This window comes from Phoxinus phoxinus (assembly GCF_949152265.1).
Source record: "Phoxinus phoxinus genome assembly, chromosome: 24".
Taxonomy (NCBI): domain Eukaryota; kingdom Metazoa; phylum Chordata; class Actinopteri; order Cypriniformes; family Leuciscidae; genus Phoxinus; species Phoxinus phoxinus.
Window position 1 is genome coordinate 5,936,226 of NC_136899.1, and position 288,358 is coordinate 6,224,583.

At 37.0% G+C, this 288,358-nt stretch overlaps 12 protein-coding genes and 3 long non-coding RNA genes across 30 annotated transcripts; 8 read left to right on the forward strand and 7 right to left on the reverse strand.

Moving 5' to 3' along the window:
- Positions 1 to 566: 566 nt before the first annotated feature.
- On the reverse strand, positions 567 to 8,198 carry LOC306993120. Its single transcript, XR_013796405.1, has 3 exons — positions 8,141 to 8,198; positions 6,362 to 6,506; positions 567 to 743 (listed from the first exon to the last, which is right to left on the reverse strand). It is a non-coding gene; the product is annotated as an uncharacterized lncRNA (long non-coding RNA).
- Positions 8,199 to 9,857: 1,659 nt separating this feature from the next.
- LOC306993121 lies at positions 9,858 to 18,933 on the reverse strand. The gene is made up of 3 exons (XR_013796406.1): positions 18,798 to 18,933; positions 13,662 to 13,871; positions 9,858 to 10,623 (listed from the first exon to the last, which is right to left on the reverse strand). It is a non-coding gene; the product is annotated as an uncharacterized lncRNA (long non-coding RNA).
- A 2,456-nt stretch (positions 18,934 to 21,389) lies between these two features.
- On the reverse strand, positions 21,390 to 58,521 carry cnbd1 (cyclic nucleotide binding domain containing 1). 4 transcript variants are annotated; one of them, XR_013796401.1, is made up of 14 exons: positions 56,825 to 57,339; positions 56,055 to 56,118; positions 55,814 to 55,918; positions 52,434 to 52,553; positions 40,543 to 40,688; positions 38,446 to 38,537; positions 36,547 to 36,684; positions 35,406 to 35,538; positions 30,053 to 30,159; positions 29,744 to 29,894; positions 29,509 to 29,576; positions 29,144 to 29,203; positions 28,971 to 29,076; positions 21,390 to 24,633 (listed from the first exon to the last, which is right to left on the reverse strand). XR_013796401.1 is itself a non-coding variant. In XM_079602619.1 (13 exons), the coding sequence occupies exons 1-13, from the start codon at positions 56,952 to 56,954 to the stop codon at positions 24,520 to 24,522; spliced, it is 1,428 nt and encodes a 475-aa protein (XP_079458745.1). In that variant the 5' UTR covers positions 56,955 to 57,310; the 3' UTR covers positions 24,480 to 24,519. The 4 variants fall into 4 exon arrangements, 2 of the variants coding, with proteins under 2 accessions (XP_079458745.1, XP_079458746.1); XM_079602619.1 differs by lacking the exon at positions 28,971 to 29,076 and having other exon boundaries at positions 24,480 to 24,633; positions 56,825 to 57,310; XR_013796402.1 differs by having other exon boundaries at positions 24,496 to 24,633; positions 28,971 to 29,203; positions 56,825 to 57,310.
- Positions 58,456 to 80,218, forward strand: cngb3.1 (cyclic nucleotide gated channel subunit beta 3, tandem duplicate 1). The gene is made up of 36 exons (XM_079601808.1): positions 58,456 to 58,641; positions 59,391 to 59,445; positions 59,704 to 59,863; positions 61,432 to 61,592; positions 61,765 to 62,112; positions 62,275 to 62,483; positions 62,647 to 62,697; positions 62,797 to 62,883; positions 62,992 to 63,056; positions 63,413 to 63,535; positions 64,395 to 64,536; positions 65,795 to 65,954; positions 66,033 to 66,130; positions 66,215 to 66,298; positions 66,372 to 66,490; positions 66,578 to 66,730; positions 67,653 to 67,812; positions 68,536 to 68,548; positions 69,221 to 69,420; positions 70,297 to 70,366; positions 70,749 to 70,878; positions 73,064 to 73,224; positions 73,473 to 73,772; positions 73,855 to 74,063; positions 74,148 to 74,198; positions 74,284 to 74,370; positions 75,634 to 75,698; positions 76,027 to 76,149; positions 76,508 to 76,649; positions 76,871 to 77,030; positions 77,161 to 77,258; positions 77,418 to 77,501; positions 78,729 to 78,847; positions 78,945 to 79,097; positions 79,181 to 79,334; positions 79,528 to 80,218. Exons 1-36 carry the CDS (start codon positions 58,534 to 58,536, stop codon positions 79,555 to 79,557), a joined length of 4,632 nt encoding a protein of 1,543 aa, XP_079457934.1. The 5' UTR covers positions 58,456 to 58,533; the 3' UTR covers positions 79,558 to 80,218.
- A 64-nt stretch (positions 80,219 to 80,282) lies between these two features.
- Positions 80,283 to 92,090, reverse strand: cpne3 (copine III). 2 transcript variants are annotated; one of them, XM_079601083.1, is made up of 17 exons: positions 91,864 to 92,090; positions 90,208 to 90,362; positions 89,946 to 90,125; positions 89,786 to 89,860; positions 89,065 to 89,136; positions 88,916 to 88,996; positions 87,780 to 87,869; positions 85,518 to 85,616; positions 85,342 to 85,428; positions 85,183 to 85,242; positions 84,498 to 84,631; positions 84,344 to 84,398; positions 84,214 to 84,265; positions 83,996 to 84,129; positions 83,680 to 83,916; positions 82,286 to 82,400; positions 80,283 to 81,833 (listed from the first exon to the last, which is right to left on the reverse strand). In XM_079601083.1, exons 2-16 carry the CDS (start codon positions 90,355 to 90,357, stop codon positions 82,290 to 82,292), a joined length of 1,617 nt encoding a protein of 538 aa, XP_079457209.1. In that variant the 5' UTR covers positions 90,358 to 90,362; positions 91,864 to 92,090; the 3' UTR covers positions 80,283 to 81,833; positions 82,286 to 82,289. The 2 variants fall into 2 exon arrangements, with proteins under 2 accessions (XP_079457209.1, XP_079457208.1); XM_079601082.1 differs by lacking the exon at positions 82,286 to 82,400.
- A 419-nt stretch (positions 92,091 to 92,509) lies between these two features.
- cremb (cAMP responsive element modulator b) lies at positions 92,510 to 101,448 on the reverse strand. 6 transcript variants are annotated; one of them, XM_079602315.1, is made up of 6 exons: positions 101,107 to 101,392; positions 100,646 to 100,703; positions 98,520 to 98,685; positions 98,114 to 98,260; positions 94,132 to 94,282; positions 92,510 to 93,260 (listed from the first exon to the last, which is right to left on the reverse strand). In XM_079602315.1, exons 2-6 carry the CDS (start codon positions 100,697 to 100,699, stop codon positions 93,110 to 93,112), a joined length of 669 nt encoding a protein of 222 aa, XP_079458441.1. In that variant the 5' UTR covers positions 100,700 to 100,703; positions 101,107 to 101,392; the 3' UTR covers positions 92,510 to 93,109. The 6 variants fall into 6 exon arrangements, with proteins under 6 accessions (XP_079458441.1, XP_079458442.1, XP_079458443.1 ...); XM_079602316.1 differs by having other exon boundaries at positions 92,512 to 93,645; positions 101,107 to 101,448; XM_079602317.1 differs by having other exon boundaries at positions 92,512 to 93,260; positions 98,613 to 98,685; positions 101,107 to 101,246.
- A 47-nt stretch (positions 101,449 to 101,495) lies between these two features.
- fam168b (family with sequence similarity 168 member B) lies at positions 101,496 to 107,742 on the reverse strand. Of its 4 annotated transcripts, none has more exons than XM_079601492.1 (7): positions 107,570 to 107,742; positions 105,997 to 106,085; positions 105,754 to 105,837; positions 104,296 to 104,438; positions 103,718 to 103,898; positions 103,522 to 103,641; positions 101,496 to 102,751 (listed from the first exon to the last, which is right to left on the reverse strand). In XM_079601492.1, the coding sequence occupies exons 2-6, from the start codon at positions 106,064 to 106,066 to the stop codon at positions 103,532 to 103,534; spliced, it is 588 nt and encodes a 195-aa protein (XP_079457618.1). In that variant the 5' UTR covers positions 106,067 to 106,085; positions 107,570 to 107,742; the 3' UTR covers positions 101,496 to 102,751; positions 103,522 to 103,531. The 4 variants fall into 4 exon arrangements, with proteins under 4 accessions (XP_079457618.1, XP_079457620.1, XP_079457617.1 ...); XM_079601491.1 differs by having other exon boundaries at positions 101,612 to 102,751; positions 103,718 to 103,913; positions 107,570 to 107,719; XM_079601494.1 differs by lacking the exon at positions 103,522 to 103,641 and having other exon boundaries at positions 101,565 to 102,751; positions 107,570 to 107,719.
- Positions 107,743 to 108,532: 790 nt separating this feature from the next.
- On the forward strand, positions 108,533 to 118,942 carry abcd3a (ATP-binding cassette, sub-family D (ALD), member 3a). 3 transcript variants are annotated; one of them, XM_079601615.1, is made up of 23 exons: positions 108,533 to 108,812; positions 109,360 to 109,393; positions 109,746 to 109,844; positions 110,473 to 110,561; positions 111,063 to 111,132; positions 111,399 to 111,496; positions 112,390 to 112,513; positions 112,633 to 112,689; positions 112,774 to 112,916; positions 113,000 to 113,069; positions 113,838 to 113,907; positions 113,998 to 114,095; positions 114,238 to 114,329; positions 114,457 to 114,548; positions 114,641 to 114,707; positions 114,799 to 114,862; positions 115,353 to 115,430; positions 115,528 to 115,593; positions 115,680 to 115,769; positions 115,882 to 116,001; positions 116,469 to 116,573; positions 116,700 to 116,756; positions 117,615 to 118,942. In XM_079601615.1, the coding sequence occupies exons 1-23, from the start codon at positions 108,703 to 108,705 to the stop codon at positions 117,690 to 117,692; spliced, it is 1,971 nt and encodes a 656-aa protein (XP_079457741.1). In that variant the 5' UTR covers positions 108,533 to 108,702; the 3' UTR covers positions 117,693 to 118,942. The 3 variants fall into 3 exon arrangements, with proteins under 3 accessions (XP_079457741.1, XP_079457742.1, XP_079457743.1); XM_079601616.1 differs by lacking the exon at positions 111,063 to 111,132 and adding an exon at positions 110,706 to 110,775 and having other exon boundaries at positions 108,597 to 108,812; positions 117,615 to 118,428; XM_079601617.1 differs by lacking the exons at positions 108,533 to 108,812; positions 109,360 to 109,393 and having other exon boundaries at positions 109,757 to 109,844; positions 110,706 to 111,132; positions 117,615 to 118,428.
- A 907-nt stretch (positions 118,943 to 119,849) lies between these two features.
- Positions 119,850 to 125,236, forward strand: acp5b (acid phosphatase 5b, tartrate resistant). The gene is made up of 6 exons (XM_079602055.1): positions 119,850 to 120,059; positions 120,239 to 120,429; positions 122,218 to 122,345; positions 122,432 to 122,623; positions 124,467 to 124,614; positions 124,805 to 125,236. The coding sequence occupies exons 1-6, from the start codon at positions 119,990 to 119,992 to the stop codon at positions 125,060 to 125,062; spliced, it is 987 nt and encodes a 328-aa protein (XP_079458181.1). The 5' UTR covers positions 119,850 to 119,989; the 3' UTR covers positions 125,063 to 125,236.
- Positions 125,237 to 125,779: 543 nt separating this feature from the next.
- f3a (coagulation factor III, tissue factor a) lies at positions 125,780 to 130,325 on the reverse strand. Its single transcript, XM_079602056.1, has 6 exons — positions 130,048 to 130,325; positions 129,795 to 129,903; positions 128,735 to 128,928; positions 128,457 to 128,641; positions 127,296 to 127,464; positions 125,780 to 126,859 (listed from the first exon to the last, which is right to left on the reverse strand). Exons 1-6 carry the CDS (start codon positions 130,124 to 130,126, stop codon positions 126,714 to 126,716), a joined length of 882 nt encoding a protein of 293 aa, XP_079458182.1. The 5' UTR covers positions 130,127 to 130,325; the 3' UTR covers positions 125,780 to 126,713.
- Positions 130,326 to 148,407: 18,082 nt separating this feature from the next.
- alg14 (ALG14 UDP-N-acetylglucosaminyltransferase subunit) lies at positions 148,408 to 159,201 on the forward strand. Its single transcript, XM_079602231.1, has 4 exons — positions 148,408 to 148,784; positions 149,496 to 149,647; positions 150,379 to 150,501; positions 158,380 to 159,201. The coding sequence occupies exons 1-4, from the start codon at positions 148,628 to 148,630 to the stop codon at positions 158,608 to 158,610; spliced, it is 663 nt and encodes a 220-aa protein (XP_079458357.1). The 5' UTR covers positions 148,408 to 148,627; the 3' UTR covers positions 158,611 to 159,201.
- Positions 159,202 to 161,103: 1,902 nt separating this feature from the next.
- Positions 161,104 to 174,615, forward strand: cnn3a (calponin 3, acidic a). Its single transcript, XM_079602230.1, has 7 exons — positions 161,104 to 161,415; positions 170,596 to 170,717; positions 171,766 to 171,832; positions 172,174 to 172,311; positions 172,449 to 172,565; positions 172,990 to 173,136; positions 173,232 to 174,615. Exons 1-7 carry the CDS (start codon positions 161,359 to 161,361, stop codon positions 173,571 to 173,573), a joined length of 990 nt encoding a protein of 329 aa, XP_079458356.1. The 5' UTR covers positions 161,104 to 161,358; the 3' UTR covers positions 173,574 to 174,615.
- A 6,830-nt stretch (positions 174,616 to 181,445) lies between these two features.
- Positions 181,446 to 202,195, forward strand: tlcd4a (TLC domain containing 4a). 2 transcript variants are annotated; one of them, XM_079602530.1, is made up of 7 exons: positions 181,532 to 181,933; positions 189,570 to 189,739; positions 191,040 to 191,129; positions 191,267 to 191,325; positions 193,288 to 193,382; positions 198,722 to 198,795; positions 200,336 to 202,195. In XM_079602530.1, exons 2-7 carry the CDS (start codon positions 189,585 to 189,587, stop codon positions 200,649 to 200,651), a joined length of 789 nt encoding a protein of 262 aa, XP_079458656.1. In that variant the 5' UTR covers positions 181,532 to 181,933; positions 189,570 to 189,584; the 3' UTR covers positions 200,652 to 202,195. The 2 variants fall into 2 exon arrangements, with proteins under 2 accessions (XP_079458657.1, XP_079458656.1); XM_079602531.1 differs by lacking the exon at positions 193,288 to 193,382 and having other exon boundaries at positions 181,446 to 181,933; positions 191,267 to 191,294.
- Positions 202,196 to 203,193: 998 nt separating this feature from the next.
- hccsb (holocytochrome c synthase b) lies at positions 203,194 to 208,301 on the forward strand. The gene is made up of 7 exons (XM_079601618.1): positions 203,194 to 203,318; positions 204,490 to 204,624; positions 204,707 to 204,846; positions 204,933 to 205,081; positions 206,191 to 206,310; positions 207,253 to 207,339; positions 207,436 to 208,301. The coding sequence occupies exons 2-7, from the start codon at positions 204,504 to 204,506 to the stop codon at positions 207,632 to 207,634; spliced, it is 816 nt and encodes a 271-aa protein (XP_079457744.1). The 5' UTR covers positions 203,194 to 203,318; positions 204,490 to 204,503; the 3' UTR covers positions 207,635 to 208,301.
- Positions 208,302 to 209,425: 1,124 nt separating this feature from the next.
- On the forward strand, positions 209,426 to 232,118 carry LOC306992566. Its single transcript, XR_013796309.1, has 3 exons — positions 209,426 to 209,552; positions 227,175 to 227,280; positions 232,001 to 232,118. It is a non-coding gene; the product is annotated as an uncharacterized lncRNA (long non-coding RNA).
- Positions 232,119 to 288,358: the final 56,240 nt, after the last annotated feature.

Genomic DNA, 288,358 nt, shown 5'->3' on the forward strand with positions numbered 1-288,358 from the left:
AGTTTCCATCAAAGTTCATGACCATGGATGGATGCTAAAGGTTCTTCATGCATAGATGCCAATAAATAACCTTTATTTTTAAGTGTGCCCAGCAAGCAATAGCCGTCATTTCACCGACTAGATTAACTATAGACCCGATATAATCCGGCTATGAGTAACCGGATAATATAATCCGGTTATTTTGGCTTTCACTTCTAGCCAAAATAACCTTGAATTTGGTTATATGTTGTTTTTGCCAAAATAACTTGTGACATGATATTCCATCATGTAAGCAAAGTCAACAGTGATCACAAGGTGTTTAGTTTCATTTCTTTGACATGTTCTATGCGTAGCCTGTGCGTCTATTCTTGGGCTATAGTTAGACGTCTTAAAGGTTCAGACAGCCCAAATTTTGCCTTGTTAGACGTCAGGGCTGTGTTTGGATGGCTATTATACGTCTTTTAAACGCAAAATTGCTTGCTATATTCCAAGTCATCTGAAGCTTTGTGAGAGGAACAGACTAACTTTAACCAACATTTAGATACTCAGTGAAAAACGTACCTTCAATTGAAACATCTGAGTGGGTTTCATGCTCGACTGATGTTCACAGCAGGTGTGTTCCTCACTATTTCCCCTAGTGGTTCTGTCTGAACCCACTGGGGGTAAAACACACAAAGTGTTCGTGCACTTGTACTGTAAGTTCACGATCTCTAAACACTTTCCAAAAATGTCAGAGGTGTTTTGGAAAAACTGTAGTTTCCAACCTGAAGAAAGAATGACAGCTGTTTAGTGTCTAAGGTTGCACTGTGGAAAAACATCATAACATTTATCTTTATGATTATTATCTTTGAAAATGATGTTAAAAAACAAAAACTCGACAATCAAAAGCATACTGCGTCTACAAGAGGCCCTAAACAGGTTCACACACTTCATTTCTAATGCACAATATGCCCAGAGCTCTTATTGCATTTCAGATGATTCTCTCCAAAATATAATTTCCTTGACCCGAAATTGCAGTGGAATGATAATTAATAACACGAGTCCGTCTGACAAAACGCTACAATCTAATCTTCAGGAGATCAGCCGAACGAATGGGAAAGCAATTAATAGCACTCAATGGAGTCAGCATTTCCTTTTGTTTGTGGCGGGGTTGAATGAAAAAAATTCTGAATATTTCCACGTTTAGAATAGAGAAGCAATTTAGAAAGCTATAACCAAATCTCTCTAAGTAGATACGGAAAAAAGAAAAAGCATTTACAAATAACTTCCCTAAACCATACGCTGTAAGACAAAATTGATATCCAAAGCTTAAAATATCACTTTATCAGCTATTAGTAAAGTAAGAAGGGTTTAAAACTTTTCAAACCAGGGTACTACAAGTAAGAGTGTGTGGAAAAATATTAGTGTTAAATAAAACATTATGATTAAACATTAAACTTGTTTCCAAAATAAAATAGTTTGTTTTTATATTTTCCTTAAAGTATTTTATCAACTGTAAGGGTAGATGAACCTGCATTTTGGCATCAGACATCAAAAATATAAAATGCATTAAGTGTGTAAAAAAAAAAGAAAAAAAAAAGAGTATATTATAAGGTAACATGTTGACATTGATAGATCTGAAAATACCCTTTTTAAGACAAAATAAAATATTACTAATTATTGTCCCATTTTTTGCACCTCCAGAAGTTCACAGAATGAAAACCCCTGCCTGTATTTTGGATTTTTTAAATGGAGGCATCTGACAAATCTGTGACTCAAGTTTATATGTAAAGAATAATCCGTGCATTTTTTTCACTCACGCTGGTGGGGAAAGAGTTAATATAGAACGGTGATTAAACTGACTACTGACCTGTGCATTAAACGGTTTTATTGCCCTTCCAGCCAATCAGAATCGAGTATTCAGACAGACCATGGTATAAAAAAAAAAAACATTATCAACCGTATGTGTGTTGGCTTCATACCCCAATTATTTGGGCATGGAGGGAACACTTAAAACACTTTATAAAACGGATAAATCCATTCCTTGATTTTGATTGGTTGAGCCGCGTTCGAAGCCATTGTAAATGACTCTATAAACATACACCTGTGACCTCATTAAAATCAATATTTTATAAGCCCCATGAAGCCGTGATTTACCAATGCCCCTTTGCTGGTCTAAATTCACTGTAAACCACTGTTTCTCGGAGCTTATTGCTTTAATAAATGCCATTATGTTAGATATAACATATCAAAGCAAGTGCTATTTTACTAAAGTATTGTAAAACTTTCAGGTTGTCAAATGTTCCAGAAACACATTCGAATTTATTGTGATGAAATCACCTTGACACCAGTTTAAAGTCTTGCATAAATGCTTCAGAGAAGTTCTTAGCATCAATTGTTTGCAGATATGTGTTATTTAATGCAATGACATTTTCAAGTGTTCCTGAAGTCATCGACGTATGCTGCATTAGAAGGGTAAAAAAGAAAAGGAAAAAAATAGTTTTCTGTACGAGGGATTTATTGAAGCTGACCTGGCACTCTTGATGCGCAATCTGTGAAAGAACCATCGCTTCAAAAGTGGCTGTGCTGATACTGTTAAGCATATTAGTTCAAGGAGTGACTTCAATGTCCTGCAGGGAACAAACAGTACAAACATTTTGTGTTGAGGAAGAATTTGACCGCATTTACACTGCAGGACTTCATGCCCGATTCCAATTTTTTTGACAACCAGCTTACATTTATTCATCTGGCAGACGCTTTTATCCAAAGTGACTTACATTGCATTCTAAGGTACACATTTTTACATTGTCATCAGTTCTTGCTTTCCCTGGGAATCAAACCCATGACCTTAGCGTTGCAAGCGCCAACGCTCTACTGTTTGAGCTATAGGAAAGCTTACATCTTGGGTGAAACAACCCAAGGTAGACATACTGACCTGGAAAAGCTTAGGCCAAAAAAGAAGTAAAAAAAGGGCACAAACAAAAGGTCAGCAAAACACTGGGTTGAGCCTTCGTCCTCCATTTCGCCATTGGAAGAGGAGTCATGTGACCGCAGTTGGTGTCCAAATGAGTTGATGTCATTCACCACCGTCGCTTTTTCAATGACGTACGGCTCGTATTGACGGGAATATCCAATCTGTCCGCTTGCATGGCAGTCGCAAATGCACATATCCGATTCATATCAGATTTATTTCCACATGAATGAGGCCTGAAACCGGTCTGAGAATATCAGAATCCATGTGCTTTTTCATATCCAATTTTTGCCACATGGGAGGAAAAATGGTAACTGGGTCACTTGAACCAATGTAACGTAAATGCAGCTTTTGTTTAGTTGGAGGTTTTAGGTAATATGAGTGAATAAATACATTAAAAAAAACATGAATATAGAAAAACGACGCTGAACTATCCTGCTAAACAGTTACGTCAAACTCACACAAACCAAAACACTCTTAGATAAGTCAATATAAAATAGATCTAAGCACTAGATCTGCATCAACAGACTGACACGCACCTCAGAAATCACCCAACACCGACTTAAAGCGAGAAAAGATGCCCTGCTTTTCTGGTAATTATTTAATCCTGAAATCTACCGTTCAAAGCTAATACAGACTTGATGTAATCTGTAGCCACAAATATTCGTACAGTTAGAGTCAGGAGAGCAGGTACAGAGAAAGGACCTTGGAAGAGACGGCAAATAAAGGACAGAGAGAGAAATGATAGAGATGAAACTAAATGAGCAGTTTTAGACCTGTGGGCCACTAAACTGCTGTAACTCGTAATGAGCAAATCTCATTTTACAGTCATGTGAACTCTTTATTCTAGGAATGTGTGGACATAAAGCAAATAGGCAAGGATAAAATATATCACGGCATAAAAGAGGAGAGCGAACAGATGGATGGAATGCATTCGAAAGACTGTGTTCCTTCGTTTTTTATATCATCTTGCTGTAACAATGTTTAATGGGACTTTTTACCGGGCGCAGTGCTAATTATGGTACATAATCAACTGTGAATAAATGAACTGGAATTCACTGCCATGATGCCAAGGCGTTGCTATGTGGTTGCTAGGGTGTACTAGGAGGCTTCGTGCTGAGCCAATCTTGAGCTGAATTGTATTTACAGCCACATTACCCACACAAAAATGCAAAATGACACTTATATATTATAAAACATTGCATCAATTCAGGTAAACCATGCATGTCTGTTGTATTTTTACAACAATTAAAATAACAAAGGCAGAATAAAAAGAAAAATCCTTATTATACTAAAATTTAAAAGATCAGTGTTGGTATGATGTTTTTGTCTCATATTCAAGGCTGCATTCATTTGATCAAAACACAAACAGTAATATTGTGAAATATCATTACTATTTAAAATAACTGCATTCTATTTTAACAAATTTTAAAAAGAAATGTATTCCTGGGATGCAAAAGCTGAATTTTCAGCATCATTACTCCAGTCTTCAGTGTCACATGATCCTTCAGGAATCATTCTGATATGATGATTTCTAATTATTATCAATGTTGAAAAAAGTTGCTAATTTTTTTTCAGGATTCTTTGATGAATAGAAAGTTATTATTAATATAATTATTAATATAAATAATTGGTTGTAACAATGTAAAAGTCAATTTTGATCAATTTAAAGCGCCCTTGCTTAGTAGAAGTATTAATTTCTTAAAAAAAGAAATTATTTTTTTAAACGTACTGACCCCAAACCTTTAAATGGTAGTGTACTGTATATTACTTGCAAAGTTGAACGTTGTTAAATTGCACAATCTGGGATGTATTCGGATCATTTTTAAACATATCCCAGATCATCCCAGGGGTTTGTTCAAATCCTTAACCCCAAGTATTACCGTAATAGTGATTATCCCAATGGTGCACGGATCACGTACCATTTGCTCCTGGAGTTCACTGTGAATCATTCAGAGGACCAAGATAAACACTGTATTAGCTGGAATGAGTTTTCTTTAGGATAATGTGATCAGTTAATTGTACCTCTTGTGAGCTCAAGCAAACGTTACATCATTGATTTTCAATGACAGCAGGGTGGATCCGGGGCTCAATAGCATCATTTTGAAGGCAGGGAGTAATTGTAAATTAGAATGGGACATTATCACGTTAATTTAATGAGACCTGGCCAGCGGTCGACTGGATTTTCCTGTGGTGCTCATGTAAATTACGTTAATATGTCTATCCGGGCCGCCTGATGTTCAGACGAGCGGGTTGATTTATTTCTAATTTGTTTCACAACAGGAGAAAAACAGACAAAATCTCAGTCAAGTCTTATTCTTTGGCTGTAGATGTGGGTCAAAGTGAAAGAGATTATGTTGATTGGAGCCCAGGGGCCGCTGATGGGGAATAAATGAGAGCTGGTCAGAGGGTAAAACGAGGGGGAAATTATGTCGTCGTTTGATTTTCATGCTGTGAAGATTGCAAAATCCTACTGTGGACTTTTCATTAACATAATTCTGGTCACTAATGAAAAGAAAACATCTTTGTATTTAGTAGACAAATGTGGAAATATTACTACTGTCAAATTTAATTGTTTGTAAACCTGATTCCACTTTGGTAAACAAGCCTCCAAAAGTCAAACATGACAGAACTGAGCTGTTGAACATCAGGGTTGTGTAAAGTTCAAAACAGAAGAATTGGCTCTATCTATCTATCAGTCTATCTATCAGTCTATCTATCAGTCTATCTATCAGTCTATCTATCTATCCATCCATCCATCCATCCATCCATCCATCCATCCATCCATCCATCCATCCATCCATCCATCCATCCATCCATCCATCCTATAAAACTTCAAAAAAATTTTTTTTACTTTTTCAAAACGTTTAACTTTTGTCGAACCAACATTCAAAGTTTGTCTTGACCAGCTTTGCCTTTCAGTTAAAGGGATAGTTCACCCAAAAAAAATATGTTTTTAAGAATATCGGTTACCAAACAGTCGACGGGCCCCATTGACTTCCATAGTATGAACAAAAAAAGACTATGGAAGTCAATGGGGTCCATCAACTGTTTGTTTACTGACATTCTTCAAAACATATTTTTTTGTGTTCAGCAGAAGAAATTCTTAAGGGTGAGTAAATGATTACATAACTTTAATTTTTGGGTGAACTATCCCTTTAAATCTTAGTTATATGGATTTCAATTCTACTTCCTTATATTCAAAATCAAATTGCAATTCTACATCCTACATTTGAAACTAAATGCATTCTCAATTCAGTTATGAATGGTTTACACCCCTGTTGCACACAGTATGACACTTATAACCAATATATGTGGAAAATAGCGTGGCTATTCTCCCATCTAATTTTTCCACTCTGTAGATAATCTCTAATTCTTCTAAATATAGTCATGAGTAATTTTCCATCACATATGATATGACAAATCATTTACCTAATGCAAATCAGAGCACATAATGAACCACGCTCGGTAACTGTGAGGAGCTGCGCTCTGATTGGCTGCGGTCTCTGAAGACTTCCTCATCAGCTGAGATGACTCCTGGTTGCCTTGTTAATCGGAAACACGCCAATTGCAAGTTCTGAGAGGAAGGAGAATAAATCAGGAAAGTGTTTGATACACATCAGACACTTGACAAGAGGAGAAACGCAATGATGATCACAGGAAACATTAAATGATTAATGAGAAATGATTAAATAACTGTTTGTTTACCAGCAGATTTGATGCGTCAGCACATTGTCCTACACTTTTTTACAGCTCCCGTCGGTTCTGATAAATATTAGTAAACTGTGTGGGAGAGTCCCGACATATTTTGTCAATTGGTGTGAAGACAGCATTTCCGATAAATAAGAATTGACTCATCGCCTCATTAGTCATTGATTAAGTATATTAATAGAGTTGACGAGGCTGTTTATCACACAGACAGTTCGCTGCTTTCTTGTTTTCATAAGTTCAATCATTATTGATTTGCCTGCTCATGAAAGCAAAACTCTAGTTAACATGAAATGAATGCAGCGACTGTGAGTTATTAATGTTTTATGTGTACATCTAAGGTGACGTGTTACTTACATTTCTTTTGTTTCTGATTGCTGACTTTTTAATAAAAAAAATACACTTAATATAATTCAAATCAATGTTATTATTATTGTTAATTAAGTTTTAATCAAATGTGTTTTATTTGAATTATTCTTAATTTTGTTTTTATCCTAAAAAAAAAAGTATGATAATTGCATTCTTATTTTGATCACAGTCATCAAATAGACCCTATTAAATACAATGATTTTTAAAGAAAATCATTTCCATTTATTTTCTCCCTAGGCATTTTGAAAAACTGTTTCATGAACCGCAAAGCAAAGGTAGTAAAAAAGGGATAAAAAAATGTACTTATACCATAAAGCATCGCAAATGATGTATCAGAATCAGCAAGGATATTATATAAAAGAGTTGACTATAAGTCATTGACTATAAGCCTAAAATATGATATTTTAGAAGAATATCCAAAATATTCAATATCACTAAAAATATAATTGCTTAAATGTATAGTTGACCCAAAAAAACTAAATTCTGTCATTAATTACTCACCCTCGTCAGACCGGCAAGACTTTTGTTCAACACAAATGAAGATCTTTTTGATGAAATCTAAAGCTTTACTCTCCATTGACAGCTACGCAACTACCACTTTGACGCTTCATATAAAAGACTAAATTCAATCTGTTCATCATATAAAGCGATCGGGTCTCTTCAGAAAATTTGGACTAAACCGCTCAATTCATATGGGTTTATTGTTACGATATCTTTATGAACTTTTTGAAGCGTCAAAGTGGTAGTTGCGAAGCTGTCAATTGAGGGACATAAAGCTCTCAGATTTCATCAAAAACATCTTCATTTGTGTTCCGAAGATGAACGAAAGTCTAACGTGCTTGGAACGACATGAGGGTGAGTAATTAATGACAAAAGTTTCATTTTCAGATGAACTATCTTTTTAATGGAAGAAATAAATGCACTGTTATGCAGTGCGTTTTCAGTGGTGGCTGGGTGTCAACAATACACTCGAAAACTTCAGGCCTACCATTGACTTAATGTTCAGACCCTCTCTCAGCATCTGTAGCTACGGGTGCCACAGTCAGTCATTTTAATTGACACTTGTTGCGTGTATAAAAAGGTCTAAATTGCTTCCCCTGAGATGCTGCCAAAGATGGATGATATCACTCTTACCATTATTAATTTCATTCGCTGCTTTCCCCCATCAGTCAGCTTGTAGGTAATTAGTCCTGTTGAGAGAAAGAAAGAAAAAATCAATTGCAAATGGGACAGCTGTCTGTTACATGTTCGAGACTGTGCACAGGCCATCTGACTCATCAACACAAGCACGCAGGAGAAAGTTTCTCATTTCACACTGAATTTGCCACATCAATGAGAGCTTCAGAGATCAGCCTCTATGAGACAGCAGGTCATAAAAGACTGAGCCACAATGATAAGAGAGATTGAGGCCACAAACAGGTCAGTATCTAAATCACTGCATATACTTTATACCACATTCTATTTGCATTATTCTATTGTAATTATTAATATCAATCTTTTTACAGTCCCATTGATAAGGTGACACTTTATTTCAATTGTCCACTTTAGATATTCTACTAACTAGAAGTAACTTTGCAAATTGCAACTACATGTCAACTAACTCTCATTAGAGTATTAGAAGAGTGATAGGTGTTAGGTTTCAGGTTAGGAGAAAAAGTTGACATGTAGTTGCAAAGTTACTTATATTCTAGGGCTGTTAATTAAGTGATTAATCGCATCCAAAATAAAAGTTTGTGTTTACATAATAAATGTGCGTGTACTGTGTATAATTCATATATATATAAATACGCGCACATGCGTGTATATATTTAAGAAACGTTTATTTTGGATGTGATTAATCGCGATTATTCGTTTCACAGCCCTATTATATTCAGAATATCTGTTGGTGGAGCATCAATATAAAGTGTTAGCAGATATTAAGCTACTCCGTATATATCAATCTACTAATATTTTAATGAGAGTTAGTTGACGTAGTTACACAGTAAATGTAAAACATTTGCATATTGTCCCCATGACACACATCTAAATCCTCACAGTGAAAGGCGCTCAGTAAATTAATGTCTCGTTGAGTCCAGTGGGACTGGACATCCCAGACCATTAGCAGGCAGGTACGGGAAGCATGGCATTAATGCAATCCTGTCCTAAGAATGTCAAACCCAATCACACAATGAAGACACACTCATGCACACATGTACAGAAACAACCATTAAAGGTGCCATGTGAGAAATCAAATCTGCCTTGATCTTGTGAATAAAAGCATTTATACTATCAGAATGCGAGACTTGCAAACCCACAGCAAAACACTGCTTTACATTTTCACAAAGAGGATGTTTACACAGAAGCAGCAGCAAAAAAAGGTCATGTTTAAGTCTAACGGTCAGAGAAAGGGTGAAAAAATGGTTATGAAAAATGAAATGATGCAATAAATTGACTAATATTACTTTGGTGCACAACAAAACTTTACTAACATATAAAAAACTAGAAAAACAGTGATATGATCACAGTTTAATGCGAGCACAACAACAATCATATCTCTAACAGTCCCAGAGCATAATTACACAGTAATTTCCATAAAAAAGAAACTGTTGGCATGATCTCTTCGTTTGTGGCTAAATTTATTCTTTATATTCTTCTATGTAAAATGTGTACAGCAAATACCTCTATTCCAACTGAATGGACAGTTCAACTACATACGAATGTAAAAAAATTGGGTTTATCAACCAAAAATAATAATATAAATACATAAATAATAAAAACAATAAAGAAATCACATTTTGCTTGGAAATCTTTAGAACTAATTTTTTTTTGCAGTGACAAATTCCATGAGAGTCAAGCACATTCTCCACCTAAATATAACTAATTAGTAATTATATAAATTAGTATATAAGTGATATACATATATATATGTGTGTGTGTGTGTTTAGTTCATATTTTGGGTGAAATCTTTTTTTTCTGTTTTCTCTTTGAAAGTGACTGAACCATAGTGCAGAAAATGACTGATAAATGGAAAGAAATACCAGAGCTTGACAAAGACACTGAGAGAAATAAGCACAGACAGGTCCTGATAACCAGACAGACTACAGGCTGTAACTGTGTTTGCTTTGGTCTCTGCAGGCGGTCACATCAGTGCTGATGTTCCCCTGGAGAAGCACAATGATAATTCTTCAATAACTCAATCTTCATCAGCTTTACAAGAAACTCCCACACGGCCCATTTCTCCTGTACGCCTGTTCTCCACACCTCTGGATTCATTACCGTCCCCCACTTACAAGCCTTTTGTGTTTCCAAATTTCCTCTAAACTCCCTCAGATACTCCCCTCACCTCCCTCCACATCCTTTCCGGCTACAGAAGGAAAGATAACTCAGCTCGTGGAAGCAGGACGTTCCCAGTCGTGCGCTGTTGGCGGGCCAGAGAGACGGCAAACAGTCATCTGTGTTTGTGTGCACTACAGAAGCAGACAGAAAGAACACATCGGCCAAGGCCCAACAATATTTTCCAAAGGAGATGATTGTGTTTTGGTTTTGTGGCCTCTGAACCGTTTTGCTGAGACCACAGAATGGGAGGATGGACACGGTGGCCGCCGGCTTTAAAGGTTAGGCTCGGTTTGGAAGGTGCGCTGTGGAAATGAGGAGGAAAAGAAAGATGAATAAAGAGAGGAACAAAGAAACAAAGGAGGTGTGCTGATGCCAGACTGGAAACCATGAGTCAAGCTGGGAAACAGGGTCAAATGTTCCTGTAAATAAAACAAGGGAACTCCGGACTGACATTCACTTAGTCAATCTCACACAGTCAGGAAACACATGGATAGTTCTCTCACACAGATGTAGGTCATATTGATCTGTGTTGGGAAAAAAAATGCTGATATAGTACACTGCCCGGCCAAAAAAAAAAAATCGCTGTTTGGATTTGCGAATGATTTAAGAGTCTACGATTGGATCATTATTGCAGTGATTATTATGTTTCTAACATGTTATATGTCTAGCAACAGTTCCTTTAACCCTAACTGATGGAGTGTAGCTTTTCATTTCTTAAACATCCATGTATGAGACACAGCATGGCCATATTCCAGGATGACAATGTCAAGATTCATCAGGCTCAGATTGTGAAAGAATGGTTGGGAGGGAGCATGAATAATCATTTTCACACATGAATTGAACCTCTGAGTCCAGACCTTAAAATCATTGAAAGTCTTTGGGATGTGCTGGAGGAGACTTTACACAGTGCTGGACTCTTGCATTGTCAGTACAAGATCACGACCAAAAACTGATGCACCTCTTGATTGAAATAACATATAACATTTATTTCCATCAAGAGGTGCATACATTTTTGTTCAAAATCTTTATATATAGTATTTTTTTTAAACAACCCAACCACCCAAAAAATAATATTTGTAGAGAGAGAAGTCTCTTTTGCTTACCAAGGCTGTATTTGTTTGATCAAAAATACAGTAAAGAATTTTGTGAAATATTATAACGTTAAATAAGTGCTTTCTATTTTAATACATTTTAAAATTTAATTTATTTACGTATATGGTGGCAAAGTTGAATTTTGTGATATTGTCAGGATTATTTGATGAATTCTTCGTTCAAAGAACACAATTTATTTAAATACAAATCTTTTGCAACATTAGAATTCATTTTTTGCCACTTTTGATCAATTTAATGCAAAATTTCACCAGTGCTTTGATATATATGATTATTTTGTGCCTAAATACTACACTATCAAATGTCATCATAATATAACCACATGCTGACCAGTTGAGTTAACACAGTTAAAGAGAAAATGTTATATCAGTAATTCATTGCCATGTAGCCTCTGTACAAATTTATTTTCATGCGGTGTGTTTTCGGCTCATCGCTACGGCCACAGCAAAAGCAAAATAAGTAGCAATGCGCTATCAATCAATAAGTAATAAGAGACAGCTCAGTTTATTGACTGTACATATGGTAACCCTGTCAGAGGATGGTTTTAGATGTCATTAGCAACAAATAAATCATTCAAAGATATAACCAATCATTCCCTTCAGGGTGGGATCGCATGTCCTACTCAGAGAACATTGGGGCTGAAGGGAAGGTGGACTGTTGAGAGAAACCTGGTACAGTATGACACCAAAAACTAGTGAGCCGCCTCGCTGTTCACGGACGACATTGGCAGCTGCCTTCTAACACAGAATCCTGACCATCATGGATCTCAGCAAACGACTGACTACATATACACCACATAAAAAAACACCATTCACACAGGAGTCTCGACTCACATTTGGTTCTAGTATATATATATTATATATATTGAACCAATTGAATTGAACCAATTGTGACTCACTATTCTCCTCTGCGCTTATAGTGAGTTGTGTATTTTTTGTATAAACATTCTGTTTTGTATATTGTATACACAAAAGTTTGTAATATTAAAATGTATTTATGTTTTTAAAGAAGAGACTTACTGTATGTAAAAACAGAAATAGTGTGATACCATAAAAAATAAGTATTACATTTTAAAATATATTTAAATATGGACTATTATTATATTTTAATGTGGACTATTATTATATTTGATTATAATCAATTATATGGGTTTATATAAATTAAACCTTTTATGAAAAAAAAAAAAAAAAAAACGATAAAAATTTAATACAACTACCGGTAAACAAAAAGTATAAAAAACTATATTTTTGAAATATTTTGAAATAAATACTTTTTTTTTTTTTTTACAGTATTGCGTTGTTCACTTAGTGTCAATTATTTAATTAAGTGTAATTTACACTAAGTGAAAAACTTTTTTTTTATTCCACTAGATTCCCCCCAAAAAATCTGATATTTTGACTGATCATATTCCAAGTTTAAAACATTTCTGAAAAGAAAAGAGAGTATTTAGTTCACAATTGCATGTGAGTGTTTTGAAAAGTTTCTAAAAAAGAGCTTGGTATAAATACTGTATGATGGAGCAGAAACGTGATAAGGGAAATGACAACATAACAGATGTTCTGATAACCATCAGAATGTGTCACCTTGTGATAGTGATACAAATGCCAACTGATGCATATTTAAAACCTCAGTGAACCCTGAGGGTTTTCTATCTCTCCGCCGGCAGATGCCACAATGGCGCTGCCCATATGTGAGGTGGACAAGTCCTTACTCAAAACAATGGAGGTATCGATCATTCTGAACAAGCGGAAGAAGTTTATGCACACCTGCTGACCTTAAGAAGGAGAAATTAGAGCTCTGGGTTATTGCAGCTCTGACATTTGTGAGGAGCCTTATATAATGTGACTGTACGCTGTTTTATGTCACATTTGGATTCGGCACTTGTTTCCACAGCCTGGCGTGAGTTTCGTCTAAATGATCAGGACAGGTGATGTGTTTGTTTATATCATAGTCATATCATGACAGGTTGGAAAAGCATGACTAAATCGAGCACATGTGAAAAAGTTTCAGCCTGTAGACTTCCTCCATTAACTTTCCTTTGTTCGTTAAGCAAGCGAGAGAGAGAAAAGGAAGTAAGAAAAAGAGGCAAAGTAAAGACAGATATGGATGAAACTCAGTATGGTGTAGAGTATAAAACATTGTGAATTTCATTTCACGTCTTCCCTTTTTTGATAAATGTCTCTCGCATGCATTCATCTCTTAAAGAGGAGCGTAATGTTGTGGAACAAACCTTCACGGGCGGCACAAAGTGCCCCGCGCTGCCGGTTAGATTGGCTGGGATTGGCTGGCAGATGGATTGATTGTCTGAATACAACTGGCCAGCTGCTCGCAGACTCCCGGCACTTTAAATCAACTTGACGCCCTCGTGTTTGAAGCTCAAAATCAGCCACGGAGCTGTAAAGATCCTCACTTCTGCCTGTGTGACGTCAGCTTCGGAGATCTGGAGTGAAGGAGAACAGTACAGTTACAGAAAAAATACAGATTGATAGAAAAAATATTTGCTACACTGATTATCCAACAAGCACATGGATAAAACGATATTTTTACAAAATTGTAAACATGTATTTTTAAATGTGTATTTTAAGGTTTTAAACATTCTGAGCAATATACACCGTTTGCGGTCGGTAAGATATTTTAAATTGTTTTAAAGAAGTCTCTTAAGCCCACTGATGCTGCATTTATTTAATCAAAAATACAGTAAAAACAGTTATATTGTGAAACATTATTAACATTTGAAATATTTTTTTCTTTGAAGTCCGCGAAGGTTGAACCGTAAGCGCCGTTAAATGGGATGGTCTACCCTAGTATGGAGGATTGCTCTTGTCGCCTAGTCGGCCTTTTTTGAACGTTGGTGCATGAGCAATCATTCTTTTAAATGTTGCGTTTTACTTGACTTTATTTACATGTGACCTTGAAGGAATCCAAAAGTAACCAGATTACATTACTTTCGCATTGTGGTGCTTGGATTACATTATGGATTACATTACATACATTTTATGAAGCAATTTTAATACATTTTTAAAAGTAACCCTTCCAACCAGTTTTAAAGAAAAACATTTTTATCATTAGATATTCAAGTGAGTTCAAAACCAATACTTACATTTAAAAGTGTAATCTGAAATTTTCTCAAAAAAAAAAAAATGCTGTCGTGTAATGCATCTTGGGATAGGCTAGGCTGCAAAGGATCCATCAGTTCCATCCTTCACAGCCCAGGAAACCAAGGACGCATTTGTAGGCCGCATTCGAAGAAGCCTTCGAATTGGGACAGCCTTCACTTTCAGCCTCTTGACGTAAGGTGAATTGCATTATGGGATACAAACATTCCATGCAGTGTCTGGTTCCATACTGCACATTTTGGCAAATGTAGTACAGCTTCCAAGTTTTTTATGCATACAGAAAATTGTCATATACTGTGCACAAAATGCATGCTTCTAAAATAGTATGATAGCATGCTATTTCTGACTGTAGGGTTTAAGGGTGAAGTGTAGTATTTGAGGGTAGTCTGTTAAGCATGATAGTGGTGTGCAGTGTGTGAAGCTAGTGGCTAGTGGGGTAGTGCAGATGGCTGCATAACGGGAGGTTTAAAGGTTCTGGCAAAAGAGTGAGGAGTACAAGCTTTACAGCGTTTCATATAAACTGGTACAGTATCTTATAAAGTCCATTCTTTTTCCTATGAGATTTATAGATGGGATTTTATATCTCGCCAGATGTGCGGGGTTGTTTTAGAAGCGAGTGGTGCTGAGCACACAGATGAAAGCCAAAGATGAGCTCACTGACAGATCTGGATGTTAAAGAGAGGCAGGGTCGAGTTCTGGCCCGGTTCAACCCGTAGGGAGAGAGACAGAGAGTTGGATCTCGAACAGGTGGCTAATCTTCAACTGTGCTTCAAGAGAGTACAGAAACATCACAGCGTTTCCCAAACATTTCACCCCGCTTCACCCCATACTCACCACAAAACACAACAATGATTCTGTGTCATTGTGTTTATTTTTCCTGCAAGCCAAATTCAGACCTCTCAATCTGGTTTAAACTTTAGTGTACACCGTGAATTCAAATTATAAGATTAAAGTTTTTTTTTTTTAAATACTTTTATACTTTTTTTTTGCAAGTATGCATTAAATTGATGAAGCGACAGAAGAAATGTATATTACAAAACATTTGAAATAAACGCTGCACTTTTGAAGTCTTGAAGCACACAAATATGAACTGTTTTAAACATTAATAATAATAATAAATGTAAGTTATTAGAATGATTTCTGAAGGATCATGTGACACTGAAGACCGGAGTAATGATGCTGAAAAACTCACAGGAAGAAATTACATTTTAGAAATAATGTCATATTAAAATAGAATAATGCTGTTTTAAATTGGAACAATATTTCATTACTGCTTTTACTGTATTTTTGATCAAATAAATGGTGAGCATAAAAATATTAGCGACACGAAACACTTGAACGGTAGTGTATAAAAACATTTTTGAGATAAAATGAGCTTCCCAGAGTTGGGATGTGTAAGTTTGTATCTACTCTCATAGAAAAGCAACTAAATGGCTGCAAGTCTCCAGCCAATCACAGAAAATATTAAAAGCGCTTCAAGGTCTTTATCTCTCTCGTGGGCCAATTGCAAACAAATACTGTATGTTTGCATTAAAGAGCAATTTGTCCTTGGTTGCCATAGGGACAGCAGATCCCCGTTTGTCGTGGATGACCTCATGCAATGCAGCGAACGGCAGAATTAGGTCAGAATTATTAGCACATGCTCTGGTCTCCTGACAGAGTGCTTCAAATTGGCTTGGGTCTCCAACAAGTGCTTCATTGCGGCATCTCAGCTAATTATAAATAATTACAGAACACCATTCGAGTTATCGTTTATGAAGGTCTATATAAGAAAAACCCAAAGAGAGGAGACAAAAACACTAAAGACTAAAAAATGGCTGCCGAGTTATTTGAAGCTACATGTTCAGAGTTAGTTTGTCAATGTCAAGGACTCGTGTCAGCCCTCCTTTTAAATGCAGTAACAACACAATTTAGTGGACAACCACTCAAAAAAAAAAAAAAAAAAAAAAAAAACCAATCATCCATACTGTACACGTTTGTTATTTTTCCCATAAATCTGAAACGATTTGGAGGAATGTGCTCCAAAGTGACATCACATTGCACAGGCCCCGCCCACGGCTCTATTAGCTTAGCTCCTCCCCTGAGTGAGCTCTACACAGTCCACCGTGTTTATCTCCATCGCCTGAGCTTTTAACACCAGCATTCAAGAAATGTATTCTCATTAAAGCTACTAAAGTTATTCAATCAAGAGCAGTGAGTGATTTTCTGTTTTTCTTTTGTTGTTCGATACATATTAACAGCATACACAGCAGTAGGTACTGAATATTACGCTGCTTTTCACTGTAACAGAAGAAGAGTAGGGAGAAAACATCCGAAATGCACTTGTGTTTATTTTATTAAAGTGTTTATTTTATTTTATATCTCTTTGCATCTGTAGATTTCAATTACAATGCATATCTTTACTAAATTTCCTTAAAATGAGCCTTTTCTCCTGCACTGAGCCAGAAATCTCCACACCACTTAAACAAAACTTTACAGATTTATTCTATATTCTGAAGGATTTAACAGAGGGGTTTGTTTGTTCATGGGTTTGTCTGACTTGAGACATTTCATTCCTAAAAAAAATGGTGTAATTTTTCTTCTGGCTGTTGACAGTATTTTCTGATTTATGGAATAATAAAAAGAGATTTTCAAAATACCCTCTCTAAAAACTGTAGACTCTAATACAGTATATTAACAAAATGAAAATAATTTTGAACCTGGCTTTAACCAATGTTCTGATTTTCTGTTTGCTGCATGCAAATAATCACATATTTAATTAGATCATGCATAATTTGCATATTTAAACACAACATTTCAAAAAACTTTTTTGTATTACAATTCTTAATGTAATCAATCAACTTGGGATGTCAGGTGATATCTATTGTGTTTTTATTATTTTTTTATTCTAATTCTACCTGGGGTGTCTTGCCTTAATCTAAACCTCATCAGTCCACAAAAGAACAAACTGCACAAGAGAAAAATGGAATTCTAGAAACATTATAAGAGGTAATACATGAAAAAAGACAGGCTTTGAAGGGAGGGGGGAGCGTGTGTTCCTCTCCTTTCATTTTCATTCTTGGAAAGTAATCCTTTATCACACCACTCCTCCTGCTTCTAACACCTGCGACAGTGGAATCTCCATGTCTCCAATAATCATCCCGCGCCCTCCTGATGCTGGCTAGTGTCCAGGCCCGCAGCAGTGGTTAAGGGTAGACGCGCGTAAATGGAACATTGCTGGCAACTTGTGATGAGCCGCACCTGGTGCCCATTGAGCCTCGCCACTATTGCCATAAATCCCCTATTGTGACTCTCCTCCAGTGAAACTACAACACCATGAGTGCATGCATGAGGTGTATATGCTGCACTGTTTTTGAGCAGACGATGATGAGAGTTGCTAAACATTATGTACGCTGAGGGAACATTTGGAATGATATACTACCGTTCTACTCATACTATTGTTGCAGTGTAACTACTGCACACAGTATGAACATTTTAGTATAGAAAACTATTTGCAAATGTATTATGAAACCAGAACAGTATTGTGCCAACTATGTGACCCAGGACCACAAAACCAGTCACATGGGTACATTTTCTGAAATTGAGATTTATACATCACCTGAGAGCTGAATAAATAAGCTTTGCATTGATGTATGGTTTGTTATGATATGACAATATTTGGTCGAGATTCAACTATTTGAAAATCTGGAATCTGAGGGTGCAAAAAAATCGAAACATTGAGAAAATCTCCTTTAAAGTTGTCCATTTATGTTCGCGATTGTGCAGCATTCCCTCACAAAAATAAATGTTTTATATATTGACAGTAGGAAATGTACAAAATATCATCATGGAACATGATTTTTACTTAATATCCTAATGATTTTTGGCATAAAAGAAAAATCTATAATTTTGACCCATACAATGTATTGTTGGCTATTGCCACAAATATACCCGTGCGACTCGTGACTGTGTTCCAGGGTCACATATACAGAAAAGAATAGTACAATATACAAAAACCCACAATGCAATGGGCTCGACTAGTGCCAACTAACAGAACTGAGAACATGTATGCCTACATGTATGTCTTATTAAGCTGGGATAGGAACCGAAACTACTGAAAATTATATAAATGATATAATTCTATGTATGCTGGTAAATTCCTAAGCAGTGTGTTCCTGGGAGATGATATGCTCATTTTAAATGTACATTAAGCAAATATATATCTGCTGTGTATATCATAGAGGCCTTTCAGGCTGTGTTGGCACTCTCACCTGAATCACTGCTGGACACATGCCTTTAATGGAAGCAACAGTGAGGTATTATTGACCAGACATCTTCCACCTGATCCGTGAAGAAGTGCAGAGTGACAAACTGTCCTGCCGACAACACGCTCTCCGGAGAGTCCAGTCCTGCATCTGGTTATCGACACAGAACAGATATTTAACAGAACAGACACAGATATTTGAGCTCAGATAAAAACACTAACTGCTTCCACATTGTTTTTCATATTGTTCTTATGAAGATCCATTCCATGTTACAAGCACAACTTATAGTAACACTAATCAGGACAATGACAAAAAAGTTTCACAATAAAAAAAAGAAAGGAAATGAAAGGTGCTTGCGTGTGCAAAAATTGCCACCATGATGTTGTGGTTGGTTGCCAAGGTGATGCTAGGATGTCCTGGGACATCTTCAAGCAGTGCTATTTCAGTACAGTATTGTTTATATACTACGTATTAACATTAAATATGTACAGTAGGTCACACTTTAGATTAAGGTCCAATTCTCACTATTAACTAACTATTAACTATGACTTTTGCTTTGTTAATTAGTAAGGTAGTTGTTAAGTTTAGGTATTTGGTAGAATAAAGGGATGTAGAATATGGTCGTTCAGAATAAGTTATTAATAATATGTGCTTTATAAGTACTAATAAACCATCAATATCCTAGTAGTATGCCTGCTAATAGTTAATAGTGAGAACTGGACCCGAAACTTAAGTGTTACCAATTTTATTGTTCAATTTTCAGTTTTCATTTTAGTTTACATTTTTTATATTTCTATATGTGGCTTTATTTTATTTGAATACTTATTTTAACATTTCAATTCCTAATTTAGTTTTTCCATATAATATTTGTATTTTATTTTAGCTTTATTTCAGTTTCATATTGTAACTTTAGTAAACAATAACAATGCTGCAGTGAAATCTATAATATTTCAAATGAAAACCATAAATCGAACTGCTTTGAATTGTAAAATCATAAGCCCGGTCAATGAGCCACATAATATAACATAAGTCTCCTTTGTGACTGTAGCATGATGGCGTATGATGAATTATGCATTGAAGTTTAATACTTGAGAATAAAGGTTTGTTTGAATCCCTAACCTTAATAAAAAATAGTGTTAGTTCCCTTAACAAGGACCACTAATAAAGCTCAACAAGAAAGAGTAAATAAATACAATTAAATCTGATGGCTTGTTTGCTTCAAGCTATTTTAATCTGACTGCACCAGCATGCACAACCCGAGGGACGTTTCCTGCACGGGAACAAAATTAGGTTTGAGATTAAAGTATATTTCCAGTGAAGAATCACCGTTGAGTATAAAATGTAGGAAAGGAGCCAAGAGTGAAAGCGAACACTTCTTTATCTTAAGCTAATGCTACATTACTTTCCCCTCTCCTCTTGCTTTTATTGACTTAGAGGGACAACAATAAATGTGTATGTGGAAAATTAGCACAAAGGCGGGTTATTAAGATTTGTCTTCCTTTGTTTCTCTAACTTTTTAATTATTTTTGAATCCTTCAATGGATCTGAACTGTGGGGCTGCTGGTAAATCAATCTCGCTCTGTCCTTTTCTAATTTGTAGGCCCTGGTGCATTACCCACTGCTTCTCATCCAAGCTCCTAAATGACTGCCTGACTTTGCATTTCCAGACTTAATGAACAAAGAAAATATCGAATTGGGAACTTTTGTCTACGACACAATGCCATTTTTCTTTCCTGTGTTAATACAGAATTTATCTAATAGCCCGTCCCTTTCCTTCAATATTAGCCAATCTGAACACGATGTCGTGTAAATTATTTAATATCAGCCATAAACCATGATTTGCTACTTTGTTGCAGATGGTATGAGGGGGAGGGGCATTCACATTATACTGAGCATGTGATTGGACTGAAATCTATAGTACATGAGTCATCATAAAACGAGTGTATGTTTTAAATCTGTAAATTTGCTACAAAAAATTAATAAAAAAATTCTCATCAACATTTAGGAGTACACTAGTCTAGCACATACATGACCTCAAAACCAATTTGAATGTATTTTAAGTCTTTTAAAAGTATTCTGTTAACGTTCTCATCTGAGATAAATCCAATATATGTTCTAATAACTAATCAAATATCAGAAATACATTTAAATGCTAATATACAGTGCACTACTGTTCAAAAAGTTTGAAGGCGGTAAGAGATTTTTTCTTTCTTCTGCAAGTCTTTTATGCACATCAAGACTGCATTTATTTGATCAAAAATGAAGTAAACATGAATATTGAAAAATATTACTACAACAAATAACTGTTTTCTAATTTAACATTTTCAAATGTCATTTATTCTTCAAAGCATCATCTTCAATGTCACATGATCCCTCAATTATTATTTTAATATACTGATTTGGTGTTCAAGAACACATTTCTTATTATTATAAATGTTGAAAACAGTTGTGCTGTCAAAAATCTCCCACAATGCCTTCACACCTATTCATGTAAATGCTAGCTAACACTGAGCTTAAGTGCAATAAAGTTAAATCAATGTGAACACACGACTCTTATATTTTTTTCTTTATTGACGGACGGTACAGATGACAGCACATCAGAGGACATTAAACGGTGACAGAATCTAAAATTACAGGAAGTCTCAACCTTCCCCGATATGACACATATCTGAACTTGATATGACCAGAACAGATGGGACAGAGTCATATGAAGAAGAACAGTAATCAAGACACGTGAAAACCGCATCACAAAAGTGCCCGACATTATTAAATTACGTTCATTCATCGTCTTTCCAAAGGACACAAAAGAAAGCCTTGTATTGTCTTTAATCTGAACTCTTAATCTTTGCGTTTCAAGAGAAAAGAGATGCGAAACAATGGCTGACGACATGTATTCAAATATAACAAACGGCGTGAGACTTCTAGACATAGATGATAAGCATCTAATGGTCTGGGGAGGACGGGGAGATGGATTCGCCGCGTCTTTGCTGTATTTGAATGCGAGGTATTTGCAGTGATGGTGGAGGCAGCATGATGGATGTTCTGCAGGCTACAGAGGTTTTGGTCTGGAGGGAGACGGGCACAGCGCCAGGATAATTGCATTGTTTATCCATTACTATTTCCGTTCATGTCAGGCAGAGGGAAAACAATGGTGGATGTCACCGGGTGCGTTCATGTGTGTTTGTGTCTGCGGAATATCGGCTTCCTGTTGTTTGGCAAACATTAGTTATGAGGTCATGAGACCTGTGGTAAATGAAGCTGAACATTGTAAAACACCTACGGCACTTTTCAGTTACTATGAGGAGAATTCCTGCAACTGATATTTAGCATTCGCAACTGTTCACAGACAAAAAGAGGCCAAAGTACCTCCGTACTACCATCGCTTTTTGGATATATACTTTAGAAATTCTGTCTTTGGAGATTTATACTGTAGTACCATGACTTTTTGAATATATACTATGGCAATACTATGTCTTTGGAGATATACCATGACTTTTTGGAAATACAGTATACTATGAAAATATGTTTTTGGATATGTACAATGGTAGTATGATGTCTTATGTCTTGAACATATACTTTGGAAACATATACTTTGGAAACACAATGTTTAATGAGATTTACTGTTTTTGGATTCATACCTTATGTTTTGGAGATTTACCATGGTACTTCCAAGGCTTTTTGAATATATATTATAACAATACTATGGTTTAGGGATTTACCATAGTATTCCTTGACGTAAAACCATAGTTTAGGACATTATATATGGTAATACCCTGGTTTTTGACGTTTTTGTCGACACTTCCATGAAATGTACCATTCCTTACTAAAAAAATACTGTAACAATAATACTATAAGGGTCATACAGTATTATGCTACTGAAACATGTACTGTACACTATGTATTTACATGGCATCCCAGGGATGTTCATAAATTACACTACTATTGAAAATGTCCACAAAACCATGCTATTCTTTGACATACCTAAGAGTACCATGTGAACACCATAGATTTGAACATGGTGCCATGGTAATACCTTGATTTTGTTTTGGATTTATACAATACACTTATAGCACCAAAGCACTACCAAAATATTCTTGGAAATACCTTGGAGTACCATGCAAATACCTCGGTATAGCAGGTGCAAAGGAGAGTTCAGAGGTCATTGAAGCATGTCTGCAAACATTCCTCGCATCTTCTCTAACATCGGTTCTCTGTGGTTGTCACGTGACCTTTTCCAAACAAATGCACTGAATGGAAAAATATGTTCACCTGCAAGAGTATTAGCTCATTAGCGAATCAAAACCATGACAGAAGACTTCGAAAACAAACTTAAAATAATAAAATCCCAAAACATCTAGCATCCTAGACGTTTAATATGACCTGTTTTACTGTTTGTTTCGTCTGGAGTTGCTTAATATAATTAAGCCGTCAGAATGATCAAAACCAATCAATCACCCACTAACATTAGTTTACATTCAGTCACCAGATCACAGAAACCCTGCAAGGTCAGTCATCTAAGGTTGGAGACAATCATCTAAGGACAGACGTAGACTAAATACAAGTTTATGGTTATAAAAATAATTAGAATAGCTGTTTTCCTTCAGGAAACTGAGATTAGACATCCCCAATGGGGGCAGTTAAAGTTCCCTGAACCTAAACAAACTTAAAGTATTCTAGGCTTGGAGTTTCCATACAGATTTATTAATTTAAGGCCTGTCAGACATGAGTTGACACAAGGCAGTTGCAAAAAGTATTCAGCTTAAGAACTACATTGCTAAATAAAGTTTATAGCATGCGTGCAAGACATGGCAGTCTGGTTGATACGGCGTAATAATTTAAGATAATTTTGTAGTCTTTACTATATATGTTGATGTTTGAAATACTATTTCACTAGCTTACATTATGATTTCAGAGCTCGTCTCCAAATATTCACCCAGATGACTTCAGGGCTGACATGACAGCATAATATGAAATGCATTCACACATTTTTAGGGTAAACTGCAATAGTCTGAATGACAACTGAAGGGCTTATGTCACTGACATGAGAAGCTGTGACAGTAGGAGCACAATGCTTCGTATAGAGTACAGAGACGTCAGTGATGTGGCTAGATCTTTGCAGCCACCCACAGGTTTGAATCACCCTTGACTGGGCTAAGTAAACGCACCTGGGGATCATCCCGTTTTGTCGATTCAAGTGGGTTTAATTGCATCCTTGTGTGTCTGTATTTTCAATCCCTCTAGGCAGCAGTATGCAGAAAAGCCCTGCATATTGTCAGAATCTAAATGCTTTCTAAATGAAGAAGGTGACGGATTATAATGCTGTGGTGAAGGAAATAAACCCCTTGAGTATCTGTGTCTCTGGAGCGGGTGTCAGCTGTGGGATCCAGAAAACCACTTCCAGCAAAAACAGAAGATAACAATTTGGACAGGTCTCTGAATGTGCTCAGAAGCCTGGTTTTCTTCATGAAGGCATCACATGTGTTCAGAAGTACATCGTTTAGGGCTTGCATGACTACTTACGTTTACTAGCTGACTAGGCATCCATAAAAGTAGTATATATGTGCAGCAATGACAGAGTATGTGTGTGTGTGTGTGTGTGTGTGTGTGTGTGTGTGTGTGTGTGTGTGTGTGTGTGTGTGTGTGCGTGCGTGCGTGCGTGCGTGCGTGCGTGCGTGCGTGCGTGCGTGCGTGCGTGCGTGCGTGCGTGTGTGTGTTTATCTGCTGAAGTTCATATGGACTTCTTGGATTTCCCAGTTTCTCCTCTTGGTCCTCTGTTAAAAGTCCACTTGCCTCTTCCTGGGTGAACACCATTATAAAACAAAGCATCGGAAAGTATCTTGCTCTGAGGGAGAGACAAAGACAGAGAGAGAGAATATATCAATTCTGATGGCATCATAATACTATAGATTATGTATTGTACTTTCACAAAAGGTTGTATATTTTAAACCCTTTGATAAGACATACAGTTTGTGCAATGAGGCTTGTCAATCATGTCAACACTAGTTAGAAGAAATGAATGAGTTTCATGCGGAACAATGTCTAATCAGCTCAAAATGGCCCAAAATAAGAGTTAATTTAGGATAAGCATCTGATGGCTCAGTGGCAAAAAATGTCCAGTAGCAATCAATTTGGTCAATGTAAGAAAAAGGCCACTTTTTTTGAGAATGCCTCTAACACCATGTCTATGAGACCATTGTCGTGCCGCAACAGCTTGAGGCTGTCCACACTGGACAGGACAAAGCTAACATTGCAAATACTTTCTGTCGCATTCTGTCGCATCCATGTTCTGTCGCATCCATGTCTTTTGTCGCATCGTGCCGCTCGCGTCCAGTGTAGACAGTGTAATGTAAACAGATGCATAATAAAAAAACAAATGAATTTCCATATTGGTCAAAGTTGACTTTGCTGGCATGGTGATGGTGGTGCAAAATTGCAGGTCAATCAAGTCTACAAGCTGGTTAAGAAATCAATATAGCAGAAAACTTGCAAATAATGGAATGAAAAACTCCATAAAACACACCAAAAAAAGTCTCTGACTATTTTCTGTCCAAGTGCAGTTTTTTTGTGTGTAAAACTATGAGCAAAATTTGCAATATGCATCAGATGGTCACAACCAGGGCCATCGCTAGCGGGACGAAAGGTGGTGACGATTCTAGGGGCCCCCGGCTTTAGGGGGGCCCCCACTATTGGAGAATGTGGAGAAATCCCACAGCCCAAAGCAACAACCTGCACCGGCCCCGGATACACGGATACAAGGTCACACTGGCTCTGAGGTATGTTTTGGGCAGGAGATGTCTTTACAGTTGTCTTTGCTTTTCTGATCATTTTACTGTGCTATTCCCCCCCCCCCCCCCATTATCCTCTTTTCCATTGTTATTTGAGCAATAAAGTATGAATCAACTCCAACAACAGGAGTGTTTCTATTTTCCATCCGCATAATTTGTACAGTGCCATGTGTTTAGTATCAAGCCCATAAGTCATTTTAAAAACCTCTCGTCTGACACCCCTAAATACATGACACAGATTGTAGAGATTTACTGTGTCTGCTTGAAGACAAATGAGTCCGTCCAGAGACCGACTGTTTACAAGCCGCTGGTGTTTATACATATTTTGTACATTATCTGACTATAATAGTATTGTTTGCTTTATGCCACATGGCCAAAAAAGGTTAAACAAAAACATGCACATCTTACACAGACGGTAAAAACACACTCAATTCGCCCCGAGGAGTTTGCATGATTTATGTTCACTATTCATTCATTTATGTCTATTGTTTTCCTACATCTCAAAGCTCACAGGCGTGTTTGAGTTCATTCAGAACTGTGTTTCATACTCCGTGAACATAATCCAATAAAGTATATAATGAGAAACCATCAAAGTCACTTACAGTACACTTATTGCAGTGAAAGTCAACCTAGAATTAACTGAGGTTAAGTATCTTGCTTAAGCAACAGCTCATTGAACAATGTAAATTTTGTCATATCCTAACCCTCACGTTGCTCATGCATATTTGAACTCGCCACTAGACGCTTTCCCCTGGGTTCACACACAGACAAGGCTTAAGTCTAGTCTCAGACTAAAATGTACCGGTATGTTTGAGCTGTTTTAACTGAAAGCAACTTGCAGATCTTAAGTACAAAATATGTCAGCATTGTTTTGTCTCAATATGCACAACAGTAATGTTTTTTTTTTCTTCTAAAGCACGTTTATAAAAGATACTTAAATGTCCTAATTTAACTAAGGCCTAATCCTGGCTCAATCTAAGCCCTGTCTGTGAAACCAGGCCTTGGTGTTACTGTAGGTTACTGTCAACGATGTCAAACACATTGGTTAAAGTGATTGACAACTGAAGAAACTAATTATTATTTACACTACTGTTCAAAAGTTTGGGGTCAGACATTCTTTTTTATTTATTTATAGGTAATCGTTTTATTCATTAAATGTATCAAAAGTTTCATTAAAAACATTTAAAATGTTACCAAAGATTTCTCTTTGAACTTTCTATTCATCAAAAAATCCTGATTAAAAGTATCTATTAAGCGGTAAATATTAAAAAGTAAATATTAAGCGGTACAACTGTTTTCAATATTGATAATAATAATAAATGTTTCTTGAGCATCAAATCTGCATATTAGAATGATTTCTGAAGGATCATGTGACACTGAAGAGTGGAGTAATTATGCTGAAAACTAAATGGTCTTTTCCTGACACAAAGCTATATCATAAGGCATCCATATTTGTAATAAGTGTAATTTAATTAATGCATAGAGGATATTCCAAATGTATTTATATTACTGAAGACATGTATCCCGCTTAATAAAGTCTTTTGCCACATACGCAGTACACACTAATTTAACTACATAATGACGCATGCCTTCCTTTGTAAATTTGTAAAACTGTATTTAAATCTAAAAAAAGAAAATCAAGAAAACTAATGGGAAACCTCCCTCTTAATATCTTATCTGTCAGATTAACCATTAAACTGAATAATCACTGGCTGCCGAAGACCAGCGACTATTTACATTAACCTATTTTTCCTGCCTGGTACCCTTGATGGAAGGCAAACTACACTGGGAACATATGATACAAGCTCCAAATCACATCGCAAAAACAGTCTGAAAAAAGTGTAAGTGTGTTTTAATAAAGGGTGTGTTTCTGTTGGCCTAGAGTATGCTGTTCGTTGAGTGTAATGATGAGAGAATGAGAAACAGGTGTGAATGCGAACAGGGCAAAGAGTGGGGTGAGGTTACATGACTCCAGGGAGTTTAGAAAGGCTGGATCTCATACAAAGTCAGTCAAGGAGTATGTACAGTGCTATATGGAAGATACAAAGAAGGACTGCATCCTAAATCGCTTTCCAGCCATCTGAACAAAAACATAAGATTAGGATTAGTGTGTGTGTGCATCATAGAAATATGACTGGATGACATGGTGGTATTTTGTAGTAGGCATGCTTATTGGTCGAATATTGCCCACAACCCATTGCACTACAGCACCACTTACTTGTTTTTTCTCTGATACCAAGTACAAGGCCAATACTACTGATATTGATGCAAAAAAATAAAATAATTTATTGAGTAACTTCTTTAAAATGAGTAACTATAGTCATTAAACATAATTATTTAACTTATCAGGCTGCATAACATTCATTAATAAAACTACTTTATCTATCTATCTATCTATCTATCTATCTATCTATCTATCTATACTGTGATTTATACTATCTAGTTATATACTGTGAATGATATAGGAACATCTGAAAAACATTTCTAGTGAGCGCTTCTGAGGATCAGAGTACTTCGCTGGGAAGTGTTTACACACACGCACAAAGCGCCAGTCTCTTGTGTTTATAAGCGCTGGGAGCTCCATACAGCTCCACGGACCACACACACACACACACACACTCAGAAGATCTCCACTAGGCCGTGGAATCTAGAAAAGCCAGAGAGGAATATTTGAGTGTCACGATTAATGACATTTCCATAGGAAATTAATTGAAAAAAAAAAAGTTTCTATAATAAATAACCATGTTGTAGGCCCTATTCTGGGATAATCTAGTAAATGAAATACTTTACAACTAACAGGTACTTCATCTCTTTTGATTACTTTCTATTTTTAAAATGGATGCAAACAAAAAAATCCAATTATACAAAACAAATGAAAGATAGGTCTGGCATTGGTGCAAAAATAGCTTTATATTATGTAACAATTCAGTTAAAAATTTGTAAACTAACATATAAAATAGTTAGTTTTGATTCTAAATGTATTAATGCAGCAACTCTGCTTCACATTATACCCCTTAATAACAAATTTTTCCTTATCATGACTTGTCTGGGACCATCTCCATGTTTTTCTGTCGTTCTCATGAGTAAATATTGTAAAGCAGTGCTGGTCATTTTCGCTGTGTGGAAATGCATACCAAGGTAAAAGCGATACAGCAATAACTATAGTCATGCGAGTCATGGTTTACAACGTCAAAATGAAAAGCGTTTCAAATGCATTTTGTGTTTACCAGAGAGGACCAGACCATGCTGTGAAATATCAGAGCGTGTGGGTCTCTCTCGCTTGGCAAATTGGCACGCGAACACAGAGACGGCAGAGTCTGGAGTCTCTGAGAACAAAGTCAAAGTTGAACGGGTGTCTGGGAGAAACTACAGCTTATACATCTCATGAACTCACTGCTTGATTTCTGTTTTTTGGAGCGTTGTTTGGAGAATTTGGAGTGTTCCAGAAGGGTTTGGCACTATAATTCACTCCGCTGGGCATTCTCCATGAACAACACACCCTAAAGGAGGACACACATAGCATTTATGGGTTAAAGGGTCAAAAAGAAAAATTAATAAGTGAACAACCTTCTCATGTTCCCATTTCTTCATCCTCTCCTGTGTCAGGAACTCCTTCATGACTTCCTCCTACACAAAGAAAAACATACATGAGAAACAAAAAGCAGCAAACAGCCCTCAAGGTAAAACAACTTTATGTCTGCAACTTGCATTTTATGGTCTATCCAGGAAGAACATTTCATTTTTCCATGACTCTCTTATAATGCTGTTCATTTTTAGGATACGATACAAATAAAATCACTCTGTTGTGTGACATTCTAATTGAAATGTATTAATACATCCTATGGGATGTGGCCAATACAATTTAAATTCACACACTAAAAGAGACCTTCCTGTTCATAAAGGCTGTTCTCCAAATTCTCCTTTTTTCTAACCTCACTGAGCTTTCCACACATTGGTTGCGCAGTCTGCAGTATAAGAGAGGTGGTCACTGAATCCAGACCTGTGCATGGGTAAATAAACCTCATTCAGATTAACAACTGAGTACAAAACACATGCCTTAATGTGTGTTACTGCGAGTATGTCAGTTTAAAGCTATTACCTCTGAGGTGTAATGTCATGGTTATCCTACTCTGTGCAGGTAGAAAGCAGTAAAGTGTCGCGACTGACCTTTAAGACATTCCGGTTGAATGATTCCACCATGAACTTCAGTGGCAGTGATAATAGTACAGGGGGAGGGCTGGTTCAATAGGATGCTGACCTCTCCAAATGACTGCTTTGGACCTAGTTTACCAACCAGCACGAATCTGATCCTGCAGCCCTGCGAATCACAGTTTCGCTCTTTCTCACTGAACAAAAATGCAGTAAACACTATCATTTGTGACTGAAAAGAAACATCAGTTCATGCATTTCCTTATTTTCCTTTTTCGAAGTATGAAATATGCTGTGCATATGGAAGCCTCAAGCTCGTTCTGAAACCTTTTTGTCAACTGTTTTTTTCAACGATCCCACGTCCTGAAGGATGTTACAGTCTCCACGTCCAATAAAGGCCACAAATGGACAGATCTTTCCCTCCTTGACCAGCACTGTAAATACAGATATAAGAATTAGCAAAATCAGAATTTTGCATTTACAGTCGAGTAGATTAGAAAAAGTAGGTTTGTAATATAAAGTATGGTCTGAATAATAGTTCCAAGCTTACAGTGTTATTTTAAAATATCCAGAATGCATGTGGCACACAGTCGCACACTTTTGGTATGTGTGGAGCACCTGGATGGCATACTGTATTTGCCAAAATGTGCATTATGCAACGATTACACTAATGAACCCCACAAAACAATGGGCTCAACTTGACTTTCCATTTCCACAGCGATAAATGGATCAAAATATCAACATAAAATTGTAATCTTTTTCTTCATTATTGGATTGCTTCATGCAACGCACATTCAGCAAAATGTCGTTAACTCTGCTGTGCATAATAGCACCAGATTAATAAAAAACACAATATATTGACTCGCGTCCTGTTTTCTATCATGACCGTGCACGTTTGTGAGGACGCAAGATGAACGAAAATGCCAGTGTGAAAGCACCCTTAATTGTTTGTCGCTTATTGCATCAGGTGCCATGCAACAGCAAGGTATTCCCCGCCGTAATAAATGCATCTCAATGTAAAGCAGAAGAGACCCAGGCAGGAAAGAATGAGAAAAAAAAAGATACAGACTTTTTACGACAGGAGTAATCTATGTTTTGGCAGCAGCCCCAAAAGCGGTGGATTATTTCTTATTGTGACAAACCTGAGGTTGGTTTGTGGAGGTGAGGATTAAATTGATTTACAGTGAGCCTTTAACATCAGGGGGGAGACACTGTATATCAGCCTTGACAGGTAAATCCCATCTCTGTGAAGCAGGGAGCGGGACAAGCAGAGTCCATTTGTCTGGCCGCTGACAGAACCCAGGCCTCCACTTCAGAAGTGTTAGAGGCAGGAGGAAGTCGTGATTCAACACAGAGTTTTTAATCTCATCCTTCACACTCTCCCTCTTTTCAAAGCAAAACTGCCGTTACTATATTATTCGCCCACTCCGCATGTCTTCGCAAGCCATTAAAAAGCAAATGTCTGGATCACTTGGGAAATCACAGCAGGCTCTGGTACACGCCGTTTGTCTTCTTAGATGAACACGCCGCAGTCACGCCTCCTCCCACAGGGCATTAACATCCAGAGTTCTGCATCTCTACTGCACAACACAATTAGTCCTCCTGTGGAACAGCATAAAACTGTTGCTCTGTCACGTAACTATACTCTTCCAACAGCAAATGTGCGTACGTCGGCAGTATTACTTTAAATTTCCAAAGTAATAAAAACCAAAAATTTTAATTTTGATAAAAATTATGCAAAATACAGTTTCATGGCCTGTAAGAAATATTCATGGTGGTATATTTTCTCAATTCACCAACATTGGCAGGAGTGGCAAAGGGTAATTATGGCCCATATGCCCTCATAAAACATTGACAGCTTACCATGTATCATATGTATCAACAAAACAGTACTATGGATTACTTTTTTATTAAAAATGTGCTTTTTGCAATACTTCTGTTTTTAAAAATGGTCCCAAAATAAACATTAATATGAAGTAATCCCAATGTTATAATAACAAATATATATATATATATATATATATATATATATATATATATATATATATATATATATATATATATATATATGTGCACAAACCATTCGAAAGTCATTAAGATAAATTTTATTTAGCAAGGATGCATAAAATTGATCAAAAGTGACAGTAAAGTAGTAGTAGTAGTAGTAGTATCTTAAGTAATGATGCTGAAAATTCAGCTTTGCAACACAGGAATAAATTACATTTTAAAATATATTCACATATAAAACAGTTATTTTAAATTGTAATAATATTTCACAATATTACTATTTTTACTTCATCAAATAAATGCAGCCTTGGTGAGAATAAGCGATTCTTTCAAAAACATTTAAAAAAATCATATTGACCCCAAACCTTTGAATGGTAGTGTTCTTATAGCATGTAACTTGGAATTGAAAGTGATAAAACTGTTAACTGATCTACATTCGATGACAAAAGCAGAAGTCAATGGTAGAAGATCTCTTTTAAAGAAAAATAATAATTGGGTGGTTAAATGCTATCATGAACATTGACGCCATCAGTGGATATTCTCTCTGACTGGGTGGGCCAAACAGCAACAGATCAGTAAACTTCTGCTCAGATAATCAAAAACAGTCATGCTGGACTGGATATTTGGACTGCAAGTCCAGCCAGGGAACATAATGCAAAGATGGCTCGAAAAACCTGGACCTGACTGGATTCATAGCCTTGGGGTGGCAGTCCAGGCCAGAGTGAATGAGAACAGGACAGCTGTGGACGCAGGGTGACGCAGTCCAGTGATGGAGACAACAGGATTTTGTTTGACATTATCCTGCCATAGAACAAAAGATATTACAGTTTACAGCTCATGTCTCTGGAGAGGCAAACTGAGACGTCTTGAGTAGCAAGACTGATGAACTGATTTCACTTCTGTTCTTCAATCACATGTTCCCATTGACTTCCATAGTAGGAAAAAAATAAACTATGGAAGTCAATGGGAACCAGAAACTGTTTGGTTACTGACATTCTTCTAAATATCTTTCTTTGTGTTCAGCAGAGGAAAGAAATTCATACAGGTTTGAAACAACTTAAGGGTGAGTATATGATGACAGAATTTTCATTTTAAAAGTGAACTAATCCTTTAATGGTTTGAGGTGTGTGGTTTCGCTGACCTTAAGAGTCAGACAACTGAACAGGGAAGTGCAGTGGCCTTCGGATCAAGGCTGTTGGTTATACATCACAGTCAAGAGGAAGTTCAATTGAGGACAGTGGCTTTGTTGAGGCAGGGTGGTCATGGGTTGTTAGGCGGTCAAGTTTGCTCCGCAAGGAGTCATCTAAAGGGAACACCCATTAGGGGTTTCCTGCTCTGCATGCTCCCCGAACTGGGACGCTGAGTCCATCATGTTCACGTGTGAGTTATCGTCATTCTCACACCTGTTAGCCGTGTTCACGTGTTGTGCTGCTATCCAAGGTGCTGAACACTTCTCTTTAAGTGTAAAAGAGAATGACTTCACACCGCACCATCACGTCTAAACACACACACACAAATACGCACGAGACACTACAATCACTCCAGTGCCTCCCCTGAGCTTTAAAGTACCCCAATTATGATTTTAAAGGATCCTAACTCTGTTTTGGAGGTCTGCAATACGTTTACATGCATACAAGGTCAAAAGATGTATATTTTCTCATACAGTATTATACATTGCAGCATCACATCTTTTCTCAGTGTCTGAAACGGTTCGATAAATATTCAGTCTCTCTTAACCTCTCCTTTTCCTTTCCAATGAAGACCATAGGTTGACATTATGCAAATTTGTAACAAACCTACGTGGTTCAAGCAGGAAGAAAGACAGGAATAACTAATGACTCGTTTCATGAAGTTCAGAATCGGTTCTTTCTTTTGGGAGACAATAGCTCCATTTATCATGCGCTTTGATCTTTGAAACTTTGCAGACATTTTACATTCATAAACAGCTATATTACTCAGTATATAAAAGGTAATGCTAATTTCCAAAAAAGCATAATATGGGCATACCTTGATCTGTAAAATAAACTAAGCATGACAACAAAATGTTTTAAAGAGTTTCCTCACAACACACAGTTTGATTACAAATACTTTTTAGGTATTTTTAGGTATTCTCTAACTTGATATAATAAAGAACAGAGCATTAACCAACGGCCAAAAATGTCTGTTCAATTAATCATTAATCTGTCACAACGTATGAATTATCTTCATTTGGCAAATATTGACGAGCTGTTATTTATTATCAGTATTTTATTTTAATCAGCATGAATTTAATTCAGTTTGATCTGTAATCAATTGACAGGCCTAGTGTATTTATTCACAAAAAAAAATTTTGTTTTATGCCAAGCGACAATGTTGATGATGTCTGTTGGATGAAATACAGCATTTCCTGATGAAGTTGGTTCAAGAATAGCCACCCCTCTGCCATCTGAAATGATCAGGGCTCTCGCACATCCATCAGCTGTCGGCTGCACACTTAGATAAGAGCCAATCAATCTCCTCTCCCACACACCTGTCTTCCTCTCTAATCACGTCTCGTTCCATAGGTCTCTCTCTCCGTCTGATAAAGAACAGGCATGATATGATAGCACAACCCTCAGCCGAGCCGGATAAACTGAGCGCTGATAAATACAACCAGGTTTCATTCTGCAAAGAACAAAACCCCAGCGCTGTCACATTGGTTCTCTAACTAATAGTTGTTCAAATGTAATAATTTCACGTTTCTAAGACCACTAGGTTCAAATCTGGCCTGTGATGTGCCCTGTTCTGTATTACAAATATTGCATTAGATTATAAATACATAAATATTATTGTATTAGATATTTTAGGGGTCACACACAAGTTAGATATTAGTGTATGAACTAATCTATGAACCATGATTTTTGTGTTTAAGTGTTTGCACGTTTTGCACAAAAGCCAATTCAAAGATGTGGTCTAGCGTGGAATGATCTCACTTAGAAGTGTCTTGAAAGAAAACAGATTTACTTTGTACTTAAAAGCTGAAGCCTTTCATTAAAAAGGAAGATCCAAATGAAGACGTATAATTGGAGGGAGGATAAGGATAATGGGATGCAGCCACAGAAGAGGAGATTACGGCAACTAAATAAAGATTTCAGCCATGATAGCTGATCTCCGCCCAATATCTCAATGCAACCACAGCACACACCATATGCCTGCTTGTCAGCTCCAGGACAGGAACTGAGATTGAACAGCCTACCAGATTTTGTGCTCAATTCAGATTCATTCTTGTGCATTTATGAGAGACTGCATACAAAGTTTTTTCATGCGTACTGCAGCTCAAGTTGAGTGAAATCAGACATGCAAACACAATTTGAGCACTCCTGCAATGACACACACATAAACATACGCACCTAAATGAATATCTGGGTTTCGATATTTCCCAAATGAAGTGTAAAAGCAGCCGTCCTGGTAATTAAAGTCAGCTGTGTGGGGTAATGCTAGCAGCTTGTATTTTTCTCTAATCATATTCGAGTGCTCTCCATCCATAAACACATTTATTTAGGGGCAAACGTGTTGAGTATCGTACTAAGTGAGGGAAACCATTATGCCATCCAGGTGCTAAGCATCAGTCAACAGAACAAAACTAAACTAAAGTGTGTTAGAGGCTGCTGTGATTCATTGTGTCAGAACATATTCAATTAAGACACCCACTTACCTTGATTAGCAGGGAATGTTTTTAGCTGAATGCTGTCGACCAGGTGGTTGATGGAGAGCTTTGGCCAGTGAAGGTACAGCTGGCAACCCTGGACCAAAGACATTTTAACATGATGGTCCTGTGCCAGGATGTCCTACAAATAACAATAGAGCACATTGTCTCATTAAAGCTGTTTACAGCTGGTATTAAGATGCATTTTGGTCGATCGAATCACAAGTAGATGAGGGAGACACAGTCCTATTTACCTGGTGTAGATGGTCTCTTTTGTCCACTTTCAACCACTGCTGATTTCTCAGAGGGAAGTGTCTGTGGGCAGGTTAATGTATGGGCTTTTTCAGATCTTTTGATTTAATGCACGAAGTAAGCTCACGCAATTTACATATCTGACCGGAGATGACGAGAAATACGGAGAGCAGAAGCGTTCGTTTCTGCTCTGACAGCCGCAGGACCACACCGAACGCTGTGTGTGAGTGTGTGCTAGAAATCAGGAATGGTGAGAGAACATTGTGCTTGGTAGGTTTTTTAACTTCAAACCAAACTGGGTTTTCATCCGACAAAGTTTAAATCCCGCCTGTCTAGAGTAGGCGGAGAGTACGGGGGTCTTTTGTGGATGTTCGAACACATTCGACCACAAGCGTTTACACTATGAAAGCAATCTGGTCGAATGCGTTTTCAACATTTCTGGAAGTGGTCAAAAGTGGACAAGTCAAAGTGTTTTAGGCCCTGTTTTCACCTGCATTTAGCGCCGTCCACTTGTGATCAGATCGACCGAAACGCATCTAAATACCAGGTGTAAACGGGGCCATTGATGGTACAATTTTAGAAAACATACAGTAGCTAGGGATGTACAATATATCTGTACCATATCGGTTATTGGCTGGTATTAGAGATTTTTGATTTACTTGTATTGGATAATACCTGTAATTGTGTATTTACCGGTAATTGTGCATGCCCATTTGCCCTATTTTTACATCATATTTTTTTACATTGTTACAAAACAATAATGTGAAATGTAATCTTTATTTCTCAGCAATAACATATCAAAAACACATAGCTAATGTAAAATATCAGTACATCCCTAGCTTTTAGTAATCAAAGGACATTAGTCTTTTGTGTTATATGAGGTATCCCGCTGCAGCACCTTTTTTACTTTCTCGTATCCAGAGCGAGATATTTTGAGAATCTCGCAGGTCTCGAGTGTCAGGACACACTGGATGTTGGCATCTCCATCTATAGCATTTACAGGTTCACAGGATCCAAAAGAACCTCCCGCTGCAATCTAGACCAAATCCAGTACACTGTATGAAAAGCTTTACAAAATGTTGTTCAAGAGGACAGAACTCAGGGATATTATTTACTTATCTACTTAATTGACCCTGCACCAGTTTAGTTACTGTTTCTAGATTTGACAAGCTTCACTACTGGATGCAATACTTGAATAGATATTTATATTCTTCTGTGGGATGGAACAAACTGCCACATTACAATGAATGATTTCTGCTAGTTTTCTTTAAAGAAATGGTTGAATTACGCACTTAACTACTGTATACATAACTATTCCACAATATTCTTTATTAAGGTGAACAAATGTGACCACTATGTTAAACATTAACGTTAACGGACATCAATTTTGTGTTTCGCAAAGATTTCTGCTTCGATTGTTGTGGTGTTGATTCACATTGTTTCTGGATTATTGTGCAGAGTGATCAGATGCATTTTAAAAATTGCAAAAAGCTTCATTGGCCAAAAAAACTTTATCATAAAATTCCCAATTTTCCAACCCAAATCATATCATGATTGGATGATGAGGAAAGTGATTGGATTATAAGAGCAGACAGACTGCTATAAAAGGAGAGAAGAAGTGCTTCCAATCATTGCTCTTGTTAGCAATGGTTACTTCCAAAGAAAGATGTTCAGCCATAATCACTTAGCATCTTACATGCTAGGAAATTGCAGCAAAGAATATTGCAACTGAAAGAACCATTTGCTGGATAATCAAGAACTTCAAGGAGAGAGGTTCAACTGCAATGAAGAAGGCTTCAGGACATCCCAGAGTGTCCAGCAAGCATCAGGACTGTCTCCTGAGGAGTCGGCTAAGGAATCGTGTCACCACCGGTGCAGAGCTTGCTCAATATTGGCAGCAGGTGTGTGTGAGTGCATCTGCACACACAGTGAGGCCAAGACTTTTGGACAACAGCCTGGTGTCAAGGGCAGCAATGAAGCCACTTCTCTCCAAGAAAATCAAGGACAGACTGAAATTCAGCGGGAAGAACAAGGATTGGACTGCAGACGACTGGTACAAAGTTATTTTCTCTGATGAAGACCCCTTCCAACTTTTTGGAACATTTGAAAAATCGATTGTCCGGAGGTGAAAAGGTGGACGCTACCATTAGTCCTGTGTCGTGCCAACAGTGAAGCATTCTGAGACCATCCATGTGTGGGGTTGCTTTTAATCCAAGCCAGTGGGCTCTCTCACAATTCTGCCCACTGCCAGGAATAAAGAGTGGTAAAGAGTGGTATCAAAACGTCCCGCAAGAGCGACTTCTCAGATCTATCCAGGATCAATTTGGTGATGATCCGTGCATTTTCCAGCATGATGGAGCACCATGTCACAAGGCAAGAGTGATAATGAAGTGGCTCAGAGATCATTACATTGATATTTTGGATCTGAGGCCAGGCAAATCCCCCGATCTTAATCCCATAGAGAACCTGTGGTCAATCCTCAAAAGGCGAGTGGACAACCAGCCAATAAAAGCATTTAAAACCTATGAAATCCTTATCATTGTTTTCCAGTATACATTACAAACATGTGAAAAGTAATCTACGAATACTGAAGCAGCTAACTTCGAAAAACACAAAATTGATGTCACTGCCAATACTTTTGGCCACGGCTGTAGATTAGAAAAAAGCTAAAAAATGTCAGAGAATATGGTAGTCAGCATCAATTGCCAAGGTAGGCATGGCAATGTTTTTAAGGTTAGGTAAAGCAGAGGTCCAATTTATACTTAACATCTGTTAGCCAAGTAGTGTCATTTTCTACCGTAGAGGCTGCCTGGTCCTCTTTAATGGTTTCATGACTGAATGGTTTCACTGAGCCCTTCAAAATGAGGCAAAATCCATTATGTCCGAAAACTGTAATCAGAAAGAAAGAAGGAGAGATAAATAAGGTAGAATACAACATACTCAATTTGAAAACTCTCCACTCAACAGTTACGGTTCAGATGTTTTGGGTCAAACCACTTTATGCTATTATGCAGGCGGGCAAGAGGCTGACTGAATCTTATCACTGTATCTGTTTGGTGCAGAAATAATGTACATGTAGAATAAGATTCCACAAACTTCAATGATTCAGAACGGAAAACAACAATAGAGATGTGTCATACAGTCGCTTGGAGCCGGTCTCATCCTGAAAAAAATGAGTAAATGTAAAAATGGATGCAGGCTGATGGGCTCTAAAAGTTTTCTTGCATTCAACTTTGTGAAATAAACCCAAACAACTGCATTTGAATGAGCAATTCTCTCTGCTGCTGTTGCAGTGAATTTCAATTTTAGGGGCCATTTACGCGACACAGTTTTCAACTAAAAAGAGAAAACTTTTTATGCGCCTTGGCCGTTCATTTATAAGACAATGGTATTTTGTGGGCCTGAAAACGCAAACTTTTGAAAAACGATACATTATCATCTCCGTGCAAACTATAAAAACACAAATTCTTTTGAGGGATATATACAGAGACACTATGGAATGAGCAGTTTTCATATCCTTCAGTCATCTATCTATATTTTAAGACAAATAAATCACCTTGACACCAAGATCGGAATGAGATGAGAACCTGCTCTCTGAAAGCAAACCCTCAATATTCGCTAAGAAAAACAGACATCTCTCACTCCTCACACGCTAACTTTTCAGCCTGGCGCAGACGGCTATCAACAGCAAATCACTGTGTTTATGCTCTGTAATCATCTGCAGCTAAAACTTGCATCCATAACGAAGCCCTTCGCCCCTCCATCTGTGACATACAACACGCCACAGCCATTACCACCACTCCAGACGAATCAATAAAGAAATCTCCATCTCCAAAACACCAGACGTTTGCAAAATGGTAACCATCAGAGTGGAGGCACGAATTCATACTTGCATCAAATTGTCTTTCCTTTATGTTTTTGCTTAGTGGCCCTGAAAGAATATGTGGCTGTTATTGAGCACAGATTAGCAGACGAATGGACACATCGATAGAAAATCAAGCACGCGGGGCTGGGCTCTCAACCTTTTAGAAACGCATCCAAACACTTGACAATATTCAAAGGCAAGACCGAAAGATGATGTCGATGAAAAGATGTGTTCGATTTGTCTTGATAGATCGTGTTGCATGAGGCCACTGATATATAATATATAAAACTAACAGTTTTGAAAGAGAGAATCTTCTTTGGAGAGTGATTTCAAAGGCAAATGTTTTGCAAGGCTCTGCATCCGAAGAAGCCAGTGTGGTAATACTGTTTATGAAGCCTATATATATATATATATATATATATATACCATGGATAAACTGTTCTGAATCTAAAAAACCTGCTGAGCTAGAAAAAGGAAAACTTCTAAAGACGCATAATTCATTTATAAAATGAGTGTGGTAAATTTCCCATCTGCCATTGTACAAAAGCACAAATGGTGGATGAAAATGATAGATTAAATCATCTCCAGATGTCAATCCCTATCAAACAGCCATGTGATTTTCTACACTCCTAAAGCATTAGTTCATGTGTTATACCAAGTCTTATGGGTTATTATTTTACAATACATACTAGCAATAACTACTTAAATTTGAAATGTTTTTTCACACAAAGCTTTTGTATGAGTTCAGAAGACTCTGAATATAGTGCATGGATCAAATGAACCACTTATATGATAACTTTTTGGTGCTCTTTTGTCCTTCTATTATACTTGAAAATAATGGGCAGGATATTCTTTTAAAAATTCATACAAATCTTTATTTCGTAAATAAAGTCATTAGAATTTATAATATGTTGGTGAGTAAATGATGATGAATGTTCATTTTTAGGAGTACCATTGCTTTCAGAGTGTATGCACTTTAAGAGTGTGACTGTGTGCATGTGTGTGTGTGTGTGTGTGTGTATATCTCACTGATCTGTCCGCGGTCCCAGGTCTCAACGGCGGTGACGGTACTAATCTGTTTCAGCTCCTGTGAGCCCAGCTGTGAGGTCAGACTGTGGATTCCCTTCAGCAGTTTATAAATGACATGATGCTCTGACTGGGATCTCTCACTAGGGCTGCAAAACACACAAAGAATAACAAATTCATTTTTCAGGAGACTAAACACCAAACTCTGTTCAATGGGCGTTCACACCAGTGTTGGGGAAGCTACTCTAAAACTGTTACTCATCCTTTAAAGCAATTAAGCCACAGACAAACTACCTTTTTGAAATGTTCTATTCGATTAATTTGATATAACTTATTTTTGCAATCAGGGCAACAGAAGTAATTATGTCATGTCATGTTGTTACGTCACGTCCCACAATACGAGATACGATACATGATATGTTATGTTTTGTTATATGTTATGAACTGTCTAGAATTAAAATAGAAAAACTAAATGAATATCTATCCACATTAACTAGTTAGTTAGTTAGTTAATAGCTGGCTAGTTATATGAGCTTCACTGTCTAGTCATTACGATACACTTGAGCACTGCAGTCAACTAGCAACAGCTACTAGTGACCAAAAGAACAGCGATTTAGCGACCTGCAGCTATTAAATCGCACATTCAGAGTCCATTAAAGGCATTCTTTAAAAGATAAACTGACTCAAAATCTAGTCTCATCTGCATTAAAAGTAAGTGTGTGTCCTAGACAAACCCCTGCAACCCAAACAAAAAACTCCTTAATCTTTTTACACCCTTTCTGTCCTACAGGCACCATCTCAGATAATGAAACCTGAACACTTGCTATTAAGAAAACCCTCTGCATCATGTTATTATGTTTAAAGCTAATTCTTAAGGGAAAACTAGTGTCTTAGAGTGTGATGATGATGGTTTTAGCGTGGTGTCTAGTTCCATGGGCATCCGAGAGATAAAATCTCAAGCGCAATAGTCGGGGAGGAGTTTAGCCATCAAGACCACACCGCTGCCAGCATGAGTGAGTAATCACAATGCCGATAGACTGTGCGCGCACGAGTTTGCTTATGCTGGATGAAGGTCAAATCCACCAATCAATCCTTTGTGAGCACTTGCGTGTGCTTGTGTGTTCAGTAAATCAGTGTCAGTCTCAGAGCCGGCTTCGGCCTTGTATTGGAATATTCCATCTCTAAAGTATGATTGACATCCACCAGCCTTTCCATGACAAAAACAAGAAAAAATTCCTGTTATTGCACTTTCTGAAATATTGTACGTTCTGAAATCTTGTATAAAATATTAAACTATTTGTGTGTGTGTGTGTGTGTGTGTGTGTGTGTGTGTGTGTGTGTGTGTGTGTGTTTGTGTGTGCGTGCACACATTTTTTTTTTTGTAACATTCCTTTAGGAAACAAAAGTAAATTCCTGAGTGACATCATCCTCCAGGAAGCACTAACAGTAACACAGCACTAACATCAGTGAATATAAGTAATGTATTTGAGGAATTCTGTAATATTTTACTATATTATCTAATCTGTTTGACTAATTTCATCCTGTTTGTTAAAAATCGCAGAAATCAGCATACTTTAAAAATGTGTTAGTTAAAAAACACCCAAATTTACTATATGTTAACTGTTAATCACCCATTAAGCAAGAGCTTTCATATTTGAAAGTATGTTTACCTTCCAAAAATGACTAAACAAGCTTATTGATTTGAGGTCAAACAGTACTGCACGACAGAAATGACTCACCAAAGAGTCTCCAAACATCTCAAATGCATTATAAACCTACTTTTTTTATTATTTATCTTTGATACACTCCAGTCTACAAATCAATAAACTCAAATGCATTTGCTGTAAAACACTACACAGATGGCAGAGCTTAGTCCTAATAGCAATAGCAGAGATGTACAAGCGTGAGTTTACAATTTACAGGAACGTTTCGCATACAGTTTGGCAGTCTTAATTTCAGGGTTCACAAAACACCCTCTCTGCACCAAGTTTGTAATTCCCCATCCTCCTGCCAAAGCACTATGTGGATAAAAAGAAACACATTATGCAGTTAAGATAATGGGATATCATATTTTACACTGTGGGTCATTTTTGGAGCGAGAGCAGAACTGCCTGTTAAAAGATACAATTAGCAGTAACATCATCTATCTATGGATGGGTATAAGGCAATGTTCATGTCAGGTCACCTGATCAAGCCCTGAGTTAAACAATTTAGGTCATTAAGAGATATTATGGAAAGTTCTGATCTTCCTGGTTTCTACAGAACGAGCCGATTCAAAAGATGGTACCAAATTAGTTTGTTTTTATTGAGGATTATGAAGATATGTCGATGAACTCCTCTACAAAATGAGCAAATCGCTTCTATGTTCTATGTTCTATGTTCAGTGGTAAAAAATGTTATAGAAAATTTGTCTGAAGCCATCTTGGTAGCGCAGCTAATTCATGGAAGTAAAGCTCTTTTTTTTTTGTGCATTTTTAGCAAAAAAAAATCTGTACATTTCATGTTGGTCTGGCTGATAAATATGCACTTATATAAGCAGGGCTTTACTTGAAATTAAAAATAAGCCACCCACAGGATGAGACATTTTTGGTTTTACATACAAAATCCACATATAATCACTCAAAGAGATATGATTACAAAATAATGCAACAGATTTATCACACAAAATTAAGTTAAAAAAGAAATACACAGAAAAGCTACTTGCTGTCAACAAGCCAATCACTTCCAGAAAGCATTTTTGAGCCAATTATATGAATCGGAAAAGCCATGCGACCAGAATGGGAAAATATTTTTGCCTACTAGCCACAATAGCCGTTACAATTCTGTTTTTACCAGCTATTGCGGCTGGTGAGCTGAGATGTGTATCAGTTCAGATACAGAATGCAATACAGTTAATGTATTGTGGTTAATGTAAGAACAGGTTAATGTATTGTGTATGAAACTAAAGCCATAGGCTTTGTAAGTCAGATCAGATCTCTCTTTGATTGATAGTCTAAGAAAACGGCACTGAAGTCCAACCAGTCAGATATGCATCTCGCCAGCTTTCCTTATTCTTTCATCCTCTTTTCTTCAAACCTGAATAAAATGTTACTTCACTTTAATAAAAGTGCATTGTTGCGAAACAACAGCATTTCATGTCAAAGGCCAAATTAAACCTGAAAACCATTTTCTATGTTGAAATTTTGCTAACCGATGCTGACTAGGAAATGGTCTCTGGCTTAATTCCAGGATCCTCGTTGACATTTCCATATACTTCCATTAATGATGAATTCTCTGTAGATAATAATAATAATTGCAAGCTTTAATCCCTCCATAAGATTCTAATTAACTGGAGGGAACTTATCACTGAATGAATGGGAAAAAACTGAATTATAACTTTTTTTTGTGAGAATATCTGCTGATTGCGGTACATACAGAGCCTGTGGTGCTGAATAAAAACAGCAGAAGTGAAGGAGAGAATAAAGCAGGAAAGAATTGAGAAAGTGAGGAAGAACTATTGAAATCCCATTCTACAAAACAAGTGCCATTTGTATTCTTCATATGTTAAAAAAAAAATTACCAACACAAATAGTAGTTGATACTAACTTTTACAGTATAAAGTCGCTTTCTAAAACACATCACCACATATCCAATCATTTTAATTTCTTTAATTATTTTCTTTTCATCATGCAATGCATTTTTGCCCTCTGCTTCTCTTTGCTGTATTATAAAATATGCATATTTTTAGGAAAGCAAAAGCTAGCAATTAGTCTTTATACTTTCTATAACTTTTGGATTTGTGGAAAGATCAGCGTTACAGCATTTGCCCTACAAAGATTGACATGCCAATTTTAACTGTAAAACTGTCAACTTTGTCGTTTTTTGAAGACATAAGAATGAAAAACTTAATGAACAATGGAAATGATTAACGCTTAAAGGGTGAACTAACCAAAAAAGTCATTTAAAACAGCCTTATCAAATTGTAAATGGAAAGCGTTTCATAAAATTACCCTTTTCTATCAAAGCAAGGAATGAACAACAATAGCCTCAACAAAACAAAGAGTAAAGTAGTGTCACAAAGAGCCTACAGCAAAGACACTCATTTCACCTCCCGTGAGAAGGGTTAAGGACCGTTCTCCATGCTTGTGCTGCTCAGTTCGGGAGACAATTACAGCCGCATCAGAGAGGTTTCAGTGGCCAGCCGCTTTCACTGAGCAGCTTTCACGGGTCTGTCAGACAGCGAGAGGCTTTGTCTTTCAACAAATAACTGTAATGGTCCTTATCTGTGGAGCAGGCCGCCTTTACAACACTATCTTATCAGCCACCAAATACTTTCCTGCGAACTATCTCCAGAGAATGCACCGGGAAAATTGCCACTAAACCGAGAGCAGCCACTGACATAAATCACTGAGAAAGAGGTACATCGATAAGGGCTATCTCAAAGTTAAAGCCACAAAGCTGTTTTGGGGTTAGAATGGCCAGCAAACTTAATTCAAATTCTAAGTGCCACTTTACTTTGAAGATAAAAGGGAAACCTTCTCCGGGTAATCAATTCAATCTGAACGTGCAAATCTCATTGCTGATAACCTCCACTGTCTTTCCTTTAAATTGTCTTCACTTTTCTAGAGCTCAAGTAAAGTAGAAGGCAAAAAGTCAAGCCAGAATTTAGAAAAAAAAATGATTTAGATTTTCATCCCTTTTATACCACCAAGAAAGTCAGAATAGACAAGCTCTTTAAAATCCAGCAATGACTGGTGCAATATCTGTTTTATCAGAAATGTCCAATGCCACAATCCATCATCCACCAGAAAAATGGCGGTCCAGGTTGGTTTATTCTGGTTAGTGCCGGTTTAGTGCTAGTCTTAAAGGGAGAAGATATTGGTAACAACATTGGACCCCATTGACTTTCATTGTATGGACAAAAACAAGCCATTTAAAAAAATATCTTCTGTGCTCCACAGAAAAAAAGAAAGTCATACATGTTTGGATGGACATGAGACTGAGTAAATTATTTAATTTCATCACTGATTGAGTAGCAGATGCGCCCTTAGTGGTTAGTCAAACAAAACAGAAGTACCAAGTTCGAGAAAACTAAACAAGTATTTATAACAGTTAGTTGGTCTTCTGTGATTTGGCTTAATTAAAATCCACCAACCAGAGCTTGGCTGCCATGGACGTGTGAGAGAGACAGAGAAGAAGTGATCCGTTTGCTCATGTGTAGCAGCTCTTTAGAAGTCTCAGTTTCACAGCTGGTTCTGAGGTTCTCCTACTAACAGCCAAAGTCCCGAATCCTGACAAAACAGAGCTCAAGCACAAATTATAACTGTCAGAGCTGTTAAATAAGACTCCACAGCCAACACGTGTGTATGTCATCAAAACTGGGAACGTTTTTTTGGACCAAAACACAACTCTGAGAAAACAAAACCATTTCACACGCCTAGCAGGAGATTCTGTTAAATGGAAAAACTAAAGTCATTGCTTAAAAAACAACAACACATTTTCAAACTTGATATTGCATCTCATAAACATTTCGGGCACAGTGAGTGAGGAGGTTTGTCAGTTGCCCCCTTTAGGGATCAATCATTCTTCGAAATTTCTGTCATAAAATCATGAAGCAAAGGCATTAAGACAAGTGTGCAGCTTTCTGCTTTGCATTTGTTTGGGCCAAACACTCACCAACAAATCCCAAAGTAAAATTTAATAGCTTAAAGGTTGCTTTTTCATAGCTCAGAAGACTTAATTGACTTCACTTGACCTGTAAAAAACAAAACAAAACAAAAAAACATTGTCAGGTAACCAAAAACCGTTTATAGTAGCTCCTAAATTACCAGTTTGGTTTAGGTCCAGTGTTATTTTAGTATTATTTATATACTATTATAGTATTTATTAATATTTTAAATTCATTTTTACTAATTTTTTTTTTTTGTCATATTTATTACACACATTTTTGTTATTTGTTAATTTGTCATGGTTAGTTAAACTTTATTGTTGAAGTTTTTCAGCTAATATTTATATTTTATTTCTCCTTTTGCCAAAAAAAAAAAAGTATTCAAGGCTACGACCCAAAAAAGGGACAACTTTCCCTTGAATGATTCTAAGTATAAATAAAAACAGAAACAAATTAGTAAATTTTAGCTCTAAAAACTAATTTGATCTTGAATCTGAGAACATAAAAAAGATCTGAGATCATATTTGACCTTAAGCAGACTTTGGCATCTTGTGCTCAAATATGAGGACAGTGGGAGACATTATTGAGATCTTTTCTGAAACTCTAGAGGAAACAACAAATACGTATTTCTCAGTAGACAAATATGAGAAGAAAAATTATGATTGAGTGATTTTTCTTTTCTGCAAGCTGTAGACATGAAAACAGCAGAATCAGGCCAGTCCACTAAGTAACAGCACATAAACAGACAATACCTGGTTTGTATTAAAGCTAGTTAAGTCAATGAGTTTATTTACTCAGCTTTGGGACAAATAAGTCCTTTAGGTGTTAGTTTTGCTCTCAAGTCTGACTACAAGGGAGTCTGCTCCAAAGCTCCAAGCCTCGATTGACCTGCCCAGAACCGGACTTTCCCTTCTTCCCAATCCCATTCGACCTCTCCAATGATGATGATGAAGTTTCCACTGCAGCTGTTGTTATATTCAGAGTTTCTTTAGAAAGAAACCTCACTCCTCCAGTAAAGAGATTTACCAGTGCACACATCCCCTGACTCCATCACTCAGAACCGTCAGCGATACCATTTGTGAACAGCACCTGATGCTGGTCATATTTCCAGAAAAAAATACAGTCTGGTTAATTTCTCTCTGGTGCTCCTTTCCCACTGTGAAGAAGAGTAATACAATCCTGGGTTTTCTAGTTTCTTAATGCGCCAACATATTAAATCTCTGATCATGAATGTCTCGTGAAAGAACAAACTGATCCGCAGCAAAGTGAGAAGAAAGTATTTTCTGGCACAGGTAGAGCAACTATTCAACTTCCAGAGCACTGGGATATGGTTCATTTTGACCTGGTAGAAGCAGGTTAGACCAGTTTGAACCAGCAGCAAACCATCTAGCATGTTGCACAAATCAGTTTTACCACCTCAAGCCCACATGACAATGTTTTTCCAATAAGCTGCACTAGGCACTATTGGGCTGAATTAAGGCATCCTGTTTAAATGCCACATAATATCTGTGAATGTCCATTGAGGTCTAAGACCTTGAACTGGACATTTATAGACTGCAAATGAGAAAATGTAAAAACTAATTATCAAAAAAGAAAATATCACCACCAACCACTGAGAAGAAGATACAAAAGACGTTAAAAGTTTAGGAGGCTTCTTTCTCTGCTTTCATTTGGCCGTTTCCATAACATCTTAAACAGCAAATACATCAGTGGTTAAGAACTGTAGGCTGATAGGGAACCCGGCCAATCGTTGTCTCCACACACATAAGCCCCAGAGCTTTCCAAATGATCTAAACTCTAAGAAAACACCATAAAACTAAACATTTCACGTGATTTACACATCTGAACTGCACTAGATGATAATCACGCCTGTTGGCTGAATATATAGATGGTGACAGATTGTAAATTGCGTTATTAATATGATAATATAATATAAACAAATATTATACCCATACGTCTCATATTTACACCGATTAGAGTTTCAGGTAACACTGACATCTTTTCTGGGTCAAAGTGTGTTTCTCTGTCCAGCACACATCCCCAGGAAACACAGAGGAGGATTGTGGGAAAGGGTGAAGCGTTGAGGAGGGGTCAGAGCCCTGAAACACAGAGCAAAATAAATACATGAACTATAAGAAATATAAAAAATACAGTCAGAAAGTGCACACAAAGCAGGTTGTGCTGGCTGGCTTCCTTCATTAAATAAGCTGAACGTCTTCCGCTGGTTCCTGGAGCAACCCTCCCCCCGTCACTGCCCTGCTCTGACTGTTGCAATGGACTCCTGGACGTGGAGCTACATGGGCAAAGCCAGCATGGGGGGAAGCCAAGCACTTCCTGCCTGGCAGAGAGACAAGCTCTCACGGGAACAGCGTGCAAGAGCAGGAAGTATGTGTATGTGTGTGTGTATGTGTGTGTGTGTGTGTGTGTGTGTGTGTGTAAGTTGCCAGCACAGTTGGTCCAGCTCTCCATGAGACCCGGATGAGGAAAACTGGCTTTATGACAAGAGCAGATGTAAAGACATACCAGACAACCAACCCATATAAGTTAGTGTATGCACACACACACACACACACACACACACACACACCAGGTCATCGGGTGACCTTCAGATCAACCAACTGACCTTTGGATGCGTTTAAAATGTTTTTGAGCTGAGCAATGACAGTGTGGTACAAATTCAAGATCATTACATCGTCCACATTAAAGTCAAAACAAAACGCAGTTCGCAACCTATTTTACTTCTGTAATCTGACATATTTCTGAGGATATTCAACATTAAAGAATATTTATAATAAAGAAACCTACTCTTAGCATTTACATTCACACCCTGGAATTATGCCATCTTTTCTCACGGGCGCTCGGTTTCACATCCACAAGGTTTTTTTTAGAGCCAATCGGCTGAGCCACAAATGTCAAGTGACTAATCACTGTAAAACCACTAGAAAATGACATCACAGCAACGCTTGATTGGCTCATGGCACTGCAATAAGTACAGTCCTAAACCCTTCACTAACGACTATCCCTGTGTGAACGGCTGCAAAAAAAGAAAAATATAAACATTCATATCAAATTTTCAAGCTTTTATATATTAATTATTAATAATAATAAAACATTAATAAAATATAAATAAAGTTAAAGCTGCCACTGGCAAAACATGCTACAATAACATATTTGCTTTGACAAAGACAAATAGCTTTTCGGGGCAAAAGGTGTACAGCAAGGCATGGCTATGAAATGGGAGTGTTGAAATGTAAGAGCATATCATTTAAAATCAAAACAATTGCATTTTGATAGAAAGACGAGCTTTTTTCTTTAAAATAAAAATAAAAAATAACATGCACTAAAGAATCGTGCACAATAAGACCAAAAAGAATGCTTTAAAAAACAAGTAAACAAGGTAAATTTGATTTCTTGTTGACTTTAAACCAAATCAGATGTTTTGTTTACCTTTAAAGCACACTCATTCGTCATTTGATAGTGCTTCCTGTGGCACCGTCGAGTGTCTATCGCTGTGGGCTTGCGATTTTTTACCCTTTCTAATCTCATTTCCACATGGCTGAGATTCTTTCACAATACAGTCCGCTGAATGTCACAAGGCGGAACATCACAGGGACGAGACGATTCAGTCTCCCAAATCGAATAGAATCGTGACCCATTTATCTTATCCAGCTCACATCTTTCAAACATATTCCCCCGGTGGCAATTGGCATACACGACCCAGATATCTAGACGCTGAGCTGGAAGGGGGGAAAAAATCGCGAAGACATGAAAAAGCATTAAGAACCGTCTACAAGGGCATCGCAAAACCCTGTAGGTAATGTCACTACAGATGCAAACCGGGCATCACGGGAAGTTTTGCTTCCAGCTGCCCATGCATGAAGCTCTCTGTATGTGATACATGCGACTCAGTTGTAATATGGCACATTAAAGCACAAATGTTCCCTTGTTATAACTAAGCATGCAAAGCACATCAAAGTAGTGAAGCAATCCAGGAGAAATGCTTTGCCATCTGCCTTCATTAACTCCGCCTAAGGCACAGTCCATCTATCACACACTGAGTGCTCAGAATTCACGCTGATTATGTTTTACCATGGTGCACTGGTACAAGCTTCTCCTATGGGATGGTGGTGCTTGCTAATGCTTAGTGGTTTTAAAAACTCTCATGTATTAAAACGGTGCATTAAATTAATCAAAAGTGACAGGCATTTATAATGTTACATTGATAAGAGATGTTTCTTGAGCACTAAATATGTATGTAAGAATGATTTCTGAAGGATCATGTGACACTTAAGACTGGAGTAATGATGCTGAAAATGTAGCTTTGCCATCACAGAAATAAATTTCATTTTAAAATACATTACCGTCCAAAATGTTGTGGTCAGCAATAATTTTTAATGTTTTTGAAATAAGTATTTTATGCTCACCAAGACTGCAATTATTTGATCAAAAATACAGTAAAAAAGCAAAAACTGTTTATTATTTTTTTTACTGTAATTTGATCAAATAAATGCAGCTTTGGTGAGCATGAGAAACTTATTTCAAAAACATTTAAAAAATTTACCAACCCTAGAATTTTGAACAGTAATGTACATTAAAAGTGGAATATGTGCCATATATGGGGAGCAAATTATCATAGAATCCTAGGGTTGGCCTCTCTCAACAGAACATATAAAAATCTAGTTCATATTAATTTTTCACACCAACCATGCTCTGATCCTCCACTGAAAGATCTCCATATCCTCTTTCCAGTGTCTCTGGTGTCTATCTGTCCTACAAAACTCAAGAACAACCATAAAAAAAAACAGATCCATTATCCCTGGGAAGTTCAGTAGATGAATGAGGGAAAATATATCACGAGGAATGATATCCAAACACCTACAAGAAACATATAAGAAGAGGAAATGCTATTTGGATACTCCAATCCCACAATCCTGCACTGCTTAATAAAAGAAAGCTACATTGTTCTCTCTCCCTCTCTATTCTCACAAATGAACTGTGTTAGCAGGAAAGTGAAACAGGGCCTATTGATATGAATTAAGATAACGCTGTAAGATAATGGCAGAGAGGGCAGGAGATTAGTCCCATCCTCTATTATGTTCTTAATGAAGTGTTACCAGATGTCATTCAACAGTGAATTCTCCAAAAAGTCGTCTTCATTTTTTTTATGAAAGCTACGATTTTAATTTGCCAAGGATTTAATACGGCTAAAACTAATTAAAACAGTGTCGCTTCAAATATTATCCAAAGAAATTCTGGGATGCATGTGTCCCCGAGCAGAATTAAGTCATGATTGTTTGACACGCTGAAAAGGTGATACACTGCCCTCTGTTGGTAGATGGAAACACTGGATGTTGGACAGTCCGATGTCAGTTTTATTAATGATGTTATAAAATACAAACAGATAAAACAGTGTCGGCCTAATAATAATAAACAGGTTGAGAGTGATTGAATGCAGTCAATAGACTTGACACATTCTCATTAGTGTAGTGCATATGGGTGTTTTTAATTCTCATCTGTGATTCTTCTAATTACTATAATGCAGTAATGAGAGTCGTCCTGTTTGGACACAATATTATGTGTTTGGACACATAATACAACTTGGAATAGATTTAATAATCAATTCTAACAATATGTTATTTTGTTTTGCATTTTGAAAATTTGCAGTAAAATAATGAGAACTGCGGGAGAATATGTGCTTATATAGAATAACTGCACTTTTTTATTTCTAGGGGTTAAAGGGATAGTTCACCCAAAAATGAAAATTAGCCCATGATTTACTCACCCTTAAGTCATCCTAGGTGTATATGACATTCTTCTTTCAGAAATTCAGACGAATACAATCGGAAGTTATATTAAAAACTGTCCTGGCTCTTCCAAGCTTTATAATGGCAGTTTCTGTTTTGAAGTCCATAAAAGTGCACCTATCCATCATAAAAGTGCTCCACAGGGCTCCGGGGGGTTAATAAAGGCCTTAATATTTTTTTAATATAACTCCGATTGTATTCGTCTGAAAGAAGAATATCATATACACCTAGCATGACTTGAGGCGGGTGAGTAAACCATGGGCTAATTTTCATTTTTGGGTGTACTATCACTTAACTGTGACTTTTTTGACAGACGTCACCCCAGCAGCTTCAAATCAGGTCTGACAAACCATATACATTTGTATTTTACATCAGTCATTTGTATCATCAATATGTCCAGAGGGCCTTTAAACTACCCACAAAGAACCCTTAGTCATACTCACAATTTCTTCAGGGCTTTGATCACATGATTCGTGGATGAATCCTGAGCCAGTTTTCCATGTGGCTGATGTCTGCTGACCTCCTGGACAGACTCATATACTCTCAGCTTCACTGGAGGTTGGCTGCCAAGAGGAATAGAGAAGATCAGATGATTCTCATAAAGTTAATATCCATCACTTGCTAATTCCAAAGTTTGTGCTGTCGAATCAGATTGTAATAAATGAGGATATTCATGACAAAGTGTAGTTTAACACTGTAAGAAATAAAAAAAGAGGTTATATTTTACTGTAAGTGATTGCATGACAAGACTTCAAACATTCAGATATGATATATTACGGTAAACCTTTACAAAAGCCTTAAGTATAATGCATTATAAAGGTATTTCATTATGCATGTTATAATTTATAAAGAATTGTAACCAAAGTTAAAATGCATTATAATATTCGCAGATTCCTGGTTACATCTAAAATTGGTTGTTTGTCATGTTTTAATGCATTATGCTTTCTAAAGGCATGTTCAATGAATAGATAAATATTAGGTCACACTTCAGTTTAGGGTCCAATTCTCACTATTAACTATTAACTATTTACAACGATTTTTGCCTCAAACTCCTAATTACTGTTAGTAAGGTAGAGATTGGGTAGGATTAAGGGATGTAGAATATGGCCATGTAGGGCAAGCATAAATATGTGCTTTATAAGTACTAATAAACCACCAATATCCTATAATCTGCATGCTAATAAGCAACTTGTAATAGTGAAAATTGGACCCTAAACTAAAGTGTTAACCAGAATTATAATGTATTACAACTGTGGTTACAAATATTCATAAAACCGTACAATGCATTATAAGGTGCATTACAAGGCATAATTAATGCATTAAAAATACTATAATGCATAAATTATTTAAGTAAAGTGTTCCCAATATGACTTAAGACAATTTCCATACTTTAATTTGTCTGATTTTATAGTTTTAATGGCTTTATATTTTTCTAAATTGTGGGAAAAGTGATAATAAAGAATGAGTAGGTGTGTCTAAACTTTTGATTAACAGCATAACTAACATGTGCAGCCATATTAAGCAGTGCATTCAGTCAGGATTACCTAAACCACAGTCACAAAGTTGATTTACATGATAATCACTCGCCATTTTTCACTTTTACCAATCCTTAAATAACCCTTCTGTGTCAGCGCTATTCAAGACGCACGATTCCAACTGGGAGCAGATCTATATTCCAGCCAATTAGAGCCATGACTCATTTGTCACTACCCGCAAGAACATTCATTTTTGCTGCTCCAGCAGGCTGTCGAGAAGACTGTAAACATTACTCAGAACATCTCTGAGTGGGACTACAGTGAGATTGAAATGACTGACAGCTCCTCAGTTTCTGCGTCACGTCTCTGCAGGAGTGCGGCCCACGTGCCTTTTAGAAAACACTTCCTGTTGGTGACTTTCACTCTGCAAGATGTGACTTTCCAAAAAGGACACAAGGGCGATTTTTAGAATAATGACGCAAGTTTGACGTTGGGCCTAAAACTGCTCCTGCGCACTCAAAAGTTACAGAGCGATACAGTTTTTCGTTCATCCCCAATATGCAATATATATATATATATATATATATATTAGGCTGTCAAAAGATGAATCGTGATTAATCGCATCCAAAATAAAAGTTTGTGTTTGCATAATATATGTGTGTGTACTGTGTATAATTATTATGTATAAATACACATACATTCATGTATATATTTAAGAAACATTTGCATTTATATACTGTATAGGCTATACATTTATATAATTTATATTATATATAAATATTTTATATATAAATACAACCAATTTTTCTTAAATATATACATGATTGTGTGTGTTTTTATATATATAAATAATTATACACAGTACACCCACATATATTATGTAAACATAAACTTTTATTTTGGATGCGATTAATCACAATTAATCTGTTGACAGCCCTACTATATATATATATTACAACTGAACGCAGAGGACTACCTAAAAAAAATGTGAGTTTGATTTCAAAGTACAATAAGATATTTTTAAAGAAATCATTTATTTTATTCAGCAAGGATACATTACACTGATCTAAAGTGACATTTAAACTGTTACAAAAGACTTCTATTTCAAATAAATGCTGTTCTTTGGAACTTTCTATTCATCAAAGATCAAAAATGCTAATAAATTCAGCCTTGAAGTAAGAACCAAAACCTTACGAGCACTAAATTTGAATGGGTTGTTCAAATTATTTAAATAGGCCATATTTTGCTTTTTATTAATGTATTCATTTTTCTTTAGTGTGTAATAATGTATCAGTTTGTGCCGACTATACACAAAGGCTACTTACCACTGTGAAATGTTGGGCTCAAATTGTGCTTGCAAAGTTGGTTCTGATTGATCATCTGCATTTTCAAAATCCGACTCTTCCACGAACTGATAAATTAAAACTGACGACATTTATTAACTGTTTTTACAATTGCTTTGGAAGCCTTAGAGGCTAAAACTCATGACTATGGTAAGGTTTGTTACATTTCTTACACACACTTAAGGTGTTTTCGTCAATCACAATGCACTGGGTCAGCTGTCCAATCAGAGCACTCTTGGCTTCTCAGAAGGAGAGGCTTTGTAGTGTTTCAGACAGACTGGGAATAAAGGTGCTGCAATAATGTACAGTATGTGAAAAGCATGTTAACCAATTCTAGTACACCCAATAAACAAAATTATGACCTTTTAAATGATCATTATAAGGGACATTACAAACAAAAAACGGTCCCGAATCATTTGGCTTACTTTCATGTGTTTGTAAAGTATCTTTAATTTGATTACATTTGACCTATGTGGATCACTGTTTAATTTATAAGGTGATCTAATCTAATTCTGAGCTTTACTAAGTTTTCATTGCTACAGTGTTTACTACTAAGTTTTGCAGCTGAATAAACTACTCCAGGTAAGAGGATTACGGTATTACCTGAAACTGATCATGAACAGCTCACTGAAACTAAGCGGACATGAGTTACGCTTTATTTTAGACAGTTACTAGGAATGGTATGGAAACTTGTTTCCGCTAATGTAAAAAGAAAAATGGTATTTGACATTTTATCTTACAATTACTATCTATTTTTTCTCAGAAATTCGAGTTTATATCTCGCATTAACCTTTTTTATTTTATTTTCAGTGGCGGAAACAAGCTTCCCTAGAATGGTGATCTTGCATTAGAAATAACTGACTCTATATGTCTGACTTCAATGCAAAACTTTTTCAGTAGCGTAAACAAGCTCCCAGTGGTATGATCTCATATGCACTGTGATTACCAATTAGTAATTTGTATTAATTAATCATTTTAAAAAATATTAAAGAAAAGGTTACTCACATCTTACTCTTGAGTTGTATTCTGGGTAAAGATGTCTGAGGGCGCAGGAATATTCCTTTATAAAGTTTCATGAATTTTTGATGGGCCTCTTCAGTAGAGCTGATACTGTGAAGAGAAGCGAGACTGTTTTTTACCCTTTTTTATAAATGGAATATTAAAACACTAGTTTAATAAGTTCACAAGCAACTAATACATTCGGAAATGACAAAAATTAATTTACAACATCAATGACCATTCCTACCTTTCATTTAGCTGGTTTAGCTGCGTCAGCTGTGTGTAGTCGATGTGTGAGAGTCTTTGCTCAGCTGTGATAAAAGAATGAAAGCCACATTTGGCAGATCAGTAAAAGTAAAACCCACACAAATCATTGTCCTATTTTGTGAGGATCAGGGCTAGTTGTCACAAGGATTATATCTAAGTGTTATGATTATACAAATGTGTGTAAATCTCTAGTCATGGTTTTTATATGCTGATTTTAAACGCCTGTAAAAACTCTTAAAATTAGGATGCAAGTTATTTCAACATAATTTATTGCAATGATGACTTAAAGGGATAGTTCTCCCAAAAATGAAAATTCTGTCATCATATGCTCAACCTCAAGTTGTTCAAAACCTGTATGAATTTCTTTCTGCTGCTAAACACAAAAGAAGATATTTTGAAGAATATGGGTAACCTAACAGTTGATGGGCCCCATTGACTTCCATATAAGAGGAAAATAATGCGCCAATATTATGTTTCTAAGACTTCAGAAATAAAATCTAAAGCTTATTTTAGCTTATTTAATAGACAGAGATGCAGAATAGCCTTGTCATTTACAAAAAGGGAGTGATCCCAATCCAGCATATATGCTGGTGATTTAGTTAATATGATAATATTTACTATATTATGTTAATATGTTAATATTTTAATATGATTTAGTTCATATATGAACTAAACGGTCTATGATATGATATGTACAATACAACTGACTCCGTACATTATTAAACATGTTGATATGAAATGTCTCTGTACCTGAAGGTCGGTATCGGCGCATGACTGTTTGAAGTGTCATTGCAGCAAAGATAGATAACAAGACGACACTGTGTGAGACATGTTTGGCCTGTTGCTGTGCGTCATGGCAACTGCCATGTAACTTACTCATATTACAGAAAGGTTATCGTGTTAAAAGATCATTAAAAAAACGTGTAAGTTCATTTTCAGTCTCTTGTTGTGATGGCACGCTTCCACACGCAAAATAAAAAAAGCACACAACTGTTGACACCTCAAATATAGCAAGTTAATGAGGTAGGCTAACGTTACAAGTGGCCCAACAGGCTAACACAACTCAGTAAACAAGAAGTTCATATTGAACAACTTATATTTTAGACAAAATAGTTCAAGTTAGTTTGTCTTTTATTTGCTTTGCCAACAAAACTACTTGCAAATGATGCCAAACAAGAACTGAGCCCTTGCGTGTCGCCGAATCAAGTGTATTTGAACGAAACGAATCGGTTGAATGAATGACTCATTGAGTCACTCATGAGGACACTCCCAAATGAATCAGTGTTTGTGAACAATTCTGTTGAATGAATGATTGAATGACTCACTCCTAAAGACGGTAATTTGTCGCCACCCACTGGCGTAAAGTAAAGTGCGAAACAGTCACAGAAGAAATCAAATTCAAACACATAAATAAATACACATGAGTTGTTATTATTATTAACTGAAAATATTAAACACATTTTTGTTAATTGAAAGAAAGATTAATTAATTTGTTAATAATAAAGACTAAACATGGGTGGTGGTTAAGGAGACCCCCCCCTTCCATATGTAAAGCGCTTTGATTACCTAGAATTAAACCTTGATAAATGTTATTAATTATTAAAAAATGATTAATTATTATTACTATAATAGTAGGCTATATAAATAATGCTAAAATAACAGCTTTGACGTTTTAATCATAATTGGTTAATAGCAAACAAGGGTGACCAACAACTTGAACGTATATCCTTTAATAATAGAAGGTGAGTAACTATTCTATTATTTTTAAGCCAGTTGAAACAGAAATATAAAATGAACATGTCTCTGTTCTAAATTATAAAAGGGGAAAGAATAAAGAGATGGAAGGCCTGTAAGATCAAAGACGTCTTTTCTTCTTCTTGTTAGCCTTGTCTGTTCCCTGTGAAACCACAACAGTAAATCCCCTCAGCTGAACTAAAAGCTTTAAGGTTTAATTAAGTAAGTGGTCCACTGCTCCATATGAGCCGAACTAATCCAGCAGAACAGCTCGCAGGTCCACCAGTGAAATCTGCTCAAAGCTACGACAATTTACTGATATTCTCTGAACTGTAGGAGACTTGAAAAGGCTGCAAACACTATACTGTGAATCAAACTATATGGTTTATATTGACCAGAATCAACTTTTACTTCGTTTTTGTATGACTTTTTCTATATTTGATATGTTTTATAACTTTATAAAATAGTATAATAGCTAGTTGTGCAACAATGAAATATTAAAATATGTATCAAATTTGTGGCTGTAGGCATGGTTTGAAACGTGGTCTGCAGATGACAGACACTGTGATGATTTGTGGCCTCGACTCACTTCTGAGGTCTGTTTGCAGATGGGTATTAGTGGTCTAAAAGTGCTAATTGCATCAGCCAGCAACATTAGGAGGACTGGAGCCGTGGTCACACAAGAAAGACAAACACAACAGCGATCTCATCAGACGCTGCCTGCCATGTTCAGCAAGCTGAAGAAGTTCATCGGGGGTCCAACTGTGGGTCCCAGCCCGGCCTCAGCCTCTGGGTCGGCCCCTGCCCCGGCTCCTGCCCCGGCCCCTGCCAAGGTAAGTACAAGTGGCCCATAATTTACTTTATGAACATTTTGGTACTTTTTATCTCAAGCATATGTAATAATCAACTTGCTAACATCATAAAAATGTAGTATGTAGTAAAAATGTAGAAAATTTTGCTGCTTATTTATTACATTTTTAAATGCATATATATATATGTGTATATATAATACTTAATATATTAAATGCTTCAGAAAACATACTTTACACATGTGCTACACACACACACACACACACACACACACACACACACACACACACACACACGCACACACGCACATATATATAGTCTATACATGTATAATTTACAAGTAGGCTATTGTATATTTTTTATATTATATTGCATATAATGTGTAATGTATATAAATGTTTAATATAAAAAAAATAGAAAGATTGTTTGTCATATATATTTACATAAATATGTATAAATGTGTTTTTAAATCATTTTATTATGAAATATGATTATATATGTAACAATTTTAAAATAGCCTATTACAATCATTGTATATTTTTATATACTTTGCTTAACTTTATAAACATGTTTGGTGGTGCTTTACTATTATGTCAAACACCATGTAAATTAAAATACCAACACTGTTCTAACATCATTTAAAAATGTAAAAGTTATAGCTTAAGGTGCTCGAGTAATTTAAAATAATGGAAGCCATCATATGCCATTTATAAGAATGTTTTCATAACTGCAAAACCGCTCTGGGATAATGATCAATCTCTGCACCCAGCAGGAAGAAAAACCTGCAGACAAGGAAAATGAAGACAAGAAAGATGATGAAGGCCCTGGTAAGTCGTCTGTTATCATTGTAATTATCCTCTAAATTATCTCATCATTCATTGCTTGAGCACCTGCAGAAGATGTGTTCCAGATGAGAGGCATTTGAAATCATTCTTACAGTCTGTCACAGGTTGCTTAGCAGTAATGTTTGTAATGGCTTCAGTTGCATATATGACAGTCAGTGAGCAGCTTCAGGTGTTATTCCTCCACCTGTGCCCCGAGTCTTCCTCCAGTCGGGAATCATGCAGCTTCTTAATACCTTATAGGCCCAGCTCCAGGTCCAGCTCCAGGTCCAGGTCCAGCACCGGACGCAGGGTCAGAACCAGCTGCAAAACCGACAGCCCCAGCTCCAGAACCGACGGCCCCAGCAGAAGAACCTGCCCCCAAACCTGCAGACCCAGCCGACGGCCAGCCACCTGCTGAAGGGTAAGATAAATAGAAACATTTTATCTGATAAATCCTGTAACAGTTTAGTCAAAAGGTTTTTAATATAACGGCAAAAGAGTAAATAGTGTAGATTTTGATTTCATTCACAAATCATTGTTTATGCTATGCAATCGCCAAGAGACACTCTTGATGTCGTGAGTGTGATTGATTGATAAGCTTTAATTAATAAAGGCTAATTAACTAGACTCTCATTGTTTTGAAAAGGACTCACAGTAAGTGACACAACAGCATGAGAGTAAGTTGCCAGTGCAAACACTACATTAGATCCAAGACTGTCCAACAGAGACCTGGAAGATTATGAGACCATGAGCTGAGAGGAGATTAAAAGATTTACAGTGTGTTTGATATAAGAAGATCTCTCGAGCTACTTTAGTTTAGAGAACAAAAATAATGCCGACACCAAAATGGGAAAATGGCAATGCCACAGTGGTTTTATGATGGATATGATCCTCAAAATATATTCACATTCACTGGAACTGAATTAAAATTTGACTGATTTTAAATAATTTAAATGCATATATATATTAAAGAGCCAGTGTCTCTTATTATACGTGGCATATATATATACATTATATATAATGACACGTATAATAAGAGACACTGGCTCTTCAACCCCCCATGTTGTAATGCTCCTTCATGCCCAGTAGAGGTCAGTATGTACAAGTGAAATGCGGATCAACACTTGCAGCTCCTGTAAACATCACGTTGTTCAGTCAGTGTTCAGTAGACCTACATATGCTGCCTTTCAGCTCAGGTAATCTCACAGTCTATTTCAACTTAGTTTGTATGAAGAAACAAAAGTCGTGTTTATACGGATCCAATGGAAGCTTATGAGTCAACGTAAAAATATGTAATTAAAAGCATTTAGACGGCTTCAAGTTCACAGCTCAAACAACACATTTTTGTAATGAAGAATTAATTCATACACGGTTTACAAAAATGTGTGCATTATAAGTGGTAAAATGAAACTAGAATGATAATTTTACTTACTTCAGTTTTAAATCTGTCATTACAATTACTGTCATGATACGCGTCCTGTTTACATCATATAACGTTACTGTCTATGGTTTACTTTACATAGAGGAAAATCAACCGGAAGTTCATTCGCTTAGAAAGGTAGTCTTATCGCAAGTTCGCTACACAGCATAGATAACACTTATTTTTGCATTGAGGAATTAATATAAACACTATTAAAAAAAAACATTTAAATTTCTACTTTTAAAATTCCCAAAATAACTAACTTACCCTGCCCCATAGACTTCCATTGTAAGTTCTAACGTTACCATAAACATGATTCTGCTTTTCACTGAGGGACAAATCTGAATTATTTTCTTTAAAATAAGCTTATTTCCCCCCCTTTTCTTTTTTCTTTTTAATTATTAAGATTTTTTAAATAATGTTTTTCTTTAGTGTGACAATTTCAGATGTAATTTTGATATGTAAAAGTAGCAGTTATTTATTATATTTTATATTTATTTATTTATATGTGTTATTATATTTTAATACATTGATTTCACCCTCTTGTCATTCTCTGGTGATTGTTATAGTGAGGTGGCCCCTCCCCCCGAATCCCGGCCCATTGTGATAAGTGAGCATTTTGATGCTCAACTCATCGAGATTGTTCAGCGGTACCGCCAAAGGACTGAACAGTTTAAAGAAAAGGTCATTGACCCCTATGCATCCTCCCCAGAGCGCAGCCCACCTGTCAGTGAGTACAAATCAAATCCTATGCCTCTCCAATTAATGACTACTACAGTTGAATGATACGTACGTACAGTAAATGTTACATATTGCCACATAGTGTGGCGATATGGAAGAAATCCATGACATGAGATTCACCAATAAGTAATAACACACCAGTTATTTTGTGCTTGTTCTAGCACCCGTCCTGAGAAAAGACGACTACCTGAAGAAAGAGGAGGAGAGGAAACGAAAAGAAGAGGAGGACAAGAAAAGAAAAGAGGAGGAGGAGAAGAAAAAGAAAGAGGAGGAGGAGAAGAAAAAGAAAGAGGAGGAGGAAAGGAAGAAGAAAGAGAAAGAAGAGAAGCTTGTGGAAAAGAAAGAAGAAAAAAAGGAGGAGAAAAAGGATGACCAGAAGAAAGAGGAGGCAGCCAAAGAGGACAAGTCCATCTGCCCAAAAATGAAATGCACCTTTGCAGATTTCCTTCTGAAGCCCATCGAGGACAGAGTGGACAAAAGACTGGGCGTCTCCATCGATCCTTTCACAGGTTACTCCTCACAAATATGCCATCTTTTGAATAAGAATACAAATTATGTTTGCCCAAAATTAAGACCAAAGTATTGTGACTATTTCTAATTGTCAAACTCAGCCTACATTTTTCCAAATCAACGTGGACAGATTAAAAAAATGTTTTTGTGATTTCCATTAGACCGCAGGTATATCGCTTGGCTGAGCGTGGTGACCATTGCCTTTAACTATAACCTGTGGTTCATACCAGTCCGTATGGCCTTCCCATATCATGACCCGGAGGTCATTCCACTGTGGTTCACCTTGGACATCATTGCTGACATCATCTATGTCATTGACATGATCGTTTTCCAGCCTCGACTGCAGTTTTGTAGGGGAGGAGACATTATTGTAAGCTAACATTTATTTTTAACACACTTTATTGATAGTTTCATGTTATGTTTGCAGTCTTTTCTGGAAAATAATCTAATTATGTTATGTTATATATGTCTTGCCCCATAGACTTCTATTGTAAGTGCACTAACTTTTTTTTTTTTTCATAATTTTCTTTCAGTATGACAGAGTTGTGATTAAAAAGAAATATCGGGAATCGGCAAGATTTCAGGTATTGCAGATATCTTAGTTGACGTTCATCTTTAAAATAGAATTTTATCTCCCAGTAAAAAGCCATGAAGTGTTTATTTATTATTTCCTGTCGTTTCAGAATGATCTAATATCCGTCCTGCCTTCGGACCTGTCATGTTTCCTGTTTGGATACAAGTCCGTCTTCAGGATCAATCGTTTGATGAAGGTAATGAACACTGCAGCCGTTATTGGCTGTGAGATGCCTAATTATTCATGAACTGATTATATTTTTGAATATGCACTAACCTTGTTTCGTTTACATTTTCTCCTCAAGTCTGAATCTTTTTTTGAGTTCAGTGACCGTCTTGAAGGTATAATGACCAAAGCGTACATCTGGAGGTGCGTAACCACGTCTTTACTAGTTAAGAGTTGATCTTGCTCTAACAAGGATAGGGAAAAAAATTATAATTTAAAATGGCTACATTTCATAAAAAATTGGAATGTTGTTTTGCTCCTTTTGAAGATTTTGAGAAAAATTATAGCATTGTATAGTATTTCACCATGGTACAAAAACATTACATTTGTAAATGTAACAAATACATCTCTGTTTAATTGTTTCCATTATAATTCTACCTACTCAAATTCTAAATCCTGTTTGCTCTCTCAATTTAAATTCAGAAATTGAAGTGTAATTTAAAAGATATTCTTAATTCAATAAATCATTGTAACCACATTTATCCTATGCTCTTTTTAAGAGTAATTCGCACGATTGGATACCTGATGTTCATTCTCCACCTCAACGCTTGTCTTTACTATGTGGCATCTGACTACCAGGGGATCGGCACGACCAAATGGGTCTACAGTGGACAGGGCAGCGCGTATGTAATTCCATATACCCTTCTGATTCAGTCAGAATATGCAGATGTATCTATTTTTTTTAAAGGTAAAGTGTGTAACCAACTGGCAGCTCCAAACAGAAAGGCAAAAATAAAGAGGTTTTCCCAAACACTCTCCCCATCTGTCATTCGTTGAACAAACAAAAGCTCCGCCCCTAAACCCATGCCATTGGCTGAGCCAGTGTTGCTGTATTAGAATATGTGTTCTACAAATCAACCTATGAGTTGCTTATTTATAGTCTCAGCATATTAAACTGGGATAGACGAAAGTATTTAAGGTAAAAAAAAAACATGCATTACCTTTAAATGAGCTTGAAATGACAATTTAATGTTATTTTTTTTTCTTTTTCTTCCATTCACAGTTCAAGTTTAAGCTATAAATTGCTAAATGTAGTTTGCAGTAATTGCAGGTTTTGGGGGTTTTTCATATTCTCGTAGCTACCTGAGCTGTTTCTTCTATGCGGAGAAATCCCTCCTGATGATCGCAGAACTTCCTTTCCCTGAGACCATGTTCGGTCAGATCTTTCAGATGACCAACTATTTTTTGGGTGCCCTATTTTTGTCCATCATTCTTGGCCAGGTAGACATTTTGTCTCCAAAGCTTTTGTCTGTAAAGCTTATGCTCCTGAAGTGCTTCGTCGTTTTTTTTTGTTTTGTTTTTGCTCAGTTTTGAGCCCCCCCCTCGCTTGGCTTTCTTGCTTGGCCTTGGCTCTGCTCAGTGTTTGATGTCTGCTGTTTTGGCGTTGTTGTATTACGTTTGAATCTCTAATACGGATTCAGATACGAATGCAAGATGAGTTTTAGAAGCCACTAACTTGATCTCTCTTTTTCTCTTTCACAGGTACTTGCGCAGTTATTATTTTGCTGTGCGGACTCTGATCAACATTGGTGGCTTGCCTGAGCCTCACACAGTCTTTGAGATTTCCTTTCAGTTAATAAACTTTTTCGTTGGTGTCTTTGTCTTCTCAAGTTTGATTGGACAGGTACATGATGATGTAAACATCATGAGCTCCTCCCCCTAATCCCAGGCAGCCAATCATATCATAGTATTCAGCTCTACCTGTTCTTCCGTCAGTAACCGTGTTGATTTATTGTTATGGTGTTCCTGTTGGCTTAGTATAGGCTTAGGTATAGTGCCACATCTTTACCAGATGTTAGGGATGCACACAATATTGAGATATTTTTATTTATTTGTTTATTTATATATCAGCCGATATTGGATATTTAGTTGTGTATGCTCATTTACACTATTTTTATTGGCATGAAATGACTATATGTTGTGACAGTCTTTTCTTTGCTATTATGACTATATCCGAGTGAAATGGTTTTTCGAACAAGAAAAAATGTAGGGCAGGACTGGACATCAGGAACTGATTGGATTGTTGTCTGTGAGTGACAGTTTGCCCCGCCCTCACGTCAGTAAACATGTCATCAGAGAAGAGAAGTCGTTAAAAGAGGGAGGGGAGGTTATTTTAATTAAAGATTACGGGGGCACATTGATTTAAACAAAAAATAATGATACGCAACGATATAAAATACTGCAATATTCTATTTAAAGTCACCATGAATCCTAAATTTACCTTTTTTTTTTTACTATTAATAAAAAAACACTACACTATTAATTGTATAACATTGTTAAATGTAATCTTAAGTAAATGCCAAAATTAATATCCATTTTTCATGCTGTACATTATATGTTGTGATGCCTAAATTCATTTGTAGCATTTCAGACGATTGATTTTAGTTTTTAGTATTGTATTTTTTTATTTCATTTGACAAAATAGTGTATCATATTAATATAGGTCTTTCATCATTTATCGACCATAACATGAAATTTATTTATCGGTTTATCAGTATCAGTCAAAATGTTAATATTGGTGCATCCCTATCAGATGTATAGACGCTAAAGGGATAGTTCACCCAAAAAGGAAAATTCTGTCATCAATTCCTCAACCTTAAGTTGTTTTAAACCTGTATGAGTTTCTTTCAGCTGCTGAACACAAAATAATATATTTTGAAGAATATGGGTGACCAAACAGTTGATGGGCCCCATTGACTTCCATAGTATTTTTTTCCCCCATACTACGGAAGTCAATGGGTTCCATCAACTGTTTGCTTACCCATATTCTTCAAAATATCTTCTTTTGTGTTCAGCAGAAGAAAGAAATTCATACAGGTTTGGAACATCTTGAGGTTGAGTCGTTTTCGGGTGAACTATCCCTTTAATCTTTGATGTTCCAGATGAGAGATGTCATTGGAGCAGCTACTGCCGGCCAGACCTACTTCCGTGCATCTATGGATTCTTGTGTGGCGTACATGGTGACAAACCGCATCCCCAGACTGGTTCAATCCAGAGTGCGCACCTGGTACAACTACACCTGGGACTCCCAGGGCATGCTGGGTAAAATCTTAGTTTACATTTAAAATGAGTAGCAATGACAGCGGGGTCCTTCTGATTAAGGTTTTTTTTTTTCCTCAGATGAGTCTGTGCTACTGGAGCAGATGCCCCTGGTGATGAGAACAGCCATCGCTGTGGATATCAACCTCACTACTTTCCAAAAGATCGACCTTTTCAAGGTGGGCTTGATTTAAGTAAGGAATCGGACAGTGATCTGCTGCTCATGGTCAGTTGGTTGATGTTTCTGCAGTTTTTTCATACAGGGCTGTGACAACCAGATGCTGGTGGACATGTTATTGAGGCTGAAGTCCATTGTGTACTTGCCTGGAGACTTTGTGTGCAAGAAGGTGAGTTATATTGCCCTTTATTTATGCATAGACACCAAAAACATCAAGTCCTCACATACCTGGTTCTCCACAGGGTGACATTGGAAAGGAAATGTACATTATTAAGGCCGGAGAGGTGCAGGTCATCGGTGGGCCGGACAATACGATCGTGTTCGTGACTCTAAAGGCAGGCTGTGTGTTCGGGGAGATCAGGTGACGTATTAAAATGAGAATCTGCTTTTACAGCTACACGTCATGAGTGTGACATATGAACTATCATGTATTTATAATCATCCCCAGTCTGCTACAGTCTTCAGCCAATGGTGGAAACAGGAGAACTGCTAACGTAGCGGCTCATGGATTCGCCAACCTCTTTGTACTGGACAAGAAAGATCTCAATGACATCTTGATTCACTATCCCGAGTCTCAGAAAGTGCTGGCCAGGAAAGGACGGTGAGTTATGTCACATTATTCTTTCAAGCAGAAGGTCATGTAGATGCAGATGCACCTACATGAGCTGAGAGAATCAGAATTTTTTTTGTCTAAATATCCTTAAAACAAGATAGATATACTTTTAAAATATTATTTTCAAAACCAGGTAAATACGATTCTACAAGACATTAAGACCTCACTTAATTGTGTTAGATTTTAGCTTAAAACAAGAAAAATCTACTTGCCAATAGGGTAAGAAAAAATAGCTTTTTACTGGATAACAAAATACTGATTAAGAATACTGACTCATTTTAGCGAATTGATTTGCTCAGATGGATCGTTTTTAATGAACCAATTTACTGAATTATATGAATCATCACTTAAAAGCCCCATGTGCACATTTGATGTCTTCTAACAGAATAAATATTGAATTAAATACTGTGTTTATCACTTTGTCTATGAATACAACATGTCACCCACCTCAGTTTTAAGATGCGGTCACAGCAGCGGAATATGAGTGAAATTTTGCGTGCAAAATTGGTCCATTGTCAATAACATACAGTAGAGATGTATAAAGCACAGCTCAGACAGAAGTTTCTTTCTGCTTTCTGTTGGTCAGAACTTGAACATAAGTCAAATCTGCATGGGCAACTTTTGACACAAAACTTACGATCGTGTGGATTTCTGACTGGGATTTGCCTGTGAAATTTTAAAGACCACCAGTAAATGAGAACACACCGTACTTACTGAAATGGTTTGATTGATTCATTTAAAAGTACACCTAGTCTCAATCTCAAGAATCCTGATCTCAAATATCTCTATAGATATATTGGTGTTATAATCTACAGTAGGTGAGTCTAGAGAGGGGTCTGGTCTTGACTCCGAATGACTAAAATGTACTACCAACAGTGAAATCTTAAATACCAGTTTACACTCTTCACAGGAAACTGCTGAAAGCCAAGGGTCCACCTCCTGCTGCTAAAGCCGACGAGGAAAAGAAAAAAGGACTGACTATGTTCGGACAAAAACCTCCCACTCCAAAATTTTTGCGTGCCTTTGGAGGAGGAGCGTTCAGCAAAAAAGGCTTTTTGGACAGACTTAAGGTAAGAAATTCTCCGATATATATTAAGTATAAAGTTTGGGGTCAGTAAGATGTTTCATTAAACTGATCAAAAGTGATAGGAAAGACATTTATAATGTTACAAAAGATTTATATTTCAAATAAATGCTGTTATTTTGCTGCTTACTATTCATCAAAATAATTTTGAGAAAAACGTTTTTAACAGAAATATTAAGCTGCACAACACTGATAATAATAATAAATGTTTCTTAAGCAGCAAATCAGCATATTAGAATGATTTCTGAAGGATCATGTGACACTGAAGACTGGAGCAATGATGTTGAAAATACAGCTTTGCATCACATACATATTTTTATTATTAAAATAAGAAATAAAAAAAAGTTATTTTAAAATGTAATAATATATTACTGTTTATTTGTAGATTGTAGATTATTTTCCGAAAACATCTCACTGACCCCAAACTTTTGAGTGGTAGTGTATACTGAATAAAACTGAACGTTTGGATGTAAAATACAATATGATACAAAATGACAGCTCAGCAAGAGTACATTTTGGTTTCTTTATTTTTATTTTTTCTAGAGTGCAGCTTCATCAGAACGTCAATAATCACATGAAATTCATGAAGTATTTATCTTTGAGGATTTAGTTCATTTTGAAATCATCTACTGTCATGTATTTACAAAAGAAATATCTTTATATGTATCTAAAAGTTTTGAAAATGAGCTCCTTTCCCTGCCAACTGCAGTACTTGCCAATCAGTGAGTTGTATTAATAGCGATACACACATTAAGATTGCAACCATCCTTCCAAAACAGTGTTTGTAGATCTATTTTGTACTGAAACCTAAATAAAAATGATTTTGTAATTCCATAGTACATTGGACCTCATTTCTGAATCATATTGAGTTTGTCAATGCACAAAAATGTAATAACACTACGTATAATATAATATATAAAGTATTTATACTTGAGAGTTCACGTAGTTCACATATGCCAAGGATTGGTAGTTGATTGAGTCTGCCGTGAGATCTCACAGTTAATCTCTTTAGTCTGGCAGGGACATTGAGAGTTTTAATTAACTAAGTGGCCATTCTAAATGTGGACCCAGAGCAAATATACAGTACAAACAGAGCAGGAATAACTCACAGCTCCAGAATAGCTTGCCCGACCTCACTATTAAAGTCCTGTCTAGCACACTGAAAACAGCAAATATCTTACATATCAATCAGAAATCATTGCATATTTTCTTGACTTTACAAAAAGAGGTGGCCCTTCGCAACACCCTCTGCGGTGTAGTTTTAAGAGAAGGATTGTGACTGGTTGACTGCAAGTGAGAAGGCCCGTGATAGGTCAGTCCAACTGTGGTGAACCATGGGAAATGGGCTGTTCCTAAGAAGGAATTAATAGGGCTCTAAGAATTAATTGAAGCAGGTCGGAGTTCACATATCAGCGACAGTTGGATAAGGAGGCGAGGGATACATCTGAATGGGATTGCGTGCAGTGCAGCCATGTTTAGCACGTTGAAAAAGATTTTTTGGCCCAGTACTGTGGCAGCAGCAGCTCAGATCCCAGGACCACCGACACCTGCGCCGGCGCCGGCTTCAACCCCAGCATCTGCTGCTCCGACAAAGGTATGACCAGCTGGCTTTAACACAACACCAACATCATCCTTCACACACAAATCAATTCTCATTTCTTTAAATAAAATAAAGAAATAGACATTTTGCTAAATGTGATATGAATACGCTATGTGGATTTAAATAGCTAATTTTTACTCATTAATAATGTTTTTGACTTTTATGTGAATGGTAGGATCTGTAAAAAAGCATGTAATCTTTTGGAGATTGTGACATAATTACACGTTAAAAAGGAAATCGTCGCTGGTGCTTCTTGTGAATTAGTGATGTTGTCTGGACAGTTCTGTGTTTCATTTTTACACAACCGTGGGAAACTTTGTAGGGATCAAACGGATAGCCAACTAGTCTAAGAGACAAATCAAAAATATTTAGAGCATAAACGCATGTAGTCTCGGGTTCATTATTTGAATGCCATATACTAAAATATATTTATTTATTTATGACCTCAGTTGATGGGAGATTACGAGGTAAATTATACAGTGGACTCAGATATCCTTTCATTATTTTCTATTATTTTTTAATGCATCTAGTGTTTGTGACCTCACAATAATTAGTAAAAAAATATATACTTTATATAAATTAATTATTTGCCATACCAAAAGACTAATATGTGAAAAAGATCAAATATAATAAAAAATGGTGGAATTTTTTAAAATCTAAAATCTTGAAAAAAGTAACTAATGGACATTTACTTATATGTATTATTTGTCAGCTATTGTCATATATTAATAAATAAAACCGCTACTGTAGGTCAACATAAGGCCACTGGAGTCTCAATACCTCTGATGCCGTTAGTTCAAATGCCATTGCTGGAAACTGGAAAGGAGTTGTGAGGAAAAAAAGAAAGAAATCTTTCTCTGGTGTTTACAGGAGGAAAAGTCAGATGCAAAGAAAGATGAAGAAAAAAAAGATGAGAAAAAGGAGGAGGAAAAGCCTGCTGGTGAGTCTTCATGATGTTCCGTTAAGGGAAACTACAATTCACTGTGTACATTTCTGTTTAAGAGTGACTGTTTTATAGGTATAATCTTGAACCGCCAATGTTTGAATGAAAATGCATAATGTATCATAAAAAAAGTATTAGAATACTTAATTAATTAACTAGCATATCAGGAAAAGCTGAGGCTTAACCCCTGAACACAAAACTATGAATGAGTCTTAACATGTTAAGTGGCAATGAATGAGCAAACACATGCACATATACTGCTAATAATCACAGGTTTTTTATCTTTATGTGCAAATCCAGAAATTAGCAGATATTCAACATTAGGAATATCAAATATATAGTATCTCAAAACATCTAACTCAGCTTTGTACTTTTTAAGAACCGGCTGCGGCTCCGGCTCCGGCTCCGGCTCCAGCTCCAGCTCCGGCTCCGGCTCCTGCTCCAGAGCCCCCTAAACCAGAGGCCAAATCAGCAGATCCAGCCAATCCTGGAGCAGAAGCTGCAGAGGGGTGAGAGTTTAGAACATAGATGCACATAATAAAGGCTAGATTTCTTACGGCGGAGTCTCTAACGTCATCACCCGGTGGCCATCTTGTCACAGGCAAGCTTTCTGGCGGGCTCTGTGGTACCTGGTGTAAAGTAGTGATCTGCACGAACACAAATACTCTTATCTCGCTGAAATCTTGACGGATTTACAAACGGTTTGGTTTCTTACAAATGTTATTAACGTGGCTATAATTCTGGATGTTTGAACATGTTGAAATATATAATATTATAATTATTCATAAGTATGCAGTGCCATAACTGCATCTCTGATGTTTATAACAAACCAACCCGTTTGAAAATCGGTAGAAAATTTAGCAAGTTATGGTTATTTAAAAAGTACATGCACCATTAAAACATAATGTTACGAGTGAGCGAGCTGACTGTGACAAGATGGCCGCCAGGTGCGGACGTCAACCTCCATTGTCTATGATTGTATCATTATTGCAGTGATTATTATGTTTCTATCATGCTATATGTTTGTTAGGGCTGTAAACGATTAATCGCGATTAATCGAATCCAAAATAAAAGTTTGTGTTTACATAATATGTGTGTGTGTATTTATATTATACATAAATAGAACTATTTTATATATAAATAACACATTTTTCTTAAATATATACATGCATGTGTGTGTATTTATATATACAAAATAATTATACACAATACACACACATATATTATGTAAACACAAACTTTTATTTTGGATTCGATTTATCGCGAAAATCGTTTACAGCCCTAATGTTTGGCAATCGTTCTTCTAACTCTAATTGATGGTGTGTAGCTTTTCATTTCTTAAACTACCATCATGGCCATATTAGAGGATGACAACGTCAATATTCATCAGGATTAAATTGTGAAAGAATGGTTGGGAGGGAGCATGAAGGATCATTTTCACACATGAATTGAACCTCTGAGTCCAGACCTTAAAATCATTGAAAGTCTTTGGGATGTGCTGGAGGAGACTTCACATAGTGCTGGACTCTTTGCAGTGTCAGTACAAGATCACGACCAAAAATTTGATGGAAATCGAATAGATGACATACAGAAACATAATAATAACTTCAATAATGATCCAATCATAGACTCTTATTTACTATTTAAATCCAAACAGCGACTTTTTTGTGTTTTTTGCCATGCAATGTTTAAATATATTGTGGCTTTTTATATTTTAGAAAATTTGAATGGGTCAATTAAAATATGTGACTTTTGCCCCTTTATCATGTCATTGTTGGCTTGTATGGATGTGTGGCATCTCAATGATGTGCGGCGTGTGACTCCAAAAGTAGCTGAAAGGAGATTAGGGGATCTGCTGTATTTGTGACTTAAGAAGATCATGGGAACGGCCTCACGTGCAAACAGGAGTTTCTGTTTTATACCGTTATATTGTTCTTTGTGTCGGTACATAGCTATTCTAAGCAGTCACCATTTCCCAGTCACAGTGCTGTATGTGAGGATACTAATGTCTTGAGTAAGACTACATTTACCACATGGGCCCATTTGAGCTAACTGCAATAAACAGGACAGCATGAGCTCATCAAGAACAACCAGAACTGGCATATCTTCAGAATTAAACGTGCAATTGTGTGTGTTTCAGGAGGACAGTCTTCATCCTTACTCAATATTCGTGTAGCTATTTAAGCCCATGATTTGACACAAATGCAAAGGAGTTGCATTGATTAAAATGAATATAAATAGACGAGGAACAGGTGTACACTGTCTATTCCTGAGTATATAGTGAATGTATGAGGTGTCGTCTAAGTTCAGCTGCTAATGTTTGTCTGAGGAGTCGGACTGAGGCTGTGAGAGGAGGAACCGCTCAGAATAGATTTGTTGTTGGCTGTGTGAAATCTGCAAAGCTTTGTTGAGTTTCCTCTCTTTTGAAATAATAACATTAAGCACTAAAATAAACATCAACATCATGATTTTCTGTAAAGCTGCTTTGAAACGGTGTATTGCCCTATACAAAACAACACATTTGACTTGACTAGAATATTCTTGATTAATCAAATTTTCGTTTCCTCTTCAGATTTATAACAGGAAACCTATATCCTCGCGACTTTGTCTACTAAAACTACCACCACCATTACCACTACTACAAGTATGGATTTTTATTTATTTAAGCCTACATTCCTCTCTTTTTTCACATAGTGAGGAAGGAGCACCACCACCTTCTCCACCCATCGTCATCAACAGATTCTCTGACGACCAGCTGCGAGAAATTGTGAAGAAACTTCGGGAGAGGACGGAGCTTTTTAAGGAGAAAGTTGTTGACCCCTATGCCTCGTCCCCAGAGCGCAGCCCACCCGTCAGTGAGTACAGAGTCTCTCTGAATCCTGCGTCATTTATTAAAGTGTTAAAGTGGTCAAGGTGGTTTTTGAAACAAAATTGTCAACCAAGTCAAAACCAGCTGCTAGTCCTTCTGATCAACCATCTAGACCAGCTTGGACTCTCTAATGACCATAAATGACCAGTTTTGTCCAGCAAACGATCTGGTTTTAGCTGGATTTTCCAGAAAGGAATCCGTGTTTCTGAACTCTAGTCTGCTGTTGATTTCCAGCACCGGTTTATCGAAAGGAAGACTGGAACAGAAAGCAGGAGGCGGAGAGAATAAAACGAGAAGAGGCTGAGCAGAAGAAAAAGGAGGATGATGCTAAGAGAGCAGTTGCAAAGAAAGAAAAAGAGGAGAAAGAAAAGAAGGAGAAAGAGGAAAAGCTGAAAGCCGAGAAGGAGAAGGCCGATCAGGAGGAGGCCGAAGCTATCTGCCCTAAAATCAAATGCACATGCATAGATACACTTCTCAAACCTTTAGAAGACAAGATGGACTCATATTTGGGGACAACCATCGATCCTTTCACAGGTAGGACGCTAACTGAAGATGGCTTTTAGAGTATAGAATATTGGGCTAAACATGTTTGTTCTTCCTGATTTTCTCTCATCAGATCGGCGGTATATTAAATGGCTAAGTGTGGTCACAATCGCTTTTAACTATAATGTTTGGCTCGCCACGGCACGTTTGTGTTTCCCGTACCACACGCCTGCGACGATCCCCTTCTGGATCTTTTTCGATGTCCTGGCAGACCTGGTGAACATCATAGACATCACCATGTTTCAGACACGCTTACAGTTTGTGAAAGCAGGAGACATCATAGTAAGTCTTTTTGTCGACGCTTACACCTTTCAGATTGTGACACTAGGATTTCAACTAAAAAAAACGACACATTTATTTCCTCAGAAAGACAGAATAATGACGAAACAGAACTACAGAGAATCTGCCAGATTTCAGGTGTGTAAAAAATAATATCTATAATTTTTTTGTATTATATATTCATTATTAGCCTATATACAATTATTTTATTTTCTCTCAACAGACAGACCTGATAAGCATCATACCATTTGACTTGCTGTGTTTCCACTTTGGATTTACATCAATCTTTAGGATGAACCGGTTTGTTCGGGTTAGTTACTCAACTTCATTTATATGTGTGTGTGTGTGTATATAATGTCTATATAATGCATTAAGTTCTATTAGTTGCCTTTATTTGAGATGGCTCAACATGTGGAGCAAGCCAAGGTGTGGTTAACTTGATGCACGCACACATTTCACATATCAAAAAACCTCACTCCTGTTAATGATATGACCTATGACCTGCTCTTGGTAGTTTGGGGTCCAGTGCATCTAACTGGAGTCCATCAGTGTCTGTTTGCGATTTTGCCCTGGTTTGTAAAGTCGATAGGTAATTTCTCATGAATTGTAACCAAATTCAGCAAGCATTTAGCATGTCCTCCATCGTCGTCGGCTGAGTAATTCATGCTTATGATAATTATGATTATTCCTGCGGGAGCGAAGGGTCTCGCCGTCCATTAGAAGAAGGTATGGGGTATCTGTGATCAAGACTGTTACAGTTTGAATTCAGTTGAACATTTAGACCAGGTTTAATGGACCGAACCTCCCTCTGTCAAGAGCCTCCAAAGTGTGGTGCATGACATTTGATTTGATTCTCAGCTAATTGGGCTTTCATGTCTGGGTGAAGGGCATTGAATGTAAGTTTAATGTAAGCTGTAAGTTCTCAATCTCCACCTTTAAAATTCATTCCTTAATCAGATAGCACTGCAGACTGTCCCCTTTGAGAGATAAAGTGTCTTAGACATCAATAAAGAATCAGAATCAAGGCTTCAATGTGTACAGCTCTTGTGTTTAGAAACTTGACTAGCATTCATTGGTTTACTCATTTCTTCAGCCCAATTAATAAGTGGCCCGAAATAATCCATCCCCGTAGAGAAGAAGGGTGTCCGATGTAAACGTGCTGGGGGTAAATCTGCCATTCCTGGAGATATTGGTTGAGCTCATTTCTGACACTGCACAGCTGCATTGTTCCTTTCTCATCGCTCTGAGAATCCTGTATTTCCTCCTCAAATCTGCAAATAAACCTTCCGCACCAGGATTTGCTTTAAGTTACCGTCCTATTGTCGAATAAGCAGCTTGGTAACTGGATGTTTCGAATCCAAAACTATGAACTGTTTCTGATTCCAACTGATTGAAATTGCGTAGTCTACCTCCCCCTCGAATTACTTGCATTACCATCTCAAAAAGCTAATGTTGCCAAACGACTTAATGATGATGACAGAGATTTCCCATTAGTAAGAATCTCTTCAGGGAAACTGGCTCCCTGGGTGGTGTGTAATGAGCTCGGTGTAATGTGCATATTCCCTCTTTTCAGTATCAATCCTTTTTTGAGTTCAGCGACCGTCTGGAAAGCATCATGACTAAGGCGTATATCTGGAGGTATGTCTGAAAATATGCAATACTGAATGTTTTTTTAGGGTGTTGCGATGTAGTTGCTTACTATCCTGTCCCAAGTCTCTATGATATTCGGGTATCTAGATATGAGTCAGGTCAGGTCCCTCCTCCTATCCAATAAGGACAAATCCCCCCATTTTAACATCCACCAGGTGAAAATGATAAGTCTGAGCAAGAAAAGTAACATCACACTTCTTAACATTATTCATTAGTGACCAAAACAGTATTGAACAAATGGCAAGGGTTAATGTGTTCAAACCCATACCTGTGTGTATGAATAATAATAATAATAGTGATGCTGGCCTTTTTTCAGAGTTGGACGCACTACTGGATATCTGCTCTTCTGCCTCCATATCAACTCCTGCCTTTACTATATAGCATCAGAATACGAGGGGCTGGGAAGCACGAAATGGACATATGATGGAAAAGGAAATGCGTATGACCTCTTTTTTTTTTTACCTTTGTCATTATTTCAAAATTAGTATTTATAAATTAAAATAAATTACATATTCAGTTAAATTCTCTCTCTCTCTCTCTCTCTCTCTCTCTCTCTCTCTCTCTCTCTCTCTCTCTCTCTCTCTATATATATATATATATATATATATATATATATATATTTCATTATTTACATATATATAATCTATTCATTATTATATAATATTATAATAATATATAATTATTCACAAATAAAACTAATTACCGGTAAATACAATTAAATTAATTTAAAATAAAATATTAATACATATATTTAAAAAAACATTGTACTGATCATTTTGTCATTTTTCTATGCCAAGGTATCTCCGCTGTTATTATTTTGCTACCCGTACACTGATCACTATCGGAGGTCTTCCTGAGCCCAATACACTCTTCGAGATCGTCTTCCAGCTGGTGAACTTCTTCACGGGAGTCTTCGTCTTCTCTAGCTTGATTGGACAGGTGAGAACATGGAACTTCCCTAATGTTTTGGCAAGGGTCTCTCAAAAATATGAACAAATGTTCTTCCAGTAATGTTAAAGGGGTGATGAACTTAGAAATCAAATTTTCCTTGAGCTTTTGACATTTAAGAGGTCATATACTATAGGAAAATCCTGTAAGTTTCAGAACTGAAAACTAAATGAATAACGTCACGCGACTGATCTAAGTCTGTTTAAACTCAGATGAGAGATGTCATTGGAGCGGCTACAGCGGGTCAGACCTACTTCCGCGCTTCCATGGACTGCTGCGTGGCGTACATGAACACCTACACCATTCCAAAACTGGTGCAGAACCGAGTGCGCACCTGGTACAACTACACCTGGGATTCCCAGGGCATGCTGGGTAAGTGCTTAGTGTACATCTTAATAGAAGAGCTCATTTAATAGAGGTAGTTTTGGACTGATAGTTCATACGTTTACCATTAATCTAAATAGATGCTAATTGTTCTGGATTCTGGATCTGGTTTCCTCAGATGAGTCTGTGCTACTGGAGCAGATGCCTCTGGTGATGAGAACAGCCATCGCTGTGGATATCAACCTCGCTACTTTCCAGAAGATCGACCTCTTCAAGGTAAAATTATTGTCAGGTAATGACTGCATTCTTCTGTTGAGGTTCTATACTGAAGATTTGTGGAAGGAAAAAACGATTGCTTCCTACAGTTTCATCTATTCTGGTGCATTTTGATGAGGTACATCTTTAGTTTTTGCTGTTTTAAACATATTTTTCCAGGGCTGTGACAACCAGATGCTGGTGGACATGTTATTACGTCTGAAATCCATTGTGTACCTGCCGGGAGACTTTGTTTGCAAGAAGGTGAGAACATCAGATATAATCGTTCTTGTATCTGATGTTGTTTTATATTACGGGGCTGTTGAATGCTGAATGTTGAAGGTGTGCAATTATTTTCAGGGAAACGTTCGGCTAAAGTAGTTCCAGGCAGGTTTGACCGCATCACAGTTCCATATCACTTTGCGTAGTTAACTGTGATTGCGGAAAATCGGATATGACCATTCGCAAAAGACCCGCCCCCCTTAGTTACTGTTGCTATGTCCTACAAGCTACGCCGCTCTCACACCACACCATGTTCTCACGAATCGAAAAATACATCGCGGAGCAGAGAGGAGACAGACAACACGCTGACAGACAGGACAGACCAGGTTACTTTTCGGTTGCTTTTGATATTAAATAAAGTCTCACCTTTCAAATTTGGTAAATTTTTTAAAGAAATTTAAACAATAAACACCGTTTTGTGGCTCTTTAATGTGTCTGACAGATCGCTGTAGAGCCTCAGTTAAAGCTGCTCGTGAACCGATCATCTCTTCCTTCTAGTTCATTTATAGCATCAAATAAACATGAATGAACATAAGAAGGAATGTTGTTTTAATCGCGGAAAGGCGTCAGTACACTCCGTTTTTCAAGTTCAAATCCTCCCATGTTAATCTACTAACTCTCCTGACTGCTTTGTCGGACAAAATGGCGGATGGCGAAGTATGATTGGTCAGATCGCCTGTCAATCAAGCTCCCTGCGAAGGGTCAATTCATAACAAGAAAAAAAAAATACAGACAATTTTGATTTTCCGACAGTAGCCTACATTTTTATATTTAAGGTGAACATGAAAATGAACAACTACGGCAGTATTTTCACCAGTTTTCGTTATTATTGCACATATAACAAATAGATAAATATTGATTTAGCCTACTTGTTAAAAGGGCTTTCCGTTTCATTTATTAGGCTTGCCTACTTTCAATAATAGCAAAAAAAATCTCTTTCTCTCTTTAATAACTGCATTAGTCTGCTATCAGTGGCTCAAACCTCCGTTACTAGCTATAAAATAACGTTTTGGAATTAGCACCGGAGGCTTGGGATTAGATGCGTGAGAAATTAGTCCTACACACGAGCGTTTACTTTTAATGACAAAAACGACATAATCTGAACAATGTTTCAAGGTGTGGTAACCGTAGCATAAGCAGAATTGACTCCGGGCCTGACGTCAATTATTCCTTACTTCATGGGACTATGTCCTCCGTTGCTTTATGCAGGGTGACATTGGGAGAGAAATGTACGTTATTAAGGCCGGAGAGGTGCAGGTCATCGGTGGGCCGGACAATACGATTGTGTTCGTGACATTGAAAGCAGGCTGTGTGTTCGGGGAGATCAGGTACCGGACAGACGACATCTAGAGTGCACAATGATTAAGTGAATGAAGCAAGACTGTCTAAAAACAAGTCTCTGAAACGGAAATTCATTTTTTTCAGTCTCTTGCAGTCAGCAAAAGACGGAGGCAACAGAAGGACAGCTAACGTAGCGGCTCATGGATTCGCGAACCTCTTCGTACTGGATAAGAAAGATCTCAATGACATCCTGGTCCACTATCCCGAGTCTCAGAAGGTGCTGGCCAAGAAGGGACGGTGAGTCAAAGCGGGTCACAGTCATGCAATATGCACCTTTTCTTCAAGAGCAGATTTTAAGGGATGACTCATTCTCTGTTCAGGAAACTGATGAAGGCCAAAGGTAAAACTGCGCCTGTCAAAGATGAAGGAGACAAGAAGAAAGGACTGGCTATGTTCGGACAAAAACCGCCCACTCCCAAAATGTTACGTGCTTTTGGAGGCTTCGGGAAAGGAGGTTTGCTGGAGAAACTCAGGGTGTGTGATGATCTGATCAGAGTAATAATGGTGTATTAACACATAGTTAAGGCAGTATGTGTCTGACAGTGGATTTGCTAAAGGTTTGGATTTAGCTCATGAAATTTTAAAGATTAAAACAGCAACAAATTCTTAGATTTCATACTTATAATTTAGAGATATGAGAGAACGATAACATTTCTCTTTCCTGCAGGCTCAAGCAGCAGCAGAAAAAAAGGATTAAGAAATCCATCCATCCATCCATGAATTGCATCTATCTATCAGTTACATCCATCCATCCATCCGTTCATCATTTGTCCATATATATCTATCCATCCATGTCAATTACATCCATCCCATCATCCATCCATCATCAATCTATAACATCTATCAATCCATCCACCATTTCATCATCCATCCATCCATCCATCTATTCATTTCGTCATTCATCCATCCGTTCATTTCATCATTTGTCAATTACATCCATCCATCCATTTTATCATTCATCTATTTTACATTTACATATCCATCGATCCCATCATCCATCAATCCATCCACCATTTCATTATTTATTCATCCATTCATCAATTACACCATTCATCCATCCATCCATCACATCATCCATTCACCATTTCATCATTCATCCATCCATCCATTACTTTATCGATCATCCATCCATCCATCCATCTCTGTTGTTTTACTGCTGGTTGTGATTGGATTCAGATCTACATAAATATGATTTAAAAAAAAACTGTAAATACTGACTTTATGTTTTTGGTTTAAAGTTTTGTGACAATATATAATTTTGGACATATTACTCAACCGAGTCATGGTGGATGAGCCTTCATATACTGTAAATAGGTCAATGTTTTTCATAAAACAATAAAATATTGAATATATATTATTATCTTTTATTGTCATCTTTATCCTTTTCATCTCAATAATATTGGAAAAAACACAATAATGGTTCTTTTCAGAGTTTTATTTACTGTATGTGGAACAAGGCATGCTACAGACCCACAGATGCAAGACACATGACACTTCTACAGCGCTGAGTTGACAGTTTACATGTACACTATAAAGATGGCCTATACAATGCCAACACAAAGATATCTGATGAAAAAATTGCTTTATTTAAAATACAATTAGGATTATCTAATATATTTCTCTCAGCACTAATTGCGCACAATGGACTGGTAGGCTACAAACATTGTGATTAACTCTTAAACACGTTTAAGAGTTAACATGAAAAATGTGTTTGTAATAAACACCAGAAATTTTCAAATGAAAGTGAGCCAACAGAAGTGTTTAAAGTGGGTCAGTGATTGCTCCTCTGCTGCCATCTGCTGGTAATTCTACTTATTAATAGTCTTTTCACAGGTGCTTTTGCATTCATAATACGCCTTTAATTACCTATCATTTATTTCAACTATCTATATGTACAACAAAATGTGTGCATGTGTGTGTCCAAGCAAGCTTAGAGTGTGTTAAGTATTATTGTTCAAGCCTTTCATTCTTTTTTGTATGCGGTACGTTTTAACATATTCTCCATCATGGATATTTTATGACATCAGGCTGTCAGCTCTACATTTCTGGTTGGCCTAGATCCTAACAGCATAGATGGTCTTAAGGCTCTTGAACGCCAATAATTGCTGCTCCCAGCTATATTTATTTTTATTATACTTATGTATTCAGGCACATGACAGGACCATTGATCCATCCAGATGTCAGTATTTCTATGACTTTTATCTGTTCATGCAGATTGAGATTTGAGCACTGTTACTCAGTCTTTAGGTGCATTCTGGTCAACAGTCAAACTTGGCATGTAAGCTGCCATATGTTCTCCATTAAACAAAATAATTTTATTGTATAGGCACTGCAACTTAAATTATCAGGCACATTGGCATGATCAATATGACATTATGCATAAGATATGGCAAAATAGCTTTGCGAGGCACTCATTAAAAATGATAATATACAGATATAAAAAAATATGAAGAAAAGTATATGATAATGACATGAAAATATAAAGACATAATAATGCTGACTGTAAACTATTTTGTAAGGAGTTAGCAGGAATGACACTAGAAATAAACTTTAAAATGCCTGCGTGCCTCCACTGAATTTGGTTATCCCACCAACAACACTAACAAGATTGTCCATACAACTATTTTCCGGGGGTTTTCCAGTATTTAAGGTACTTACATTTGCAAACAAAAATAATAGACAATTTCAAGATAATTTGGCACATTAAAACATGTAAATAAATATACAATGATTTTGTTAAAAAAAAAGAAAAAAAGTGGTAAATCTCTTCAAGAAAGCCTAAAGTTAGATTAACATTATGGTGATGATGATGTTTAGTTGTTGGCAACAGGACCTTCAGTTTTGTGTCGGCACATTTGGAGCGTCCGCTGGAGTGTTTAAGTTCGGAGGTAGAAGCTTCATCATGTTAAAAAAGGTGACGACCTGACCAGGAACCTCTGCCAGAACACACTTAGCGAGCTCCTCTTTAGGAGACTACAGAGAGAGAGAGAGGAGAAAACATTAGTCATCGTGTTTTCCTCTATGAGCAGCAGAGTATGGTTTGAGATGGTTACAAGACAGGGCAGACAACGTAAACTTTATGCTGCGGAATGGCGGAAAGACGATTGGTTCAGTTAATGGTCTTCGCAGTACAAACAGTTTGATAATTGTGATACGACATAAATGCCGCATTAATTCAAAATGCTTTAGAAAACCCTCATGTCTTGCATTTCATTATCATTCCTTCCTTTGCCTCAGTTTGTGATGCCGTTTTAGGGCAAATATGGCATCCATGACCACTAATCCTGCAATAATGATGGCTACTTTCAATAACACAGACGAGTTTGAGAAAAAAACAACATCCTGACAGCCGAATGCTTCGAGGAGTGCTAGTGTGCATTAAAAACATTCAGACAGACAGGTGCAGATAAAGAAGAGAGCCCTACATGTCTATGAGTTTTTTGGCTCGTGGGGAGGCGGCAGGTTTATATAGCTGAAGTAGGATGCGACTTGTTGCGGTAATTCTGCAAGTACAGATTGGGCAAGCATTTCCCTTGAGGCCTGAAATGAAATGGACACAAAGGTACAGGTGAGACGCTACAAGCCATTACATGCCATAAGTGTTTGTGTTGTGTTCTGCTCTGCTCAGTGTCTACTGGCATAAAGAATTATGAAAGACGGTTGGTTCCATTAATGGTCTTCGCTCACGCATTATCCAATGAATGCAGTCTAATTCCTGAACTGATGACTTTTATGAGACAAATGAATCAAAGACATGCAGTGCAACACTTTAGCTTGTTCTGATTGCTTGTTCATATCTTTTAGATAAATGATACAGTAGTATTTAATAAAAAAATAAATGAATAAATGAAATGTTACCACATCTTTTGTTTGTTTCTGCTGTTATTAAATATACAATGCATTTATACTACTTCTAAAATACATACCTTTTGCAAGAACTATTTCATATTTATTTAGTTGAAATTATCGAATCACTTGGCAATTGAATTGCAATTTTTCCCCAAACATGAATCATTAAGAACCCATCATTGATTGTTGAATCAAGGATTTGATCTAGAACCTGAATTGATATATTCCTTGTGATTCCCGTCCTTAATTATGGCCACCATGAATATGCAAATAAAATGTTGGAAATAAACATTTATCTGTCTATATCATATGAAAATGAATGAGTATCACTGCTAAAGATGAAATAATACTCCAATTAGTTCTTAATTTTTTTCTTCAAAATTTTTAAAAGTCCTATGCAGCCAAAAACACAATAATGTACACTACCGTTCAAAATAAAAAAGAGTTTGGAGCCAGTAAGATAAAAAAAAAAAAATGAACACATTTATTCAGCACGGATGCATAAAATTAATCAAAAGTAGCCAAAAGACATTTATGTTACAAAAAAACACAACCGTTTCAGAAATTCTAAATAATATTTTCTTGAGCAGAAAAATTAGAAAATTAGAATGATTTCTGAAGGATCATGTGACCCTGAAGACTAAAGTAATGATGCTGAAAAATCAGCATTGCATCACAGGAATCAATTACATTTTAAAATATAATCAAATAGAAAACAGTTATTTTATATTGCAATAATATTTCACAATAATACTGTTTTACTGAATTTTTATCAAATAAATGCAGGCTTGGTGAGCATGAGAGCATTTTACTGACCCCAAACCTTTGAACGGTAGTGTAGATCTGAAAAAGAATACCTCAGAAAACACCAAAAGCTGCATGAGTTTGACCCCAAAAGAAAAAAAGCGAAAGCAAATGCCAGCCCAAAATAGTTTGTGTACAAAACTCCTCAAACCAGTTTTCCACTCACGTTCTGGAAATTTCTGAAGGGCACAAACTGCACGATGTCACGCACAGCCGGTTCTCCTGTGATAGACTTCAGGTGTCCGTCATCTCCGTCCAGAATCTCCATGTCATCGAAGTTGGCTTTGCCTACGCCCACGATGATGATCGACATGGGCAAGCGTGAGGCGGCGACTATGGCCCCACGCGTCTGATCCATGTCTGTGATCACTCCATCCGTGATGATCAGCAGGACGTAGTATTGCTGAAACAGACAGGGGGCGGAGTCAGAGAGACATCAGAGAACCAGTGGATCACATGTTTGAGTTTGGGTTGAAGCTCACCGACGCCGTCTTCTGCTGTAAAGCCTGCTGTGCGAAACGAGCCACGTGGTTAATAATAGGAGCAAAGTTCGTAGGGCCGTAAAGTTTGACCTGAGGAAGGCACATCCTGTAGGCCTCCACCACTCCCTCCACACCTACGGGGACAAATTACACACACCATTTCTTATGTGAATCACTTTCTTGGTAGGTGGAAAACTGATATTGTTACTGTAACATACCTGCACAGAATGGATTTGCAGGATTGAAGTTGAGAGGAAACTCGTGCGACACCTAGGGAAAAAAAACAATACCAAACTGAGGCTTCTGGGAGTTTTTTACAGTAAGAACAGCAGATGTACTTTCATTTACCTGCCATGTAGGAGGAATCTGGGCGCCAAATCCAAAAGCAGGAAACATTTTGTCACTATAGGATATGAAAAAAAGCATGAGGCATATGTTGTTGTTTTTTTTATTTTCATTTTAATGTATGATGAATAAAAAAATGTAACTGGCGCCCTTGTACCTGTCATAGTCCTGGACCACAAGGCCAACTGACCAGATGGCTGAGAGATATTCATTCACACCTTGAGGACTGATGTGATGTAAAGAATCAGGGAACCTGGGGTCACCATTTGACCCTGTGAAGTCCACGCCCACCTGGAGGAGATGGAAGATGTGAACCACATAATATTTATTTATGTGTATTTTTATGTGTATTATTTTGTGTAGTTTATATATATATATATATATAGCTCCAACATGAAGGAATGTAATTCATAGAGACATAAAACATGCAAATATAATTCTATGCAAATGTTTGTCTTTTTATATATATCATAAATAAAATAAGTGTAAAATGTATTTTATTTTAGTCATTTAGTGTTATTAATGTTGTTTTTATAATACATAATACATTTACCGGTATATGGTTTTAAAACATTAAAAAAATTGCTCCAACATGAAGGAATTTAATTCGAGGAAACAAAATATATGGTTTGTCAGCAAATACAATTCTACGCAAACATGAATGCATGTATAATAAATAAAGTAATGAAATAATACATAAATAAATGTATTATTTATATTCTAAATATAACTTTTATTTTATTTATTAATTAGTATTATTGCTGTTTTTATAATATATTTGTATTGATGTCAATTGCTAAAGTTAGACTTTCTGTAGAATTGAAGTTGAATGTAAAACTTACAGTGAAATTGATCTGGCAGCCTCCCATGATGTAGTCTAGAAAGGTGTATTCCTTGGTAATCTGAGACAGCAAACAACCATGTCCAGAAGCGTTTTGCATAATGTAACGTGAGGAATGTTTAAAATGAAATCAGACGAGTATGCTTATATGTCACCGTACCTGACAAACTTTCACACTCACAACTCCAGAATTCTTATAATTTTTCTTCTTCTGTTTCTTCTTACTGTTTATACAGTCAAACTCGGCCTGGAGGAGACAAATCATCTGCTTTAGCTCAGAAACCTTCACACATTCATCGGGTACTGAAATCGAAAGTGTGTTGAGGATAATCCCACCGGAGAGCTGCGGGAGGCCCCTTGAAGACGCTTCATAGTGGTCTCAAAAATCCCAATCAAATCATGAGATCCATCGTTGTCATAATCGTAACATTCAACCTAAAAAGGGGGTTGAAAAATACAGCATGAAGTGATCTTAGGTGAATGATATAGGAGAATTGAAGAGAAGGGAATTGAGAGAGGTCATGCAAAAAAGCCCACTAAATGAAGAACCATAGATAAGCACAGATCTATGGGTCACTCTCGTCTTCATTCAAAAACTAGTTAGACACCAACAAAACAGCACGTCAAACAGGTTAGCTCGAAGACCCTGTTTAAACCTGCTAATAAGATGTGTTTTGGTCAATCTGATCACAAGTAGACGACGCTAAATACAGGTGTAGATGGGGTTTAAAACATTTTGAGCTTGTCCACTTTCAACCACTGTAGTCGAAAACGTATTCGACCGGATTGCTTTCGTAGTGAAAACGGTCATGTGGTCAAATGCGTTCGAACAGCCACTAAATACCACCTACTCTCCGCCGACTGACCTGACGCGTAAACATTATGGGTAACGCGATAGCCCGACAGGATTGCAACTTTGTCGGCCGAAGACCCAAATTTGGTTTGAAGTCGATATCTCCGCCTCGTCCACTTGTGATCTGATCGACCAAAACTAATACCAGGTGTAAACAGGGCAAGTGAATAAATGTATGAAAGATGTTCTAGATGGGCAACCTGCCATCTCCACTGTTGTCTACATAAGATTAGAAAAAAGTTCCAGGTTTTTAAGACTAAGGACTATAAAAGGACTAAAAGAACATTCTAGCAGCAGTGTTTTCTCTGAATCTTTTTCTAGAACAGCGAGTCTTTCTGAGGAAATTGCGTCATTTGTACTCCATGACTTACTACTGAAATACAGTAATTAACAGTCTCGTGAACGCAGTTATATCATTTGAATTTGAATTTACAGTGACTGTTTATTGTGTAATGCAAATATTTAAATAAGTATAATTAGTTATACACAACTTATTTTTTCAAATTATTAGTATTATTTTAATAATATAATTTTATATATAGATTCTATTTAATTAATTTGTTTTTTCTCTCAGCAAATTTGCATATCCCATTCATCACCATTACATTTGAATTAGTTATATTAAATTAATTAATTTGACCAAAATTATACAAAAATGCTTTTACTGTTTAAAAATGCTTGTACTTTTTTTAAATGCCTTATACATATCTAGAAAAACAGTCTTTGTCCCTCCACTCTCTGTCCATTATTTTATCTTTGGGGCAGTTGTGGCCTAATGGTTAGAGAGTCGTAACTCGAAGAAGGTTGCGGGTTCGATTCTAAATACTGTGTGTCCACGGTTTGCAGTGCGTGTGTGTTCAATACTCACTGCTCCTAATGTGTGTACACTAACTTGTTATGGGTTAAACGCAGAGGACAAATTACGAGTATGGGTTGCCATACCTTCACTTCACTTCAGTCCTATTAATTCACCTTTATTCATATTTCATCTGCTTTGAACCATTTGGGTATTATGGAAGCTTGTTTCCACCAGGGAATAAAAAAAACAAAAAAAGGTAATTCTGACTTTTTTCTCATAACTGCACGGTTTCCCCCGCAATTCAGACTTTTTTTTTTTTTTTTAAATTGCAAGAAAAAACATAATTGTGAGTTTATATCTTGCAATTCTGACTATAAAAAAGTAAAAATGGTGAGATTAAAGTCACAATTACCATGGCTTTCATTGGTTTTATTTCTTTAAGTTTACCATTAACCTTTCAAATGAAAATTGAAGGATTTTAGGATTTCAAATTTTCCTATACAAATGTCATTGTCTCCTGAGAATGACCTTAGTAGTTAAAGAGTTCGCATGAAATAACCTCATTCAGGAAACAACAGTTTGACAGAATAGCTCCCTTCTACTGATCTATGAAAGACACACAGCAGCTATTCAGCGACACACACATTTATGAATCAGACATTCTGATGAAAAATACCTTCTTGTATCCTGACAGTGAGTTTCCCATTAAGATGCTTTTGCAAGAAAAATCAAAAAGTCATGAACACTGATTGTAAGCCACCAAAAAACCCTCTGTCTGACAAGCCAAAGCAAAGCCAGAGTTGTATAGCCTGTACAATTAAGCCAGAACAATTACAGAATGTTAATCTAAGAGGCCAGCATTTCATATGACACTCATGTTAGCAACAGGGAGCCTTTTTAACATTATAAAACACTTTTCATAAGGACCAATAAACACAGACTCTACCTTGATTGGTTTCTCCATGTCCCCTGCACAAAGAGACCGTAGAGGGATTTTAAAAGGCCTCCAGCAAGGATTCAAGTTATACTTCACCACCTGGTATGAAAGAGAATCATTAACACATTTCATTTACAATAAACATTAACAACAACCATTCAGAGACTTTAAAGGGGTCCTATTATGCCTCTTTCAAAGTCGTATTTGTTTTTATGGTCTACTAGAATAGGTTATCATCCTTGAATGTTCAAAAACACATTCTTTTTCACATATTTGACATTGTTGCAGCACCTCTCTTCCCAGTCTGTCAGTAACGCTCTGGGGTGTGTTTCCACAAAGCATCATTAGCCAACTATGGTTGCCAGTTGTGTCACAATCAGCATAGTTCAACGAGTCAGTGTTTCCAGAAACCATGGACTTAAATCCTTATCTTGAACAAAACAAGCAAGCAGACATTCAGTACAATCTATATATTTCATTTCGAATACATACATTTTTATTTATGTCTTTTAGTCTGTCAAGAGATTTAAAGCACCGTTTTTTAAGAGTGTGCATGTGTGTACGTGCTCTAGTACGTAAGAATCTGGAAATAAACCAAAATAACGGAGAAAAATGAGAATTAGTCCTTAGATCACTGTAATTTAGCAAAAAAAAATATCTCAAACTGATTTATTAAAAGAAGTTATTAATTCACCACGTGCGTGACATCATTATCCAATGTGGTTGAACGACAAATTTGCGACAATACGGTTTCAGGAAATAGTCATGACTAGCTAGTTTATTTCTTTAACGATGAATTGCACTATGGTAGTTAAGCAGCGAGTTACGTTGTTGTATGGGAAACGCAATCCTCTTTAGTTCCTGTCTCTATACAGGTATACATTCGAGTATGCCTTGGAAAAAATTATTTAAATGAGAAATATTTTGCAACGTGTCAAGACAACTATCAACTCAAGGCGTTTCAGGGAGTTCGGAAACAGTGTGTACTGTACTAATATAGAGAATAACTCCCTTCTGAATGAATTTGTGCTGTGTAACTATGCAGACATTTTTCATGCTCAAGCAACATTACACACTAAAAAAGCATAATAGGACCCCTGTAAGTTTGTGTACATCTACATACAAACACACAACACACAATGCACCTCAGTTCTGTGAGCAAGCTGCCAGCCCGTTTCCGTCTGCCTGTAAAATTCCAGGTACGGGTCTGATTTTCCAAGGAAATCCTGCAACAAATTCCACATTTAGACATCGAATGCGAAAAGCAAAGCGAATCCACAAACTCGCGTCTTACCTTTTTGTCTAATTTTCTGGCCTCCACCTCAAAATTCACAACTCTGTTGTCCTTGATTTCCTCTGCACTGATCTATGTGATCAAATATTTGTTGTTACAACACGGCAATGGTGATCATATGGACAAATACATACAGTACCATTCAAAAGGTCAGCACAATTTTTTTTTAATTAATACTTTTGTTCATCAAGTAAGCATTAAATTAATCAATAGTGACAAACAGTTTGGACTGGCGGTATGGTTCTGTTCTTAGTTTAGCTCTGTGCCAGATTTAACGCTAAGCTTGATTTCTTATTCATCAAAGAATCCTGAAAAACTGTATCATGGTTTTAACATTAACATTTCAAATGCTTCTTGAGCAGAAAAATCAGCATATTAATGATGTGTAAAGGATCATGTGAGACTGGAGTAATGATGCTGAAAATTCAGCTTTGCATCACAGGAATACACTACATTTTTAAAATATATTAAAATAGAAAACATAGTTTTAAATTGTAATAACATTTCACAATATTACTGTTTTTACTGTATCTTTGATCAAATAAATGCAGCCTTGGTGAGCAGAAGAGACTTACCAACCAATCTTACCAACCCTGCATACTTTTTAATGATAGTTTATGTATGTCTATCACCAATTATATCTATCACATGCAATAACCTTACATATTCAAGTGAACTTTCAGTTGATGTGAAAACGATGTTAAATTTCATGGAAATTCACCGTAATTGTTCCCTTTCCTGCAGGTTTTTTGTTCTTCAGCACCAAAGGTCTCGTCAGCTTGCAACTGGAAACAATCTGTACAGATGTGTAAAAAAAAAGGGTTAATAATGTTAAAAACAACTAAAACATGGATGCTTTGTTAAATACTCAACTGTCTTACCTGACCCAGTGAGCACTCAAACTCGCCCAGGAAGTCGTCATCACTTAAATCGGCGGTTTTATTGTCAATATCATAAACTGCAAATCTGAGTTTCTGAACGATCTCAAAGTAGTAATCAACGACAAACTTCTTGGCAAATTTTGGGTTCAGGCAGTTCTTAACCCTCTCAGTTCTATTGACCTACGAAACAAAAACACTTTCTATTTTTAAATATTCATTTTCACATAGACATTTGAACAATTTGCACAACACGTCGACTGACTTCAAACCACTGGTTTCCAGATGCATTGAGCAGGACACACAGCGGGTCGGATTTGGACCCCACATCCATGTCCAGCAGGTTTTCACAGGAGACCGTCAGCTCCACCTTGGACACACACTGAGTTGCCATTTGACTTGATGATTGTGCCATGGGAACTGAAAGCATTTGTGATAAAAGAGGATCTTTAAGCCACAAAACTGGTAAATAGTCATATTAGGAACAATCCAATGGCGTCTGTATTTCCCTTCGTGCTCAATAACATAATGTGGCCTCTACGATCACTACTTAAATAGGCCAAACAGCAAAATGTATGATAGGGTCATAAATCATTTAGGCCAACTTAATTTTTTTAAGGCTAGTTTTTAGCACCTCGACATGTACAGGGGTTGGATAATGAAACGGAAACACTGGCCAATATAGCTCGAGTTATAATAAGCAAAGTTTTAGTTTCCCACGCTACTTATTTGTTTGTTTGAATGGTCTGACTTGTCAGAACACATTCTGTTGGAATCCAACTGGTTCTGTAGCTAAAGAATGACAATGTGAATATAGTTCAGAATCAGGTGTGTGTGTGTGTGTGTGTGTGTGTGTGTGTGTGTGTGTGTGTGTGTGTGTGTGTGTGTGTGTGTGTGTGTGTGTGTGTGTGTGTGTGTGTGTGTGTGTGTGTGTGTGTGTATGTGGAGTTGAGCAGAGTGAACTGTAGGCTATGGTCATTTAAACAGAAACCTTAAGCATGAGAGGAGGTGTGTGAGGAGTCACTGTGTCTGCGAGAGGAACATTGAGGCTCTTGAATGGAAAATTTTACTTAATTTCAGAAAAGTCAGTCATCTCATGTCAGATCTCGCCACAGATCATAGATTTCGAAGACTTTTAATAGATGTTCATCAAGTGATTTATCTTTACAGTAAACTAGGGTACCAGATGGCAATATACTATAATGTTTTCTTATACTAAATGGTTAATATTATACCATGGTATGTAGCATAAATGAACTCCAAGGCACTTCTCACAAATAGCTTTGGGCATGTAAAAAAATAACTGGTATGTGTCAGGGTTATTATAGTTAACTGAAACTAAAACTGAAACCAAAAACATAAAAAAAATTTTTACTTGAAATAAAATAAACGCTAACTGAAATAATATATATATATGTATATATATATATATATAAACGTATTTTATTTCAGCTATTTGCTGATTTTCATTAAGTGATGTAGCCTACTTAATCAGCTAAAGCTTTATTAACTCGATGTACTAAAATAACAAAAACTAAAATAAAGTTAATTAAAAATAAATAAAGTGCCAAACAGTTATGCAGAAACATATTCACAATAAAATTAGAGCATGAATAAATAAAAGGTGTCAGATAATAAAACAAAAATAAAAAAGGTTACTGCGCTAAGTTACTGATCTATCAATATTAAACTAAATAATTCATGCAAGTTACTATTAAAGCCGTTTTGCTTTTGCATTTGACACATACGGTATAGATATGGATCAGCTAGAGACACATTTATGTTGCACTGACGTCATCATCTATTATGTAATACTCATGTTGCTACGGAAATAATTACGTTCACTTCAATACTGTACCGTGGCGTGAGGATCTCGATTTAAAGTAGCTAACGTTAAATGAAAATAGCCTGAATAGCTTACCTCGTGTAGTAGTAGTTGGAGTTAACGTTAATAGTTTTTGGTTTAGTCTGGTTTCTCTTTCCTTGTGTCTCAACCTCCTCGATGATGTGAGGCTGGCTGTTATAAATGTATAGTAAACAGCGAGTTGAGTCCCCAGACCCTAATGTAAAAGCGACTGTTTTGATTCGTACTTGAGGGAGTGGGACCGTTGTTGAGCCGCCCCGCTGGCAATACTGCGCATGCGCGGTAGAGTAGGAAACGACTGTGACCATAGGACTGTGACAGCCAGTCAGTGGGAGTGTCTCCACAAGGGGCCAGTTGCTGCATACTGAATTCAGAACCGCATACTACTCTTCCTATTTCCCCCTATTTCTTTTTATAGCACAAATAGTAAAAGTAGTGTTAGAATGCGGTGTTGAACTCAGCAATGTTTTGGCCAATAGCAGTTGAACCAAGCAGTAGTAATCAGTCTTACTTCTCCAATTCTAATGAGACCGTGAGCAGTAGTTATGTGAATTCAGGCAGGAAATACTCTTGAGCATTTAAAAGTAATTCAGTATTGGGGGAAAAAATTGTTACAGGGATAAATCATGGTAGTAGGCTACTGTGAAACATTTACAAACACAAAAATATCTCTCAACATAAAAAAGCAACAACAGACAAATTAATCAAATTGAGAACTCAATATATTTATTTAAACAAAAGCTAATGTACTATAAATATTTCAGACAGAAAAACAGACAAAACTGCTGATAGTCTCTATGGAAACTCTGAAGGACTGCGCCACTTACCAAGAAGTATTCAAGAATATATTTGTTACAAACAATCTTTCACCGTTTTAACTATTTGGTTTATTTAGTTGCATTGTTTTAAAAGTGACTGAACTTTATTCAAATGCCATAAACAGCAATAAACACAAAAAGTCATCAGATCATCTCTAAGTAACATTTATATGTGTTCAGAAAACATTTATTACAGCAAGTATATACAATAGCTATATTCATTTTGGAGCTGGTGTATTTGTGAATGACTCGTATAAGCGGTCCTTTAAAATTTAAAAAATGTATCTAAAAGTAGAGTTTTCAACCTTGAAACATTTGAAATATATAATCCAATTGTCAATATAAACTTTTTTTTTAAAAGCCTAATGAGCATAGGCAGAGCAGGTCTACTGTTCAATTTTCACAAAAGATATAAAACACACATATGACAACAATATAATCCAGTATAACATGAACCGAATCAAACAGATAGCAGCAGTGTGCCACTAAAATGAATGGGACTTCCCAGAGTACAATTGCTTGAGACTGTCCAGCTCTTCTATGATTTTCTGTTTCTGGTTCTCCAGCATGGCGATGCGTGTCTCTAAGCTCCGCACATAGTTCTTCTGCCTGCGTCTGTACTCTTTGGCCGCCGTCCTGCAAAAAGCACAAGCAACACGGGCAACACACCACATTGACTGGCTCTGGAGCCTCTGGCCTCCAGCAAACACACATGCACACGTCACCATCTTTCGCACGCGGGACAACACAACCATGCAGCTGTCATCTTATCGAATATTACGAGCGGTGGCTAAACATCGCATTAAAAGCTTGTTTGCCAATTTGTGGCAGCTCTGTAAACGATATAGTCTTTAGTGTTCGGCTTGCAATGGACTGTTATTCGGCTTTGTGACAGTATAGGTCTTTAAGAGCCTTGAGTTCTTCAATGAGCATCTTGTTTTGTTTTTCGAGCACGGCAACTCGGTTCTCGAGACATTTGACATATTCTTTCTTCTTCCGCCGGCATTCCCGGGCAGCTTCCCTGGAAGCAACAACAGAGAGGCTCTGTGAGCATGAATCCAGTAAATCTTACATTTTGTTTACAGGTCCCACTTCATGCAAGTCAGAAATGCAGAATATCATCGTGGCAAGCATGGAAACGCAAATTAAGTCCAAACCGGGAAAGCTTGAGTTGTGAGTACTTGTATGTTCACGTGCAATGCAAATGATTCCACAAGCCGAGTTTTTCTATTCTAAGCATTGCCATGAAACAAGCTTTTAGCACATGCTCCACACACTGAGACATCATTTTCAAATGATGAGCTGAAAGCAGGCCAATGGATGCAACAGAAGAACTTGTGAGGCCTCAGATGCGGGAAGAGCTGATGGAAAGACCAACCAACACACCAAGACAGACAAGCTGCTTATAATATCATGCAAAAAGAATAGGCTGATATAATGATTTCATGCTCTTAGGCTACAGAATACAGCGGTAATCCTGGAATGAGGAAGGATGCCTGGGCATTACCTGTTTTTCATCAGTCGGTGTTCCCTCTTGCGTGACGCGTTCTCAGCCATCTGCTGAGGGCTGGGAAGAGACCCGGATGAGCTGTCATTCACCTGGGAAAGGCCAGATGCGGGAGAGGAAATCTGATATGCAGACATACCTCCAGGGGTGGCTGCAAACACACAAACACATCCGTTTACAGAGGAACAGTTCTTATCAAAGACTTTTATTACTTATTGACCCTGCTAATATTTTTGTTGGCCACAAAAATACCATTTCATTTTTTAATTTATAATTATCAATAAATTGTATGTTTTCTTTACAAATGAATAAAACTATTTACAACAAATTACCCAAATCTCTCTCACATTGGTCCCAGGTAATCTTTATCGTTTAGCCCTGCACCAGCAATATTTAAGCAATAACAGTACATTGTTGTGGTTATTGTTATGACTGTGCTGGGCATTACTGCTATTCCGGTTATATAGAGTCTCAGAGAGTATCAGTATTCCGGTCTCAGAGAGTATTTGGACACTAACGGCACGCTATGAACACATGCATATAAGGCAAAATATTAAACAATATACTATAATTTTAATGCAAGATTTCAAACAAAACATTTCACAAAAATAAGTGTTCTAAAGCTTTTTTGGGCCCACTTCATAACCAAGATAATGAGGGAGTTATTGTTTTTATACAAAAGCACTGTGCATGCAATACAACAATAAATACATCTGAAAATGAATGGTTTAGTAGAGTTAACATTACAACAAAAACAACTAATTACTTTTCAGGAAATTTATTCTAGGTAATTTTCCTCTTACATGAATTATAAAATCCAAGGTTTTCCAGGATGAGTGCATGGGACCCCTGACAGTTTGCAACAAACATGTCAATTATGTCGAGCAGAGATGAATGACTTTATGTCTATGACAGCTAGAAGCTGCATATTATCGAGACAAACTCTACAAGCATACCAGTGGTGACATTTAGACGTCATTGTGGTTGAGAGTTGCAAGTACTAATCTCCATCAGCAAACAAACAGTGGTTGATTTGAAATTATATATTTGTCATGGTACTTGTCTCAAATTTAAAATAGATAGAATGAATGCAAACACATCTCCATATTCTTATATGCATAACTTTAAAGGGTAACTAAACCACTGGTCAGAGCCTGACTCCACCCACTGGCAATATTTGAAAAATGCTGGAAAAGTGGGCAGAGCCCAGTGGAGGGTGGCGTGCACCTGAGACACATCTCTCTGTAGGCAAGGGCGGGGTTAGCTGGTACCCTCTTACATCACAGGGTGCCACAACTGCCAATAGGAATATTCAACTGCAGTAGCCACCGTTCAACCTGAAGAGTTGTTTAACTGAGTTGTTTAAATTGTCCGTGGTGAAGAAGTCAGATTAAGTAGGTTGTATTCGTATTGAGAATTTCCACGACAGAGTTCATTCTTTAGTCTGATATCATAAGTCCATGAAAATCACCATGCTACTAAACAGGCCTGAGGATCAACAGAATCAAATGTCTGCAAGGTTCACAGGCATTGCATTAACACCCACTAGAGATCAGCAAACACATCATGTTGCCGCTGAGTATGTCACAGTGTTAGACTGTACACAGATCTACTTGTGGTGAGGTTATAAACTGGATTTCACACCAATAAAAGCTCCAACATATGTGTGCAGCGTGCAACATGCAACCATCCTGCTCTTTTGAAAGCAGAGTGAATCAATTTCCACCAGAAGCCACAAACTATGTGGTCACACAGTCACGTATTACACCAAGCAGCAGGTCACATGGGAGACTTGCATGATTGAAAGATCTTACTTTTTTATCTCTCTTCACTGAAACTAATGAAATACATTTACAAAGCTTATGAACAATTAAAAAAATTACACACAGCAAAATAAGCAACATATCTTTAAGTCTCTGATCCTCAGTCTAAAACATTATTAATTTAGAAGTCTTGCTCTCGCAAAAGGAGCTGCTTGTGTTCACAGCATGACTCTGAACTGACGTCAATGTACAGCTTATTTTCTGTTCAGCATTTACATTTCCCTGCTGGTGTTCAATTCCAGGAAACAAGATGACGTCAGCTGCACTGTGAGTGGGCAGCGCATTCATGCGTTTCAGAGAGCGAGAGCGACAGAGGTGCTGAAAGAAACAAGTGAGGGTAACAGAGGGACTCAACAGGGAGCAATAAAATCACTTATGTGAAATTTTTATTTTTTAGCCTGTTGCATGCTGGAGAGATGACACAGCAAGAATATAATAAGAAAACAGATTTGATGCCCAAGAAAATCATACATCATTTTATTAGTACCATCTCTGTGTTTCTCTAACAAAACTTCAAAGTTTTGTTTGGGCATTTGAAATATTGATTGTCTGTTCATATTCTCTGAACGTTGTCAAATCAAATTTAAAATTACCCAACCAAATCCAGAGGAAAAACAACCAGGTATTTGAAATGCAATCTTTAAATGTATTGTTAAACGCGCATAATAACCACAAGAAACAGCCAACGTACCTGATTCTGTCTCATCTCCAGTCACAGCCATATATAGTGAGCTGAAAGCTAGTCTGTCTCTCTCTGCTGTCAGCATGCAATGATGCCCAAACCACAAGCTAAGTGTGCAGTCACTGGCAGGGCCATTGACATCACTATGACATCATTGGCCTCCTGATGTCAGTAACGCAGTGGCTAGCGGAGCCAGCCCTTCCTTCCCCCACCCCCCTCTGTCGTCATTCACACATCAGACAGTAAACCGAACCAAAGCAGACTAAAGAAGCAAAGGCAGTTTTGTTTTCTATTATGGTTTCAACAGAAATAAGATGTATTATGTACAATGTCATGTTATATTGTTTTGGTAAGGCTGCTTTTCAAGCAGTGCTGACATGAATTTATGCACAAAAGTTATTTGGAAGGCTGTGAATTGCATGAAACCTGAAACCTGCATGAAACCAGGAACATATACGGATCACATTTCACCCAAAAATAAAAAGAAAGAATTACAAACCCATTCAAATTGTTGGGGCATTAAGATGTTGTGAAAGGATTTCAGCAAGGTCGCATTAAATTGATCAAAGGCGACACTTACATTGTTATAAAAAATCAGCATATTAGAATGATTTTTGAAGGATCATGTGACACTGAAGACTGGAGGAACGGCTGCTGAATTATCAGCTTTGCCATTACAGAAATAAATTACATTTTAAAATATATTACAATAGAAAACATTATTTTATTTCAATAAAATGTTTCTTATGAAGAGGCTTCTTTCTAAAACATAAAGAAAATATGACTCCAAACTCCAAACTTCTGAACTTTAGTGTATATTTTTAAAAAAAATTAAGGAAAACTAAGATTTTTTTGCAAAACCGTTCTCGTTACTTAATTGTCATGGAAATAATGTCAAAGACAAATAATAATAATCTTAGTGGTCCAAAAAAAAAGGTATCATTCTCACTATGCAAAATTTATTTTGGGGCCAAAAGTGACCAGAGCATGTTCTCATAAGACTTACCCAAGCTTTATAATGGGAGAGAATAGACCCTGAGCATTTGAAGCTCAAAAAAGCGCATCCATCATAAAAATAATGCATACGGCTCCAGGGGGTTAATAAATGTGTTTTGAAGTGAAGCGTTTTTGTAAGAAAAATATCCATATTTAGAACTTTATAAACTATATTCGGAGGAGGGACCTCTGGCCAGAGTGCGTCTGACCCTTTATTAATCCACTGGAGCTGTATGGATTACTTTTATGATGGATGGATGGATGAATGGATGGATGGATGGATGGATGGATGGATGGATGGATGGATGGATGGATGGATGGATGGATGGATGGATGGATGGATGGATGGATGCGCTTTTTTGGACTTCAAAATCTAAGATACCATTCACTCCCATTATAAAGCTTGGTTTTGTCTATATGTTTTTTTATAACAAAATGAGAGTATAATCCAAATGAATTAAATAAATGACAACATCCTTACCTTGGCCCTTATTGTCAGACACAACGTAGGTGCCATTCCTGGGGTGGACAGCATACTGCATTATGGGAGACCTAGGCCATGAAGTGAAGGATTCATATCTCTGCTGGCAGGGGATAAATTGGACACTGCCGCTCTGGTTGACGGAGACTTTAGAATAATAAAACAAAAGTCACATGAGGATACTTCAGAAGGATACATTTGCAGACTTTTGATTTTACAATAATGTTTAAGAAATCACCTACAGTGGCCTCAAATTGTTGTTTGGGAATTGCCATTTGGTTTGATATTTTATAATATAATGCAATGGCATTCATTTATTTTAAAGTGTAACTTAAGAGTTTCCAAAAGTGTCTAAATAGATTTTGGGGACACTGTACATGGGTAATATGTCTTTGAAACGCCTCACTGAAAGGGGCTGCATTGGTGTTGTTGAAAAGATTTCTTGAGGATGCCTCAGCGTCAAACTTCTTTTCAGCATTTTCATCTTTTAGACAGTCACCCAGATGTGTACTGGTAGAAGAGTCCGGGAGATCCCCTCCAGTGTTTTCATCTTTACAAATTACTGATGATGCCTGAGTAGAAATAGGTTTTGATTATTAAGAAAAAAAAAAAAAACATAAATAAATAAATAAACATAAATCATCAGTTTTTTTTTTAAATGAACTACTCCTTAAAAACTTTTTTTTTTGAATCCCTGATTTCTACCTGCCATATACATAGTTACATATAGGCTACAAGAAGCCGAAGAAGGACCTTATGGTGATCTTGTGATGAATACCTACAGTAATCTGTGAGGTTTAGACCACACACATATGATTTTCCAAAGCACAAAATGTCATTCCTACGCTTTTTTCCACCTGCCACCTACATGCGTGACCAGATCACAGTCACACAATGTCTGAACCCACTGTCTTACTCAGTCACTCGACACCACATAACACTGAAGCTGTTCAGAGGAGACTGTGCACTATGAGTTTTAAAGGGAAACCCTTTGACCAGAGGTGGTAGGTGCATCCCAATTTGAGTACTTATGCACTATTCTGTGCTGTTTTGTAGTCTAAATAGTGCGATTAATGTTTACACTGCATTTAAGTCCATTTCTTATGCCCTTCCCGTGCTAACTTCCCTCCAACTCGTTCACTCGGATGTACATCATTGTTTAAGTTGCATGAGTGCCCTCTACTGGCAGAACCCTTGCAATGTGTTTAAATGGAATGCCCTGGACAATACAGCTATAATTGTGTAAAAGAAACAGTCAGCTTAAGGTAGCTATAATAAGTATTACAAAGTTGAATGTATGTCAACTCCAATATCATACAATAGAGTTGTGTGGGGTGGGGGTAAATTAAGCGTGATCTGCTGTGACGTCACAATTGTGTTGCATCGTGGTCTATGAGTCTGCCTGAAGTGTACATATTGAATAGACTTGGGCTGCATCCGAAATCGCATACTTCCCTAGTAATATAGCAGGCGAAAAACAGTATGTGACAAAAGTATGTCCGAATTCAGAGTACTTATAAAAAAGAAGGCAAAACCTGATGACCTGCTACTTTAGGCTAGATTCTTAAGTGCGCATTCGATAGACACTTTACTATCCCGTGAGGCGATTTATGAATGGAGCTGAAGTGATGCAACTGGCGCATGATTATGACAAAATGGCGAATATAGTACATCCAGATTATATTCATACTGCACACATTCACACTATATAGAACGTACTTTTAAGCAGTTATGAAGTAATTACTTATTCAAAATAAGTACCTACTCAAGAGAGTTTTGATTTCGGACTCGATTTCGGATTTGATTTCTGTTTAAGCAAATCAGCCTGCGTTGTTTCAGCTTATTTTTTTTAAATAATTGAATTCAACAGCAGAATTCATGGTGAAAAACTACATTACCCATGATGCTGTACAGAAAATTAGGCTACACTAAATTAGTGAGTCTGTATGTAATAGTATGTAATTTAATCAATCTCTCTCTCTTTATATATATATGACTGATTTGCAAAAAAAAATTATATATATGTATATATTAATCAACATTTGTTTTATATCTCTTCAAAAATTATTAGATTATGCTGTACGCAATGCTACATGGGATTGTAGTTCCTTTCCTCAGTAACACAACTCTTGAGCCTTTGTCATTTTTCCAATTTTCAAAAAGTTTTTGCTTCAAATCAAAGTTTGTAATGTTATGATTCACCTCGTAGCTGATTGGCTTGGTTCATGGCTTATAACTCTTTACCTAAGACTTTTTAAAAATCCCTATGGGAAAAAAAAAAGAATGGAAAACACATAGGGAAAACATAGCTTACTTCCGGAATCAGCGCTGCTGAAGAAAGACTTCAATGTTGAATGACACAACCTTATAACATTCATACACTACACGGTACACAGTGCATATAAGTTACATAGTGTATAAGTGCATAGTGCGTCATTTAGGACCCCTGCCTTAATTTAAACTGAAATCCCATAAATTGTGGCAGTAAAGACAGTGACTTTTAAGTTGTAGCTAGCATTCAGTTAACTTTACCTGTGCATCTTCTGCAGACCGAGTGATTCTTTGACTTGCATCACCTGCATCCATATTGCTTTACACAAAAGAGATACAAAAAATAGCGTTTCTGAGTCTCAGATAAAATAAATGAAACAATAATAGTAATAAAATACAAAACATAACTTAACGTACTCGGTGTGGTTTGAAAAGAGATTTAGCCAAACTTAGGATGTAAATATAGGCTATAAATAAATATTTGAAGGTGTGAGGAGTAACGTTATCGCTACTGAATGTTTAAACAGGTTAACGTTAGGTTTCGCAGTAAATTTTGTGTTAGAAGATATGTTTTTCAAAAATATACGTTACTGCTACTAACGTTGGTTCTTCTCACAACAAATTTGAGATGTCGTTTAAATGCTTTAAAAGTGTCAAGGGACAGAAAAGTTGACGTATTCGTCGAATGCCATCTAATATTGTCGTTTAAAACAATGTCTTACCTTCTTTTTTAATGAGAAAGTCTTTTGAATTGTAAAGCGAACGAGTAAGTTATAGTCGTCGAGTAACTTACACCGTGAGGCGAGCGGTTTGGTTTGTAACGGTCAATTTCATAATCAGCGCGAGCTCTTAAATGTTTCAAAGTAAATTGACTCGCGCGCAGTAAGTTAGTCTGCGATTCCAAAACCAACAGAATCAATAAACCACTGTAAGAGAAATGGGAAATTTAATACATTGTCTTGACTCTTGAACGTTTTCTATTATAATAATAACAAAGTTAATTGACATGGACTAATGGCGACATCCAGTGATTAAAGTTGGAATTTCACGTTCACGTATCTTACGCTCCATGTCTTCTCCAGTCATTTTTGATTACTAGATCATTCTTTTTCCATGACCAGAACCTTTAAGACACTAAAGACAGTGTCTTTAATTGCTATCTAACACATCAAAAGTAAAACTAGAAAACTTCTAATTTATTATTGTATTTATTTGTTGGTCTTTTTTGAAAATACAAAACGAAAACACATTAAACATTACAAAACATTCTTTAACCGAAGTGACATAGGCAATGTTTAAAGTAAAAAGACAATGAAATTCAGTTACTGTGTAATCTTGAGGAAACAAGCAATGTAGAGATTTGGGTCAATAATAACTAAAATCAAATTCACCTCCTCAAAAGGTAACCACCAGTAGTGTTATCAAATAAACTTAATTGAGTTTTCTTTTTTTCTTGAATTAAGCACAAACAATTAACCACTTAAAATTACGCAAACTCTGCGATTCCAAAGTTAATTTCTCGGTCAGACTTTAAAAGTGAAGAAAACCAAGCCAGACGTACACAAATGAGTAAGCATGCTCTCAGCACCAATACAGCTCAATCAACCAATTTATGTACACACACAGGCAATTAGTGCAACAATTAACTGCAGCAAGAGTGTGTAGAGTGATAAAACTTATCAACTAAAAACAGGCATATGAAGCGGAGGCACAAACCCTAAGGGTTCGTCTTCAAGCGGGGCAAAGCAGTAACAAACACACCGTCACCCAGAGAAGACGAACCATGCCTGCAGTTACAAATACCCAAATTAAAACCAGGAAAAATAACAAACAAAAAAAGTTATTATAAATGCTAACGTTATTAATATCTTGTTGTATGAAATCACAATTAAGACATTGCATTTAATGTACAGTTGTTTTTCTCCCAATCCCTTTGGATTTTTGCTTGAGATAACTGCTGATGGTTTTGCATCTGTCATAGCTGGTAGAATGAGCTAGTGCTGATGGGATTTTTTTTTTTTTTTATGTATACATGCATTCAATAGGTATTCCAATAAAACTAATTCCAACTCCCTTTCCGGTTTCACCAATTAAAGAGTTAGCTAAAAACTGCAAGACAGTCCACACAATACAATTCAGCATGAAGAGCTTGTCTGTTCTTCGGCCGTGAGATATGTCGTAGAATGAGTGAAGGATGGGAAGTTGTTTTAGAGCCGGACTGGGAAGATACTCTTTCCTTTCATCTGCCAACTGGAGTCGGATTCACATTATGTTTGGAAGGAAGAGCAACTTGCTGATAGCACTTGTAGTGTCAGCTCCAATTGTAAAATACTGGATAGTGAGAATGCATATCTACCATCTTTTGACCTAAAGATGACAAAAAGACAATTATTTCAAATAGGGACGACAAAATCATGTTATTTTGTTAGTGTATACACCAGGGATTCTCAACTCGAGATCCAATTTCCTGTGCAGTTTATCTCCAACCCTAATCAAAGGCCCTGTTTACACCTGGACGACGCTAAATACAGGTGTAAACAGGGTCTAAAACGCTTTGACCGTGTCCGCTTTCATCCACTTCCAGAGGTAGTGAAAAACACATTCGCCCGGATTGCTTTCGTAGTGAAAAACACGTGGTCGAATGTGTTCGAACAGCCACAAAAGACCCCCTACTCTGCCTACTGACTTAAAGGAACACAACACTTTTTTTTGGAAAACTCATTTTCCAACTCCCCTAGAGTTAAACAGTTGAGTTTTACCGTTTTCGAATCCATTTAATCAAGGTCGGAAGTAATCTCTGGAAGAAAATGGATCTCGAGGGCCAGTAAACTCAGTGAAAGTGCGATCACATTAGATACATTTGGTGAAATTTTACAGGCAAAATGTATCTATTGTAAATAGTGTAGCAATGTATGAAGAACAGCTCACACAGGAATCACTTTTAAACTAAGCAGCTGTCTGTCAGTCAACTTGGTGAATTCACGTGACCAACTGAACCCAATTCGAAATCTGCATGGGGAAATCTTTCGTCCTCACATGAAATTCCCAATAGTGTAGAATCCTGGATTTCACCAGTGAAATTTCGGTACATGTGAGCGCACTTTAAGAGCTAGTAAACATGTGGGATTTGCACTCACAGTGTCGTGTTCACCACTGCGGGGGCACGTAACTGTAGGTAGGAGTGGCGGGCTGGCGGTACGTGGGCATTGAGGGGTGGGGCGCGACCGGGGTTGGAGAGTGAGTAGTTAATAACGTCCCTGCGAAGGAAAAAGTATTTTCACCCTTTTTTGTCCAACTACATGAATTTCCAATGATTATTACCATGAGACTCACCAGCCGACATCGCCATGGTGGTGCCTCCAACCATTCCCATGGCGACTCCGTTAGGACGGGGTTGGGGAATTTGAGGGGCATACATGGCCGCCGGCATGCCGTTGGGCTGGACCACCGTTGTATGATGAATGACATGGGGCTGCGCTGCATAAAGGGGCTGTGTGTAGTAAGTGCCTTGCTGCTGTGGAAAAAACATCTAATTTCTTAAAATACAGGCCTGGGTTGACATTACTTATGCTATAAAGACGGCATGAAACAGAAGTTGCGATAGTATTTTCTTTCCGACTTCTTTTGAAACGACTTCTCAAACTAGAGAAAAAATTTAGGGTGGAACTTGATTTTGTCCTTTGGGAGTTGATTGGATGGATGTCATTTGCTATTGCCGTGATGTCATGTGAGTGACAGGTTGTCCCGCCCTCGTGCCAGTAAACACGTTATCTCAGAGAAGTCGTTGCAAGAGGGAGGGGAAGTCTTTTTTTATATATATATATATACTGATAAATCATTTATAATAAATACTGCAAAATTCCATAAAAAATAAGATGATGAAAATGATTTTCATGGTTGCATCGCCTTACCTGTGCGTAGGGGTTCTGCTGTTGGTAGGGACTTCTCACAGGGTATACGGCAGCAGGGTAGGGGTTGGGTGATGAGGAATAGGGGGGTACAGCACCTGTTGTTGGGGAGCAGGACATTTTGAAAGGGGTCCCGGGAGCATAACCTGTAGGGATGACAATGCATTTAAAGAGGCAAAAAAAATTAAGTAATTTTCAACATTGCATTTAAAAAGTGAGCATCACACATGACCCTATGAATAAAAATAGTTGGATAAAATTAAGTACCACCCTGTATTTTTCTCGAACATATTTTACACTGGAAATTTCCCATACAAAAATATTCGTCCAGTCCAAAATCAGCGACCGAAACTGTGACATGATTAAGCGCTTCTCCGTTGGTGTGTGTTGACTGTTTCAGTGTCTATTTCGTGAACCCGATGTGGATAAGCTACAACAGGTAGCTGTGTGGATGCTAGAGCTGGATTGACAATAGCGATTTGTCATTTTTAAATGGTAAATGGACTGCATTTATATAGCGCTTTCACAGATGCAATGGCCACCAAAGCGCTTTACATTTATGCCTCACATTCACCCATTCAAACACAGACGGCATTGATTTTTAATCAATCTTCATTTTGATGAATTGGGATCTTTTATGATGTGCTGTTTTCAGATGATGCGTGAACAAAACGTAACATTATTCCTAGCACACCCAATAATCGCAATATGCTTTGTTACTTTTAAAATGAAAAAGTCTAAGCCTGTTTCTGTCAATTTTAAAAGGAAAATAAAATGTGGTTTTGATGCTATTTACTGTGGCAAGGCCGACTGCACTATATTACATCTTCATTATATTTTTACTTAATCTGTTGTCTTCATTATTTAATGTATGTATGTTTGAATAAATTTGTCATGAAAGCAAGAATTTATTACAGCCACCATTTAAATGTTTATATTTCAACAATAAACTGGAGTAGCAAAATAATTACCAGCCTATCATTCGAAAATTGATATAAAACTGCCTTACATGCAACTTAAATGTGTACATACAACATAGTTTTATTTGACTATTTAATATGAAATACATTTGATTAGTAAAGTGATTATTAAATACATTTGATTTTCAATTCCTCTAAATGAAACTTTAACTTCGGTTTCATTGTTTCTGTAAAAAAAAAATCATTTTGGTGCATCACTAAAGATTGTGAAAGCAAAATGGGCAGTGAATGTCATTTCAAGTTGACTGTCTTTAAGCTGTACTGTTGAGGTATAACACAAAACGTTAAAGAACAATACTGATAATTAAAAAAAACAAAGTAAGCTCAAAGAACTCCACTTTCTAGCTTCTTAAACCATAGCTAAAATCAAAACCTATGGAAATATTTCTTGGCTGAGCAAGGGAGAGCCCTGTAATAACTCATTGCATTATAAACAGCTGTGTTTCGGCTGTAAAGTTGAGCGAGTTTGGACTTCTCTTACCTGTTGGGAAGGCTGGATTAGCACCAGGGTACATGCTGGGGGAGTACGCTGGAGCTGCCGCTGCATAACCCATAGGGAATCCCGCTGCAAGAAGACCAGGAGAAATAAATAAATAAATAAAAATGACAGCAATAAACAATAACAACAAAGACAATGTGCTGGAACTTAATTGTATATAGTGTGAAAACTCCAAACATTTCCTATCGATTGCATGCAAGTGAGACAGAGCTCATCTCTGGTTACCTGGGTATCCTATTCCTTTAGAGTTGGCATAAGGAACCCCTGATGACGCAGGGTTATAAACAGGGTTCATGATGTTTATCTTTCTGCACCTATAAAGAGGAAGGCATCAGAAGACATTACATACAACCAAACAATGATCTATTACTAGACAGTTGTATTGTGCATCACTTTTCTTGATTGAAATAAATGTTGGAATGTTATTTCCATCACGAGGTGCATAAAGTTTTGGTCAATATCTTGTATTGACAATGCAAGAGTCCAGCACTCTGTAAAGTCTCCTCCAGCACATCCCAAAAACTTTCAATGATTTTTGATGAACTTTCAATTGCTATTTTTTTGGTTTTGTTATTTATTGTCATGTCGGTGAGGCCATCTAATTTGTAATTTGTAACTTTTTTAATATAAGAATGGGGTAGGAGTTCATAAGATTTTTTATTTTCTTCATCCTCCTGTTCTTCTTGTCATGGAATGTATTTTTGTTGTGTCTGTTGGATTGTTGTTGTTGTATTTTGCGTTGCATTACCATGAAAAGAGAATACATAAATAAATGAAATGAAATTTTAAGGTCTGGAGTGACTCAGAGGTTCAATTCATGTGTGAAAATGATGATCCATGCTCCCTCCCAACCATTCTTTCACAATTTGAGCCTGATGAATCTTGACATTGTCATCCTGGAATATGGCCATGATGTGTCTCATACATGGCTGTTTAAGACATGATTAATGGTTCTCCATAGTGGCTATTGGACACAAAATAATACATACAAGTATTGGTATGGACAAAGAAAAAGAAAAAAAACCTTTGCCAAGGTTCAGTTTAATCACGTGTAATACGTATTTGAATTAATTCAGTCCCTCTATAACCACAAGTCATCCTCTCTAGACCAGTCAATCAAATTTGATGTCTGGAAACACAAAGCCACCATATATTTTGATATATATTCGATTTTTAATGCATTGCATGAATTTAGTAACATGTAAAAAGACAGATCCTGTGTTACTCAATGACCTATCAAGAAACTGTCGAGATTATGAAAATAAATGTGTTAAATCGCGTGCTTATGTCAGATGCAACGTCGAGTTGGTTGAGTGCATCCGAGATATGAGATTCAAAATGTGCACCAACATGTAAATTAATTGAAAAAAATAAATAATAATCTGATCCAAAGCAAATGTGCATAACGCATCGCATTCGATGCATCTGCCTCAGTGCCTCTGAAACACAAGTGTGGTTTTCAATTAGCCTGGAGTCCCGATTGTAAACTGACTCTACCGGTCGGTCAATTAATATTTTACATGCAAGAATAAAAGGATAGCTTTTAGCATCACTGCATATGATGACCGTGCTTTTATGCGCAAACACGTCATAATAGACGTGACATTGTGCACGCAGGATGCAGCGCAGCGGCTCGGTGTAGGCCAACAGCAGCATCTCGCATCCCACTTTATTCCAATTCACAAACGTTACATGTCCCACTCCTCCATCCATCCGCTTATTTTTCCCAAACAAAATCCCGCACAAGTGGGCAGCTAAAGCCATGTATATTAATCGGATAGTAACTGTGGGTACGTACGGTCGCTGGTTGTTTTTGTAGCTTGCGAATTAATCCAGTATTTCGCTCGCGTCTGATGATGTTGTCTGTCTCGCGCTCTTACGTCGGATGCGAATGCTACGCACAGCAGCGAGCCCTGGCAGCACCGTGCGTCACTTCCGCATCTGATACAAAGCGGAAGAACAATGCAAATCGAGTTTTTATTATTATTATTAAATATGTAATTAGCAATTTTTTATGTCTAGATTTGTTCGTAATGGTTGTTATTATTAAATAAAATCGCATGCTATGAAAAAGGCCGTTTAAAATGTGTAATCATGTGTTTACGTTCGTGTTGTGGGTAAATTTTACTCCAGTTTTACCGTGTGTTATATATGCATGTTTTGTAATATATATAATATATTTTAAATAAAAGTGGACAGGTTTTGTCTCACCCTCAAAACATTTTTTTTGCATACAAAGCAATCCTTTACAGCAAATAATTGTAAAAAATAATAATAATAATTAAACAACATATTTTATTGTGTATAAATAAATATATATATACACAATACACACATTATTGCAAAAACGACAACTGTGCATTTGATTATCTTCATACGTTTTTTTGTTGTTGTTGAAAATGTCAACTTTTGGCCCATTAAAAATGAAAATGTATCCAACAACATACGACAATTTTCTTTGTATAGCTTTCAAAAATAGAAAACGTCTGTTTAGTATGAAAGCTATAAAGATCGCGATGTCTCTTTAATGTGTTTTGTTTAATACCAAGGTAGTGTTTATTTGTGGATCGACTTATCTAAATATTGTAATTATAATATATAAAATAAGCCCGTTCTTTTAACCCCCTGGCTGTTTCGTTATGTTGTTAAAGCATAAAAATATGATAATAAAAGTTATAATCTACTAAAGTGAAATCTGTAATTTCCGAGTAAGACCTGTGTTACTTCAACATGGTTATTAATTAATTAGGCTTTATCTCCCGTAAGTAATGTGCACGGTTTCCTAAAGGGTTAAACACGGAGCAGGTTCATGATGATGGTGTGATGATGAGGTCATCATGAGTACGGTAGCCGGTAGAGGGATGGAATCTCTCTCTCTCTTCCGGGCTTGCTTGTGTGTGGCGCTGTTCTCGGACCGTCTCAGTAGGAAACATGGCGGCCGTCAGTAAGTACTTGACAGCGAAGAACTCCGCTGTAGCTGGCGGTGTCCTACTCGTTTTATACTTCATAAAGCAGAGACGAAGATCCGCTGGACTTAACAGGTATGTAAAAAAACGCACATAAAGTGTCTAATGCATGAATTCAGATAAGGGCTGGAGTTCAGTGTCAGAGTGACCCCAGCCAATTTAGTCTAGTTTAATGGCCATGTGTCAAAACCTAATATACTGCGATGCTCCAAATGTGCTGTCTAGGTAGGCACCTCTCTAGGTTTTATGACGCAGCCTATATCATGACCTTAAATATTGAAATACAATAATTTAAATCTAGATGAAGTTTATTGAACATGATTATTAATTGTTGCAGTCTCACTGTCCAACAAAGGACTCTTTCATAAAGGACAGTGTTCGTTGGACAAATGTTGCCACAGTTTGCATTAAAAAAAAAACATTTATAGTAGGTTTTTAGTGGTTGAACTAGTCTTGAACACCTTGAACTCACTCGATTTCTGAGTATTAAGCATACTTTTTCACCAACAAAAAAAAGCACTATTTATATAGCGCTTCATATTCAATATGATTAGACCTAATCAACTACTATTGTTTATGGGTGCTATTATTATTTTTTGATCCATGTCATCATTCTCAACAGGAAGAAGGGTTCTCCCAATGATCTGAACAGTGAGGTGAGAGAACTGTATGTGTAGTGTATATATATATATATATATACTATTATAGTATATATAATCTTCTGTATAGTCTTTTACTGGGTTTGCTGTAGTGTTCAAGGATAGTGACATCAAATCTGTTATTATCTGTTATCAAATCTGCTAGTTTTAATTGAGGTACTGAATATCCTTGAACAGAACTGTCTGATAGTCTGTACTTTTTTTCTGCAGTCTCACATTTTCACTATTCATATTTATTATTACTTAATAAGTGGCAATCATGATCTTTAGTTCAAGGTCTGGCTTTGTGAGACTATATTCCATGAGTTTCCTTTGACTTTCAACACTTGTTGTGTTTTAAAACCAACAGAAAGATGGCAAGAAAGAGAGAGCCGCTGTGGACAAGCTTTTTTTCATCCGGATTGCACGGATCCTCAAGATTATGGTGCCGAGATTGTTGTGTAAAGAGGTGAGAGTTGTAACCTACTTTTTAATGTGCCCATGTAATGGCTTGACGACAGTTGTTACTGAAACTGGAAGTTGAACTTTTTTTTTTTTTTTTGCTAATCAGAGGCAAGTGATTTTAGAAATTAATATTTTTATTTAACAAGGATGCATTAAATTGATCAAAAGTGACAGTAAGGACTTTTTACATGGTTACAAAAAAATGCATTTTAAATAAATGTTTAACTTTCTATCAAAGAATCCTAAAGTAAAAATGTGTCACGGTTTCCACAAAAATATTAAACAACTACAACATCGATAATCATACAAAATGTTTCTTGAGCAGCAAATCAGTATATTAGAATGATTTCTGATGGATCATGTGACACTGAAGACTGGAGTAATGATCCTGAAAATTCAGCTTTTCATCACAGGAATAAATTCCATTTAAATATATATTCAAATAGAAAATAGTTTTTTAAAATATTAATAATATATAATAATATTAGTTTTTACTGTATTTTTTTTATCAAATAAATATAGCCTTGGTGAGCTGAAGAGACTCCAACTCCAAACTTGTACATAATTTTGTGTGTAAATCTGCTAAATAAGTAAATGATTTCAGTTCATTATTGTTTTTCACGTTGTCACAGACATGGTACCTGTTCCTGATCGCAATGATGCTTGTGACTCGGACCTATTGTGACGTCTGGATGATTCAGAACGGCACTATGATTGAAAGGTACTGTGTGGATCTAGACTTCAAATGTGTTAGTGCTGTCAAATATATCACTATTTCACTTTGTGAAGATGCCAGGCACCCAGTTAAATATTGCTTTAATGTGATTTGATTCTTATTTATTTTTATTTTTGTAATCTTTGACAGTGGAATCATTAGCCGAGATATCAAATTGTTCAAGAGGCACTTTTATTCCTACCTGACTGTCATTCCTGGGGTAATTTACTGTATCTTCGTGTGCTGTGTGAACACTAATGTATTGTTCCAGATGTGGTGGCATCATGTAATTTACATCACTGAACCTGTCCATTGTGTTTCCTCACATGCTCACTTTTCAGATCTCCTCTGGTCTACAAATGTAGTCATGAATGTGTGCTTCCTTAAAGAGAATTTGCATTAATTTAGTTTTTCATGCACGTGAAGGAAAGAATTGCAGGATGTGTGTTTATTCCCTTCTGCATTAACCATGTCTGCATGTGTTTGTGTGCACGTTGTGGTTTGCAGTGCGATCATTGGTCGATCCACTGAAGGTTTCAAGAAGTACTTATACAACTTTATCACGGCCATGCCAATTGTAAGTTTCTGCTTTTTATCAGAGTCGGTAATTGTTCATAGTCAGAGGAGTTCTGAGAATATTAACAGTCTAATCTATGAATTCAACACTAAAACTGCTTCCCAATAACAACCTTAATATGTACTTCCTGTTGACATCAGCACTTTTATGACATCTTTGAGGCTAGAATGCATTTGTTTAATATCAGTGAGAGAGCTGCATGCAAGAATTGTATGAGTTTGTTGGTATAGAAACATGTTGTAAATGGTTGCATTTCAATCATTCAGATTGCCTTGGTGAACAACTTCCTGAAGTTGGGCTTGAATGAACTGAAGCTGTGCTTTCGTGTGAGACTTACCAAACATCTCTACGATGAGTACCTGAAGTAAGACCCATCACTGCCGTGACATTTGCACCTTTCACACAGCAATGCCGTTAAATTACCGTACAATTTCCAGAACGACGTTTTCCGTAAACACACAAACGTGCTGTTCACACATGCAATGGCATTCTGTCTTTTCACCAGTAAGATACCATCTTCGTCTAGCACATGTTTATAGAAAAACAATAAAAAACTTACCGTAAATAGCTTTATGATTTCCTCAAAGCAAACTTCTTACGTCAGCAAGTTCAGACCTCATAATTTTCATTCTTTGTTCACACACAGCATCATACCGATTATATCACAACTTCTCATACCGGGAAATTGCCAGAACTGATTTACCGGCATTTTTTAAAAGGTCCTGTTGTTTACATATGATCTCTTAGTATGTGTGAAAGGCGCAAATGTTCCAACTTAAATATTCTTTACAAAAATGGAAAAACTCCATAATGCTATTTTGCATTTTTAGCAATGCATTTTTATTATATTTGCTCATACTGGATTATGCTGGATTATGATTTATTAAAATGGATGCATTGACATTCAAATTCTGAAGTATTTAGTGTAAATATACATTTTTGTGAAAAATTTACTTATTTAAAATAAGTCTATAATGCTTTCATTTTGAGATGAATTAAACATTTTAGTCTTAAAAATATTAACTGACCACTATGTAAAAAAGGTCATGTAAATGTAAACATATATGAAAAATACTTTAAACAAAAAATATTATAAGTAACAAAACTAATATCAGCCAATAACCGATATGGTGCCAATATCAGGACACCGGATTGTCGCGGAGAGTCAACTTTTACCTCACTGAGTGATAGGACTGATGATTCTCTGAAGAAAATGTAAGAATCTAATTACTAATGTCACTCTCTTTGGGTTCTTAGGGGATATACGTACTACAAGATGGGAAACCTGGATAACCGCATTGCTAATGCTGATCAGCTGCTGACGCAGGATGTGGAGCGGTTCTGTAACAGTGTTGTGGAGCTTTACTCCAACCTCAGCAAGGTACGACACGCTTTTGTCTAAAATACCAGTTTTACTTTCCCATTAAGAGCAGATGTTTCTTTTATTTAGATGAACTGTGTTTGCAACGATTTTCTTTTACTTCCCTCACCCCTCTCCAGCCACTGTTGGATATCGGCTTGTACATATTCAAACTGACAACAGCAATCGGAGCTCAGGTGAGTTTAGGAAAGACGATGTGAAATTCTTCTTTGGAAAAATGCCACTGGATATTTTGAAGATCTGTTGGTCTCTTTACACAGGGTCCCGCGTCTATGATGGCTTACCTACTTATCTCCGGCCTCTTCCTGACCCGTCTGCGCAGGCCGATCGGTAAGATGACAGTGACCGAACAGAAGTACGAAGGAGAATACCGATACGTCAACTCTCGTCTCATCACAAACAGGTGACCTTTCCTAGTTGGATCTAGTATAGCTTTGTCTACTATAAATGTTTTTGCTCAAATGTTGATGCACACTTGTCTTACAGTGAGGAGATTGCCTTCTACAATGGAAATGTCAGGGAGAAACAGACCATTCATTCAACCTTCAAGAAACTGGTGAGTATGTGACCATGTGAATAATGTAATAATCACGATTAATCGATTTGACACCACTATATATCTCTGTTTTATTTATTTATTTATAAGTATTATTTATTTATTAATTTGATTAAGTTTGTATTATTATTTAATTAAAATATTAAGGCTATTGCGGCTTTGTTTCCAATCAAACCCTTTAGGATTATCTCCTGGAACAAAATTAGACGAGAAACACTGTTTTACAGATTTTACAACATTACTAATGTCCATATATCTTCATGATATGCGTCTGTTAACAGTACATGCATTTATGTTAATCGATTTGACAGCACTAATATATATATATACACACATTATATACAGTATTTACAAACTTTTATGTTAGATGCGATTAATCATGATTAATCGATTTGACAGCACTAATATATATATATACACACATTATATACAGTATTTACAAACTTTTATGTTAGATGCGATTAATCATGATTAATCGATTTGACAGCACTACTAACTAAAATCAGCTGTTTTAAATGATGCAAGTAAATTTAGGATTCACATACATTATGAAAAATCTTGTATTATATTATTTTTGTTTACATTTTAACAGTGTTATTACATTATTAGCGTAATGTAGCGTAATGAAATGAGCATCCACAAGTAAATATATATAATACTCTAATATCGGCCTATAATCTGTATGCTACCGATATAAACCCTTAAAATGAAGGTTTGCATGGCGTGGTTAATTTAATAGTTTATTGGCTGAACTGAGTTTGTTTGCAGGTCGATCATCTGCACAATTTCATCTTTTTCCGTTTCTCCATGGGTATGGTGGACAGCATTATCGCCAAGTGTAAGAGGAAGTTTCGTTATCTTGCCAAGATAACATATAAATACATGAACATGGACTGTAAAAGATGAATGTTGTTCTCTCTTGTTCCAGATTTTGCTACCGTTGTTGGGTATTTAGTGGTGAGTCGTCCATTCCTTAATTTGTCTCACCCTCGACACCTGACCAGCTCCCATGCTGAACTGCTGGAGGTAAAACTTCACTCCTGACATTGTGATTATTCCTAGTTTGTAGCCCTTGATTGCATTCACAATGCATGCTCTTTCCGAGCAAAACGTAATATTTATTTGAAATAATGAGATCCAGGGCTTGATTATCCATGTTCTCCTGCAGGACTACTACCAGAGTGGCCGAATGCTGCTGCGTATGTCGCAGGCGTTGGGCAGAATCGTCCTTGCAGGCAGAGAAATGACACGTCTGTCAGGGTAAAAGTTCACACATCCTCATCACATTGCATCAGCATGTTTCATTTAATTTAAATAAAAACTTGACGTTGTGTGGTACAAGTACAACACATTTGATGCTATAAAACGAGTTTGTCTTTCCCTTCAGCTTCACTGCTCGCATCACTGAGCTCATGAGGGTCCTGAAAGAGCTGAATTCTGGGAAATACGAACGCACCATGGTGTCTCATTCAGAGAAAGGTAAGCTTCTGAAACTCTCAAGCTCCAAAACAAACTTAAGAGAGATGCGTAGTTGATTTTTTAACTGTATGTTCATGGTTTTTCATGAACAGACACTTCAGAAAAGCTCACACTGATCCCTGGAAGTGGAAGAATCATCAACGTAGACCATATCATCAAGTAAGAGCAGCTTTCCTCAGTCCTCACAATTGCAGTGCTTCACCGTCAGGAGAACCAGCTATGATGAATTTAATATGTGATCTCTCATCAGGTTCGAACACACACCCCTGGCTACACCTAACGGAGACATTCTGATCAGAGATCTGAGCTTTGAGGTGCGTTCCACATGGTTATTACATGGTTTAATTTGATAGTTTAGTCGATTTTTGTCAGCTCATGACTTTTCTCTCACAATTTTGAAATTGATATCTGTTCACCGTTTATAAGTTCTACATTTTATAATGTAATTGTAATCGTAATTGCTTTTTTTTCTTGTAATTGCTTTTTTTTTCTTGTAATTGCGACTGTTTTTCATTATTTCATAATCACAAGATGATTTCATATCTTACATTTGCAACTTTTTTGTAATTGCAACTTTAATTATAACCATGTCTCGCAATTGTGACTTTTTTGGAATTGCAACAGTTTCTTGCATTTGCAACTTTTTTTCATAATTGTGAATAATCTTGCAATTCCAACTTATTCGTAAACTTAATTTAACAATTACCCTGTTTACTTTTTAGTCTGGCTTCCATCCCTGTCAGAGTGATGTTTGAACAGTGCGTGTATGTGTGTGCTCATCTCATTTTGTATTGCTCTTCAAAGGTGAAATCCGGAGCCAATGTTTTGGTGTGTGGTCCCAATGGGTGTGGAAAGAGTTCACTTTTCCGGGTTCTTGGAGAGGTGAGCACTTCTGTGGTACTCAGACTGGAATTCTGCCCTTGATTTTGGCTCTCTTCGATTTTGTCTTGTAAATGTTGGGTTGTCTGTCTCCCTCTAGTTGTGGCCACTGTTCGGTGGGAGCTTGACGAAACCAGAGAGGGGGAAGCTCTTCTACGTCCCTCAGGTGAAAAAAACCCCCCTCCTTCTCATAGCAGAACATCTGAATGGACCACAACAGCTGAATAACTTCCCTTTTATGTCTGCTTTCAGAGGCCTTACATGACCCTTGGCTCACTGAGGGATCAGGTGATCTACCCAGACACCCATGAGGACCAAAAGAAGAAAGGCATCTCTGACCAGGTACTGTAAACTAGTTTTTACGATATAAACTCCTGCAGTTCTTAAAAGTTTATAATGATCCATGTCTAGTTTTTAACATTTTCATTCCATCGTCCTGTTTTTTTTGTGGCAGGTGCTGAAGGAGTACCTGGATAATGTCCAGTTAGGACACATTTTGGAGCGAGAGGGATCATGGGACATCGTTCAGGACTGGATGGATGTGCTCAGTGGAGGAGAGAAGCAGAGAATGGCGGTAAACAAAGACATTTTTAACAAAGCCTGACATACAGTAAGGCAAAGTGACTTACAGCAGCTGCAGGGACAGAAGTCAAAGGAACAATACTGATATTGTATACTGACTTCTTCAGCTCATTAACATCCTGTTTTTGAACCACTGCACAAGAATTTGCGTTAAAGCCCAGATGTTTTACAATACTATTACACTACCACCTTTAGACTGACTGTACTCCTCCAATGACTCAGAAAGTTTCTATTTATTTCATTTCACATGATGTTATGATGGCAGCCAAGTGAGAGAAATCTGAGTTTCTTTAAAGAGTTCTCAACTTGTAATTTCCTAATGCGTAGCCCCGGCCACACTGAAATCTAGTTTGTCCGAAGTTTGTACTACCATTTTTGGGGGGATTAGTAAATTAGATTTGTTAGTAAATGAGAATTTAGAGATGTTTAAGGGTTTATAAAATGATGTTTTTTCCATAGATGGCCAGGCTCTTCTACCATAAGCCCCAGTTTGCCATCCTGGATGAGTGCACCAGTGCCGTGAGCGTAGACGTGGAGGATTACATCTACAGTCACTGCAGAAAGGTACCGGACATCGCATCACATCTGCGTTGAAGAGATTTCTCTATCCTAAAGACATTTCCCCTTCATATTTCAATACATTTTGCTGAAATGTCCCTGCTTGTGTGGTTTACTCTTTTTAATTGGCAGGTTGGCATCACCCTTTTCACAGTCTCACACAGAAAGTCCCTGTGGAAGCATCATGAGGTAAGATCAGTGGTGCTGCTCCATGATCAATATTTATTGGCGGTCACCATATGCTTAAAAGGTACTTCACGGCTGACAAAATGAGCTTTTAACACAACTTGGCTGTCAATTAAGTAGATAAAATATTTCAAGTTGGTGCTACCTTACTAGAGAAAACCGATTAAAAGGGCTGTTGTTTTCCCTTTTTGCTAAAATAGTTAGGAAAACTTCAACACCCATGATGCACTGGGCGTCAATGCCTTGTTTGAGTAGGAAATACTTCTTAGTAAACTTTTAGCCACAATGCTGTTGACTTGTATTGTTCCCAGGTGCAAGAATTCAAAGAGTAAACATTGAGCGAGAGAGTTAGGATTCCAGAGAAGGATCCAATAAGCATACAAACAGTGTTTGTAGTCTCATTTCAAAGTGGATGCCACTGTGTTTTAGGCCAACGGAGGGGGACAAACTGAAAGAAACTGCCATTTCATCAGTTCATTTGGAAAAACACTGTTGCGTACAAGAAACGAAACTGTTGGCATAGTGTTCCACTTCTACCATAATGCTGTTTAAAGGGTAGAGTAAAGTACGACGCAATTTTCATGGATAAACCTACTCTTACAATATCTGTTCTGTTAATAACCCTCCGATCCGACTTCCTGTGGGTGGGGATACAAAAATGCGGAAGTATAATCTATAGTTTTCACGAAAACCCTGAAGTGCGTTTTACGTCATCTTTTGGGACTTTTGCTGACTAATAAACATGAATTTCTCATAAACATTGTTCATTTTCATATACTACCAACATTGTAACGATACAAAGCGAGTTGAAGATTACCGAACTTACACTTCAAGCCCAAATTGTCCTTTTTTTCTTTACAGCACTACCTCCATATGGACGGCAGAGGAAACTATGAATTCAAACTCATCACCCCTGACACTGTGGAGTTTGGCTCTTAAAGAGGAGCGACAGCACTATACTATCAGCGGCCCTAGTTAGGGGTCCTAGCTATTTACTTCTGAAGGAGTCACATGCCAACCTAATCTAGGAGTTTGTTTTTAATCATCAATAACCTTTATGGGATGAAAATGTGTTTAGAAATGTATTAACACTACTTTTGTCCTCAACGATTGTACATAATTTTGTAATTTAAGCAGTCCAATTTAAAGGACATCCGTTAAGTACGCATGGGAACGTATACCAAGGAAATACGTCTTGTGTCTGTGCACTAAATGGTTTAATAAATGAAATGTGTCTGTATAGGGTCAAACCAATCAATGCCAGCGACTGAACCGAAAGTTTAATATGTTAGAAGCAGGATAATGAACTATTATTGCCTTTTTCTCATCAGCTTAACTTTCATTATGAATTCTTTAAGCTACTAAGTGGCCTTAGTGTTCACTGCAGCATGGTTGGGCGTTTTGGATGTGTGCGAGTTGCTTTTTGGTGCACTTTACCTGGCATGGTGATTTGAAAAACCAGGAATCCGTGTGAAGAACAACTGTTCGATGAGAGGTTGCCTATGCACTTGTTTACTCCAGCTTTGTTGGCATTTCTTGATGTGAAAGGAATCTTTCTCTGCAGAACGGTTGTTGTACGTAAGAACTGTAAGAAACGTCATTGTCGTAGCACTTCACGCATCAAGCAAATGAACCACTTTGCTGTATGTTTTCATTAAAAAAGATTGATACTATGAAGTCTGCCATTTTTTTTTTTGTCTTGAAGAAACGGTTGTAGATTGTGTTGATGATTTCCAGAGAGTGTGTCAATTCCGTTGAACTGGTTTATTGCACATTATGAGGCTGGTTACTTTAGGAAATCTTTGAAAAGACGAATGTTGACCTTTAACATGCATCAAATGTAAGTGAAAGGTCATTCTGATTAGATGTTCCTTTGACCTTTCACCCTCCACATGACAATGTATTTTAACAAAGTCACCTGTTTTTGGCCAAAGGTGGTAAAACACAAACTCAGACATCTTATTGGGCAACAGTAATACTAAGGAATTGTGCTATTTGATATTTTAAACTACAATCCATCTTATTTTATTGGTTTTAAAGTTTTTGTCTTTGGCATTATTGTGTTTTTTAGTACCGTTGTACAAGCACTTTACCATGGTACCGCATGGAAGACTGCAATGGTTTTGTAGCGTAGGCTGTGCACGACTTGCTATTCAGTGTATGTTAATGATTTATGAGATCTGCTGGATAGCTTCTACTCTAAACTAACCAGAGGCTTGCAAAACGCAGATCTGCGTGATATGATATGAAAGGTTGGTATATTACAAATGGATCACTAAACAGAATTTCAGAATAACTGTGGTGTGGTTGTCATAGTAACACACTGGAAACGTATTTCATAGAGAATTAAAAATGTATGTGAAATATTGATTATTATTATTTCTTATGTATTTAAAATAAAAATAATATAGAAAAGTAGATATGATTTTTTTTTATAATATATAATAATTGAATTAATATGATTTATTCTTATTATTAATTAATCTCTTGTTTGTAATTGTTAATAGGATTGATTATAAATATAATTTAAAATGGTTAATATATACAATAATTAACAAGAAAAATATATTATTTTACACACACACACATATATATATAACACTGTTGTAAGTGCAGTAAAATATTTAATATTCTTATTTAAAATTATAATTAGCAATAATAAAGAAAAATACATTTTGATATGATTACTAATTTAATTTATAATAATAGTAGTTATGATAAAAGCACTCTTGTTTTGTTGTAACTAAAAAAAATATCATATTAAAAATCATTTTAAATGATAATATAAATAAAAATAGTATAGTTATTATTTTTACAGTCGAAAATAATAATTATTTTTATTTTTAATTATTAGTATACACTTTTGGTAGCTGATCTTATTTAAAAAAAATATATATATTACAATTAAAAATAACTTGTATTAAATTATTCTTATTACCAGCAACAAATTAATATAAGTAGTTTTACTAATACTGCTATTGTGTTTCTACGCACTTTTTTTCTGATAGCTGATGATAAAATGCATTTGTTTACAGTGTAAACTGGTGAACATTGTCCTCTGCATCATGTGCTTCTCTCTTTCATGCAGAGCTCAATACAGGAAGCTTGTCATAAACCACATCTAGTTTCCCTTTAGATGCAGAGAATAGTGTTGAGCTGTTTGTGGCTCGCCAGTGTCTGTGTCTCTTTACACTGTGACCGTTTCCAGGATCAGATCAGCCATCTGAAGGCATGAAATGGCGTGGTTGGCCTTCCTTCTTATCTCCTGCCTTCAGACATTCAGCCCATGTCAGGCGAATGAACAAGGTAGAGTATTTCTGATGTATTTTCTTCCTGATTTCTTAACATTTTAAAACGTCAACAAGTGTAATCGTATACCTGGCCACGTGATTACTAGTGCAGACAAACCGGTTCAGTAAGACGTTTCCATGTGATCTAGCATGTCTGTTGAATGTGCTTTGATATAAAGTCTTATTTCTCTCCAGCTTTTCTAAGGTTTGTTGGGATTGGAGATTGGGGTGGACTTCCTTCATACCCCTACTACACGCCACATGAGTTTGACACCGCCAACGAGCTGGGCAGAATTGCTGAGAGCTCAGGTCTGGATTTTGTCCTCAGTCTTGGAGATCATTTCTACTTCAGTGGGGTCAGGGATGTAGATGACACTCGCTTTAAGGTGATCAAGTTTTATCTTCTCCTGCATTTATTTATTCAAGTCGCCATGAAACGGAAGCTGTGGTAGTCTTTTCTTCCCTATTGTGACATGTATCTTAGTGAAAATATAGGGCTGGACTCGATTTTGTCTATTGGGAATTGACTGGATGGTTGTGGTTTGCTATTGGTTGATCTCATGTGAGTGACAGGTTGCCCCGCCCTCATGCCAGTAAACACATCATCAGAGAAGAGAAGTGATGTCGCTGCAAGAGGAAGAGGAAGATTTAAGGGGAAGAGTTAAAAAACAATTTATAATAAATACTGCAATGTTCCTTTAAAAACTGAATTGTCAATGTCATGGTGACTAAGTTCTTGTGAAATTACCTTTGAGGTATCCATCATGTAAAGTACAAGGTTTCCTCAGGTTGACATGAATAGCTTCCAGGTTTGATGTCTGGTGTTGATGATGTAACTAGGATGAGACAGGTTGGAGAGCAGACAGTGGGACCGGAGAGGGTACTTTAGTCTTTACACAGGACATGCTATATAGTTTGTGTGAAAGACAAATAGGTCCCTCTAGTGGTAGAGGAACAGAACACACTCAAGCTTGTGCCTTCTTTACTGTAGTTTGTGCATAGTAATGATAGTTTTACCCCACAAATCAAACTGGATGGCTCCTTGTCACCATATTTAGAGAGATGCAACTATACGGTAATTGTTATCAGTAACATAAACACATTTAGAAACTATAAAATAAAAGAAATAAAAATATTACAAAAAAGTGCCAAGGTACAGTGAGGTTTCAGATGGTAATGCCATTGTTCTGAATGATACCATATGAATTAACCATTGTGTTTTATTTTATTTTATTTGGTTTACTTGTTGCATTTGTATTAGGACCAAAGTAAGCACAAGTAAAACTGGTTGTTCACTGTATTTACTTCAGTGTAAATAAAGTAATTGTTAATAGAAGCCTAAACAAATTTAAAAACTCTAAAATAAAATACAATAATAAAATAAAAGTATCATGGTACAGTGAGGCTCCAGATGGTAATACCATAGTGCTTTCATATATTCTCTACCACGGTCCTGAATGATATCATATGCACAAACCATTTACATATTTTACAAAAATAAAAAATTACTTATAGCATAATGTACTTTTATAAACTTTTATTAATAATGATTACTTTTATTTATTTACAATATTTAATATTTTAAAATATTTACAATATTTTTTAATATATATTTAGAAAAATGTATAATAATAAAATGTGCACTATATAATATTTAATATTTTAAAATGTTTAAAATTATTTAAAAATATATATATATATAAAAATTCAATTACATAATGTAATTTTATTTTACTAATATATACAGGTGTGTGTGTGTGTGTATAATACAATATAATATATAATACTTAATATTTATATATGCAATTATATATAAACTATATATAAAATGTGTGCGTGTGTGCAGACATTTATATATATATATAAGACTTCAGATGCAAAAGCCTCTGAGTGCCATCTGAAATTTTCTTCTAGAATTATAATTTTTATAAAGTTTGTATTTTTATGTTCAGTTATTTCACTTTAATGGCAGTGAAAATTACCTATTAATTGTCATTAAAGTGAAATTACTGAACTTAAATATATGAGCTTGATAAAAATGCTCATTTTAGAAGAAAATTTAAAAATTTCAGATGGCACTTAGAGGCTTTTGCATATATATATATAAAACTTATAATGTATAATATATAGTTTTCTAAAATTATGTTCTAATGATGCTCTAATAAAATCTTCAGTCTACCTACGAGAGTGTGTTCTCTCATCCCGCGCTGATGAACGTGCCATGGTACCTGGTAGCAGGAAATCACGATCACCGTGGAAACGTGTCAGCCCAGATCGCCTACTCAAACAGATCTGAAAGATGGTGAGTCAGAGGTCAAAGGTCAACATCTGTGCATTAAAGAATGTAAACATGAACCTGTGGTGTGAGCTGCTGTTAATGTTTGGCAGGATCTACCCCGACCTCTATTATGAGCTGAACGTCAAGGTTCCTCACAGCAACACGTCCATCACAGTCCTGATGATCGACACAGTGGTTTTGTGTGGCAACACGTATGACGGGCTTGACCCGGTGGGTCCCGAGGACTACGTGGCTGCCAACCAACAGCTAAAGTGGATCGAGCAGAAACTTCAAAATACCAGGTGAGATATTAGCACAAGAACAGTAGTTAATTAACACCCAAATGCAAACACTTGCACAAGCGCCCGGATATCTAATATAGGTGAACAAACAACACTGAAATCCAGTGTTTAGTTTTTTACTGGGCAAACATTAGTCCTGTAACAGGAATTTTAGGGCATGTTTTAAAGGCCCTGACCTGTCACACTCCTTTCACTCCTCCGTTGTCACATTCCTTCACTTATTCTCTCTCACTCTTTCACCGCCTCAGATCCGCCCTCACATTCTCTTACATCCCAGATAGGACCTGGAAAACACTCCAGGCATTCTTGTCTAAAAAAAAATATGACCAAGTCTTTAAGACAAAGTTCACCCAACAATTAATTCTGTCTTTATTGTCAACATAAATGCTGTTATGTTTTGTGCGGAACACAAGAAGAAACGTTTAACCCATATAAAGTATCATATTTCATACATGAATTTCTAAGGCCTCTAAATTATCAATACGATCAAAACTGAAAAATACAATATTCTATATGTGTTCTGTCATCTGTGTTTGGTAGTTTATGCTTTTTTTGCAAGCAAAAGGCCTTTTACTTTAGTAAAACATTGTGGTACTTGTCTTTTTGCTGAGAAATATATAATGATTTTTATAAGTAAAGGTAAGAATAACTTTCATATTGTTATTAATGAATATTTACTGAACAGAAAACACTTAGGTTTACTTGATACATATTTTTTTGAGGAAGATCATACTAAAATGTATCAAATATGCATCAGGTTTTTGATGAAAATGAATTTGAACATCTCTCAATCTTCATTGCATTGCATTTTATATTTTTCCCCCACAATCAAAAGAGCTTTGATCATAAATATAAGCGGTTAAATATCATCTTATTAACACATATTATCGGGAGATATAGAGTGACAACTGATAGTAATATGCATTTTATGTGAGTAGTCGGTTATACTATGGAGCCACTAAAGAGAAATAATAATGTAATTCTGAGAAAAAATTATATGCAAATATTTTTGGTGTTCTCTCGCAAATGTTTTGCGTTCCTCTGAGAAACTTCCCGTTCTCTTGCACAATGTTTGAGTTCTTTGCGAGTGAACAAAAGTTTTGAAATATATATTTTTTCCTCCATCTCTTATTTTTTCCTCCACCATGTTTCTTTAGATGCTCTGTATTTATACTGTTATGATAATCTTACTGATTTCTTCGTACTTTTTGGCCATATAAATAACATCTATACTACATATTTTTGCTCAGAATAAAATTTAGGCCTCTGAATAATATTGATACTCTCACTGTCATAGCCTACTATAGGCCTATGGGCCATAAAAGCCTGATGTATCAAATATGATATGCAAACGTTTGTTTCTTTTCTTATATTTTGTCTAAAGGTTCAATACACTGTTCCGTTAAAATTATATTTGTATTTTTTTCTGACGATTATTTCATATTTCAGGCTTTACATGGTTAAATAATCATACAGCTCTGACTCTTTTCCATACAAGGACAGTTTATAGTACTAATACATGTACATCAAACCTTTTTTAATTGCCCAGTTTTATGAATTGAAAACACAATTCTTACGAGTGAATACTTGTTAACAGATCCTGAAAAAGGACGAAAGGTTAAGCGCCTGAGAGGATTGTGTTTAATGTAGAAACTGTTAGCAGCCAGATAAAACTAAAGTCAAGCCGCACATGCCCTCACACGTGCAGGGGGAAAAATACAGTAAAACCCCCCCGAGAATTAAAGCGGCATGCACGTTTGTTTAACACATCAGAAAGTCAAGCAAAGTTGATATTCATCAAATGCTTTTATAATAAATGCATCTTTTGGTTTCTAATCCTCAGGTCAGATTTTGTCATTGTGGCCGGTCACTATCCAGTCTGGTCCATTGGCCATCATGGTCCGACTAAGTGCCTGGTCTCGAAACTCAGACCCCTTCTGAAGAAGTACGGAGTCTCTTTATATCTGTGTGGTCATGACCACAGTCTACAGGTCGGTATCTTGAACATCACATTATCGTGTAACAGGAAATCAAGCAGCTTTTTAATAAAGCATTGTAATAAGCAAATGCATTAAAGTGACTTCTAAGTGTTTAACATTGTGGCTGTTACTGTATTGACCAATCAGCATTAAGCAATGGAACTTTAACGATGTTCTAAAACGTATATTTCTGTTTCATCAGTTCATCAGAGAAGACGATAGAAGTTCGTATGTTGTCAGCGGAACCGGAGTTGAAGAGGATATTTACACTGGACACAAGAACAGCTTCCCGTCCTCCTGGCAACTTTTCTCCAACATGGTGAATCAGACGACAGGAGCGTTTGTGTACTTCGAGGTCGATACGAATGAGATGCTGATAAGTTACATCCAGCCAGACGGGAAGTGTGTGTACCAGACATCCGTCCCTAAGCGCAAAAGTCCAACTTTGACATCATCATAGCATTTGTCCTAGTCTGCTTTTAATAAACACAACAGTCACTTTGGCGAAAGTCCCTTTTTAAATTGCACTAATAGTTCTGTTGTATATTTTATTTGAATATAAACTGTTGTTTTTACTTACATTCCTGTTTAGTTTGCGGTGAACAAAATAAAACATTTATATTTCATAAAAAGTAATTTGCTCCTGACTCACTTACTGAAATGTAACATATATATATATATATATATATATATATATATATATATATATATATATATATACACACAAACATGTATATTCTTTAAATGTATACATTAAATTTAAAAGAACATATATATATATATATGTATAATTTGGGGTGTAACGATACCCTCATGTCACGATTCGACACATATCACGATACTGAACTCACAATACGATATTATTGCGATACACCAAGACATATGATAAAAGGTAAACAAACAATGTACTGTTGATTAAAACACTAAATTTGATATTACATTGTGGGTGTAAATTAATAGGCTTGGACTTGGTGCGAAGGACAATGGTGAGAGTAAAAATATTCATGATTTTGAAGCTGAAAATACAGAATTATTTTAGACGAATATGCTTGCACTCCGTCACTGACTAGATATATTGAAAATTATCTAGGCCACTTTTACTGGTAACATAAGCGTTGCATTATTATACATACCGTTGTAGTTTAATGTAGTACTGACACTAAAACTCTGAAAACTTGAATTATTTCTCACACAGTAATTTTTTATTTTGGGTGAACTATACACAATACATATTGTCACTATCCACGATACATATTGTTGCATTTTTGAATTGCAATATATTGTTACACCCATAATATAATATATATAAAACAACTTGGACCTGTAAATATTTAACAGTTGATTCACATTTAATGTAACTCTACTAACTTACAATTGGGGGCGCCATTGAGCTATTTAACATCTTTATATCTGAGTTTGATCTTTCTAACTGAACATGCATACGCCATTATACATAACATGTTCTTTGAAGTAAGACAATATAAAGGCAAAGATCTGAATGCTGATTAGTCCACATGTGTATTTTTGTATATTTATTTATTTGTGTGTGTGTTTTAAATCCACATCTGTACCATTCTCACTGTATTCACAGGTCTGAAGTATAATGATAAAGTTTATGCACCAAAATGGCAACAATACACCAGATATAACATTATTTTTATATTAATGGTTAGCCATGTACAGTTGCAATGTGATAAAATTTAAATTAAAAGAGCGTTTCACTATTACAACAAAAAAATACGTTAAAAAAAGAATACAGTTTCCAATATTGGCTAAAAAATAAATTAGTTCTTTCATTTCATAAAATATGATCTGATTTTGATTCTCCCAAGTGTGTACAAAAAAAACATTTCTTAAATCATACAGTATTTTCCATTTGTTAGCAAGTAGATTAAATTAGGCAGTGCTTATAAAAATGTTTTTACATTACACTTCAGTGCCAGACTAAAGAACCCACCACCTGACAGTCTTGTCTTGCTAAATTATATGTCTAACATATCTACATTTTGAGGTTTCACAGAAACACTATTTTTTTTTATAGAAAAAGGCACACCATCCTCCCTTCATAAGGGAGTCTAATTTAGACGTACCAAAAAGAGCATCCGCATTCCTCACACACCGTTCAATGGTAATCCCTCTTTTCCGGTGTTTTTCGGTTGCTTTCTTCGCCTGCAGCACATCACGATGACAATAATGATTGTTGTTATTGCCAGAATGATAATGAAAATGGCTCCGACGATGACACCCGTGCCGTACTCTGCAAAAACATTACATCATCGTCATTATGGTCACACAAACACTAGATTCAATGATGAGTTTGATTGGACACCACAGGAATTTTGCCGTTCTATTGGTCCCAAGACGCTGATATGATTCATTGACAAGTCACTATCATAATCCGCCCAACAGACACATTTCTTATCAATTATGAGTTGCATTAAATGTGTTAGTGCTGTGAATCACACATTCGAGTCCATATAATCCTCTGATATGATACTATATCAGCTATCCGACACTTCATAAATGGATGCGTTTCAGCGAGAGTCCAGATCAGGGGAGTGAGTCTATTTTGGGAAAATGATTCATTCCCTATCAAACAAAATTCCCAACGTTTGCTTTTCCTGAGATTGTTGTGCTGAAAATCCCTGACAGACCAAGTTGAAGTCTTGTTACTTAAAGAGTGAAAGCGTTACCTTCAAAGACAGATGTGCCTTCTTCCGGAGAGCACTGGATGTGGCTGAGTTCCCCGTGTTGTTTGTCCTGACCGCGGGACGGGAGGTAGACCTGAATGTTGAAACAGTAACTCACTCCTTGGTCCAAATCCGTCAGCTCAATGATGCTGCTTTTACTGGTCTTCTCTTTCTGAAGAGGCAAACACATAAAATGATGTATAATACGTATAATGGATCGTATAGGTAACACTTTACGGCAACACTTATTTTACAGTGGACACCTTAAAATGAAGTGTAATAAGGTCCCATTCCTTAAGGTTTTAACAATTAGCAATACATTTGTTACAGTATTTATTGACCTTTGTTAACGTTAGTTAATAAGATCATTGTAACATCATGTTAACACATCTAGAACTAATGTTAACAAGTGTATGAAATAAGACTGCATTTATTTGATATACGAGATAGGAGTAAAACAATAATACTGTGAAATGTTTTCTATTTTAAGATATTTTAAAATGTAATTTATTCCTGTGATGCAAAGCTACATTTTCAGCATCATTACTCCAGGCTTCCGTGTCACATAATCCTTCAGAAATCATTCTGATTTGATGATTTACAGATCAAGAAACTCTTATTTTTTGTGGAAATCATGATTAAAAATTTTCCGGATTCTTTGATGAAATCGACAAAAATATGTATTTAAGATAGAAATATTTTGTAACATTTGTCTTTACTGTTACTTTGGATCAATATAATGCATCTTAGCTGCATAAAAGTATCTATTTATATATATATATATATCTTACTGACCCGAAACTTTTGAATAGTAGTATAGATTATTTGGCAGAAACTAGTTATATATAGTAACTATAGTATATTTTTGTAGCTGGCATGTCTTGTAGCTGGCATTGTGCCCTATGATATCATGGTGAGTAAAACATATATTTTTTATAATTGTCAGATTTATATATATATATATTTGTGGAGGAAGCTTTTAGTCTCTAACTGAAGAACATGTGGATGGTTCATTTTCATTTAATATCTAATGCAAGGTGCTAAAACAGTTAAATGACTTTGTGTTTATTATTTAGTTAACATGGTATAAATCCGGATTGTAATTTACAAAGTGGCAAAAGCGCTCAGAAAAGAAATATAGTACATTTGACAGACAACACTAACCTTTCCTGTGCTCTTGGCTTTCCTGTAGGTAACCTTATAAAGCAGGTCGTCCCCAAAAACATCCCTAATATTCAGTCTCTCATTACGATTTTTAAAGAGAGCTGTGGGGACATCCGTCACAAACAGCGTCGTCATCCTCATGTCATTGTTTACTTCTATTTTAAACTCTGGTCTGCCGATGAGAGCTGAAAGACAATCAAAGAAGATCATCTTTATAATTGGTTCAACATCTTCATGTCATTAAATAGAGTGTAAAGTTGGTTGTTGAGAATACTGACTGTCATAATAAGGGGAGAATCTCTCAGAAGTGACATGAGGGAACTCAACCAAATCCGAGGAGACGCCCCGCTTGGGTTCAGACAGGATGTCGGCGTTGTAACTGGCCTTCAGGTTTTTTAACTCCGCAGTCAGGTCGCATTCAGTTTCCATAGTCCTGATACAGTGTGGCGTTCGTTCTCTGTCCTTGCCGATTCTACAATCATTTACACAGACATTTAGAATGTATAGACAACTTTTGGAAATGTTAAATCACATTACATGACAATTAGTGACAGGTTGGTGCCTGCTGTAACAAGTCAAGGGTGTGGAACTATGCTAGAGTTGCCAAATCTACACATGTGAGAGCATTTTTTGTTCATAAAGATGTTTATGGGTTACACATTAATAAAAGATTGTCTAAAATGTAAATTGTAAGTTTATTCGCTGCCTTAAAAAGTGGTTCCAAAGTTACAACATGCAGAGTTAAATCCAATGCACTTTTTTTGTCCACTTTTGATTAAATTAGTGGTGAACACTAGTAGAAAATTGAGTATAAATGGCAGAAATTATTTTGACATGTTAAATAGATGGTAACAAATTAGAAAATCCATAATATACACTTTAATTGCCCATACACCATACACTTTTATTGGTTTATGGCCATGCTGAGATTACATCGTGAGAAACCTTTTGAGATAATCAATGAATTATGACTTGATTGGTCAGAATCAATATGATCTAAGTAATATTAGATAACTGCAATACTACTAACATTATTGTGTTAAAATAATACATTATGTGCTACATAAAAAAGCTCTATGTACATTTCACTTTTATATTAAACTTGGGGAGGCTGTAAAAGATTTAGACCATTTTCACTATGGTTTTCTGACTATATATTTTGATGTGATGTAATGAATTACATTGATGTACAAATTGAAATTACGTTATAAGGAGGAAATTACGTTATAACGTTACGTTATTCCTGCATATTTTTGATAGCTATAATACTGCATTCAGAAAAAGGAATGTAATACCAAACCACCTGACTAACTGTATTGTAATAAAAACATGACTTACTCTGAAAATTCAACAGTGTAGGAATAATTCGTTGGGTTTGGACTCCATGTTAACATGGATTTAAAATTGAAAGAGGACCAGGCTACTCTCTGTGCTTTTGGAAAGATGTCTATAAAAAGAGCAGAGCAAATGAATCAATTAGATTGTTTAAAATAACACATTAACTAAAATAAAACGATAGAAATGGTTTAAAATAGCTGGTTAAACAACTGAATAACACGCATACAGTCATTGTCACAGGTAAGAGACTCACCTGAGGCGAGAGCCTTCGTGAAAAATGAAACCAGAACCAATACAAGCACGCGAAATTTCCTTTGCCTGTTGCTTTCCATGTTGTCCCAAGGTGACAGTACTAATCCAACTACAGTACGAAGACCAAATAAAACTCCTTTAACCAGGTAGGATACAAATCTGATAGTGTATCCAGCTCCCAAGTGGTTTATAACGTCCTCCTGATTGTGTGTGTGAGCGCAACAAACCCAGTCAGACCATTTGGTATTCGAGTGAGACTAATTAAGCCCCGCCCTCTAGGAAAAGTGGGTCTGTCCACTTATGCATATGACCATTTATGGATTTCCGCATTGACATAGTTGCCTAATTCACAAAATGACCAAAGAGTAATAGCGTTTAAATAACGCACGTTTAAAAGGAAATAAATATTATTTATTTATAAAATAATATGTATTTATTTGTTTTTAATTATTTTAGTTTAGTTTATTAATTATGCAGTTGCTTTGAAATTGACCCCCACAGAAAAACTATTTATTTAGTTAGTTTATTTGTGAAAGTCCATTTATATATAGACACTTATATCAAATTACTGGAAATAAATAAATAAATTATTGAATAAATAAATATTGAACATTTCCAACGCATGCGTTTCATTAAACACAAGTTAGTACATCATTTGATGTTTTTAGTCACAAAAATAGATTTCTCAAAAATCTCGCTTATATCTCACATTTTTATTATAACTATTATTATTGTATAACTTATACATACAATGAACAATCATATCGACAAAAAAGCATAAATATCATGGAAACCATAAAGGCGACTTTTTTTCTTGTGAATGAAAAAAAAAATAACAACATATTCAAGGAATAACAGCTTTGGGTTTTCATAATTAAAGATAACCTCTGAGGATGAAGGTGTGGGTCACATGGACTAAAAACATGTACAACCCAAAATGTACAACAATCACAAAATAAATGGACAGCTTTTCAACAAAACCACAAAATGAACAAGTTTCAACAATATCAGAATATTTAAAAATGGATGAATTAACAAGATTTTATGAAGGATTTCAAAATGAATTTCCTTTCCTTATATCTCCAGAAAGCAACTCCTCGAATCAGCTTTTCTGCAGGTTATGTAAAAACAACAAGGCAAACTATTTCAAATGTTACATCTGAGAGCAACACAACCTCATATCTCATTAAAAAGAAATATGATTTCATAAATAAATTAGTTCAGCAAAAAAAAACAGTTCTGATATTATTGTATTTGAATGACAGATGTAATTTGAAGCATAATATGAAGTGATGAGACACAAACTGGCACCATGATGTAATCATGCATTGTGTCATGTAAAAAGGCTGTCAACTCATTATGGGCATAAGCCCCTCCGATGACCACCATGACAACACAAGAAAATTACTCATGACATGCTCATGATTTGGTATTTCGGGAAGTATGACTTCATTTCTGTCCCAGTTTCAAGCGGTATGTGACGCTGGCACCTCTAAAGTGCTGAATGCCAGCAGGGATCTTTTGCCCATTCAGATCCTTATGCTAATGAGCAGCTGGTACCTCACTCTCGCATGTGGCTTTGCATGTTAAAACACTCACAGACTCAGCGCCTCCAGAGAAACTCACCCAAAACCACTGAGAGACAAGATCAGACTGGAAAATGCAGGTTTTCTTGAAAGCCTCATCTTACTTTTCTGTTTGAGAATCAGTTTTTAGGCAGTTTTCTGTCACCCTTTTCAAGTGTGCAGGGAATTTCAATGAATTTAATAAATTAATTTAAACAATAAAGTCGTAAAGTCTCAGGTACCTCCAATATAATTAGGCTATATGAATTTTTGGTAACACTTTATTTCGATGGTCCACTTTAGACATTCTATTAATTAAACTTTGCATCTACTTGGATGGAGCATCAAAATAAAGTGTTAGCAGATATTAAGCAGACAGTCTATTACTCTAATGAGAGTTATTTGACATGGTTGCAAAGGTACTTATAGTTAGTAGAATGTCTAAAGTGGACCATCGAATTTTTTATTTTTTTCGATGGTCCCCGCCCCACCCCCACCCCCACCATTTACTACAATTTTAAAATGATCAATCTAGATAAAAAAAATAATAATATATAAATTAAAATGATTAGTGTCAGAAAAACACATTTCTGCACGTTTGCATTTGATTGGACAGAGAAGCTGAAGTGCAGCGTGACGTCATCTGATCCATATTGAACAGAAGTGAGAGACTGTAAGGTTTGAATGCTTATATCTTCTAAATGTGAATTTTGTCATTGTTTTGGAGCACACTAGCTTATAGATAATAGTAAAGCTAACATATTCATACTAAAAGAACCAAAAAAACTCAAATTTTGATTTCATAGGGACTTTAAGGTTATGGGTTTGTTCAAAGTATGCAGAATAATAATACCTTTTTAAAGTCTTTTAGATTATTACTGTAATGGGAAATGGAACATACTTCTCCAAATATCCAGAGATAAAACTGATGAGTCATGAATGATGCACTTGCATCATCAACCATGATGAGCATGGGTTCCAATCCCAGACATGCATACTGAGAATTATTATTGATACATTGAATACAATGTAAGACGCTTTGGATAAACAGAAAACAGAAATGTGATTATCACACATGTAGTCCTCATGTAAATGAAGTCATCATACATTTTTGTTCTACAATAGAAAGGATCCTCGGCAGTGACCATTAGTCCTCTGACCTCTCTGATTACCCAGATCAACTTAAATGCTCCTGGAGGAACCTGTGAGAGGATGTGAGGTCTGGAACAATAGGCAGAGTGTGTTTGGCTGAACTCATTTACACTCTGTAAAAACCCACACACACCGCTTGAGAAAACATTCAAGCCTATACTGTAAAAAATGATTGGTTTAGGAAAACATCTATAAAGAAACATTAACATAAAACTGCTTTAGTTTGTTTGACCTTTCCAGAGATAGAGATACAGGAAGTGACATATCAACCTTTCTGCAAGTGTTTCCCGGCTGCTACATAAAACAGTGGACAACTGGAAAAAGGACAACAAATGAATTATTATTAATATTAAAAACTTCAATTATTAGTTTCTATGATAAGATACTAAAAGTTATTATTATTTTGTAAAGTGAATTAAGGCATCAAACCAATGGAAATACTTTTTTTTTGTTTTTTTTAAGATAATCAATTTGTATTAAATTAATACTTTGCTAAACATTTAATTTTATTTGAGCATTATGACTGCATCTTAATATGAAATTAGGGAGAATGAGCACCAATTAAATATATAAAATATTAGGGAAGGGTGATATTTGTATAACTTTATATGTATATAAGATCTCCTCAGATCTTGAAGGACTTGGAGAACCATCTTCGTTTGAAAAGAAAAATAACAGCTTACAGGTTTGGAACAACATGATTTCGTGAACATGATACAACATGATTAAATGATGACTGCGCATTTTGATTTTTTGATAAAGTATTCCTTTAACAAAAGTCATGCAGGAAAATTAGGTCAACTTACTGCATAACCAAATTGTTCCTGTTTCAGAACGTAACTGTATTTCCATGGCGTATATACCATGGAGGTGATTTCCATTATTGCTCTTTGAATTAGAAACAAAAAAACATAATTTAAGGATCAATAAATTATGCATCAATGGAAAGTCCCTTGGGCCGATGACAGATTTCTTATTACTTTCAAAATTCCCGGACAAAGTTTGTGTGCGTGTTTGTCTTGTACCTTCAACTCAAGTTCATATTCAAACCTACGAAGAATTTAGTGTTTTATATATTTTAGGAGTATCTATTATAGGAGTATTTTATATATTTTAGGAGTATCAAAACTTTGCAGTATCTGCAAAAGAACAATACAGTAACTTTTTTTTTTTCATGACTTCATGACAGGTAAACCGACTCTTGTGGGCACATGAGGTCCTTTTGGGTCTACTTATGAAATCTGTTTTGTGTTTTCTTGACAGAGAAAATGTGAAGACAAGCACATATTGCTGTGAGTTTAACCCCTCTAAGACGTTGGTACACTTTATTTACGTGTCATCCTGAATCAGACTTCCGTGCCGTTCTGGGGTGCGTTTCCCGTACAACTATATAGCTCACTGCTTAACTACCATAGTACGATGCATCGTTGGAGAAATCAACTAGCTAGTCACGACTGTTTCCCGAAACCGTATGTCGCAAAGTATCGTTCAACCACGCTGGTTTATGACGTCTCGCACGTGGTGGACTAATAAATTATTTTAATTAATCTGTTTGAGATCGAATTAATGCTAGATTTTGTCATATAAGTTACAGACATGGCATCTTAAGACCATTTCTAATTTTTCTCAGTTATTTTGCTTTATTACCAGACTCAATATTTGGCTCATTCTTACATAGTTGAGCACGTTCGCACATGCGCAGTCTTAAAAAACGGTGTTTTAAATCTCTTGACAAACTAAAAGACGTAAATTACATTTGTATGTATTCTAAATAAATAACACGGGTTGTACTGAATGTCAGCTTGCTTATTTTGCTAAAGATAAGGATTTATTCAGTCTATATCTCATGTAAACTAGAAACTATGCTTCTAACCACAGCTCGAGAGCTGTCGTTCCAACCACACAAGTTTGCGATGCTGTTTCACGATGGTTTCGGGAAACACCAAATCGTTGAACTATGCTGATAACGACGGAACTTGCGACCATAGTTGGCTAACGATGCTTTCGGGAAACGCACCCCAGATAAGGACATGATGAAGACAACCTGAAACTTTATTATTGCCTTTTGACAGGCTTTTACAGTAACAAGTAGCACAAACACCTGATAACCTGTAACACCAGACACATACGCAGCCAATGAATATATAATTCCATATTGACGGTACGTATGGAGTCATATACGCCAACGCACTTCCAGAAATTCCACAGCTGAAGGTTCACACGGCATGTCTTGTATAATCACTCGCACCATTATAGCAGGTCTGGAAGCAACTTCCTGTTTAACTCTTGGTCTCATCTATCAACTCTTTATGTTAGTCCAAATACAGGCTGGAGATCCTGTGACAAAAAGCAAGAGCTGCATTTTTTTCATAATTATGTTCATTATTGGGATCGGCGCACATGTGAACAGTTATTACTCACTCCTTTCAAAGCTGCAGGCTCAGAGTCATACAGAGAACAGCAGCTCTGTTCTTATCTTCAGGCTCTAGACAGATCTTAGATAACAAGTGAACAGTTGATTTACATTCTTTCTACTATCAGATGAAGGTGTTCCAAATGCAAAGTTGCAGAATAATCACTTAATAGTGCCCTACGAAGTGCACTTCACAGGGTCATCTTAACCAAGAATTGTACATATGGAGTATATCGATATATCAATGTTGAAAACAGTTTTTGCTGCTTAATATTTTAGTGGAAACTAAGACACTTTTGAACAATTTTATGTATCCTCGCTGAATAAAATATTTCTTCCTTACTTTTTATAATTATTTGAATCTTACTAACCCCAAAGTTTTGAATGGTAGACTAATTAAGGTTATCACTAAAATATTAAGCAGCAAAAACTGCTTTTCAACATTGATGGTAGTAATGATAAATGTTTCTTGAGCAGCAAATCAGCATTTAGAATGATTTCTGAATGATCATGTGACTCTGAAGAGAGTGGAGTAATGATGCTGAAAATTCAGCTTTGCACCACAGGAATAAAATACCTTTTAAAGTACGGTATATTCAAATAGAAAACAATTATTTAAGATTTTACGATTATTTTTAAGATTTCACCATATTATTATTTTTTACTGTATACACGAAAAAAATAATGTTCAGCTTCATGTATAGCTTAGTAAGAAAGACTTTCTCAGAAAACTTCTTTCAGCGCCCAGTAGTTTCCATAAACAGAGAATACAGATTATTTATTCAGAAATGCTTGGTTTAAAACGAATAAACAAACTGGCATTCAAACATTTTAAACAGCATATTAGCTCTTTCAAGTTAGTGGATGAAACTTATCAAACTTATAGTACTTCAGGCGCATAAGAGAACTAAACATAATATCACAAAAGCAAGAATGTGATACCATTATCATTCTTGGCAGGCTGGCATGATCTTACTGGCATGTTCTTGAAATCAGAACAAAAACAACATTAGCAAGAAAGATATTTAGTTTCGCTTGAATCTGTGCCCTGTTCTCACTGTAGCTGATGAGTAACTGAAATGCCTTAGATGTTGATTTATTAGTTCATTCATGGCATTGCATGCAACGTTGCTTTGTTATTGCTAGGCCCAGGAATATCTCAACTATCCATGCAAAAATCAGCAAAAGTTTGTGGAATGGATTTAAACATGGGCAAATGATGGAGAGAATGACCATTTCATTTTTTAATTTCCTTTTCATTTCCATTTTTTGGGTGGATAAATGTTTCCTATTCTGTGATTTTTTAAAAAGGATTGCGTTTACGGCTTCATGAGATGTTCATTGACCATAGTATGATCTGACATTTATTTACATCAATATAACTTATGTGTATGCATAGGTGACCAAATTATTGTTCAAGGTAAATTTTAGGTTTAAAAAAAAAAAAAAAAAAACAGGTCAAATATGTTAAACAGAGTTAAGAGAACTTATTAGTAGCGGACATCATTTCAATAATGAAATGTATTTAATAATGAGGCAAAGATGCGCCATAGGAAAGTTCTAACAACTGCAACCAAACACACACAACACAGTAGCACTGTGGCGGTGAGTTTTGCACGTCTGGAACATGTATTTACTGTAAATGTAAAGAGCTGCTTTTGTTATTATCAGAAGGTCCAGACACATTTTTCCCACACCACATTAACTCGTTTGTTTGTTGGTAGAAAAGCCTTTCGGCTGTTATTCTGAACTCCCTTCTCTGTAAGTGGCAGATCAGAAACAAAACAGGCACCCCTTCACGGGTCCCTCAGAAAACGAACATCTGTACCGACCACATGCTTTTACATGTGGCTAGACTGGATTTGTACACTTTAGAGGACTTTGGTTTATGAGCAAGAGCAATTACATTGCTGCCATTAACGATGGTGGTAAACACTGTAAAAAAAAAAGAAAGAAAAAACTTTTCATAGAATAAAAAAATTAAAAAAGGAAACCTTTTACATTGCCTTTCCTTATCTGAAAGCATATACATATTTAAAACCTAAAAAAAAAAAATCTAAATATAAGTTTTTATATATTTTACAAGTAAATTTGTATATATTTGTCTGATGCCCTGTAGGACACTCCTGTAGGAGTATAGTGGATATCCTCAATCAGAAACGATTCTGTACTGACCAAATGCCACAACAATACAAGACAAGACAACATGAGGAACATCTGTTAGCTGAGCAGAATACAAAGCTGCTTCTTTGGCTCCGAGTTACTGGTACGTCCACATTTCCCAGCCATGTGACTGAACTTGAGCCAATGAGCAAGTCAAATTATATTTGTTTACCTTCCTTTCCTCACCAAACAGGCATCTCGGGTTGAGATGTCAGACCTTAGCCTCCTCCCTCTAGGATGCCAATTACAAAGAAAGGTTTATAGAGAGCGAAAAAGAAAACACAGCTAAATGAGCATTTGCAGATAGACTAGCAATGTACAAGTTGTGGGTGTTATACACACTATACACTTGGCTTATGGTTAATTAGCATGTTACATGTGCTTAGTGAGTGATCGACACTTGAGTATTTTCCACATACTGTATATTATCACACATTGGCTATTGATAAGCTGCAAACTAAACCAGACTTTATCCCAAAAAGGCTGACTGTGCAAGACTATATCACAACAAATTATCAAATGACAAAGCTTTCCAGCAGTGCCATGAGTCAGACACACATAATACAAACTAAATGCCTAAAAGCGGAACTGACACATCACTCCCCTAAATATGACAAAGCTTACTCCACCAAACATATAAAGATAACCAAATAGCGCATCTGCATGGCAACATTAATAATCATGTAATAGAAGATGAGGAGTCATTATCATGAACAAATTAGAATGATGCGTTTTCACACCCAAAAGATGTGACACTTTTACTGAAATCTTCTGATGACTTTCGTTTTTTCCCATGTACTAATATGCATTAAATAATTTAGCTATTGTTTTGGATATTGATATTTGCTTGTTTAAAGAAATGTTATTTTGCTTGCTTTTAAAGTAGGTAATGCCATTTAATATAAAAAAGCTTGAATGCCATATGAGTGCGTGAAAGTACCTCAAATACTTAGTGACATAGATGTAACTATTTGACTTCCTTTGTTTATTATGATGTGAGAAAAAAAAGTGAAATTTGAGTAGGAAAAGGTGTGAAACTGAAGTTCATGAACTTTCTGTATTGTAACCAACAACAATGGTCAACGAAGGGGCACACGGGTTTGTAGAGAAAGTGTTAAAACTACAAGCGGAGGTGAAAGTAATGAAGGCTACAGTGAATATCTGTTTGTTATCTCATAATCCTCAAACAATCGTTGCAAAATGGTAGCAGCGTTTGTATAACGAGAGTGAGTCCGCGATACCCTGATGACAAAATTAAATATAATTGTACACAAAATATTGATTCGAGTTTTTACCTCGCCAAACGCAAAAAAACGTTCCTAGCAAGCATAGTGCCGGCTTCAGATCCCCGGATGAGCCTGTGTTATCAGTTTTTCGGGGAATAACATCTGGATGGCACGATTGACCAATCAGAATCAAGTATTCCACAGAGCCGCGTAATCATCACACACACACACACACACACAAGTATCTTCTGAAGTCATAGGGTGATAATCAGATTGACTGGTTTGATTTGTGAACAAATCATTCAGTTTTGTGAACTGGATCAACTGTTTCTTTAAAGATATGAACTCTGAACATAATCGTGGGAAGACTACAGCAAATAAAAAAGTGCATTCTTTCACAATGACTCTGCATGATACTGTAGTAGATCAGAACGACTTTAATGTCACAATCTGTTCTCTCAGAACACGCTGAAGCATGCAGGACACACTTGATAAGGAATGCACGGTTCTTATTTACTTATCGCAGACATCAGGAAAATATGCAGGTGTGATTGTTCCTTGCGGAGGTTAATCTGATTCACTATACAAAAACAGACCAGATTCAACATGCAGCTAGTAATGTGGGATAAAGTTTCAAATTTGAGCGACACAGGTTAAGCGTCTACACAGCTTACCAAAAATATGTTTTGCTAACATTCCCATTAAGTTAAAAAGATTTTTTTTTTTTTTTTTCTCTGCCCAGTTTTTTTTTATTTCTTGGTTATGTGAAAGTTTAGGGAACATTTAATTTGGTCATTTTGCAAACATAATGGAATTGTTACTTTTGAGTGTTCTCTGAACATTCTGAAACAAGTAGTAACGTTTAAAAAAAATTATATGAACATCCAACTAAACCTTTAAGCAAAACACAAATTCCATGAATGATGCTTTTGTGCTGACTTTTTGAGAACATTTTTGAAGACCAGATTCATTTGAATTAATGTTTAATTAACATTACTGAAAGAATGCTTTTTCATCATTTTAAGAGACCCTTGCCACAACGTTAGCTAAAGCTCTGAGAACGTCCGTCCCCTGTTAGCTGGCCGTAATAATGACAAATCGCAGGTCTTGTTGGGTTCAAAGTTGCTACCTTGATGTTACCGCCCGTGTTTTTGAACCAAAGACTTTATTGAGAATTTACAAGGTGACAAATCAACTCTCTGACTCAACAGCGCTGACATCTAAAAGGTTTCAGGATGTATCATGTTCACCTTTTAGAGATGTGTAAATATGTCGTAACTCCCGAAACCCCAAGCAAGCAGAGTAAGATCAGGTCGGGAATACAAACCTCTGGCTTAAGTGGCCCTCAGAGTCTCTTATTTTCTAATTGGAGGAAGACGCCTTCCCATGTGTCTCGTGGCTCACTGCCTGGATGTTATACAACTACTGAGAAGATACATATCTTGCTCTCTTCATAATCTCTTAATTATATGAATGGGCAGATTGATCAGGAAATAGCAATGTTTGTGACCTAGGATCAATGCTAGCTTATTCGAATGCATTTACATGTAAATCATTGTGTATCATAAGCTTCAAAGTGAGAAAAAAATGATATGTTAGTAAACAGTTCAAGCACCCATAGGAAAAGTTGTGTGTGCACACATGCAAAATAGGCAGCCATAAATGTGACACGTTCACACACACAAGTTTTCAAGTTTTCAGTGCACACGAAGAAATTTCTTGTGCATGTGTGAAAATCTTAGGGTTTTTTTCACTGCAAATATCAATAAGGATTCTGTTCTTGATGGAAGAGCATAATTGAAAAAAAAATGTCACTTCACCAAATAATGCCGAAGCTATACACAATTATTTTAGGCTAATATGTTTCTGTGGAATTTGATATAACTTTAAACTATGGAAATTGTAATATTTTATTGTTAATAAAGGGGAAACAAAAAATATTAGGCCTAACTGATTTTAATTATGGCTTTTTATTGATATATATGTAGGCCTATAGGTTTATTATGATAGAGGTAGCCTATCATTATTGGTATGAATATCAGTGATGGGTTTTGACAGTACTTGGTATTGTCCATCCCTCTTGATCACACAGCTAATAATATTGAATTTTGCAATACATTCTCATTATGCTTACATGTGCTGGTTATTTAGTTTGTCAGACCATTTGTAAAAACACTGAAATTGCTGTCATCTGGGAAATTGATTCACGCATGGAACATTACAGAGTGATGGATTTTGACTGAATGCGTATAGTGACGGGGAAAGACTATGATTCCAAAAACAGAACAGCTCCTGAAGTTATTGTGGAAGTACCGGTAGTTGAAACTTTCAGGAATTAGGTGCTTACAGTTGTCTGACTTCCTCTAATTGTTATTATGGAAATTTCATTCCCTGTTGTCTGAGACTGATCATGTTCCATGGTTAAACAAGCGCCATATCTTCTAATGGGAAATCATGATTTTTTTTATAGCCTAATGGGCAATATACCACATTTACCACAATGCTTATATGTGTGCTTTTATGACTTCTTACATTAATAACACCTTTCATCATAGTATAGAATTCAACATACAGTAAATAGCCTGTGGACATGAAATGTTGAGTTGAAATTATTTTTGTACCCTCAGGGAACGGAAAGTTTTCTTAAGCCCTAAATTTAGAACATATTTGTTAGGAGAAAGCAAGATTATTTGCTTTAGTAATCTTATTTAAAATGACATGAACTGTTCATAAAAAACATGTGTGTGTGTGTGTATGAAGGTGTTGATAAGCCTTTTGGCAGGGTTTTTTTTTTTTTTTTTGCATGTTCAGAAATTCAGTTTTTCATTTTGATGCCCCAGGGCAACGTTGTGTAGGGGTACTTTTCAAGGATGTCTTGGACAGTACCTCACACACTGGCAAATAATGTGTGACAAGAAATGAAGATGCAGCGTTCCTGGATGCACAGGAACACCCAAAGGGTGTGCAAAAACGTGTAATGTGTATTTCACAGCAGAGAATTACTGCTTTTTGGAGTTTCACAAATGTGAAATATCATTACACGAAGTAGGCTAGGCCAATATGATATGATATGATATGATATATGACACACTAAATGAATGATACATGCCTGTGCCTGTATCAAATCAAATACCAATGTGTTTCAAGTATTTTTCCCTGTTTAGAATTTTTTGAAAAAGATTTGTGATTTTTGTATTGCTCTCTGAACATTGTATTATGCTTATTTTCTCTTGATTATGTCTACCATTGTTGCACAACGGTTACGCAAAAATATTTTAGTGGAGGGGAGGGGGAGGGGGAATTATCAATAAATCAATAAAATATTCCCAAATGAGCCAAGAAATTATGTGGAATAATTTGTATAATGTGCCATTAAAATGTGTGCAGTAGAGGGATAATCTTACCTGAATTATCTTTAAAAGTAGTCTTAAACAAGTGTAACGCGCGTGAGTTATCTTCTCACTTTAGTTCTTACCTCGCGCTGTTCCGTGGGTTCTTGGCTTCGTTCTGTTATCTGTTATCATATTTTTTTTTTTTTTTAAATAACTAATTTTGACAGCTACTGATGTATTTTGGACTGTTTTCCAATATATTTTGGATTGTTTGTGAAATTTGAGCACATCAAATTTTTTTCTTCATTTTATTTGGCTTCAATATGAAAAATTATTATTGATCAGTGCAACGATAAAGTCAAAAGTGATTATCAAAACCAAGATAAGCTCTTTCTACCATCACACAATTGGCTGTACATCAGTTCACGATTTCCAAAAGCCTTTCCCGATTAATATGTTTATCTGGGAACATAAAAAATGTTTGACAGTGACCTTCAGACCAGAGGTTCAGTTCTGAAGCTCTCCTGGGGTGAGCGGCATTTCATGAGTAACAAACAGCTGCGGTCCCTCCACAAGCCTTTAAAATAGTGACCGGTTCTTTATGGATCTCAGACATTTTGTATTTTGAGCAAAATAAAGTTGTTGGTGCTAAGCAAACACAAAACATGTCAGTCTGAAATCATTAAACCAACATTTTAATAGTCTTTGTCATCAGGCTTATTAAATGGCGAGATTAGAGCAACTTTAGGGGGAAATCCTCTGAGCTAGTGAGCTGTGTTGGGGCTCAAAGGGGCCTCAATGGGGGTCAAATCTTTCCACTTCAGTTGTGAATTCCTCTTGGAGGTGTCATCATCTGCTTTCTAGACAGCGTTTCAATTTTCTGACTCAAATAAACTTTAAATGTTTAGACTTGAAACATCAGATACAAAAGATAAATTCTTACATAATTTTTGACATGCCTATACAGAACTTTCTACCACATGCGGCCAACTTTTTACTTTGGTTAAGGTGTTTTGAATGCTAGGTGGTTGTTATGATGTTCATAATCTCTTTATTGTAAATCCACAAGGTATTTTTTATACCTGTTTTGTGTGTGTGTGTGTGTGTGTGTGTGTGTGCGTGTGTGTGTGTGTGTGTGTGTGTGTGTGTGTGTGTGTGTGTGTGTGTGTGTGTGTGTGTGTGTGTGTGTGTGTGTGTGTGTGTGTGTGCGTGTATATATATATATATATATATATATTAATATTTAGGGATATGAGTTTGTTTAAATCCTTAACCCTGCATACTAATTAGTACAGCTTACATTAGCAAACACAAATAAACATCTCTACACAATATTATGGCAATATGTTTGTTACAGTATTAATCTTTGTTAACATCACTCAACCTGGTACACTTTTTGCAGTGAATTATTTCATGATTTTTATAAATGTAAGAATACTTATTACTTAATATATTTTTATTAATATTTCAAGATGAACATTGCACTGAAGCAATGTTTTACTTGATAATTCATAGATCAATTTTAAGATTTTTTTTGTTAATCTAATGTGATACAACAGGCTTCTGAGGAAAGTTTATTTCATTATATTATATATTTTTTGCCCAACAAAAAAATGAGCTTTGATCATAAAACTAAGCATTTAAATATAATTTACTACACATTATTGGGAGATATAGTGTGACAACTGAAAAAAAAACTTATATAAAAAACATATTTCAAATGTCAGCCTTCTTTACAGTGTTAACAAATGGGAACTTATTGTAAGCGTTACCCTATTACATTGCTTAGCATTCGTTCATTGTAGTTCATGGTTAAAAATAGTAATGAAACTGGAACTAGAAATTTTGGTGTGAAAATTCTGGGTGGCTTCTCATATCTGGAAAATCATAGAAAACCGTGTGAAGCATTAAACCAGCTAACCACGCATGCATCAGACGTTCACATCATTTCTGTGGTCCTTCAGTCTCTAGAGCTCATGTCTAAATCACTTCTGTCCAGCGTTCAGCTTTTTCTCACAATACTTCAGACGCTGGTCCTCAAAATCTCTTCAGATTCCTGTGAAGGGGTCTCCGAATCCCTCATTTCAGCCAAAAATCATCTGGGGCCTCAAGGGGAACGTCTAAAGGGAAATATGAACTGGCCTTGGATAGTTTCACAATAGCTTAGATAAGGACGAACCACTTAAACAACATCCTTGAGTGGCAGGTAAGTGCCAAAGTAGACATCACGACCCTGAACGGGTTTGAAGAGTGACATCTTTATCAGGCGTGGACATGGATGGAGGCCTGACTGGGTCACTGCATTCCAGAAGCTTCTTCATCACGGTTCATGTCATCAGCCGTCCACTCAGAGCCGCTGACGGGGCATGACATCACCGTTCCCACTGCAGCATTATTACACTGAGAGACCAAGAGGAGTCACTGCTTGCTTATGTGAGTGTGTGAAACTGTGACACTGAAGAGTAAAGAGCTATCAATGAAGCACTTCAGAATGACACCTTACTGTGTTCATATATGGAGGTGTTTTTTCTTACAGTCCTTTGCTGACATCTCTAATTAAGCAAAGAAGATAGTGAAGTCAAGGTACATTCCCGCCTTTTATTTATTATATCTATAGCTACATTATATGGTTTGATTCTTCTTTGTGAGTTCGTTCAGATTATGGGGACCTTTAGCAATGATTCTAAGCTCACATGCTCGGTCGGCGAGTGACTACCACTAAGCCCACATCCTAAACTCCTTAAAAGGATTTATGACAGAAGCGAGGGACTAGGCCGGGCATGATACTTCTCCTTTATCAATATGAAACATCTGTAACCCCTCTCTCACAGCAGACAGTATACAGGTGTGTCAACCTGAAAGTTGCTCCATCCTGCCCGGTAGTCAAAGCAAAAGTCACATGAACAAAGCCGAGACAAATAAGCCAGGAAGTTTCCGAAATCTTTTCCAGGTAATGATTGACTCATTATGTAGCATTGCAAATCAAACTTGTTCATTGTCAGGCACCTTTTACTCTTGAAATCGTGTGTTATTTCGGAGGGTCACCATTGCTCCCCGAGGGCTGGATACACCCTGCTGTGCTTTTGCCAGATGCACTTACAATAGGAGCTTTGTGCAGATAGAATGGCAACCTGCAGGAATCTTGACATGTATTAATCCAGGCAAACTGGTTTGCTGTTTGATCTGCCAGTCTATCTCAGCATCATATCTGAGTCTCAAATTACAGTTGATCAAATATCTGCTCTGAGATTAAACTTAAATTAAACATGTTTATAAAAAAATAAAAAAATTGTGATTAATGGACTGAGGCTAGCCTACCCTTACGAAAAAGAAGTACTTCAAGTTAATTTTACGAAGCATACTTCAGTAATGTTCAAGTATATTTTTAAGTATACTTTATGTAGTAAGTATACTAATATCAATGTGTACTTGTAGTAAACTTGTAAGTGTACTATTTCAATACTGCTTGGGACTAAATTGTCCCAGTTTTAGTATATGAAAATAGTATACGTTTAAGTGTACTATACAGTAGTAAACTTTAAGTACACAACTATATGTTTATTTGTAATGCATCTGTACTACAAGTGAACTTGTACTAGTAGTTTACTATTTTGATACAAGTACATTTTTTTTAGTTTATGAAAGTACACACTAAAGTGTACTCTCAATAGTTTAGTACTTTATACTGCAAGTATACTTGTAAGTTTTCTTAAACATAACATTATACTTATAGTTTACTATTTATATATTATTTTTGCACTTGCAGTATACTACTGTTTTAGATATATCATAGTACCGGTACCTATGAGTACTTGATAAAAATGACATGTTTTTACTACATGCTACATGCTTTGTAAGTGGGAAAACCTGCAAAATCGGCAGTGTATCAAATTTAAAAAAAAAATCCAGACGTTTCCCACAAAATGTCAGTTTGTAAATGTATTTAGTAGCTTTTCAATTATTATGAAACACAAAATATTTCATGAAACAGCAGGAACATGTTAATATTAAACTGCAGAAGTTAAATCAGTTGTATAAAATGACAACTATAACAAATTGTGTGACATTTATCATGAATACTGTTATCTTTATAAAAGTTTTAGTTAACTTTCAGTTTTGACCCTTATTTGACCCTAGAATTTTAAATTGCAGAATATATATATGTTTTAAAAGTTCCAACTTAAGACAGTGTTAAAATAGGTGTTAGAAACTAACATATGAAACTACTACTAAAGAAAACATTTACACAATTGGACTTTTAACCCAAAACCTCAGTCACTGATATATTGTAGCTTGTGTGACAACTAGCCCCAGTTTCCCTACTGCAGATGTTTGTTCCAATGATGCTGCTGTGCTTCTGGACAGAGAACAGAGGTTGTGAGTGAGAAATGATTGAGAGAAATAAAGTCAGTGTCGTGTTGTGTGAAATGGTCAGTCTTCATATCCGGCTGCATGAAGGAAGCTGTAATTGTCTGGAATCTGGTGCAAAGGTCAGAGTCTCTACATAAGCAGCTTGTAAATTCTTGTGTTATTGATGTAAGGCATGTTTGATTAGGGCACATGGACATGGAAAGCTTTTAACAGATTTGAATCTTTGGTGGGTGGGAAGATAAATATATGAATGAATGATCTTTAACATCAAAGCAATGCATGTTTGCACTAATTACCATCGGACTCTATTTTAGTCCAAAGGCTTGTGTTGTGGAATTTGAACCAAAATGCCCTGTGCAGTCTGTCCCCTTGTGGTAAATTTAAGAATTATTAACATACCAAGTAGTCATGCCCTGAGAATGACCCTTAAAAAAAGAAAATAAAGTTGGTTGGCTGCATTACTGGGAATCTTGCTGGACTCAGAAAAGACATTGGACAAGTAAAGTCCAAGAGCTGATGCCTGAATGAAGTTCTGACCAACAACATGACAGAGTTATTAATCAGAGCATGACTGATTCTCTAAACTAGGCAATTAAATCCAAACATATTCAGTTCAAGCAAATCTGCTGGCCCAGTCAAATGAGAGGAAACGTGTCAGTGGAACTATGACACACTGTGATTGGCTGTGGAAAACCAAATATTAAATAAATATTAGCCAAAATACCAAAAGTAGAATCTCAGTGACCACCAGAAATGGTGCCTACAATTAGCACTTATGTTAATAAATATATTAATGTATTCATTTAATATTATATTTTTGGTAAACTATTATTGTTATTAATGTTATAATAATAATAATAATGATTATTATTGTTAGAAGTATTAATATTATGAGTATAATGATTCTTCTTCTTAATAATAATATTGTCATATTATTTTTTTTAAGCTTAATTTCCAATATGATTATATTATAGGCTATATTGGATAATCATTTTAATCTATCACATTGTGCATTTATTTATTGCATTATATAATAATGATGATAATAATAATAAAACATTATTATTGTTTACATATTAAAATAATATGTTAATTTTTGGTGTCATTTAAGCTTAAGTTTCAATGTAATCATATGTTGTTGGGTGCAATTATTTATTTATGATATTATATTTATTGGCAAAATAATAATAATAATGTTAAGCTAGTGTGTTATTATATGTAAAAATATTATTATGTTATATCATTCAAGCATAAATGCCATCATATATATTGGGTGTACAAGGGAAAAGTCTATTCCTCTGAGCCACAGCCCATCGAATCTTCACAAACCATGCAAACTTGAAGAAACTGAAAAACAAAAGAGACCTGAACATGTTTTAAGACATCTCGAGAGCCATTGTTGAACAATGTCAGACGGTAATTGACAGTTCCCTTTATAAATCCCATCTGCGGGTGGTCTGGCTTTGAGCTGATGAAAAGTTTTTACTGAGAGTGTCTCATCTGATTACAATAACGCAGTCCAAACGAGCCATCACGAAACTGACAATGACAACATGGTGTTGCATCAAGACATTTTTAAATCAGAGATGACAGAATAGGTCGCTAACTCGGCTGGAAGCAATTAGTCAAACATTTATAACAAATGAGCTGTGATAATGAGTCTAAATTATGCAGAAATAATTTCACACTAGTAAATATTTATTTCATGCCAGTTTACAAGACATTCAAGTGGCATGTTGCGGTTGAAGCACTTCCGGAGCACTAGACAAAACAACTGAGGACCATTTCCATGAGACAACAAACACGAGAACTTCCCACAGAACCGCAGAGAAGATTAAATAAATACAATCCTCGGAAAGATTCAGAGCAGAATATTGTTTATGTTTGGTTTTGAATTCAGGAAATGCCTCTTTTAGTTGATTTTTTTAGGCCTATGTGTCGCCATGGTCTGTGCAGAAATGACTTTTTTTTTAAAAAACCTGAAAATATTCACTTGACTAAAAGGATACATAAAAATAAGTTATAATCTAAATGATAAGCTTTGAAAAAAAAAACATAAAACAATTACTGGACACACTCAGCCTGATACATTTGATCCACTTTTTAAAGTGGTCAGTAGGCGTCGCTGTTTCCAAACTCCAATGAAAACATAATATAACTTTTGTCCCCTATGACTTTCCGTAGCAGCTGTACGTGTACAAATCATTCCATTCTCAAAACTACTGCACTCATTGCAGATTTAGTTTATAAAGTAGTTTAAATTATATTATAATTATGTATAAATGTGCGTTCTTTCTTAACAAACATGAGTCTACTAACGTTTTGAGACAGTAACTGATAGCGTTTAGTTTGGTAACTGATGGCATTACTATATGCTGTGGTGAGTGGTGTCATTCTCACTGCTGTAGTATTAATAACAGTGTTTATTTTACGATTATTTGGGATTTTGCGACATGGTTCGGAATATAAACCAGGACAGAAGGGTTCTGTGTCAGTGCTGGTGGTGGCTGGATCCGGTAAGAATCAACCTCGTAAAAATAGCATTTACAGAGTAAAATATATTATAATATAATATATATAACAAGTATACAGCATGTGTATTTATGTATTTGTGCGTGTAATATTATAGCATAGTTTATTATAGTGTGTAAATAAGCTTACTATATATATAACGTTAAGCCAATTAATTGAACTTTATTGTTTTTGAGGGTAATTTGTTTCTTAGCAGCGTAAGTTACCTGCATAGACAGCAACATAATAATACAGCAATTAATACCATAAAACATCACAAAATTCATAACATCCGTTTATGTATTCATAATATCCTCCAAAATGATGTCACTTCCTGCAGGATGATGCCTTGGCTTTTGTTAGTTAAAGGGATTGGAAAATAAGCTCAAAATGAAATAGTAGTATTTATTTGAAAGTCACCCCTATGTGAGTTTTTTTTTTTTTTTCAATTCTTTCAAATTTACTGTGTATTTTACTTTTTTCTAATTAAAAAATTAAAGTTGCTGAAAGAAATAGTGACGGATAGAAGATAGCCTGGATAGACATAGATTCATCCTTCCATTTAATTTTTCCATTTGTATATTTTAACTTAATGTTTTGATTTTAATAAAAAGGTAATATCCATTTTATTCGCCCACTAGCTATATTTAAACAATAACCCTTTATTATAATTATTATATTATTGACTTTAAATGTTTCTTTTCTGTCTCACTTAGGAGGACACACAACAGAAATCATCCGGCTGTTGGGGAGTTTATCTCCGTCTTATAACCCTCTGCATTATGTGATCGCAGACACTGACAAAATGAGTGAAGAGAAGATCCGAACTTTTGAAGCAGAGCGGAAGAAAAGTGATTCAATCTCTCAGGTGATGGATCTATTTTTTTTTTATTTTTTTTTTACAGACGTAAACTACAAACTTTCAGACGATAAACAAGTTATAGATCAATAGTTAATAAAAATTATATAAAGAAGCCTGATTTATCTATCGAAAATTATTTAAAAAGACAGAAAAAAAAGAAAAAAGTGGGGGTACAAAAAATGAAATTCATATTATGAAAGAACATTAAACATGGTACAAATTCTAGATGCTTTTATAGCTTTCTTGTTTACAGAGATTGTATTTAATTTAATTTAATCTAGTACAACTTAAATTCTTGTTTGCAGATGTCGGGATTTACTCTTTGTTTGTTTACATTTATGGATAACAACTTTCCAATAAATAAGATTAGATTCCTGTCATTAATATAAACCCCAAAAAGAATGTGTCTATAATAAAATATGGAAAAATCACAGAACACATTTTGGACAATCAAGGCATTAACATTACTCCAGAATAGGTGATGGATCTGTACTGAACATATTTATACTCCAAAAACCCCTTTCTTCTGTGGAACTCAGAAATCTCATTGGTTTTGTCTTACTTTGACCAGCAGATGGCAGCACTTCCTTTGCCTTTTCATGTATTTTCAGATGACTGTGATTTTGAAATGATAGATAGATAGATAGATAGATGATAGGTGTAAAATGTTTTTCTGCTTATATTCTCACTTAAACCCTGACATTTTTTTCATGTTTTCCTTTATTTACTATACACAGTTCACTCTCCACCGGGTTCCTCGCAGTCGGGAGGTTCGTCAGTCATGGAGTTCCTCCGTTCTGAGTTCCCTGAGCGCTCTGATGTCATCCGTACCGCTGGTCTTTAGGCTTCAGCCGGACATGGTGGGTAACTTCTCCTCTCGTTCACCCCCCCCCCCCCCCCCCCCATCATATCCTCATTAATTATTCATTCCTCTTTTCTGCAGAGTATTCTGTATAACACCCTCCAGAAATAGCACATCATAACATATTTATGAGATCATGCCTATGGGCAGCCCAGCTCTATTTTCAGTACGATAAGAGCCTTTTATTGAAATTTAAATGGGTATTTAAATATAAAAAATTATGCAAACGTAATTATGGATATGATAAATATTAGTTTGCATTACCAGATTCGAGAATGTTATTAAGTAGTCAAGACAAGTCACATTTATTTATATAACGTTTTATGCAGTACAGATTGTTTCAAAGTAGCTTCCCATTAATAAACAGGAAAATAACAGTGTTAATGTTGTCAAATTATGAATCAATTAAAACAACTTTAATTTAATCTCTAGCAGCTCCACATATGACAATAGTGTCATTATTATGCTCAATTTAGTAAAGTGTTGTTTCAGTTCAGTTCAAAAGCTATTAATGTTGCAAAGTTCATTAATTATAAAAACAAAAAAAGGCAAAAAGTTCAGTTCAGGTGTAAGCAGCTCTACAGAAGACACTAGTGTTATTATTCAGTTTAAGTACCGTACAAATTTATTATACTGTATTATTAATGTACCATATTGTTCATCATTCTTTAATGTGCTTTCCAAAGCGAATCTCTGTGACTGCGTGTCCTTCAGATTGCGTGTCCATAACCTTGAGAATTCAAACATGTGCACGGTTTTGGAAAACAGCTTTTTATAAATATCTCCACCCTTTATTATTTATAGAGGACATGTAATGTAGTGCGAAATGTAGTCCAAATTCTGTACTTTTCCTGAATGGTTTGACCAGAGAAATACAGAAGCAACGTGTTTGCGGTTTGTAGGAAGACGCATCATGGCCATATTCCAGGATGACAGTGTCAAGATTCATCAGGCTCAGATTGTGAAAGAATGGTTGCATGAAGAATCATTTTCACACATGAATTGGCACCTCTGGGTCCAGACTTTAAAATCAGTGAAGGTTTTTGGGATGTGCTGGAGGAGACTTTACAGAGTGCTGGACTCTTGTAGCCTGGGAAAACCCAGACCACTTCCGGCAAATTTAGATTTGCTCTGCAAGTGGGTCTGGCAAAGAGCCCATTGAAACCCATTTCCAATCCGTCGAAATCGCGGCACCAATCAGAAACGTTGGGGCGGGCTTTACACGATGACGACAGAGCAGAGACGGTGACGCAGATTTTGTACATTACAAAGATGGATGCCGCCGTGGAACATCACAACATTACTCGTTCGAATCAGCTATCGTGTCTGTTTCAAGCGATTTAAAATAGTCATTTTCGTTAACACAAACAGAGAATTGCTGAGAGTCTCGAAATGTTTCTCCGTCGCTCTGCATACGTCATGTCATTCATCGCTCTGATTGGTTTTAGATCTATCCGACGTCCGTTGGTGACGCCCCTGTGGAAATGAATTGTCTATGGAGCTTTGCCAGACCCTTACTCAGTTACAACTGAGAGTGGTCTGGGTTTTCCCAGGCTAGGACTCTTGCATTGTCAATACAAAATCTTGACCCAAAAATTTATGGAAATAAATGTTTTGATGTTATTGTAAATTGTATATATAACATGCTAGAAACATAATAATCACTGCAATAATAATCCGATCATAGACTAAAGCATTTGCCGATTTAAATCCAAACAGCGACTTTTTTTTGTTGTCCGGGCAGTGTACTATTTCACTTTGAAATGCGTCACATTTTGGAAGTAAAATTGCTTTCATATGCCGTTGTGTGTTGACATTAATAAGAGGTTTGTGAATGAGATCTGTGGTGCTTTCTTCAAGCACAGATTATGTGCATTGCACAAGAAACCGCCGTGCTAAAATGTGCACATTCTAAGGCAAAAAATTGCTCTGAAATCCCCAACCAAGATATTAAAGGGATAGTTCACCCAAAAAATGAAAATTCTGTCATTAATAATTCCAAACTTGTAAGACTTTCTATGTTCTGCGAAACACAAAAGAAGATATTTAGAAAAATGTGTGTTTGCCCATGCACTAAAAGTCAATAGGACCCGATGTTTTTCAGACAAAATCTTCTTTTGAAAGTCGTACAGGTTTATAACAACATGAGTAAATGATGTCAGAATGAACATTTCTGTACGAACTATCCCTTTAACACAAAGCAGTAGTTGTTGTGCATGTCACACAGCAGCAAAGGGAATGTGATAGACGTTTTTTCCTTCAGCAGGTGATAAGACTATCACATTACCGCTGGAAGACTATCTGCTGTATAAGCAAACACTAATCCTGCTGTTTCTCTGCTTGTCTTCAGCGAGAGAGAGAGAGCTGCTGGGAAAACACTCAAGGATAGATAAAAAAGTGAGAGAGGGGGTTGATTTAGTAAAAAAAGAGAGGGATGGGCAGCGTTTAAGCCCTTTTTCAGGAATGATCCGTAATCCAGAGCCCCTTTCTCTCTCTCCTCCTGTGGTCGTGTAATGAAGGGTTGTGAGCGGAGCAGCCGAGGGGTCTTGTTCTCAGGATGTGGCGAGACCTGACTGGCTCCTTGGCCCAGCGGCCCGACTCCTCTCAGTTTCGGGTTTCTGTGTTGCCGTGGAGACCAGCTGAGAGGAGGCGGAGCGTGACTAAGCGGCCGGCGCTGCAGTGCTTGAGCAGTAGAGCCCAAAGGTCACCGCTAACCAGACAAATCTCTCACGGACCGCCACACTAGTATTCTGTTAAGCTCTAATTAGCGCCCTCTCTCCTCATGCTGACGTCATTTCCTACTTTTCCATTCAGGCAAGTTTATTAATGGGAAAGTGGTTTCCAGATTTCTAGGAAACTAAAGAACGATTGGGGCCTTTTTTTGACTTGGATCTGTTGTCACGTTAGTTTCATGGTAAAAGAGTTTAGACAAATTTATTCTATCTCATACTTAAAAAAAAAAGTTTTCCCTAAAATAAAAAATAGCTAATTTATTATTTAAATAGTTTTTATAATATATTATGTCTTTAAGATTTTTCTGCATTGTGACATTCATTGCATAGTTATTTTAGTATTGCTTATATACTATTTTTTTTTTTTGTATTTTGAATGAGCTTTTAGTTATTTTAATGTTACATTTATTTTAAATTTTAGTTAAAGTTTTAGTAATTTTGCCATTTTTATAATTTGCCATTTATATTTTTGCTTGGCCTTAATTAATTTTTCATTTAATTTTAAGTTTTCTTTATTTTAAGTTCAAACGTAATTTTAGCTGCCATGGCAATATTTCAAATTTTCATATAAGTTTTCATCTAATGTTTATATTTTATTTTAGTTCAGCTTTATTTCAATTACTGAATAAAAAACTAAAAAAAACTTTTAGTTTTGGTTAAAACTAACTTTTAGTTTAATAACAACACTGATTCATTAATTACAATTTGCACGTCTCAGTAGTACAAATCTGGACACAATTATTATTGTATTTTTTATTATTAAAAATGCCTTTAAAAAAAAAAAATTTATATAATAAAATGTAATATACATTTAGTGATGAAATAAAGCATGATGGAAAAGGGCACATTTCCAGAGTTTTTTTTTTTTGTAATTTATGTTTTAAGTATAAAATACAATTTATGTTTTAAATCTATTTTATGCTTACGTTTTGTTGTTTATTTGTAATGTGAGATTAAAATATAAGGACCAGGTGGCCTTTGATCCGCCATTGGACTTCAACAGCAGGATTTCCTTTTTAGTCCAGCAGACAATGTCTAAGATCTTCTTCAGGGGGTCCGGCACCCCTATTGTGTCTGCGCGGTGAGGGAGCGTCCTTCAGCGTGACTTGTGTCAGCTGTTTGTTTTAACCAAACTTGAGCATTTCGGTGAGGAGCTGAGGCCCGTTCGTCCACATACCAGAGCGGAATTGGGGGAAATGGGGGGTCAGGTCTGAAATCCGGAGGTGAAGAGGGGGTGGATTCAGTCCTCTTTTAGCCATAAAAGGAAATGAGTGCGTCATGGCTACTCATGAGCTCCAGATGTGTCAGCACAAGCCAAGCGTCCCGGATTCAGCATGCCGTGAGGAGCAGTTAATAGTGAATACTACTGATCACGGTTATTTACAGCTTCAGTTCATCAGTACGTCAGTCTAGACTGAAGTGCCTACATTTGAATAACTTTTCTATTATACATAAATATTAGCTTACGGTAGTTTAAAGACATTAAAAATCAATTTTTAATGCAAGTAATATGTTTGCATAATAATTACAGCTCATTTTTAGACTGAAATCTCCCAAACTTTCAAGACTGTTGAGCTTATGCGCCAGAGAAACAAGCTCGCATCCATCTTTAGAATTTAGTTTGAACTTTGTTTTTTTCGGTAGCTGTGTATATTTCTATGGGATCTCTGTCGGAGAATATTTAGCTGGTGAAGTGAATTTACTTATTGTAGAGTTTACGAAAGTTATTTTGAGCATTGTAATGTTTGAAGGGGATTTCATAACTAATAATTAACGATTTTAAAACCAGCGGTTTATTCATGAATCCGTAAGATCTTACCGTCATACTGTGGAAATATAAACCGGAAGAGAGAACAGAACGAGTGAAGCACTGAAAAGGGGCGGGGCTACATCAGGTCTATATATTTCTTCTTCTTTTTTTAACTTTATTTGGTCTATATTTCAATAATTTATTTTCAAAAAAATTATATACCTTGCTTCATTATCTCAAATCACTTTTTTCACTAATTATTTTTTTAGGTTAAAGTAAAAATGTTCTATAGTAAACAAAAAGGTGATGCCTCTATCAAAAATATTGAGTGTTATGATTTCTGCTATTTATTTTCTTCATCTCCTCCCGCTTAACTCGCTTTGACAAGATTACACTTGATGCTTGTGTTTTAAACTTGTTGACAGAAATGCTGATTGTCTGAAAATGGAGTCTGTTTCATGAGCGAGTCAAATTGTGACGCAAGTCCAAAATGAGGACGAATACGGGAAAACAATTTAAAGAATCTCTTTTATACAGGTTTTGTGTGTGGGGGAGCGGGTCTGTACGATTTACAATAACAAATAACGGGGGTCTGGATGTTGTGCGGTGGACGTCCCACACATTCCAGAGAGACTCCTCACTGTTCCTCTGAGTCTGCACATTGGTTTTTTGTTTGTGCACCCCAGCACTCCATATGTTTCATCTTAGCCTTATTTGGAAATTGTTGGAAAGCGCGGTGGACGGAGAGCTCCATATGTTTTATTTATTTAATGTTCCTCCATATGTTGATGAGAATCAGTGATGGATAGATCATAAAATAGGATCTGCATGTCAGAATATGTCAGAACGTGCATGTAGAGAAATAATGTTCATAAGCAAGCAGTTAATTTGTAATCCTAATCACAAATACAATCAAACCATAACAAAGTGAGAAACACAATATAAGCATTAATGTACAAGATGCCAGAAAGGACACTATCTATCTATCTATTAATCTATCTATCTATCTTACATCAGTGTAGAACCCTAATCATAAATCCAATTTACAAACTTTTAAAAAGTGGAAAACATAATAAGATAGTAGTGTCGTTATTGCAGTAGATGATACAGACCTGTAAAATAATAATCATAATCATAAAACGACCTTCTTCTCTGTTACTGTTTAACAAAACTCCGAATGAACTCGTCTGTCATTTATAGACCTGACACCTTCAGTCTGGTCTGCTGACTCATCTGAAGCCTGAGAAGAGAAGTAACAGTTTAATCTCACCTGGAGCTGCTCTGTGGCCTCACCTCGATGACCTCATCAGTAGTTATGTCTCAGCACCTGCGCATGAGGCTTCCCGAGTCTGGCGTCCTCACCTGTCTGTCAGCTGTGCCACAAACATGTCTCGCTGTGATGACATCACAGAAACAATCACTCCAGAACGCCTTTCATTCTTTAAAATGTTCCAGGATAAGTGTATCATCCATCCATCCATCCATCCATCCATCTACACTATCCATCCATCCATCCATCATCCATCCATCCATCCATCCATCCATCCATCCATCCATCATCCATCCATCCATCCATCCATCCATCCATCCATCCATCCATCCATCCATCCATCTACACTATCCATCCATCCATCCATCCATCCATCCATCCATCATCCATCCATCCAGTTAGATTTTTCTGCATGTTGCTTTGCTAACGGCACCAAGCACACACAAATATTGGCTACATTTTTTATTTAGATTGTACCATTGATCCAGCTTTTTCGTTTGTTTAGATTTATTTTTATTGAAGTCAAGCTTGGTTTAACAGTGATTTAGCTTTAGTGTTTTAGTTCATGATTGGTAGTGCCAAGTGTTTCTTTTGGGAAAATGCGGAAGAGGCTAAAAAGAGACGGCCTCATATCGAGCTTTCACTCTTAGGCATTCTTCTCCTTACTACATAAAGAGAGACTTGAGAAAAGCAAGTTTTCTTATAGACATTCAAGTGCCCAGCAGATTCAACAGCCCAAAGACGGAGCTTTTCTGACGTTTGATTTATGTCGTGTTGAAGTTTCACAAAATGGCCATTTAAATTTGCACCACTCTGATGACAGACTCAAATAGCACTCTGACGGTTTGGCCTTTTCCCATAGCAAACACTCGCCAAACTCGGTACACAATCCAGCAGCCCTTCAGAGCTGAAGTCAGCATCTCTCTGTTGGGTGAGAGTGATCTCATCCCCCGAGGTGAATTCGCAGGTGTGTGTGAAATGTAAACACGGGCCGAGACAGATCGCCCACCTGGTGGTCCGTCCGTGCCCATCCTCATCGCTCATCTGTCTCCAGGTGCTGGATGGGAAATGGAGTGTTTTAGACTGTTTGGAAACTGGCAGTAAACTGAATCCGAGCACCAGTGGACCTTGAAGCAGACAGAAATGAGTTGAGGGGGAAGAACTGAAGCGTATGCGAGTGGAAACGTCCCTCACCTCTGATGTTCTCACTTCGGTCGTTGTCCTCGGTTCCTGCGTCGTATCAGTTTCGGCTCTGAGCAGACAGTGGCTGGATTTTTCCAGTGTTAATGTGTCTGAGCAGTCGGTGTAAGATGATTTCTCCAGACCCCATGGCTCGTCTCCACCGAAGTCTAACCGCCTTCCTGTGCCGCTCGCTGTCTCCAGTTTTGAACCAGAAAGCTCATATTTCTCCAGCTCAGAGGACTGAAGTATAGAAGTATACTTTATGCAGGCGTTTTTGTGTCCTATAGCCTATATAAGTCAAATCTCAAATCAATTCATTTTTAATTCTACTGCTTTTCAAAATCCAAAAGCAGCTTTACAGAAACTTGTAAATCCCCAAATTAATGGTGTTTTTCAAAGTATTTGTCAACAAGTTCACCTGAAATGTTTATCTCAAAGAGTGAACTTAACCATTTATGTAAAGATAACTTGTTGCAAGTTGGCATAAGATGAATTTATAATAAAGATAAAATTTTTACTTAATTAAAATTAATTTTATTCATTTAAAATTAATAAACTTTTATTAATTTCACTTTTTGAAATGTAATGCATTCTTGCTGAATAAAAGTATTAATTTATTAAGTATTAATTTATTTTCAATATACATTTAAGTAATTCATAAATGTTCACTTTGGCAATGTTAGCTAATGCATTTAGGTATTATGACCTAATAATTAACAATATTTTTTTTACAGCATTTATTTAGTTTAGTTGTTAAATTTTAAATGGTATGAATGAATTAACACTGACTATTGCATTATGAACAAACATGAATTAACAGTGAGCAATAGTGTATATTTATGTTGTTCATTGTCAGTTCATGATGCCTTGACTACAGGTAATTAATTCAATGTTATTGTGTGCTTTTTTTGTATATTTAAAGTGTATATGTGTGTGTTTCAGGTACTGTGTAACGGTCCAGGGACATGCGTCCCGCTGTGTGCCGCTGGCCTGCTCCTGGGCGTCCTGGGCCTGAAAAGGGTCTTGATCGTCTACGTGGAGAGCATCTGTCGCGTGGAGACACTGTCTCTATCTGGGAAGATCCTCTACTACCTTTCTGACTACTTCTTTGTGCAGTGGGCACCATTGAAAGACAAATACCCTAAGTCCATCTACCTAGGGAGATTGGAGTGAGGAGAACATTTACAGAAAAGTTTTCTTTTTGCATAATATATCGTTTTTTAATTCATCTGATAATTACATGCATTTTGATACTGTTCAGTGAAGCCGATGCGAATCATTCCTATGCAGTTACTGACGTGCTGAATACACAACTACGACAACTGCATCAGCGTTTTCTGTTTGTTTTTTTACGCCAAACAGTCACAATGGGCTGATGAAATATCCTATCACACCTTTTCTACCTATTACACCCTTGAAAAGTCAACCAAACGAAACCAAGAGAAGTTTTTACATGTGCAGGTGCTTCTAATTCCATTCATAGGTTCAGCATTTTCCAACACTGCACGAAAAAGGAAATAATTGGCTTTCGATCACAGGTTTGTCCCTTTCAAAGGTTAGACTTCATTCTTCATTCATGTCATTCTTCATTCTTACATGTGTACTATGTATGTAAAAAAAAAATCTTCAGTGTTTTTGCGAAATATTGTCCAGCTCACTCCACTATTCAGCAGTACTTCATTGTTGATCTCTTCCTGTGCCGGCGTGTGGTTGGTTTTAAAGGAAATGGTGTGAGTTAAAAAGTAAACAGTGAGAGGAGATGGTAAAGCTGCAGATCTTATTTTATTGCTCTGTAATTCTTTGTGGCTCTCTTATACCTGAAGCATGAGGTAGAACATACCCTGATGCTTTCTTTTGTTTGGCAGGACAAGTTCATGCAGGTAACTTAGTCATTTACTTCTCAGCATAAAGTGGACTGTGACGATTCTGACTTACCATGATCTGCGGAAATAAGTGATGAAACACCGCCCGGCCAAATTGGATTTAAATAGGCAAATGATTAAGAGTCTATGATTGGATCATTATTGCAGTGATTATTATGTTTCTTTCATGTTATATGTTTGGCAACACTTCTAAAACTGTCAATACAAGATCTTGACCAAAAATGTATGCACCTCTTGATGGAAATAACATCACAACTTTTATTTCCATCAAGGAGTCCATCAATTTTTGGTCAAGATCTTGATTAATCTTTCAAGCTGATTATTATTAATGTAACTTAGAACTCTATTGAATATGCTTTATACCCCAATGGAGAAAATGATTGGTAAACATGACTGAAAACACTGTTGTGCTCTATTCAGATCTTTGTAATGCCAAAACATAAGATTTTTAGGCAACTGATTAGGTTAAGTACATTTTTGGAGGAGGGATAAAGACCAAATGCCAACAGCAAGAGTGATTTAGTTTAAAAGAAACAAACAGAAAAGACTTTTGTAAAGACTTGAACTTGACTAGACTTGAAATTGACTAACTAATCCAGATTAAGTTTAAAATCCTAATCTTATCTAAAAAAACATGTAACACACTCATGTATGATGCATTCTGTGCGTCTTATCGCCTGGATTTGCAGACAAAAACGTGCCGACTAACCTAGTCATAAATTACAGACTCTTATCAAGAAAGACCTGATTGTTTTCCAAAGGAACTCTTTTATTTCTCATTGACTGACTGGTTACTATTTACATCACAAAACTGCTCTTATCAATATCTTTCCCAGTCGGCCATGCAGAATGTCCCTTCTGTTTCGCTCTTTATTCTACCGGTATGTTGCAATTGATTTCAATTGGCAAAAGTCCTTCAGTGTCTGATAAAATAGATATGTTGTCAGGTAAACCACATGGTGAAACTCCAGGCAGCTATTCTGCTTAATCACAAATATGTAAGTTATTAGAAATATTCACAAATAGAAAGCCACCTTAGAAAAAATTTCTTCATGTTTTCTTTATTTGGCAAAGGTTACGTGACAGCGAAAGATACTGATCTACTTTGACAAACCACCATGATAGTTGTTTTTTTCCCATGTTTTCACTTCAACCTTTCAGACAGAAACAAACCCTGACATTAGAGCCCCGGCCACATCATGCTCTAAATTGGTTATGGTTATTTAAAGCTACTTGATTATACCGAAAATTATAATGCAGAAATTGGATCCATACAGAGCCTGCATGTGTCTGTTGTGCGTTTGATTTCTTTTTATGAATTGTTGTTACTGGCTTTTTTTATATATATCAAAACTGGTTTCTTCCCTTCAGGCATACAATTATAATAACAACCACAAACCACAGTAAGTAGGCTATTATTAATTTTTCACACTTTCAACTAATTATTGGTTTAAACTATTTTTAATTGATATTGAGAAATAATTTTGTACTCATCATTTATGAATTGTATTAATATAGTTTCCGTTTAGTTTAATATATTCATATTTGAATTTACCTCACAAATTGACTTTAGTTAAAAAAAAGTTACAGTAAAATGCTTATCTTGTTATTGCAGTTATCAAACTAGCAACAAAAAGAAAAAAACACGTAAAAAAAGACAAAGAAAGGATTATTACACCATACAGTTGTAGAGATAAGGCACAGTTTTCCAGTAAACAGAAACTCGGTCAATAGTTTTGCCAAGTGATCTATTACTTAGGCCACCAAGAGCCAGAGAAACAATAGACGAGCCTAGGCTTCTGATTGGCTGTAGAGGCGCGTCAGTCACTTCGCTCCACCCCCAAATCCGCGATAGTAGCTGGAAGTTTTTGCGCGAGAGAGTGTCTGTTGTGTAAACTCACTGTGCGCGAGGATTATTCATTCACCCGGAGCACAGAATCATCTGTACTGTGATTTTTACTGCAGCTTTAGGACTTTACTTTTCTCATTCTCTGTTGGCCAGTTCATTGACTTCAGGAGAAAACTCAAAAAGTGAATCATGACTCAGTTTAACAAGGGACCAGCCTACGGGTTATCTGCGGAGGTTAAAAACAAGGTACACTGAACTTTATTTCTTTCTTTTGAATATTAATTTAGCCTATGCATGTATGTAAACATTTTTGGTATGTGTGGTTCAGGTTATCCGTTGTGGTATCTATTATGGGATGGGGAAACTACTGTACCTTTTGAAAGTAGTTTATTGTTTGTGCTTGATACTATTGTTAGTTTGGTTTTAATATGCTTTAGTTTAAATGTATCTTTTTGTTTCTCCAATGTATTATTGATTATGTAAGACTTATGGTCATGAACGTTACGTGGAGATTGAATCCAAGTGATTTTGAATGAAATGGCACATTAATAATACTAAGTAAATAATAATAATCTATTTAAATGTTTAATATGATGTATTGTGTTTAGTATTGAGTTAATTGGATAAAATGGAAAATGTGCTTAGTAAGCACCCAACCCCCCAAAAAAGTTTCTGATTTAAAAAATCATTAAATGCAACAACAGAAAAGAGACATATTATCCTAAATTGATCTTAGATTGCCCAGAGATGAGCTGGTCAGAGGTTATCTCCATGTTTTAAATTTTTAATATGACTGTCATATAAAAAGTTGTTGAGTGAAAACATCCTCATCAAAAGAAGCAGGAGGGTCATTTGGGGAAGACATAATGGAGCACGTTTAATAACCTTGTTTCTAAGTAGTGATTTATTCAGGATATTATCTCTCAAATTAATCAGACAGGATTGTGTATAAAGATGTAAAGCCAGTGAATCGGGGTAAAGATGGACACCCCCATTAAAATTTCTCAAGCATGACATCACCAGTGCTAAAGAGCTATTTTAGACTTAAGTAATCTTAGTTTCAGCTCAACAGGTAAATTAAAGTAAACTATTTTTTGGCAGACAAGTTAATATTTCACCTCTGAAGTGAGTAATCCTGGTAGGTATCTGTCCGTCTTTCATCCAAACCCCTTCGGAAGTAAGCGTTTCATCTTGGAATTTTAAGCATTCCTAAAATGTGACGACGTTGCCGGAACAGCTGTGATGTGTATAATCCCGCTTCATTCAGAAGAGTTCAGTTTATGGCTTTGAACTGTCAAAGTGTGCATTGCGCTAATGACCTCTTCGGCTCAAAGAAACAATGTTGCTTTTTAGCCAGATGCTTAACAAGAAATATTTCACCCAGAAATTTTGTAATGTTATTTCAAACCCTTATGACCTTCTTTCATCAACACAAAGAGAGAAATGCAATAAGGCTGGAGCTTTCGAGTTTCAGAAAGGATGCAAAAACACTATAAAAGTAGTCTGTATAACTTTTGTGCTAGATTTCCAGTCTTCTGAAACTATATCTTTATGTGACAAACAAACAAATATTTAAGTTGTTCTCTGATAATCTTCAAGAATCAAATAATCAAAAAGAACTGATTAATTCACAAATTGCTACTTTTTTCATGAACTTTTATGAAGGTGTCAATCATTTCTTCAGAAGACTGAACACGTATGATACTTTTATGTTGCTTTCTTGCCATTTTGGAGCTCCAATTTCAATTATTATTGTAAAGAGGGGCCAGGATGTTGCTCAAAAATTCACTTTTTGTGTCCCGCCGCTGATAGAAAATCATACAGGTTTGGAAAGACATACGAAAGTAATGAGTAAGTGATGACAGCATTTTCATTTTTGGGTCCTTTATGTGTAAAATGAAAAGCATGTGGCTGAAATTGCAACGTTGATCCTGACTACTTTCTAGTGGAAAGTAGTTCCATTACACCATTTCCCCTCTTAATCCATGACTTATTTTCCATTTTACTTGTCTGGACAATGAAAGGCTACAGGAAAGTGTCCCTTGCATCCTTACAGGTCCTTTTTTTTCTTTTTGAAGTATGCTTTTGAGTTTTATTGCAATAAAGAGCTGTTGATCTTGGCGTGTACTTCTTCATGTGTAATACTAGTAGAATCGACTTGCTGTGCTGACTCCTCAGGCATTTATCAGGCATTTAAAGTATATTCAGCATTCATTATGCTCATTAGGGCTGCATTTATTTGATCAAAATACAGCAAAAACAGTAATATTGTGAAATTTAAAAAGTTTTCTGTTTTAAGCCTATTTTATATTCTGTGATGCAAAACTGAAATCATTGCTCCATTACTTCAGTGTCACATTTTTTTGTAACATATGCATATCTTTACTGTCACTTTAATGCATCATAGTGGCTCATTAATAAACCTGATTGGCATCCACGTTAATGCCCAGATAAATACACTTTTTATAAGCAAACATTTTTATGCTATTCTCATATAATAAATACCTATACTTCAAGCAGTATTAACCTGGAACTACGAGAACGTTCTCAACAATGTTTGTTTCAAACCTTAGGTCATGTGATTTCCGAAGACTTGTTTGTCTCGTTTCTTGAGTTTCATCAGCACTCTTGCTCTGCTGAAAGCCGAGAGCTGTTTTCTGCCTTTGTTTTCCTGCAAGCTGAACTTTGGAAATGTGGGAAGTCGAAGCTCACAGTGAGATTTAAAAATGTTAGTTTCCCAGACAGTACATCATCAGCCTGTAAATGTCAACGAATCACGCCACCTTGTCAAATACACTTATTCCTTAAAATATAACCCACAAATGACATAATAGGAAACGATGTATTACCAATCAAATGAATGACCCTCTGGTTATGTAACAGCAGACACAACGGGTCGTTCATTACGGGCTTGATGCCAAAGCATCATCCTCTGTTTAAATTCAGCACAGTGAAGATATTGTTCAGGCTGGTTTATTTTTACACATGGAAGAGATGTCAGTTAACAACCTATTTTTATTGTGACCATTCGTTTTACATTATATTAATCATATCAGTTGTTTTCCCCCAGGTAGTGGATAGAAGAACAGCCTTTCCTGAATGTGAGGAGCCATTGGCAATGTTCTATAGAAATGTTTTTGATTTTGGTAGCTCTGTGTTTAGTAGTTAGTTTAATACATTGTCTTGAATGTTGCTTCCAAGACTTTTCCGTTGTCAGAACATTAAATATGCAGGAATTCCCCTATCCAATTTTTGGATGGGGTTCAACAGACACCTTGATTCTCTCAGACATGGGAAAACCTTTTCAGACTGTAATAAATTTTAATTATTCTTGGCTCTCACGCTCATCTCATTCTGCATTAGCGTACATGTACGTCTTGCAGTTTTGAAAATACGCCAGTACTGGTCCCACAGCTCAAGCACCGGTGTCCTGGGAGAGGCCGTGGGTCAGATTGGGGAGGTCACGGTGGTTCTCGGGTAAACCAAGACTAGGTTAACCTGACGGCTTTGATCCATCCATCTCCCTCTAATGCCACATTCCATCTTGATCCTCGGCATAAAAACACTTTTACTGCCGTACTGTGACTGCTGATGGGCAGCCGGCCCAGTGAGGGGCCATTACATTCCCCGCAATGTGCTGATCAGCAATATTTTCTAGGATTGCATGAGGCTCTGCAAAGTGTAGCCACAGTGATTTAACCCCGTGTTGCCATTTTAGGAAGACCAGGAAAGTGTGTTTTCCTGAGGCTATTGTTTGGCGTCTGTTGTACAGCAGGATCTTATAACAGTGTAAACATTGAAAAAAAAAATCTTTAAAAAGCCTTGTCTAAGTTTATCAACGTTTATTCAAGGTCTGAAAGCCTTTTAGCCAAAAGTTGTTGTCTTTGCACTCTAAAGCTTTTAACAGCTTTGTGGTTTTTGTGTCATTCTGTGTTTCCACCCATTTATTTTTATGCGCATTTTGGGATATCGCATAAAAAAAACTGCTGGATAGGAAACCCCAAGATGTGCATAAATTGTAAAAATGTGCATAAAAAAAACTTTCGATAAGAAAGCATGCGCATAAACTATGATGGAAACGCATTTACAGGATAACAAGTAATATAATAAAAATTATCATATACATTGGCTTCTCCTACTTTTCTTAGTGATATTTAGCACCAGTTTATCAGGAAGTGATGATTTTGTTCTCTTCGAATCACTGGATGGAAACGGCGCTTTATTCGCATATGTTTTATGCGATTTTCCCAAGTTAAATTCGCAACTTTGAATGGAAACATTAGCTATATTGTGTCATTTTGGTGATGATTAAGTCAAGCATCATTATTATGACTGCTTGGTGTTTAACTCATCCCATGGCACGCATGAATGATACAAAATCATGCGGTTTATTGAGGAGAGGTGTGTTATTAAGGATTAGTTCACTTTTAAAATGAAAATTCTGTCATCTCACCCTTAAGTTGTTTCAAACCTGTATGAATTTCTTTCCTCTGCTGAACACAAAGGAAGATATTTAGAAGAATGTCGGTAACCAGACAGTTTTTGGTTCCCAATGACTGCCATAGTATATTTTTTTCCTACTATGGCAGTCATTGGGAACCAAAAACTGTCTGGTTACTGACATTCTTCTAAATATCTTCCTTTGTGTTCAGCAGAGGAAAGAAATTCATACAGGTTTGAAACAACTTAAGGGTGAGTATATGATGACAGAATTTTCACTTTAAAAGTGAACTAATCCTTTACTTTTCTATGCAATTATACATCAGCAACCACTCAGAACACCCTATAAATTACTCGAAACACCCTAGCAACCAACTTGTAATGCTGGCGTATCTAGAAATGCACTAGCAACCAAGCAATAATTTTCTTCAAAACATCTAGTTAGGAATGGCTCTTTTAACTTAGCCACCTAGCAACCACTGAGAACACCCAGGCAACCACCTAGCAATACGCAAGCAACCAATCCAAACACTCCAGTAGAGCTGCACGATTCTGGATAAATTGAGAATACCGGGTAATTATTTTTTGTTTCAGACCAACACTTTTTTTTTATTTGATATGAATAAATGTTTTTTTCCAATGACTCAAAGTCTTCACTTTGTTTCATTACTGGATGAATCTGCGTTTGTGAACGAATCTCTTGAGTAAATGATTCAATGGCAATCATTTTAATGATTTAATAATTTTAATGATCATTTGTAATTGATACAATGAGGCGCCAAGTTACTTTCAAAAGGTTATTTACTTTGTTCGGTAGACAATTTTGTCCCAGTACTTCTGTGAAAATATGAATATTTGTAACAGAAATAACCATGAAAATACTTTTTCTTATGTACGAGAACTGCTCTCTCTGGCTCAGCGGTAGTGCCAACACTAAATGTTCTGGTGTGATTCTGTCAAAGGTTTAATAGACACTAGAGAATCGTTGTAATTTAAGAATAAGATCGCGTAGGTGTTTGAATCGACATCGCGATCTTTTAACGATTAATCGAGCAGCTCTACACTCGACTTCAGCAATAACCTTGCAATCAGAGCTACCTAGCAATGGCCTAGAATTGTGGTTATTACACACATTTTCTTCATAAAATATAAAAATCTTGTTAGGGTGGGCTCTTTTGATTGAAGCCAGTAAGTAACCCATTATCAACCACCCAAAACACCCTAGAATCTATCTAGCAATCCCCAATCAACCACCAATCTTGCCAGGACTGTGGTTTTCCTGTGGCGGGTTTTGAAAAGCAATCGGGCTGCTTTTGTTACGCAAACCTGGCAACCGCTCAACTATCATCTAGCTATGACCCCTAGCATTGCTAAACGTGAATATTTATTACAGACATTTTTAACACAAAATTAAAAAAACTAGTTACTACTGTATTTCGGGATGAATGTTGTCTGGCATTCTGTGATTTAAACAATTATTTTCAGTTGAATTCACAGGTACTGTATAGTACACTCTTAGAAGAAAAGGTTCTATATAGAACCTTAAAAGGTTCTATAGGCGCTTCGTATTTGGAAACCCTAAAAGGTTCTACACTCTTAGAAAAAAAGGGTTCATTGGGGTTCTATATAGAACCATAGGGTTCTTTACTCAACTCCAAAGAACCTTTTATGCTAAAAAGGTTCTATAATGAAAAGAAAGAACCCTTTCTTGGGTTCTGTATAGAACCTTTTATGGGTTCCAAATACGAAGCGCCTATAGAACCTTAAAAGAACCTTTTCTTCTAAGAGTGAGAGCAAATGATTCTATGTTGTCTGTTCCGCTGGGTATTTCCAGACCGCATGGTTAAATATTGTCTAATACTGGCTGAACTAGTTGCTCACATGCAAATAAGTGGGCATTTATGATTGATTTCAGCACAATACTCAATATTAGTCAGAGAAGTAGGTTAAGCGAATGCATTCCTTTGTTCATACTTTGTTTTTGCAAAGTGAAGTTTGCAGAATTCTGAATCATTCTGTAAACTGAGTTCGATAATAGAAGCTATGCTTATTTTGGAAACAAATAGGATTTAGTTAGAGGATTGTAGATTGTTTCTCTTGTTGCTAAACTATATATTTCTGTGTTTGTATGTGTTGTTAGCCTAAAAAACTCAAGGTGAAAAGGTCACCCCTCCCCTCCTCCGTTGTCATCACTGTTTTATCGATCTCTGAAGGACTGTTTGTCGAATTGATCGTGTTGCATTGAGAGCCCTTTCACTCCCTGACCTTTTTCAGTCAGATGTTTGCTCGGTTTTTGTGCTGTCATCAGTAAGCTCTCAGAATTATGAGTGGGGGAGGAGAGCTAGAGGTCGGACTCCAGCGGGATCAGCCCACAACCATCCAGAATGTTCTTCTACTGCAAATGCCTCCAACATCTCCATCAAGGGTCACTTTTCCACATTTTCTCTCTCTCTCTTTTTTTCCCCTACCACTGGCTGGTTTCCCAGTGGAGTGGAAGGAAGGACAAGACAGGCACATGGTTCTCCAATCTTTCCTCAGTCTCTCTGTGGAGCTCTTCTGTTCTTTTGTCTTTGTCAGTTTTGATTTTCCGATTTATGTCTACTATAAATCATCCCAGTCAATGGTTCATTATATCAGAGATATAACGTTCTTTGTCTCCCACTACATCTGAAATCATCTAGTGCTCTTTTGAACTATTTGAAGCATACCAAAAGTTCTGCAGTTCTTCTAAGATGAGAGACTATGTACGGTTTAGCTTTTTTGTCTGTCATTAGAGAAGAAAAGTTATCTCGGCTGACCTCAAATTGCACAAGTGAACTGCCGCAACACCCCACACACCATTTTTTCCTAGTGGTCTCACATTCTGACTGCTGGGCTTTAGTGTGGGAGGATTATTGATCTTCAGCTTGCTCAGAGACCTTCTATGGAAGTTTATGGGCCCCAAGCTATATCTTAAAATCCCTCAGGAGAAATAAAAATAGGCACAAATGAGACAGTCGTTGGCAAACAGTAAGAGTCTAGAGCTGAAACATTATTGTATCATACTGAAATCACTTTGGTGATTCTGAACACAATTTGAGACATTGTTCACTCTTTTTTATATTGTTGTGATTCTAAATTAGTGTCATATTCAAATACCAAAGTGTTTAAATGGTAGCAAATCAGCATAATAGAATGATTTCTGAAGGATCATGTGACATTGAAGACCGGAGTAATGATGCTGAAAATTCAGCTGTGAATCACAGGAATAAATTACATTTTAAAATGTTTTTCACGTATAAAAACATTATTTTAAATTATTGTAATATTGGTGAGGATAAGAAGCTTTCGAAACCAGTAAAAAAATCTTACCAACCGCAAACTTTTGAACAGAAGTGTAAACAAAGCACATATGTTACCTGACAGAAACAGAATAATTTTGTGCAGTTTGTCCAAAACATAATATTACCATGACCAAAAAATATTGCTGTTGTTGGCACACGTTTCCCTCCACTTCTATGGTCTTGAAATTAGCATAGGACCTAAAACAAAAGCTAAATGCTAAGAGGACTAAGGAAGAGTTTCTGTGTAAAATCTGAAGGGTTAGGACTGTGTTTGTGCTGGAAATAAGGTTTGAGATAGCAGACTGCTTCTTGAAGGACGCGAGGGAAGCTCTTATCATGTTTTGGCTGTATAGTGAGACTCCAGGATCTCCAGGAGCCTCTGTCCAACGCCAACTGCTGAGAATATCTTCTCCACCCTTTTTCCCTTTACTGTATGTCTCTTTGTCCCTCTCTCTCTCATGATCAATCTTGATGGCCACATTTAGCTTTGTCTTTGTACAGTCTGACCCTGAACACTGAACGTGAAATGGAGTCCCTGTAAAAGCCATTTCCTGGAACTTATATTAATAGCTGCTTTAAATGGGTTTAATCTGGCTGTAAGTGTGGAAACTGAAGCATTTAATGCCCTTTTATTTATTAACAGAATAAAACAAACATGTAATCTGTTTTTGAAGATTTGTACTTGAAGCTGAAGTAGTGTTTAGCACTCATGAAGAAGAAAAACATACTTTGAGTGTCTGTATTAATTAAAAGTGCTTGCAAAAGGCATGCTTCACTTTTACTATTACTCATACTTGGGGTTTGCTAAACGTACTAACCCCTACTATTAAACTTTGATGCCTCCAATCATGCAGCTTGTTAATTAGAGGTGTACTATTACTTTTCTAAGACTTACTTTACCGCCTACTGGATCGACAACTAAACATCCATTAAAGGCAACTGAGGCCATATTTATGACCACAGTATCAACAAGGATGGGCTCTTTTGTGCACTAAAAACCCCTCCAAATACCTTGGCAAATGCCATAGGATGCTTTTGCACAAGCAAACAACTCTCATATTACATTCAGGCATTTTGTAAAGATCTAGTTTATTCTGTTGTTAGTCGTAGTTGTCCGTTCTGAGTACATTATTCAATGTCAGCAGGTCAACGGTGGTATTTACAGTCAGAAAAGTCCTGAGAAAGCGAAACGGCCAGAATAGATTCATGCGGCGACTCTTTGTGGGGATTTTATGCTCTGTTGCTGGTGGAATCGCATGACGGTGTTGCATCACATGCTTTAAAAGGCCAACAGTTCTATTCATAAAGGAAAAATACAAAGGAAGCCAGAAAAGAGGTTTTATTGGCAATCTGATTTGATTAAGCTGCATTTGATGATTTTCCATTTGCTCTAATGCAGCTTTTAACAGGCAAAGAGGCGTTTTTTAATGTTTCAAACTGCTGTTTTGGTCCTGTGTCATGTGTTTTGAAGTCAAACACGTTGTGTGCGAGTAGAAGTGTATTGACATTACAGTAGTTGAGATAAGCATGCATGCTGACACATAACTATAGAATCTGAAGTAAGATTATCCTGGACACATAACTATGATAACGCAGAGCCGGTTTGACTCATAACTGACTGATGTGTATTGGCCAACTCACTGATTGGCTTATTTCTCATCAGATCGCACAGAAATATGACCTACAGAAGGAGGAGGAGCTTCGTTTCTGGATCGAGGAGGTGACCGGCATGCCGATCGGAGACAGCTTTCAGAAAGGCCTTAAGGATGGCGTCATACTGTGCGAGTGAGTTGGTAAACATAAACATACTTGGCCATGTGGGCAAGGTTCCCCTGCTGAAATACAAAAAAAAAAAAAACATTTTAAACCAGCCTACGCTAGTTTGCTGGTCTTTGATGTTCTCAGAGTTGGTCAGTTTTTAGAGTGGTTTTGGGCACTTTTCAGCTGGTCAGAATGGGAGGCCACTTGACTTGTCTGACCAGCTAAACCTACTAAACACCGGCTTTGTCAGGCTTGAAGACTATCATAGCATTGCTTGTTTGAATGAGGCATTTATATAGCGCTTTCATATGTAGTACTGTACACCCAAAGTGCTTTACAATCATATAAGGGAATCTCCTCAACCACCACCAGTGTGCAGCATCCACTTGGATGATTCGACGGATGCCACAGTACAATGGTGCCAGTGCGCTCACCACACACCAGCTATAGGTGGAGAGAGGAGAGAGAGTGATAGAGCCAATTCAGTGGATGGGGATTATTAGGAGGCCATGGTTGGCAAGGGCCAATGAGTGGAATGTGGCCAGGGCACCGGGGTTACACCCCTACTCTTTTACGAGAAGTGCCATGGGATTTTTAATGACCACAGAGAGTCAGGACCTCAGTTTTACGTCTCATCCGAAGGACGGTGCTCTTTTGACAGTATAGTGCCCCCGTCACTATACTGGGACGTTAGGACCCACACAGACCACAGGGAGCACCCCCTGCTGGTCTCACTAACACCAGGAGGTCTCCCATCCAGGGTACCAACCAGGCTTAGCTTCAGTGGGCAACCAGTTTTAGGCTACAGGGTGATATAGCTTTTGAGCTTTCCGGCCAGATGTTATGACAGTGGCTCAACCAATGACATGAATTTGGGGTTGGACTATCTGTTTGACTGACCAATGGCAGAAAACTTGTTTGAAACAATCATTATTTTCTTCATTCAATTTGGTGATGCTAGCAGTACTGAAATTACACCCTTGACCTTCAATGTGCCCATAGAAGATGCTTATATATGTGATGGATATGGAAAATTAAATAATTGAAATGATTCTGTTTTTATTCTTTTCAGATTGATAAACAAGCTTCAGCCTGGATCGATAAAGAAAATAAACCATACACAGTTAAACTGGCATAAGGTAAATGTTTTTAGAGACTCTTGAGGTCTTTGTTTTCATCCACATTAGTCCCTTTAAAAAAGTGAGAAGCGCTTTTCTTCCAAAGTGACTTACAATACAGTGTTCAAATAAAATGATTGGCAAATACTAGGAAAGGCAGCTGAGAAAACATGACGCATGAAGAGGAAGCTCCTAACAACTGCAGATAGACCCTATAGTATAAAAGCTCTGAAGAATCTGTAAGAATAAATGGACCCATTCATGCAGTCTTTGATTCATCTCTTAACTCTTTTTATCTGAAAATGAGGTAACCAATAATTTTACTGAGAAACACACCCTTACTGTTACCATTGTTCCCTCAGCTAGAGAACCTTGGGAATTTCATCAAAGCCATCCTAGCCTACGGGGTGAAGCCCAACGACATCTTTGAGGCCAACGACCTCTTCGAAAACGGGAACTTGACGCAAGTCCAGACCACACTTCTCGCTTTGGCCAGTATGGTACGTCTACTAGTCATTCAATTCTGCTAAATTTGAGTCTTGTTGAATATTCGGTAAAACCCAGAAATTGGCATTTTAGACATATTATTGACATTTGATATTTTGCAACTATGAAACGTTTATTTCTTTTTCAACAGGCAAAGACCAAAGGCATGGAAACAAATGTCGACATTGGCGTGAAATATGCAGACAAGCAGCAGAGACATTTTGATGAGGAGAAAATGAAGGCTGGCCAGTGTGTCATCGGACTTCAGGTTATAGGCACTTTTCCTAGAGCTCCCTTAATGTTTCTGGATGAATATCATACATTGTTTTTAAAGGAAGCCTGACCACAGTGTTACCTCATTTGATCTGTGACTGGGCATGAAGGGAAGGCGCATTATGAATGACTTATTCAGTTGATGGTTTTGTCCAAAGCGACTGGAATAACCTCTGGTTAGGCGGCTACTAAAGGCCACAATAGTGATAGATCAAGGATCGCCCATTGTGGCGTTTAAACCTAAAACCCTTTAATTACAAAACCAAATCTAGAATCAAACAGCTAAACAACCAGTATCAGCTGCTTCGGGGAGTAGTTCATAAAGAGTAAGGTTGATTGGAGAGTAACAATGACCATCTAGGATCTTCTACAGGTGATTTTTGAAGCACTTTTTGAAGTGTTTCTGACTTTCATTTTAGATGGGAACCAACAAATGCGCAAGCCAGGCTGGTATGACCGCCTACGGTACCAGGAGACACCTTTACGACCCCAAGACACAGACAGAGAAACCTTACGACCAGACCACTATCAGCTTGCAAATGGGCACCAATAAAGGAGCCAGCCAGGTATACCCAAAGATAGACTTGTACCAACAACACAGCACACAAATAGGTCAAGTTATCGAAAATGACATGTTTTTCTTGTGTCTATCTCTCTCCAGGCTGGTATGTCTGCCCCAGGCACCAGGAGGGACATCTATGACCAGAAGGCAGCTCTGCAACCAGTTGACAACTCCACTATCTCATTGCAAATGGGAACCAATAAGGTGGCCTCTCAGAAGGGTATGAGCGTGTACGGGTTGGGACGGCAGGTTTACGACCCCAAGTATTGCGCCACCCCCACGGAGCCCATGATCCACGCCAATGGCAGCCAGGGCACAGGCACGAATGGCTCAGAAATCAGCGATAGTGACTATCAGGCTGAATATCAGGAGGAGGAGTACCAGGGCGAATACCACGATGAGTACAGAGGGCACTACAACGACCAGGGTATCGACTACTAGAGAACTCTGCTGCGCTGTTAGTCAAAGCAGTATTAACACCAACCATGTATATCAACAGAGCAAGTTTTTTTGCAATGCCTTTTGCTTCTCACAGTTACCCTTCCCCTCCCAGCGCATGTGTTTGGGTAAAATGATCGTGAGTGGTGAGATATAATCTACAATCTGCCATCCTAGAGGTGCGGTCACATTTACCGTAGCTCAAGTGAAATTTTGCGGGTGAAATCCAGTCATTCCAATTGGAGTCCTCTTGAGCAAAAAAGTTCCCCATGCAAATTTCACTCATGTTGAAGCTGCTTGGTTTGAAAGTGAGTTCTGTTTACGCGGTGCTTTATACTTCGCTACGCTATTGACAAGAGACAATGGACCTTTTTTTGCCTGCAAAATTTCCCTGATTTTATCGCTAATGTGACCACACATTAACAATGGTGACACAGATCTTTTATAATTTTTTAAGTGTTTTTTATGAAGTATGGAGAACTGTTAAGAGAATTATCTAGTTTTTGCAGTATGATTCTTTGTTTTATGCCCTATGCCTTGTCTTTTGAGTTTTATTTTGACCTTGCATCACAGAAAATCAGTATCGCTAGTTTTAAAGCTAATCCACCATTGAAATCCCGCTCTTACAGACCGCTATGGACTGAAAGCCTTCCGAAGACATTCCTTCCTTAGTCATTCCATTTAGAATTCCAAATGCCTGGAAATTGTACAAGCTACAAATGTTAGCATTTTAAAGATTAGCTGACTGGACGACCAAAAACTTTTCGCTATTGCTTAGTTTTTTGTGCCATGATTTCGGAAAAAAATCTTTCCCATTGTATTTATTGCCCTGCTTTTCATTATAAACCTTCTGTTATATGGTTCTTTTATGAATAAATTTTATGTTATAAATAAAGTATTGAATGTCGTCAATACTTGGTTCTCCATGTACGGTATGTCTATTATTTTGACCATTATTGCATTTTAATGTTAAAAATAGCAGCTTGATAATCTATAAATCCTAATTGATTTTGGTTTTATCAGGATTAAATAACACATTTTTTCCTAGCAGTCAGAGTTTATGTAAAGCTGAGGTGTGGTTTGTGAAACTGCCCTGATTTTGTTATTTGGTTCTTTGCTCTTGTATCTTTTATGAGGGTGAATTGAAGTGGCACAGAGCCTCAGATGTGCGCTGACTCTGCCCGAATATCACAGCGGAGCCATAAATCTTGTGTTTTTGAGGCTAGCCTCAGAGGCGTTTGGAAGCTGCTCCTTGTGTCGATAGCCCAGAGTTTCTGGAAACGGTTATATAACCACACAAAGTGGTGTAAACCAGAATCTAAAGTAGAGCAAGTCGATGTCTGTGCAGCAATTCGTGGAACTACTGCATTTTGTGCTTGTATGTGTCAAAATCGTACAGATTTTAGTTTTTAAACGAATTACTGGCAACATTTGTTTGTGTCCTGGGGGGAAAAAAATAATTATGCTCTGCGTCTTTGCGTTCTAAACCTTCAATTAAGTGAATGAAATGCTGCACTTGATGACTTTACTGAGTTCAGCCGACGTCTGTGGAGGGATTTGGAACGGGTAGCGCACCACTGAATTGAATTACGCTTCCCATGCCGTGACCTTTCTCCCTTCTTGGTCAACCGAAACATGACGGAATGGTAAAATGGTGTGATGGGGCTCATGATGGAACATTCCAGAAGTATTGGACTAGTTTGAGCTGGATTGACAGGCTCGAATCAAGAGCAGAAGAGGATTTATATGTGCATCAGATAACATGCATTCTGGGTCATTCTGAGATTCCATAGTGATTTGGGCCAATAAGAATTCTCTTCAATACGTAGTTCATTGCTTCAGAAAAGCACTTGTGGTTCTAGTCATAAATGAAGAACTGAGTCTACTAATTTAAGTAACATGTTAGTGCTAAATTTGGGTGTCAGTGAACTCGGTTAAACTGCTATAAGTGGGTCCACATGAGGAGAGGACCATGTAAAAGTATAACCGTGCGTACAGGACAATCGGCTTCATGAGAAAGCAATGGCATTCGCTCAAGTGCTGCCCCCTGCCCCTCCCGACTAAGTTACTCCGGCATAATCAGTGCTTTGTGCTGGCTGTGGAATCCGGGACAAAAACGCAAGACTCAATTATAGAGAAGGTCCGAAAAAGACTGTTACCCCAGCAACCACAGAAAGCCTTTAAAGGCAGACAAGAACTTAACCGGTGCCGCAGCTTTTGTATACTGCGTCACGCTGCTGTTGAGGAGCCGGGGCCAAAACCATGTGCAGACATCACTGTGCCAAAGCTTTAGTTTGTCATGAGTTAGTGGTGTTTGTAAAGGCAAGCATCACTTATTATTATTGCTCAACCAAACCCCTAATATGAAGTCTTAAAGGGTTCACCCAAAAATGAAAATTCTTCCATTAATTACTCACCCTCACCCATAAGACATTCGTTCATCTTCGGAACACAAATTAAGATCTTTTTAATGAAATCTGAGAGCTTGTCTCTCCATTGACAGCCTACGCAACTACCATTTTCAAGCCCTAGAAAGGTAGTAAAGTCATCATTAAATGTTTAAAAGAATATTAATCTCCAACGCGCATTCACGTAACGATGTCTGCTCTCGCGTCAACACAATATGCATGCGTCGTGGTGCTCTTGTGAACGTGCGTTGGAGATTAATATTTTGTAAATAAAGTTTGTTTTATTCTGTAAAATGCTTTTTTTTTTTTGCGCAAAGCACTCTCATCGCTTCATAAAATTGAGGTTAAACGACTGGAGTCACATGAATTACTTATCAATTATGTATTTACTACCTTTCTGGAGCTTGAAAGTGGTAGTTGCATGGCTGTCAATGGAGGAACAGAAAGCTCTCAGATTTCATCAAAAAGATCTTCATTTGTGTTCCGAAGATGAATGAAAGTCTCACGGGTTTTGAGAGTGAATAATTAATGACAGAATTTACATTGTTTGGGTCAACTAACCCTTTAAGCATGTGATGTCATAGCATCCGCATAGCAACACACTAAAAACTATTCAGAACAACTTTGCAACAGAATAGCAATGCACCAAAAACCATTAAGAACACTTCAAAAAACAACCAGAACTCCTACGCATAGCAAACCAAACCAAAACTCATAATGAAAATATAGTATCTGATTATAAATGATGCAAAGGTCAAATAAGATATGAGCTTTTTTAAATGGTATGCTTCACATATATAACATAAGCTGTCTATTGATTTTTATGTCCCAAAATGAAATATAACAAAGGTGGTTGTGGACCCAAAAACAATAAAGGATAAAAAGAAGTGGAAACAGCCTGGAGTTCATTAGCAGTTTCTTAGCCTCACTGCAACCATCCTGGAATGAACAGAGGGGGAGAGGATGAAGGACAAAGATATACTGATCCTTAGACAAGCACGCTTGGAGGAATTGCTGATCACCATGGACTTCAATCCTCGCTGGTGAGAAAACAGGCCTGATGAAAGATCAGTGAGGATACGTGGGCGAAGACTGTTTGTTTGTGTGACTCTCCGGCCCACTATGAAATGGGTTCAAGCTAAAAAATCTGATCAAAGCTGCCCATTTTTTCCTCAAATCTGGCAGCGTTTGCTCTAGGAATGCATTAAAATGTTTTGTCTGTGCTCAGATTGCCTCGGTTTTCTTTTAACCAAACCATTTCATCAATTTAAATGTATATTACACATTATTACGATCATTATTGTAGGTGAAAGATTGAGAAGTGGGCTTTAATGAGAACCACAGATGGTTTATAGCAGCTCTCTCCCAGTTTAAATTTCCCTGGATACAAGCTGGAACCATGTGTCTGTGACATCTGAGACTTCCTCACATGCCTGTGGATATTTTTTTGTCTGCAGAACCCTCACATTCCCTGGCCGCTCAGACTCTACGGTTTTCAAAACGAAGAGTTCAGTATTGATTCTTCTGCTTTCAAATCCAAACCAGTGGCCTCTAGCCATCTCAATGCATCCCCCAGATATTCAACTCTGAAAGGGAGGGATCTTTTCTTAGCGGAGAGAAGGAAAATCGTGCTGCATGTTGGAATGCACAAAGGTTTTCTTTATTAATTAAAAGGAGTTTCTGTTACAGAACCTCCCGTTAATCTAAAACAGCTGGATTTGAGTCGAGAATCATATGTTATCTTTATGAAGCCCAGTCATTTTCATATGACGTCCCAAGCAGAAAAAGGTGAATTTACAGCAAAGTAAGAGCATTTATGACATCAGCTTCTGAACAATGAAGGGCACATTTCTCCAGCATGATGTGAACCTTCTCACATTTAGTCAGCTTATAAAAGAGAAGGTAAGACTTCCTCTGTTTTACAACCAATTAGTCAAATAGTTTGTTCTATTAACAGGCGGAAAACAGCAACAGGCCTGAATTACAATCATCAGGACTGGAAACCACATGGGTAATGTTAGAATATATGTAATAAATATATATAAAAGACAATATTTAATAAAATATCTTTCAGTTTGAGTAAGCGTGGAATCAATAAATTGACCATCTTTACATTCTAAACACTTTCTTGGTCTTTCGCACATTTTTTTTTTTTAAAATCTCGATTTAAAGACACCGCGGAACTTTTTCGGGCGCTAGGGGCACTAGACCTGTAACTTTCACGTCTACCGCCCCTAGAGGCCACAAGCGCCGCAGCACTGTCGTAAAAGTCTAGAAGACATCCACTTAATAATAAATGGACGGCCGTAAAGCGATACGTTCTCCAGGTCACATGACCTGTCCAACGACGGTCCATCTTCTCCAAACTTACATAGGCGGTATTTCAAGAGGGCAGCCCCGCTCGGAGCATTAATAGTGTCAAACGCTGTATATTGGCCTGAGGAATCATTTAAAATAACTCGTATGCGTCAACTCTTTAGGTCACAAAGTCTGCGGTGTGGCTTTAAGAATGTTTAGATATTTGTATAGAAAACAAACAATTTTTGCAGTGCAATATTCAAAGTTCATTGTAAAGATATTTTTAAGGAGCATTTTTCATTGAAGGCCAAATTGATTATTTATGGTTCTTAGGATATTAAAAACTACATTATAGTTTCTTTAAATATTGATTGATAGGTTATTTCCTCATAGATGGTTTTCGAAAGACCTGGATTCATTAGAGATATTATTAAAAGGGTTCTCTGCTGACTGCAAAACATTTTTCGCTTTTATTTGGAACCTTGATTTTGAAGATTGTAGATGTAACCCATTGGTGGATGTCATCTGAAAGCAATGGAAGCACATTTGCAGATGCATTAACTTTTAGATTTACAACAACACAGGCATTTACGGCCCTGGGGATTATGACATGCTCTCAATTTCTATAAAAGTACTCTGAGATAAATCACCAACCAGTGAGGAATGTCCTCGCACGTCGAGAGGGAAGACTAGCACACATGTGAACAAAATCTGAGACACGGCGGTAGAAAGAAAATCGCCGTTCACTTTGGCAGTGAATCCACTGGAAGAAAAACAGACCTTCCTACTGTATTTTTTTGGGTGGCTGGCTGGCATCTTGCCAAAGAGTCCAGTCTGTTGCATGAGAGCCATTTTGAACGGCGCTATTGAAGAGGAATCCAGCTGAAGAGTCCAGACCTCTCTGGTCTAAGTAATGCAAAGGTTCTGGAACATTACATAACCTTGCTATGAATGCATAAACCACTGCTCTCTTTCTCTTACACACACATCAGTGTTTTTTTCAGAGTGCTGGACTGAGTTGATTCAAACAGAGGGTTGTCTGTAACTTTGAGCCTGTTCTCCTTGGAGGGAGGAATGTTCCTCTGGTTAAACAATCGGTTTTTGCTTATGGTTGTCATGAATGAACAGTTTTGATTTGTTAGTGCTCATACTTAAAGGGATAAAAATTAAAATCACCCTTTAGGCTATATATATATATATACATTATAATTTAAAATGTAAATACAATTATTAAAAAACTACTATATTAATGAACATTATGTATTATATTTTTTTTTTACATGATCAAGTAGTGCTGGTGAAATATGAAATTGAGCCTGATTTATGCAACAACACTATCCACTCATAATGTTTCCCTCCTGAGGCCCCAAAATTGATTCCAGAATTATAGCTTGACACTCATAATTGTCTTCAGGCAGCTGGAGTTCTAGAAATTTCACATTGTACTACATTGGCAGACAGCACAGACTATTAATACAAATTAAAGCGCAAAGAAGCTTTTACATAATCACATTCCTATTAGTCAGGCCTGTTTCATTTTTCCTGTACGTGTGTTAGTTAGCCCACTCTCTATTTCCTCAGGAAAAGGTCTGGAGAATGGAATCCTTTCCGCATAGGGCCTAATGAAGTGGAGGGAGGAGAGTGACACACATGCAGGACAATCATGTTGATGGATCTGATTTACACAGCATGCATAATCCTGGAACCATAAACTAGGTTTTTGGATAGTCGACAAGAAAATGAAATGTACTGTATTAATCTGATTACTGTAATAATTTGCGTAATAATCTGTAATAATGTGGAAAATAAGAATGCTGTATCAAATCTGTGCTATTCTAGTTCCTGCTCAAAGTCGCAATCACACCACTGTAGACTGACTGCGCTCTGGTGGCGAGTAGAAGAAATTGCATTTTCAATTATTTGTGTTTGGGTGTCATGTACAACAATGTATTGTGGCTTATACTGCCTCTTGGCACCTGTACAGATGCAGGATCTTATTGTCTGTATTCCCTTGTACTTTCACGATGGTTTTGCACCTGTTGTCCTGAGATATGGGAACATGTGTGATGCAAATTTGGCATGTGTGATGAAAGAGCTGTTCTAGTGCCCTAGTTCAACTACCAAAGGGCAGGGGTCAGAATGTGAACATCCCACCTGTTTGTTTGGTCAATATAATGTGAACTTTGTATGTATGTGTAGCTAACCCCTCCGGTCCTTCTCGTCCTGCTACGAGCGGGACTCGGACAGTGTCTCTGGCATGGGAGGTGGGCGCGCTAACAAGGAAGCTAAAGACCGTAGTGCGCCCCTTTAGATCAGGGGAGTGAGATTTAGCTCTCACTAGCTGGCCTCTGTTACATATGTACAGTACCAAACTTCATCATAATCCAAGTTGGCTTGCATATGGGTCAGAAATGATCAAGGGTATAAAGCCACCAAAAGTGACAAAAAGGTATTTTTATATTATGGCTTTAGAATTAAAACAATAGAGCATATATCGTGCCTTTTTGTTTCCTTTCTGACACTGGGACTGCTTAATATAATTTTAGTTTAGGTGAAAGCTCAGTTATGGGAAATCCTTTTCACTCTATATTCAGTAAATTCATGAATGACAATTTTTTTTTAAATATCCTAAAAATATCTTAATAATGAGAATGGTGATTAGAGGAGAGTAGGCCTACTGACGGATGGTGCGTCAATGAAATATATTTCTGACCTAGCTATTTTTTAGCTTTGTGGGACAAAAATAGCTTAAAATCTTTCTAGATGATTATCCAAATCAGTTTTTTTTTTGGTGAATGTGGTAATCATTCAATTTAAAATTAGGCCCACTTATTAAAAGTATCAAAGTACAATGATATTACCATCACAGCAAAGCATAAGTCCCCCAAAAATCATTATAAAGTGAGAAAAAGTCTTTTCCCCCCTAAAAAATGTGTTTACATCTCGCAATTCTGACTATTTTTCTCAGAATTGCGTGATATAAACTGTCAACTGTGAGTTATAAAGTCAGAATTGCGAAATGTAAACTCGTTTGTGAGGAAAGGTCAGAATTGTGTAACAAAAAGTCGCAATTACCTTTTTTATTCTGTGGCAGAAACAAGCTTCCATAGATTTTTTTTATTTCGTGAACAACTCTTTTTTTTTAACGAATCGGTTGAGGGAATTATTCAGTCACTCACGTCTCGCCACCAACTGGACGTAACCTATGGACGTAACCGACGTATTCTGCAGAAATTTGCCTAGCTCGCTCCGAACGAATCTTGTTGGTCGGATTGGATTCAAAAGATTCGACTCACTGATGAATCAAAATTCCCACCAGAAGAGAGTGGTGTATCCTTGTTGTGTGTGAATATCTCTTTAAGAATGAAGCTGAAATTGGATCCGTTCGCCACCATCACATACAGCCATCATCGGTTTCAATCACACTCAACATGTTCTCACCGACGCGCGTTTATAAAACCCACTCGCATCGTAGATTGAGAATATTGTAAGGACCTTCTGTTTCTGTTTGATATGAAATCATGCATTTCATATCGCCGTGGAGAGAGGAGAATCATGCATGTGTCTGACTGACGAGAAAACACGGATTTTTATCAGCCCATGTTTTCAGACACCATGCACAACTAACCAACAGACACTATTGATGATTGATAAGAGGTAAGCATATGGGTTAATACATGTATTGCATGATATCAAACAATATTTTATTGCATAAGCGCTGTTTTTAGCCAGCATTGCGGTGTGATTTGGCCTAAAGAAAGGCATGTCGGTAACAACACGAGTCGATTTCCGTCCATCGCAATGTTTTTAGAGACATTAATAGAGATGTGATCCATTATGATTGTGTTATCAAATAGTCAGTGCTGAATTGCAGTCGATGTATATTTGACACGCGCTCATCTTCACAAAATGCACATCTAAGCAAAAATATAGATATGTGCATTTGTTACACAAGCTATGCGGTTCAATGCAGCAAGTTATATCAGTCGAAGTTAAATGACCGACTTTGACAAATGAAGGCTATAAAATGACATTTAAAGGCCATGTCTGAGTTTAACATTTAAATAGGCTATATGGTCGACTCTGCACTGAAGATATGTCAGTATGAAGGGAAACATTTTGTTTAGGTTTGTGACTAGAAAAACATGAACTTTTACTTTATCTAATGAACATATTAAATGCAGCACGGGTTTTGCGGAAGTGTTTGAGATTTTTCATCAAACTGTGTTTCTGACTTCTAAAAACTTTCTTCTGGGGTCTTTTATTCTGCTCTTCCTTATTTGGTTTACTTTCAGTTTTGAGAGCTGTGTGTGTGTGTGTGTGTGTGTGTGTGTGTGTGTGTGTGTGTGTGTGTAAAAAATAACCAATGAAAAGAGATTGAAAAAAAAATATATATAGTTTAAAACACGCCAATCTCTTAGAAATGTAATATTTGTAGTCATGTTTTGTATACAAAAACTTAAATGACATGTTATAAACATGTATTAATGTCTGATGGCACAAACATCAGGCAATGGTAAAACGTCCTCTATGGTCTTTTCAAGACAAACATAATTTTACAAATATGATTTTTTGAATCATGACAATAATTATCATTTTGTATGTGTATATGTACTTTGTAGATTTTTGCTTTTGTTTTGCACTTTCTTCATTGGTTTATTAAAGCATCCATTTTATCCATTCTGCTGCTATAAGCCTTGCTTTGCTTAGCTAATCTTTCATTCATAAGGCGGCACTGCTTTTCTTAATATGATGCATTCACTCAATGCACTAAAGCATGCCAGCAATGCAGCTTTATCAACGCTGTGATCTGCCTTCTACATGATAAACCTGTACATCACAATGGAAAGCATCTTAAGCTACTCAAGACTTTTCCGCCACTGAAGGCTTTTACAGTTGTTTTTTTTGTTGTTCATGATACATGCACACACAGCAGAAGACGTGCTATCACACGTGTTCATCTGTGAGAACGGCTGAACTTCCTGTTCTGTCACAGCCATTGCCATACATTGCTTCGTGACCTCTTTAGATGCCTGCCCTTCACAACCAGCATGAACCTGTATGGGGACTGTAAATACACTCACCCCCACCCCTCCCCCTGACTGGCTGGACATGTGTGCATGGAGCCTATTGCAACATAAAGAACATCTAAATTTAGTCACAGCATGTTTTTTGACTCCCATCACCCCATGAGGAGATGTGCTGATGTCACAGCACATCTTCCGTTCTTTGACCATGTTCAAAAATATAGATGGTGATAAACCTCAACTCAATTATTTATATATCAACCCAATTGTTTATATCCTCTTAAATGCTTATGCAGTTTTCAACCGGCTTTTGTATTGTTACAATTAGGGCTGGGTGAATTTTTTTTTTTTGATTTCTAGATTTTAATCGATTCTCATTTTTATGAACCGACATCAATTCTTAAATCCCAAGAATCAATCTTTTACTACACCCTTTACACTATATATATATATATAAAAAATAAAGAGGCACCTTTATTTTACACTCACCACATCTTCATACAATAAAGACACCTTGTCAAACAACACAAAGATGCTCAGGACAGTTAAATGTGTTTTAAGCCTTGCTAACAAAGACTATATTTAGAAAGATGGTGCACTAGTATTACTATGAATGGGAGAAAGTGTAATGCGCATTATGGCTAAATAAGAGCCAATCGCTGATTGGTAAAGTCATCACGTCACTTCTGCTGCCGTAGAAATCTCCGGTTCCTATAGAAACGGTCAGTGTTCTGAGATGCGCGGTTATGATTGCGCATTAGCTTGGTCCAGCCTGAATTTTTTTTTTTTTTAGTTGTCATATTTCATTGGTGACTTCAAATATGAAATTTAAAGGGATACTTCAGCATTTAGCATTAAGCTTGTATCAGTAGAACACTTGTAGTATTTTTTAATTACCATGCTTCCCTTCCCCCCTGAGACGAGAGATTTATGTATTTTTTTGTCTGGAAAAAAATCCTCAGATGACGCAAAAATCGTCATTTTGCGTCATTGGATGATTTTTTGGCCAGAGGCTAGAGACTACAGCCAGTAGTAGGCGCTAGTTCCGCATGTTTTCATAGAGGATCTCGCCCTGTGGGATCTCATTCACAGAATGTACAAATAGCCATCTTTTTTGGAAGCTAAGCTAACAGGCTCTTGTTCTGTGGAGAAAGCTGAGTAGTACATGAGTAGGACTTGTCCGCCCGGCCATCGAGATCGTCCAAAATGTCCGGGATTCGGCTTTTGCTTTCTACAGTTGCCAATCATTGTTTACATGCACACCTTTTGTTTCAATCTAACCGAATTAATTCCGATTGGTGAATCTGAATGTAGTGTTTACATGAACGCTAAACAAGTAATCGGTTGATGTGCATTTTAGCATTGCTAAGAAAATTCCCGCTCCTCCGTGAGAGATACGAGACCGGTGCGTCTCACAGGTGCCGCTCATCAGTAATCCCGCCACCGGCCTCGCGTCGTTCTTGGCCCTCAGCCTTGTCCTGCTCGCCACAGTAAACATGATGAATGGCGATTGTAGAACGCAAAAGCCGAATCCCGGACATTTTGGGCCAATCCCGGGCAGACTTGTCATGGAGACTCACGATAAAACGGCGTCTTTTAAGTTTCGAGTTAAATAGTAGCCTAGCCTAGTTGTTTAACTGCGATCTTACCGGTAGGCGTCGCTTGGGAGTGGCCTCGGGCCAGCGAAGCAAGTGCATTCTGGGAGTTGTTGTCTTTTATCCACATGAGCCAAAAATACATTTTCTGGCTTTTCTCAGTCTAGAAGGCTCCAAATTCAAAAATAATTTCACATTTCTACTACTGTATATAAATGACCCATTTTAAATGCACATTCATCTTTCCAGAGGTGAAGTATTAATCATAAGCTTTGCGAACATTTTTGGAGAATTTGATGTTACCCCATTCAAAGAGAAAGAAGCTGCGCTTTCATGCCCGAGAGGAGTTTCAAAGATGGCCGCCGAGTGAAATGACTCGTCTTAAAGGAGAACTCCGGTCAATTTTAACATTGAGCTCATTTTTTAGTAAATTTGGAGTGCTGTCAATACAGAGAACAACGACAAAAGTGATTGATTCCTTCAGAGTGAACACGGTGAATCTGACTGCATTAGATGTGAAAGATATTAATAAAAATTATGTTAATTCTACAAGCGCACAGACCTGTATTTAGTTCCTGTTTTCGGTCGAAGTCTACAGTAGTCGATTGTCGAGTTCACGCGCGTGATCAAAGGTAACTAAGCAACAGTGGAGACTCAGACTGTCAGCCGAAGACGGTGCTGTGTGGTGATGAGAATATCAGCTCTGATGGATAGTTCTTTGTATTTAGATTAGGAGAATATGAGAATATGTGAACTCGACAATCGACTAATGTGGACTTCGACCGAAAACAGGAAGTAAATACAGGTATTTGCGCTTGTTGAATTAACATAATTTTTATTAATATCTTTCACATCTAATGCAGTCAGATTCACCGTGTTCACTCTGAAGGAATCACTCAACATGGCTGGGCACTTGTAATGACACATTAAGGATGATAAGAGGATAAAAGCAGGTTTAAAACGTGCCCCATTCATGTCAATAGGGTGCACATTTTAAAAATAGGATAACACGGTGTAGGCAACACCGATTTTTGTCGTTGTTCTCTGTATTGACAGCACTCCAAATTTACTAAAAAATTGGCTCAATGTTAAAATTGACCGGAGTTCTCCTTTAAAGGGGTCATGACATGGTTTTTTTTATTTTATTATTATGTTCCCTTAGGTGCAATTATAGTATTACTATAGTTTTTTTTACAAAAAACTTTTAAAATGTAGTGATTTATGACCTTTTCCCACCCTGTTTCTCATCCTCTGGTTCAAACAGTCTGTTTTGGGGGTGTTTCCCCTTTAAGAGTTCAGTGTTAACGCCCACTGTTATGATTGGCTAACGTCAGTGCCTATGCATCAATTATTAACGCCCCCAGCCAGAACATTTGCGGATTCGGCGCAACTGTTTAATAGCAGGTGATGCATGCGAAGCGATGGCTCTTGCAATGATAAAACCTTATTATGTTTGAGCCAGAATCAGAGGAAAATGAACCATCACCACAACAACGAAGACTGGATCAGCCCGTGTCCACATGGAAAGTGAAACTATTTTGAATTAATAAAAAAAAATTAACCCGAGACACTTGAAAACGGATTATTGTTGCATAATTATCCTATAGCTTCATTTGCTAACAGTTTAACATTATTTAACTAATTCCAATGAAATGATAGGGTGTACCACGGACAAAAATGCATGCACAGACAGGCCATCTTTGAATTAAAACATTTTTAATTTTCTATCACATGTAGGCCTACTAGAAAGGCGACATATTTTCAAGATTCTCTTACACAAATGTGTTTATATTAGCCATGGTAAAAAGTAAGTTTGCGTCGTCGTTATTGAGCCCAGAATGTCGGCACGGACTTATCTTTGAGCAACCGTTTTCTGGCAAAGCCAAGCATCATATTGGGATTTTTTCCTCAAAACAGTCATCCTTATAATGTATAGAACACTGCCGTGACTGGGACGTCCGCAAAAAATAAAGTGCATCCATTTTTCCCTGATGACTGGATCTTTCAGCGTATTTAAAAAGTAGTTTAAAGTTTTAAATACATTACTTACAGTTTGCGTCGTCGTTGTTGAGCCAAGAATAGACGGCACGGACTTATCTTTGAGCAACAGTTTTCTGGCAAAGCTCAAAACAGTCATCCTTAAAATGTATAGAACAAACGCTTAAACTAACACTGCCGTGACTGAGACGTCCGCAAAAAAATAAAGTGCATCCATTTTTCCCTGACGACTGGATCTTTCGCAGCGTATTCAAAGTCAAAGATGTTGTTTGTCCACAGCCAGGAACAGCACATCTGCGGCGTCGTAATCTCCCTGTACACACAGACCCACTCGTTCGTCGACTGAACACTTGTGAGGCGCGCGGCGCGCGGGCGCGACAACGATACGAAATGAGCGTAGTTGTCTTGCGCTTAAAGCGTAGTTGTCTTGTGCTGGAGGCGGTCTTATGCAAACGCTGGTACGTCACTTCGTACCGTGACGTCACTTCTTACCATGGATCCAGAACGAGCTGTATTTAGAGCTTGATTAAATAAATGATTCGTTTATAATGGAGAGGACGTCTTAAGCTATGAAACTTGCAGGACGTTTTAATGACACAAAGACCTCTTATATACCAAAAGATCAAGGCAAATTTGGTTTCTCATGTCATGACCCCTTTAAAGGGACTTAGTTGGTAATTTAACTATTCAAGCGCAAAAAAGACACGAAAGAGAACTAAATTTCTTACTCGTGCACTGTGTGAGAAGTTTTGTGCGCACGCATCTGTAGCGCACCCAAAGAAAGCAAGTTTTCTGTCTTGTCTTCTAGCACAGGATGTACAATTTTCAGAGAAATGTTCATTTTATATATTTTGGTTGCATTTGAGAGTTCATAAAAATGTAACTGGTTGTGTAAAATAGGCACATACCGTTATATAGATCCATATACCCATGGATCTAATAAAATCGTATCGCAGGATTTTTTGAGGTATCAGTAAATATTGTATCGCTGGCTACGAGAATCAATATCAGATCGTATGGTGGTAATAATGAACCGTCCGATTTACAGGCAGCAACGTTAGTTGCTAAACATTAGTTTGGGGTGGAACTACAAATCAACAGAGAACTAGTGTAGGGAAACCTGCAGTTCTGGTAACGCTAGTAAGACACCTTTTTTTTTGGTCATTGGAATACCCTTGTTTGGGGAGATTAGGCACTGTTAATAACAATAATTATCAAGTTAAGGCATGTCAGGATAGTTATGAGTGGCTGACTTTTAATAAAACACCCTCATGAACCAGATGGATCATTTAATATTTGAAAGAATGTACATTTTAAATGTGTATGTATGCTAACCTTAGTACTCTACAGTGTAGATGACCTCAAAGTTAGTAAACATGGTCTAAAAGCCACAAAACTATTTCCTGGTTTTCAAATCTGTGTCAGTCTCTTTTCACTACACTCTCAGTTCAAAGGGTTCATGTTTTGTGTATTTCTATCGTCCTTTGAACACTTGTAGCCTTAGGTAAGAGTGCAATTCATGTTTTCCATTAGCCATTATAGGCCAGGGGTCATGAAAGTAGATCAGCGGGAAATGTTACGAGCACTTAGATGGCCAGTGGAAGATGTCTTGTAAAATAATGCTTCTTCCATGAGTATTTTCGAATTTCTATTTGTCAAGGACATACTTGTATATAACAGTTTATTATTTCATCAGTGTTATGTAAATATACTGTTATATGAATAAATATATTTAAAATCAATAGAATATAGATAGACAAAATTAGCTAATTAAATTTTTCCAGGCAAGGACGTTAAACACACACACACACACTTATGCTTGTTTACAAATGAAAATGTGCTCAATGACTTTAAAGGCTGATATGGCTTAGCCTCCAACTAGATTTAGTCCAGCTGACAATTTGAATGTTAACCCTGTGGCTTTTATTTCTACTGAGCCACCATATATGGAAGAAAGTAAAAAGCGCTTGTTACAGGAAGTGAGAATAGCTCAGGTGAGCATGAATACAGTTCTGTCTTTTGCTCTGTGCCGATTTACTCCTGCTAAACCCAGCTGGAATGCTGTGATTATTTTGGCCAAAGGATTATCATTATGGATCACTGCTTCTTTATGTGCTTCAAAGGGGACAGACTTGTTTTTCTGGTGCACAATGAGCCAGGCTGAGAGAAGAACTGTTGAAACACTTGCTTTTTTTCTTTGCTCATACACCAGACGTATGATTTCACCTTTAGGAGAAGGTTGACATTTAGATCTGAGCTCAGTATGATGTGTATTATAGCGCTACCATCAAGGATTACGCACATATTGTCATTTATTACAAACAAAAGCCCACTGTTGATTTCCAGAACAGTTGTGTAACCAACCAGAATGTCTGAGATTTTGGAGTCTTTTGGAATGGGCAACAAACTCTTACGTCACGCCTGGCTGCATTAATATCATCAAGCAACCAATGATTGCTTTAGTTTTGTGAGTGTGAGATAGAGACGTGGGCTTTATATCACCTCATTTGCTTTTCCTCACTAACACCGTAATGGCAGAGGGCATGTCTGTTAAACATTTACTTAGCTTTTCTCCTGGCTAGAGTTTTCCGTTGTTCGATCTCAACGGCACATTGATGTTCATGTCTATTTCTAAAGCAACTTCAACTGTCTCCTGTGCACTTTTTCTTGCAGTGGGGTCAGGTGGCCATGGACCCCTTCAGCCAGCTGATCCTGCTCATCGCGGTGGTGAGTTTTTGCACCTTCCAGTGGCTCTTTCACAGCGTGAGCCCCTGGGTGTCGTCCAGAATCAGCCCTGGCTTCCTCAAACTCACCCACAAACAGAAGATCGAGTGGAACTCAAGGTAATGAAGCATGCTTGTTCTTTTTGTATGTGTTGTCTTCTCATGATCAGATCTGTAGATATTCAGTGTTTCCTAATAGCTGTGTGTGATTGATTCACTAAAACGTATCAGTTCGTAAAAGTCAGAATCATGCTAGTCTGGTTGCACTGTGCAGGTCTGATTCATTCAAAAGAACTGACTCAAAAGACTCATTGTATGTACTTTGTTTTTGATTCACTAAAAAGAACCGCCTCATTAGAGTAATTTGTTTAGGAAATGGACTGTACTGGTCACACACTGTGTTTCTGGGTCACTAAAAATAACTGACTCATTCATTTAGGTGTTTAGGTACTTGTGAATCTTTTAAACAACTGGTTGCACTGTATGTGTTTCGTTTACTAAAATGATTCGGCTCGAAGAAGTCATTTGTTCAGGAATCATTTAGACAACTGGTCGCAATGTATGTTTTTGATTCACAAAAGAAAAACTCTCAGAAGTAATTTATTTAGGAATAGGATGATCCTAGTTGCTCTGTGTGGTTTTGATTCACTAAAAAGAACTGAATCAAAAGACATTCATGAATAAATTAGACAAAATTGGTTAGGTTGCACTGTATGTTTTTGATTTACACAAGTCATTTGTTTAGGAATCAGATAGGAATTCTGATTCTTGTTGTTTTGAATCGCTCAAAAGAATCACTGCATGCGCGGTATGTTTTTGATTCTCTATAAAAATAACCTGGCTCATAACATAAGAGTAATTTGTTTAGGAACTATGCTGAGACATTAAAAAGAAGTGACTCAGACTCATTCGTTTAAGAATAATTTAGGGAACTGTTTTTTGATTCACTGAGAAGAACCGAGTCATTTGTTTAGGAATCACAATATAGTACAATTGCATTAATACATACAGTTACAATAACGTCAAACTAAAGGGTAATAGCCGTTCCTAACAGGCAGTTTGTTGAATATAGCCAGTGGATTTGCAGTGGCACTTTAAATATTTCCCTGTTAAATGTCTTATCAGGAGAACCTACGGAGAGCAGGTTGTAAGCTGTCACTCAAACTGACTAATGTCTGTGTATGCAGAAAGAAACTGAGAGAAGATAGCAGTGGCCATTTGCTCATTTCAGCGGGCTGTCAAGAGAACAGCCAGCTGGAGGAGATCTTTAGATGTAGGGCACACAGCATCTGGTTGATTGACAGCAGTCAATTGCGGCGTTTCGATTGTTTTAACTCGACATGGTTCTACAGGACAAGCAACCCACTATAAAGACTGCTGTCATGTGTGATTAAACCCTTTCCCTTGCGTGTGTCTGCAGGACAGTGTCCACGTTCCACGCCCTGTTGGTCGGCCTTTTCTGCCTCTACATCCTGTTCTTCGATGAGGCCGTCAATCAGGACCCCGTATGGTGAGCGCCCTGCCCTCGAGACCGACCCGTCACACTGCATGCTGGGAAAGCACTGCTCTTTACAGACTAGAAGGATGCTTTCAGTAACATGGTCTTGCAGTAATCTCAGTGCCTTGTTCTCATCTTTACCACAACAGGGGAGATCCTACTCTGGTGAAGATAAACGTGAGCATTACTACAGGCTACCTCATATCTGGTGAGAGCTTATGGCAAATGTCTGACTTTGGAGGTGGAGGGTTGTTGTTTGAGAGCTGCATCATGCATAGAAATGCCAGTAGCACGTCACTGCAGTATACGAGATCCAGGGGGCGGAGTTGGATCCAGATCTAAGGGGTGGAGATGGGTAGGTTTAGGGGTGGGTTTAGGGATCAGGGGGTGGAGATGGGTAGCTTTAGGGGTGGGTTTAGGGATCAGGGGGTGGAGATTGGTAGGTTTAGGGGTGGGTTTAGGGATCAGGGGGTGGAGATTGGTAGGTTTAGGGGTGGGTTTAGGGATCAGGGGGTGGAGATGGGTAGGTTTAGGGGTGGGTTTAGGGATCAGTGGGTGGAGATTGGTAGGTTTAGGGGTGGGTTTAGGGATCAGGGGGTGGAGATGGGTAGGTTTAAGGGTGGGTTTAGGGATCAGGGGGTGGAGATTGGTAGGTTTAGGGGTGGGATCAGGGGGTAGGGATGGGTTTAGGGATCAGGGGGTGGAGATGGGTAGGTTTAGGGGTGGGTTTAGGGATCAGGGGGTGGAGATTGGTAGGTTTAGGGGTGGGTTTAGGGATCAGGGGGTGGAGATGGGTAGGTTTAAGGGTGGGATTTCGTGTTCTGCAGTGAGGACCATCTCAGAAATGCAGTATATTTTTTTGTTTTTTGTAATGCTGAGAGTTTGATTTGAAAATTCATGTGATTTTTCTCTTGTTCTTGCCCCATTTTGGGGAGTTTAGATATATTTAAAGATATATGTGATAGACATATTGTTGGTCAGTCAACAATATGTCTCTCTAGCAACATTTCACCATCTATTTAACCTGGTTTTAGATGATTAATGTTAACAAACAAGACATTATTGTAAAGTGTTACCAATGTTTTTATTTATTTCAAATGATACCTTTATTATAATGTGTTTTACTTTAGTCTGTTTTTCTATTTCATTTCAATTTATAAAAATGCTTATATTCTTATGATTGTAATGCTGGGTATGGGGCATATAAGTTGATATCGTAATGCAATTTTTGCATAAAAAAAAAAAAAATCAACCAAATAACAGCTATTTCACAAACAATTTTTTTTTTAAATTAATTACCCTCATGTCGTTCCAAACGCAACTACAGTACCACTTCAACACTTTAAAAAGTTCATAAGCAGATCGTGAAACTAATCTATATGAATTGATCGGTTTAGTCCAAATTTTCTGAAGAGACTCGATGGCTATATTTGATGACCAGATTTAATTTAGCTTTTTAATCACATATAAACTTGAACAGAAGCTCAACCGAACCAGCGTGACACAAGACTGAACCGTGTTGGTTTTCGCATGTCAAGCAAACATGCTTGAGCTTTCGTTTAAACCGATGTTTGAGTTGATGAATGTTTATATGTGAATAAAAGCCTAAATTCTGTTCATCATATAAAGCGATCGTGTCTCTTCAGAAAATTTGGAATGAACCTCTCAACTCATATGGATTAGTTTTACAATCTCTCTATGAACTTTTTTTGAGGCGTCAAAAGTGTCAGTTGCATAGCTGTCAACGGAGGGACAGAAAACACTCAGATTTCATCAAAAAGATCTTCATTTGTGTGATTTGTCATCATTTGCCATTTTCCGAAGATGAAGGAAAGTCTTACAGGTTTTGAACGACATGAGGGTGAGTAATTAATAACAGAATTGTAATTTTTGGGTGAACTATCCCTTTAAGGAATACTCTGAAGCAAGGTTAAAATGACCAGAGAGGATTTTTGGTGCTGCAAAAGTCCCTGTATAAATGTCCATGTGAGATGAGGCCATATTATTAAACAATAATATGGCCTCATCTCACATGTAAACCAAAAAGTAGCTCTTTGAATGTATTAAGTCACTTTAGTGTTTTGTGTACATGCTAAATTAAAACTGGCAAATTCATATTCCTGACAGTAGTTCTGACTCTTCTCGCCTTTTTGTTCTGTGTGTTTTTCAGATCTGCTGCTTATATTTTACTATTGGAGAGCAATAGGAGACAAGTTTTTTGTAATCCACCACCTGGCGGCATTGTATGCTTACTACTTTGTACTGGTGAGTTCCCTGTTGTCCCATAACAGAACATGCAGGCAAGATGGGAAAGAGACAACCAAGAGTGAGCAGTGGTAGTGTCAGGTGTGCAGCTGGTGCTGAAAGCTCTGTGTTCCCTTTAAACAGAGGAACAGAATGAACAGAATTCAGCTGGAAGTCATTTTCTTCAGAAGGATTGATCCCATTTGTGTCATTCCATTCACTATACACGTGTCACCTTTTTAAAATGCATTGCACACATGTTGAGCATTCAGAGCACTCCTCCAACATTGTTAAAGGGATAGTTCACCCAAAAATGACAATTCGGTCAGTAATTTCTGAAGATGAACGGAAGTCTTACAGGGTTTGGAACAACATGAGGGTGAGTAATTACTGACAGAATTGTAATTTTTGGGTCAACTATCCCTTTAAAGTGAATGTTAGCTGCTGGCTTTCTGGAATACTTCTGATTGGTCATTTCTGTGGGACCGCAGGCAAATTGCAGCAAATATATTTGTATAATGACAGGAGCAGGCCACCAGTAGCTAGTTTCATGTCTGTCTTTTTCCCCACATAATTGAAACTAAAATCTTTATTTATTGATGCATTTATTTATCTATGCATGCAAGTAGCAGTGTAATATTGCAACATAAACCCTAACAGGGGAATATTGTATCAACGTTATCACGGGTTTATTTAGCAATAATATCATACTGATTGTACATTATATTTCTTAAATGTCCAGGAATTATTGTACAAATAACCGCACACTGTCATTCTGGTTTAGTGACCTACTTTGGATATTCATTAAAAAATTTGGCCCCATATTGGGCCTTTGACATTTTCTGAAGAAATAAGGGCATTGTTACTTCTTACTAATATATAAGTTCTCATCAGTAAAAAATATTTGTATTTACAATTAGGGATGAGCAATCCAACTACCGGTCACTAGTTGATTCTGTGAGGTTTTTTGGTACCATTTATTAGTTTGCACAGTACAACTGTCTTGGAAAAAGTTGTATTTTTGACATTTTTAAAGTTCCACACATTCAAGCTGATGTCTTAAACATTTTTGTTAAAGAGTTGGACTTTTTTATTGCATCTTAAGTTATGCAGTCTGTCCTGTTCTGTTGTGCTCTGTCTAGTTTTGAGCACAATAACACATCTTATGTAAACTGTTTCGTATTTTTTGCTCATCCCTATTTTCTATATCCTTAGTTTATTGTTAGAATGGTCTCCAAATGTTTGCATTTCCCAGCCCAGATCTTTAACCACTAGACTACACCACCCAGTGACGCCACTACTGTTCACTCTTGGTTCAGTTGTACGGTTACCCTCTAGGTCACCAAGTTCTGTAGCTGATGATGATTATGATGATGATGATGGTATTTTTTGCATGGAATGCTCATTGATGGTTATGCAGAAGTCCATTCTCTCCTCTTCAACTCCTCTTCTTCCTCACTGACCCCCCTCCTCAGCAACTCTAAGCGGTCAGTTGTGGCCCGGGTCTCGGGCCAGACTGCACCGGATTGTGTGCATGTGTTGATGCTCGCTGCTCCTGTGGTGCCGTTGGAGGGTTCCCGTGTGCATGCTCTGATACCTCCCCCTGCTTTGAGCTGATCTTCCTTCCTAAAATCTCTCTCTACTGAAACCTAACCTCCACATCTCAACTGCAGGATGAGTAACAAGCGAGAAAGCACTTGTTTGTGTCGAGATTCTCTATAATCCACACTAAGGTTTTTCAGAATAACAGGTTGATCTGGTCCTCAACTGAATTCTCTATATGACTACGCATTTAGTTGCACAACTTGTTGCACAACTGGGAAACTTGTTGCACAACTGGGAAACTTGTTGCACAACTGGGAAACTTTTTGCTCAACTGGGAAACTTGTTGCACTAGTTGTTCGTTGTGCTTTTTGAAATTTGAAATAAAACAACACCTAAAACAGCATCAGTTGATGCTCAGTTGTTTGGCATAGGTGATTCTGTGAAATGGGTGCCTTTGGTTTTAATATTTTTAACAGTATATCAGACAAAGAATGTCTTGAAATGTTAATAAATTGCATTGTGCCATTTCAAGCTAAATTGATATATATTAAAGTTAGTAATTTCAGCAAGAAAACAGGGGGGATGCAATGTGACAACTTGATTGTTTCCTTTAAAATGAATGAAGATTTCCAACTTCACTACGCTTTTAATTGAAATGATCTTGTTTTATCATATTGCATCAGCCCCATTACTTATGTGTCGCAAAGCACAGCTCACTTTCAGGATAGGTCATTTTTTAGATATTAATAGCTTTCATTCAAAGCCATGACGCTACAATATTACTCTGGTGTATATATATATATATATTTTGCTGATGTTAGGACAAATATATTTTCATTAAACACTATATACATATAGTTGGCATACGCCTTTATTTGTTCAAGTCATTAATATATAATCATTAGAGTGACCTGACATAACTAACATATTTTTCTTGGTCATGCTTGCACGTTGTGTGCACTAACGCATGAATTGTTATTATTCAATAATAGAATGTTAGAATTGAATAAAAAAAAAAATTATATTGTAACGTGTTATTACTTACGATCAGCTGTAATTCCACTATCTGCCTTGATGATGATGATAATAACAATAATTTCAAATTTAACTGATATATTACTAAACAACAGGGACTCAAAAGGCACACGTTATGTAGAATGACCATGACAAATGATTTCTGGTGGCTTAATTTGTTGTCTTAGTGTGTACATTTCTAAAAAATCAGCTGCACCAAACAAAATCTGATTCCTAAATCTGCATCTGGGGCAGCGACTGATGATATTCATGGCTTTGTTGCTTGCATACCTTAGTTACCTTGATTTAATGCAACTGAGGATCGCCTCAAAACCTGAACGTGCATTTTGTTGTCAGGATGTAGACCATACTGTCACTGGTCACTTTTATGACTGCCTTTTCAAGCCTTTTTCTAAATTATTACATGATAATAGATGTAATTTAACATGGATCTGGAAGTCTCTGTTGGGTCTCACTGAGTAGTCCAGTCTGTCGTTCGAAATGTCATTCGTTGTTATTGTTTCCTGTGTTTAGAAATGTTATTAGTGTTCAAAGCAGAACTTTTTAGTGTCTTTTTGTTATTGCGTACTTCCCAGACAAAATGATAATATTCGCCTTCTTTGTAGAACATTAAAGCGTAATAAACCCCATCAATCTTTTCAGCGTTTAATAACTGTGCTTAATATTAAGAACAAAGCGTTTCTCTATATATAGTGCTGGCTCATAACCTTAACAGTCTATCAAACGTTATTATTTTGAAGTAGTGTAAGATTGAATTAATTTGTCAGTGTGTCGTGCGATTTGTTCCTCATAGTGCATGTCCAACGAGTCTTAAATGTTGTTGCTGCTTTTGTCGTTCGTTCTTTTTGCATTTTTTCTGCACCTTTTTTTCCAAGAATCTGTCTGTCAGTCTGTCTCTGTCCCACCTAACATGACTTCTTGAATAACGCAGCCTCCCTTCCTTTGACCAGCAAAACCCTTCATGCAAAAACTACCAGTGTCACACTTAGCGGGGTTATGAGATGAGGGCTATAGACTTGGCTGATCTAGATGGACTCTCTCCTGTCTTGTCTGCTGTTCTGCTGTTATGGAACTGAGCAGTTACTGAAGCCCAGTTACAGTATGGACTTACCAGTATCTAGGGGTACCAGCATGCATCTGCTAGCCAACCTGATTATTATTTTAGTTTTTTTTATTGATAATATATGTGGTCCGTTTTGCAGTAAGTATGCTAATGTGTTTTTTAATTGCAGCCCTCAAGGTAAGTGCGTTACCGAGATGCAAAAATGTTCAGGGATGATAATGTTTTTTTGAGAGCAATGTTTCATTGGCACAGACTCAAGGAAAAGGCTTCATTCTCTGACGAAACATGCATGGCTGACCATTGCTGCACTGATACAGTGGGATCTAAAAGTCTGAGACCACATTGCAAATCTGGGATTTTATTACAGTAGTTCACCCAGAAATTACAATTCTGTCATCATTTACTCACTCCCATGTTCTTCCATACATGTATTAAGTTCTTTCTTGTGCTGAACACAAAAGAAGTTTCTGGTCCCCGACCCCGTAGTATTTTATTTTTCATACTATGGAAGTCAATGGGGTCCAGCAACTGTTTGGCTACCTGCGTTCTTCAAAATATATTCCTATGTTCAACTGAAGAAAGATCTTCATACAGGTTTAGAACAACTTGAGGGTGAGTAAATAAATGACCAAATTTAAATTTTTTGGTGAACTATTCCTTTAAGGGATTACGTTTACAGTACATGACAATGATGTACTAAAAATGTAAAGGTTTTTCTTTTGCTTTTTTCGTGTAAAGAGTGGCATTGTTGTCAAAATGATCCCCGTTCACACGAAAACAAATAAAAACACTACTATGCATGCCAGTATTTGGTGATTTCACTTTGTAAAGAAAAAGTAGAGTCCATGCACATGACGTCACATTATATACATTTTTAAAGTAAATTCAATTGAATTTGTTTTTATTGTCACACTCACACACACACACACACACACACACACACACACACACACACACACACACACACACACACACACACACACACACACACACACACACACACACACTATCTGACATAATTTATAGTGAATAAATCAAAAATATAATTTTCATTAGTGGTCTCATATTTTTGGACTCAGACTGTGTGTGCCTGACAGTATGTGGCTTATTTGAAATGCTTACTGCTATTATTGACAACAACGTTTTGGTTTCTGATTTCATAATGAACGTTTCATTTGTTAGATCTTGTTTCCTGTTAACCTTTTACAGTATGGGATACATATCAGTGATTTGATATCAACAAACTAGTTTGGCTCAGTTTGACCGCGCTATTAAAGTCAGGTTATTTATTTAGGGGAAATAGACATTCTTTTATGATGTATGACTTTAACAAATCATAAATTTGATATATTAACATAATCACTGTAATTATCATGAATCTATTCTTTTTTACTCGCAATGCAAGTAATTAATCACCTCTACATATTCACTAAAAATAACACGGCAGTAAATACTAAAAGGCATTATTTGATCTAAAAAAAGGCATCCTGTATTAATAGAATAACAGTGTCAATGCAACCTCCTCTCTGTGTTCTACTGTTTTATTATTTTTTTATGTCTGTCAGAGTGAAGTATCATAACTCAGCACCCAAGCAATTACTGTGGTACCTGACAGCAGGAGAGATTGGGACTGTTCATGGAGCTGATTCATGAGCCTGTGCCTTTCTATATAACTTGTGTCTGTGTCATTGTTTGTTTTTTTGCCTTGTTTTTCCAGGGTCAAGGAATGTTGCCTTATTTTGCTAACTTCCGTCTGCTTGCAGAGTTTTCCACACCGTGTGTAAACCAACGGTAGGTGTTTGGCTGATAAAAGTTCAAAATATTTTACAGGCAAACTTTTTAGTGTTGCCCAGCATGTCTTAAAGCCTTTAAAGACAACATAAAATCTGAATTGACACTCTTCACCCTTTCAGTAAATGTTCCTGAATAAAGGAACATCCTAGTTGACTATTACTCGTTCATTTAAGTCATTAGTCGATTAGTTGGGGGAGTAATAGTAAACCATAATAATGAGCGCGCATGCATAAAGCTTGCTGCCACGACTCCGGCAAACATTGCGTTAACTTTTCTGAGATCAGAACGTAAACAAAATAAATAGCTTATAATATAAGTAACCGCCTAACGGAATGGAAACTAAATTTAAGTGTGAAATTTAAATAAATTTAATTTAAAGAAAATATTCAGTGTGAAATTAACAATTATGCATTTGTAGGAGTTTCTCAAGGATTGGTTATAATTGTTATATTGGATTTACTTCTTTGTAATGATGCCCATTTTTTTGTGCCCTTATCCCTGAGAAACACTCTGCACGTCCCTGTATACATTGGATTGATTTTAAGGACTTTAATATACTTTAGGGCTCCAGACTGCACCGGCAGGACTTTTTTTTTTTTTTCTTGGCTTGTAAAACCTTTTGAGAGTGAAATTCAAGCCTTCGTGCTTCACACTTTTCCAACACTCTAAATATGATCCTGTTTTAATGTTTTTATTTTTTTATGTAATGACCAAAAACATCATTTGTTCATCTATCAAAGATGGTCCCCATTTGCAAAACTAAAAGTTTCAAGATGGTGGAAAACCAGAACTTGGCAACAAACGCTTTTTGTTCTAAAAATAGTTAAGACATGAAATGACCTCTATAACCTGTAGATGGTGACAGAGGAGCTTATTGGCCTATTAGCCATGTCCACTCCCTAATATTTTTTTCACTCGTTTTGCTTTTAAATTTATATTTTGATATTTTGAAATCCCTATTATAAAGAAATCAAGAAATAATTTGTCATAGTTTGACTGAAGTATGAAATAGGACAAGCCACGAAGTCTCACGAAAAACAAAACCTTCAAATTGCGAAGAATTACACAGAAAGCAAGCAAAGAGCGCTCCTTTTTATAATCACTGTAGCTGCTGGTCAGTTCAGTATGATACTATAGATGGAACAATGCTATAGACGAACACTTTAATAAGAGTACAATATTTCAAATTTTCCCTATAAAAATGAGTTAAAATGTTAAGTTAATTTGATCTGCATCTCAATGCTCAGTGCTTTACTATCAAATGTTTTCCAAGAAATAAACATGCAATATTATTAGTAACTACACTTATTATGCAAAACAATAGTCATTTTATAATAAAATTGCCTTTATGATTAACAATTATTGGATCGGGACCCGGTATCGGCATGATCGGATCGGGGGCACAAAAAATAGTTTAGGACATCCCTAATTAAATGTATCAAATGCCATTTCATGCTGTCTTTAATAAGAAATGACAGAAATGTTGTGTTAGTAAATGACTTTACAGCGTGTCACTTTGCTCACCTGTGTTTTCCAGCTGGTTCTTTGAAGTGTTAGGTTACCCCAAAGTGTCCAAGCCCAACATGGCTAACGGGGTCCTGATGGCGGCTGTGTTTTTCCTGGTGCGGATCGCTGTCATGCCGCTATACTACAGCCGAATGTTCTCCGTGTACGGCACGGAGGCCTACTATATGGTCACCTTCGGTGGCCGTAGCGCCTGGATCTTCTCCAGCATCTGTCTGGACATCATGAACGTCATGTGGATGCATAAGATCGCCCGCGGCTGCTACAAAGTCCTGCGATCCAGCCGGAGGCTCAAACCTGAGATCCAGGAGAATGGAAAAACCGATTGAGGGCTCGAAGGACATTCGAATTTTGTTCACAAACAGGGTCGTTGTCATATTGACGGTCTTCAAGGGAGTGGACACTATTGCATGGTAGTGAAAACCACCCCAGAGCAATATTTCCCAGAGTTAAGACCTGAAACTCGGACAAAGTGTCAAATAGAGATTCTAGTACACCAGAAAAGACTGGCCGCCCACTTTTATTGTGTTTGTTTTTCGAGACTGTACACCAGATGTGCAAACGATGCACTGTACAAGACCACCGGCTGACTGTATTTTACTGTATGTTTCTAATTTCAAACTGTGGGCAGGTAAACCACGTTATTTATTCATCAAAGTTCAGTCCGTCTCCCTCAATCACTGTACTGTGCAAAGTGGCCAAGCGGTCAGTGAGTCACCCGATGTTCACGTTTACTTCAAAGCCGCGCATACTGACTGTGAACGTTTCATCCACACAACTGCACTGCACTAAGCGAGGAAAAGCAGCGACCGGGATCAGCGTACTCAAGACGAATCTCTTGGGAAAATCCGCCGTCATGCTGTACTTGCGACGTATTCGATATTTTATCTGAGGAAATGATGGACTGTTGCGATCTGACTTCTGTCGATGTGGTCAAATGTGGGTTTAAATAGCCAAAATATTTTATATGCATACCAGATACGAGCAGTGAACTCTTCTCATTGCGATTTACACGTATACGAAACTGTTTTAAGAATGAAATCGGTTTACACTCGCTCCAGATTCCGTTCGGATTCCGTTGTGTTTCCACGAAACAGACGTCAAGATTTGTTCGCACTGTACAGTTAATTGCATGCGGCAATGTTGTTCTCTGAATGTTTGCGTTGTACATAGAAATTTTATTGAACATACAATAATAATTTTAATTACCTTCGTGTACAGTATATTCGATTAATACTGAACTTAAATGATCGATTTTGATTTGGAAATGGGTTTTAAAAGGAAATTCAAAAGAGCTTTATGTGTAGCTCATGAATGTTCGAGCCGAAGAGTTCTCGGCGCCGGTGTCGATTAGTTTTCCTGCATCGTATCTAATTTATTGAACCAGTTTTACACTGGGAAGGCATGGTAATGTTTGTACGACATATTTATTATTTTTTAACAGAGATATACAAATCGTCAATGTATCGGAGTAGATATACAGCATATGAGAGATTTCACAATACAGAGATACTTATATGAATTCATTTTAAAATTCATAGTCACTATGTAAGACAATATAGTGTAGAATATTCATGCTGTACACACATGCATTCAGTGGCGGCACAGATGCGAGTGCATGAGCAGTTTTATTGATTTATGAAAGACGGCTAGAGATGGCTTACATCGATTTGCGTGGAAACAATTTGAAATCGGTTCTGTTTTTATTGAACTTGGTACTTGAATATTGAAATGCGTTACTCTGAGAGACAGACCTATGAAGGATCGTCTTTTATTGGCACGAGTTATACAGGAATCCATGTTGTGATTTTTGCCTTTGCATTCAATCACTTAAAATGCCTTTTTGTTTTCTTCAATAAACATCTTTTCTTTACTATTTCTAGTGTCATTTTATACCACATGGTTCATTGTATAGTCATGTAAAGGATGAATGATTATCACTTTGATTGTTTTATCTTTTTAGTTCTCACAAATGTTGCAACCAAAGGTCAGAAGTAAGAATGTCAGTTTGAAGTCTGTTCTTAATTTAGCATATTAAGTAAGTAAGTGGTTTACACACCAACAGTTTCAGTATATTTTCGGCCTACAGGCATTATAACACTGTTCAAATATAATATGAAGCAAGCAAAGGAAATCAAGGGAAGACAGTTTATTCATTGTAATGAGCCGTTGCTAGGTCATTTCCAAGACAGGATTGATCTATGAATCTATGGACCGAGATGTCATTCAAGAGTTTGTTTGTTATTTTGCCAAGACAATATTGAATTGTACTTTTCCAGTTCTGATAGTTTTTTGTGGAATCCTTTCAACGCATAAAGGTCCAAACCCTCAGTATTCAGCATTTATTTTTGGTTTATGAAATGTGGAGATGCACAATATCATGACTGTATGTGTTTTTATTGCTGATACGTTGTTCCATACCATCACAGGAAATTGTTGCCATGTAAATGTTTACATATGTTCTTACAGTGGCCACAGGGATCATGTTCCCACATACTGAAGGAAAGTGCATGTACATGAGGAATGACAAGTTATTTTTGAACATGTTTATTATTTCACCTTAATTTGTCACATTATGCCATTTGCCTCAATAAAGCAATATGCTCATTTTGATCCATAATCATTTTGTATGTCTCTCCTCCTTCAGTTCGGTTTGTAGGCATATGCCTTTCCTTTTTATCATTTAAATAATGTATTTTTTTTTACAACAAAAGCATAGTTTTAGTGCACTAGAAAGCACACAGAACGGAGATTGCTTTTAAAGATTTCACATATTTCTTTTTAATGTAAGGACTGTAATTAAAAAAGATATGTTCCATGAAAAAAAGTTAAATAAACGAATAAATAAAATGTTTTCCTCTTTGATTAATTAATATTCATGAGCTACGCATTCGTCCCGCCCCGCGCGCATTGCATGCTGGGTGAAACGGAAGTAGCGGTGCACGTTCACGTTGACATTGCAGAGCGTCCGATCCTCACATAAGAGCCACAGAAAGGTGAGTTATGCTATCAAATCTGTAGACCTCCAGGAATCGAGATTGTTATGTGAAGATATTTAAAAAGCTGGTTGTTATAATGAAGTTTGTAGTGGAATATGTGATTTGGTATTCAGTTACATTGTTTTACATGACTGTATGGATGATGTTATATAACTTCTTTTGTAACTCTTACATTTTAGGATTTGTCGCTTAAAGATAACTTTTAAGAATAGTGAAAGGTGTAATAGTTCACCCGAGACAACATTGTAATGTTGTTCTGAATGTGTATGACAGAATATTTACGATGTTATTTTACAAACTATGAAATTGAATGGTGACCAGCTTCAAAAATGACCATAAAAAGCACTATAATGGTTCATACCATCTGTGCCATATATTCTAAGTCATCTGAAACATTATGATAGCTTAGCATGAGGGATAGATATTTTGCCTATATTCAAACATGACACTTCAAACTCTTACATGAGGTTTGACATAAATTTTTCCAAATGTCACTTCTTTTCATAACTAAAAACAACACACCAAATTTGATGCACATATTAAAACCCCACAAATTAGACTTAAGAGCAGAAGATTGAATATGATCAAATTGACTATTTTTTGGAAACTATATGGTCCTTTTTTAGTCAGAAGTCTACAGCTCTTTACAACACATGAGTATGAATAAACAATGAATTTAATTTGTATATTTGTGTGGGGGTGTGTGTGTTTGTGAACTATTAGATTACAGGGATAGTTCACCTAAAAATAAAAAAAAACCTGTCATAATTTTCTCACCCTCAAGTTGTTCCAAACCTTATTTCTTCTGCTAAACACAAAAGAAGATATTTTGAAGAATGTGGGTAATCAAACAGTTGATGGACCCCATTGACTTCCATAGTGTAAAAAAAAATGCTATGGAAGTCAATGTGAACTGTCCCCATTCAGCAATATACTTTTAAATATTTAAAGTAATGTGATAAAGATGTTGAACAGCATAACACAAGAAGTAATGATGCAACAGGGTGTCCTTCATCTTTATCACATTACTTTAAATATTTAAAAGTATATTGCTGAATGATGTTAAAGGGACAGTTCACATACTTTTAAATATTTAAAGTAATGTGATAAAGATGTTGAACAGCATAACACAAGTAATGATGCAACAGGGTGTCCTTCATCTCTTCAGCACTGGTGTTTGTCATGGGTGCATCCGTATCCAGTCTTGCCCCCAATATCCGGGCAGAGTCTGCAATGTCAGCGGCTCATTTTGGTGGGGCGACTCCACCCCCTGGGTGTCCCATGCATCAAGAGATCCCTAAAAGTGAGTCATACTCCATCTGTTATCATGAGCTGTATATCAGAGGACTGTATGTACTAATTTGTAATGTGTAATATAAACCCAGGCTCTCCTCCTCCTCCTCCTGAGTGCCCGATGCATCAGGCTCAGACGCCTCCGGCCAGCCCAGCACACCAGGAGAGAGCGTACGAGTTTGTCGAATGTCCCATGAGAGCTTCTGAAGGAGCCGTCGACCCCACAAACATGGTGAGCTGGGCACTTCCCTGAATAAGATGATGCTCTTTTTGATTTTTGGCTTATGTGTGATAATGTTGCTTCTCTGTGTACCACAGATGCCCCCTCCAAACCAGGTGCCCGCCCCGGACCAGCCATTCCCTTTGTCCATCAAAAGAGAGGAGTCTAAAATCCCTCGATCAGGCGCAGAACAGAACTGGGTCTATCCTTCTGAACAGATGTTCTGGAACGCCATGCTGCGGAAGGGGTGAGTTTCGGCGTGCTGCACAAAAGTACACGCTTGTGGAAAGATTCCTAAATCCACGTTTTACAACATGCTGTTCATGATTTGGAGAGCTGATGTGTCATTTGGCTTAGTTTCAGGAAGTCTGTGAGTGCTGTAACTTGATTACCCAGATAGAAAAAAATAGTCAAGAAAGAGACAACAACAATGGTTGTGCATGAGCTAGGGCGTATGCACTACCATTCAAAAGTTTGGGGTCAGTACGATTCTTTTAATGTTTTTGAAAGAAGTCTCTTATGCTTATATAAGATTATAACACAATGCTGCATTTATTTGGGGAAATATACAGTAAAAACTGTAATAATGTGAATATAATAATAATTTAAAATAACTGTTTTCTATTTTATTATATTTTAAAATATTAATTTAATTAATTTAAAATAAGAAATTTATCGTGATTGCAAAGCTGCCTTTAGTCATTCAGTGTCATCACATAATCCTTCAGAAATCTTTCTAATAATCTTATCACTTTTGATCAATTTAATACATCCTTGCTGAATAAAAGTATAAATATCTTTTGAACTATATATATATATATATTCATAAATGATTAAATAAAAACATACTTTTTTATTTACTAAAAAGAAAAAAGAAAAAAATACTATATATATATATATATATGAGTGTGTGTGTGTGAGTTAGAGTGTCTAAAATATGTAAAAAACACAAGTTAAATAAATATATATATATATATATATATATATATATATATATATATATATATATATATATATATATATATATATATATATATATATATATATATATATATATGTGAACATATAAATGTTTCCATTATGCTCACAGATTGTTTTATCTGGGCAGGAATGTTAGATGCTATTTGGTCAAAGTCTGTGTCTTATGATTTTTTGAGTACTGTTTTTGAAACAGCCTTAATGTCAGGAGTGTGCCTATGATTCTTTAAAAATGTTGTCTATGTAGGGAGGACACTCAGTTTTGGAACAGAGCTATTGTTTAAGGTACTTTGCAGGCAAGACATGCTGATGCTTTTTTGTTGTTGTTGTTGTCATGAATTACTGTTAACAGCTAATTGCTATTTGTTGTTTTGCTAGGTGGCGCTGGAAGGATGACAGTCTTGATCCCAAAGACATGTCCAATATAATCAAGATCCACAATCGTAACAACGATCAAGCCTGGCAGGAAATCCTGAAGTGGGAAGCCCTTCATGCCAGGTGACTGCAACACAACTCTCATTTTCACATGACCAGTGACCGAAATCACTTTACTGTATGATACTCACAGAAAGAAGTTAATACATTTATTCAGCAAGGATGCATTCAACTGATCAATAGTGACACTATAGACATTTATAATCGAATGAATGCTGTTCTTTTATATTCATAAAAGAATATTGAAAAAATATATCACAGGAATAAATTATATTTCAAAATAGAAAAATAGAAAACTACGGAAGCTTGTTTGCGGCACGGAATATAAAATATAAAAGGTAATTAGGACTTTTTAATCGCACAATTCAGACTTTATAACTCACAATTCCAAGTGTGAATCTCACAATTCTGAGAAAAAAATATTTGTGAGATATAAACTCGCAATTGATAGGGACATTTTTTTGCTTTTATATCTCACAATTCTGACTTTTTTCAATTCTGAGAAACTAAGTCATAAACTCGGAATGTCAATGTCTCGAGATATAAACTCAAAATGATAACAGGTAATTGTGACTTTTTATCTCAAAAATCTGACTTTGTTTGTTGAACTCTGAATTGTGTGGTAAAAAGCCGCAATTAAATGTTTTATTTCATGGTGGAAACGAGTTTCCATAGAAAAGGGATTTTAAATAATTCAAATATTTAACAGTAGTTTTGATTAAATAAATGCTGCCTTGGTGTGTATAACAGACTTTGTGCTGTACTACAATGTGTTCCAATGCAGTTTTTATATTGTTAACACAAATAAAAGCTGCATCATCACCTCTGCAGCCCTGTTGCTGCCAGATAAACGAGGTGATAATATTGTGTTAGTCGCCTTCTGTTTGTCATTTGATGGTCACTGGGAGTGTGATCTGCTTTGTTTTTACAAACTGCCAAGTATGCAAGAATGATCATAGCGCCCTAGACTACTGTTAGTTTCAAACACATGTTTGTTTCTGGCAGCGAGTGTCCATGCGGTCCATCTCTGAAGAGATTCGGGGGCAAAGCCAAAGAGTTTTCACCCAGAGCCAGAATACGTCACTGGATGGGGTGAGATATATAAAAGTGAATCCCAAAGGATCCTTCTCATGCTGTGTTTAAAACACTGCAGAGTGCTTGATTTCTCTCTGCTAACTTTCTCTGTAGATATGAATTGCCGTTCGACCGACATGATTGGATCGTAGATCGGTGCGGAAAGGAAGTCCGCTATGTCATTGACTACTACGACGGGGACATCGATAAAGACACCTACCAGTTCTCCATCCTGGACGTGCGTCCGGCCATTGATTCTATGGGGGCCGTCTGGGATCGGATGAAGGTGGCCTGCTGGCGCTGGACATCCTAGAATCCATCCTAACAGTTTTATCATTTCTGCACCACTATAAGACATTGGTACCAAAATACTAGAAACTGTGTTCTACGTTCTCTGAGATTGGTTGTTGTTCAACCTCTTTGAGTTCTGACTTGAAAATGAATCCTTGCAAGTTATTGATCATTGAGAAAATTACAGGTTGTTAGTATCCTCTGTTGGAGAGCAAAATAAATCAGTGTTTTTCTTTTCTTCTGCTGACGAAGTTTCTGAATTCGTCGTTGGCAAAACATCTTTTTTTCTACTTTTTGAGTGATGGTTATTGAATTGAAAGATCACTATCTGATCTTACCCAGAGGTTAAACATATCTGCTGGTTGTTTTTCTCTTTCAAAGGCTAGCTATTGAGTGTTTTAGTTCATATGCAGAGCGATTGACAGCTGTTAGCGTTTGTAGCTTGGTGAAACGGTTTGGTGGTCTTTGCTCATGAATGTAATTGATCTGATGATGAATCATATAAAATTGTGGCTTTTTTATTAAAAGCCCATGTTCAGCTCTTCCATATTCATCTTGCTGTCAGGTTCAGTTTTAAAATGATGTAATTTCTCATACCTGATGTTATTTATTTTCCGCAAACTGCTTTTTTGTCTGTGTGAATGCTAATGTGAAGCTGACTGTGCTCTTTGAGTGAGTGTTTTTGAAAAGAAAGTCTCTAAATACTGTTTGTAACCCATTTCTATTGTTTTAAATCTGACCTTTACCAACTTTAAATTCCAAGAAGTAAATCAACAGTGTTCAAATACACGTTTCTCATAGTTTTGCTTGACTGTGCTCTTCACTTCTGCCACTTTCCAGATCACACCGGCAGGTGGTGCACTTTCCTCAGAAAATTTCATTTCTTTATTTATTGTTTATCGTTGAAGTGATGATGTTTAATACTGATTATTTCCAAAGTCACCTATGATTTATAGGAGTTGAGGATGAAATTGAACTAACTATATACATTTTCAGGCTTCCTATGAAATAATCATGAACCAATGGTTTGTGGAGTTTACCGAAATTTAGGTCAGTCAGCTTAGCACTGCAGAATGCTGCTTTCACGTGCTATCGGAAATTTCCTACTTCCCACTTCTCATGTCGCGATTACGAGTTCATCTCATTCAAGTGCTTCGTTGTCGGAAAGAACCAAGAACTGGAACCACGGAGGACAGGTTTATTCAATCAATATACGCCATTTTAATTAATTATTTTGATATCAAGTATCACATTGCATTTTTGCATGGTGCGACTCTACTAGCGTCACTGGATAATTTATTATATTGATTTAGATATGATGTATATCTTTAAATAATACTGTAGCTGAACCACTAACATTTACCCTGGTTTCACGGACAAGAGACTAATGTTTATAAAATCTACTTAAATGTCCTAATTGAACTAAGGCCTAATCCTGTCTTAATCTTGTTTGTGAAACCGAGCCATAGTGTGTTTAAGTCAGTGTAAAAAGCCCTTTTGGCTGTAGTCCAATGTGTACACTGACAAAATGAGTCCTTCATTTTTTTAACTTTGTTTTGGAGTTAGTATGATGCTACATTGAGCATTTCTGAGAAAAGTAGTTAGATTTGCCAATGCCTAAAACTACAGGCTTTTCTAGACTGGATTAAACTGTATGTGACCACATTTAGAATTATAGTAAGAAGGTCAAAGAACACACCTGCTATTTACAGATTTCCTTGAATACTTTGTCCATAGTAAAATACAGATAGAAACAAAAATAGCAGCTTCAGATGATGTCACTTGGTGTTTAACAGTATATTATTTACCCTAAAGGTGATGAAGTCAATCCTGTGAGAGCTTTTCGAAGCACCAGAGGAGAAGCAGAGGTTCCTCATATCTGTGAGTAGGTGTGGGAAAGAAATCTACACTTGCGGCCCAGAATAACCTCATCCTCTGGGGTAAGTTTCCACCTCTCCGTCCTTTACAGATGGGAATCTGATTTTGCCTATTTTTTATTCTGACTGATCTCTCAGCAGTCCAGCGTTTTTAGACTATGATTATGCTATATTTTGGGGTCCATTGAGTTCATTTTGCCGCCCTGGTCTTTTGAATAATGTATGTGTGGCGACAAAGATACTGTATGTTTGTATTTGCTTTTTTTTTTTTTTTTTTTTTTGTCAGGGCTTCTGTTTGGCAGGGAACCAGACAAGCCCCTTGTAGTGCACAGAACAGATATACAAACAGCCCGTGGCAGTCGAGTCTGGCGGGGGGATTCAAACCTCCTGCAATCCTTCCAGTCTGTTGCATTTACATACCAAAAAGATGCCCAGCTGTGCCAAGTACCAGGCCTTGTCTAGATTGCAGAACTGTAACATTAACTATGGGAAGGAGTAACAGTTGGAAAGTTTCTAGCTAGCGGGTCAGTGGTGGTCCTGACCTGACATGGACGTTCAGATGTTGGCTCATGTGTTCGGTATTGTATTGATTGCAAATGCTGATGATGTTGGAAAAGCTTGTGGTTTGCCGATTCAGTCCCACTTACTGTATTTTAAAGACTTGGTTATGACGAGCTTGTCTTCTCAGTTAGAAGATAAATGCATGAAGCCTAAGTTCATCGTATAAAGCGATCGTGTCTCTTCAGAAAATTTGGACTAAACCGCTCAATAGGCCCTATGCACAGCTTCACTACTTCCTGAACTTAAGCAGGGTCCTTTGTTTCCTGTCTGCCAGGATTGGCCAAACTGATTAATCCAGGTGTGTCTGATTATTGTTGTTGGTCAGACACACCTGGATTAATCAGTTTGGCCAATCCTGGCAGACAGGAAACAAAGGACCCTGCTTAAGTTCAGGAAGTAGTGAAGCTGTGCATAGGGATTAGTTTTACGATCTCTTTATGAACTTTTCTAAGGGCCAAAGTGGTAGTTGCGTAGCAGTCAATGGAGGGACAGAAAGCTCTCAGATTTCATCAAAAAGATCTTTATTTGTGTTCCGGAGATAAACAAAAGTCTTGCGTGTTTGGAACGACATGAGGGTAATTGAAATGTTTGGGTGTACTATTCCTTTAAACCTTGTCTGTGAAACCAGGCATATTTGTAGGCTATTGAATCTTTAGGCCGCACTTAAAAATGTATAAATGTCATTGAATTATATAAATCCATGTGGCATTTCTTGGAAGGAAGGATAGTGCAAGCACACTTTCATAATGCAGACATTCATGCATTTTTAAGTGGCATAAGTGTCGAAATTGGTTTTAGGGTCACTGCATTTATATTTATACAAAATATGTATCTGCCCTATCTGGAGCAGTGAGAAAAGCTGCCGCAGTGAATCCATGTAATGTTGTGTCTTCTCCCCAGTTTTAGTGAAATTGCTTGTTTATCAGCAACTGTTTTAAATGCAAATCCCATGCATGATTTGCATCCGGACCACTTCTCCCACACACTTTACCGTAAACACACATCAGTAAAAACACACACACACACACACACACACACACACTGGAATAGGTAATTGTGCTCTTCTACATGATAATAATAAAGAAAAGAGCATTATGCTAAAACTAAATGAATGCATGCAGAGTGTTTAAGGGCTGTCAGTCTGGTGCCTACAACAGGAAGACAAGTCCCACAGGAAGCTTTACGGCACTTAAGAGTTTTATTTGAAAGTAAAATGTGGTAACCATGGAGACAATTTTATGACACCCCACTACCATTTTGTACAATCAGTGTCAGTTTATTCTCCACACATTATTCATTTTGTTTTGTAGTTATATATCAGTTTTCTTTTTCAATTACAGTTCTCAGTAAAGGTTTCAGTAGTCCAAATATTGTATGAAATTAAATAAGCAATGTTTATTTCAATAATGTCAGGAAAAATAATTGTACATTTTCATGTTGGCAGCCGTAATACCTTTCAAAAGTAATAATATACCTTGTCAAAATAACAATAAACCCTAAATTGTCTCTCTGCTGATTTATACAATATAAAACTAGGTATAATTCATTCAATTCTAATTTATTTAGAGCTCATTTAAACGGTTCCAAAGCAGAAACGGATCAACAGCTAAAAATACTAAACTTAATAAACTGTAGTGGCCAAAAGCAATGTCTGGCATAGAAAATATTACATCTTGTAACAAGCATATTGTGGAGTTAATAGTTTTATTTGGGATATCGCAAATTAATGAAACGTGCCAAATTGTGCGGACATAATTTTTTGGACAGGATGTCATACAAAGAAATTATATACACATGCAAAAACAAGAGAGAACCAACAAAATATTACAAACAAATAACCCCTCCACACACCCAGTATTAGAAAAGAGAAATCCATCCTTGACACAAGAAAGTTTGGGAGGTCTTTAAGGCGTTTACAACATCAAGTCGGTCCCGAGCAGCCCTTAGGCTGCAGAAATCCAAAGACGTCAACATTCAACATCCAGTCTGACTTCCTCACCTCAGATAATTTATGCACACAGCACACCGCCAGAGGGCTTTTGAATACATTAGGCCGCCACGACTGGACCTCACACTGTTAGTTTGTGTGTGCACCACAGGTCATGTTCTGAAAGGACCCGAGTAGTTTGTGGCCAAAGGATTGGCATGGATCCATCTCAGACGACCCTCAGGGGAGATTTGATACGCAGCCCATTGGAAAAAGAGAGGGAGAGAGAGAGAGAGAGCCTTCCACAAGGCCTAATCAAAGCGGTTTCAATTTGTGCCGTGGGCTTATCGCAGCACTGGAAGTGATGAGTTCTTGACTTTTATAGTGCAGTCAACCAGCACGCTGAGATAGGCAGGCCTTCTGCATTGTTTTTTAATGAGCTCTGATGGAAACAGGTAGAAAACGAAGCAGCTTAATAAGTGCAGGGGGGAAACCAGCCCATGCATAATGACTATTGCAATGATCAGACATCTCACACTCCACCCAGATCAATAAACCCACCCTCATGTGGGGCTTCTTATCGCGCTCTGAAAAGATAGAATATCAGCAGCTGTAGAATAATTGTTTCGATTGTTTGCGCCATCGTGACCTCATTTTCTGTCTCATCACGATTGGATGGATGTTCATCCTGTCTGATTGGCTTTGCTCATGACCCAACACATACTGCTCACCTACACTAATTATTTCTTAGATTAGTTGTTGAAGTAATCAAATGTAACCAGACATTTGGAGCCCCACTGCTTCATGATTTTGTGCGAGTGCACGTTTCTGAAACTGAGATAAGGATTATGGACGTTATAGTTATTTGATTTGGACACCGCGGTCCGGACTGTCTGTCACTGGGTTTAAAGTAAAAGTTTAAATTCTGTCATTGTTTACACACTCTTAGGTCATTTTAACCTTAGCAATGGATCAATGAGTTGAATTCTACAATAGAACCAGTCCGATTAATAAACGAATCATTCAGACAGGTTGTGTGAACTGAATCAATGATTCACTGAAAAGATTAGACTAAAAAAAAATCATTAATTCACAAAAACTCACCAAAGAGATTCAGTTTAACAATTTAAATATATATTAATATTATATATATATATATAAATGTGTGTGTGTGTGTGTGTGTATGTATTCAAATTATATTCAGTGGGGTCTCAGTCAGTATGGCCCCACTGTATATTCAGAATAATATTTTTGGTATATATATATATATATATATATATATAATTTTTTTCATATTTATTTATATATAATGTTTCTTTGTTTAAATATATATACTCTAAAAAATAATGGGTTGTTTTAACCCAAATTTGGGTCAAATATGGACGAACCCAACCGTTGGGTTAACATCTTAAATTGAAAAATTTAACCCAACGGCTGGGTTTGTCCATATTTGACCCAAATTTGGATTGAAACAACCCAGCATTTTTTAGAGAGTATATATATATATATATATATATATATATATATTACATTTTCCAGTTTAAAGTGTGGAGAAAGAAAAGAAATGCCCTCCAATAAAGTTGATTTTCCATTGATCTCCATATGACCATACGTCTAATCGCACACATCCTTCTTTTTTTTCTTTTTTTTAGCTTCCAGCTTGTTTTAGTTGAATTAATCCTTGATGTTGAATTAAAATGAGCTCTTTTGGGTGTCTGAAGAGCACAGTGGATTAATTATACCCGTCTCATTGTAATGGCCGACCATGGTGCTCCTATCTGGCCATGAGTGGTAATAGCTTTTGATGATGATCTTTTATCCAATTACTGGCTGGTGACCTGTGAGGCTACCTGTGTTTGTGGGCTCAGGTTGGATTCATTAGCGGGATAAATCCGCTCCTGACCCGCTGGATTGGACTGGATTTTGGGGGCCACGGGAGGGGACGAGCAGCCGGTGTTTTCTCAGGAAAAGGAAACGTGAGATTGACACCCCTCCCCCCACTTCCCAGATATCAGCTCTGTGGCTGTGATAAATGGTAAAGGCTGAAGGAACCTCTGACCCTATTCAACAGGGACCCAGTCAGATAGACAGAGAGATAGACCACCGAAGACAAACAGCACAATAGAGAGGAGGAAAGACACTCCTGCTCCCTCAGGTTAGGAGCCCCAGTGGCCCCCGGGAGGAAAGATGTACACACAGCCATTTCCGAGCACGGCTGCTATTATCTCCGCAGGTCTTAAATAATAACAGTGTGTGTGAGAGACACAGGCTGTGGGGAGATTACTGTAATCAGACGATACAGTACATGAACGGACGCCCTGCGGCACGTCAGTGGGATGTTTGGCTTCCCAGAACGATTTTTAACTCAAAACCAACCTTTTCTGATAAGGTTCAACTCATTTTCTCAGCTCTACATCGAAGTAGAATGAAAACTTTTAACTCTAAAGTGTAGGTTTCTGATGTTCTCTGTGAAATGACTGTAGATGGATGGCCTTTAAAATGGTGTGGGTGGGTTATTAATGTGCTTTATTAAGTTTTTTGTTTTGTTTTTAGAAACACTTGAGAAGTGATTACGGTTTTAAAGTTAGTATTTTGTTTACATCAAGTTCTCTGCATGCCTTCATTAGTTAGGTTATTAGCTTTAATCTCATTAAAAACATATAATAATGAATAAAGTATTTTAAACAAAGTTGTGAGAAAAACAAATCTAGATTTCTGCAGTAATGGCCACAGTGACCTCAGAAGTATCTGGACACCTTAATCACGCCTAAAATGTATAGATGTCATTGCATTAGGTAACAACATCAAAACTGCAGACCGGCCATGGTTATTATAGTTAACTAAAACTAAAACCATAAAAAAATTAATTTGTGACTCGAAATAAAACCAAATATTAATACAACTTGAACCTATTTAAAAAAATAATAATAATTCAGTTTCATTCAGTTTAATTTGATGTGCTAAAACTGAAATAAAAACGAATAAAATCATATAAATACAGAAAAAACGATTAGAAATGACAAAAACACTAATAATCAAAATGATAATAATCTCTGTGATACTAAAATAACCCTGCTGCAAACAAATAATTCTTGAGACTTTCACTTTTACCCATTTTTACAAAGGGGGTTTTAACCAACTTTTCAGTGACTATTTTATTAGAAGTAGTTTGTAGAATGTGCTTGTGGCTATCTTTCTTTAAAATAAATGTATTTATTTAAAAAAAGAAAATAAATGATTTAAAAATACAAAATGTGGTTTGATATTAAATTAAAATGCATACATTTTAAGTGTGCAAACACTTTTGGATCCACTAGTAGTAATTCAATAAGTAGGCTAACAAGCATTTTTTCAAGTGCCAGTAAAAATGGTTTAAAAAGCAAATTTGCTTCCAGAGACAATGCGATGGTGCTGAATTGCCTTGGTCCGCCTGATTATAGACTGAATGATGCTTTACAAAGCATTGTTTAAGTTAAAACATTTCATCTAAGGTGCAATTTGGAGGGTTTACAAATGTCTTCTCTCAACTTTAAAGCCATTTCTTGAATAATGTAGAAATATTTGAGAAATATAATGTAGCATTTCTGTGGAGTTTGGAGTCTCACTGTGTTTTTTATACTGGTAGTGTGCAGTTTAGTGCACTTACAAGTCAGTCCCCTGCCCTTGTCAAATTATCATTACGGTTTCTTAATTACAAAAACAGCCAGATTACAGTAGCTCATTAGCATGCACCCTTGTGCACTCATGAAATATGCATCAAAGTTGTGCAGATGTCTTGTATTCGCTCAGTTGAGGCAGGTTGTAACGAGACAAACACCTGCATTTGCTTAATGAGGCTGGATGTATTGGATGCAATATATTTTATTGTTGACGTCAAAGGTCGTGTCAAATCAAACACTACAGTAGTGCCACATTCTTCAGTCTGTATAGAAGTTAGTCAACTCAGACATATGCCATGGTCAAGTTGCATTTTAACCTCAAATTATGAACAAAACTGTTTCTTCTCTGCACTTTTATGTAAACATTTTCTAAAACATTTTTTGAATAATGCATATTCAGGACTTTTAGTGCACGATTTGGATTTAACTCATTTCTTTGAGCTGTAGTGTTGCTCATGAGCCACAAGAGGACACCGTTGCCCTTTAACAAAGTGACCGCTTTCTCTGTGCGTGGGTGAATGTGTCACATCTGATCATAAGTCCCTTTAAATATAAACTCAAATTAATGAGAGTAGATAGACACATTATGCACTGAATTATGCTTAATTGGGCTTCTTTAAATAACACTTACTGTCAGACTGTGTATAAGCCTGTAGAAATGTTTATTTCTGCCTTCCTCCACTCTCGCATGAAGTGATGGGGTCTTCTGTCAGCGAATTAACCGAGCTGTCATTAGCAATCTGATTAAGCTTTTCAAAATATGTTTTCTTTATTCGTCCCTTTTGCTTTGGCTTTGACTTGTACTCTTATCAACCACACTCTGCAACTTCGTAAAAGGTCAAATTTCTTCGATTCGATTGTGTTTCGGACCTATATAAAGGGTTTTAGCTCACCAATTTTTTTTTTTAAATTCTGTCATCATTTACTCACCCTCAAATCGTTCCAAACCCGTAAGATTTTTGTTCATCTTCGGAACTCAAATGAAGTCATTTTTAATTAAATTGAGAGATTTCTGTCCCTCCATTGAGGACAGTCCAAGCTAATTTTGACTCTTCAAAAAGTTCATAAAGAGATCGTAAAATGAATCAAGCGGTTTAGTCAAAATTTTCTGGAGAGATTCGATCGCTTTATATGATGAACAGATTGAATGTAGGCTTTTAATCACATATAAACAGTGATCAGCGAACATAAACAGAAGCTTAACCAAACCTGCTAGATGTGCGAGAACAAACCTCTTGCGGAAGCTCGAACGTGCAACGTAACACGAAAATTTACTTTGTTGGTTCTCGCATGTCAAGTGAACGAGATTTTACCACAACTGATGTGTGAGTTGATGAATGTTTACATATAAATAAAAGCCTAAATCCAATCTGTTCATCATATAAAGTGATCGTGCCTCTTCAGAAATTTTTAACTAAACCGCTCAATTCATATGGATTAGTTTTACGATCTCTTTAGGCTATGAACTTTGTGTAGTTTTCAACTGAGGGACAGAAAATCTCAGATTTCATCAAAAAATATATTTATTTGTGTTTATAAGATGAACAAAAGTCTTACGGGGGGTTAGAACGACATGAGGGTGAGTAATTACTGACAGAATTTTAATTTGTGGGTGTACTATCCCTTTAAGTGTTCTTTGCTTTTTCAGGTTTTGCTACAACAAACATCTTTCTTGGCTCTTGAATTGTATTGAATTGTGGTGTTTCCTCTCTCTGTGTTGCGCTTTCTCTGTTTCTTGGCTGACACATGCAGTGGCCTCTGTTTGTTTGGCACCGTGCCCTTGCATGGCCAAGCTCAGCCCTGGGTCTGTTGCATTTAGGCCAGAAATCTTGACCCTGTAATTCCCAGAGCGTGCAGCTGAGATCAGGCTCCGAGGGGACAGAGGAGCACAGGCGCTGAACAGATCTGCGAGAGAGTGCAAGTGAGCAGAAAAACGTTTTACAGATGTAGAAGTCAAAAAGACTTTGACAGAAAAGAGTCAGATGGACTCACTACTAAGATTCAGAGGAAAAGGTTAGTGTGGTAAAGCGTGGTAGCGTTGTGGTAATGTTTTACTCTTTAGTCGATCAAATAAATGCAGCCTTGGTGAGCATAAGAAACTTATTTCAAAGCACTAACAAATACTACTGACCCAAAACTTTTAAATGGTAGTAAAATTTACTTTTTAAGTTCATAACATGTGGTGTGTGCTAGAGAGAATTAGCATAAATGTCACATCTTTTGTCAGATGTTTTCTATAAGGTCTGCTCTATTGAAATAAAACAGTGACGTATGTTACTGTTACTATAAAACGAGTGAGGGAATTCGGACATTGTATGCGCCAGAAGGGCTGTCGCACAGTGCATTATGGGTATTTTCTAGATGTTGAGCGCACATCGGTTGTACTCTCGTTATTGTGGGATTGAATGAAGCACTCAATAACGTCCCCTAGGGTTTCGGACACCACTTCAAGTGGCCGCCCCCTCATATAGTGGCCTGTTTAAGGGTGTATGGGGCGATTTCGAACACAGCCTTGGTTTCCAGTAAAATCTCTTACGTTTTTATTTGTCACAGTGAAATGCAATGGAACTATCCCTTTAAGCATGAGAGAGAATTCAACATCTGTGTTAAGGGTCTCGTCACCTTCTGGAAACTCAAATGTGTTTGAGAGTGTGAATCCTTTGGTTGGACATAACGTTGTCGAGCTCCTCGTTGGGTTCGTCCTGCCCTTTGCTCGCTAATACTGATAGATGATGTCTGTCAGAAGGGTCAGTGCCCTCCCATCATGCATCAGGGGACAGAAGGCCACTGAAACAATCAATGACAAACCAATCAGAGTGGCTTCATTTCACTATGTGTGACTCAGCCAATCAGAAAGCTGCTTCTCTCTCTCTCTCTCTCTCTCTCTCTCTCTCTCTCTCTCATATGCCACTTTTCCACCTACGGGTTGCCAATGCAGGTGCCCGATCCTGAACCACATTTTTCCACCTCTGATTCTGCAGCTTCTTAATGTTTTATGCGATATTCCAATCTCTCTCTGATGCAGTCACTCTCTCTTTGCCATATAGATGTAACCCCTCCACCCGGGTCCTTCTCACCCCGCTCTGTGCGGTTCTCTGGCATGAGAGTCAGGCGCTCTAACAAGAAGGCTAAAGACTTCAGCCTAGTATCTGTCGCACTCGCTAGAGCGCTTATTGAGAACCCGGGTCACGGCACCAATGTAACCCCTCCACCCGGGTCCTACTCGTCCCGCTCCGTGCGGGCCTCGAGCCCGGGTCTCTGGCGTGAGAGTCAGGCGTTTTAACAAGGAGGCTGAAGACTGCAGCCTCTAGCATCATGCTAGAGCGCCTATTGAGATCAGAGGAGTGAGGTTTTACTCACAACAACTACTAGCTGGCCTCCGTTACATAGAGTTAGTGTGAAGTTAGCAATTTGTTCCTGCATATTCTCTGAATTTCTGCATGATCTATGCAGTGACCAGATATTAATGTAGAGTAGTAGCATGTGTGTGTGAGCTTGATTAAGCATCTAGCAGATTGCAAGAGCTTTCATTATCCCTGTGTTGGGCGCCTCTGTGGCCTCTCAGACAATTTTTTTTTACACTTCTACAACAATCTAAGTAACAAGCTTGTTTTGAACAAACATTGTTAAATGCGCAAACGATAACATATCTCTGCTGGATCTGGTTTCTGGTCCTTTAGAAGTAGTCGAGAAAAGCTCTCTCAAACTCTGACACACACATATTTAGTAACGTATGTTGCCTTTGTATTAGTCGATTTCTTAAAGTTCAAATATTTGCATAACTGTTTTGCTGATGGACATAGAGAGGAAAGATATAGCTTTTTTCACCCTTCTTTTTTTCATTGCATAATGACACTAATTCACTTATAAAAGAAGCAACATTGCGGTAGCATATTATGTGTCCTTAACCAAATGCAAAAGTGCTGATTATAAATGTTTTATATACATTCTTTATATTGCTTCGTATATATACACTATCGTTCAAAAGTTTAAGGTCAGTGAAATTTTTACAAATTTTGTCTCTCACCAAGGCTGCATTTATTTGATCAAAAATACAGTAAAACTGTAATCTGTGAAATATTATTACAAATTAAAGGAAGTTTTATTTTATTTCAAAATGTAATTTATTCCTATGTTGTTCCTGTGAATAATTTTTTTGATGAATAGAAATGTTGGACCCCAAAACATCTGATTTTATCCATTTACCTTAGAAAGTTGGATTTGTTCAAACTTCCCATTTGGAAAAGTGCAATAAAACGCTGCAGGTGTGTAAAGCGCAGCAACTGAATTTCTCTGTTGGTAATCATACACCTGCAGAACAAATGCTAGCATCACAATAGCATTGTTTATCCTCTAATTTAGTTTCTAGGAGACTTCTTTCTGAACAATCAAACACCTGCAAAGCTAACATTCCCATTTTTTTTCCATAGATGTCATGATAGATTGTCAAATTGGAAACATCCCACGTATGACTCTGGATGGAACACAGTGACAGAATTATTAGAGAATCATTTGATCATTTTGAATGTGAATGAGATTTACATTGAATAACGACTTAAATTTCATCTTGTTCCTTCCACAAAGCAACGTTTGAAACTTTTTTTATACTTAAAATTAGTGAAAAAATCTTTAAATGCAGACAAAATACACATGTCTTTAAGACCTTCTGAAAAGAATCTCAATATGCAGTGTTGCATACAAACATACAAACATGGGGGCCATGAAAGTTTTGTAAAAATTATCAAAAATGCTGCCAGTTCATTGAAATAAAATCAAATAAAAATATTTGATGAAAAACGTAAAAAACGTTGGCATCTAAGTGTAATATAATAAGTTTAGGTTGAAGTACTAAAACTAAAATAAATTAAAGCTAAATATAAAAACTAATAAAAATGAGAAAAGTACACAACTGAATTACTAAAACTTAACCTAAAATTAAAATGAATACTGAAAATATGAACTTAAAGATAATTCAAAATATTCATAAATACATCAATAGTATATCAATAATGCTAAAGTAGCACCGCACCCAGCTGTAGGCAACCCTACAGCGGCCTGGTGACCTGAGAAAGCATCTTGCCCATATTGGCACTAGCTCTCTAGCTTTCGGAACGGAAGGATAGTGTCTTGATGAATCGTATTACCCTCGCGCTCACCTTTAAGAGTGGAACAAAACAGCCCTGTTAGAAATGATTTTATGTCACGTTGTAATTTGTTGTGTTTTAGTCCAAGTTCCCTCGCAAAGGAGTCTGGTGTCATTAGAGCGCGACGAAAGCTGGCTCAACCCGTCACCGGGGTGGAATGAGCTGTTTGAATTCTTAACAAATGTAATTTGTCAGTGTTTATTATGGCAGGTGGGGAGGCTTCGCCCGCTGAGGAGGGGGTAAATAGGTACATCCACACGGATTAGCGCTTGAGACGGTACCCTGGGCCTGGCGAGCATGAGCTGGCATCAGCCACCAACAGGCTGTTTGGAGTACAGTCTACTAAAGAGAGGGAAAGACAAAGGAAACAAGAGGATCTAATGGTAAACAGCAACAGCAAGAGATCACCGAACAATCTCAAACTTCGGACTCCAAAGGTGACAGCAGGGTGGACATTCGGGAGGGATTAGAACCTCGTATAATCATGCTCCTAGCTGTGTGTTCAAAAGGTGTGTGTTGGTTTTTTGCGTGTGTGTGTATGTCGGCGTAAGTGTGTTTGGGCACAGAGGGGTGGGAGGATTACAGCACTTTTTCAATTTCCTTTCCGAAGCATCGTAAGCTGTTTCTGAAAGCTCACACGGGCGGCTTGTACGAAAGCGACCTTTGCCGCGCCACGTTGAATAGAGATCAGGCCAGACCCCCACATTTCCCTGGATTAGAAAGCTCATGGGCAGCCAGGACACGACACACTGAGCTGGTCATCTACTTATAACACGGCATCTATTAGCACAGACAAAGCAATCCTCTGGGTAAACACGTCCACGGTGAAGCCACTTAGTGAGGAGAGCGTCAGGGAACCGAGGGACACTTCATGGTACTTTAGTCACCATGAAATAAATCGACAAATCTTATGAGAAATGGAATATTGATGTATTTATTATAAATGATTTATCAGTGCAAATTATTAGTATTATTTAAATTCATTCTTAAAATAGATGATCTCCCCCTCCCTCTCAAACATTCTCAAAACTTTGGCTAATGTTCTTTCAACAAGTAATGAACAAACATTATTTCAGTAACGTTAATTGATTGTTTGTTCAAAGTATTCTATCTTTAATAATGTTTTCAAAACATTAGCACAACAGCATCATTTACATGGTTCATGTAACATTTTTTTTTTAGTTGGATGTTAATCTAACATTTTTTTTTTAAATTCTGCTACTTGTTTCAGAGTGGATAGATAACGTTCAAAAGTAAAGTTCCTATAATGTTTGTAAAATTATAAAATGAAATTTCCCCTTAACATTTGTATAACCAATATACTGTATATTCACATTTTTTGGTAAATTAAATATAATTTAAAAGTTTGTGGTTGGTCACTTTTTTAAAAGTCTCACCAAGGCTGCATTTATTTGGTCAAAAATACAAGAAAACTGTAAATCTATTTTAATATATTTTAAAGTGTAATTTATTCCTGTGATGCAAAGCTGGATTTCCAGTCTTCAGTGTGACATGATCCTTCAGAAATAATTCTAATATGCTGATTTTCTGCTCAAGAAATCCTATTTTGAAAACAGTTAGATCGCTTTATATTTTTGTGTGAATTTTGGTAAAAAAACATTTTTACGATGAATAGAAAGTTAAAAATAACGGCATTTTTTCGAAATCCTTTTTTCCCCCAAAGTTGTTACTGTAATTTGTCAAATTTAATGCATATTTGCTGAATAAAAGACCTAAGAGGTAAATGAGATTTACAATTACATTGAACAATTACTAAATTTCGTCCTGTTCCTCCCAGAAAGCAATTGTATGACTTCAGAAATGTAGAATATAGTGCACACGTTTTATGGAATGCTTTTATGAAACTGTTATTTTTTTCTTCTTCTGAGCTTAACAGCTTTTATTGCATGCAAAGAGTACTCTAAACATTCTAAACTTCTTGTGTTCTGCAGATTAATTAAAATCATAGCATTTTAAAATGACATGAGAGTGTGTAAATGACTAAATGTAAATGTAAATGATGACAGAATTTCCATTTCAGCCTGAAATATCCCTATAAGCCAGTATACAAAGCCCATTCTTTACCTTGCTTCCACATTTGCAATCTAATTCTCGGTGGTTAACTCTGAGACCTGCCCATGAACCGCGTGGGTAGGAGGGATTCGGGGAAACTGTATTGCATAGATTTTAATAGCTGTAATCATATAACCCTACACATGACAATCTTGAGAGGCGGATGAAATTTTCCCACTCAAAATGACTTTGAGACATTTGGTCTTCAGATGTAGGTTCAATAACTGTGATCTTTAAACCTTTGAAAAGGAACAAAAAGAGTGAGATGGTGAAAAGGGAATGAGTGAAAAAGCAGTACACCAAAGGTGATGTTAGCTTTTGTATGCAGAGACATTACAGTATGAGACAATAAACATGACCTGAGCTGTAAATGACACAGCCTGTTGCGTCTCAAAATATACATCTACAATAATATAAGGACATTTGTGCAATTTGTATGTTGCTTGCAAAAAGGTTTATTTATGGAGAAAGTTTTTGTTTCATTAGGAATAGCATACTAGATTATTCTCACTATTGCTATAGTATATACTACACTGAGCAAAGTGTGTTTACTATTTCTGCCATATCTCTTATAGTTGAAGTTGTAAGTAGTATGCTAGCACGCTAATCCGGATTTAGCCTTGCATGGAAGAATCTATCCCATAATGCAATGCATTTGACTTCCATTCCAGTGTGACCAATGAACTGTGTGTAATGTCAGCAGTGATAGTCTCTTGAGTAGCTACTGATTTTGAATAAGTTCTTACTTTGCTACTGCTAACAAAGTATGTTCTCTATAGCATGAATGTGTTTAGTATACATTTGCCATGTTGTCATTATCATGTGACCTACCAGTGCGTTACCATTCACAAATCCTCTCCCGTGGCCTCATGGGATAGTAAAGTGTCCATTGTTTGCACACTTCAGAATCTCGCCGGAAATATTAGGTGATCCGGGTACTTTTTGCCTGGTACTGTGAATTTGTACATACTACTTTTGCCACAAGTATGCGAATTTGGATGCAGCCCCAGTATTTAATTAGACTGCAAAAAATTAAAACATTTTTTACCCAGAAGCGGATTAAAAATGCAGGACGCAATTTGCAGATCCAGATGCAACACTCATGGACTCATTTGTCTGTTTCATGAGTCAAAAATTGTTTATTAAAATGAGCAGACAGTAATGCCCCCCTTTTTGGTTCAAATGGACTTATTATGATTTATTCAATATAATATAAACACATTTTGCTGTTTCTTCTGGATTGTACAGCCCTGAGCCTTTGGATGAATTCTCTGCAGGTTATTAGGTTCTGGCATAAGACAATAAACACTAAATTATACAATCACTCATATTATCATTTAGAAAACCTTGCTGTGTTGCGCTGTGCTCGGTGGACGGGTTTTCCCATCTAAGACTTTTTAAGGTGAATTACGATCTCCACCAGAGACCGTGGGTGGCTATTCTTGATTATGATCTGAATTTATTTCATTTGTGCACCTCTCCAGAGCCCACGAGCATATCAGCGGTCTGCCTTTATTTCGAGCGGTCCACAGATCGTACTCCAGCAGCTAATGCATTCAGAGAGCCTGGATGCTGCATAAACCCATATCATTAGATAACCAGGCTGCCCATCAAGGCTGTGTTTTCCAGAATCATTTACAAATCAGCACGGATTTCAAAGCGTACATAACTTACACGGCCTATTAATGAGACTGTGCATGTGTTAAGGTCTGCCGTTGATCATGAATTCACATGAGAGCTAAATATAATAACTCGAGTGATTAGCACACATTACATAATGATTAGCATATCAATAGTTTGTGTGCGTTCAAATAAACATACTTCATACAATATGTATGTGCTATACTACTATTGCTCATACTTAAGGTTAGTGACCCAAATTATGCATGATGACTAGAGGTTTCCTAATGCTCTCATTATTATAAGTGGTCAGATTTACAATTTTCGTCTGGCAGATGATGAAAAGGGTGGGGAATCCCGTAGATTTACATTGAAGGGGTCCAGAATATCACAGACTGATGGGCTGTTTTGAATCAGCACCTAGCAACCATTCAGGACTCCCTAGCAAACACAAAACACACCCTAGTTACACCTTGGAAACCACTCAGAACACCCTAGCGACTCCGAGAATGCATTAACCAAAAATGTATTCATAAACTTCTTTATTCAAATTATGAATGCTTTTTTGTTTAGATAAAATAAATAATATATTTATTAATAGTATATTTATTCATAATTCAGGGTGTTACTGGTGCCAGGTATCCTAGAAATTCTAGAATTTATTGTAATGTGTATTTATTTTATTTAACAAGAAACTATTTGTTAATTTGGCTTGATTATTTACAGTATGTGCAATAGTGTTCTTTTTGTAAACTCGTCCATGATTTCAGTTCTTTAAATCTTTTGTATACGTTGTAGCCTATATTTTGATATGAGCCATTTGTATTTATTGAAAATGTTGATTTCCGTTTATGTCAAGGTGATTTCAAATCTACATGTATACATCAAATGACACATGTCTATATAATAATCAAAGAAATTAAAACTAGGGATGCACCGATATAAAATTGATACGATAATTATTTGAATGCCGATAACCGATATATTGGCCCATAAATCCAAATCCGAATTTCCAACACGATCTCATGAAAGTGCATATCTATACCACGAATGTTATTTCTCGTACTATTTATACGCCAAAAATGTTTTTTTTTTTTGCGTGCATATGATACGCACTGAAAACCCCTGGGTGGGATTAGGGGTGGGGAGTTTGTGCGTATTACACGCCATAAACATCAAGTATCATATGCACGCGAAAACTGCGTATCATATGCATGCGAAAACTATTTTTGCCGTATAAATGGCACGAGAAATAACATTCGTCGTATAGATACGTACTTTCATGAGATCGGGCTGGAATTTTTGTATAATTTTGGAGAGCCTGATTACAAAAACAAAAGTTTCACCATTAAAAGCCATATCCCAAGCACACAATTATAATGTTCTCATTATGATTTTATGTAGCCTATATGACAGGCTCAACATGTTGCACTTAACTGTATTTTTTCTCTCTTTGAAGTGATTCTAATCAGATTTCAAGCAGTTCAAACCCATGGCGAACAGTGAAGTGTCTCAGCTGAAGGAAATAATCCATTTATCGGCTTTAAAATATCGGCCAATTTTCCTTATTGGGCCGATAACAATAACGAACATATATCGACCGACACCGATAAGGTGGGCGATATATTGTGCATCCCTAATTAAAACAATTTTGACAGATGGAAATTTTACAGCCTATAGTCTGTCATTAATGATAATGTAAGCTCTGGTCAGAATGACTCAAGTGATTTGATAAAACCTAAAATTCAATATGTAATAAAATGATGCAATGTGTACAAAAGAGAGCCTTTTGAATATTCACATTCAGAGCCCATCCGTTCAGCTCTGGCATTCTTTACATAAGGAAGCGACAGAGTTGATTTTTACACTGTCAGGAGAAAATGTCAGGGCCACTTTCCATAATGTTTTTTGACAGAGGCAGTTGCAGTTGAGAGAGAGAGAGTGAAATGAATACACAAGAAAGATTATACCAGCTAATCAATTTCGAGATTTTCAGCAGTCTATTACTGGTGAACACACACACACACACACACACACACACACACACACACACACACACACACACACACACACACACACACACACACACACACACACACACACACACACAATGCTCCATTCAGAGCACTATAGCGAACGGGCGTTTGTGGAGGGGCCCCCGAGATCGTAAGGAGGTGGAGGGGAGACGAACAGACTGATAGCACAGATGGCCCAGTCCATTCCCAGTACCAATTAATCCCCAGTTAAATCTGACACATCTTAACCTGCGCTGGGTCTCATTCAGCACTACAGGAAAACCCATATGGCAAGGAGACACTTTCAGGCAGCAATTTAGACCTGGCAGGGTGCCACCACCTCCTTTCCTGCTAATAGACATGTTTGTTCTACACATCTAGTCAGCATGCGGTAGTACTGTCCGCCCGTTTTAATGAGGGCCAGTTTTGATATCACCTTGTCTTACATTCACGCGTTCGGCCATTGCTGAGAGCAGATACGTGCTTAGAGCTTTATCTGAAATGAGTCTGAGGAAAAAGTGCTTGCTTTTGAAAGTAAAAATGGCATTCAAAATGTCTATAGAAAATGTCATTGATAAAGCTTTCAGACAGACGTTAAATAGCTCCGGGGTTGTTAAACGCTATGTGTTTCTTAAGAGCTATGTATGCGCCAATATGATTTCATGTTTTTATTTTTATTTTTATAGATTGTGTTTATTTGCGGAATTTCCAGTGAAGTATACACTACCCACAGTCCTGAAGTGAAATCCAGTGAAGTCACAGTAAACTTGAAAATTGCTTCACTCCACATTGGTGAGTTTTTACAAGCTAGTGAAGGCTAGCAAGATTAGCTACCTAATATGTTAGTTAAAGGGTCAGTTCAACCAAAAATGAAAATTCGTTCATTAAGTACCCTTATGTCGTTCCAAACCCGTAAGACCATCGTTCATTTTCAGAAGACAAATTAAGATATTTTGGATGAAATCCGAGAGCTCTCTGATCAGCAACATTATTGCAACTTTCAAGGCCCAGAAAGGTAGTAAAGACAACGTTAAAATAGTCCATATGACAACAGTGGTTCACACGTAATGTTATAAAGCGGCGAGAATATTTTTTGTGTGCGAAAAATTATTCAACAATTTTTCTCTTCTGTGTCAGATCTCCTACGCTATTCGTGTAGTAAACACAGTACAGCGCTTCCGGGTTCTACGTCAAAACGCTGGCTCACCATTGGCCAGATCCTGCATCACAGGTCAATAAATAGCCGGCATTCTGGCCGTACAAAAAAAATCTGCCCTCAAGTCGTTTCCATACATAATTTTGCGTATATCACAAATTATATTTTATGTTTGGCATCGCAAATATTGGTAAAATGCAGTGATTAAGACAAGTGAAATTCGCTAGTTTACCGCTTACTATTTTCAAATTAGGAAAATATTAATCAGAAGATCACGGCGAAGTGAGACCCAGTTTTCTCCAGAGCGGCTATATATAAAAATTAACTAAATTAATAACTTTTTTACAACAAAAATTAACCATCACTGAACTTACCGGTACTTAAGCTGGACTATGATGCAATTTTTTTTCTAGAAAACAAACTTTATTGCTGGTTTGAAACAATCTGTGTTGTAAAAAGCGCTATATAAATAAAGGTGACTTGACTTGACAGGACGGCATGTAACTGTGGCATGTATGTGCCGAAGCCCATGGGTTTGTGCAAGGCAGCTCATTTGTCCTGAATACAACATTCTAGGATCCATAAATAAGATTGGTACAGTAGCCTATATAGTGCAACAATCTTTAACGTAAGCCTTGAACATTTAGTCAAGCCAGTCGCAGTATGACGTTTTGACCAAAAAAAGTTATTCTTTCTGCTTTCAGAGTTCAACAACATATAATCGACTAGAAATATCAAATGCTTTTTCTTTTTCTCTCTCTCTCTCAGAGACAGGTGCAGCTGTAACCAAACTTTTTATTTGTGTAGGCCTAAAAAATGATCGATAATTGGCATTTCCGTCAGCTATGTCGGTAAACATTTTGATGCGCTAAACCTTTTTTCCGCAAAACAAAGCCTTGGTTGGAAACCTGGCTATTGTCTTCTACTTCACTCTTCACTGTTGAAATGTTACGCCAGTTCTGAAGGGAGAACTGTGACGAGCTGAATTACAGGGTTGCCCACCAACTCCTAATTGTGATAAATTTGTCACATCTATCTAGACAATGAGCTGAAAGGCAACGTGATCTGTTAAACTGGATTTAATTTCACAGGCGTTTGGCAAAGCCGATGCGATTACATTTTTTTTTACAAATATCACACTTTCTGTCGGCCCCTCGTTCTGGCACAGGAGTTTCCTCGATTTCCCACACTCATTCTTAACAGTGCCAACATTTATTTACAGGAGCGTCCAAAGCTTGAGGATTTCACCACATTAAGCCTGTAATATTCAAACAATTGCTTTATCTGTTAACACCTCAGTTGAAGTTGCGTCGTGAAATCGGCATGTCTCGCTCGGCGAAACGTGACACCGTCCAATTGCTGTCCTACTTGAATGAGTGCGGTGTAATTTTGTGCATGTTAACATATGCAGGTGAGCTCTGTCACGGATGCAGATTATCCCCCTGCCTACCTGAGCGTGAAAGGGGGGACGACGCAACTTCAAGTGACCCACGGAAAGTGGATATCCAGCTCTTTACAGAGGCGTTGAAGTGTGCCGTAATTGTAATGACTTCGACTGAACATGCCCGGCAGATGTGCTCAGACTGTAATATGTAGTTCGCTTCTCACGGGCGTGAGCCATCCGTTTGAATTCAGGTCGACACGTCTGCTGTGAAATTCTTCCAATGGAAGACGTGCCTGGTTCTGGTGAAGGGGCGCGTTTGATTTGAATGTTTTTTTTGAAAAGAAAACTAATCTTTCTGAAAAGAGTGTGTTGTGTGTGTAATGAGACGGAAACAAAAGGAATGGCGCACAGGCCTCCGAGCAAAGTTCAGTCCTTTTATACAAAATATCAGAGGGACTTCACTTCAGTACAGCATTGCGCAGGAAGTTAAACTCTGAATATAGTCCATGTGTGTCCTGTGCATCAGGTAATCTGATATGAACAAAATACAAAATAATCGTGAAGGTTTTAAAATTGCACACGTAACCCTGCTGGTAGATGTTGTAACAACACCATCTGGGGGAAAATCCATGTTTATATACAGTGTAGGCTATATATATATACACACAAATCACAAATATTACAATGTTTATAGTATGTGTGTTTATAATATGTATAATTAAATTATATTAGGGATGCACAACATATCGGCCAACATATCGAGATGGTCCTCACTGCAGAACACGAAATCCAGGGGGAGGAGTTGGATCTTACATATACCAAACCTACCCATCTCCACCCCCTGATCCCTAAACCAACCCCTAAACCTACCAATCTCCACCCCTTAGATCTGGATCCAACTCCGGCCCCTGGATCTCGTGTACTGCAGTGAGTGCTACTGAACATATCGGCATCGGCCAATATATGTAATTTTTTATGTTATCGATATCGGCCCGATAAGAAAATTTGGCCATGATTTCTCCATGATAGTTTTGAATTGCTTGAAATGTGATTGGAATCACTTCAAAAAGGAAAATACAGTGCAATATGTGCAGCGCAGGTTTGTCATATAAGCTACATAAAATTATAATGAGAATTATAATTGTGCTTGGGACATGGATTTTAATGGTGAGACTTTTGGTTTTGAAATCAGGCTCTTAAAAATGATATAAATATTTGGATTTATATTTATCGGGCAATATATCGGTTATCGGCTTTCAAATATAAAGAATTATCGGTTATCAGTATCAACCAAAATTTTCACATTGGTGCATCCCTAAATATATACATATATATATATGTGTGTGTGTGTACTGTGTGCTGTCTTTGACATCACAGTTTAGGTGGTTTGCTGTTAAAGGACTGTGTTCTTGGTGCCAGCAGTCAATCAGCATTGTTATGGAATTTTCCTGTGGCTCAATTGCTCAAATGTCATTTGTTGCTCGAGTGATTGCAATAAAAAAAAAAACCTTTATGCCAAAAAGAGGGTCGAATCCAGAGCACTCCCTAACCATTGTAAGTTAGTTAATGCTGATTTTCATTAAACTCAGAAATATAATTTACAACATATGCAGCAGTAAACTCAAATTACATTCTAACTGTCTACCGATATGTTTAAACACGCAAGAATAAAGAAGTGATATGAAAATTCTCACACATCCTTTAATACCAATTAATGTAATTACTGATTTTGGAGGAATGTGTGCCTTCCACCGATTAGGACTGATTTTATTTCATGTAATTCCATTGTTTTTAAATTGTCTACCCTTCATCAGGAGCAAAGTCAACTAGTGCAATGGTGCAGTATCAAAATCTAATGCAATTGTAATCTCATCTGTTTTAATCACATCTAATCAGATATTATCTAAACTAATCACATCAAAGATCACATTAACCCACTCTAATCTAATCCTGTTGTCATGGTGATTTCTGGTATCCCTGAAGTTTTCACAGAACACACTTGGCTTCTGTTTTTTGTTGTCAGTGTTTTATATTTTCCTTTTCTCGCTGCCAAGCAGCTTAATTTAGAAGGAAACATTAAACTCATCATTCTTCATCTCATTTCCCCCCATTTTTGTGGTGTTTATTTTCATATAAATCCAATAAATAATTAAATCCAACTACAATATGAAATTAATGGTAGACTGAATCTAACATTGAAAAAGTTCATTGAAACCTTTTTTGAGGATTTTTTCGGACATTTTGAAATAATTAACCACGTTTTTTGGCTGCATGCTTATAATTGCACTCGGTTTTCCACTGTCAAACACTATTTAACTGACAAACAAAAAAGTTTTAACAAACGGATTAGGCCTTAGTTCAAGTAGGATATATAAAAATAAAATAAAACTGTAACGTGTTGTAAGCAACACGCACGAACTAGGAATATTTTAAACAATCTTTAATGATGAACACAGGACATCATTAGAATACCACAAGGAAATAAACAACATATTACTTACAGACACAGCTAATAATAATAAGGAACCATAGGAAAGTACAGGGACATGATCAGAAACCAAGGAAACCGAAACTAAACAGAGCAGGAAAATAGGAACTAAGGGAATCAGAACAGCATAATAAATACGAGTCAACCATTGCACTAAAAGTAACTAACAGAAACATTACTGGTGTGCATCTTGAGACAAAACAATGGCAAATATTTAAAGATATGTCAGTGCAAGTTGCTTTCAGTTGAAACCGCTCAAACACACATTTTAGTCTGAGACTAGACTTAGCCTTGGCTGTTAAACCCGGGGTTTGTGTCTTAGAAATGCTCATGCTGCTCTGACTTTTGCAAATGTGTGATCTCTGAAGTTTCAGTATTGAAATGCGCATTTCTTGTTCATCTTTTATAACATTATGACGTAGGCCACTTAAACCCTGTCATCTGTTTTAAAGGATTAAACTATGGTTTGTTTTTCCTCTGTCAGAAGGATGAACCACCTCGACAAGGCTCGTTTCAGATCACCAGCTGCTAAATAAATGACTCGCAGCAAAAATCATCCTCCTTCCCAAAACCAATCGAGCCTGCACTGACACTTCATCCAGCACAGTGTGAGCCTGGACAACAGCAAAACGCCTTGAAATCCAGAACCTTAGCAATCATAAAAAAACCCTCAAATAACTCTTTAAAGGGGTAGTTCAACCAATTATAGGAAAATGTCCAAGCTGCTCCACGCCATTCAAAATGAAGAGACGGCAAAAAACAGATGGGTTTGGAACAACATGAGGGTAAGTAAACGATGACAGAATTTTCATTTTGGGGTGAACCGTCTCTTTAAATACTCCAGTGACTTAATCGGCATAGTAACACGGTTCTGTTTTGAGCAGGGACATTCAAGCGGCCGCAAACGGCAGCTGCTGTTGCCCCCAGGTCCGAAGCGCCACATCAGCTGCAAAGGTCACGACCCCTCTCGTCATTAGCATCATCAAACGGAATAGCTGAATGGAATCGGGCACAAGGTTTGGAATTATGCAGGGCTTCCTGACCAGGCCGTAGGCAATGAGTGAGATTTTGGGAAACAGGGTAGCGGATCGCCCCTCTCATGAGATCTGCCTGACAAATAGCGCTGTTAGATCACTCTGAATTCACTCGCATTGGAGTTCATCAAAAGTGATGCAAATAAATTCAGAGATAATCACCAGTCTGATATTAGGCCTTAAATAATTAAAATCTCATAACAGCACGTTTATCATTGTCTATTTAACTCTGCTGGCAAATACAATAGATAGGAAACAGTTGGAGATGGATAGAGAAAAAGTCACTATTGAAGATTTGAAAAAATAATTCGATTTTTACATTTTCTAAAGAAAAAGTGAACCGTGTTTGCCCATCCACCGCAATACTAGGATGTTGTGGGTGCTTTCCAGGGCATTGCCTAAGTGTTCTGATGTTACTATGTGGTTGCTGAGGTGTTGTAAGTGGTTGCTAAGGTGTTGTGGGTAGTTTCCAGGGCATTGCCTAAGTGTTCTGATGTTACTATGTGGTTGCTGAGGTGTTGTGATTGGTTTCTAGGGCATTGCCTAGTGTTCTATTGTTACTATTTGGTTGCTAAGGTGTTGTAGGTGGTTTCCAGGGCATTGCCTAAGTGTTCTAATGTTACTATGTGGTTGCTAAGGTGTTATGAGTGGTTTCCAGGGCTTTGATAAGGTGTTCTGAGTCGTTTCTAACATGTTTAAATGCTGTTGCTAGGGTGTTGCTAAGGTGATCTGAGTGCTTTTAAAACGCATTGCTATGATGTTGCTAGGGTATTTATTCTCCTCATTTTTAACTGTCATTTGTCATCATATTCTTTTCATTTATTACCTTTAAGCACACTGGTTTGAAGAGCGCAAATTATTTGACCATTTATTGCATTTTTTGTTCTTCAGGTATTTACCTATTGCAGCAAATTAATTCACAGAAAAGTTTGCTTCCACGTTGCAAAATAAGGTGGACAATGTGTTCTAAATGGTTTCTAGGATGTCACTTTGCAGTAGCTAGGGTGTTGTGATTGGTTTTCAGGTCATTGCTATGCTGTTGCTAGGGTGTTGCTAAGGTAGAACACCTTAGCAACACCCTAGCAACAGCATAGCAATGAATTATGGTTTCTTGTCAAAAGTCAAATGTACAGAAGTCTATTTTTGCTTTAAAGTAAAAACAAAACAAAATTGTGAGATAAAGTTTAGCTAAAGTCAAGCTGGTGAAAAACTAGGAAATATGAAGTCCAATTGTGAGATATAAAGTCTCATACGCCATTGTTGAGCAATAGTAATAGTGATGCTGGCCTAAGCTACCACCACTAATGAGAATTGTATGAATTTATACCACATCTACAATAAAAGATGACTTTGTATGTCTATAGGTGAGGAACTAGATTGTTTAATTGCAGCAAGAATTCGCTGATTCAGATCAGTGCAAAACACTGTATTCTCTGACTAAAATGTGAGAAACTATCTTCGCTCTTGTAAATAATTAAAATCTCAATAAAATGTATTTAATTCTTTGTGGGGAGGGACAGGAAAATGTAATAAAATTTGCATAATAGTGCATTAATTATACATTCAGCTTTGTAATGAGTTAATCAGCCTTTAGCCTTCTACAGATACGTTTCATTTGGTATGAAAACAGTGGAGTATCACCAGAATGTAGAAATAACGACATTTTCTTGAGACGGTCGCATAACAGTGTTTTTTTGAAGAGATACAAACACTCAACAGCACTAACGGGACCCCTGCTGTGCTGATCCTCTCGTGCTTTGTAAAACATGATAATCTCCATTAGAAATGACACAATATTTCACAATCAACAATCGAAGCTCTCCTCTTACAAAAAAGGACACTTGAAAAGATATAATCTCCTTATCTAGTCTGATTTTTAGTATTGCATCCTTTGTCCCTACACCGCATTCTGTGCAAAAACTAAAAGCACAGAAAAACAGCCATGAAAATGCATACTGAGTACACAAAGAGCACTTTAGAAAGGGAGTGGGTGCTTAAATTATTTTTTTTGTCATACAAGTGCTCAATTATTTATACCCAACACAAAATATGTACAGCCCTGCAAGATTTTACAACAAAAGTTGTATAGCGTTTGTCGCTGCTGGCTGTCGTCTTTACACAGTGCCCATCGAGACAAACAGCAAGTAGGTAATTACAGCCATACCTTTTCGCCGTCCCTTCCCCCTCTTACAACTGCCTTCACACATCCTGTTAGCAACATTGTTCATTAAATGCTGCACTACTACAACTACCCAGGAGTCTTTGAAAGGGCCTTATTGGGAGCCATCAAACAGAAGCACTCGGATAATGACACTGTCAGGAACAAGACGAGTGATATCCTGAGAGCAGAGCCTTCACACGTCGCGTTATCGAAAGGCGGCAAGGTCTGTCTGAGGTTTAAATCATACGGGCAAAAACACTCATTTACTTTAATGAAGTCCCTGAAAAATGTGAGCCGTCAATTAGGAGCCAAATCATCAGAAATGTACACGTGACTTTTACTAATTACTCAGGTGAAACTTGTCATCTTGCCAGTTCATTTCAGGCTAAAAATAAGCGTACTTGAAAACCAGAAGTTTGCCGTTCCATGTTTTACATTCTTAAAACAATAAAATATTTTTTGCACAACTTCAAAATCATATAACATTTTGATAAATGATTGGTCTTGTCTATTAAAGGTACACTATGTAACTTTTTTTGCTAAAAATGATCAAAATTTAAATGTCAATTAATCTCCAAACCTAATTTCAAAACATCTTTTTTTCTTACCTTGATTTACTTTAAGCCTATAGTGGTGCAGGCATGACGTCACTTTGTATCACTCTGGTTTATTGCTAAAAAACAAGCTCTGTGATCAACAAATGTTTTTGATACTTGCATGTTTTGTCCATCAAGATAGTTATAACAGATGAACACAACTTTTATGAATTTTGAAGCCTAAATGCAGTCACCAGAAGTAAAAAGCTAAAGCTAGGCTATAAACGAACTACAACACGGTCCCACGGATTCAACATCACCAACGCTAAGCTTCTGGCAACTCTTTTAGTTCTTTTTTTATCTAAAAACATTTTCCCAGAAAGTTTGAGTAAGAATATTTTATAAGAGCACAATAATAAGCATAAGGAGGCTGTAAAAGCGGACTGAGTTTACCTGTTGGATGGCGTTTAATCTCCTATTTAGTCACTAGGAACACGCAACAGCTTAAAAAAAAAACAGTGGGGTAATATTGATGTATTTTATGTCTTAGAATAAAACTTGAAAGCGTCTTGAGCTTGTTCACCACAGACCTTATTTTAGCCATGTAACCAAAACCCCATTCAAAAAGCCCATTGACTTCGGGACGATGGAACCGGAAGTGCTAAAATGCTAACTCGCGTCCACGTTTTGGCCTACAAAGTGATGTCATACCTGCACCAGTATGGGTGTTTCTCAAACGGAAGGCTGCACCCTACGAAGGCTGCGCATCTCGGCTGCCACACCATCAAACGTTGCTGAAGGCCATCTCGGTTTGAAGGATCCTTGGAAGGCAGCATTCGTTTTGCGTCCTTCATTCGGCTTGTTTGGATGCGTCGGATGTATCCTTCGCGGCCTTAAATTACCCACACATTTAAATTCACGAAAATAAACTGACATAAAATGTTTGACGTAGCTATGCGCACTTACTAGACCTTCTCATTCTAGCGTTTAATGCTGAGGAGTTACTCTAGCCTACAAGCTACTGGACTAGGAGGGTCGCAGTCTTGGTAGGATGCAGGCTTTAATTTAGGAAGTGCCCAATAAGTGTATATTTTAGACAGGACGGGATGTTTTTTGCAGGAAATTGCATACTCGCACTCGCCAAAAGGTGGTAAAAAAAACCTAATGGTTATTAATGGCTCATTAAGCAATGTTATTGGAGCGTCAGTTTGAAAGTTTTCTCAAGATAAAAAGTCAAACATTTAAAATATAATATTTAATTAAATATGTACACAATCACAATTATTAGATTCACATTTATATAAAGAAATATATAACTTATAATTCTTAAATAAATCTTTATGGTGCTAATGTCTTTTTTTATTTACTTATTTATTTTTAAACTTGACAGTCACCATCATCCAAAAACTCTTTGGACATTCTGGACAAGTCATACGGATTTGGGACAAATTAGGGTGAGCAACAACATTTTGAGTGAACTATTCTTTTAATATGTTGCTCTGCTCTTATGAACTGTGCAATATTTCCAAGTGATCCGTCAAGTTTACCAGGATCTTTCCAAATCTGGCCTGCACTGAATGAATCAATGTCTTCCAGCTGATGGTCGGAATGATTGTTTGTGTAGGATTACAACCTGTATAGGTTTGTTAGGGCAGAGGATAAAGCTGAGAGCCAGATGCTCATCTTTAGGTGGCAGCGGTTCATCTTTCTTATCAGCTGTGTGTGTGTGTGTGTGTGTTTACCGTGGCCCAGGATGGCTGGAGGTATATTTGCCTGAGGCATTTGATTGCATCAGTCTCACTCTTTGCCCTGGTCCTCTTCCTCTCCAGTGATTTACTTCCTTCTGTAATTACAGCTAAATCTCTCATTCTCACCTACATCCTGCAATCTCTGGAGCTGCCAATATCCCACACGTACTTTTAAAAGATGTCTGGAAAAAGTTTTATAGAAGATGGGCTAAAGATGGTTGTGACATCTCAACATGGAGTAAGACTGAGATCATAAATATGAATTCGCTGCACGTCATGTTACATGAACTCTTTGCCTTGATACTGTTTATAAATTACCCTTTGCAGATGTGCCTGTTTTATAGACAGTCCTCATTGATTTAGCATTGAGATACACATTACCTTTCGATATAAATTTTTGATGAATTCGAGTCATGTCTAATGAATGAGATCGGGTCATAGTATAGCTCATTATATGCTGATGGAGCTCATGAAACATATCTTATTATTATCAATGTTGAAAACAGTTGTGCTGCCTAATATTTTTGTGGAAACTACTACCATTCAAAAGTTTGGGGTAAAAAAAACATTAATCAAGGATGCATTAAATTGATCAAAGAGGACCGTAAAGACATTTTTTAATGTTACAAATCTAGTTCAAAAAAAATTCCTGTTCATTGAACTTTCTATTATTAAAAAAAAAACTGAAAAAAATATATCACGGTTTCCACAAAAATATTAAGCAGCATAAACATTGATAATGATAAGAACCTTTATTAATAACTGAGCATCAAATTATTAAAAGAATTCTGAAGGATCATGCGACTGAAAACTGAATTCAGCTTTGCCATCACATGAATAAAATGCATTTTAAGATATATTAAAATAGAAAACAGTTAATTTAATTTGTAATAATATTACACAATATTTCTTATTTTACTGTAGTTTTGATTAAATGCAGTCCTGGTGAGCATAAGAGACTTAATTCAAAAATATTGAAAAAAAATCATAATTATTCCAAACGTAGTATAAATTACTGTTTTACTGTCTTGTTGCTAGGCTGAATGTTTTACATTATAAAGGACTTTTTTTTTTCTTAACAGAAGCTTTAAGATAATATTCAGTAAAAAAAAATTTTAAATGATAAAATATTTGAAACTCAAATCAATGTTTTATCTGAACATATTTATTTACTTAGTGAGAAAAATAAAACCCTGTCAGGGAAATACAATCACCCTTACATTTCCCTAACATAGTTTATTATCACAAATGTGTTTTTAATGTGAGCCAGCAGAGGTTTATGTTTTAATATCAGCCTACAAAGTTCGGTTGAGTGAGCTAAGCGTGGAGCTTCCAACCCCCCTGTCTGGAGCAAGTGGCGCATCTGTGAGAAGAGCTGTACCATTTCTCTCAAAATCTGTTTCCTCATCAAGATGGTCTTTTTTAAACCGTCTCATCTCCACAGCATATGGCGGCGTCCTCGTCCTGATGGGACGAATAGAAGTGCTGGTGATTGTTTCCGTAAATCAATGCAGCCAGTAACTTTTTTCCAACCCTTTACTGTGCGACATAACATCGGGATTTCAGGCTGATTCTTGCACGGTGATGACTTAGCATGCATGCAGAAAGGGGATAGTGGGTTCATATTGCTCTTAAAATGGCGGCCGTTGACTCCAGTTAGATTTGAAGAAACCGTGATGGTTGCAAACATGCTGTTGGTGGAGCAGGTGTTTGAGAGGGCAACCCATAATTCACTCTACCTCTTCAAAACCTGCTTGCTGATCAGTTAACTGCACAAAGACGTACATTTGGTCCCTTAAAGGGATAGTTCACCCACAAATTTTTATTCTGTCATTTGCTCAAGCTTCTTGTCATTTCAAGCTTGTATGAATTTATTTTTTCTGTGGAACAAAAAGAAAAAGAACAGTTCAAACAGCACTGTATTAACACAAAGAAGAAACAAAAATTGTCTCATTCCCTCATTTTAGTAAATTCAACGTTGTAGTAGTTTGTTTCCTTGTTTTAATTCAATCAAAAGAGGGACCAAAGTAGTACAACATGGCCACGATTTACTAAAACGAGGGAATGAATTCATAATTTGTGGCCACAACATAGGTATTTTTGTTAGCATGTCATGTGTGGCGCTCCGTACCAACAATACATGGACAATTTTTTTTTTTTTTAAAGTATTTTCATTGACACTTTATTTAGATGGTCCACTTTAGACAGGGATGCACCGATATGAATATTTTGGCCGATACCGATAACCGATAATTATCTTTATTTGAAAGCCGATGACCGATATTTCATCCCGATCTCATGGCAAATCGTACAAATTTTACGAGGTGGCTAATTCGTACCAATTCATACAACCTCACTCGTACGAATTTGTAATATTTTTGCTAAATCGTACATATTTTACGAGTTGCCGAATTCGTACAAATTACCTACCCCTGACCCCGCCCCTAAACCTACCCATCACGTGGGTTTAGACAAATCGCGTGAGGTCGTACGAATTCATACGAATTTGCCACCTTTTAATCACTCGTACAAATTCATACGAATTGGTCATGAGATAGCGTTGGAAATATTGGCCGATAAATCTAAATTCTTATGTAATTTTTGAGAGCCTGACTACAAGAACAATAACAAAAGTCTCACCATTAAATCCATGTCCCAAGCACACAATTATAACAATGTTCTCATTATAATTTTCTGACAGACTTGCTTACTTACACAGACAACTTGTGTTACACACAAAAAAAAGCCAAAAGGGTTCGGAACGGCATTTGGGTGAATTTATAAACAAGTTAATGATTAAATGAAATGAGTGAACTTCCCCTTTAAATCTGAACTTTTTGTGATAGTAGCAGCATTTCTAACAAACAATGCAGTCATTAGTCCACACCTGGCTGAAGGAACGAGGTAAATATCAGCACATTAAAAGATTAACTGAAATGTGTCTTTTAGCATCCCAGCATCTTTTATCACACTGTCCCCAGATCATTATACCGCATCTCTCAGATGAGGAATCTGCAGGATCCTGCTTTATTTACACCAGGGGCCAATTTATCCTTCTGTCTCTCAGCCTTGTATTTACATCAACGGCGGCTCTGATACGTACAAGTAATTACAACAGGTTTCCTATTGAACTGTAACACTGCAGCGTGTGCACGCGCTTGCGGCATCATCCAATTACTGCCCCCGAGTCTCCACTTGGCCGCTCTCAGCCCTTTATACCCGCCGCTAAAAATGATGAATCCAAATAGTCTGACTTTTAAAGAATTGCATTTCATCATTACATCTCTGTCATGCTAACAAATTGACCTGCTCGGCCTGCATGCTAATGTTGTGTATCAGCTCTTTTAAACACGGAGCTGAATAACAGTGAGATGCTTTGGCCGTAGAAATGAATGGAGAACAAAGGCTGGACTGTTGAATGATGATATAATGTAGTTGCTAATGAGGTGCATGTTATTTAACACGAGCACTATGAGCTTTCTTATTAGCTCACAGTGCTGGATAATGAATAGCATTTCTGGGCTTCCTGGTAAGGGTTTATGATTTATGATTTTTTTATGTTTTCCAAATGCAGCTTTAAGACTGTTTCACAGCATGATAGACTATCAAAGTGTAATTATAAATAGCATATAGTACAGAGGAGGTACTGGGCACTGATGGTAAAATCATGGTGCTTTATTATAACATTATATTTGCACGACTTTGATATGCCTAATAATACGTAAAAAATGTTACAATTTCCACACCAAATATATTTCAGTTTTTGATTATCAGTCATTTTTAATTTATATTTCAGGTATATGTTTCCCATTTTCTGGTGTTTAGGCCCCAAAAAAATGGAAACATGTACTTGAAATATAAATATGAATATGAATTTTTATTTTTATTATGAAAATTCAGATCATTTCTAAATCATGCAATTGATATCTTAGAAGATAATAGTAGAATGCATTACAATGATTATAGTATAATAATGATAAAATATTTGAATAATATTTCATTTAATTTAAATAATAAACGGGATACCCTACCGTTCAAAAGTTTGTGGTCAGTTAGATTTTTTAAAAACATATTTTAGAAAGAAGTCTTCTTATGCTCACCAAGGCTGCATTTATTATGTAAAAAAAAAAAAATTTGTAAAAATTGTAATAAACTATTTAAAATGACTGTTTTCTATTTTAATATATTGTAAAATATACTTTATTCATGTGATGGCAAAAGCAGAATTTTCAGCAGTTATACTTCAGAAATAACTCTGCTATATTGATGTGCTTCTCAAGAAACATTTCTTATTATTATTTATGTTAAATGTTGTGGTGCTAAATAGTTTTGTGGAAACTGATGCTGTTTTTTTTTACTGGATATTTGTTTTTAATTCATTCAAACATTGCTTTGATATTTCATATATGATCACCACAATGCTTTCTGGGATTCTCTTCTTATCCAGATGTGTTTATTTGTCTGTTCCCCTTGTCCATCACATAGTCCATCTCTTGCTATTCAGGTAAATGAAGCCATGGCTGACGGAGACAGCGCTCGAGTCCACAGATAAGAGTGGGAGTGCAGCAGATTCGGCCGCTCTCATTGGTTTAGAGGCCATTGATCGGCCAGGCTGGACTGCGGATTAGATTTCCAGATAGAGCTTGTTGAAGAGCTTCAGATTGACACTGACCTCTTGCTTGTTGCTAAATCAAATGACAGAATCTTAACACGACTGCCCACTCAAATGGAGGAAAAATCGGATTTGTCAATACTGAGCCGTTATGTTATGGCTGATATAATGATAAGTTAGATTTTTCCCCGTTCGTGACTCATATCTCAGTGCAGCACTCTATAGAGACAGAAAATCGAGGAAATGCAGTGAAATAATTGATCTGTTTAAGTTAAGAACAAAATTCCCCAGTGCCTTAACTCACCTGATGTAAATCTCCCGGTGACAGGAGTCCGCAAGGGTGGTAACTATCTGCGTTTTAAGATTAATTCCAGAAAAAAATTGTCAGTTGTGGATGGTCTAAAAGTTTCATCCACTCCACGAGACAGATTTTATCCAAGCAATTGAACCATCAGCCAGAACTTTAGTGAAGAATCCCTCCTTAACTCGATCTAATTGCTCTCTCAAGGTATATGTCCTGAACCTCACAGGCCGATGTCATCGCCAGCTATAGTGTTAGATTGTTCCAGAACCAAATTACCACAGCTCCTCTTCATATCTTCTGCTTTATTAAAATCCTCTGATCCCCACTGTCTATTATCCTAAGTGCCACCGCATGAAGCGAGTGCTAGACTGGTCCATCTGTAAATTAGAAGGCTTGATGTTGGATCAAAACCTTTGAAAATCACACTTTTTTATATTAAAAACGGAGATGGCAAAAGATGATGTTTCACACAAGACTTGGACTTTAGAGAGAGAGAGATAGAAAAACATTTACTTTACTCATTAGGTTTAGATTTAGCTTGAAACGGTGCCTTTTGATAATAAAGCTAACTCGTTGTAAATAAAATTAGCATAATTCCTGAACATTATCATTGTTGAATTGTAAAATAATTTTTTTTAAATAAAAGTTGTTGTTTTCCTGTGCAAACATACAACTCTAAAACATAAAAAAAAAAATAGATCAATCCAAAACGAATGTTTAAGAGCAAACATGTTGAAGATTAGCCAATGGGCTGTCGATTCATTAAATGATAAGCCATTTTCCCACAAAAGCAGTTTATTCGGTATAGTGAAGCCTCTCCTCCATTGACATCCATAAAAAACAGCATCTGGTCTCCTTCCCTGCATGCGTACCACAGCGTTAGCAGGCGTTACGTTTTTTTTCTTGCTAACCTTGCAGGCTTGCCTTCAAGTGGTTTTGCTCCAACCCTAATCAAACACACCTGAACCAGCTAATCAAGCTCTTATCCTTTAAGGGGCTTTTTACACAACACCTTATTGAACTAATGGGCTGTTTAAACAACACCTTTTTCAACTAAAAATGTAAAACTTTTTATGCGTTTTGGCCTTTCGTTTACACGACAACAGCGTTTTGGGTGGCTGAAAACGGTCTCCGTGTGAACAATAAAAACATGATTCTGTGAAAACGATGACTTTTTCGCGGATCCGTGTGTGGATGTGAATCGTTTTGACAATGGTGTCGTCTGTACGCGGAAAACTCGGAGGAAAAACTTCTCTGTTTTAAGCATACCGTTGTCGTGTGAACATACCCTAAAAACACACAACTTTTTATGTGTTTTGGTCGTTCGTTTACACGACAACGCTGTTTTGGGTGGCTAAAAACGCAAACTTTTAAAAACGGGTTTCAAAGTGCAAGTTTTTAAAAAAAGGTCTCCTTGTAAACAATAAAAGCGCGGATCCGTGTGAATGGGAATCATTTTGACAATGGTGTCGTCTTTAAGCAGAAAACTCAAAGGAAAAACTTCTCTGTTTTCAATATCGTTGTCGTGGAAACGTATAAATCATAAAGCAGGTTAGATTTGCAGGGGAGTGTGTTTCCGGGAGCAGGGTTGAAGACCTCTGCCACAGAAGAGCATTTTTAGGTTCCTCAAAGGTTACTCATTTCAGTGAACAGTTACCATTTCTTTTTTCACTATAAAAAACCTTTTGTGCAATGACAAGATTCTATGAAAGCTAAAAAGTTCAGCATGGAACTTTGATACCAATTAAGAACCTTTATTTTATAGTCCTTCCCTCAACTCTGTGTGAGATCTTTTGCTTTTCTTTTTATCATCTAGTAAGAACTTGTACATCTGGTCATGTGGAAGTTTAATACTTGAGCACAGAGGTTTTATTCAAATCACTAACCTTAAGTATGAGTAATATTTATAGTGATACAGGTCAACATTTACCAGATTTCCCATACTGCACCAGTCCTGTCACTGACTGTCTGAGCTTTGCAGCTCATTCACATGAGAGATCTGTCGTTCCTCTCTCTGCAGCCACAACTCCATTATAGTTGGAGGATGAGGAAAAACCCCAGCTTGCTCTCTCTTCTCCTGTATCTCTCTGTTGCAGGCCTCTTTGTATCTCTCTTACTGCTAATCTGTACCGGCCAGTATGAGCTCTCCTGTACGCCGGACTTCAGTTCCAACACCGCTCGGCAGTCTTCAGCTCGCAGATAGACACAATTCAACCTGAATCCAGGCTTAACTTCATCAGAACTTTCTGGTGTTTAACAGGAAGTGGAAAGCCAGAAAAAAACCCTGAAAAGTGGAATGAACACTCTTTTAATAGTAGAGAAACACATTGATTCATGTTTGAATAACAGGGTAGAGGATTCGAGTCAGAAAGAGAGAATAGAGACTTCTGTAAAACCAGGGACCAATGAATTGGTAGGATCACAAACAGAACTGGGAATGTTAGATATTCCAGGAAGGGCATTAACAATTAAAATAATAAAGTGAAAGGAGAGTTTAGTCAGATTGAAGAATTCTATAAGGTCATTCTATACAAACAATGCCTGTTTCAGTGCAGTTGTAAATATATATATTATACATTTATTATTGTAAGATTTTTCTGTGATGGCAAAGCATTCATTCATTTGATTCATTCAATTTGAACAGCTGAATCATTTATGAATGGGCCATTGAATCATTGGTTCACCTGATTGATTCGCTCAAAATAGTTATATAGGTAATATTTTTGTTGGCAAAAGTAGACAATATTGTGTCTAAAATATAACAATATTAACTTCTTAGTCATTGAACTGTTGTTTAAAATCAATATCACATTTGTGCTAATCATGATAATATATGATAACATACGTTTAAACTAGCATAAGGTTTTAAACAGCAATGCTGAAAAATGTGCCCAACGTAAAACCATGAAATGTCCAGCTATGTAAGATCTGTCTTGACCCTATGCATCTTTATTTTCATGGCAACTAGGCAGGTTATCAAGGATTGTTTGGCAGTTTGCTGGAGGGAGGTTGAGGGGGGCATTTTGGCGGGGAGGGGGCTGGCGAGGAGGGGTTGTAATATGACAATGATTGGTAGCAGTGCTTTATCCTCAGGCCAGCTCCATTTTTAGGCCTGCTCCCTAATGTTCACTGATCCGGGTGCAGATGGCACATTCTTTCTCTTTCTGGTCTGCCAAGTGTTAGCACTCCAGTAGCTTGGCAGGTAGCCTGCTGCAACATGACTTTGATCCACTGCGACCTTTTAACAAATTCTCAATTTTCTCAGTGGCTGCGGAGAGAGCGAAAGAGAGAGTGAGAGCGAAAGAGAGATAGATAGAGAGAGAGAGAGAGAGAGAGAGAGAGAGATAGAGAGAGAAGGGGGGGACCTATTTGTAAGTCGTTTTTTCCTTTGCGTCTCCTCCTCCTCTTTTATTTGCTTGGACCAGGAAGAGTCTCCCTGGCAACATATCAATGTCTGTTGTCTATTGGAGAGCTGTCTCCTTGCGTTGATACAGCACACTCTTAATTTACCCTTTATGCTCAATGGGAAAGTAAAAGACTGCATTTTTCACATGCTCAAAGAGAGTGACTAAATACAGCTTGGGAGATGAAGCCTTTCAGAAAAAAATATTGTTTTCAGGTTCAGAGAATGTTTTACTGAACAAAGGTCATTTAGCAATAATGGGATAATCAGTGCACAGTTAACATGGTGACACGACCAGTTTAAGGCAAGCATATATACAGCTATGCGGAGGAGGATTTTGGACCAATGAGATTCTACTGTGGGCGGGGCAACTAAGGGGGGGGGGGGGGGGGGATTTGGATACAGAAGTTTAAGCTGTTTTTAGAACTATGTAAATAAACTATACATTCTCCCAATTATTATTACCATAATTCAGAGAAGAATCTCCTTATCATTTATGTACTACAACGATATGTATGTATGTATACATTAGTGCTGTCAAATCGATTAATCGCGATAAATTGCATCTAATATAAAAAGTTTGTGTTTATATAATGTGTGTATATATATACTGTATATGGTATATTTATATATATACGTGTGTGTATGTGTGTACTTGTGTATGTCTCTGTGTGTACACACACACACACACACACACACACACACACACACTCAAACATATATATATGTTTGAGTGTGTGTGTGTGTGTATATATATATATATATATATATATATAATTTTGATTTATTAATTTTTTGCATCAAGAAAATGATGACAGGATCATATGATTTTTAAATTATTTTTTTTAAACATTATTTAAAAATCATATGATCAATCTTTTTCTTGATGCAAAAAAATTATAAATCCAAATAATAATATATTTTTTAGTTTGAATATTGTTGTCAAAGCAACTAATCTGTCTTTTTGTGTAGCATCACACTGCCATACCCCATCCCGCTCTCTGCTTAATTACAGACGATGACGAGGGAGATGTGCAGTGGGAAAACTAGGTTAAAGGTGTGTAATGAACAGCTTTTCCCTCAGCTCCTCCAAGTTGTTTGCTTTGTCCCACTTGTGGACATTCCCGATGGCTCTCTGGCCTGTCCGTATTTCATCGAAACGATAACCTGACCTGAATAAACACATTAGCGTCTACATTATTAATTCCAATTTGACGGTGATTGTGTTTGCCCTGTCGGGTTCATGACGAAGGCCAGATAGGTGCTCTGCTGTAAAAGCGTCCGCAGTGGCCGTCGTCTTCAGCGGACACAGAGGCGGAGGGAAGGTTAAACGCAAACTGTTTCTCCTCCCGGCAGCTTGTGTTGATTCAGGACTCAGTGATATTTGCTGTGCTGGTGTGAGTGCCTTGCCATGACAGCTATGTAATTCCCAAAAAGGTCTCAGCCCGCTGACTGCTGGGAGCTCGGAATAAAACCCTCAGCATTAATTACTCTGAGAGTCATCTTCCTGGCCCCCAGCCATCCGTGGCCCCACCTGCTCTGTGTCTAATGTCACGCAGTGGGGCTTTTTCCGCAGAGGGGGTCCGATCTGTCCCGGTCAGTCCAGATCCTCCCGCTGCTCGTCTGACGAAAATATCTGCCTCGTCGTGATCATGCGGGATGCCAAGCAGTGGCTCAAAATCAGGCCGAGGATGCTTTGTGGCAGACAGGAGCAGATACTTTTTTTTCTTTTTTCTTTTCTTTTTTTTCAGTGTGATGTGCCACGTCCAGAGCTGTGAAACACTCACGCAAGAGCACCACAACACATCTCAGAGGAATAACTCTTTTTCACAGCTGAAAAATAAATAAAAAACACTTTTGGAACAGAAAATAAAATGTAAAGCAAGATTTGCTCAGTCTTGAAATCATTTACAATTATCAGACAAAATTCCTTGACATTATAGCCTTTTTTTTTTTACTTGAGAGATATTAATGTTATTACATTTGTAATAATATTTGAATAAAGCATTAAAATGTCAATTGTTTGAGGCTGGACATCACTTTTGGCCACTTCTTCTATACCACTTCTTCTATAGAGTTTCTATATATTTCCTATTTAAAACTTGACTCTTCTGTAGTTACATTGTGTACTAAGACCGACAAAAAATGAAAAGTGCTGATTTTTCTAGGCCGATATGACTAGGAACTATACTCTCATTCCTGCGTAATAATCAAGGAACTGTGCAGCCGTACCAGCAGGCGCAATGATATTATGCAGCGCCTGAAAATAGTCCCCAGGTAGGTAAATTTCAAAGTGACCGGCAGTAAGTTTGTAATATCATTGAGCCTGCTGGTACGGCAACTTTTCTCTCAGTCATAGTACACGGTGTTACTATATTAGAGTCAAGTTTTAAATAGGAAAAATATTGAAAGTCTTTTTTTGAGAGAGATGCTAACGTTCTAATCACATTCAATGATCTATGCTAAGCTATGCTAAAAGTGCTACCGCCAGACCCGCAGATCGGCTGAATGGATTCGAAAACGGTAAAACTCTAGGGGTGTTGGAAAATTTGCCTATTTCCCTCAAAAGTGGAGTGTTCCTTTAAATGCAACTAGTTTTTATTTTTTAGAATTTAAGAGTGCTTTTTTGACCCGCTTAAGTACATCTTTAAATGTTCTACAAAAATGATATTGTCTTTGAAATATGGTTAAACTATACAACTTCTGAATGTACTGATGAGCATTTATGGTAACCTTATATGTCGAGCATTTATGGTAAACTTATATGTCATGCATTTAAATATATTTGAAATTACACATTTGTAATGATTAAGTTGCAGTTCTTCCGGTCCTTACATATTGTTGCCTGTTTTATCATACACTACGTGAAAATCGTAAGCTGTGTGTGCTCCGTACATGCATGATGCCTCAAATCGTCTTGTTTATTATTATTTGAAATTGCATTTTGCATAAAGAAAAAAAGTAGCTTTTTGCAACTATGTGGACTGACAGATTATGATCAGAAAGTCAGATTTTCACATGTGTATGCGGTGTCATTTGAGAGGAGTGTGTCTGAAGGACTAGAAAAAAAAACCCAGAAGCAGCGGTCCACATTGTGCGGCACAACTGAAACCTCTTTTAAAGTTGGTTGAAGAGGGGGCAGCTTTTTAAAGAGGAAGTAACAGGTGCAATTTCCTTAGACAATTGTCCACCTGTTCCAGGTGCTTACATTTCCAACCGAATGTTAGAACAATGACATCAAATTTGAGTCGATACTTAGCTGCTAATTGGATATTTGGCAGACTCAAACAAAAAAGCTTTAATTACGACTAGGACAGCTTGTCACTGTATCGCCAGGAAAAGTGCACATATTTGCAGTTTTAATTATACTCGCAGTAATTATTGCTCCAATGTCGTGTTCGTCACACAGTTTATTGATACATTTCTATCATCGTTGCTGTGGACTCAAAAGTAGCACTGCTATGAACTTAACAGCATTTCCCACTAATATATTGCTCAGCTGTTTCAAAACAGAGTTGCTTTTCCACTACCAAACTACTTTTTTCTCAAAAAGGAACATGTGTATCACTTTGTTTTATAGCCAAGCACATAGACACGCTAAGCTAAAAAAACATGCTCAGTATATTTTAGTGTGGTTTATAGACATCGCCCATGATCTTATTCTACATGGACATGTACTTGGAAGGTTACAAATGATTTCCATTTCAAATAAATGCTGTTCCTTTAAACTTTCTGTTCGTGAGAGAATCATGAAATATAAACGTATCACGGTTTGCTTCTTGAGCAGCAAATCGGCATATTAGAATGATTTCTGAAGGATCATGACATTGTAATAATGAATCCTGAAAATTCAGCTTTGCCATCACCGGAATAAATTACATTTGAAAGTGTATTAAAATAGAAAAGTGATTTAATTTTTTTTTATAATATTTCACGGTATTACTGTTTTATATATTTTTGGTAAGGGACGTAAAACAAACATTACAAAATCTTGCTGACCCCTAGTCTAAGATCCTCACTGTATTTGACTTTCTGGTAACACTTCACAATAAGGTTTCATTAGTTAACATTAATGTATGAACTAGCATGTTAGCAAAAAAAAAAACAAGCAACCCCAGCCCATGTGAGAAAAAGTAATGTAACGCAATTATGGATTACTTTTAAAGGTAACTTTCCCCAAAACTGATTACTAGTTAGTTTGAGAAGCTGTCAGGACCACAGAGATGCAGAGTGTTTTTGGTTCATGAACAGAGATGCTCTTGTTTAACTGTTCAGATGGTAAATGTGTTACCATCACCATGACAAAGGGGGACTCCTCTTAATCTCTGCCTCGGTTAATGTCCCGCAATTGCGGTGATTTGGTCATAGCACTTGGAAGTTGTAAGATGGGTTGGTTGGCGACAGGGGCCTAATGCTCTTAATGGAAGTCATGGACAGCCAGTCGCTTTGCAGCATTCCTTGTAGAGTAAAAGATTCCCCTGTGATGTGCCATTTGTGAGAGAGTCCAGTACACTTAGGAAGCCAATTGACCTAACTAAAAGCTGTGGGCTGTACCCGTGTGTTTTATACAGACGGGTCAGGTGGAGAGTGCACAATGTTGGGTCTTTGATTTGATTTGAAACATCGACCTTGGCACCCTGAATTGCTTTCACTCTGTCAATGCCGAGCTCATGATTTTATAAGGCACATTATTTTGATTTTGTGTTATGCTGCAAGAATAAAAAGGATGCAAATGACTGTGATTTCGATGCATTTCTGACGTCCATTATTTCGAAGCCTTTTCTTTGTTTATTTCTGTTCCTTGGATTTCTGGCCTGATGTTGTGGCCCTTTAAGATCTCCATGGCAACATGCATTAACATTTTTGTATGAGTGCCTTGCCAAATATGAAAAGCTTTCTTTTGATGTAAATGGCAGTCAGACGGAAACACACACACACACACACACACACACACACACACACACACACACACACACACACACACACACACACACACACACACACACACACACACACACATCTCTGCTTTTGTCTGGAAGCTCCATCACAAATATTTACTTACAATAAAACAATATGTGAGTTGTGTTAAACATACAGCAATGCATTTAGCAGAAAGATTATTTAAATAACATTATCACAATCCTGCTTTTGAACACCAGCATCTGCAAGATTCTTTTTTGCGAATCAGATTGTTTCAATAAGCCTTTTTTTTGTAAATCATTAATTCATTCATAATTTCATGTTTCATTGTTTGTACTTTTTGTAAAAAAAAAAAAAAATCTATTAAACAACAATACAATAATAAGTCGAGATAGTTTCATAGTTTCAAACCTCACATTAAAATGTATGTAAAATTAAAATATATGACTCAAAATTGCTTAATTAAAATTAATTCTTATTTTATTTAAATATCTGTTAATATCATTATTATGTGAGGTTTTAACTCTGATTTTAAATCCCAGTATATGGCCTCATACTTTTTCGACGCCACTGTATACAGTTCTTATAAAAATTCACTTCTTACGGAAAGTATAGCCAACAGGTAAAAGACATTTCGGCGTGTGCTTACCATCTGTTTATGATGCTTTTATTCAGTTTCAGGTGGAAAAACAACCGGATGGTGTTCATGGGTGAGCAGGAGGTGGTCAGGTTAGAGGCAAATTACTGGAAAAAAGCTGAACAGGCTTTCCCATACTTTGCTGGAAAAACAACCTTGAGCATGGGCATTTTATCTCATTAGGCCTTGATTTACTCCTAGCGAGTGTCTGAAGCTGGAAGCTCCTGTTAACAGGCCTGATCTTTCCTGTTCCCTTCCTCCATGTCCTGAGCGGAGCCTGAAACACGCCTGAACCGCACCGCTGCTGTTTGCCTGCCGAGGGGTAACTCTGCTGCCGCAATTAGCTTTTGATGAGCACTGGACAGAAGCTGGAAAGAAGGTTTAGAGTTTTATTTTGAGCTTATTTTGAACCTGGTCAAGTCGTTGATCACTGAAGGAAAGGGTTAATTTGCAGTGATGATGGGATCCAGCTTTTTCTATCTCATTTCAATAGGACACTTAATAAAAGAGCTCAGTGAAGGAAATTTAAAAAAACCTAATTTAATAAAAAAGCATGTATATTGGGGATTGATATTTATGAATATTTAAGTATTAATAAATATTAAAATATTTGCAGTTTTTCTCCCTCCCAATTAATTTTACATTTTCCAAAGCTTTATGACTTTTTAAAAACTTTAGAAGTCTTGCCATATGAGTCATAATAATATAAATCACAATGTATTGTTTTCTGAATTAATCTCCTTATGGTGATCAACAAGTGAAAAATCATGTAATCCACCAACACCAACCCGATATCATGAGAAAACATAAAATTGTATGCATGAAAGTCCGGGTTATTATCGTTAACTAAAACTCTCAGAAATATTTTTGTTAGTTGAAATAAAGCTAAAATATTAGATGAAAAACTAATAAACTAAATAAATGGTGCCAAGTTGAAATAGAACTGAAATAAAAATAAATTAGTATATATAAAATATAAATAAAATTGTAATATTAAAGAAAAATAAAATAATGAAAATTACAAAAAAACTAAGATAAAATTAAGATAAAAAACTAAAAATATAAATAATAAATAATTAAAGCTAATTAAAAATATGAATACATAGGCTACTTTAATAGTATAATAGTATGGCCTAATGGTTAGAGAGTCAGACTGTTGTTAACCCGAAGGTTTCGAGTTCAATTCTCAATATCTGCAGAAAATGAGCAAGGCCCCTAACCCCCAATCACTCCCCGGGCGCCACAGCAAAATGGCTGCCCACTGCTCTGGGTGTGTGTCCACGGTTTGCAGTGTGTGTGTGTTCACTACTCACTATACTCCTAATGTGTGTGCACAAACGCTATTGGCCTTCACATATCACTCTCAAAAGACCTACCCTTCAGTGGTGTGTAAGCAGAACGCAGGCCTACGAATTAGTGATCAATTCGCCAAAACCTAATGAGAGTTTGTTGGTGATACGCTTGATTCTTCCTGGTTTATCAAGAGTCTCAATGTTCTCATGAACGGTTCACATTTCTAAAAATGGCCTTCTCACCTCGCTGACAGCTCAAATTCGTCAGGGTTAAGATGTTTAGATTATGCGGCGGGGTTCATTAACGGAAAAAAAATAATCATCTTGAGTGCAAAGATCTCATTTTGAGTTTTTCTATCTGATGAGGCCCTTGTAGAGATCCCATCATCTTATGTTTCTGTCCTTTCCAACCAACCCCCCCATCCCCACCCACACACACACCTTCACGCCCTGTCTCTCCGAATCGCTTTTATGCTTTCCTGTCGTCTGCCGGTAATCCCACTGTCTCCATTATTGTCTTAATATCAAGTACAGCTGGAGATAATGGAGCGACATGGTAATAACAGTGTGGCCTAAAGGGGGCCCTCCAGGGAAATATCCTGATGCTGGAAGAATATTAATACCTCTGAGCTCTCTGTACTTCCTGCCTTCCCTCATTGCACATTTTTCACAAATACATAATGGACCTAATATGCATAAGAAAAGCTTTAGGATGTGAGGGTAAGTGTGTGTGTAATGTGCCTATAGACTGCAATACAACACTATAGGAAACTTCTCTCTGCTAACGGAAAACACATATTTGCCTATTACAAGTATTGACCTGAGATTTAATGTGTGGGATTTTCTGTCTGTTCTAATGGTTTTGAGAACAAGTGAGCACAACCTAAACTAAAAGACATGCAAAGTTAAAGGTGGAAGTGCACTCTAAAAAATGCTGGGTTGTTTCAACCCAATTTTGGGTAAAATATGGACAAACCCAGCCGTTGGGTTAAATATTTACATTACATTTTTAACCCAACATTTGGGTTTGTCCATATTTTACCCAAAATTGGGTTGAAACCACCCAGCATTTTTTGTGTAATGTTGTAATTAAAATATTTTAAGCCAAGTTCCATTATTTAAAGACCCCCTGTATAGTGAAAAATCAAGTTTGTAATGTTGTTTATGTCTCTGTGGTGTTTTTAATGTGCTTTATGACAAACCTTGTGCAAATTCTTCAGTCACCATTGCCAAGTATTTTCTCTTTAAAACGGTAACCAATCCCGTCACGAGGTGGGCTGGCTTTAGCATATCATTAACTATGCTGTGAAGCAGGGGGTCTCAAGAGAAGCCAGGTTATCCCGGAATATTTTTCTGTTGATATGAAAAATCGTTTACATTATATAGTATTATATTATAGGATTATATGATGTAAATTGCAATGTTATGATGAACTATATGCTTTTCTCCACTGACGTTGTAGTTGTTTAAAGCAAATTTCCAAGGATACAGATTTTTAGAAGGCAGGTGTGTGACTCTGAGATGGGGAATGGGAACATGGTTTGTGAAACATTAGCAACACATTATTAGCTGTTTGATAACATAGCCAACGTATGCTAATCATATCAATTACGGTTATGTGCAGATGTACTGCAGAGAGCAATACATAAAATGCATTATCATTCCGATACATCAACTTGTAGATGAGCCTGTATAATTTGCTCTTCCACTTCTTCTGAATCAGTTTCTGGTTCAAACATACAGTATATGGCTGAATTAAACCAATATTTCCACTTGCCATCGTGTAGCGTTACTACAGTAAAGTTGACCGAGTGAAGGTATTCTGAGCTGGTGTGAGTGAGTGGAGGCGGGGACTTATATGCACAGTCATAGACTAAATGAAGCAAGGGTGTAGTTATATTAATTTTGGTGATCAAAGATGAGTTTTAGGGGTTAAATTATTGACTCGGGGACTTTAAAAAAACACCAGACCCACATTTGTCTGCTGTTAGGGTGGGACACCGTACTAAAATGTGATGCTCCAACACTGAACAGCGTGACCAACTTGAACTTGTTGCAAAATCTGTATCAGAAAGAGAAACGTTAAAGTAAATTATTGGAACATGTAATAAAAAAGTAAATAGGCTCATTTTTTACATTCAGGTTCACTTTAAGTGATGTACAAACACACTTCAGCTTGCCGTGTCTTCCTGCTCTAATCTCCCCGCATGACTTGTTCATGTGCTTTTGCACGCTCGTACCGGCTCTCATGTTGTGACATGGATCAATCGGGAACGCTGTGAACTGAACCACCGTGAACCTAGGGTGCTCCACAGGAGGAACAGACCTACATTCCCAACTGCCCCTGTGAAAGGTAGGGGCTACGGGCAGGTCAGGACACCCACTATGCTTTGTTTGAGGGCTGGAAAGATTCGACCTGCTCTCAAATCCACACTGAATGGTGAGTCTTACAGAAGCACTCAAGTACGCTTGGCCAAAAACTCACCCTGTAAAGAGACCAGTCATGCTGCATCTAAATGCACCGTCTCCAGGATCAGCCAATCACATCTCATCTCATGATCAGTGCTGAGGAGAGATGGGGTTGGTACTTTTATATATACACACTGTCTTTTGTGAGGGATGAAGAGAAATTTGAATTGAGAAATTTAAACGGAGAAATTTGAACATGCACTGTTTGATATTAAATAGCTTTGTTCTGTTATGATAGCAGGTGTCACTGTTTCCTCTAACGCCCGCTACAGACTGTGTGATTTCGGGAATCCTATAAGATCAATTCAAATCACACTAGTAAACTTGTACGAGATGTAGACTGTACGATGATGGTGACACCTATCGAATAGGCTACGAGCAAGTTAGAAGAACAAAACATCATCATCATGCGCTTGTGGTAAACAAATAGAGCAAGATGAATCGCACTTTGGCAATTGCGTTTTTTATGTGCGCTGAAAAAAAGAGGAGGAAGCGAAAGAGGAGAATATGGATGCGGTCATGGCTAGGGAAAAGAGGCCAACTTGGCATGACAATCTTGCAAATGGAGCTCAAGGTATTAGTTTTAAGTTTTAGCGCCATGCCGTGTTGGTCAATACGCCATTTTATGCTGCATTTTTATTGGCTAGTCAGTAGATGTATCGTAACAGCAAACACACTGTGAGATGTTCATGCTAAATTTCTTAAACTGTCAGTAAAGTATCGCATGCTATCTTTGGTCGCAAGACCGTGACAACGGCCATCTTTGAACCTCTCACTGTACGACGTAGAACCACCGGTTAGGAGCCACGACCACAGAAATCACCACGATTGGTCATCTTTCATCTGGGACAGCCCAAAATCATACAACTTGGCATTAAACCATGTCTGTGCTAAGTTATACCTTCTCAGATTTCAGTTTCTAAGGTTAAAAGCGTCAGTTAAATGAGTAAATGTAATGTAAGCATTTCAGAATGTGACTATTTTATTAATTTTTATTATAGAAACTGGGTTTGCTTGGGTTAAGTTTTTTTCAGTCTTGTCTTTGCTAAAGTAGGTGTCCAAAATAGGTGCATTCATTTTGCCTCAAATGATTAAAGTGACAGAATTATTTATTTTTTGACAGAAATGTAGTTGTTTGGCCTTGGCACAGTATCATATATAATCAATCAGTGATATATTGTGCCATGTAACACTGTCTCATCTTCCTGACAGATCAATGTCATGCTAAGGAATGATGCTGGGGTTCCTCCTGGTTGACCTTCACTGGCATCTTTGATTGTGGCGAGCAGCAGGGTCACTGGCTTCCGAGATCGAGAAACGTGGCGAATGGTACCAGCATTGCCTCCTGTGGGGAGTTTGAAAAGGTCACTAGTTATGCTGGCAACCCCTGTTATCTACGTCTCCTCCGCTGACTATCCGCAGCCAGCACTGAGCAAACACAGCCAAGCTGTTCTGGCACGTCCCGCGATGATGCCACCCCTCTCCAGAGACCGTTGAGATGTAACCTCCTTGAGAGAGCCAGGTAGAAAAAGCTTCTCTTGTTTGGGTTTGCAAAAATAACCAATATAGCTATACAAAGAACTATAGGCCGAGTGATATTTGAACATGATGTTAGGGATTATTAGTAAATGACGTCCATTAGATCCTCTGCAGAACAGATGGGCTTCTGTTACAACCTGCCCTAAGCAGTAAGATATAATTCATAAAAAATGTAATTATAAATTTAATTAGTAAAAAAAAAGTCATTTTGACATATTGATTAATAGAAAAATGGTTTAAGATTAAGTGAATGGATTTTCATAGTCTTCAGTTAAAGATATAATTGATGGGCATCATGGAAATATTGTGGAATATTAAAATTGTGATTGATTTGATTTCTGCTGTGAAAATACATTATTTTAGGTATGCTGTACTCTAAAATATGTAATCATCTAGACATTGCTCTTGTGAATTGTTCTTTTAAGTGAATTGAATCAAAATTCTTTTTTATAATCCTTATCCCAGTAATCAGAAATGCCTGGAAAAGAGTGGGAACCATAATTTCATTAGCTAGCTAGATATTACTCTTGTAAAATGTCCTTTTGAGCAGATTGTTCTTTTGATCGGTTCGGAAAATGGTCTGAATCAAAAGGGTTTGTCAGATTGTGTGGAAGGGTGCGGTTTACATAATTTCATAAGCTAAAATGTTCATGTGATTGAATCAGTATACAAAATGTTCTGGATCAAAATGACTCGAAAGTGCATTATGGAACATTAAATGGACTTTTCAAATAAATAAATAAAAAAGTATCTTAGTATCTGACTAAAATCGGCTCTTATAATGATGATCGTATTATATATGATTAGTTACTGTATGCGTATACAGCAGCGTTCAGGTACCACGAGCAACCAATCAGATCGCAGGATCCGTTCTTCTTTTCTCCTACCTGCTAAACTGCTCCTTTGTCTCAGTTGTCATTTGGGTACAGTTACTGCACCGACACGTCTCAGGCTCAGCTGATGCTGCTGTGCTCTCACCTCCACTGAGAGCTGTAAATTCATTTCACACCTCGCTAATAACCTGACCAGGGGATAACAAGAACTTGGATTGACTGTAGGTCATGCAAATTAATTACAGCAATTAGTTCTGAAAGGAAAGAGTGGGGTGGAGAACTCAGAGAGGTGAGGAGGGCCTGGAATTTCACTTCTCTTAGACCTTTTTCACTTAAACTCGCTGCTAGCGGTTCACACAGGGTTGAACTGCATCCTGGGAGATCTACCGAGATCTCCTTCACTTCTCCAGATGATGTCATTCCTGAAAGCAGTGTAAATACTTTTTTTTTCTTTTCTTGATTGGCAGACAAAATCCCTATTTGGACCAAAGTAGTTTTCCCTGAGGATGTTACACATACTTTGTCATTTTAATACCGCACGAATCAAACATTTATTTATTTTTCTTGCAAAACCTTCTCCTCATTTGTTTTGACCTTCGTTGAATATCGCAACTAGGGAGTTTCTTTCTTTCTTTTCTTTTTTTTTTACTTTTTGATGCGACGCACAACACCTCCAAAATGAAATGTTTCTATTTCAAGGAACTGCCTTCCTAAAATGAAACTGTAAAAGCAGCTTTAAATTGTCACATATAAAGACCCATTTATACTGTGAAAAATAAACATTATTAAACATTAATCTGGGTTGGAGCCGATTCCCTTGTGGACAGCGCACTTGCAGACTTTTCCGGATCCCATCCCCATCTCTCCCACAAAAGGCAAAATTGCCACACACACACACAAAAAAAAAATAATCTGGAAAATGTTTTGACACTGGGTCTATAATATAATATAATTTAAAAAAATATATATATAATATAGCCTAATATAATTTAATATAACATAATATAGCCTAATATAATAATAGTCATGTTAAGATGAACTTCTTAACGTGATTTTAGTACGAACATTTTGGGTGAATCATGATTTGTTCGTGAAAACGTTCATATGCAGATTAGTGAATGAGACCCACTTTTATTTATTTCATAATAGGCTATTATTATTTATATATTTTTTATTCATATAATTTAGAAAGCTCCTCCTGTCCATAGTGTTACAGATTGCGTGCATGAGAAGAACGGTATTTATTCGTTTCACCTAATGAAATATGGTAACACTTAACAATATTAACTAGTCATTAATCATTAGTTCGTTAACATGAACTAAGAATGATACTTCTATGCATTTATTAATCTTAATGTTAATTTCAACATTACAAGATGTAAAATAAGTCTCTGATGTCCCCAGAGTGTGTATGTGAAGTTTTAGCTCAAAATACCCCACAGATATTTATATATAGCATGTTAAAATTTACACTTTTTGAGGGTGAGCAAAAACACAACGTTTTTGTGTCTGTCCCTTTAAATGCAAATGAACTGCTGCACCCGGCACAGGGGGCGGAGCTTCAAGAGCTTGTGTCCTTTTACCTCACACATGGCCTGGCTCCGCCCTCCTACGTACTTCCTCTCAATTTAAATTTTCCTTCAGTACTCCGACTGGGTTTGTGGTATATTCTTGGGTTGTCACCATTAAATTTTTTACCGGTCCAACCAGCGAACAGAGGGAGTGGCTGAGAACGATGACGTTGAGGTTGTGCGCTAGTTTGAGTTTAAGTTTCGTCACGACCAAACGTTAGCGATTGGTTATGGCAGATCCAGAGTGGCTCTGGGCAGATCCAATAGTTTTATACTTCTACAGAGTATCCGCCTACAAGGAAGCTAACGCTTGTCAATGGAGAGAGGCCAGACTCTCTGTACAAATGAAATGTGAGAGTCTGGTAGGACCAGGCTACCTCTCACACACACATGCACTGAACATTTCAAAAACTTTTAGCCTTTTATGTTTAAACCGGAGTCAGACAAAGGTATTTCTCATTGTTCATGTTAGTTTGTTCAATAACAAAGACCTTATTGTAAAGTGTTACCTGAAATATTATGATTATGCCACACAGGCAAATCCGTCAGATTATATGAAAGGTTCAAAAAGGAATACATTTCTTTCTTTATTTCCAGAGGTCTTTCAACCCCCTGCTAAACAATCTCAATATAATCAATTCAGTGCTCAAAGTTTGATGTTGTCAATTAGAATTGCTCCTAGCACGCATTGAACGTCAGGCACAAACCATGAGGCATATTTGAAATCAATGTGTCCGTTGTGGAGTAAATACCTTGAGAATGAGGGCGTTTGAAAGAACCGGTCAGGAAGGAGGAACTCAATAACAGCGCTGCTACTATTCAAACTGACTTAAGACATCAGAGCACAACCGGAGTGGGTGGATTCATAATCCATCTTTAAAGAGCCCAACCTCAAGTGATAATTATGAAATCAAAGTCATGAATTTGATTCCCAGGAAATGAACTGATAAAATACTGATGTAAAGTTCTATTTTACCATTATATGCAACCCACTGTCTTCAATTTTAATCAATTTGACTTCACATAATTACCAACTATTTTCCAAAATGTTCTCTTTATTTGTTTTGATCTTCAATGAATATTGTAACTTTTAATGCCAAACACCCCCAAATATGCTGCTAAAATTTTGATAAACTGCTTTCCTCAGATTAAAATGTTAACACCATTATATGTTCATGTATAAAGACCCATTTATATTGTACAAAAAAAAAGTGTAAATTATGATCTGGAAAACATTTAGTTGGAATCGTTCGCATTTTATCTCTTGGTTGATATTTTTCCTTTCAAATGCTGAAATTTGCCAGCATTGGTGTGATGCTGGAATGCTACCAAGGCCAAATTATAATGGTTCATTAGAATGATTTGATTTAAGATATTGTTGGTTTGCACTTAATGAAGTTCATGCCGTTCTCTTCATACACCAAGATGAAAGATGGTCCATTCTCTGGGTTCTCTGCCCTCTCACAGCCTGGTCGGGAAAACACACAGCCACATTTCACTTTAAACATCGGCATCTCGACTTTGACATCTAATTTCGGTGTGTTTGTCCCCATCTTAAAATCAATGTGTTCGGTTGCCTCCAAAATTTTTATTCTAGCGCATTAAATATTCATCAAAAGCAAAGTGGGAAAGCAGGAGACAATTTCGGACATGACTTGTGGAACTTTGCCTGCGCACAGTTCTATTTGTGCAGTTGACTGAAGGAAAGACGTCCTCAGAGACCTCGATTAAAGGGAGACTCCACTGAGGAATGACCAAAATCGTTCATTCTGAATTCAGACTGGTGTCTGGAGCCAAAGTGCTGTCTTTTGTATGCCTCCGAGGATTGTGGGTTTGTGCGAGAGACCGATATACGCCCCACACCAAGGTTAAACTATACCACCTCTGCCATATCTTTCTATAAAGGAAGCTGTGTTCATAAAATATTACTCACCTCATTTAGCCCAGCGTGGTAAATGTCAGTTGGGGGAAAAGAGGAGTTATTAAAACAAGCTGCAGTGTTTTATTAGACTTATACTTTTGCACAGTGTGCTTGAAAATGAAAAGAAAATCTTTTGAAAATTGTCCAGTTATTTGTTAGGGAGACAAAGTTCTTCGACTAGTCAAGTAGACGTTACATGACTTCAGTTGCACTTGTTCTAATTGATTTTTGTTCAGTGTTGTGGTTTGGGTACTTGCTAGGGTGTTGCTATGGAGTTGCTAGGGTGCTCTGATTGGTTGCTCATTTTAGCACAAAAATGCCCACTCACAAATCTCTTACCTTTTATCCCACACCCGTTTTATTGTCATTTATAAAATATTTATTTCTTCGCCAAGCAATATAGTCCAGCTGTACAGTTGCTAAGCAACATAGCAATTTGGTGCATTAATATGAAATTTAATTGATGTGCGGTCATCGGCTATTTTACACTAAATGGTTGATCCAATCAAATTTGAGTAATGATAGATTGACAAATACCAATCTTCCATTTGCTCCAGTATCAGCCGTACTCACGAATATCCCCTCAGCACGCTTGTTACACCTGACTAAACACTACATCAAGACCTGGAGAGGGATGAGACCAATAACATACACAACTTTTCTTTTAATGAAAAATAATAGTTATCTCACACTGACGGTTAATGAGCAAAGATAAAAGAATGCAAAGCTCATTGACACCAACAGCCTGGAAATTAGAATACTCCATCTATAATTTATATTAGTGCATTAGCCTTCATACATTTAAATTGTTTTCTGGAGATGCATAACACCAAACTGTCACGGGTATGGTGCGGATGAAGACAGGCTGAGGCCCAAAGTTCCAATTCAAACTTTTACTATAATAAAACTTAAACAAAACTGGTACAGGCAAGGGTAACACTCTCCATACACAATGACATATACAAACACATTGACCGACAACTGAAGGGAGAAAGACAGGAACTTAAATACAGAGGATGACGAGGGTACAACAGGTGAAGACAATGAAGGGTGATTAACTGATTAACTAGACAGGTGATGAAAATGAACTAATGAAAATGACGACAGAGATGACGAAAAACACTGAATGAGAAAAAACAACCTAAAAGTCCATAGAAACAACAGAAAACACATTAACAATGTGACACAAACAGCTTTGGGTTCTGCTCAGAATTCAGCAGCCGTCACAGGCGATGTACAAATCCCAAATTAGATATCTAGAATTATTTCTTCTAGACTGCAATGACATCAAATTGAGACTTTTATACATCATATTTTTTTTTCCTTGAGAAATGTAAACGAGATCGTAAAATATCTCAACGATGTATCTCAATGTTTTTTTTTTTTGCATTATTTATATACTATTGTGTTTTTTTATTAATATTTTTAAACAGTTTTCATTTTAATCAATTTTATTTCAGCTTTATTTCAATTTACAAAAATAACTTTAAATAGTTTTAGGGGCTGTTTACAAGACACCGTTTTTCAACTAAAAATTGTTTATGCGTTTTGGCCGTTCTTTACATGACAGTAGCATTTTGGGGACTGAAAACGCAAACTTTTGAAAACTGGTTTCAAAGTGCACGTTTTTTCCCTGTAAACTACAAAAACATGAAATTGTGAAAGCAGGTTTCTTTACAAAGTGACATCGCCAACTACTGGCCTGGCATGTACTGTAAACGGATCGTTTTGACAATGTTGACGTTTGACCGAGGAACAATTTAACATCTTTTTCGTGTAGCCTTAGTTAAAAACAACAACAAGACTGTGTCAATATGACACAAAATCTGTCTGCAGTCAATATGAACTAAGGTGCAATCCACATTCATTTTTATAGTTCTATACTTTTATAGTATGTCAACAATTATTTCGTATTTTTTCCCTACATAATTGAATGTTTGAGAATTGAAAAATAGTGCCACCAAAATGTAATGACTGTTTTTTTAAACTGGTTTTCTTACCACACTGTTATTGGTCAGCCAAACAGATAGCCCCGCCCTAATCATGTGATTGGTTGAGCAATAAGTGTGGTAAGGAAACCAGTTTAAAAACAGTCATTAATCACATCAATCACATGATTGGGGTCAGCCAAACAGATACCCCCGCTCCAATCATGTGATTGGTTGAGCCAATGGTGATGTGTTGGGCTGGTCAACAGAGCAAGGTTTTGATAGTGCCACACTTCATCTTTAAATCAAACATAACTGAGAACTCGGTTAACTCTCCTGATGATATATGACAGAGCAATACATGTTATCTTTGTACTTCTGACTGTTATATTTGAACATTTTCTCGTATTTCCAACGCTATCTCACCACCAATTCGTATGAATTTGTACGAGTGATTAAAATGTGGCTAATTCGCACGAATTCGTACGACCTCACTCGTACGACCTCACTCGTACGAATTCGTACGATTTGTCTAAACTCACGTGATGGTAGGTTTAGGGGCGGGGTCAGGGGTAGGTCATTCGTACGAATTCATCCGAATTTGCCACCTCGTAAAATTTGTACGAATTGCCGTGAGATCGGGTTGGTATTTCTGTAAGATCACATCCGTCCTGAGCAATAAAGCGCTTCTTTTGGATAATCCTCAAATTAAACAGAGGGGGTGATGGGTCAGGCAAGCTGGACAGGTTGAGATTCTCTGGCTCCGCCTAAACCCTCTTCCCTGGGAGAGATCAGATCCCTGGCTTTAGGGAGGGTTTATCCAGACCTTGTGTAGGTGGTGCTGTCTCCTCTGGGCTCCATGCTGTTCATTTTCCTCTCGGAGGGTCTGTGGCCTATAAATCTGCTTATTAACGTGGCAAAGTGAGCTAGGACTAATGTGTCCACACCTGAGACCACCTGGAAATACCTCCCACAACTCACTTTTATCACTCCTTCCCTCTTCAGAAACCAAAATGAGAGTGGAAAGAAATGATACCTTAGCCTGCGTAATTACTGGTAAGCTGTTTCTGACCATCTAGTTATTCCACTCGAACACACACGGGCCTGACAGCTTGTTAAATGCATTGAGATGTACACGCAAAGTGAGTTATTGATGGCGACTGTAAGAAATTCTGTCATGGTGCTCAGCGGTTCCTTGAAGTGGAAAGATACAGGTAACGGTCAGATCAGCGCTCTACCGGTCCTTTTTATGTGAGTCTGAATCCTTTTCTATTTTTTCTATATTTCCATGACTCCTGTGATTTATTATCTAGCGAAGATTTTACGTATGAAACATAGTGGCCCACTAAACCCATTTCAGCCCTTTTGACACAATAATACAGTGTTATGGTGATGTAATGTCGTACACCCCATATTTGAATGAAGTTATGAGCTCAGGGAGCAAACATGTCACACTGTAGACTTCATATTCGTCTGACTCATTGTGTCATAATGACCTCGCTGTAGTCGCACTCAGACACAAAGGCAAAAGAGAGAGAGAGCCATATAAAAGAAATCTCATTTACAGTCAAATGTGATCACACTGTATGGTTTGATACAATACAATACAATACAATGTAATATTAAATGATATTATTAATTATATTATATTATGTAGGCTATATATATATAAATATAAACAGTTAATATTGATAAACTTACTGTATCTTTCAGGCAAAATATTGTCATTTACTTTGTCTATTATTTCCTAAAAAAGCCAAAGCGTTCATCTCTGACCGTCTCAGAGTCAGTGTTTTGAACGAATCGTTTAAACGATTGATTCATTGACTTGCTCAAAAAGACTCGTTTCGTCCTTGAATCTGTTTTTGAACGAAATCGGTACTTCTTTTGAATAAGTAATTACTTTGCGGATGGGAACTACAGTTTGAATCTATGTAAAATATAAGTATAAATATTTTAATTCTGTCTGTAAAGACAAAAGCAAGACCAGTCAAGACAGCTCTCCATCGCAGCAAACAGGCTTGATTCGTTTCAGGTCAATTTATACTGCATTATGCATTCAGAAGAATCCTGGGAAAGGAAATGTTCACTCAGAGCTATCTTTGTATTGTGCCTCATACGATTCTCATCAGAGGAGGTGTAGTCCAGCCAACTGCACACACACACACACACACACACACACACACACACACACACACACACACACACACACACACACACACACACACACACACACACACACACACACACACACACACACACACACACACACACACACACACAGGTAATTAGACAGAAAAGAATGGCTATAGGAGTCTAGACGAATGGGCTCAATTAAGACCCTGGTCTTTATTCAATCGCTCACAGTCCATTTGGCACTAGAGAAGAACAGAGGACGGCTGGTGGTTGTGCTGGAAAGAAAATGTACCTATTTCTGTATGTCTTTAGGTGGAAACAGGCTTTTGTAAGAATACTTGAGTTTTTGGAGACTTAATTTTTTGAGTTTTTAAAGACCTGTTTCCTCAGCATTCGCATCTAATAACATCAAGATATTGAAACTAACCAAATCAAAACACTGTGAATCGCAATTGATTGGAATGGAATCATGATATCCAGCAAAAAATCAACGTTGAGTTGAATCAATCTTGTGAACCTTGTGAAACGGATCAAATCAAAACTGGATTGAATAAATCTTGCGAATCGAAAAAAAAAATCATTTTGTGTTGATACCCCAACACTAGTTCAAGGCATCAAAACAAATTCGATTAGAATTTAATTGAATTGGAAAATCAGTGACGATGCCCAGTCTTAGTTCCTGGCATCGAATCAAATCTATAATGAATTCATTCAAACCAAGACCTTGAGAATCAGAATGGAATCAAATGAGGAAATCTGTACCAAATCCCAGTCTTAATGCCAGACGATGAATCAAAATGAACGAATGACGGTTGTGTGAATCTAGAATCATGCGGAAATCATGATGCAGTCCTGCTTTGTGAGTGTGACAGACTGAAACTGGCAGGCCATTTTGCCAAAGTAAATGTATGGTATGTCTCAAGCCAGGCCAGGATTTTGCGGAACAGTCTGTGGTCCGAGTCACTGCTCTTGGCTCTCACTCTTTTGTGTGAACTGCTTTGGCAAGGAATGATGGGAAGAAAGAGGGCCACACCATGATGCCCAGAGGACTATCACAGCCACAGGGCATCTCATAACAGACAATTAACAGATCTGTTGAAACTTTGTGACTGACAACATGGTATTCATTTTTTGTCAGGTTCGACATCCACCAATGTTTTTGGGCATGTAATGTCCGTTGTGAACCTGTACCGTTTTATTTGGAGAAGTCAAAGGGGTCAGGTACAGGTGCAATCTTGCTTACTTAAAAAATCATATTATCATAATCTTATATACAAACTTCATTGGTGGATGTCAAACCTATCAAAAAATAAATAACATGCGAAAATGCGACTTTTAATGTTCATATTTAACACGCATAGACAATTGTAATGTTAATCTCTCATAGAAGAGCAGTTTAAAAAACCTAAAAAATAAAACATTCAGGACGGAGATTGTTTAATTACCATGAAAAAATTTCACAATGCCAAAAACAACCTTAATGGTCAAAATAGGCTTAATTTTCTTTATGAATATTTACTAAACATATTTTTTTTCTGATTTTGGCATTAAATATGACCAGATGTGAATTCAATGATATGTATTTTGTTCATGAAAGGGAATCACAAAATATGTGAACAAAATAGAAAGAATCATCATTTCATGGACAAAATGCATCTTGTGACATGATGAAGCATGACATGGAACTTTTAAAAACCATTTAGTGGAAAAAATACATTCAAGTATAAGTGTATTTTACACTTGGCGTTCCATATAACTGAAAAGTATATTCCCATCTCAGCTTCCTGTTTCAACATGGAAGTATGTCATCACAGGAAAGGAAATAATTATTAAATGGTTTCTGGCATTGACAGCGTGGATTTGAATCAATCTTGTGAACCGTTTGAATCTGAAACAAAACAATACTCAAAAAATGAAGTGAATCAATCTTGTGAACCTTGTGAATCTGAAATAAAACAATTCTCAAAATCTGTGTTGATACCCTAGACCCTGGCGTCAAGACAAATCATATTTGAAACAAATTGAATCAAGAATTGAACTAAATTAGGAAATCTGTGGAGATACCCATTCCTAGTTTCTGGCATAGACTCAAATCAAATCTGAAGTGTATCGAATCAAATCAAATCAAATCAACCTTGTGAATCAGAATGGTAACAAATTGGGAAATCAGTGCCAATTCCCAGTCCTAATTCCAGTAGACGAAATCAATCAAGATCTTGTGAATCATGAAATCGAATGTTCAAAAACCATTTAGTGGAAAAACGCATTTTGTGATCCAGAAAACCACTTTCGTAAACAAAAGGCAATCGTCCTCCACAGAACGCTTACAAAACGCATTTTGTAATGAGATAATGCATTTTTTTTTGCCACTTAATTTGTTCAGTCCACAAAATTAGTCAGGTTATTGGCCGATATAACTAAAAAGTAATGCCTTAATTTCAACAGGAAATGTGACTTTGATGATGTTTTTCAATTTGAAATGAAATTGATTTAAATAGCATTGTTGTAAACACTGCATCTTTTTGTTGTTGTATCACTTTACATGTGTGATTGTGTAGCTACTGGAGAGCGAGAGATACTGTAGCAGTGGTTGTGATCGTCAGATCACTGATATAGGATTTGATGCACCTGGATCTGAGGAGAGCTCCAACTGCGCCTCATATAAAGGCTTTTATGATTCACTGGGTCAATTATCATTCTAATCTGACCTGCCGGAGAGGCTTTGCTTTGGCAGAGATGCACGTGACGATACTGGCACGCGTGCATATCCGCCGGAAGCACGATCAAAGGTTATATGTACTTTTTTTTAAAGCTTCATATCATCCACCATTCCACCTCGCCAGCAGTCACCCACCCACCATTTATCCCACTCCTACCCACAATCCCCTCTGAGGAACTGCCAGAGACAGAGGAGCCGCCACGCAGGTCGGCCGGGCCACCATTACACACCGACTGTTTTATCTGCTTCAAACAGTCGGTAATGGAGAAAGACAAAACCGAGTCAGCGGAGAACCCCGCGCCACCCGCGTGTGAAGTAATTTTTCCGTTCTCTGTGACCCCCTGTGGAGCCGTTCTGTGAGTTCCAGCCAGACTCTCTCTTTCTCTGTCTCTATGGGCGAACCGTCCGCGCAGGAGCCCCCCCCCCCCTCTCCAGGCTTTGATGCATTTTTAATTGTCACTGTTTTAAAGGTCAGATTTACGACTATTACTGGCGGAAATAATGTGATACAGTTTAGAGGCAGTTTGACCAGTGAACTTTTCATGAGCTGAAGGGAATTTTAGCCATTCATAACCCTTCCAAACTGTAAACTCGTAAGGGCAGTAGCTTTATAAAACTTAGTTTCCTTTCCAATTATAATTGGTGAACAAGGCCAGGGTTTTTCTAATTTTATTATAAATATAATTTTAAATAATCATTTGGCATTAACTAAAATTACAAAAGGTTTTCTCTCTCTCTCTCTCTCTCTCTCTCTCTCTCTCTCTCTCTCTCTCTCTCTCTCTCTCTCTCTCTGTGCACTCTAAACCACAAGGCATTCATTACATTTAATGAAAGACCCACAGTGGTTACAACTTTCACTTCCATTTTATTCTTTTGAATACAAAAAGTTTAAAAACGGTTTTATTCTCAATTAAAAAAAATTGTGCAGAATTTGCAACTTGGATGGGAACATAAACATTATATGCAAATAGCACAAAATGTCATGTTTGTCCATATTTAGATAAACATGTGCATGCATCCAATGAAAAGCCACTGTGAGCATAAAGATTTCTGAGTGCATGAACCTGTGCTTGTGCATTACAAGAGCTTAGTGGCATTGTTCAGTTTCTTGAAAAGCATTTTCCAAAGTTTGTCCTTCAGCAAACCACCGCACAGCATGCGCTGCCCTTCGAGCCGAGCTGTAAATGGTTTCAGATTGCCATTAAGAACCATTTACCGTGGTCTCAGAAAACCATGGCTGATTCTTCAACTCCGTATGAATTTTATAAACTCGGCCTGCTTAATGGTTTCTATGAGTACAGGTCACACAGAGACTGAATAACCAAGAGAACGATTTATCTTACACATCCCTACAGTATCGACACTCTTTCCTTTCTGACAGATTCATCCTTACAGAGCCCTTAATTTAAAGTGACTCAGAGGCGCCATACAGTAACCCGTTTAAATTTCACGGTTAGCGCTGTGGCACTGCCATAGGGACGCATGAAAGGCCACAAATCTAGGATGGCTCTCTTTGATGGCTCCATTGAAATCTCCCAGTATCCCCTTTGCGGCTGTGAACTCACATGTCAAAGAGAGTTATTCCATTGTCTATCACTCTCATGTGTGTTTTCAAAGGCACTGATTTATGTTCTGCTATGTTACACTTTAATGAAATTTCATGTCCCTTCCCTTGTCTGTCAATAAGATGGAGATGGCTCTGGTAACACAGTGACATGTGCCGGCCCAGCGTGGTAGCGTTGTTTCTTATTATAACTCCGTTGTAATAAGATGGAGACAATATTAAGAACAGGCCAAACTCACATTTCCAAACTGCTGTTGTTCATTGTTTTGCAAATCTCAATGAGTTTAACATTGACCCCCAGTTTCACAAACAAGGTTTTGCTTAGGGGTGAAAAAAAAGCAGTTTTTTAGCAGGACTATTGGATGACATCTTGCCTAATAAATTTTCACGAGACATGAAATCATTTCAATATCCAAACATCATTCGACCCCATTGACTAATAATTTTTTTTAACAACATTTGTTTTATGTAGTTCCACTGAAGAAAGCAGTCATAGAGATTTGAAACGGCATGAATGGCGAGTAAATTAGAATTTTCATTTTTGGGTAAACTATCATTTTAAGACATTTATGGCCAGATTTACTAACAGCTTACGCAATCACAAACCCTCTTTTAGCGTTAAAAAACTACTGTCAGGATTTACTAAAGACAGTGAAAAACTAGCGCTAAAAAGGTTTGGACAGGGTTATATTGCGGCTGAGCTTATTTGTAGGAGTTCCCCTTTTAGACGCAAAATTTATGGAAGGAGAGTATTTAAATGAATCATGCAAGGTGATTTCTTAAGGTTTGCGCTAGTCAATTTACTAGTATTTGCGCCATTATTTAACACCCCCCAATTTTGCACCTGTGTTGTTAGTAGATCACCCGTACCTGATTGTCAGTGGCTCTGTTTGTTTGCGACCCTACGCTAATCTGCGCTGCTCTTGGTCATTATGGAAACGATCCGGCTGCGTCTGTGTTCTTTAATTTGCGCATCATCAGTTAGATCATGCACAGAACTTTCCACTCCCATCTGCGCTTTTATGGAATTGCAGTCTCACGCAAATTTCCCCCATTTAGTAAATCTGGCCCTTAAAGGGGTGGTAAAATGCCCTTTTCACAAGATGTAAAATAAATCTATGATGTCCCCATGTGTGTATGTGAAGTTTTAGCACAAAATACCCCACAGATATTTTTATATAGCATGTTAAAGTTGTCACTTTTTGAGGGTTTGCAAAAACGCGCCGTTTTGTGCCTTGCCCTTTAAATGCAAATGAGCTGCAGCAGAGGGCGGGGTTTCAAGAGCTTGTGTGTGTGTTAGCAGCTGCGATTACCTCACGCAGACACACTAAACTGACAGAAACTGTTCTGTCTTTAATGTTAAAACGGAGTCAGACAAAGAAGGAGAGACTCAAGAAGAAGTGACAACATGTAGAATGCAGGACGTCTCTGAATGGTTAGTTGATGAATTTATGTTGCTATGGTAATCTATCAATCGCTCGTGAACTGTTGTGAGATGCACACAGAGTGACTTTCTATTGCATGTAAAAAGACGGATGTACTCACAAATGTACTCTTATACAACAACTCTCCCTCTTCTCAACATGGACTGCGTGTTCCCGGGGGCGGGGTTATGTAAATTTTTGGGTTGGTGATGTTACTAACCCGGGAGGAATGTCGTGTAGTCCCTACCAGCCGTTTGTTGTAGTCCTTTTCTTTAAAAGCAAATATCTTCCTTTGCTTTGAACTTGAGCGTTGTAACTTTGCAGATGTTGTTTATGCTCAAACAGCAACATTACACACTAACTAAAGTTAGAAAAGTGAAATCATACTCAACCACCCCTTTAATATAATATATATGATGAGAACATGACAATATATCGTAGTAGGAATGACCTAGAGAGACATATGTGTTTCCCTCAGTGTCGTCACTGTCATTTAAGGTGTCTTGCCTCACACTGCTCCTGACTCTTAGGAAGAATGTGAGTGTGTTAGAGGGTGAGTCAGTTCTCCATTAGTCTGTCTTTGCGCCTTTTCGCCTTTATGAGGTCTGAGCGTTTGGGATGAATAATTGTGCCGCTCTATGTCAGCTCCTGGCGCCACGGCTGTTTACACTCTGGCACCTGCTCCTTTTTAATTAGCTGCCGGGCCAGATCATCTCTTAATCGATTTTGAACATTAAGAAACAAAAGGGAGTCGTAGATGGGGGCTCCTGGCATGGGGCGGCCCCCACCTCCTGCAGGGGGAGGTGTGAAGAGAAGCCACCCCCTAATGAGCCGGGGCATCTTAGTGTCACACTCGCACCGAGCCTCATCTACAGACACACAATCATCTTCAGAAATGGGCCAAAACTTTGGTGGGTTTTATTAGCTCATCAGTGCACCCAGCACGTTAGACACCAGGACCACTGAGTGGAAACACGTTTTTTCTTCTTCTCGCTTTTCTTCTCTGTCTTTTTTTCCCCTTCTTGATGCAGTGCTAAGGGTCATTGGAGATGACAGTCTTGAGCCAAATGCATTTCAGAAATAAAGCGTTTTGTTTGAAAAGTTCAGATGACCTGCTCTGCTTTACTAGGCCAACGGGAAGCATATAAAACATTTGCTTTGTTTAATTGTCTGGCGGCTTTTTACCGAACATGGTGGTTTGCGCCGACTGCGCAGTCTCGTAATCTGTGGCACGCTGGTACTTGTGCATCTAGTCTGTAGAGAGGAGCTATTGAGCACAGACGTGTTCTGTGTGCAACGACGTGCTCATCGATTCCAATTACTCTAAATCTCCACATTACCGTCGGCGAGCGGCAGAGACAAGAACATTTGCAGTAATGACCGAAAAATCAAATTGCGGTGATTGTTTTACTGTTCCTTGGTAAACAAAGATGTTTGTTTAGTAATATCTTCCCATCTATTGATTGGACTGAAGGCATTATTAACCCAGCTGAGGGCTCAGACACGTGGCACTAACGGAATGAACATCAATCGCAGAAGTCAATCATCTGTCACTCATCTTGTCAACACGGACCTGACCCAGATTTTCCCTGAATCTATGCATTCATTTACCTTAACCATTAGGCCTTTAAATAAGAAAATGCGGTAACACTTTTTATTTTACAGTGTCCCTGTTACATGTTACATGTACTTACCATAGTAATAACAGTAAATTATGCGTAATTACATGCAATTAACCCTCAACCAAAACCTAATCCTACTCTAACCCTATAGTATAGGGTTAAGGATTAAGTACATGTAGTTAATTATTATTACTCAGTACTTAAATATATAATTACCTTAAAATAAAGTGTAACCGAAACTGCAACTGAAGAAAACAACAAGGGAAAAGAAAAGATTAAATAAAATGGAAATACTTAGGATTAAATAAAGTGTAATGTATTTAGAAAATAATGTAATTAGAAGAATCTATCCGTCCAACATGAAAGCTGTTTCTGCGCATTGTTTTCAAATAGAGCATGCCTCCCTTCTGCTATTGGTCAGCCAAACAGATAGCCCCGCCCCCAAACTCACACTATTGGCTGAACTAATGTTGCTCTGTTGGGTTTGAAAGCACAACAGAGCCAAAGTGTTTGCACTTTTTGGTTCAGATTTTACATTTCTTGGTTAGAATCGAAAGTGATCGGAAGCAAGTAGGCTATATATATATATATATATATATATTTAGGATACTTTGGTGAATAGAAAGTTCAAAATAACAGCATTTATTTAAAATAATTATTTTACTGTCAGTTTTAAACAATTGAATGTGTCATTGCTGAGTAAAAGTTCATTTCTTTAAAAAAAAACTGAACAGAAATTTTTGAGCAGTAGTATATATATATATATATATATATATATATATATATATATATATATATATATATATATATATACAAAGAATCCTAAAATGCTTAATTATGGTTTCCACAAAAAATACGTGTGACAATGAAGTAATGCTAGAATTGGAAAACATTTTAAATTGTAATATTTCACAATGTTTTTACTGTTTTTTCCCCCTCAAATAAATGCAATCTTAATGACCCCTTTTGAATTTCATTCAACATAATTTCCATCAATAGGTCTTATGTAAGAGAAGACATCTTAAACTCTGACTGAAAAGGTGGTGAAATAGGCTCATAATAGCCTAATGACACAATGACAAGCAACACAGTCTTTTACAACCCCAGTGAGGTCCTAAATTTACTGACAGCTCGGGGGAGCAGGGGCTCATTTCTCTATGGCCAATAAATGGACGGTCGATTCAACAGGCCACTGGTTCGAGGCTGCTCTAATTCACCACCCGTGTCGTAAATCTCCCTGCCCGACTGCTTTTAACACACGTTCCACACAGGATGTGTTTATTTGTTTCTCTCTAGCCATAATTGCATTTCACTGATTTCAGTTTTCATTTACACGGTTATGCACAATATTTTCTGTAGTCAGAGAGTGGGCGTCCTTGCAGAAATCCTGGCAAACCCTGTCGGAGTAGGCGATCGGGAGCATGTAACCCGTAGGCCGTGTGTAATCCACGCTGGTTGTCGCTTTGTGTTGTGGGAAGCCTCGGTTGATGTGTAGTGTGAAAGAAATTTGTATTTTCTTTTACAGAACTCTACTGAATGTATCTTAAACATGTTTTAACAAAACATCCTTTGCAAAAATAATAATCCACACGATGTAGGCCTATACTGTATATATACAGTCATCATAAAAAGGCAAAACAACTATTCCAATTTGGAACTGAAATTCATGGTGTCTTAGAATATTTAGCAAGTGACTAAAATATTGGGTTACACTTTATTTTAAGGTGTCATTGTTACAGTGTAATTATATATTTAAGTATTGAGTAATATTAATTAACTACATGTACTTACTATAGGGTTAGGGTAGGATTTGGTTGAGGGTTAGTTGCATGTAATTATGCATAATTTACTGTTATTACTATGGTAAGTACATGCAACATATGTAACAAGGACACTGTACATAATAAAGTGTTACCAAATATTGTATGAAATAAAAATAATGTATTCATATTTTTTTAATTTAAATAAAAAATGTTTTATCAATATTGATTTAATATTTTGTAATTATGAATTATTATGTTTATATGTGTGTGTGTATTCAATGTATTTATGTATAATATTTAAATATCTATTTTTTTATTAATTATGTTTTTTGCATATTTTTATTTATAAATAAATAAATAAATTGATATTTAAATATATTATACACACATATATACTTTGAACATATATATATATATATATATTATATATATATATATATTGCATATAAAATAGTAAGAATACAACATTTAACTGCATATATGGGCTTTAAATATGCTCAGTTATTAATTGCCCAATACTTAATAAATGTGCTCACAGTCTGTGCTGTCTGTTTTTTTTTGTGCATGTTTTTACTTTAATCTTTAAAGGTCTTGCAATATGGCCCATTGTGAGTTGTTTGGTTCCAGACATCATTGTGATGAAGCGTGGCGCTAATCTAACAAGTTACAGCAGGATAAAAAAAACATTTCTTACTAATCAGGGACAAGGCCATATGGATGGAGTTTGATTACATTAACTTTAATTAACATTACTGTCATCTGTGTGTGATTAGTGGACAGATGTTGGCTAAGGCCTGCAGTCTGTGAAGGTACTGTAATGTGGATCTCAGGTGCTCGCGCAGCCTCTCTCTGGATGTCTGGCATTTCAGCGGGGCTGGAGCGAGGGGGGGGGGGGGGGGGGGGTTCATTCCTCTTTTTCATTCTTTACACGAGCGGATGGGAGGGGATTTATTTAACCTGCTGCTCGACACAGCTGGTGGCCATAAGAGGGAGCTCTAGATATGTCTTTCTTCTGGAGAGGTGTGTTTGTGTCTTTGGGAGTGTTTTATGCCAGTTTAAGCCCATGCTTTAGAGAAATGTGTGAAATGTGATGCTGGGCTGTTGGCACTATAAAAAAAATAATAATAATACTATGGCGGCGCCATGGTTCACTTATGATACCAGATGGTAATACCATGTTATGTTGACATATATACAGTATATGTAGGCCTATCATAGTAGTTTTTCATAGTACTGTTACTGTTTAGGATTACAATATTCATCATGGTATTTAAATGGTGTTACAAAGTACTTAAAACAATATCATGCTATTATATCATATTGCACATTTTTGCACGATTTGTCCAAAAACACAATAGCGTTACCATTAGTGTACACACACACACACACACACACACACACACACACACACACACACACACACACACACACACACACACACACACACACACACACACACACACACACACACACACACACACACACACCAGGTTTGACCAGCTGGGCCCCTACTAATGACCATATATTCACACTGAACTGATCAATGTAAAGCTGCTTTGAAAAAATATGTATTGTATAAAGTGCTATAAATTTCCCCCTGGGGATTAATAAAGTTTATCAATTAAATAAAGGTGACTTGGGAAATCTATCATTTTGGATCATGTAGAATTCATTTTACCATCTTGGGACAACTTGCACAACTAATACAGAAAGACAGTGGGACTGAAATGATTTTCCTTGTTCGTCTTCAGATTTGTCGCATGGATGCACGTTTCTCAGGACGGGAGCCGTTCCTGTTTGTGTCAGACGAAGTCAGTGAGGCCTGGTGTCAATAACGCTCCGGTTCTTCACACACCTGCCGGAGATCCAGCATCACACCTCGCAGCCTCAGAGTCGGACTGTGACCCAGGTAATGAAGCTTCCAGAGCGGAAGATCAAATCACTTTCACACACCCTGAGCCTGGATGTGTCGGACTAAGAAACACCACAAGCTCTGCAGTGAACTGGGGAAGCATATGTCCGCTGGAATATTTGTAGCAGAAGAAAAAGAGGGGCAGAGAGAGGGAGAGAGAGAGAGAGGGAGAGAGAGGGAGAGAGAGGGAGAGAGAGACGGCCGAGTTCCCCCAGTATTCTCAGCAGGCATGAACATCTCGGGGTCAGCGGCACATATCTGCACGGATTATCACGCTGTCACACTCCGCCTCACGCCAGCGGATAACAAGCCAGCCTGCTGCTGAAAGGAGGAGGGCATGAGGAGAGAGAGAGAGAGTGACAGAGACGACACACGTGTCCACTAACTCGCACACACTACATATTTGCATGACACACGGTCAAGAGTCCTGCATAAAGAACATGAATTTCATGTGGCCCACCTGTGTAAATAACGTGATTTAAGAGGATGTTTGTCTTTATGGTGAAAAAAAAAAGTTCTTAATTAGTTTTTTAATTAGACCATTAAAAATATCTAATAATCATTAAATTAGATTGATTTATGAGATGTTAGGATTTGTTGTTGACTTGTTTATACCTAAATGTAACTAGTGCAGTAAGAAACTTAAAGAAAAGACACAGTCTCTGAAAACTAGTCATAACTTATGCAGTGTTGCATACATTTATAAGGAGTTTTATACATTTTAACTGGGAAATTAATTAAAAAGATGTAAGAATAGCATGTTTACAGAACATACATAACAATCACAACACATAATTAGTACAGTATAATGTCTACTGTTAAAAAACCCATCTCAAATCTGAATTTTTACATTCATCAAAATATTTTAGTGTATAAAAGATGAAAAATAGTAAAAAAAAAAAAAAAAAGAAAGAAAAAAAGCCAAAATCTTGAAAAAAAAATCCTTAATCCTATATTAATGTTATCCCTAAAAACATGAATATCTCATGCATCCCTACCAATTGGCACATTTGCAAACGCTTTAGTTACCTCATGTGAATTTTCACCATTGTTCTTTTTGCTGATTAATCGCATTAATTTGTTAGTGGAGAAATCACGTTAAATAATGGGACTATAACTTGAATGCCGTGTGCTTTTTAGAACCAAATAATTTCGAACCAAAACAATGTTTTATTATAAGCCAAATCAGATATTATTTGCTTCCAAAATCCTTTCCAAAATCTTAATATGTCATGCATCCATAGTTAGCACATTTACTGCACAGTCACATTTTAGAGAGATCATGTGAATGTGAGGCCTTTTTTAATATTATTCACCCTTTGTTTGTGTGCATTAGGTGCAAAAACCTTGTGGTTTTGTGTGTCCGAACACTGAAAGGACCTTCTGAAAAACATGAACAAAATAAAAATGCATTTACATTCATGCGTTTGGCTGGCAGTTATATCCAAAGCAAATTTCAGTAGATGCATTCTCTGGGAATCGAACCCATTATGTTGCGTTGAGACCTTGAGAGCAAAAAAATAAACAACCCATCGGAGAAAAGCTTTTTTCGTATTGTTATGCATTCAAATTGTCATCACAGATCTTTAACGTAAAAGCGAACAACCCCAAACCCTTCAATATATGCATGTTTGCTTCGTCCACTTGGCTTGTTGTCCACTTTTCCCCGCGAACAGACACGCATGCTCGTAAGATACATAAAGAACGATAGCTTCTCCTCCCCGCGGTGGAAATGTTGCTTGGCATTTGCAGTAAACACAACAGATGGTGTGACTATGCAGGCCAGTAATTTTCAAATCAATAGTGCAGCTCACAGGACCAACTGTGTGTTCTGCCGGAGGAACTCCATGACAGGCCCAGAGGAGATTCGCTCAAGGCGCGACAAACGCACACAAAGGCGCCGTTTTCGCTTTTCTCTCCCTTTTAGAAAGCGCACAAAACATGTGGCGCAAAAAAAGCCTTCAAACACGCTCCATCTCCATCCGTGTCTTCCGTGGAACTCATCTCAGGCCTGACACGTATGCCCCATAGCTCTTCGGAGAGCAAATAAAGGCAGCCCTCGTGCGATCAAACGAAAATCTCCATATGATGGATCCGAAAGGTACGCGTTTATGACCCATCCGTCACTCCGCTCCCGGTGCTTGGTAAATAGCCCGCTGTACTTATTAAGGCTCTTGCTGCGTTTCAGCTGATTGGCAGTCAGTGGGAGCAATCATAGAAAGATACAGATGCCCATTAGGACGTACACATGTTGTCATGGCACTTCTGAGAACGACAGAGGGCTGTAAACGCTAATAAGACCATCAGTTAATGCTGCTGGCTCCGGATGTGGCCTTGGGGTTCTATTCGCTGATGCATCTCCGAGGGATTTGTTCGTGGAAAAATGCATTTTTTTATTTTTTTTTACATTAAACAATTGGCGGAATCGGACTAAAATGTTAAGGCAGGCAAGCCTTGTGCTTTTCAGAACCGAAAAGACGTCGTATTTGTATTATATTAAAAGCGAAAAACAAGCAGGAGAGAGAATATATTGGGAACTTGAAAAGAGAAAGCAAATAAACAAACAATCAGAAGAGGTGAAAAGAAGGACGAAGAGAAAACAAATGGGAAAAGAAGAGGGTATAGATCATCAGATTTCTCTGAGAACTGAGATCTGACCCTTGGCAAGACGCAAACAGCCCACAGCCGCATTGCAGAGTCACGCGCCGTGCGTCACGAGACGGCTTCTTTAGATCACTATTTATGGTTCATTAAGTATTTTCCGAGCTGTGTTGCTGCGTACTTTTTATGTTGTGGAGGAACGAACAGCATCGCCTGACCTCTGTCTTAATGATGCTTCATTCTGCTTGTGCAAATAGCCATTCCTCATAGGCTGACGTTGTTATTTAAAGTGGAATATTAAATCGGCGTTCACGCCGCCGTGGCTTTCCGTAATTGTCTCTCTCTTTCCTTATCTGTATGTATTAAATTTGGGTGGTTTTACATGTACAAACAAGGATTGTGTCAATCACAGAGGGTCTTTTTACTTTCCTTTTCATGACTAAATCATCCGCCACGATTCGTTGCAGCCTAGACATTCTAGCATTAATGAAATGAATTTGCTTTGTTGTTGGGTTTCATTTTCAATAAGTGGGTTTTTGTTTGATCTGATCTGATTCAGAGATGGTGTTGTACGGATAAAGCAGGGTGGGATATGCAGCAGAGTGAGTGGGCTGTTTGCTGCCTGACTTTCAGTGTACATTGTGTCATGTGATGTTGACCATAAATGTTATGTGTCACAATAGTCTTCACTTAAATAATTTCCGCCCAAATCATACGGCAAAAAAGTGGGCGAGGCCTGGTTGAGCTGCGTTAGTGTGTTGAAACTCATGGTAAGGGGCGTGATGTTTTCGATACACGTTTAAAGCAGTTGACCAATCACAGCACACCGGTTCAGCCGAACAATCAAAGCTCATTAAACTTTTCGGAAGGAGGAGCTTCACAACGAAACAAGGGTGTGTTTCCCAAAGGCATCGTTAGCCAACTATGGTCGCAATTTCCATTGAACTTTGTTGGTAACCATATTTGGCTTTGGGAAACGCACCCCAGAGTGTTATGCCCCAGTACACATTGTACGATTTTGGGCTGTCCCAGATGAAAGATGACCAATCGTGGCGATTTCTGTGGTCGTGGCTCCTAAACGGTAGTCCTACGTCGTACAGTGAGAGAGGTTTAAAGATGGCTGTTGTCATTGCGACCAAAGATAGCATGCGATACTTTACTGTCAGTGTTTTAGCATTTTAGCATTTAGCATGAACATCTCAGTGTGTTTGCTGGTACGACCTACATCTACTGACTTGCCAATAAAAATGCAACATGAAATGGCGCATTAATCAAAGTGACATGGCACTAAAACTTAAAACACCTTCTGATGACGTCTTCTATATACTAACTTGCGTTGTAGCCTAAGATTCAGGTGTCATCATCGTACACTACATGCATGTACCCAAGTTTATTAGATCCATGTCGTACTCTGTGATTTGTAACGATTTTATAGGATTGCCGAAATCACACAGTCTGTAGCAGGCAGACAGAAGAGAGGTGGTGCAATAATGTAAAATATGTAAGAAAAGAATGTGATTTTTGAGCATTCAAGCATGAAAACTAGTAGACCCAAAAAAGACTTTGACTTTGTAAAAGGGCATACAATGTCTCTTTAATGTGTTTATTTAAATTCACAAATGTTATACCCTTATTCTAACCCTGTTCTTGCTCTGACGTCCCCAAACAGTTGCATATTCTCCACCATCTGGTAATGGATGATCTCAGTGCGTAGGTGTTGTAATTCAAAGATGGCCTTAACTTTAGATGTTGTTCTGTGCCCATAACCCCTCTAAAACCAGCAGACTAGTTCTGGTGCTTATAGCTACGACTGGTTTAAGCTGTTTTTTGTCCCCCCCAGCAGGGACACGCATACAGCCACAGCTAATAAATACGTGGGCTAGCATGCAGGCTAATGCGTGTAATGCTTCAAACTGATTCCGCTGTTAATATGCAATACAAAGCGCACCGAGAATCGTCATTGACAGACAGAAAAAAGGTTTTAGTTCTTCAGAACAATCTGAACTCGAAGCATTCAGCGCTTTTGAGCCATCACTCAAGGCTACGTCAGTTAGCATGACCGTAATCATATCTTTATGTTCATGATAAATATTACTGTCATCTCCACGACAACAATCTCTCACGTCGGCGTTTTAATGAGAGACAATTAATATTTATTCCTTTTCTGTCGGCAACTAAAGCGTTTCATATTCCACACATTTTCTGCGGAATAAATCAAGTCTCCCTCATATTCAGAGCTATAAAGGGGCTCTTGCTGGAAAAGCCACGCTGCGCTTCAGGCAACTTAATTGTGCCGTGGTGAAAAAATGAGGCAATTCATCCATTAGTTTATAAAGGCCTTTCCCTGGAGACACCAGAGAGTGATTTAAGGTCAATGACACTGATTCTCTATATGTGTTTTTCTTTTTTCTACCCTTTCCTCACACTCCCTCTCTTTGTTTGAAGAGTAACACCGACAACATGCTTCGCTAACATAAAAAGAAGCCCCGTTGTAATCCTCTATCCAATATATCATTGATTTTTCAGGTAAATTGGATAGGTTTTGAATATTGGATTATATGTTTAGTGGCCAATATTTCATTGCAAGATTATTGAAAATGTAAAAATGAATGTTTGTAATATGTGTGCGGCCTGTTTCAGATCTTGTCAGGTGATCCAGATCGTGTCCAGCCTAGTTTGCATCATTGTCACTCAATAGCACTAAAAAATGAATAGATATTCATGAGTCCATATTTTTATTTCACAAAATGTATCTGGATTTCCAAGTTGATGCGTCTTGTATCCCTGGTCTCTCTCTAGTCACATACTGTATATGAATAATTTACATTTCATATATAATTATATATATAAATTATAAATATATTTTAGATATATTAAACAAATGGTATCGAGAAATATCTCAAATAAAATTTAAACTCATCTTTACATTTATTTATGAATATTATATATATATATGTATATATATATATATATATATATATATATGTACATACATTCAAATTATATATTTATATAGGCTATATTATCAAGAAATATCTCAAATCAATAATATATGAATACATTTTAGTTTATTTATTTATAGTGTTGTGATTGGTGGAGTATTGTTTGGGCCAAAAAATAGTATTGCAAATATGTTTCACATCAGATATCTTTGAAAGCCACAAATTAATATGAAAGCATCCCAGAGTGCATCTTGTATAAATCAGCAAGTGAAGACATTTTAAGATAGGAAATCTCATTAGCTTGACCATCCTGTTGACTAACTAAAACCTGGAGCCTTAGGAAAGAAATACGTCTTTAACGTGGTTAGACGACGAGGCTAAAGTGTGCGAAGTGTGTTACAACAGACAGACAGTGGGAGGAAAACAGAATTCATGACAGGCCTGTGCAGCTGATTCAACCCACACACAGGAGCCAGATACACCACACGCACACACTCACACGGGAACCAACCAACCTGCACCCTCTCACCCGCTCCTTCTCCTTTCCCAGAGTTCTCGCTCTCCTGGCCCATCTCTCATGTTGATTGGTGGCCCTGTGTTGCACGTTGATCCATTGTGATGTCATATGTCTGTGCTGCTCCTGGTTCCTATGGCGATGCACAGCAGAGGGAAAGCAACAAAACCAGACATGAGAACCAGTTGGGTAAATATCACGAAAACATATCCAGGACACATTTCACCCAACATTTTCATAACATTTTTTTTTTTTTTTTACAATTAAAAAGCCACTTAATTGTGCTTAATTGACCTAAAAATATATATATATTTTGTTTATATATATATTTAATTTATTGTATGAAATACATCATTTATTTTATCCAAAATATAATTTATTTATTTTAGGATGAAATAAAAATAAAACTTTTTTTAATTAATTTAATTAATAGTAAAATTCCATAAAATTGAATTTAATAGTCTTTACCAGAGGTGGATATCCAAAAACTGTACTCAAGTAAAAGTACAAGTACTTCTAGAAATATTTACTCAAAGTAAAAGTAAAAGTAACAATCTTAATAGTTACTTGAGTAAGAGTAAAAAAGTATCCAATGAGAAAACTACTCAAGTAGTTAGTTACTAGTTACTTCGGATCATAGGCCGATATATATGATATATATATATAAAACATGATATTATTTAGATATTTTTTATTTAAATGACTATTATTATCATAATTAGTATCCAATGAGAAAAGTATCCAATGAGAAAACTACTCAAGTAGCTATAGTTAGTTACTTCGGATCATAGGCCTATATATACTATGATATATATATAAAACATGATATTATTTAGATATTTTTTATTTAAATGACTATTATTATCATAATTAGATAGGCTATCTTTGCCACAAAAACAGAAGAGACAAGCATTATTTCTGCCATCTGTAGCCCGAAAATCATTGCCTGTCCTTTGGTTTGTATAATAGTAACTTATACAAGTTGGATTTTTAGACAATGTCGAAATATTTTGTATCTGCAGAGTTTTGCATTTAAAGGCATGTAAAGGGAAACATTGACACAGAGAAGAAAGATTTAAAACTCTTCACATGTGCTCGCGCTGACCGCTACTGAACATCTGAACACAAACGACGATCAAACGCACATCGACGGATCTTCTTCTGTCTGTTCTCCAAAATGTAATCAAATGTATATTTCTGCAAGCATGTTTAAACTGGTCAACAGTGTCTAAGGCAGGCAAAGGCATTTGTTTTCAAGTTGAGTTCGCACGCGACTGCGCAATACACACATTACCGCGGGATGGCGGGTGTTCATTTCATATGTGGACAATGGTAGCTTATTTATTGTAGGCTATAAAGTAATGTGTCCAAAAAAAATGGGTAATGTCATACTTTGAAGTAGTGCTATCATATCGTAATAATCTGTTTGGTTGTAAAATGTATTACCTGAATGAAATTAAATCGAATATCGTCCTGTGGAACGATATTCGTTCCCCACAGGATATATCGTCCTCAGCATACGAAGATAATAGAGATCTTCATCGCTGGCAAAAATTATGCATTTGCAGATTTGCGTTCACTTGACTGTACTGTAGGTCCACAGCCACTTCATCCAACGCTCTTGATGTTCTTAAATCTTCCTGTTACGACTCCGAGTCGAGTGTGAATTGAAAGCGCTTCAGACGATTCAGTGCGTGCAGGAAACTGAACAGATCATAGGCTACAAACTGATTCGCGAACCGATTTAGACAGATCTGCCCACTTGTTTGATGAAGTCTTTGAACAGAATCGACTCAAAAGAGTGATTCATTTGTGAATTGAGCATCGCTCATGCCCAGAAAAAAGATACAGCGCGCTTGGAATAAACTACGCATTTAACAACACGTATTGCATTAAAATAAAGTAACGAGAGGAAAATCGCTCAACGTAACGAAGTAAAAGTACCGTTTTTTTATTAGAAATGTACTCGAGTAAAAGTAAAAAGTACCCACATTTAAATCTACTCTTAAAAGTACAATTTTTCCCAAAAAATACTCAAGTAAATGTAACGAAGTAAATGTACTTCGTTACTACCCACCTCTGGTCTTTACACATTTTAATTGAATAAATTAACAATCCTTAATCAATTATTCAATTAAAATGTGTAAAGATTATTCATTTCAATTTGATGGAATTTTACCGTCAATTGAAATGTGTAAATCTTAAAAAAAGGCTTAAAACTTGGTAAGTTGAGCTCATGCACCACACAAGAAATCAGATAACTTTTATAAAGTTTTTTACACCGAAGCTTCAGGGTTATGGCTGCATCTGTCCAGCATGGAAATGTCTTGTAATATTTGGAATATGGAATATTAGTTTTTTTGCATTTTTAAAACTGATTTTGGCTAAGGAGGCATTTTCAGATGCCAGCTGTGTTTTAGCCCAAAGACAAACACATCTTATCTCAGTTTCCTTGGTAAAGCAAGCGAGGGGTTTCATATGATTGCCCTGTAGTTGAAGATCTCGGCTTCTCATCCAAACTCAAGGCCCTCAGCATTGGCGCACGGGACGCCCCCGCAGGCCCTCGGCATTATGAGCCAATTATGCAGTACGATTAAATTTGATAATCGTTTTGACGTCATTCCTGCACCACCCTATTTCATTTTTTTTTTTTTTGCATCAACGATTAAAGAGATAATTAATCTATTACATTCATAACAGCATCAAAGAAACTACAAAAAGAGAAAAAAGGAAAGGAAAAAGCTATACAGGGATCATTTACAAAAAATGACCAAAAGAAAAGGATCCATTTTGCTTTTCCATTTCTTGCATCTAGGGCCTCAATATAATACATTTGTTTGTGTATATGGTATTTTCATTGCATAATTATTAAATGAATCACCTAGTAGCTCCAAACTCTTGCTCTTACACAATATTTCATCCCAGATACAAACGCTTGTGGATGACATCATTGGTTGTGGGCGGAGCCTCTGAGAAGTGTGGTACGACACTGGCCTTCAGGACACGAAGCCGACTTTGTTTCCACGACTCACCTGGAGGTGCGTTTCACCCAGACACTCACTCGCTCTCTGTCTCCTCGCTTTAGAGTGTGAATGACTTGGAAATCTTTTTCCATTCCTTTCATTTTCATAACATGTGCGATGTTCTGATTCTTCATTTATTTCTGCGCGGGTGAAAAATGGGGCTGTAAAGTTGTGGCGGCAGTGCTGCAGTCCTGTGCTGCTCCCCTGAGCAATTCCACAGCCTCTCAAACACAGAAGCAGCATTTCATGAAGAGAAGGTGAGTTTACTGTTGCCAGAGGCACAGAGAGAGAGAGAGAGAGAGAGAGAGAGAGGGAGAGAGGGGGAGAGAGGGAGAGAGAGGGAGAGGGAGAGAGAGAGGGAGAGAGAGAGAGAGAGAGAGACAGGGAGAGAGAGAGAGAGAGAGAGAGACTTCTTCTATCCCAATGATTGTGAGATAACAGTTGGGCCATGAGAGAGAGTGTGTGAAAGCAACCTCCATTCCCAAAGCCCCAAACATCTAAATAGCCAGACAAATTCTGTGAAAAATGACTTCTTCAGCTGTTCTGTAGGGAACCTGTTTAGAGACTGAATGCGTAAAAATAAAGACACTGTTCGCTTCACTATTATTAGTGAATTTAATCAAAGGAATTAATCGAATCGTTTGGAATTAATCAAAGGAATAGCTTGAGAGAAGAAAATCCAGTTATCTTTTACTCAAGTTGCTCCAAGCCTGTATGACTTTCTTTGTTCTGTGGAAAATAGATTAAGAAGAATCTATGCTACTTTTTCCTTTATTGTGGACAGATGTTTGTTGACGCTATCTGACAAAAAGCAATACCAGTGATTTTTAAATTAGGGTCCCGGGACCCCCAGAAGGGCCAGCTGGGGTGTTTAGAGATATGCAGAAAATTTGAGCATTTTCTGAAAAATTTCTTGAAAATTGGAGAGTTTTCAGAATTACCATGTTAAAATATAATGTTTAAAATCATATTTTTGATGATATTGCTATTATTTTATTATGCTTTCTTAAAAATTATGAAATTTACATTCGTTTTGAATTTGAATATTCTTTACACTAAAAAATGCTGGGTTGTTTAGGCAAGGCAAGGCAAGGCAAGTTTATTTATATAGCACATTTCATACACAGTGGTAATTCAAAGTGCTTTACAAAGAAATGTCAAATTTTTTTTAAATAATTACATAGGTAATAAAGGAAATAAGAATAATTAAAACAGTTTAGAAAATAAAATACAGTGCAAACAGTCGGACGAACAGTGGCACAGTGCTCATTCAGTAAATGCAAAACTAAACATAGAAGAAATTAAAATAGTCAAAAGAAATAAGAATAATTAAAACCCTATCTGAGATGGAAGTTATTGAGCAGGTTTGCGGTTCCACTGGACCTACGAACAGTGGCACAGTGCTCATTCAGTAAATGCAAAGCTAAACAGATGTGTTTTGAGTCTGGATTTGAATGTGGCTACAGTAGCAGCACACCTGATCTCTTCTGGAAGCTGGTTCCAGCTGCGGCTGGCATAATGGCTAAAAGCGGACTCGCCGTGCTTCGAGTGAACCCTTGGTATTTCTAGCTGATGTGATCCTAATGATCTGTTGGGTTTATATTCAGTGAGCATATCTGCAATGTATTGAGGTCCTAGGCCATTAAATGATTTATATACCAGTAATAATACTTTAAAATCAATCCTAAATGTGACTAGAAGCCAGTGTAAAGACCTGAGGACTGGTGTGATGTGTTCATATTTTCTGGTTCTGCTCAGGATCCTGGTGATAATGTGCTGATTTAGTTATTGCTTTGACATGACTACTGAAGCTAAGGTCTGACTCTAGAGACACACCAAGATTCCTGACTTGATTTTTAGTTGTTTGACCTCTAGAGTGAAGGTATGCATTCACCTTGAGTACAACATCTTTGTTTCCAAATTTACACCCATGTTTGGGTCAAATGTGGACAAACCCAACTGTTGGTTTAAATGATGTTGGTTTGGGTTTGTCCATATTTGACCCAAACATGCGTTGAAACAATCCAGCATTTTTTAGAGTGTAGAGAATATTTTAATGATTTAATGATGTGCTTTTTGTACAGTTTTGGAAACAGCTTGTTTTCTTTATAATATATCGCTTAATATTTTTCTCACAGAGTACAAATGGGTCTTTATACGTGAAATTATATATGTTCCATTATATTTTATTTCTCTCAAAGGAGTCATCATATTTTGGATCATATGAACATAAAGTTGGGTGGATTCTAATTGGCTGTCAATGTTTTTGTTGTTCATCAGCTAGAAAAAATACATAAAAACTTTCTGAAATGTATTCCAATTATATTTTTATGCGTTTACATGCATGTTCTTAAACCAACAATGCGTGTGGTCGTGTAAATGCGTTACACCGTTTCCCTTTATTGGTGTAAGTTGTTCCAAACCTGTATGGATTTCTTCCCTCTGCTGAACACAAAAGACGATATTTTGAAGAATGTTGGTATAACCAAACAGCTGATGGACCCCATTGACTTCCATAGTATTTGTTTTCTCTATACTATGAAAGTCAATGGGGTCCATCAACTGTTTGGTTCCCGACATTCTTCAAAATATCGTATTTTGTGTTCAGTAGAAAGAAATCCATACAGGTTTGGAACAAGATGAAGGTGGGAAAGTAAAAGAAAAGAACAGCTAAGTGTGAATATTCAGATTGAGGGCCAGTTAACTCCCACTGCACATGCAGGCTGAGAAATGGCTTCATTTAAGCTGATGATTGAGTCTTTTTTGTGATTGCGAATGCTAAAAACAACATGTTCCTTATTTTGTGTTGCACTACATTTTCTTTTTTTTACGGCGTAGTAGCTGATTAAAGCGAGCAGAGAAGTGCTGCTATTATGAGCACTTATTGACTTGCTTTTTTCAGGTCATATTCACAGAGAAAGTGATTTTTCCCTCTGGTGAATCAATGGGCATCAAATGAGATGGACAACACCCATTTCCTGTTCCTTCCCACCTCGTGCATATAAATCTCACAGATGTTGTCGCACCCTTGAGATGATGCTCTCAAAGGCGGCTCGTCTTCGATTTGTTGAGGTTGTAGTGTTGCGACGTGTTCTGGAGCTGATCACTCGATTAATGAATGAACAGAGGATCTTAACTCTTAAAGTGACAACCTTATTTTGCAACATTTACAAACAAGTATTTTAGCTCAGAAAAAATGCAATCTATAAGCTTTAGTAAAGGCTCCAATTCTTCTGTGCACACTTTTCTAGTTAAAATGTGCTACTTTCATAATTTTTTTAAATCAAAATAATATAACCGTGCCTCTAAAATATTATTTCCTTTAACCAAGGCTGTGCAGGCCTTTTTTCCACCTCAGAGTAAATAATGATAAAAAAATGACTACTACTACGACTACTACTACTAAATAATTGTGACTTACTTTATATCCCATATTGTGACTATATTTTCATAGTATGATATACCTAACAATGTTCTTTTTTATAATTTTATACCTTTATGTCACAACCTATGTTACTTATAACTGAGATACTCTTATAGTTTTTATCAATATTTTTTGATGTTTTTTCATTTTTATTAGTTATTGTTTATATATATACATTTGCAATATATATATCCATTGAGTTCTAATTCATTTTAGTACAAGTTAAACTAAATGAAAATGAGAAAGTGGCCTTGGCAGCTGTCTAATATATATATATATATATTTATTAC

What these genes read in the sequence shown, in the direction of transcription:
- cnbd1 (XM_079602619.1), bottom strand. Translation starts at nt 56,954, where the DNA reads ATGAGTAAGTTACATGGCAGTTGCCATGACGCACAGCAACAGGCCAAA. An exon ending in ATACAACTCAAGAGTAAGAT is followed by an intron (nt 52,554 to 55,813) that starts GTGAGTAACCTT and finishes TCCTCTTGGCAG; the next exon opens with CCAACCTCCAGTGAAGCTGA. An exon ending in AAAAAACAGTTGACAAAAAG is followed by an intron (nt 29,895 to 30,052) that starts GTTTCAGAACGA and finishes TGTGATTCGCAG; the next exon opens with GGCTGCAGGATCAGATTCGT.
- cngb3.1 (XM_079601808.1), top strand. Translation starts at nt 58,534, where the DNA reads ATGTTCAGCAAGCTGAAGAAGTTCATCGGGGGTCCAACTGTGGGTCCC. An exon ending in GGAGGAGGAAAAGCCTGCTG is followed by an intron (nt 70,367 to 70,748) that starts GTGAGTCTTCAT and finishes GTACTTTTTAAG; the next exon opens with AACCGGCTGCGGCTCCGGCT. An exon ending in GTGCTGGCCAAGAAGGGACG is followed by an intron (nt 79,098 to 79,180) that starts GTGAGTCAAAGC and finishes TTCTCTGTTCAG; the next exon opens with GAAACTGATGAAGGCCAAAG.
- cpne3 (XM_079601082.1), bottom strand. Translation starts at nt 90,357, where the DNA reads ATGGCACAATCATCAAGTCAAATGGCAACTCAGTGTGTGTCCAAGGTG. An exon ending in CAGGAAAGGGAACAATTACG is followed by an intron (nt 89,137 to 89,785) that starts GTGAATTTCCAT and finishes TTGATCACATAG; the next exon opens with ATCAGTGCAGAGGAAATCAA. An exon ending in GGGCCTCCCGCAGCTCTCCG is followed by an intron (nt 85,429 to 85,517) that starts GTGGGATTATCC and finishes TGTCTCCTCCAG; the next exon opens with GCCGAGTTTGACTGTATAAA.
- cremb (XM_079602315.1), bottom strand. Translation starts at nt 100,699, where the DNA reads ATGGATGCAGGTGATGCAAGTCAAAGAATCACTCGGTCTGCAGAAGAT. An exon ending in GGTCTGCAGAAGATGCACAG is followed by an intron (nt 98,686 to 100,645) that starts GTAAAGTTAACT and finishes ATTTCTACTCAG; the next exon opens with GCATCATCAGTAATTTGTAA. An exon ending in GTCTGACAATAAGGGCCAAG is followed by an intron (nt 94,283 to 98,113) that starts GTAAGGATGTTG and finishes GTGTGTTTGCAG; the next exon opens with CCACCCCTGGAGGTATGTCT.
- fam168b (XM_079601491.1), bottom strand. Translation starts at nt 106,066, where the DNA reads ATGAACCCTGTTTATAACCCTGCGTCATCAGGGGTTCCTTATGCCAAC. An exon ending in TAAAGGAATAGGATACCCAG is followed by an intron (nt 105,838 to 105,996) that starts GTAACCAGAGAT and finishes GTCTTCTTGCAG; the next exon opens with CGGGATTCCCTATGGGTTAT. An exon ending in CACCATGGCGATGTCGGCTG is followed by an intron (nt 103,642 to 103,717) that starts GTGAGTCTCATG and finishes TTTCCTTCGCAG; the next exon opens with GGACGTTATTAACTACTCAC.
- abcd3a (XM_079601615.1), top strand. Translation starts at nt 108,703, where the DNA reads ATGGCGGCCGTCAGTAAGTACTTGACAGCGAAGAACTCCGCTGTAGCT. An exon ending in AGATCCGCTGGACTTAACAG is followed by an intron (nt 108,813 to 109,359) that starts GTATGTAAAAAA and finishes CATTCTCAACAG; the next exon opens with GAAGAAGGGTTCTCCCAATG. An exon ending in GAGAGAAGCAGAGAATGGCG is followed by an intron (nt 116,002 to 116,468) that starts GTAAACAAAGAC and finishes TTTTTTCCATAG; the next exon opens with ATGGCCAGGCTCTTCTACCA.
- acp5b (XM_079602055.1), top strand. Translation starts at nt 119,990, where the DNA reads ATGGCGTGGTTGGCCTTCCTTCTTATCTCCTGCCTTCAGACATTCAGC. An exon ending in TCAAACAGATCTGAAAGATG is followed by an intron (nt 122,346 to 122,431) that starts GTGAGTCAGAGG and finishes AATGTTTGGCAG; the next exon opens with GATCTACCCCGACCTCTATT. An exon ending in GTCATGACCACAGTCTACAG is followed by an intron (nt 124,615 to 124,804) that starts GTCGGTATCTTG and finishes CTGTTTCATCAG; the next exon opens with TTCATCAGAGAAGACGATAG.
- f3a (XM_079602056.1), bottom strand. Translation starts at nt 130,126, where the DNA reads ATGGAAAGCAACAGGCAAAGGAAATTTCGCGTGCTTGTATTGGTTCTG. An exon ending in ATTCTCCCCTTATTATGACA is followed by an intron (nt 128,642 to 128,734) that starts GTCAGTATTCTC and finishes ATTGTCTTTCAG; the next exon opens with CTCTCATCGGCAGACCAGAG. An exon ending in AGGCACATCTGTCTTTGAAG is followed by an intron (nt 126,860 to 127,295) that starts GTAACGCTTTCA and finishes ATGTTTTTGCAG; the next exon opens with AGTACGGCACGGGTGTCATC.
- alg14 (XM_079602231.1), top strand. Translation starts at nt 148,628, where the DNA reads ATGGCATTACTATATGCTGTGGTGAGTGGTGTCATTCTCACTGCTGTA. An exon ending in GCTGGTGGTGGCTGGATCCG is followed by an intron (nt 148,785 to 149,495) that starts GTAAGAATCAAC and finishes TGTCTCACTTAG; the next exon opens with GAGGACACACAACAGAAATC. An exon ending in TTAGGCTTCAGCCGGACATG is followed by an intron (nt 150,502 to 158,379) that starts GTGGGTAACTTC and finishes TGTGTGTTTCAG; the next exon opens with GTACTGTGTAACGGTCCAGG.
- cnn3a (XM_079602230.1), top strand. Translation starts at nt 161,359, where the DNA reads ATGACTCAGTTTAACAAGGGACCAGCCTACGGGTTATCTGCGGAGGTT. An exon ending in GATGGCGTCATACTGTGCGA is followed by an intron (nt 170,718 to 171,765) that starts GTGAGTTGGTAA and finishes TATTCTTTTCAG; the next exon opens with ATTGATAAACAAGCTTCAGC. An exon ending in TTCTCGCTTTGGCCAGTATG is followed by an intron (nt 172,312 to 172,448) that starts GTACGTCTACTA and finishes CTTTTTCAACAG; the next exon opens with GCAAAGACCAAAGGCATGGA.
- tlcd4a (XM_079602530.1), top strand. Translation starts at nt 189,585, where the DNA reads ATGGACCCCTTCAGCCAGCTGATCCTGCTCATCGCGGTGGTGAGTTTT. An exon ending in AAGATCGAGTGGAACTCAAG is followed by an intron (nt 189,740 to 191,039) that starts GTAATGAAGCAT and finishes GTGTGTCTGCAG; the next exon opens with GACAGTGTCCACGTTCCACG. An exon ending in TACAGGCTACCTCATATCTG is followed by an intron (nt 191,326 to 193,287) that starts GTGAGAGCTTAT and finishes TGTGTTTTTCAG; the next exon opens with ATCTGCTGCTTATATTTTAC.
- hccsb (XM_079601618.1), top strand. Translation starts at nt 204,504, where the DNA reads ATGGGTGCATCCGTATCCAGTCTTGCCCCCAATATCCGGGCAGAGTCT. An exon ending in GCATCAAGAGATCCCTAAAA is followed by an intron (nt 204,625 to 204,706) that starts GTGAGTCATACT and finishes ATATAAACCCAG; the next exon opens with GCTCTCCTCCTCCTCCTCCT. An exon ending in TGGGAAGCCCTTCATGCCAG is followed by an intron (nt 206,311 to 207,252) that starts GTGACTGCAACA and finishes TGTTTCTGGCAG; the next exon opens with CGAGTGTCCATGCGGTCCAT.